Source organism: Numenius arquata, chromosome 6 (assembly GCF_964106895.1).
Source record: "Numenius arquata chromosome 6, bNumArq3.hap1.1, whole genome shotgun sequence".
In the NCBI taxonomy this organism is placed as follows: domain Eukaryota; kingdom Metazoa; phylum Chordata; class Aves; order Charadriiformes; family Scolopacidae; genus Numenius; species Numenius arquata.
Window position 1 is genome coordinate 11,739,727 of NC_133581.1, and position 283,557 is coordinate 12,023,283.

The 283,557-nt window shown below is 41.6% G+C and overlaps 2 protein-coding genes across 4 annotated transcripts; one reads left to right on the plus strand and one right to left on the minus strand.

Annotated features, from left to right (window-relative positions):
* Positions 1-37,545: 37,545 nt before the first annotated feature.
* Positions 37,546-86,018, plus strand: PRIMA1 (proline rich membrane anchor 1). The gene is made up of 4 exons (XM_074149784.1): positions 37,546-37,638; positions 43,919-44,069; positions 67,812-67,941; positions 85,919-86,018. The coding sequence occupies exons 1-4, from the start codon at positions 37,546-37,548 to the stop codon at positions 86,016-86,018; spliced, it is 474 nt and encodes a 157-aa protein (XP_074005885.1).
* A 32,244-nt stretch (positions 86,019-118,262) lies between these two features.
* On the minus strand, positions 118,263-232,773 carry UNC79 (unc-79 homolog, NALCN channel complex subunit). 3 transcript variants are annotated; one of them, XM_074148881.1, is made up of 52 exons: positions 232,752-232,773; positions 227,111-227,231; positions 221,005-221,309; positions 217,398-217,568; positions 214,109-214,201; positions 212,804-212,859; positions 212,034-212,163; positions 210,477-210,541; positions 209,958-210,046; positions 208,763-208,803; positions 207,508-207,536; positions 206,272-206,501; positions 205,769-205,940; positions 204,837-205,067; positions 202,742-202,932; positions 201,736-201,859; positions 200,357-200,497; positions 198,786-199,007; positions 198,012-198,239; positions 196,500-196,641; positions 196,014-196,093; positions 195,781-195,929; positions 194,556-194,713; positions 194,021-194,202; positions 192,579-192,780; positions 190,764-190,943; positions 189,642-189,707; positions 184,458-184,744; positions 180,555-180,737; positions 176,128-176,290; positions 173,102-173,251; positions 170,423-171,646; positions 168,010-168,117; positions 164,422-164,538; positions 162,284-162,367; positions 160,079-160,181; positions 157,854-157,994; positions 153,305-153,343; positions 152,229-152,341; positions 152,059-152,144; positions 150,975-151,148; positions 150,521-150,589; positions 149,801-149,911; positions 142,639-142,743; positions 137,373-137,450; positions 134,749-134,838; positions 129,619-129,794; positions 127,829-128,015; positions 126,197-126,394; positions 123,905-123,982; positions 119,150-119,191; positions 118,263-118,463 (listed from the first exon to the last, which is right to left on the minus strand). In XM_074148881.1, the coding sequence occupies exons 1-52, from the start codon at positions 232,771-232,773 to the stop codon at positions 118,263-118,265; spliced, it is 8,127 nt and encodes a 2,708-aa protein (XP_074004982.1). The 3 variants fall into 3 exon arrangements, with proteins under 3 accessions (XP_074004982.1, XP_074004983.1, XP_074004984.1); XM_074148882.1 differs by lacking the exon at positions 189,642-189,707; XM_074148883.1 differs by lacking the exons at positions 173,102-173,251; positions 189,642-189,707; positions 221,005-221,309; positions 227,111-227,231; positions 232,752-232,773 and having other exon boundaries at positions 217,398-217,485.
* Positions 232,774-283,557: the final 50,784 nt, after the last annotated feature.

The window sequence follows — 283,557 nt, forward strand, 5'->3', positions numbered from 1 at the left end:
AGTTCAAGAACACCATCTCACTGAGGATGCTGCAAAGTTTCACTCAAACAAAAAACTCAGTACAGAAAGACCACATTCTCTGGCTTGTGACTCACTTCTTCCCTGTTCCCAGATGGAGGACAGAAAGTGATTGCACCCATGCAGATTGGGAACTAAAGGTCATAACAGATAAAACTGAAAGTGTGCGAAGATCACCCTGAGGCTAAAGTTGTCTGCTTAAAACCCTCTGCCAGAGCCCTCCAAATACTGAGTTACCTGGGTCTGCTCAGCAGTCACATACTGGTGTGCAGCCACAGTTTCGGAGTGCCTGGTGGGATGAGGTGGAAGGTGTTAGAGCCTCTTTATCCCTCCCTCATGCCTCCGTGCTCCTGGTGCAAGCACTAGGCCCATTTTCAGTCCCAACACATTGTTGGGGCATAGATCTGCTGGAGGCCATCCTGGGGCTGCCGGCCACCCTGGGGGAGCAGCACCCTCATGCCCCCTCAGTTCCTAGATGCGCTGGGAAATAGCATTACCCCAAGGATGCTGTTGGACAGTGATGAAAGCAAAATGTGGTCCATGGACAGTGATGAAAGCAAAATGCAGTCCATGCTCATTGCATCCGGATCACTACATATACACACTGTATGCATCCTCTCCATGTCCTTATTTTCATCTGTTTGATTTAGGGTGATGTTTTGACATCTGGGAGCTGGGAGTCCCAGCAGATGCTCTATTCCCTTAGTTGGAAAACTTGTGTGAAGGAGACGGTTAATGGTTGCCCAGGAGGGCGAAGCGTGACAGCAGAGGGAGCAGTTGGCGCCGACTTAAGCAGCAAAGACAAATGTAATGGTGGTTGGCAGGAGGAGAGCACTTCCCTTGCCAGCACCCTCCCTTTGCTATTGCTTGGGGGCAACAGACCACACACGAGGCCTTGCTGGGCCTCCTCAGACCTCTTGGATATGTGTATTACTGGACTGTTAAGGGATGCCCTCCTCTCACTATTGTTGGCAGAAGAGCCTGGCCCAGATCCTCACAGCTACTGCTTTACTCTCATTTAATTTCAGTAGCAGTAGCTTCCCATGTACCTTCCCTCTTTTCTCTCAGCTGAAACCTGGGCCACACTAAACTGTCACAAACTCTTTAGGTGCCTTTGGGATCACAGCATCTAGGGCAACCTCCAGAAAAGACTTCTGCCTTTCCTGATCCTTGCAATCAGGAGAGTTCACCTCTCTCCTGCAGCAAAAGTGATGTCCCAACCTGCTGCCCTTTGGCTGCTCTGAGGACCTTCATCTGGCAGAGCTAAAACACTTATAAATGTGCCCTGGTCATGGGTTGCCATATTATCAAACAGGAGATCCCTTTTGCTCTCTGGTTATCATGGGCTGTCTGGTTCAAGCCAGCCTAAGGTAAAACACAACTAAAACAATTTATTCACAGCCTCAGAAGACACAAAAAATTTACAGTGCTTGCAAAAGATGTGGGCAAAGTTAACTTCCTACCTAATTTAGTTATGTTAATATTAAATCAAGCAGGTGTCTTTCTCTAGTATCAGTCTAGAGATACCAATAAATCTCTAATACCAATCATCCTGGCAAGGTGTCCTTAAGGGACGACAGCCCTGTGGCTGCCCTTTCCCACATACTGCAGCTGTTTGGCCACTGTACGGGTGTGAGCTGACACACCAGAGAGCAGCCAGTGGGTGAATGCATGGCAAGGGCAGCTGCTCTGAGGCCAAATAGGAATGTTTCCATAGAATCATAGAATCGTTTTGGCTGGAAAAGGCCTTTAAGATCATCGAGTCCAACCACAAACCTAACACTGCCAAGTCCACCACTAAGCCATGGCCCTGAGCACTGCATCTACACATCTTTTGCATACCTTCAGGGACAGTGACTCAACCGCCTCCCTGGGCAGCCTGTTCCAATGCTTGACAACCCTTTCTGTGAAGAAATTTTTCCTAGTATCCAATCTAAACCTCCCCTGGCACAATTTGAGGCCATTTCCTCCTGTCCCATCACTTGTTACTTGGGATAGGAGACCAACCCCACCTCGCCACAACCTCCTTTCAGGCAGTTGTAGAGAGTGATAAGTTCTCCCCTGAGCCTCCTTTTCTCCAAGCTAAACGTGTTGTTTAGCCTGGCGAAAAGAGTAGAACTGGAGTTCTAGTCTGTTCTTAATTTCCCTCAGCTGCTCCTCATATAACTTGTTCTCTAGACCCTTCACGAGCACAAGCTGCAGGTTTTCAGAGTTCAGCATCTACATTTTAACATCTGGGGTTTTTAGAAATATCACAGATCAGCCATGGTAGCTTAAAATGACAAAAAGCAGGGAAGATATTTAGGAATACAATCTGTAGGCTAAGTCAGGGCAGGGCAGCATACACACCTCTCTACTAGGGCTTGCACCAGCGCTGCAGTTTGGCCTCAGTCTGTGACAGAGGTTTGCGGCTCCTTGTCACCTCTCCTCAGTCTCAGTTTGGGCCCGAGGAGGCTGCTTAGATGCAGAGCCCAGGGTGCTATAGATCAGGAGACCTAACAATCTCCAAGCTTTCCATATTACACACACTGCATTTGGATTTCCCGTTTGGAATCCATTTGGATTTGGATTTTCTTTATGCACAACTTCAGGCCACAGCGTTGGTGAAGGACAAGCTCTCAGCTGGATGCAGGCTGCAGTGGCTCCATTGCTAGACCCCAGACCTTCATGGACCCTGCCCAGCTCCCAAGACAGCCAAGTCCTTTCTAAAGCTAAAGCTGTGGTTACGACCTCACAATGCAGGAGGAAGAGACAGAAATTTGAGAAGCTGTTGTACAAGCTGCAAGTTTAAACTTGAAGTTGATCCAGTTGCACAGCATGTCCATCAAGTATTTATTGTTTGCAAACATCCACTGCAAGTAGAAAAACTAAGTATCTGCTCTACAATATTTGGGACACCCAAGTGGTGGGTCTTCACCAACACTTGGCTGCTGATCAAAGGCAGTTCAGTTTCTCTCTGACTCTTTCTCACTCTGTATCACCCTAGTGAGACAGCTCAGCTCCTCTAGCATGGCAGTAGTGAGTTACGGCTTGTTTTATGGGTCAGGACAGGGCATAGGGTATGTCCTTTATTCCCCCATCTCTTGTTCTTTCCTCTCCAGTGACTTGCACTGCACTGCAGACATGAGCCTGCCTTTGCCTGGTATCCAGCTCAGTGGGACTTAACAGTAAAAGACCTGGTCCCAGGTGGTGGGGGCTGTTGGTCAGCCAGTGATACCCTTTCATTCAGGGGTGTGGGGGCATCTATGGTAACACTGAGCATCTTTGACACTCCCAGAGCAAAGCTGCACAAAGAACAGCCAGTGACATTTCACCACCCTGATTAGGACAAAGCAGCCTTTTGAATGTGAAAGTGACTGATATTCATGACCTTTTCCTGTCAGGAAAGGTGAAGGACTGTCTTTAAATCGCACTCTGCCGGTGTCTGGGGATATGCAGCGAGCTGAGCTGCTCTTGAAAACAGGACTTGAAAGGACTTCACTTACCAGGGTCTTGGTCTGGGACCAAGAACTGACGCTGCAAAGGGAGGGGAGTTGGGGATTTGCTCAGTGAGGGTCAAAAATAACACGTGAAGGATCACAGATAGGCAGCTGCACTTTCTGTCTTGCTCAGCTGTGCCCAACACCAGGACACCCCGCAGCACTGGCTGGTGATGGCAGGAGGGATGGATGGCTGGAAGAAACCTGCTGGAGCCTGAGTGCAGCATGTCCCATCTCCCAACACGGGATCAGAGGGCAGGACCTGCACTGGTGCCAGCCAGGTGATGATAGCTCATAGCTGGTTCCCCTACCAGTGTGCCTTATGCTGGCATTTTGTGGTGGGAAACATTTCCCCCTCTGGGAGGGTCTGAGAGCTAACACTGCTGGCAGCTCGTCTCGCTAATGGACTGAAACCCCCAGAGCTGCCACAGCGGTTTGGAAAGCTGAAGCCATGTTTTGCAGATCCAACAAACTGTTGCAGTCTGCCTCCTGTACCCTGCATGAGACAGGGGAGGGACCCATGTGCCCAGTGCGGGGAATGAAAGTTCTTCCTTAGCACAGATGAAAAATTAGATGAAGATATAAATTATCTCTGTGCACAATCTCAGAAAGGCAACATGCACAACCAAGTGAGGGGGCGGAGATGTCTTCGTCACAGCTACAGGGCTCTTCCTTACTTTCTTACATACCTGTAAGTAAACAATTACCTGACAGACTGGGGTCCGATCCTGGTTCCTTGTAGGAAATAGCAATGCCAGGCTTATTGCCGGCAACCTTATCAAAATCACAGCAATATAAAATTCTCTATTAAATGGTTAAAAAAAAAAAAAACAGACAAAAAATAAAATCAAGGAGTCAGAGAAGATGATCACAGCAATCTTATGACAGTGAACCTTTTAAGCTTCAAAATTATGAAGTTATAGAAAGGTTATTATTTTCTGTGCAACATAAAAATGTCTGCTTATTGCTACAGCATTATTATAACCATTATGACTAGTAATGCCTAAACCAAGGCAGAGTTTGTTTCCTGTCTACATAGTGGAGGGGAAGTCCTGTGAATTGCAGACCTGCAGCTGAGAGTTAAATTGGGCTGAAGATATTTTTACAGCTTTTGGCTGCTTTTAGTGTACCTCCTTTTGCGTGGATGCTCTTTACAAACTGGAGCTCTGCAGCTGTAAGTAGGCACTGGGAAAAATCCAAGGAAATTTCTCAAATACGCGCATTAGCAACTAGTCCTGAGGCTCGTCTGAGGCTGTGGTACCTACTTAGCCAGTGTTTGAAGAGCTTTCAGATCATAATGAATTCATGCACCCTACTTTATTTAAATACAGGGAAATGCCATTTTTCAGTGCATAATCCTGAGCTCGCCCATTTCATTTTGCACATCAAACAGAAAGGCATTCAGGATCAGTCTGACCCTGTTCACACTGCCATTAAGAGAGAATAACATCTCCCACTCCAGGGAACTCACACGGAGGTGACACCTCAGGATGGGCTGTTTAGTGCAGTGAGCAGCATCCGAGGGATAAATCCAGGGATGCAGGGGGTAAAGGGACCCCCCTGCCCTGCTAGTCTGTTACGGAGCCTGGCAGAGAGGCAACTCTACATGCCAGCCTCCCATCCCGCTCTGTGCCGCAGCTCCCCAAAGGTCCCAGCCCTGTAGCCCCCTGTAGCAGGGGGCTTTCTGAGGCTGCGTCTCTCACTCCATTTGTTCATCCATCGACCAACCTTAAGCAGGGAGGAAGGGACAACAAACTGTTTAGTGCAGATAATATAGATAACATAAGGGCTTTTCAGAAGATGAGGGGGTGGGAAGACTTTTGCAAGCATGAAGTGGGGGGGGGATGTATATTGACATCAGTTGCTGAGATTCACTGCAAATAATGGCTCTTAACTTCCAAGAGAGTTCCCATCTGGCTGCTTTTTAATGCAGATAAATCTTTCAGCTCCATCACTTCCTTGTCCCAGTGGTGGATCTTAACATGCCCCCATATAGCTTTTAGGCATGCACTGCTCTATGGTTTACATGGCAAGAAAACTGTCCCTGCCTGTGCAGGGAAGTCTTATGTGAAAGCAGAAAGTTACACACTACATGCAGATTCTGTGCTTCCTTAGACCTAGACCTAAGCTTTTTGTCTCCCCTTAGTTATCACAAGGGCATCTCTACAAGTAAGGGGCAATGTGCACTCCCAGCTTGTGACACAGGGCTGTCTGCGATATAAAACTTGTCTCCTTCATGACAGCCTATAAAGGTGCATGGAGTTTCCTGTAATGCCAGTGTCAAGGGCTTGGTTTGGTGAGAGAAGCTCTGACCACTGGTTATATGACCCCAGAGATTTTCCCTCCTCCCTTTACATCTGAACCTGGGCCAATCCAGACCTCTCCCCAGTAGGGAAAGTACTAAAAAAAAAATGAAAAGAAACCTAGGGAGAAGAGATGCCTGGTCCAGAGAAGTTGCAGATGGCCACAGTGTATAGCAGAGAGCTATCTGCAGATGTCCAGTGATATCCAGACTGGCCTAACGCTGCTCCGATCCCCGGCAGTAGGATGTCACCCTGGGTGTAGGTGACACATATTCCACCCTTGGTCCCAGGTGCCAAGCTCCCTGCCTCCAAAACACTTTTGAGGCTGTAAGTGCCCCTCACCAGACATTACTGCTGTGACATCTGCAGGCACTTCAGACCCACCATTGCCTCTTCACATCTGCTGTGGCTGCTCCAGTATGCCAGCCCATGGCCACCTCCTCTTTAGGACCCTGTCTCCATTGTGCCAGCCCAGATCCCACTTCAGCCAGGCTTGCCAGCCACCAGTCACAAGCTCTGTTCTGGGATGCTTCAAAAAAGGGAGAATGGGGAAAACCTACTGCAGGCTGTGCCAGAGACACCTGAGCAGGTCCAGCAGGTGCCTCACTGCCTTTTTGTGGCCTCTCCTGTGCAGCAGCTAACCAACAATGCAGATAAACTAGTTGTGGGCAATGGAGACCTGCCAGTACTGCCCTCTCCTGTGCCAGGGGATCATGGATGGTGAACTGGCTGGAAGAGGTGGCTCTAGAGCAGCATCAGCAGGGCCCGCACACACTGCTGTCAGCGAGACCGCTTCCGATCACGTATGGCCTCTAGCTGTTTTGCAAGAGTAAGCGCGATGGATGCAGCCTGGTGCATGAATCACAGAATATGCCTTCCCATGTAATTTTATCCGCTGTAAATCATGAGTCACAACCAGGTGCGCCAAGTATTGAGTTCTGTGTGAGTCCACAGGCAGTGCCTGCACCTGGAAGACCCCAGCATTGGAGCATTTTGAATGCAGTCTCTGAGCCACAGTGTCTGTAGCTTGGTCTTTTTCCCTTGGCGACCTGCTTAAAGAGGTTTCCTCAAGCACAGCAGATCTCCCTCCCTACACATGTCCTATTGCTCTTCTTTTGAACCAGCAGTATCCAAGCCTTCCCAGTGTCTTTCAACACCCTTTCTCCCATCACCAGGGTGAAGAATGGGAAGAAGGGAGTGTTACTTTTCTAGACATTAGGCAAAACACATGCATCTCAAACTCAGGCAGACTAAAGTCACAATGCACTTCAGGTGCCACTGTCCCTCTCACAGGCAGACAGATCCAGATGAAGCTTCTTCCGTGCAGCAGACACTGATGGGACTCTGCAGTGTGAAGGGAAAAAGGCCAGGAGATCTCCTGCGGCAGCAGCACTAGGAGCTGGCAAAGCAGCAGCAAAAACAGCTTGCACAGAGGTCCGCTTGGTGGCAAGCTTGCCCCAGCAAGCTGGTTAAAGCCACCTTGAGTATCCCTACTCTACAGGGCAGGCATTCTGGGATCTTTCAGCCTGTTTTGAAAGTGTAGTGGCCTCAGCTTGCCCCTTGGTCCATGCTCTGGTTGCCTCTTATCTAAAGGAGAAAGTCCTTTCACAACCCCCTGCTCCCCTTCCTGCCACTGCCCCTTGCCTATAATTAAATAATAATGAACTAATGGAAAACGGCATGATGGTAAGTGCTGAAAAGATTTTTGTTTGTGTCTTCATTTAAGACATTTCAGTATCAGCCAGCAATTTCCAGCCATCATGGTAATTTATTTAAATGATTTATGAGGAAAAACAAGACATCCCACAATACCTCTAAGACAGCTCCTGGAGTGTGGCTGCTGCTGGCTAACACTGCCTCTGGGAGCCAAGGTACTCATTTACACCTTGTACTTCACATCTCCGTGGGGGGGTGATTACCCCTGATAACAACACTCCTTGCCAGGGATTTTAAGCATTTCTGCTTGAACAAATATGAAGCTGTATGGAATAATTTAAAACGCACAGTGCACAGGAAAAACATGGGAAAGAATTATTTCAACGGTGCTCAAAGCTGAAAAACGAAATGACAGGAAAAGAAACTAACCCCAGAAAGAGATTTCCCCAAAGTAAAAAACCAAAACATACTCAGGGACTTTAGAACAAAAATGGTGGGGGGGTGGGGCGCGCACGGGCAAGGTGGTGGTGGTTAATCCATGGGAATAGTCAGACACTAGACACTACCCCATTAATGCTTTCAGAAGCACTGACTGAGAGCAGCTGCAGAAAGCACATTTTTGTTCCATAAAGCAGTGGCAAGCCATTCTACAGAAACAAACAACTAATTTAAAGGATCACCATTGCCTCTAGAACTGCCTGGTTTGTCCATTTGCAGAGAAATATTGCCAGTTAAACAAGACTGCAGTGTATTAAAGCCTGGCTTATCCCATTTTTGAAGCCCTTCAGTGAGAAGTGCCACCTGTTCCTGACCAGAGTGAGTGATGCCCCTGCGTGTTACATTGATTTGCAGCCTGGGAGTCCAACCCCATCACCGTCAGCTTCACTGCAAATGCCTTCCCAATACCAATGACGTGATGTAACCAGCTGTGTAACATCCCTGTCTACGTGCATGGGCCTAAGGGGACTTTGAGACCCATCCGCCTGCCAGTCATGAGTTGCCAAGCTGGGATCAAAGCCGTCTTCAGTAATTTCGGCCCTGCAGAGATGGGGCACAAGAGCACAGAGTGGTGGGCTGGCTTACCTGGACCCATGCAGGTGAGCCCAGGGTCGGAGCTCAGCTCACTCCCAGGGCACTGGGGAGCTCTCCCATGCACTCGCGCGTGTGTGAGAACACGCTTCTAGCTGTGGTGACACCTCAAACACCATGTCTTTGGACAGAGCTTGCTCAGCTCTCCTCTGTGCACATGTGTATTTCACCCTCATTTCGTAAAGTCAGTGAGTAAATTAAGACCTTCAGCAGGCATCTGTGACTTTGTTCAGGCCTTGAGAGTGTGACGTTACAGCAGAAAAGGGGCAGACGAGACACTCCTGTCTGCATGAGGCACTGTACATCCCCTGATGACCCTCTTTGCCTGGCCACTGGCACTCAAGGAGTCGAGCTACAGGGCAGGAGAGAGAATTCAGTCTGGGTTTGTGTCTTCAGTCAGAGGCAGCTAGAAAGCAGGAGGACTAGTCAGAGATCTTCCAAGTATTCAAACGTATTTCCACTTATTAGGTGGAATTAATTCCAATATTAAATATAAAGTTATTTTCTTCCAGGGAACCATGAGGCCTGTTAAGCACTGCAGAGGGCACAGCATGTTGAGTAAATCAGCAGATGTAATGTCTCAATGCAAACTGTGCCCAAGCAGGGATCTCCAGGCCAAGGACAGAGACCACAAGCCTGAGGGGGGTCTGTCCTTGCTCTCCCCTTCTCTGCTGATTTAATGGGACTGCCAAAGTTTACTGATACAACCTGAGCAAGCCCTGCTGGTGCTGTCTAGCGGGTAACATGCTCTGAACCTCTGCTGCAAGCATCTGCTGTGGGTCTCACCACCCCCATCCCATTTCTTCGTCTCTAAGACATTTCAACAGAACCAGCAGCAGCAACCTTGCTAGATATCTGCTTCCCAAGGCTGCCACTGATGCAAACAAAGTTAAATAGCCTTCCCTCTGGCTGGGGACTCTGTCTCCAAAACACTCAAGGTTCAGGCATTTGTTGTCATTACACTCGGTAACACATTTCACCAGTGCAGGTTTCCTCAAAACCAGTAAGTTTCCATCAGACTCCTTTGGTTTGATAAATCCATGGTTTTTGATAAATAATAAAAGACCCAACTCAGAAATAGCTATTAATTATTCACTGGAACAGCAAGTACAACCTCAGCCACCTCATGTCCCAAACCCATGCACCAGTCAAGGAGGAGGACAGGGCTGGGGACTAAAGTAGAATAAAACAAAACAAACAAAAAACCCCAACCAAAATCCAAATTTGTTTCACTTTTTGCTCTACACTTTATGGAACCTGTGGGTTTACAACACTGCTTCAGCTCACTGGGAACAGAGCTATGTGTTTAGCTCTGTCACTTCCCAAGGAAGTGACCATGCTGTTACCAGGTAAATGAAATCAGTTTTGTCACCATGGCCAGTCGGTGCAGGACCTTGGTGATTAAAGAAGCTATGTCAAGGTACATCAGTTGCAGTTCCAGCTATATTACTCATATTAGCTCTTACAAGAAAGGAAAGCTCTGAACAAGCTCTAAATTCCCTTGCAGGGACTCTGGGACTGCAGTCAGGCTGTTACTTCAGACACTTTGGCAAAGGACCATCAAAGCATACAAGATGAAGTACCAAGATGGCAGACATTTCAAGAGTAGAGGCATGAATGAGCAAGAACCCCCCACACCCTGTATCTAGTTAAGCACATGTCCATTACAGAAGGCAGGATTTGCCTCCAATTTATCAAAATATGGTAGTGACAGGCGATACCTGCCAACAGGCATTGATATTTTTCTTAATGACCTCTTAATTTTTCTTAATGACCTCTTCTGCACAAGCTATTATCCCTGGTCTAGAAACAGGGAGGGTGAGCACTATGAGGTGAAGTGATTTGTACAAATTATCTCAGCTATTATGGAAAGAAACAACAAATGAATACCACATCATTTAGTTCCCAGGCCCAGTGTGCCCATGAGACTTTGGTCTCTGTTACTGTCCTTTCTTATAAGTACAGGAATAGGGAAGGTAGTTGAGGTACTAAGACCTACATTCCCTTTTTTCATAAGTTCCTTCTAGTAAGAAGGGAAGTTTATTCTGGAAAGCAAACTTTATCCCTGATTATTATATATTTATATAATAATATTTATATATGAGGCTCCGGGGAGACCTCATAGCGGCCTTCCAGTACCTGAGGGGGGCCTACAGGAAGGCTGGGGAGGGTCTGTTTACAAAGGCCTGCAGTGACAGGACGAGGGGCAATGGTTTTAAGTTGGAGAAGGGGAGATTTAGATTGGATATTAGGAAAAAGTTCTTTACCATGAGGGTGGTGGAACACTGGAACAGGTTGCCCAGGGAGGTGGTTGAGGCCCCTTCCCTTGAGATATTCAAGGTGAAGCTCGACGAGGCCCTGGGCAACCTGGTCTAGTTGGGGGTGTCCCTGCTGACTGCGGGGAGGTCGGACTAGATGACCTTTGGAAGTCCCTTCCGGCCTGGACCAATCTATGAATCTATGAATCTATATTTGTTTTAAGAAGTGTTGTATCGTTCACTAGTGTATGGAGAGGGATGGAAGGAGGAGGCAGGGGGGAAGGTGTTTCCCTTTGCACGCAAGGCTCCCATGCAAGCCATGGAGGAAGCTTCATAATTCAGTCAGAGACAGCAGATAAAACGTACCTGGGCTCCTATGACATGGTTGCTGCAGGGGCAGCCATCCAGCCACAGCAGCACCTTTGCTCTCCCCCAGCTTCTTCCTACCCTCCATATATTATATGGAGTCATTTTCATCTGATGCTTGAGAAAGACATTTGTGCCAACTTTCAAGTCATCAGTCATTCCTCTTGAGACAGGAGAGGACTTTTGTTACTGATTTAGGGCTTTGTACTTAGAAGTTTTATAAGCCAGTGCTAGGAATACTAAAAACGGGTATATTCTTAGCACAAATGTTGAGGTGTATGGTTGAAAGCCAATAATAAAATAAAATAAACTATAGAATGTAAATAAATACTTGTTGGAAAGGGAAAAAAAGAAAAAAAAAGGAAAAAAAAAGCCCCCACACCACTGTCTGTACTTTCTTAACTCCCCCAAGGAAATCCTTAGTAGCCTCTCTTTCCTCCTCTCTGAAGTCTGATTCTCCTCTGATTTACACAGCTGTAAATCCAGAATAATTCCCTTGGAGTCAGAGGACTTTGAGGAGTTCAAAGCACATGAAGAAGGAGAGTAACTGGTCTGTCTATAATCAGAGACTGCCCAGCTGGCCAGATCCTGATCCTGTTGATTTAGTAGGTGTTTCCCATTGCATTTAATAAGAGCAAGAGGAGTGATTTCATTCAGTGAAGCTACACTTGCAGCCAGATCTTCTACTGGCTCTCATGGAAGTTACATTGGTCTTCCATGCCAGAAGACTGGGGAGTTGATTTTGTGTGTGCTGGCATAACTCAGAAATAACCTGAATAAGTAGGTGAAGTCCAAGGTAGGCCCATTATATGCAATGACAAATATCTGCGTTATTTGTCATCAAAACACTGATTGCTGTTTTATAGCTTGAATTGGGCAAATCATTAGCAATAAAATATCGTTAGGCCTCCAGCTGAAAGTTTGATAGCTGACAGGCAGTTTGGAATATTAATTGGTGGAATTAAAAGGTAAAGAATACTTTGAGGAGATATCCCGAGAATAACTCTGGCCAGGCACCAGAATGAAGTCAATAAATAGGTGTCAAATGGGTACTAAGCAGAAAAGGCAATGGGCCTTGCTATTAGCAGAGTATGTTGATTCAAATGCAGTAATAAAATGACTCTGTTAAGAGGCTGGATAAAAATCTGGAGTTTTGGAAAAGAGTATCTTAGGTACCAGAAGGGCTTACTGATTCCTGTGAGTATTATAGTCAGCTGTAAAATTACCCATCTTTACATTGTGGGTTTTTTTTTTAAGAAACACAAATGCTTTTTCACCTTTTTAAACAGAATTAATCTTTTGGCTTTAAAGACTAATAGCTGGTGGAAACCTCGGTGACCCCTTGGAATATGGGTTGTAGAGAAGGGGTAGAGGATGAAACCAAAACCATGATTTATAGAGCTGAAAGTGCTAAGCGTTTGTCTTCTATTTGCACACATGGCAGTAATTGACTTTGTCTTCCTTTAACACACCACAGACTATAAGATGCAGCACTTTCCTCTCACCATGCTCTCTTCTGAGCATAAATAATACTGGAAATGATGGCTCTTAAGAACTGTTGATGTGGCATAAATGCTGTGGCACATTGTGTTTGCTTTGACCAAACCAGGCAGAAAGTCAGGAATAAAGCTGAGATTGAGATGGGATGGGATGTTCCTGCTGGTGGAGTAAATTCATAGCCACAAAAACGTTATAAACTAACACCAGCACTGCCATATTGTCCAGTCTAGAAGGAAACCATATAACTACAGATTTGATTGAGCTTCTGCTGGGAAGTCAATGTAATCATCACCTTCAAAAAACAGGTCTGTTGTCTGTAACACAGAGGCAAATTGGTTATGACAGCTTTCAGTAGTTCAATTATTCTTACCTATAACAAGATTGAAAAGAAATTTCTCAGGGTGCTTTTTATCACCTTCCTTCCCTTTGTAGCAGTAGAGAGGGTGCTTGGCAATAGCAGGTCTTTTGGCTCCCTGAGTTGAGCAAGTTACCCTTTTCAATCTGCTGGGTCCAGGGCTTATTGTACCCCACGCTGCTCTACAGGGACCTGTGGGAGCTGACCACAGGCTGGGCAAAGTGAAAAAAGGTGACAGAAATCTGGAGGTTGTCATTGGCTTCAGCTATTTTATTAGCAAATACTACACAAAGCAGAACTTGTCCTTAATATCCTTTTGTTGTTCTCACATCAAAGGGCTAAATTATGCCCCCTAATATGTGTAAGAGGCTTTTCAGTTATCTTTCTGATGCAAATTATATCATTTTGCATTATCCACTGATTATCTGCAGTTTGAAAAGTACAGCAGATGTTTCGCAACGCCTATATGTCAGTTCTCTCCTCCTTTGAGAACAGCACCCAAGTAAGCAAAATGGAAACGGCCCCGTGGTGAATTCAATTTTAGCTGTAGCGCAAAGGTGGAATCAGTGTGGGCTTTAGAAAATTTGTCAGGTATTTGGTGAAACTGGGATTAAAGGTCCAGGTGTGCCCAGCTCAGCACCTGGACATATACCCGGTCATCTCCAGCACATACATGCTCTCCCCTTGCTAGATGCCTGCATTTAGAACAGCGAGTCGTTACGTTTAACAGGTGCTTCAGGTCCATTAGGAGAGAGCCCAGTGTGAGATCTGCCCTCGGCTCTCATTGCACAACACGGAATAAGTTGCATTTGATTGTGGCAACATGCCGACAATGCCAAGGTTAATGAATTAAAGATGTATAACAAAGAATGCTTAATGAAGTCAAAGTATGAGTGATTGTTTTATGAGATGGCATTTATTATTAAGACTAATAATTACAAAGCAAATCCTCTACCCACCTCTGGGCGCTTGTAGAGGTGCACAGCATTTCAAAACACAGTTGAGCTGAGAAAAAGCAAATACTTAAGAGGTCTGCAAAACAATATCAGTCAAATGTGGTATTATTTACTGTTTTTAAGGAGCAATAGAAACGTATGGGGGGAAAGAAAGAACAATATCATGACTCCTTGCCTTGTAAATTTTGTTATCATAATGTGGATAGACCATCTTTCTGGTTTTGCCTGTGTCAAATAGCAGCAAACTGGCTACTTTTCAAGTTCAAGCTTTTGTATGTCTATACCATAGCTTGGGACTGTAGTCTACTATTATTAATTTAATGGTGGGTTTGGACCATATCTTGTTATCTAGTCAGATATATTTAATTATGACAGAAGACTTCAGTCCACTGAGGGCACTTCCTCAAAATTAGAACACTGACAGATGGTTGAACATCCAAGATAGAGCTGTTTCGCCAGGAAGGAGCGAAAGGAGTGAAAAGGAGCCTTTTCACCCAGCCCCACCTATCGCTCTGAAAGTCTGAAGTTTTGTCAAACTCACTCATTCCTTAGCTTATGGAAGTTAGGGAAGATGTGGCTCTGTAGGGGTCTCCTTCTTCCTCCTATGCTGAACGTCCCACAAGATTGTAACAGGACCACAACATGCCTAAGACAGGCCTTGACCATGCGTCAAAGGGCAAAGTATGAAAGGCGGCTGCCAGAGAGATGTAAGAATCAACATCGGCTCTTTCTCTGTGCCAAAAAGACTATTGATTCTCTATACTTGCTCCTGTAACTTGGCTGATAAGTTTGTAGGACAGCAAGAATCTCAGCTAACAACAGCGCTGCTTCAGCCAGTTGTTCTTAATAACCCTGCCAAGGAAAAAAGATTTATAGACAGGAGCTGAACAAGGCAAGAGGAAGTATTTTTTCACAACAGGACAAGGGGTAATGGTTTTAAATTGGAAGAGGGGAGATTTAGATACCAGAAAGAAATTCTTTACTGTGAGGGTGGTGAGGCACTGGAACAGGTTGCCCAGGGAAGTTGTGGATGCCCCATCCCTGGAAGTGTTTAAGGCTCAACGGGGCTTTGAGCAACCTGCTCTAGTGGGAGGTGTCCCTGCCCATGGCAGGGGGGTTGGAACTAGATGATCTTTAAGGTCCCTTCCAACTATAACCATTCTATGATTCTATGAATACAGTCTCTCTGGAGTGTCTGATGGGTAAGAGGTGATATATGAAGCTAGTGTGAGAGGCTATACATAAAGTTGGTTGGTCTGTGAGTTCCCTCACATAGGAGCAGCTGTACAATAGCACGGGTTCTTAAATCATGACCTTCTAGACTGAGAACTAACCCATTTCATTTTTGAAGTTAATTAGAAAACTCTTGTTGATCTATACGGAGATTATATGCTTAGCACAGTCAAAGTTTCACCCTCATTATGTCCTTTTTCCCTAAGGCCATCAGCTTGTTTGGTCCTTCCACATGATCTCTCTGCTTTGTGAGACATCTATAGCGTGACCTTCTGTTTCAGATACACTACAAAATCTGGCACAATGCACTGGCAAATAAAGGCAATACCATAAAAACGGGAAAGAAGGTGATTTGTTGGATGCTAATTGCTGTAAGAATATATGTCAAGAAGGAATAAGCCATGCTGAGTATAGGATAGCTCTGATTTGCTATACTTTCAAACCATACCTTAAATACCCTTTGGTTTTGAGCATGGTCTGAAATTTTTTTTCCTCTCACCTCAATGCAGTCCCTCTATCCCTTACCTTTATGTACCCTCTGTCTTTCAGAGAATATCTGTGTGGAAATACCAATCAGCACAAAGCATCTTGCAGGCTGGTAATTTGAGTTTTGCAAAGCCTTTAAGAGAACTATGAAAAAGACACAGCAAAAATAGGTTGATATCTGAGGTAGATAGCATCTGCACATGCTTGAGGTGTGACTGACTGTGACAATGCCACAAGATGGAAATAGATATTTGGCAAGATTTGCCCATCAAAACAAGTGGCATTCCTCAGGGTTTGGTGTTGGGGCTGTTTAACGTCTTAGTCGGTGGCACAGACAGTGGCATTGAGTGTACCCTCAGCAAGATTGCTAACAACACCAACCTGTGTGGTGCAGTCAACACACTGGAGGGCAGGGATAACATACAGAGGGACCTTGACAGGCTTGAGAGGTGGGCCTGTGTGAACCTCATGAAGTTCAACCAAGGCCCTGCACCTGGGTTGGGGCAATCTCAAACAAACACAGGCTGGGTGGAAAATGGATTGAGAGCAGCCCTGAGGAAAAGGACTTGCGGGTGTTGGTTGAAGATAAGCTCAACATGACCCTGCAATGGATGCTCACAGCCCAGAAAGCCAATCATATCCCGGACTGCATGAAAAGAAGTGAGGCCAGCAGGTCAAGGGAGGTGATTCTGCCCCTCTACTCAGCTCTGGTGGAACCCCACCTGGAGTGCTGCATCCAGCTCTGGAGTCCTCAACATGAGAAGGACACAGGCCTGTTGGAGCAAGTCCAGAATCACAGAATCACAGAGGTTGGAAGGGACCTTTTAAGATCATCTAGTCCAACCAATGAAAAAAAAAAAACAAAAAAAACCCCACAACACAAAAAACCAAAAACAAAACCACCACACATGCAACCCACACACACACCACCACACCACCCAACACTAATCCATATTCCCAAGCACTATGTCAACTCCTCTCTTGAATACCTCCAGGGATGGTGCCTCAACCACCTCCCTGGGCAGCCCATTCCAATGCCTGACAACCCTTTCAGTAAAGAAATATTTCCTAATATCTAACCTGAACTTCCCCTGGCGTAACTTGAGGCCATTGCCTCTTGTCCTATCATCTGTAACTTGGGAGAAGAGACTGACCCCCGCCTCTCTACAGCCTCCTTTCAGGTACTTGTAGAGAGCAATAAGGTCTCCCCTCAGCCTCCTCTTCCCCAGACTGAACAACCCCAGCTCCCTCAGCCTCTCCTCGTAAGACTTGTGCTCCAGACCCCTCACCAGCTTCGTTGCCCTTCTCTGGACCTGCTCCAGCACCTCAATGTCTTTCCTGTGGTAGGGGGCCCAAAACTGGACGCAGTACTCGAGGTGGGGTCTCACCAGTGCCGAGTAAAGGGGGACGATCACCTCTCGGGTCCTACTCACTACACTGTTCTTGATACAGGCCAGGATGCTGTTGGCCTTTTTGGCCACCTGGGCACACTGCTGGCTCATGTTCAGCCTGCTGTCGACCAACACCCCCAGGTCCTTTTCTGCCAGGCAGCTCTCCAGCCATTCTTCCCCAAGCCTGTAGCGCTGCCTGGGGTTGCTGTGACCCAAGTGCAGGACCCGGCACTTGGCCTTATTGAACCTCATCCCGTTGGTCTCAGCCCATCGATCCAGCCTGTCTAGATCCCTCTGCAAAGCCTCTCTACCCTCCAGCAGATCAACACTCCCACCCAGCTTGGTGTCGTCTGCAAATTTGCTGAGGGTGCTTTCGATCCCCTCGTCCAGATCATTGATAAAGATGTTGAAGAGAACCGGCCCCAGTACCGAGCCCTGTGGGACACCACTCGTGACCGGTCGCCAACTGGACTTCATTCCATTCACCACCACTCTCTGGGCCCGGCCCTCCAGCCAGTTTTTAACCCAGTGGAGAGTATACCCATCTAAGCCATGAGCATCCAGTTTCTCCAGCAGGATACTGTGGGACACTGTATCAAAGGCCTTGCTAAAGTCTAGGTAGATAACATCCACAGCCTTTCCTTCATCCACCAAGCGAGTCACTTTGTCATAGAAGGAGATCAGGTTTGTCAAGCAAACAGAGTTTGTGGCCAGAGGAGGGCCACAAACATGATCAGAGGCCTAGAGCACCTCTCCTATGAAGGCAGGCTGAGAGAGTTGGGGTTGTTCAGCCTAGAGAAGAGAAGGCTCTGGGGAGACCTTAGGGCAGCCTTCCAGTACCTGAAGGGGGCCTACAGGAGAGACGGGGAGGGACTCTTTGTCAGGGAGTGTAGCAATAGGATGAGGGGCAATGGTTTTAAATTGAAAGAGGGAAGATTTAGATTAGATATCAGGAAGAAATTCTTTACTGTGGGTGTGGTGTGGCACTCGCACAGGTTGCCCAGAGAAGTTGTGGATGCCCCATCCCTGGAACTGTTTAAGTCCAGGTTGGATGGGTCTTTGAGTAACCTGGTCCAGTGGAAGGGGGGCTGGCAGGGGGGTTGGAACTCGATGATCTTTAAGGTCCCTTCCAACTCAAACCAGTCTATGATTCTATGAAAAAGAAGCAGAGAAGCACAAGGTTTTTTTGTTCTGTTCTGTTTTCTTTTCTTTTTGTAAATCACCTTTCACTAAAACACATGGGTGAGAGTTTTGTTTATTTTGAACTTTAAGTCTTAGGTATTTGCTGGGCAACACCAGGCAGATAGTGTTTGGAGGACTTTTGAGGACTTAAATCCTCTCTCTTTGGTCTTCTACAGCATATATTCAATACTGGAACAAAAAGAAGCCAGCACCCTTGACAGCAAAACATCACAATCTTGTATAAAGTTTTACCCCTCTTGGATTCTGGCAATGTGCTGAATGGGGAGTGAGCTTTGAACTCTGAGACTACAAGGTGTGCCTGGTTAGTTTTAGTGCCAGGGTGAGGAAGTCCCCTAGAAACCAAGTATTGCAGAAGAATTCAATCACTAAGGTGTTTCCAGGCTGGATTAGGCGGAAATACATTCACAGAATGTGCTGACAGGTTTCCTCCAAGCAAGAACCAATTATAAAAGAAAGGCCATTTGTTTCTGTAAGTGCAAATCTAATTTCTGGTTATTCTCCTGGATATACAATACAGAAATTATCCTACTTTATAAGATAAGGATGGATCCTAAATTGTGCCTGAGCCTCCCAATGCTAAGCAATTTTTTTTCCCTTTTTCTCACACAAAAGCCTTAGGCCAGTGTATTAAAAATAACAATACCATTCAAAAAGATTTGACTGTCACTTTGCTAAACAGTGGTTTCTGGCTAATAGGGCACAGTTCACATTCAACCTTAAGAAGCCTATGGTAGAAATTATTAAATACACCAATTAGGAATAAGATGGAGCAGTTCCCTAGGGACCTTTGCTCTCTGATGTTCTCACTGCCACTGGAAGAATAAATAAATGCAAAGCCTGTCATGCTACCTAATAACTCCCAGAGACAGAGGTTACAATTACGCAATGGGAGTTAGCCCATGTTTCAATGATGTTTTGCTATTAAATTTGCCTTCCTGGAAGGGTCTTTTTATGACTGCAAGAAAAAAAGAGGTGGCAGACTCAAAGCAGTCTGGGTTTCATGAGAGACAGCACTAATCAAGCACAGAAGACATTTTTTATTTATGATGTACCAGTACCTTTCCTTTGGAGGGCAATATGAATCAGAATTGATCAGTTTACAAGGGGTACAGATGTTTCCCAAACAGGCAACGTCCTGGACTGCACAGGACCCTCCAGGGGGTCATCATGTTCCCAGTAACCACAGCAAGGAGGAACCAGGGGAAGAACAAGCATTCAGCATTGCAGCACCCTGTGGCAGCAGATCTCATGGGGGGTATTTGAGCCCGTACTCCTTTTACTAGGGTTTTCTTCATGCCACAATCTTGTCCTGCTACAATTTTAATCACTGCTTTATGAACTTGGATTAACTCAAATTATGAATTCATGAATGCAGATTAAGGTCTGATCTCACATGATTAAACAAAATAAATTTTTTGCATGCATCAAACCTCATGTTTAGATAAATATGAACAAAAAGCAGTGCTCTGGAGATATTTTTTAAGTGGAACTAAATTTTATATACATTACCAGCAGATGATGTGTGTGTAGCAATTTGGCTTCAGAAATACAGAACATTTAAGGTGGAAATTTTGCTGATGGGAAAGTTGGGAAAGGAAATTATAGCTGGAGTCCACAAGGCTGGAAAGGATGACGTTAAAAATGTGTAATGCTTTTGAGGGTTGTCTGTACGTGCATGAATCAAAGTCAACTAAGAAGGCAAAGGGTGTTAATGTCATTAGTGCCAATTACTAGTTCAAGGAGTTAAGAAACAGCAATGGAAATGAATGGTTTAGGGCTTTTATAATGAGACAAGAATGAATGAGCTACAGTGCTTGTTAGAGCAGCCAGTATGATGGATACACTGGGAGGTTAGTTTACGCAAGAATGCAGAAACTTTGGTTTTCTTACAAAGATTTTAATTCTCTTCCTCTATGGTATGTCTTTTATTAACTTTCAAGTAAAAAAAATGATCTGGGTATTTCTGTATGGATCAAACTGCAGCAGAAATAAATAGAAAGGCAGCTTTACATTGTGCAGGGATTCCCCCTAGCTGCCCCATGAGGGCAGATTTACAATCTCTTCGCAACATAGAAGCAACCTAAAAAGGCCAAATCTGAGGATCTGACCCCAGTTTGAAAAAAATTAGAAATAAATGACATTATAACACTTCTCTGGCACCTTCTCCATTTGCGACCCTCAAAGTGCTTTACAAAGATTAACTTAGTGCAGACCCCAGAAGAGCTACATTACTTTTCCCCTGCTCTCTATTTTGCAGGTGAAAAAACAATGCGGAGATGAAATGTCTTTCTCAAGGTCACATACTGCCTGCCTTGTAACCACCAACTTACGCTCCTGCTCGTACCACTAGATCACACTGACAAGTTAGTGCGACATTTCCCAGTGTGAAATGGTCTCCTGGGAATGAAATGTGTAACTCGTTAAATATACAGATTGCTTACACTTGCTTACTTTTAAAGGACATCTTTAAATAATACATTTTGAGTGAGCAATTTGAACAGTTCATAATTTATAACATTAAATCACAGCAAGGTGTTTTTTTGAAGTCAAATCTGTTAACTTCAAACAAGAAGTTGAGCCTGTGATTCACTGAAGGGTTTATCTCTGTCAGATTTGCAGTTACACATATTAAAAATTGATCCACTTATATATATTTTGCTGTAGTTGAAGTTATCAAGGTTATAAATTCTGAACAGTTCCCAAGCCTGTGGTGAGTAATACCAATTTTAGGACGACAATATTTAGAACAACCTTTCTTTTCATGCTAAAATGCATTTTTCTCTGCAACCTGCATCTTTAACCTCTGATATTTTCCCCTTCACAAAACACAAAAACTTCTGTTTTACTTGTGTGTTTTAGAGATCACTGAGAAGTAGTATACTTTCTTTTTCTTTTCTTCAATGAGTAATTGCCTTTGAAATCACTTTACGTGCAAGGCATAAAATACTTCTTTGTGAATTTACAAACCTTTTCCGAAAGCAGTGGAAATGCCAGGCCAAGACATTCAAAACAGATTGGGCTTGGGGTTGTTTCCATAATTAAGTGTCTGATTTGAGGTGTCTGAAAACAGCTTGATTCAGAGGATTTTCAGCTTAATATGTGTTCCAAAAGATCGTGTACATTTATATATGCAGGGTCTCTGCCTATGCATTGAGCTCTCTGAGTGGGTGACTCCGGTTTCTACTGTGAATGTCCCCAGTCCCACTGAATGGAATCAAAATCCCAGATTTCAAAACCTGTATTTTGAGGGGAAGTGAGCTCAGGCTTCCCATCTCATCTGACCATCATGGTGTTGAGCAGTACCAGGTCACCTCCTTGGCCACTGTTTCTCCCATTCAGAAGAAACAGCATCATCCACTTGAGCATCCTTTGTGGGAGATGAGATTTTTCTCTTACTGCAAATTCCTCCCAGTCTTGTTTCTCCTAACTGTTCATCTCAAGCGTTCAGATTTTTCTCACTCTTGGATCTATTTTTAAAACCTTTTTTTCTATGATATATAATCAGCACTCACCTGACAGAAGAGTGTACTCAAGACTTACGAAAAAGCTGCTTTAAGACCACATGATAATAAATTCTCCTTAATCCCAAATATATACGAGATACAAAGCAGGGCCCACAACAAGTTTTAGAGAGAGCATTAGTGTCAGCAGTTTAAAGAGAATTAAAAGGAAAAACAACACTCCATCCCTGAGGAAAAATCCAAGTAGTGCATAAGACTAAAAGGAGCATTTCTACAGGGAATTGCTTATGAAAGAGATTTTTAGTTCAAAATAAGGAAACCACTAGGCACTGCAGAAGGATTACGTTGATCAAAAATAGTCTTCTGAAATATCAGGATTCAAAGAAGAGCTGAAGTAGAAGCCACGAATGAAAGGAAAGTAAGCTCAAACACAGGAGAAACTCCATATTCCACTTGCAGCTAAGATTGTTTGTGATCAGACTCCTGAGTAAGATAGATGCTACATGCAGTTGGGAGCATTTGAAAACTTATAGCTATGATCCATAACAGTGCTAGATTTACTGACCACCTGCTGTGAAAACACACCTTTCTTTTTTGCAGCAAAACCTCAGCTCACCATTTGTGAAGTATCTCCTGTGTCATTTTCACAATTTCCTAGAAGACGTGATTAACCAAGATGCCAGGGCTGCTCCATTCCTGCACACTCACCAATCAGTGCAGTATTAATAAGATGCCAGGTGAGACCACTGAACCTCCTGTTGAGCTATTGAAAGAAAAGTGAGCATGCTAAAAATATTTAGAGAGATTTATTTGATTTCTCCACATGAAGTCCTCTATAATTTATCGCGTCAGGTCATACTTGTTCTGTTTTCTGCTTTGTTTTATTTTAGAAGGGGGCCTTTCTCTCCTGGTTTTACAGTAAGCACATTAGAGATTTGGATCTATCATAGAATCATAGAATATCTTGAGTTAGAAGGGACCCAGAAGGATCATCAAATTCAAATCCCCACTCCTCGCAGGGCTACCTAAAACTAAACCATTTGACTAAGGGCATTATCAGTGCACTTCAGTCCCTATGTTTAACTATTTGTCCTATCTGGCAAACTAGCAGACTTCTCCAGTTGTTCTGCTGAGCACAGAGATGCTGAAATGATATACATCTCAAATATGTATGTATTGAGCAATAAGGTTACAGTATTCTCTTCTTTGCAAGTATGTCCATAAATACACAGAGATATGAACGGACACAGTGCTGGGACAAGCAGGGGATTGATTCCTATTCTTCTGAGCTGCAGAAGCAGCCTGCTCTGCTTTGCTAAATCACAGTGAAACGACCCCCTCATCTAATGGTTATTTAACTTAATCCAACAGGTCCCCTTGGAACAGGCAGGTTTTCTGTGAGCAGTTGAAAGTAAAATCAAACATGACATTTTGGGGTATTCATCAAAAGCAGCTGAATGAATGAATGTCTGAAAATAAACTCCATTTTTTCTCCAGTATTTCAATACCCAGGACTGAAGACGTGACAAATTTTAGAAATAAAAAGATTGTTGGTTTTCCATTGTAAACTGCTGATAAATAAAAGTGATGTATTAAGTTTATTTGAAAACTTGTATTTACTTCACATTTCAATGGAAACTCTTATAAGCATAGCAACAGGTCCATGGGGTTGTTGAATGCCATGTGTCCAGTAATAGCGACTATTTTTTGCATGATAGTATGTCACAATCCATACAGACTGCGAAGTGCAAAAGCAGAATACATACACGAACATGCAGATGACATTGCCATTCTGGATGACCCAGAACTGGGTCTCTTACTACGTTTACTAAGTCACATTTGTTTCTGACACTTCTGGATGGACACCAAAACTGTCTACAGCACAAGCACAAGGAATAGATTGGTTGATAATAGAGAATAAAATTTTTACTGTCAAGCATGTCCAAAATAGCCAATCCTAGCCAGACTGAGATGTCAATAAATATCTAGCTACCTCACAGGTGATGTTGAAATTGAGAAATAGGTAGATTCATATGTGCTTGGGTGGAAAATTGTCTGATAATGTAAGCAATCAGACTGATACTGACCTGGTGTAATACAGAAGGCATAAATGATATTCCCAAAAACGTTTTGGTGAATGGACTCATCACTGTTTTAAGTTATATCCCCAAAATCTCGATGAAGTTAATGCCATTGTCTTGCGCTGAGCACTCAACAATGCTGCTCAAAATCATTAGCTGTCTTTGGAAATCTTGATCCTTGTATGTGGAGAGCCATTTGTAGGTGAGTGGGTTTTTTTAAAACAAATAAATTGATATATAGCTTTGTAATTAAATATATAAATAAATTAACTTATTCCATTCAAGAGAGGGCTTTGGGCATGTTATATTTGTCCCCACTGAGCACAGAGCTTAAAAGCCCATGGGAAGAAGTAAGGGGTAAGTAACCCTGGAAGAGGGAGGCAGCATGAACTGGATTCTTGTGCTATTGCCTGTACTGTGTAATACACAGTCTTCCTGCTCAGTTCTAGTTTCACAGGACTTAACCCCAGGCAGAGATTAAATGGGAACTTTTTAAGAGTTTAGAGAAACTTACTGAGCCCATTGCATGCAACAGGACGTTTTCTTTCAAAGGTGATTTATACCCTCTATGTGGCTGGAGCAATAAATACCCTGCAAACGAACTCCATGCTCACTCATAAAATAAAATCCACATTAATCTCAACTATCAGAGACAACTATAAATTGAGTGAAAGCAACACAGAATAAAGAGGGTTTGGAAACAACACAGGTCCATCACTAGCAACTCAGCACCAGGCAGATAACATGGCAATGCTGGCTGAGTTCAGCCATTGAGAGGTCCTGGAGAACTGGCTCTTGGGTCACCTTCAGCAAGGTTGATCATGAAACGTCAAGTCTCCATGAGCCACTTGCGGGTCCTGGAGGCCTCTCTTCATCAGAGAATACCATATGCAAGTATCTGTAGGTGTAAGGCTCCCTACACCTTACAGATGATACACAGATTCAGTGTTAGATATACACTTATAAAGCCTCCTGAACCGCCATCTAAGCAAGCATAGTTTACTCTTAGATTTGCAGCACACTGATATTCTGTGCTCCAAATCAGTCCTGGGCAAATTCCATCCCCGCAGCTTACCCATTTTTCTATTACAGCTAATCCAATTACCTCAGACTCTTATCTTCCTATCAGTAAGCACATATGTCATCTTCCTCATGCAAGTCATCCTGTAGAAAGGTTAATGAGCACATTTATGTGAGAAGTTATGGACCAAAGTGTTTATGGGCTCAAGAGTTTATTGTCTTCATGGTAAGCAAGGCAACATACTGATGGATAAGATGGGTGAGCGCAATTTAAACAAATGAAAAGGAAGCATGAATGAGTATCTGAAAAAGACTAAACCTCACCCCCAGTTCAGACTGGAAACAGCACAAAGAGAAATGTCCTTGAAAGCAGATAGTTGACACTGGAGAAAGATTTTGGACACAAATTTTCCCCCTTTCCAAAAGGAAATTATGCAGAATGCCTGTTGCTGATGAAGTTTCACACCCTGTAGGTGCCAGCGGGCTCTGACGGTGCTCCCCAGAACTCTCTGCTTGAATCAAGCCAAAGCTAAAACTTGCCTAAAATCTGTTTCTAGCTAAAACTGGTTGCGAAGAGAGGAGAATCAGTCTTTTCTTGCACTTGAGCTAGTTACAGAAATGAGTTTGAACTGTGAGACACAGAGGGTGTTATAGCTGAAGGTGCCTGAAAGCCTCCATGAGCAGGTGGCTCACTGCAAGCAGGTTACCCCACTGATGCTGGCTTGTGAAAATGCACCCAGAGAGTTTGTCAGCTTGTCCCAAGTAATTCCAAGCAAAATCTTTCTGGTGCAATTATTCTCTTTCTGCAGCTGTGTGGTGGGTTATTTTCCAATTTGGCAGTGGTGAGTTCAGCTTCCAGATTCAAACAGTGAAATGGGATCCAATAACTGCTCATACGAGATGCTCAGGAAGATGCCTGATGACTGAGTTTAAAAGAATGAGGAGGGCGAGACCCATACTAGCCGAGAGCTAATCAAGCTCCAGCACCATAAAATTGGAGAGAAAAGGACTAATGTACGCTCTGAACAGTGATGCCAAAGCCCGCCAGAAACAGCGCAGGGGGAAGGGATGAATGCCCTGGGACTCTGGAGTTGCACCCCAGCAAGCGCCTCTGCACCACCAGTACCAGCAGCAGGGCTGGGAAGAGGGGGAGGTCAGCACTGGGTTAACTCGTAGGAGGAAGGAGGAAGGAAAAAGGGGGAAGAGAACCAGCCTGTTTGCTCTGGGATTCAAATCAGATCTCAGCTGCTCTAAATAGCTCTGTGTGGGGTTGTCAGCATAGATGATGCTGGATTATTACAGCAAAAATGAGCATTATGAGAATATGTTCAAGTGCAGAAGAGGGATGGGGCAAATTAGCATCTGGTAAAACGGCTTTCTTGTGAGGCAATTCTTTTACTCAGGAGTAAATATTTGTTCCCCCAGGCAAGAAGTCATCCCAGCTAAAATCCCCCATAGTGAAAGGAGCCATAGATATATCATCTTCAGGAGCCCATTTCCTCTCCCACTGGGAGGACACGTTGCAAAAGCCTTCAGAAGGACACTGTGGGGGTTGTTATGGAAAGCAGCATGGCAGGCCCAGGGCTTCTCCTGGCCAAGAAGGTCCTAACTCTGGTCACGTCTTTCTGAAGGCAACAAAGACGATGAGCTCCTGCCTGCAATATCCAGTATACAATGGCAGAAATACATTCCTATACATCTAGGACAGGTATGTGGAGCTGGACTTTGGATTTCCAGTTCACTGGACAGAACTCTATAGGCATGGGCACATGTAGGCTGCTGAAAGCATTCCAGCTCCTCTCCCACAGCTGGGACTCTGTGGGACTGCTGCTGTCACCGGGCTGATTTATTTAGGGGGAACCAGACAATGGCAGCTAAGGAGCTGATTAGATAGATAGCACAGTGTTTCCAAGAAAATTTAAGCTGTCCTTTGCAAACAAAGATACTTCAAAGACAGACAGAGTTGCTTATCGCTTTCCATTAATGCTTGCATTTTATACCTTCTCACTGGGTGCCTGTTCTGCTCTTTAAGCCCATAAGTGCACTGGGGCATCACTGCCTATTTCTCAGCATCGGACCAGGGCCTTATTAAGTGAAGCCCCAATATCAGCTCATCCCTTGGCACTGCAGTAATAAGCACAAGGAAATAACATTCATTTTAGACAGCCACTATAGCTTTGGATACAAAGAAAGCAAAATGGATGCACTTGTTCATAAATGGAGAAATGTTTCCACTTATTATGGGTTTCCTCCCTGCTCATTACAGACAATTGTCAACTATTCCTGCCTATAGGTATATCAAGATTACTCATCACCAGGTTAACAGCAAAGTGATCCACAGTTGCTTCTGTAATTCAGGTTTAGAGTTGTTACAGACGCGCAAGTCAGAAGGATTAAATGAGAAGGAGGGTATGCTGAATACAGGAAAATATTATATGCAAATTGTGATTATTCATGACTGAGTCACAAAAAATACGTATTCAAAATCTGTCATGAATTAAAGTTTTAACAATACAATGCTTTGCATTTATGTAATGACTTTCATTGGAGGATCTCGAAATGCTTTGGAGGCAGGGAGATGAATGCAAAGTCATGTCAGTCTCACGGGGGGGGTTCGGGTGCATTTCTTTTCAAATCAGCAGCTCGTGGGGGGGCAATGCTTTTCGGATTTGAAGCAAGAGAGAAGCTAAAGGATATCGGAAGTGTCAGCAGAGGCCTAACAGTCAGCTAAACAAGATTGGACCTTCAAGCATGGGGACAGACAAAAGAGGGCGAGGGGCAGTCAGCAGTGTGACAAGTACCACGTGTCAGCATGCTACCTCCCGGGGAGCAAGCGTCCCCAGCCAGCACTTCTGAGACTTTGTGTGTCTGCATGCTTATGAGGATGCTGTGCCAGGGTAAGCTGAAAGGTGTCGTCATTAGCAAAGATTGGCTACTGTTGCCTCAATTATCTCTTCATAACACCTTGCGCACTGGTTATTTCCCCGCACTGCATCAGAGAAATGGATGGGAAAGTTCTTCAAAACAGTGGCTCCCAGGGGTTCCAATCATCAGAATGTGAAAAAAGAAATTGCAGACTTAAAAAAAAAAGCACACAGACTCTTTCCACACCTCCTGCACGGACAAGTGGGTCTACCAAGCGAAAAATTGTGAAAACATCAACATTCAAAACCTAGTCGATTTTGAAATGAAAACCATTGTGAAAATATGGTGCAGGGAGATACTTGGTGGACTGGGAAACAAAAAAGGCTGACAAAGATGGATCTGATCCATCCTCTAGTCCCCAAACAGGTTCAGCCTCTGTTGATCCTTACGGATTCATTTCTAATATCCTTTAAAATATCCATTGATAGCGTACTTAAAATTATATCCAATCTCTTTCTTCTCTCAAATTATATCACAGTGCCTACAGGTAAGCAGTGAATAAGTATGTTGCGAACACAATAACACCCCAAAGATGTTCTCACTAGCCAAGTATTATTAGTGCCAGCAAAAACATGATGTTGCCCATCACTCATCACAACAAGGAACCGCAAAGAGAGCGTGGGGATTTTGCAGCACATTCCTTCATCACTTTTCACATGAGCAGGAGAAGAGCAAGAGAGAGCAGATCTCAATCTGTGTGGAACAGTGTGGGCAGTGATGTTAGGAGACATGGTGATGGAAACCTTAACCACTTCCTGGGACCTTCTGAGAGCTCTCTCACTGTTTGATGAGACAAAGCAGACTGCAAGATAAAGAGTACTCCAGTGTGTAAGTTCTTCAGCTGGAGGCACTGTGGGCTGCCAGGCCCTGTATGGAGAGCTTTCTTCTTCTATCTAGTGTATGTATTTGTTAAGGTGAAGAAGGAAAAGGAACAGATCAAGGATTTGAATATTTCCAATAATAATGAAAAATAGAACATCATAATCTTAGAAAGCTGAAGATGGGAACTGAGATTTTATTGATAGGAGATAAATTTTTTAGAATGCAATAAAATCAAAATCCACTGGCTGATCCAGAGTAAAACCAATGGTGTGTTGAAACTGTAGACTGATAAATGCCTGCTGATATTGGTGGCCTTAGTAAGAGGAGATCCTAGTATCCACACATTTTGCATAAGATTCTGCCAGAGAGGTGACTTGAAGTTACAGTGACAACCTGTGATATAAAAGAAGTTACAGGCAGCATAATTTGTATTTGTTTTCATGAAAACATCCATAGCAGAGGCTCAAGATAAAGTATTTCAGAACTTACACTTTTTTTCTTAGAATTGTAATTTTCTAAACATATTTTTGTCTAGCTGAGAAAATTCCTTGCAATGTGTATGCCACCAGGCCTACCCCTATGGTGAGCCTTGCTCCCAGAAAAATGCCTTCTGACCCTAGAAAATACTCAGAGGGGATAACTGAAACACACAGGACACTGCTTGGTAGGACTGTAACACAACCGTGGTTGCTGCTGAGCGAGATAAGATGCTTCGCAGCACCTCAATGTCTAAAATATTTTCTAATGTAGATTTTTGAACTCCCATATGTCACAGACGTTTACAAGAAATTAAATTAGGCAGGTGGTAATTTGAAAAATAAAATTTATTCTAACCAAAACTGTTTAAGACTCCTACAACACTAATAATCTATAGGTTCAAGATGTTAAATGGAATTAATACTTAAGCTTTAGAAAGGAGGATCCAAACTGCACAATCAGTTGCCTAGCAAGGCGAGGGCTCTCAACCTGCAGGAGTTACCGTGGGCAGCATCCCAACCCACAGAGAGAGTCCCCAACTGCAGGTCCAAGGAGGACCGACTCAATTTGTCCTCCAGCTGGGCTCCATTTATACCCTAGTCAAATCTGATCTGTGGTATATATGGTCATGTTAGTCCTCACTGACTGAGGGTCTTAACTTCCTTGTCTTTCAACCGAACTGTGTACGTGATAGCGGTCACCATGTGGACTGGGCGGCCTGACCCTCAAACCACAACTTCTACATTTTCACGGAGTTTCAGTCCCTATCAGAGTGGGAGCACCTGACACACCATAACAGCTTTCATCTATGTTCTTCAAAGGCCAAGCAAGGATTAGTGCAATAAGTCCCAAAAGACCCATATGGTTGGCTGTCTTCTGTACAAGGAATGTGGCAAGGTCTGTCAGGCAGTCTCTGTGTGTTGCTTTTTGATACTGTACATTCACCCAGTGCTATCTGACTGCAGCAGATCTCAATGGTGAGCTCTGCTGCCGGTGGTGTCTTTGAGATAGTCCCCCACTAGCTATGACTAATAACCATTCAATAGCTCTTGGTATGAGACAGATGGGCCTGTTACAATCCAACCTGCTTGGTGCCTGACCCTTGGCTCTTAACCTTGGCTGATATAAAATATTCACCAAAATTCTGTGTTAGACATTGGCACAACCTCGTATTTCTTTCCCTGCCACTAACAAATGTCACACGTTTGTCAGTGGCACAAATTGCCACATCCACCTCACCACAATGGATGCCACATTTGTTGAATGTATTGTAAAAAAAACAGCAGAATGGCTATTTACCAAAATCTGCTGTGGAGCTTATGGGTAAATGAAGAAAAACAAAAATAACTTGCGGTATGTTTCTACCAGTATTTTCTTAAAACAATTAATAACACCTTTGTGATTTCCTCTTGACACCAAGGTCAGGCACAACTAACCCTGACGAAATTTAGCAGAGTTAGAGTGCCCTTGATAAGGGATCTCAGTGGAGGGGGCTACAAGCCTGACCCCAAGGGACAAAGGTGATACTGCACCAGGGGTTGAAGGTTTAGACCAGATATTAGGAAAAATTTCTTCACCAAAAGGATTGTCAAGCATTGGAACAGGCTGCCCAGGGAAGAGGTTGAATTCCTGGAGGTATTCAAAAGACAGAGAGACGTGGTTCTTAGGGACATGGTTTAGTGGTGTATTTGGCAGTGTTAGGCTGCTGGTTGGACTTGATCATCTTAAAGGTCCCTTCCAACCTAGATGATTCTATGATTCCATGATTTACACAGGATTTTCATAATCAACGCCCACTTTGACAAGATGCAGGTCTGGTGAGCACTAGCAGTAGGAGAACTGAGGAAGGCAGAGAACAACTTTCCATCCTTTCCTTCCAAAGCCTGTGCTCACACAGACGTGAATGCAGTGGCACTCGGTTGCTCAGTTCTTCAGGGAATACAGTCACCCCCTCCTTCTGTCACCCCATATTAACTGCTTGCTTGCCAAGCCATCTGCTTGACTTCCTGTGGCAGATTTCAATTTTTTCTACTCATCTGTAACAGAAACAGCTATTGCCTGGCAATGAGTGAATCCTTCACATCTATTCCCACACACAAATATAGGCTGAGAGGTGCTAAATCAAAATGGAGGGACTGTTGCCATCATGTTTCAAATGTATCCCACTGACCAAAATAATAAGGAAAAAGAATGGTGAGAAACTATTTACAAAGCTAGTTTTCAGTGGAGAGTTTCTGATGACTTTTATTAATTATTAAATAATTTCATGCATTATTCAAGCTTTTCCTGCAGTTTATACTATCATCAAACACCCTTACAGACTGGAATCAATCGACCAGCACCCTGTGCTCTGGCCTCCTGTGTAAATGGTGTGCTTGCACACAGGCACAGAGGGAACCTCTCTGTGCCAGGGCTTTGCTCTGCTGGCTGCTGTTTCTCCTGCCACCGTGTGCCTGAGAAGCCCTTCTTGGATTGTTTCCAGCCACTCTCCTGACCCCACACAGCAGCACGATGGTCTGTATTCAAGTCGAAGCTTGGAGCTGCAAAGACAGATTGGACAACCCACCCCTGAGATCTGCAGACTGACAGCTTTCTAAAATCTGGTTCCTAATTTTTCAGACTGGGAATCATGTCGATTAGAAACAGAGGTAAGAAGTGAGAGAGGGAGGGCAGAAAGAGAGAGCAATGTTCTGGGAAATGGACCATCTTTCAAGGATTTTTTGATGAAACATTGTCAAATATACAAACCTACAGACAATGATTTAGTCATCAATACAATCATATTTTTGCTGGCCATAGAAACTCTCGGACTCACGGTTTTGGGAAAGATTCTGATGCTTGGGATTCACTAAAGAGTCTTTCTTTTAATTAGACCAGTCAGACCAAACAATTAGACCAAAATATGCAAAGGTTTCTACTTGCAAGGGGAGTTTTAAAAAAGAAGCTATGCTGTTAGTTTTTTCTTAGAAATAGTGATTCTCCATCTTTGCCTTTCAGCTGGAACCACTTACACTCTTGTACATTTACTCAGCCTCATCTTTGTCATCTGTTTCCACAATGGCCTGGGTTCTGATATTTCATCCTTCATCTATAACAACCTCAAGGATAGTAGAGAAACACATCCTTAATAGTAGCATGGAATAAACAGTGAGGTATCTTTTTAGGCCTTACTGAGGTTTGCTGAACGTTTATCACCTGATCAGCATTTTTGCAGTGGAGCAGCTACAGACCATAACATATTAGGCAATTGTAGCTGACTTCCATGGTAAAGTGGATGAGGAATTCTTCCTAGAAATGCGTAACCAGCCCTGCCTTTTACAATGAATCTGCAAGGGAGACAAAGATGCTCTCTCAAATGGAGACTCTGTCCAGGAGTAAATGTGAAGGCAACTTTTTCATATTATCTTTTAGACATTCCAATAACAAGTATCTAATCTCTGTAAAGACAGATGAAATCTAAGCAGTCATGAATATTGAGTGTAAAAGTGATGTAGCACTTAAGTGATTCCTGCAACCTGCAGCTCACTCAGGATGTAGGGACTTCATCATAATAGCCTAAAGAGAGACTAAGAATGTAAGGAGAAGTAATGTGTTGTGTGGGCAATTAATAAAGCTAAAAAAAACAGACATAGTTGGGGGCATACAAGACCTTCCTCACATCTGGGACTTTTCTGGCTACTTTTAATAACTAATCCCACACATCTTACCTTTACAAATAACAAAGAACAGTGATACTGCTGAGCAAATCCATTTGCTGAAGAGTACAAATTGTGAGAAACTACTGAAAGTGAGTAAGCCAGAGGCCTGTTTATCACCAAATATAGTATTTCAGAGCTAGAAAACTGAAAAGGCCAAAACAGGCTTACGTGACATACAGCCATAACTTTTCTGGCCATGAATACAAGCCCACGGTGTCACAGAATCACAAAATCACAGAATGCCCTAACTCCAGGTGCTGGAGCACAAGCTAAGGATTACATGATGCAGCTTCTTCACTCACCTAAACTCATGTGGATCTATTGATTTCAGTGAAGGTATCCCTGGTTTATACCAAGAGAAAGGAGACATCCTGCCTTTGTTTTCCAGATGCAGTGCAATAGCCCATACTTACCTGGGAGAAAACTTGAAGAGCACTTCCTGAAATTCTGACACTTTTAAAACTTAAAACCCACTTCCATATTTGATTAACTATTAATTCAATATATAGTGAAAATTAAAGAATTGCTTGTCTTAACAATTTATTCTAGATGTGCTCAAAGTTGGGGATCTTTTCCCACAAACTGGAATTATCAAACAATTGAACAATCAAATCTTCTGAAAGTCAAATCTATTGTTTGTATGTGTAAATACTATTAAGGGTCCTAGTGTTTTTCTGTATTCTTTAAAATAATTGGGATCCTCAAGAAGAACCCCCTCCCCTCCCTGAGAATTAATGGCGGTGTTTAGAGAACTGAAAATTCCTCCACTATTTTTTCTGTTGCTGTGACCTTTATTAATTTGTGATGTCCTAAACCCTTCCCAATAAATTGTGTATTCTTGGCTAGAGAATTTAAATTCAGAACCAATAAATTTGCGTTCCACATGTTGAAAGCACTGCATTAGATATATAGAGCAATACAAATATCTTCAAAAGAATAGCAACAAAAATATTTGTAGCGCAAGCTTCCAAAGTGAAGCAATGATGTACATTTACCAGCCCGTTGATGGTATTTTAGACTCAAACCCAAAAATTAGCCTGAGAGAGATGGTGTATTCAGGCTGCACAAAGCTTTGAAATCTCAGTATTGAAATCTTTTCTGTTTATATTTTGGCCAGTGTTTCACCAGGTCGGACACTCTTCTTGAGTTTATTGACTTGTATCCAGAAATGTCATTAGCAAAAAAAGCTGAAGTGGATTCTCCCTAGGCCTGACTGACCACAAAGAAGTGGTCGCCTTCGCTTCCTCTGCTGCTGGCTCCAGCGAACAGCCCATTCCCATGTATCAGGAAGCATTGGGGCAAAATCTACCTAAAGTCAGATTGGTGAATATCTATTGATTTCAATGACATTTTGACAAGTCAGTCTGGAAGAGAACCTTCTCCTCTGCCCTCTGAATACTTGAACACATGTTGTAAACTCAATCTATACTGAAAAAAGAAATAGCCTCTTAGAGTCCATTATAACCATTATGGCTACTTAGATTAAAGGAGTGCAATAATATTTGTTTGCACAGCTAATCAGTGTTGCAGTCCTTACTAACGTTTCCTGAGTAGTTGCTGTATTGGAGTGTTAATCATGGTTGTTCTGATTATCAGCAATTGCTAAAAAAAAACAACAAAGCAAATACAATAAATACTCTCAAACTGATGATGAAAGGGAAAAAAGAATAATGGTCATCATTCCATCGAGTGCTAATATTCATCTTAAATTTTTGAGAGACTGCTTGGATGATACTGGTTTTGTGGGTTTTTTTCTGAAAATAAACAAAAAAAATCTTTTCAAATAGCTTAAGTTTTCATTTTGAGCTGTGACACTTACTTAAAAGGCATTTTTCATCTCCAGAGCATGGAGCCAGAGCATGGACCTGCTGAATACATCGTGGAGGACAGGACCCTGTTACTGTCAACCACCAAACACACTGCTGCCTTCAGCGGTAGTGGATTTGGCCACGCCATTTTGACAGGCGGAGAACCTGATGCAGGTGCTTTAAAAAACATGCCTAAGGAAGCAGAGGAAGTCATGGCTAGTAGTGGGACTACAACGCAGGAAATCCTAGTTCTGGTTCAGGGATCATAGCCGTAGCCAATACCATCTCAACACTGCAGTAGTGTGACTGAAGCAGACAACTCATCATGTTCTTCCTCGCACCAGTCCTGGTGCTACAAAACACTTAATGTGTTATTAGGCAAAACATGTTTCAAGCCTGTCATTGATTCAGGGTCTGCAGTCTTACAAGCACCGTATCATTTATCTTCCTTGTAAGTGGGAAAAATTCCTGAACTCTGTTTTCTCTCCATAGAAACTACAGAATAGAAGCCAATGCAATTAATGAAAAGCGCTGCTATCATGTGGACAAGAGCAGGGCACATATTGAGCCCTTTTTTCAGCAATTCAGTCTAATGGGAAATATGCCTATGTGTGGACTGCATGACTGGGGTGGAAGACTGGATTTAATATGTCCGCAGCCCAGTTATTTCCTCAAGAGAACTGTCAATTACCAGTGTGAAATGGAAAAGATGCTGATTACCTGGGCCAAACTCTGCTCTTGTTTGTGTCAGAACAATATCCCTGATTGCACTTGCTCCCATGCGACTGCGGGTCAAGTTTGGCCCCGTGTCCTCAGTTCCCTGGGTTGTCTTTGAACCACAGGAACAACGCTTCGAGACGGATACTTGGGCAATTACTAATGGCAGGAAAATCCACAGCTCTTCTGACATTAAGGCATTGTAAATACTGAAAGAAAAGAAATCTGTGTTGTATTTTTTTGGCGTACAACGCCTAAAGCCTTATCTCTCATTCTGTCAGGAACCAAGAACTATGTATACAGATGGTGCAATTTATTATGTTCTGTACTGTGACCAAGTGCTGAAATACCTTCAGGAAATCACCAGAAAGCCTGAAAAGCTTTGCCGTCTCTTGTGACTCCAGCTCACTAAAACTATAATTGAATGAGCACAATATTTTAAGCACTGCATGTTACACAGTAGACTTACAGAAAAGGACGCCATTGTTTTCAGCATCATTACAGAAAAAATATTTGCTGTACAGTTACTGCCTGTATCCAAGGTCACAACGTCTCTGTCTCTCTCTATTCTGCCCTTACAAACCTGCAAGATGGGGACAAATAAATGTCTAGGCTCAATGGGTCTACCTCAACTCAGGTGTAACTCCATTAAATTCTACTACGCTGTTCTCATTTGTTAGATGTTGCTGGGCCTGATAGTCCTGACATTTAAAACAGTGTCTGCTGGAGCTGAAATGAATGTAGGTTGGTGTAACAGTGGTACAAAAAGAGAATTTTAGCCCTGCATTCGTTGCAAAGTTAATGTATTTCCATTCCTGCTTCACTGAGCCGATTTTTATGAAACTGTTTATTAAACTTGGCTCAGTGGGTGTCAGAAATACAAAGAAACACTAAAATCAGTGTCCTCAAACTCATTCATCTCTGAGTATGAAATACAAACCCTTACCCCAATATTTTGTTCAAAGCCATTTGCTTACTTCATTCAAAACACTGAAAACAGGACCACTGGCCCAACAGCAGATGCTTATGGGCATCTTGATACACACCAAGCCCAACCTGCAGCAACAACCACAATTCACAGAGCTGCTGTTTTACTCATTAACTGCTTCATTGGAAGGGAAACCATCTTCATCTTCAATTTTCTACTCTTCATCTTTGATTTTCTCTTCCTTCCTCTTTGTGGTGCCTTGATATTAGGGGATTCTTTATCCACTTCCCCGCAAGCACTATTAAACATTTCCACATGCTTTGTTATTACATAGAAACACAAATGCTTCGAAGCATCTTCCTTATGACATCCCAGAGACACCGGGCTGGGGACACAGACCCGATAACTCCCACCTGTCACAGGACAAGCCCTCGCATCGCTCTGGGGCAAGGGGAGGGAAACAACAACGAACCAACCAACCAAAAAAACACCAACCCCCAAACCACCTGGCTGCAATTTGGGATGAGGCTGCTCCAGGACAAGGGGCTGCCGCTGGATCCCTCGCCTCCCCCTTGGCTTGGCCCCGCTACCGGCTGCGGGGAGGGCGCGATAGGGCCCGCCGCAGCTCCCCGAGCCGCCCCGGGGGCGGCCCCCGCCTAGGGCCGGCTTCGCCGGGGCCGAGCGGAGGGAAGCCGCCGCCGGGAGGAGCCCGGGCGGGGAGGGAGAACGGAGGGGAGCCGAGGAACTGCCTCGATGGGCTTGAAAAATCACTGCAGCAGCAGCGGCGGCGGCGGGCAAGGGGGGAGATGCAGTCCCGGGGCTGCGCTTGCCACGCCGCTCCCCCGGTCGGCTCCGGCAGCGTCCGGCCCCCCCTTTACCCCCGCCCCCGGCTCCAAACTTTTTCCACCGCCCTCTCCCCCGCCTCGCCCTCCCCGGGGTGTGAGGGAGCCCCGGGCTCAGCGGTGAGCCGCCGGAGCGGGCAGGCTGCCGGCGCCGGAGCATCCCGGGGAGGGGGGGAGCCAGCGGGGCGGGCGGGGAGGGAGGCGGGCAGGGCCGGGGGTGGAGGCACGCCTCCCCGCTGAGAGAGCCGGGACTTGCAGGGCGCTGGGTTTTCCCGACCACCCTTTCCCCTCCCCACCCGCCCATCTCCCTGCCTCCCTCCCCCCCTTCCTCCTTCCCTCCCTCCCCTCCAGAATTAAAGTTGGGACAGTCGCGCTCCGGGGATGGGTGCGAGCCAACGCCTCTGCTGCCGGCTCGCTCTGCTCCCTCCCCAGGTCGCCCGGAGCCCGCTCCCCCGCCCGCCCGCCCAGGAGGGATGCTGCTCCGGGAGCTGCTGGGGCTGCTCCGCTGCTGCTGGCCCTCCCTGCTGCTGCACTGTGCCCTCCACCCGCTCTGGGGCTCCGTCCAGGTAGGGCCGCCCGAGCCTGTCCGGAGCTGCGCCGCTCCCGCACGCCGGCGTGCGGGGAGCGGGGCGCGGCGGGGCGGGGGGCGGCAGGTAGTGGGGACACCCGCCCTCCCCCGGCCGGCACCCCCGGCGGTGCGGGGAGGGGACCGATGCAAGGAGGGGGTGGCGGGGCGGGGGTCGAGGAGGGAGAGCTGTTGCTCTCCTCGGAGCCGTGTCCCCCCCACCTCCATCCTTATCGACTGCTGCGGGACGGAGCGTGTGAGGGATGGGCGGCCGGCTCCCAGCCCCCCCGGCAGAGCCGAACTCGATGTGGTCTCTCTAAGGAAGGTGTAGACTTTCTTCGGCGCGCCGGCAGCCGGAGGGGTTTTGAGCTCGTCTTGCTGTAGGTGGCAAGATGCGCTGAAGAAGCAATGCGCGGAGCGAAGCTCCGGCAGTCTAATTTTGGTCATGTTTTGCCGTGGGTTTTCGATGTTGATTGCGAATTGAAGATTCTCCGGTTAAAGGGCTGAATCAGCTTTTGCCAACTCCGACACTGTGATGTAGCGTGACCTTGATTGTAATGTGGGGTGACCAGTGAGATGGACCGGGAGAAAGGAGTGTACAGTGAGGGAGAGCACCCATCCAGTTCAGAGAATCAGAATGGCAGCAAAGCTCAACTCAAATGCGTCACTTTGGTATTTTAAAGTTTATTTATAATATATGTATTCAGAGGAGTGATTGATGAGCCAGCCAAGTGCTATTCAAGAACAGAACGATTACAGTTTCTTTCTTGGAGAAAACACAGTGGAGACTCCACGTCTTTTACTCCCTGTTCTAAACTTAGTGACTCCCAAGAGATTAAAGAGAGATGTTTGTTTTAACATCTTGTCTCTTGCCGGGAATGACAAAGAGGATTTGTGCTCCTTACAGATTAAAATGAACAGAAATACAAGAAAACCAACCTCCTTTAAACCAATGCCCCTGTCATAAAAATCTCTGCCAGCACTACCTTCCTGCTGTCCTGCTCAAGTATTCAGGTAGTTAAGCTTAAGTTAAAACTGTAACTGCATTTTTAAGGGAAGCACCATTGTGTAAAAAGAGATGCCTTCTGCAACTTCTCTCCTGCAATCAGTCAGTCAAACAAGCAGACAAAAAAAAAAAACTTGCATAAACATCTTTCTGGCAAACTACTCAGATGATCTAAGACAATCTTTCAGAAATAATTACGTTTATAAGAACTGAAACAGGCTCTGAGAAATGCAAAAGCCAAGGGACCTAGCTTTTCCTTGCAATAATTTGGAAGTTTTTTTGTCCCATTCATCAACTGTACTTGTGCTATTGCTTGCTGTTCTGTGAAAGGGCAATCTGCTTACTACTCAAGTTTTTTTCCAGGTCTCCCAAAACTGGGATGTATCTAAGGTTCCCATCAGCAGTTACGAATGGGAATGGCAGGTGTGGAGCACTCACCAGCATGTCGGCCCTCCCGTGATCAAAACTCGCATCTTTGAATCCCTTCCGTGACTCCCTTCCCCATGTTAAGCCATAATCCTTGCTTTTATCTTCAAAGTCTCGCAAGCCATACTCTCCTTGACTAATTCAGTAATGTCCCATCATGTTACTCCCCTGCCCCTGTTCTATCTATAGCAGCCATTGTGTTTTCTCACCTCTCTTCTCCCAGCCCCTCTTCACCCATTTGTCTGTGTGATGACTTATGTGTGGCATAGCCTTCCCTCCCACATCTTTGCATTCCCTCCTCAGGCCCTGCCTTGAGGCACTTAAGAGAATCAATCAGTCAGATGCTAATCAGAGGAGAAGCATTTATCTTATTAAAAAAAAAAAAAAAACAAACAACAAACCAACCAAAACAAAACTCACAATCTTTTCTTATTAGTGTCATAGCCAGCACTGTGACAAGAAGGAAGGGACGATTCTGTCTGAGGCTTTTGACATAATTAAAAAAAAGAGCAGTAAGCGTCATGATAAATAGCAGGGTCACATTTTTTCTGGTTTCGTAAACATGGATCTGGATTAACTCTGATGTGAATTATGCAGAGCCATCCTGGGATTTACGCAGCGGTGTTGAGATCTCATCTCTCTAGACTGCTTCCAAGAGACAAAGCTCTTGCCACATCAGCAGGCTTTTAGAGGTCTCTGTGCCTTTTCAGTCAACTGCACTTTTCTTTTCAAGCTTTCCTCCTTTTACCTGATTCAAAAAGTCACAAGAGGGCCACCCTCCGGGGCCTGTATTAATCCTCTTTTTTCCCATCCTGCTCTGTACAAGCATGCTCATGGACTGCTGCAAGCCCATGGGACTCTACTGAAATACTAAACAGCTCTGACCACAGGCAGATTTATTCTTCCACTCTATGCAAAGCAGGACTAGGACCACTGTTTCTGAAGGAAACCTTGGATTAAAAAGAAATATGTCACAGGCACGAATGTCAACAGACAGACTGCAAAAGGAAACTACCAGTTACCACTTTCTGTTTGCTTTTCCCTGCGCGTTTGTGGATCAGATTTTTATTTTCACAAATATATTAAGACATTGGTCCTTTTTGCAAAGCATGTTCATATCAAATGCACAAGTCCATAAAGTCAACTCTATGTATTTACAGAGCAGGGCAAAAAATGCGTCAAGCTTGAAGTCCAGGCAAAGTGTATGTCCGAACTGGCCAACTGCTGAGTGTGTTAAGAAAGTCTCCTGCCAAACAAGCAGCCAAGTTTCAGACAGGCCCAGGAGACAGCATTCATGGCACTTCCAGCACCTGGTGGAATGGCTGGAAGGTGCAGAAGTAACAACTAGCGAGCAAGCCCTGTGTGGTCCATCTCCAGAGAACCCTTGCCAGGGCAACCTCTGTGTTACGAGCTGCTTGGCAGCCTGGTGCAGGTCTGGTTAGTCATTATCTGCAAAGTGCTTCCAAAACCTTTCTGGGGCCATGGTAGGATCTAGTAGAACAAACAAGCGGTGAAGTTTGAGGCTGGACTCTAATTAGCAGACCTGGCCAGAGAAAGATTAGGCTCTTTCAACATGCCTTTTTTCTCCTGCCATCTCCTGTAAAGGCAGCTTACCTTGAATTGCAGACAGTAAGAAAGAAACATGGAGTAATTTATTTCATCATCCTCTGCCAGAACAAGATTGTTCCCTAAAGCATATTTTCTAGTGATTTGTTGTGCTTACCTTTAGAAGACACAAGTAATAGCCTTCATTCCTTTCACAAGAAGACTAATAGACATCAACAGTGGGATTTTTTTTTTTCTTGAAAAGAGGCCAAATGTCTTTTCTTTTTTTCTTAATTCTATCTTGCTACTGTAAGTTAATCTTCTTGCAGCAGTCCTTGACTATTTCCCTCCTCCTTGAGGCCCTCAACCTTGATTCGGGTCTTTCCTTTTCCTACCAGATTTCAGCTAACTTATGATATCTTTATTATTTTAAACTAGCCTTCTAAGATGATGCCCTGGCAAGGTAATCTGTGTTCCTACAGGTGTCTCCTAACAACCAGACATTTACTGTGTGACAAGAGGAGGGAAACAAATAGGTGATAAAGCCCATGCTTTTAATTATCAGTTCCTTCCCAACCATCTAAAAATGATTGTGGGAAATTTTGGTAAAGGTTCAGACTAAGGTATTGAGACACAAAACATTTTTTTTTTTTTTTTTTTTTTTTTTCAGAAAGACTATTTTAAAAGCACATGGGAGCAGGGAGTGGATGGGCATGTATAGGGTTAATCTTGTCTGCAAAGTAATTGAGAAAAATATCCACTGGTTTCTGAGGACACTCTATTACCAGCCTAAGGTAGGAGAGCCTCCAGGGATTTAAAAGCAGTCAATAGTTCTAAAAAAAGACAGAGCAAGCCTTTGGTTCTGGTTGATATTAAGTTAGAGCAATAAGTCAGTGTAACTTCTCTGTACCAGCACCATCTTCAGACTTATATACACAAAGCTGCTTCTGGTCTGCAAATGAAGCTGGCTCCAAGTCTGCTCAATGTTATTCTTTCCTGTCTGTATCCTCTCCCATTGCACTGGCTCCTGCGAGACTGTAGCGAGCCACAGGATTCACCAACTGGGGAACCAGGTAGGGGACAGCAATTGTAGCTAGGAGTTAGTAGTTGCTTCCTAATCAGCTGCCAGGGTCAGTGGTGAGGTGTTACCCACCTCTGCCAGCACAGTAGGTGCTGTCACACCAGTACAACTGGGAGGTTCCCCAGGTGTGCCACTGCCACCGCTCTTCCTACAGGGCTCCTCTGGGGACAGTCCCTAACACCCCAACCTGGTATGTGAACAGCGTTGGAAGAGCTGAAGCAGCACGGAGAATATTCTGCTGCCTGCGATCACTTACTTTAAAAATAAATAAGCCTGCTTAGCAGACAGATTTATTACCAGCCATGAGGGATTATGAAGCCGAGTCACTTTGATTCATTAGCGCATTCAGAGAGTTTGTGTAAGTTCCTGGAAGCTGTCTGGGATGGTCTTTAACCATCCTCTTACTGTTACCTGATGGTGAAGGGGAAAGTTGGAAAGCACTTGTGCTGAATTTGTTTTTCCCTATGTTTGGTAATAGAATTTGACAAGCTGTTTAAAGAACTGTCTTCTGACTTGTGCTGTGCTAAACCATCCTTAGAACCCAGCTACATGTAGCCTCTTCTATTCTTTCCTCCCTCTCTATAATATTTAATCAACAAAGTCCTACCTCCATTGCCCTGAGCCCAGAATAACGCATCTTTCTGCGTTTAGAAACCTCCTATGCATGTGAGCGTGTCCTTTGTGCAGTGATACTGCTTTAATTAGCCACGTCTCTCTTTTTGGCCAGAAATACATGAAAGGACTGTGTGCAGCTTACCTGCAGCCAAGAGGCTGCACAGCACCCTCGGTGCCCAGCTGTGGGTGGTGGGAGAGGCTCGCTGGCTAGGCTGTGGGCTGGGGGAGAGGGTTGAAAGGGGAGAGGAGACAGAATGTGTGGCTGGAGCTGGTAGGGGACAGGAGGCAAAGCTGGGGCAGGAGAGAGAAGGGGGGAGAAGACAACCCTCGGTGACCCTGAGGATACGCAAGGAGGCAGAAGCCGCCTGCCTAGAACAGGTCAGAAAGCATGACATGAGACATCCTCTTTGTAATGACCAACATGTCATGGAAAATAGCTAATTAAAGAAGATGATGTTAGGCAAAATCTATTAGGAAAATAACGCACCCAAGACCAAACTGTACAAGGCAGCAGTTGCATGCGAGCATAATTGTTCTTAGCTTCAACAAGACACAAGTCTGTTCCAGGTGGTCTCCTAATTCTACATTCTTGTTAGATAACATGCTTATTCCTCTTTTAGGCTTTTTGTCCTTAAAATTGTATCCAGTATTTTCCATCTAAGTATCAGTCCATTCAAAAAGAGCTGGCTTAGATACCTCTGAAACTAACACCTCTCAGAAGCTCCTGTGATGTTCAGCCAATTTCCTTTTCATTGAGGAGTCACTTCATTTCTTAGCATTAGATTAGGAATTTTACTGAACGTTCTGTAAATCCCTAGTCATGTAAATATTACTGATGATAAGAAAAATATGCTGTTGATGAATGGTCCTTGTCCTGACCCAATCAAGCTATTGAATATATTGTATACCTACCAACACTGGCTAAATCATTGTCCATGGCCAAGCGATGCCTACACTTGGGTTCTGCAATGCCTCATCTTTAGCTTTATTACTAGCTGACACTGCCTATTATAGAGGCTACAAGTCACAGTTTGTGGCATTTCCATTTTGACCGTGTCATTGCTGTGGTCCGCAGATGAGTAAAATGTGGGCTCCCTCTCCCCTTGGTGGGAAGTGAAACGCTCTGTGAAATGCTCTCTGAACATCAAAGCAAGGCTGGCAAAGCAGAGGAGAGATCTCCTCTGGCTTTCAGTTCTGCTATAAGGAAAGTGTACATAATCCTGACCCTAACTGTCTTGTAATTTTTATTAGCTCTCTTTGGCTTGCAGCAATGACCCTGTGAATAATGCATGCTGCTAGATGGCTTTCCTAAGGAAAGAAGGCTTACGCAATCATATTGTCTGCCACTACCCGCTGCCTTCTTACCCCATAATAACTCAGAAACCAGCTGGCCAATTTGGCAGAGGGAAAGAGGTCATGAAGATATTCTGTTAAGTAAAAAAATAAAAAATGGGGACCATGTAAGGAAGAGGCCTTGGTGAGGAACATGAGCTCAGTTCTCACTGCAGGTCCGAGGTGCTGCTCCAGTACTGAAGTCCAAGAAATGCATTCATGGAAAATCAGTTTTCACTGTTTCTGCTGCTCATGTAATGACTTGTTTCTTCACAGATCACTCAGGGTGAGCCCCAGAAGTCATGCTCCAAGCCTGTAGCAGAGAAAGTCACAGAGAGCTGCCAGGAAATTTGCCAGTGCAGGCCACCTCCACCCTTACCACCGCCTCCTCCACCTCCACCGCCCCCGAGGTTGCTAGTGGTGCCGAGTAAGTAGCCGCTGGTACGGTTGTGGTGCGCTGAGGGAGGTCAAAGCGATGGGGATGCCTGGACAGACAGAAGGATAAAGGATGTGGGAGAGGGCACAGCTAGCTCGTTTGTCAATTTCCACTTAGTAAATGGAGGAAAAAGTGTTCTCAGTAGAGATGGAGATCTGTTTTCTGATCAATTAATAATGCTTGGATTTTGGAGGAAAGCCAGAGAAATTCCCTCCTTTCATTGTATTATACATGATCCCCTAGCTTTAAATGGCTCCCTAATGCCCTAGCTCTGGAAATGCTTTCCTACACCGATGTGGCACTGTGAGTTACACGATCTCCTGTTTCACCAGGTATGGCAGCTTGGAGGTCTGGGTGCTCCAAGACAAATTAATTTATAAGCAGGCAAAAATTCAAACACCCTGCCTAGACCATCCTGCAGGATTGGCGGTCTTCAAGACGCTGGAGCTCTACTGGTCTACCATAGCATTGAGTCAAGTTCACTGGTTTTAAATTGCTTCCAGCTGTAACAGAGGCATGTCAGGAGGCAATAGCAAGTCAGCACTTTTCCCACTAATGCACATAGAGGCTAAGACTCCTCTATTTCTCTTCATGCAAATCAGTGCTCTAAGTTTTAGCCAGCCCATCTGAGCTCCTCTTCATTTCCAGCTGTGCATCCCCATGTCCAGCACACCTTGTGCCTGCAGTTCCTGCTGACTGGCTCTGCCAGCTTCCTTCCGCACCAGTATTCCTCTGATCCCCAACACACAGATCCTTTCCAGGGAGCGATAGCTGTGCCGGTGGTCCCTGGGGAGGCAGTCTTCCCCCGGCAGTGGGATGGGCTGGGTGCAGGGACATGGGCTGGACCCTGCGCAGACACTTTTAAGTCCCAGGGATTTGGTATCCCAGCAAATATCCTTAACGCTTCTATATTTTCGCAAATTTGTCTCTCCCTAAAAGGCTGCCTATTAATTCTTCTCCCTGCTTAGATAAACTCCCCTGAGAACAGTGTTGCAAAGTATATCTATTATCCTTCTCAGCGCTTCCCCCAAGGGAAAAGAAATCATTAGGTTGCATCATTTGACTGTTTGCCTTTATCAGCACCATCCCCAGATGTGCAGAAGACATGAAGAAGGCTTCTGCACAGCTTCTAGCCAGGCAGAATTTTTCAGTGTGTTCACTGCCAGGAGTGTGCTTTGTATTTGTGCCACACTGCAGAAATTTAAGGCAAAGGCAGGAAAAAAACAGAGTGAAACACTTGGGAAAAGAAGGACAAAGCTTGGAAAGGTTTTTAATAGCAGGAAAAATATCTTTCAATGATCAGGAAAACATCATGGACAGTGATATTGAAAATTCCCTTGATATTTGTCTCACAATCAGAAAATAAAGTACTTTGCCACTCTGTTTTCTTGTACCTGGGGTACCCTGTTGCCCTGAGGGAGCTGCTCTTACCCACAGGAGACATGGCAGAGCAGTGTCAGCACAAGAACCAGCCCTGCTGCTCAGACACCAGGAGGAGGGCACCACTGCCAGGCTGCTTCCCGTCAGGCAGCTGGTCTGAGTGCCTGGATTTGTCTCTTGTGAAGTGGGATGGAAATCAGATCGGAAAAAAATAAGTCAGTCACACATTGCAAAAATAGGAAAAAGAAATCGAATGGGCCTGTGACTGGGATAGCCTGATGGGTGCTCAGGCTGGATTGCCAGATGCTAACCCAGTTCTAAAAATGAGCTATATAAATCCAGATGGCTAATATTTAAACAAGTCATTTCATTTCAAATGCAATAAAAAAGTAGATTACACACTCCTTTCACTAGTAAGTTTTAGAGTAGCAATCAAGTGCCTCATCTTGAAAGATGCTTTCATTATTATCAGCTGTCTAGGCACTGTGATTTAGCCCATGTGTGCAGCAATCCCCATTCTTGTGAGAATGAATAAGCCTCCTGGTTAAATATTGATGTTGTAGACACTGCTTTTAAACAGCATTCAGAGGGGAGGGCAGTAAAGGGACAAGACCAGCTATTATTAAGTGGTTGATCCTAGACTTGGACTTTGCACTTTTTAAGTGATAAAAGTTAAGTACTGGAAAGACCTCTGCAAAAAAGCAGCAGCCCAGGAGCTGCAAGATTTTTACCTTTACAAGGTACAGCATCTGCGTCATGAGCACTTTGTAAAGATGCTGGCATTGCTCTCAGAGCTTTGTGAGCTACAAAAGGCTGCAGCCTGCGAGGCAGTTGTCCTTAAAAGCTCTTTTTGCAATCAAACTGGACGTTGTTGGAGGTTTAGATCATCTCTACATCCTTCTGAAACAGCTACTGTGGTTTGGGCCTGATGATTAAAGCCCATAGATACAAAATTCCTGTCCATCCACTTACTACAGACACTGACAGCTCAGTTATCTGCTAAAAGAGGCCATGCGGTGTTCTTTGACATGTCCTGTCTGGTCTCCAGCTGTTGCTTTCAAAAAGCAGGGGACCCTCTTTCTGTCCTCTCTATCAGTCCCACCTGAATGTTTTGCAAATGCTACCTAGGGGTAGGGATGGCACTGTGTTTGTGAGCAGCTGAAATACTCCTGAAAGGCTTTTATTGTGCTTGAGGACAACTGAGGACTTTCAGGAACAGTTACAGTACATTTAGTGTCTCTTTAGATATTTTAATATTGACAGGTTGATCCAACGACAAATCTTAGCTCTGCTTCCTGCAGATAGATTTATACAAAATCTGTTAAATGTTGTGAATTCCAGGATTCATGCATAATAATTGGTAAATGTTGTGTTCATTCTGAGGGACAGTAAACTAATTCCCTCCACAGAAAATGAGTAGAATCACACACAATTTAGCAGTCAGTCTAAATACACGAGTGGTGGTAGAAATACCAACTTTCCAGGCTTTAGGAGACACGTCACTACTATTGTCGTATATTTACAAGAAGAATGTGTGAGGAGGCATATCATTCATTCAAAAACACGAATATGGGAAATTAAATTAGGTCATGTGGCCCATATATTTCCAAATATGGACCACAGAATTATGGACTCGAGAATTCAGAGAATGGCTCTGCTGCCAGAACTCCAGCCCCCAGGGAAGAAAACATAGACTGCTTTTGTCCTCCTTCAGCCATGATCCCGGGCCTCCTTTTCCCATGTTTCTAACTCCTTCACAGAGACCACTGGCATTTCTGATGTCCTTTCCAATCCCTGGTCTTGCCTCCATTGCATCCGCTCTGCAGCTGTCATGGGACATTCCCTCATGGCAGCACATCCATGTGCCGCCTCCTCACTAAGCAGAGGACTCCTGGTGTGCTCCAGTGAATCTGTCAGCTTTACAGTGTCTAAATGAAGGCTAGGATCAGCCATGCTGGTCCCTGTGGATGCTGGTTCTCTCAATATAGCTAGTTCAGCCCCTTCTCTTTCTGTGAAGTGGGACATGTGGGGCATTTCAGTTTTGAGTTTCCTGAGCTTCATTCCAGATGCAGTTTGTTGGTGTCCCACTGAGATACTGCTGTCTTGTTCTGTAGAGATGTGTACCTTACTGAAAGTCTTCAAGTGGGACTCCAGCCTGTTTTAGAAGTAACTAGGATGGCGAGGACTGTGTGACAAAGTGGTGGGGACTGTCAAGAGACATGATCGCTGAGCCGATTGGGGTTCCTCCAGACGGTCTGGCATATTGGTGTTTCTGCAGTCTCTCCTTATACAAGCAGCAGCCTGCTCTTTAACCCGTGCCTATAAAACTGTTTGTTGATGAAGTGAAGGGAAAGCTCATGAGGCTCTGAGGGGCCTAAGGCCAACTAAGCTTAGTTGCTGACAACAAAGAAAGGAGGAATTTTCAGAGAAATAGGGTGTGTTCCCCAGATGTGGCTGTAATGACCTGAAGGAGATAGAAATGCTCAGAACCTGGCCTTTAATTAACTCTTTCTGTTTTAACCCCCATCTGATTTCCTCCTTGTCTCTGGATTTCAGCCAGGACTAAGGCAAAGTGGATGGAGTACTTGTTTAGGCAGCATTTCTAACCCAGCTTCACATACCCACGAGATTAAGCTAGTTCAAATGATGTCAAGCCTTCAAAATCTAAAATACTGCTGTTGTCAGCCCTTAAACACTCTGTGAGCACACAGGTTTCTCCAGGGGTGTTGCAAAGAAGAAAGGACTTTCTTTGGAAGTAGAAGCTAGGCTTTCAAAAGAGGGAAGGGTTAAAGCTCGAGATATACTGCAGTCAGTATCAGTTTTAACCTGTGTAAGATTTGAGGAAAAAACGGTTTCAGAAGTGACTTCTTCAAAATCGTACAAGGTTTTCGAAAAGCTGTTCAGCCTGAGCTCCTCACTTGCTGGTTAGCAACATTTTTTGTCTCTGCTCTAACCATCTCCCACGTTGGGTGAGGAGTCCATGGTACTGCCATTCCCTGTCTGGATGATGGAATTGTCCAGTCAAACAATGCTTCAGTCAAAATTTAGAGGAGGAAACTTAAATAAAAGTTTTTATCTGAGACCATTACAAGCTGTACTAGTACAGGTGCATCTTGAGTACGTGAACCAACCTCTGACTCATTGGACACTTGCACGTAGGTACACAGTGAGGTCTTACAGCTCCTGACCTCAGTGAAAATTTGCTCTGAGCTATCAGTTGAGATAAAGCACAATCAAGTCAGTGTAAAGCCAAAGTGAATGACATCACTGCAGAGGACTCTAATCTCCAGGCTGTAATTGTACGATTTTGTTTTTCAAGGTGAAATCTTTTCCTTTATCTTTGGAGATAGTGCATCTAATTAACTAATTATTTGGGCTAGTGAAAATGCCAAAATAGAAATGACCAACTGCAGGAAGGGTGCAACTTTTTGGCAACTATATGAGCACAAATGTACAGCTTAATTTCAGAAAGTGTGCAGGGTCCCTTCAGTGCAAGTAGGAAAGCTAAGGACATTTGGATCTTTTAGGCTGAGCCTCATGCTGAGCACTGTCTCCACATGGCCATTCAAGCAGGAGGGCTGGTCCTGATGCTCACCACCGCTTCTTGTATTACATGGGTACAGACGGTGATGTGCTTGCCTACACATGATGTGCCTACACAATGCCAAAATGACTTTTGTCCTGGCCAGAGGTCTGTGATTGTCCCCCAGGACCTGAAGGGAGGTTGTGATTGCAAACTGAATTAAAACCCTCCTGGATGCCACCTGGAGGCCGGGAGGTTTTAAAACATGAGGTGCCAAAGAATTTGCTGCAGGCAGTCTGGTGTAGCTGCTGCAGTTGACCTCTCAGAGAGCTCTGAAGTTAAGTTTCCCTTTGGGTAGGCCTTTTGTCCTGTGAGTGCTTTGTAGCTTTCCAAACAGCCACTGCAAATGCAGTTCTGACCATAAGGGCTCAGCTGGCAGGACCTTTACCTACCGCTCTTCTGCCAGAAGGACCAGTTCTGAGTAGTTTTGAGATATTTGGGGACACTTGATTAACTTTTACCAAGTGCTGCTGCCCAAAGGAATAATAGGGGGAAGATGTTTTCCTCCATATTTCATACGACATAGCAACTACCAAAACCAAACACTAATGGAAGAGAACTACAGTAGCACCAAAATGGCAGGAGTCACATCATCTCCTACGCCAAGACATTTATGGTAATGACAGCTACTGTGAGAGAATATTGTTTTACCACAAGTCTGGTCTAGACAGTGATTTTTTTAAATGCAAGCAGAATGCTGAAACAGGGAAGTCCTTTCAGTTTTGGTAACGCAGCTGTCATACTGTGAATTACAGTCTTCTGTGAGAGCATTGTTTATAATTTACAAAGCAAAACCAAAATTCAGTTCTTGTCTTCTCCGACATAGACTTTCAGTTTTCTTGGGGATTGTGACTCTAAGAACTGGCAGAAATTTTGAGGCTTTCAAATCTAAATTGAAATCCAGCCCTGCAGCCAGGAGTCATGGATGATGGCACATGCAGAGTCCAATCCAGGTCCCCATCGTGTTGTTTTCACATCACAGACACTACCTTCTCTGTTAGCACAGTGAACCAAATCATTAAGCATCTAGAATGAGATTTAGGCAGAATTCACCCACCTAAATCGCAAATGCAATGATTAGATTTCCTGCGTCAAACTGCAGGCGCCTCTGATTTTTTCACTAAAGACATAAAGACTTCAAAATTGTGATTTTTTTTTTTTGCATTTAGCACAGTTATTTCTGGTGTAGAAATAAAAGTTACAAGTCCTCACCTTCCAGTCAAAATGAGAAAATTATTTAGGGTGAGGAGATTTCTTAAGCAGCAATCAAAGATGAAGTTTGAAATAGTTTGGGCATCTGGGGTGTTATATTAAGTCTAAAGAGCTGGATTAGTGACTGGAAAGCAGGTAAAGACTGGAAAGGTTCATGCTAATACTTTCATGATAGGATGCTGCTGTCATTCATACACCTAACATCTCCTCATACCGGACTGTTGTAAACTCCCTGTCTATCTTTGTAAAACAGTGGTTAGATCAGACCGACAGTCATAGCTTCTATTGCTTTCCCAATTGGAGTTTTTCACCACAATAAATTCTGAAATGTTTTGTCAAGTCTAATTTTTATTTAGGCAAGTGATGAATCTTCCCCCTGCTTTGGGACCTTGCAGATTCGTTTTGAATTTTTCATGCAGTAATAAATCCATATTATGGAAAAATCCACTCTCTTGAAAATGCACTCGTTCATACATTTTGAAGTATTTAAAAGTAAGAGCCTCAGGCCAGATTTTGCAGTGCAGGAATCAGTGGGAGTTCTATTATCTATAGATTAAAAGCATTGTCTAATTTTGAAAAAAAGAAGCATCCAGTATTAAACTGATTCTGCAGTAGAACAGTCCTTTCTACTCTGAGATGCACACTCCCAACAGCTTGATTATTTTTATTTTTTTCTTAAGCAAAAGGAGTTGGCTAAACTGAAGACATTAATTCCGTGTGTGGATGGCAGTCCATTTGTACATGCCTACCATTTCACTGATTAAGAAGGTAACAAATCTTCAGTGAAGTTACTGATGAGTCAGAGGCTGCTGATTTACAAGTAATTGTAGGATCCCCTGCCCCTGGCAGAAGGAGCCGTGCCTCATCTCCACAAGTCAGAAGTAAACTCTTAATTGGCACAAGCTGTTCTAGCAGGCAGGGCTAAGCAGCTGACCTAGGAAAAGCAGACCCACAGAAACATGCGTTCTTGTAATGGTTTGGGGCATTGTCTTTGTTGTAAACGTGATATAAAGGTGTTGTAGTGCCTGTGTAATTGCAATTTACAGGTGATTTTTAAGTTGATGTAGCAGATCAAGGAAGCAGCAGTGTATACGTTTGGGATGTTATCCCAAAGTGAGTACATAGTGTGCGTTAACATAGTACAAACATAGGTTAACGACTCATGTCACTGCCAAAAACTGCCATTAATAATTATGCAAGTTAGTTTAACGCTTCCACTAGTAAATCATATCACATTATAACTACATATATTATATAAGAGCAAATTGTGAATTCCTAGTCATTATTAGAATGAATCATTTTATAATTTTGAAGTGTCTTTTAAATGGAGCTGATATTTCATGAGTTCATTGGTTAGGAATATTTTACACAAAAAACCTGTTCCTTGACAAATGTTTCTATTAAACTAGACATTTACCAGGAACATCGCTGCTATTAAACTGGACTTTTACCAATGGAGCAGATTCTACTGAATCATCCCTGGACATCTTCCTTTCCTTTTGGAAGCAGTGCATAATCTTATTTCGTAGCCACTATCAAAGGAAATTTTTTTTTGAGCAACCTGGTCTAGTGGGAGTTGTCCCTGCCCAGGGCAGGGGAGTTGGAACTAGATGGTATTTAAGGTCCTTTCCAACTCTAACCGTTCCATGATTCTATGAAATGATTATCAGTGGAGCAAAGTGGGGGTTTGGTTTAACCCTTGGTTTGATTTTGCAAGCAGCAGGCGCTCTGCCTCCGCTTTGTGGGGCATCATTCTGCAGCAACACCTGCCTACTGCAGGGAGTGATGGCGAGCAGCATCTCTGCAAAAGCTTGCCTACCTGTGCAGGTGCAGGCTTCTGTGTAAAGGCTGAGGAAAGTGCAGATAGCAACCAGTAACCTATTTGCTAGCTCTTGTGACTGTAAGGTAGCCTGTGCCTTGTCTTTTTGCTTTCAGAGAGCTACAAATGTGCTCTGAGTGGTGACTGAGGTCTTAATGTTGGGTATTTGCCATGGTGAAATCACTTGATCTGTTAATGTGATGTAACTGCCATTTTAAGTATTCTTTATTTTAGGGACACTGCATGAAAATTTGTAAGTTGATAAATATAATTTTATTTTTATTAGAATTAAATTTACCCCTGGTTTGGAAGGCATTTCACACTTCAATTCCATTTTACTATGGGTGGGTCATCAATTTTATTTCCCTTAAGTTGAACCTGAATACAACTTTGAAAAGGGACCGTGGTGCACTCAGTATGGGAATTATTAATTGGTCTCCTCAAGGACATTGTTAAGTGACAGCTGTAGCCCTTGCTTCTGGTAATAACTGAGCTATACAAGGAATAAACTATGTAATTTCAAACAGGAAGAGTATGTTTATATAGATGCCATGCACTAACAGAATTATCTACTACGTAGTCAGCCAGCTGTTCCCTAAAACTCAGACATATGACTTGCAATATGGCTTTCTTTGTAAATTGAGCTTTTTAAAACCATCTGTACTTACCAATCTAAAGTATATGTCTATTATAGTCATATAGTGTCTGAATGCCCAACAGGCAAACCATTAATTTTTCAGAGATGGACACAAACCAGTGCCTTAGAAAACACAGCTACTAACACATTAGGAAAATATTCCAAGTATTTCCAAGTCTTCCACAATCTGTGTCAGGAAATTCAGTTTGCAGTTGGCTGAAGCTGGTTTTGTATCTGCCTTCTCTGAAGGCACTAATTTTGAGAAAGTTTCAGCTGCAAGATATGAGGCTTGTCCAGTCTTTGCTATTATCTGGAGGTTCCCGAGCTCTTTAAAAAGCTGCTAAGGATCTAAGAGATAATATCTTAATCATACCAGTAGCACTGAATTTTACTCACATTTCATGGCATGTGACTTTGATGGCACCACTCATGTGAATACTGTTCAGCCTGAAGAAGTTGTGCAGATCTGGACCTTAATTCGATCTATATATAGAACATTATACTAAGAAAATCTGTCATCTTTCTGTGGGATTGAATCTGCCAGCCTTGAGGTGTCCTATTAATCACTGGCTGGTGAAAGACTGGTCATCAATGTAGGAACTTAGACTTCCAAAATTGTATTTCAGCTGTTTGAAAATTTCAGCCTGTATCATCCCTCCTTTGAAGGCCCATTCGCTGCAAGAGGTGGAAGGTGGATAAGCTTTCAGAAGACTTGACGGTGACGTACTGTGACTCCTGCAAAGGAGAAGTCTTGCCCACCCTGCAGAGAATGGTGAAAAGAGAGTTCAGGGTGCTGCTTCTGCCACTGACCTGCTGGGAGTTTCCAAGAGAGTCAACGACCCTATCAGCCGCTGAGAGTTATCGTATCTGAAACAGAGATATTTTTTCACCTCTGTAAATTGGATTTGAGACTAGTGGATGTCAAGAACTGAAGATTATTATTTAGACTCAAAAGTGAACAGTAATTGCTGTAGAATTGATCAGCTGTGTCCTGTCCTACCACTCATTGGAGAGGAGGCTGCAGCACCCACCACACAGCAAGGAGGATAAGGCGTTCACCGTGCTGGGAGCAAGAGGCAGAGCCTGTGGCCACACCGTCACCACACGGTAATGAAAGAAAGGAGGCAGCCTGAGGGGCATGACAAGAATCCGTGGTGCAAAACAGCACTATATCATGTCTTATTTCTCCTCTGTCAGTGATGATACAGCTTCAACAAAACCCTGACAAAAGAGCATATATCAGCAGACATGGGAATTAACAGGATAGCCTGGAAGGGCTATCACTATATGTACTTACAGTGTCCATAAGGGTGCCACCACCACAGAAACTTTACCTGTACCTGCCTTCACAGCCCCTGTTGGGGCATGGATTTCACCCAAGGGTACCTGATTCAGTAAAACCAAGAGCTAGCTTTTTAAGGGCCTTTATCACCTAAAAACGCAAATAGGTGCTGAATGAGCTCGCCAAACCACTTAATTCCCAGCAAGTGTCTTAAGCCATGGCCCACTCCACCTTATTTTGGAGAGTATGCTTTCTGTCTGCTGTTTACTAAGTGCTTCCTCGATGTTGATCTGAGGTGAGTGGTGGCCAGCAGGTCACGAGGGAGGACGCAGGGAGGATGAGGCCAATTTTCTACTCACGTCTTTGCTCCTTGGCAATCACTTCTTCATGAGATGCCCCTGCAGCTTCACCACCCCATGCAGGAGCATGTCTGTCCCTGAAATACATGGTAGCAGGTGATGAGCCCATCTTCTGCCCTAAACCAGCTTCTGAAACAGCCTGAAAGAAAGCCAGCTTGAGTAGGGGAGAAAACTGTCCAGAAAACTCATTTCTCTTCATAGCTATCTTACCTCAGTGGATCTGGGAGGTGATATTGGCTGTGTGATGGAGGAGGAAAGCTCTCTGAAAAATGCATCTCTTGTCCCCAGGGAGTTCCAGTTTGGAAGTGATCCTTTACTTCTTTCACTGGTCCCTACTTTTGTCTCATGCCAAATGCCTCAGGGCCCAGTGCTGTAAGCCTGCAAGCAAAGGTAGCCCTGTTCCCAAGAATCATAGAATGGTTTAGGTTAGAAGGCACCTTAAAGATCATCGAGTTCCAACCCCCCTGCCACAGGCAGGGACACCTCCCACTAGACCAGGTTTCTCAGAGCCCCATCCAGCCTGGTCTTGAACACTTCCAGGGATGGGGCATCCACAACTTCCCTGGGAAACCTGTTGAAGAAGCTTGAAAAAGTCTCCACATATTTGATTCATTGCAGTAAGCCTTCTCCTGCCTGTGTTGACATTGCTCACAGCTGTACTGAGCTCTGTGGGTCTCACCAGACAGGAGCCCACCATAGCAAACATCAAAACAGAAGCTTCTGATTTTTTTCAACCTTGTTATGAGACACAGTGAGGAAGCCAGAGCCTCACACAGCAAGGCAGCCAAATGGCTCCTCGCAGAAGCGGCCACGAGACTGGCATACCTGGGGCACACTGGCAGGGGATGGGCTGCGGCACTCTCTTGATCTGCAGGGCTGATTACACCCTATTACAGGTGTTAAGTTCATCCTTAAAACATGGAAGTTCGCTCAACTCTGTGTATCATACTTGGTTTTAGATCCTTCTAGGAAATCTGTGCCAGCCAAAGTAGAATGGAGGAGGGACATATCTAGCTAGCTATATGTATGAATGTGTGTGTGTGCTTGTAGAATACTGATGGAAATATGCTTTCAGGTACCAGAGAGCTGAAATGGCAAAGGCAGACTTAGCATGAAGGTTCAGTGTTTTCAGGCCTTTTTTCTCCAGGATGTGCTTTTCACTGCCATAACGTGATGAGATCCCACAGTTTGCTGGGACAAGCAGCTGGTCCTCAGCACTGATGTTTTCCCCGCTGAAGAATAGCTGGTGCTCTCTGTGCGCGTTGCTCGCTGCTGGAGAGCCAGATTGTGTGTTTGTGCAATGAAGTGGATGGTACTGTGCTGGCGCATCGCTGTGCCTCTCAGTGGTGCCTCTGTTCAAAAGAACTGAGAATTACTGTCCCCAGGTCAGTGCCATTCTGCTGTTATTCTGCCATGGACCATGGCCTCACTGCTGTGTTTGCTTGAATAGGTAGTTGACGGCAAGGTCAGGGAAATACAGCTAGTTCTTGTAGAAATATAGATTAAGTACTTATAGATTTACCTATTTACCCTATTAGAGAATTGGGAAAGGAATAACAACAGTGCTGACATGCAGCCTTATGTTGCACTTTTTATCCCTAAATCTTGCAACAGTTTGGAAAGCTGGGACTACTGTCCCCATCCTGCAGAAGAAGAAACAGAGGCTGGGGGTGAAGATCTTTCCAAAAATCACCCAACAAGCAACGGAGAGAAACAGAGGCTGGAACCGATATCCTGAGAGGAATTTCTGTCTTCTACCCATGGTGATGCTCTGTCTAAGAGAGCTTAAAGCCTGTATCAGAAGATTAAACTTAAGGTTGTATATCTATATAGCCAAGTTAAAGCATCCTGGCTTTCTGAGTGCTCAGAACCTCTGGAAATCAGGTCACCTTCTAAAATAAATTCCAGGGTACTAATTTAACGGCAAATTTTCAGGCACTTGTGACCTGTTTCTTAGAGGCACCAGATACTAATCTGATGGATGACGTTTCAGAAAGCAGGCCATCAAGTATGGCAGAGTTCACCTGGGCGATGTCTCTCAGGGGAAGGCAGCGTTTGGGATTATCTGGGGGTGTCACTGGGACTATCTCGGTGCTGCCCAGCCTGGCACTGATCCTGGTTGCAGAGAGCAGAGAAATGTGAGGTTGCCCATGATGCTCTCCAGAACGACCATCTTGTGGCGAGGAGGAGGCTGCCTTGCAAGGCACAGGCTTCAGTTCTCATTTGCTTGGGACAGAAGCCGATAGGCTGTGATTTAATCAGGGTAAAAACAATTCAGTCCTTTTTGCTGAGGGAGAATCAGATGGCGAGGGAGAAACGGCGGCGTCTCTTCGGGAGACTGCTGGTTAGAAAAACATGTGACAAAGTCAGATCTGAGGGCAGCAGCTGACGTGAGCGTCCATTGTAAAGATAAATGCCAGAGCCGAGTGTTAACACAGAAACTAGCTATGATGTAATCTCCTTAAAAGCCTTTTTTCCACAAGGCCTTTAAATGCTACAGCTTCCCCAGATCATGCCTTAGAGAACAGACTCTCCCTCTGTGCTCGCTAACCCCGCTCTCCTCCAAAAGACCTTGGCAGCTGAAACCATGTCTTGCTCCTATTTGCGGTGTTGTACCTCAGTTCTGGCGGGTCCCATCAGCTTCACCAACAACCTAATAGGATTAAGGCTGCCAGATCTGGCCCTCAGCCTGTCGATCTTGGAGTGCACTTTCCCTTCTTACCTTTGTTGATAGTCCTTTGACTGCTCTGCTGTATGCATCATCATCCTTCCATAAGCATGCAGGACTCTGAACTGAAATACTAGTTTTCCTCTGCAGCCATGCAAAACCAGTACAAGTTACCCCACAAGCTTAGCATCAGCCCTTCCTGGGCACCTTGTGGGATCCCACCTTATTTCTGTCCATAGGTCTTAGCCACGCAGAGCTCCTGGGCACGGCGTCAGTGTGCCGGCTCAGGGCAGAGACCTGGCGCCTGCCTGGGAAGTCAACAAGGGATTTTGCTGCTTCCACCCCTGTAATGCAGTTATGGCCAAACCCAGTGTTTGCATCTACTCCCAAGGAGGAGGCAACACGATCCAGAGGGTAGGACTGGCCAGGAGTCAAAAGACATTTTGTTTCCTGGCTTTTTCACTGAGCTGTGGTGACTTTGTGCAAGCCGCTTCCTCACAATGTGCTTCACTTGTGCCTGGGCGACCGATACTTTCATCTGCTATTATTTTTATTTTGGTCCTAATGATATGTTCCTTTTCTAAAGGACTCTCAAATCTGCCAGGGAAATGCAGTTGCATGACACCTACCAAGAGAGCACTTCAACAAGGGGCTTTGGTGAAATCCACTGCAAAACCCAAACCTAAATGTGTGCAGGTTCAACAACCTCTAAAGCTTAGATCTTAACACTTAAAACTCCCCCTCCCAGCTCCTCTCTTTTTCACTGGCTGTGTCCAGGCTCAGGTTTTTTCACCAGCGGTTCCAGTCCTGTTTCTTTCAATGAGCCATGCACTCCTCTACCGCCCATGACCTTCAGAAAAATCCTGCAGAGCTGCCCCTTCCCTCCACCTCCTGCAAACTCCAGTCTCCAAAACTAAGCACAAAACTGAGCATGTTTCTTGTTTCAGAAGGGGAGTATTTTTAGAAAGGGGGAGAAAACTAAGGAGATGAGGGAACCGAGAGTGTAGAATAACAGTGTCTACAGTGTAAAAGCTGCAGGGGAGGGAATTTCTCCAGAATCATCCCACACATGTTTTTATTATAGCAGAAGTTCCCACTGTGTAGTGATTGCAGTATCCCCCTTAAAAGTGTAGTAGGAACATATGCATAGAGCAGCTGCACGATATAAACTTGTCTGCAACACAATGTGATAAACAGAAGTATCATCTGCGACAGGAATAGCTGATTTCCACCAGTATTATTTAACCTAGCTACTCCAGGGAGGCAGCAAATCAGGACAGGCTTTCTGCTGAGCACACCATTATTGCCTGGTAGTAGTTGTTTACCCAGCTAGCTCGTGGCACTCTGGAAATGGTCCTAAGTTTACAAGCAACAGGAAGGGCACAGATCTATAAGGAAGGAAAAAAAAAAAAAAAAAGAAAGAAAACCAGTATAGGTTTCTTTCTGGATCAAAATTTGCTCCAAAATCATGTGATTCTTATTTTCTTTAAGCCAGTCTTTTGCATGTCATGTACAGTTACAGCCATGCTCCAGAGGGGAGGGTGGTGTGATAAGATGTTGCTGGTCTAAAGCAGTTTGGTCTTTCCTTGCTGGGCAGCATCTTCCTCCTGTACATGTTCTCTGTGGCAGGATCCAGCAGGTCCAGCAGAGCAGCTTTCTGGGTCACTGCTCTTTGGGGACTGTGATAATCCAAATACTTTCCATTGTGTTCAGATTTACTGGAGATGAACTTGCCCCAAGTGGACTTCATCTGTTATTGAAGCTGTCATCCATTCCTGCTTTACATTCCTGCTGCATTGGCCCAGTCCCTTGAGTTAACGATGGCTGTTAATCGATCTGGCTTTCTGTGCTGCCCACCCTGTGCCCTGTTTTTCCCTCGACTTTCCAAACAGACAGCAGTGTGTCCATCACTTTGAGCAGAATAGCTTTGAGAAACCACAGTGCTTTAAGAATCTCATATTTTATTGTATTTGTTTGATTTAATCCACTCAACACTGCTTTAGTGTTTGGAGCAGGGCTGGAGCCATGTCCCAACCATTGTGCCCATAAGCTGCAATGCCAAAGCACCTCCATGCCAGACATTTAAACATCACAGAATCACAGAACAATTTGGGTTGGAAGGGACATTTAAAGCTCATCTAGTCCAACCTCCCTGCCATGGGCAGAGACATCTCCCTAGATCAGGTTGCTCAAAGCCCCATCCAGCCTAGCCTTGAAGACTTCCAAGGATAGGTCATCCACAGCTTCTCTGGGCATGTATGTGCAAGCATACGGCAGTGCATGTGACACCGTATTGATCCTCCAAGGTGGACTGCTCCTAGTATCTCCTCTACATCATTTCATATCTCCCAGAGGGATGAGACTGTAGCTGCCATTGGGGTGCCAGGAGGAGGGCAGTCTGTGCCCAAAGCCCTCCAGCCAGCAGCTAGATGGGTTTGGTTATGACTATGGCTTACCATGGGGCAAAGAAGTTGCCCCATTGCAGTTGTGGCCAAATTCAGCTTATCTTTCTTCAATGTTTAATGGTGCATACATGCTGCTGGCAACAGCACCTGGTGCCACCACCAGCTCTTGGTGGTGTCATGTGGTTGAGGCTGGACCTGCTGGGGACTCCTCCAGTCTTGGATCCACCATAGCTGACATCTGGGAATTCTGCTACGTTCCCCACAGTCTTTGCTCGGTGTTTGCTGTGTGGTCTGGAGGCAGAGCAGAGGAGAATTATGGCCTCTTGCGGGCTGTCTCTGAGGCCATGGTGGGCCAGCCAGGGAGGGGGACTGACCTAGCCCCTGGGTTCCTTTAGAAACCAGCATTGCTTGTGGTGTTTGATGTGATGTGCTCCCACATCTCCCCTTCAGCAGTTCAAGCGTGGCCGGGTGTGTTGTCTGCAGGCAACGACTGTGAAGGGAGGTTGATGAGGTGATTTTTGGGCCTGCCAGGGAGACAGCGAAGTGCATCCATTCATATCTTATAGCTCCTGTATCTTCAAAATGAATCATTTGAAACACATACAGAGGTGCCTCAAATGTGAGTGTTTGCTTTATGTGTTCAGCTATGTAAGGAATCTCAAGTGTGCAGGGAAGAGGGAGAAGAAAAAAAGGAGTTGGCAGAGTTTCTCATGTATTCTGTCACCACTCAGAATGCAAACACATTTAACAAAACTATTGGCAGCAGTTTCATTTATATGGATGCATATGTATACCCCTTTATATACATACATTAAATATATTTATCTCATATATATCCTTTCTACGTATATATGTGTGTTTATACTCATACATATATATGTATGTGATGCATATATGTATATACATATATGTATGCATATATAGTGTGAGTGTGTGTATATATATAACTATACAAACACCAGGGAGTTCCTCAGCACACAGAAACCTGACACTGTTCGACAAGCCTCTTCTTCATCTATCAGTAGAAAATGGTGATCCTTCCTTCTGGGAGTCCATCTTTCTACCTGATCACCAGCCTGAGTGTTGCCTTCTGCGGGCAGCTGTGGTTGCAACGTGGACGTGAGCTCAGGTCTCCTGCTGGCCATGGGCAAGCCCCAAGGTCTGGGGACAGGACAGGCAAGAGGCTGGGGTGAGCAGAGGAGCCGCTGCATGGCATTCAGGCATGCATGGCTTTCTGCCCCGGCAGGAGGCATCAACCACCCCCCATCTCCTGGTCAGCCTCCTCTCCCCCATCCTCACAGGAAACTTTTCCCTGGAATCCAAGAGTGGCGATGGATATGGTTTGAAGGGAACACATCCTTTGCCTATTCCTGAAATGCCTTTTAGAATAACAGCTGAAGATCTATATTTGTATCAAGGTCTAGTAGTACCACAAACTGCATTAGAAGGCTCTTTTGAAGGATTTGTTTTTCCAGTGCCGGCTGCCTCTAGCTGTTAGCAGCATGTTCCTACCACGTGTATTACCCAAACACATCTGTAGCCATTCCTACGTGACAAAATACAGCAAACAAAGAGGGGACTCTTGAGCTGACACTGACTCACCAATCTCTCCACATTGCCCTGATTTAAGTAACAAAACTTGCAGCTGGAGAGCCCACATCCTCCGAGGCTCTGTGAACTGAGCTCCTGTCCTGCGGAAAAATTCAGAGCAGCACTTATGGGTATCATCATGCAGATGCTGCGAGAAGGTCCTCAGCTGGCTTACAGCTGGGTGGACTTCTAGTTTCATAGTCACAGAATAGTTGGGGGACCTTTAAAGGTCATCTGGTCCAAGTCCTCCTGCAATGAGCAAGGACAGCTTCGAGTTTACATCACTTGAGATCTTGGCCCTTTTTATTATCTGCCCAAGGCTTCATTCTGACGTACAATTAAGTTAACCAGCATTAAGTTACTTGGCGCTTACTTTGGGGTGAGTTTACACTGCTGCAGGGGTGAAGGGCCTTATGTGAAAGTAGAAGAGAGATCTCAGGCTCAGCACTGAAATCAGCTTTCTAAAAAAAGATGTGGGCATGTGATGAAGGCTCTCCTTGTTCCTCATCTTTTACACAACAAAATGCTTATAGAGTTAAGTGTCCAAGCCTTGGTGTCTGTGTGTAACTGTTCCTCAGTAAGGTTTCTCCTCCCAGAACCCAAGTTATTTCACATTAATCAGGGGATCATTGAACTCCTCTGTTCCACAGATGAGACACCTTGATGTGAAGGGGACCAAGCTGCAACAGATTCAAAATCCCTCTGCATATTTCTCCGGGCATGGAGTGTCCTGGGAGTCTTTTCATATACCCTAACATCTGAAATCACATCCAAACATCTCCATGTTTTCTGGGCTTGTTCCTGCATCCCAGTGGGATAATGGCTGTAGGAACTAATGGCTTCTGTCTGTCTTGCAAATGGAGATGCCAATGTGCAAATTACCTGAATAAATCAAAATAATAAGGCAAATAAGAGTGAAGATGAGACTAGTACTCCAAATCCTTCCTTAGCCAGCAGATCAACAGGTCCCTAAAATATGTGGCATACATAGAGTTTGTTAAAAACACGTTGCCTGCATCTCCAATTCCTTTTAAGTTCCAACCAAGGCTGATAAAACACTTGAGGCCCTTGGAATAGGAGCCTGCCTTCAAAATAAAATCCAGTCTTGCTTCCTTGCATGCTAATTAAAAGTGCATGGCTGATTCAGGCAGCCCTACAATAGCAAGAGGAGTGCTGCAGGCATAGAGATGGCAGGGTTTAGCCTGTTGTGAGTATACGATATTAAAAATGGGCAGATGTCTCATGAAGATGATTACGCCAGCACTCTTGACCTTTCTGCAAGAACAGGAATAAAAGCAGGAGGAAAAACAATAATCAGTTTTGATTTATCTTGAAAGCACTCTTCCTTTTTTAGGCATGAAGTTACTGTTGTTGTAGAGAGGTGAGGGGGGTCACTGTCACCCTTCCACATCACATCAGCGCACACTCACCGGCTGCTTGGGACCAAGCCTATGAGCAGATTGTCACACTCAGACCTTGACCAGAGACACCTCCCCTGGGATTGCACATGGGAGCACGGGTCACCGCCTCCCTTATCTATTTTCTGGCTCAGCACTGTGTTTTGTTTTGTTTTGTTTTGTTTTGTTTTGTTTTGCTTTGTTCTATTTTGTTCTGGTTTGCCTTGCCTTGCTTTGCTGGGCTGGCTGGTGGGTGAGAGCCAGTGGAAGGGGATGCACCAGCTCAGCCCAGCCGAACCCCCAGGTGGAGCGCTGACTCTCTCCTGGCAGGCTGGATGGTGTTCTTTTCTAATGTCCCAGCATTCCCATGCGAAGAGCAATTAGCCTACAACTCTTATTGCAATGGAAAATAATAACCCTCATCAAAATAAATGACGTGAGTACTAGATTTCCAAAATCTGAGCTTTATAAAGCACAGCCATGACCACTAAAGATAACCTGTGGGTGTACCCAAGGATTCCGAGTCCTATTTCTGTATTCGCAGGCAGTACAAGTATGTGTCGCTTTTATAACATACACAAAACCATTTAATGCTTAATCCAGAAGATCAAAACAGCTTCATCACTGGTTTTTGGGTTTGGTAGCACATGGCAATTTTGAGAATGATCCACTCTGAGATTTGCTAAAAAGAAATTATATACTTCTTTGTGATTTTATGGAAACTTCCTTTCCAGTGACACAACCTCTATTCTTGTGCTTGGATATTGAGGGAAACCCTCTGTAGCTGAACTAATCTTTCCTGGTATGCTCATTTCTGGCTAGAGCCATGTGTGTACAGATACCTGCTAACATTAGAACTAGAGCTGTGTCTTTTTGCTGAGCCTTCAAAACAAATTTAGTCAAAGAAAGCATGTGAGATTTTTGTGGTGCTGAAATAGTTTGCAGGATGCCTTTGCTCTAAAAGTACTTTATCATGAATTTGTTTTCAGTAAGTTGGATCCAGCCACCCACTGTAGGTTTGAAATGGGTCTGTTTATTCATTGTATTTATTTAGGTCTGGTGCAGTTGGGAATGGGAGAAGGTGTTAGCCCTCTAAGAGTAAATCTTACCAACGTTTGTACATCATAAATTTTGAGGCCAAGAGAAAAAAGGCATTGTGCTTATGTGGACTTCTCAGAGAAGCATTTTCTCTACTTAATTCTTATTCTAAGCCCAGTCTCTTTAGCTTAATTTAGACTTCTTTTAGGAAAAATTAAAAGTCTACCTTAAACTACATTTTTCAATTAAATACTCCACCAGAGCTGATAGACTATTGTAATGGATAATTACATTTAATGATAGTAATTACCCTATTTCTAATCTAAATATGCTTAGTCTCCACTTGTAGTGGAGTACATTCCTGAGTCATTTACAAACTCTACCAGTATCCATCACCCTATTTTGGGGGGAAAGAGGGAGTCACTACTAAAAAACACGTTCTCTCAGTAGTGACTTTCCTTTTATAGTTAGATTTTGAGACATATCAGTTCTCTGGCTTTTAACTCAATTCATGTGTCACACTTACTGTAGCTTTATAGTTTCATAACCCCAACATCATGTGGAATTAAGTCAAATGTCATACCAAAATCTAAAGTTATCACACCAGCACTAATACACCTATTTACCAAACCAGTAATCTCCTCAGAAAATATCTATTTAGTCTGACGAGATGTGTCTTCCTAAACCTGTGCTGTTTAGCATCAATTATTTATTTTAATACTTTATTAATTGAATGAGATCCTTATTATTTTGGCAGGATTTGTCAGGGTGACAGGCTGTGATTTCTTAGCTCAGCCTGCTTATTTTCTTTAAAATCACTTTCCTATCACTTTCCACCCAATGTGCAGAATGAAACTTCAGGGCTTAGGAGAAAAAGCACATTTGTTTTGCACTGTGAAAATCACTTTCTCCATTCAGCTGATTTTGAGACCAGTGAAGACCAGCCAGGAATAAGCCAAACCAGGAGGCAAACACACTCTGAGCACCTGAAGCTGCTCACATGAGACCGGTGATGGGTGCTGGGGAGCAAACATCGTGGCCAGGCTGGCTAGCCCTCACTCAGCTCTCAGTAGCCCTGGGATGTCCTCCATTTCCCAAATACGCTGCTGCGAATGACAGCACTACGTGGCTAGTTGGTTTTTTACACAACAAGGGAAAGGGCACAATTTGGTTCTGAAACCATATACCTTTTGGGGCTTTATAATGGATTTGAAAGAGGTGGTACAAACAAGGAGGAAGAACAGAAGTGTTTTCCCGCATTTCGTGAAAAGTTTTGTAAGATGATGAAACAACTGGACATTGTCATTGTTATAGGTAATGTGGGACATCTTCTGCTCAGAATTTTTAGTAATAATTTCAGTATCTCCTTAGATGAGGCTTTGGGAACCACGTCTTTGCTCCTCCAGAGAGTGCCTGAGAAATATATTGCAAAGTGGCACAGCTGGAAGAGGATGCTGCAGCTGTTCTTATCCCAGGATAATTTCTGATCATTGAGAGCATGATAAATGCAGGCTCAGCCCCTCCCAGGTGCAACCAGTTTTTTCTACACTGGGGACAATGAGCTGGGAACTGTGACCCAGGATGAGGATGGAGAGCCTCCCTGGCCCTGGGCTGCCCCGGAGAGCAGAGCCATGAGCCCTAGCCCAAGGGGATGGAGACATCAACACCTCCCTAACATCAAGAGCTCAGGATGGGACCCAGCAAGAGGCACCTTTCTGAGGACATGGAACTTCCCAGGCACCTTGCCACTTCTTTGGGAAGTTCTCTCAGCTGACTTTCCCAGCTGCACAGAGAGGCATCCATGTGGGCCAGGCTCGGTGTTCCCATCAGCACAAGGGGATTAAAAGCAGTTCTGCTCTTTCTCAGAGGATAATTGTGATGAGAAATGCATTAAGGATGTAGAAATGCCATGATAATGAGTTCTATGTGAATGCATATTGAGAAAGGTAGAGAAAAGCACGCAACTAGGAACCTAGTGGAAAAACAGTGGACATTTCTAAGGAAAACAAGATTACCTAGCACTGCAATAATAAGGGGTAGAAATATAAAAGAATTTTTAAAGCTGTATAAACCCACCAGCCACTAAGAAACAGGCTGTAATAACTTCCAGTGTGATTTCTCGTTCTTCTTTCTGAGTGCCTGGTCTGGACCAGTGGGGAAGGGAACTGAGCCAGGTGAGCTAGGGGTCACCTCCACATCAGCAATTCTTATTTTCCTGTCATTAATAACAACATATAGTCATATTCACTATTCAAATCCACATATATCTTTTTATTCTCCATGTAAAAATACTGTGACAAACCATTGAGGAGCACATGGCGCACAGGTGTGTGACAAGCCTTGCTTTGTACCCTGCCTCTGCCATTTGTCAGTCACATTTATTGTGCCAAGGAGCAACCCAGTCTCACAACCCCAATTGGAAGAACAAGAACTATGTAAGGGTAGCCATGCTTTCCACATTTTGTATGTTCTCATCTAATTTTACATGGCATCCGCAGATGGATGTATTTCCTTTGATTTCACTGCAACCTTTTGTGTTTGTCAGGAAAACACCAAGGAGGGTAAAGAGACTGCCTGCTCCTTCATGCAAACATTTTGTCATCTTTGAAATGTCTTCTGTTCTGCAATCTTAGAAAGTAACAGTATTGAAAATTTTCAGAGAATATTAAAAACATTAGCTTTATCACAACACAATAAATAGTTCCATCATGCACTGAAAACCGACTTCTACAGCTGACATAGTAATAAAATAGAAGTTCAGTTGCTGAGATATAGTCTGGGAGTGGACACATTGTCAAAAGAGGAGCCAGGAAGCAGTATTTCTTAAAACACTTAATTTTTCAGTTTTATTTTTCTCTCCTGTAGGAAAAAAAAGACCCAAACAAACACAACTCCCCAAACCCTCACAGCCAATACACGTACAATAAATTGAAGGCAATATTTTCTAGACAAATATGATCATAGTGATAGCATGTGTTGAAGGCTGATGCATGTGAGAAAGACAGGACCTCTTGTGTGGCGCCAAATCCCCAACTGCCTATAAATTATCAAGCTTTTGGCTTTATTATTTTGATTGCTGCTTCTAGAACTTTACTTAGTCTTTCTGTAAGGTGCTTCTGCAGATTTGTCTGAGTGAATGTTGACAATTCTTCTCTAGATCATGCAACTAGAAAAACAGTAGTTTCTCAGTAATTGTGTACTTCAGGTTTTTACCTAATGAGTGTTAAACATGAGTATGTGTATGTCTTTTCCAAATCAAACATGGGAGGCACAGGCGCGGGAGGCTTACTATAAACGACACAGGTGTGATGACATATTTTAACTTGTGCAGCAATTTGTGATGTGTACAACAGGAAGTTCAGAATTTAGGATATATCAGATCAAATAATTAGACTCAAAAAAAAAAAGCCTTTTGCTATATTTAATTCTCTCCCCTACTTAACTGAAAATGTCGATTTAGACAGTGCCATTGACTGACTCATTATTGAACTTCATTTAGGGTTACCTAAATTCTCATGGAGTTTATGTGGTTGCATACACTGAGCTGAGGGCCTCTTTCCCCTCTACAATACACTGGTACCGCTCATGGCATTGTCTGTTGCTCACCGTCCTTGGGAAAAGGAATATGGCCCTGAAGGAAAAGATTTGAACTAAACATCACCAGTACTCCTGATGCAAAATACTGCTTGTTTTGAGTGGTACATAGACAATTCTAGCCCTAAATCAACTAAGATAAATGTAATAATAATTGCGTATATTATCACATTTCTTAATGTGGACATTTCTTAACTATTGGACATACAATTCAAAGATAATGTAATGGCAAAGAAGCCCGTCAACTACAGTCCTCTAAAAGCAATTAATAAATGTAATAAAATTCCTGTCCTTTTAAAATAAATCCCCCTTCCTCGTCCCAAGGTTACAGTGATAGCAGCTGCAATACTGCAATACTGATTGGTAGGCACTGCTGCGGCTCCCTGATAAACCTCCCCTAATGGGGCTTGAGAGCCTACCATTATCAGCGTAAGAGCTCTTTCTCAAGCTACATCTGATGCAGCAGGAGATGGCAAATGCAGAGGTAGGAGAGGTTTCCCATGGGGAGCAGAGCTGAGCCCTTCTCCCTCAGACTGAGCACCAGGTTATGGACAACACTGACACAGAGAACTTGGGGACCATGACAAGAAACATCTAGTACCAAACCAGTTGATTGCTTGGAAAAAAAAATGGGTCCTAAATGTGAAATATCCTCTTTGCACGTATCTGTGCCCCTGGCATAGTGCTACTGCATAGGTGATTGAAGCATATCTAATTATACACTGTTTATTTGGGAGAACTCATGTATTTTTCCACACTCTTTTTGCAGGTCCCAAGTCTACTTTTTGTCCCACTGAAGAGACCTGGTGGCCAGGCCTGGTTATTATCATTGCAGTATGCTGTGCCACACTAGTGTTCCTCTTCGTAGTTGTCATCATTTGCTACAAAGCCATAAAAAGGTAAGACTCCAGATGCTTTTACTGTGCTTGGGGCAATGCAACCCCAACAAAGGTTGACCCAAGACTTGTCTGACACCTTGTTTTGTTGAAAGGCATCCTAAAGGCAAAACGCATCCTGTAGTCAATGTGTGTTTTCATTGGAAAGTCACTGTGTGTACTGTATCCTGCCTGTGTAAAGGGTGAAGTTCAATGCACAGTCATGGGCATGAGGAGAAAAACTAGAAATGGGACAGGGCCACAATGTTCAGATTAACATGAACTCCCCAAAGTCAAATTGCTGCAAGTTGCTGGGGAATGTCGATAGCTTTGGCTTGGCCAAGTGTAGAGGTAGGAAACACCATCCCATCCAGTTCTGATAGTACTCAAAATCTATATGTGGGATGTGAGATTTTTGACCCAGGCCCATCACTAATTGTGGCATTTCAGATTGATGCAAGCTCTTTTAACCCAAACACTAGGGTAATATGCGTAGTTTTTCATTTGGAGACTCTACTCCTAATTTATTCTTGCTTCAAAATTGTCACTACAGAATCCAATTCAAAACCTATCTATCTCTTTGAATTCAAAAGCCCTTAGGAAGCCTACATACAACATAGTGTATTGTAACTGTTTCAGCTCCGCCAGCACAGTCTTTGCAATAGATCTGCTTGCATAGGACTCCAGTAGTTAGAAATTATTGACTTCAGTTACACTGAAAAATGGGAGTGGGAATAATTTCTTCACCTAAATAATATTTTATATTTCAAGCAGAAAAAGTCAAAACCCCTAACTCTCGTGAGATACTGCAGTGACTTCTGAATCACAGCTTTGATTAAATGATGTTTATTGAGCTTCAGGATTTGGGGGGGGGGGGGGGGGGAACAAAAAGAAAAGAAAATACCTTTCATGAAAGAAGTTATGTGCATGCAAAGCAACTGCAAGATTTTTTATGAGCCTCAGCAGGCATATCACACAGGTGGAGCATTGCACGTGCTTTGTGGTTGACTGAAAAATTTATGGAGGATTTGAAGGACAGCATATCCAAGAGCATCAAAAAGGGAGAATTCAAACAAGACAGAAGTCTGTATCTAATTTCTTACTAAATTTGCATAAGTATCTCTGCTGTTCTAGTTTAACTAAAATGAATGCTTATTAGTTTTGAGGATTTGGAAGGCTTTCACTCTAGCTACTGAACTTCTTAAAAATCATCTACAGAGGACTGGAATTGGAGTCAAATTCGATTGGTAACACAGTGCAAAATTTCTTAGTTGTAGTTCATAATTGCTAATACAGCTATTGTATTTGTCTGCCTAGTGCCAAATTGTGAATGATTTCTTCCAAGGCTGCAAAATACACCTACAGAAGCAGTAACTCTCCAGGGCAACTTGTGCCTAGTGAAGAATTGCTCTTCAAATCTGCTCTGATGCTGGTAGATGGGAGGTACAGAAAAGAAATTTAAGCAGACAAATTTAGAACTGCCTTGAAAGGGCTGTGGGAATTCACATAACAAAGTCTATGCTTCATGTCAGTGAAGAATAATACAGATACTTGATGAAGACATCCATTATTTGTCAACAGTGTGAATATCAACATACAAGTCAGTCGCTTGAACAGGCATTAGGCTCAGAGAAAAGTGAAATTCCTCTTAGATCTTCTTATTGTTGACATTCACAATGCTAACAAATGCTAAACTGAAAACTGCTCAGATGTGGGATGGACAGCTACAAAAGAAAATCTTATTAATTATATTTTCCAGAGTAACTAGAGCATTTCTTTTCATCAATGAGTTCTTCCAAAAACAGCTCTGTTAAAAGGATGCCCTAAAGTGCCTGGCAGCTTTCCTCAGTAGTTCAGGTTCCTTGATCCACTGTAAAAGATATGTATTGATAAATGCTGGGAAATAAGATAAGATGCTTCACAAGAAAAGCATCTCTGCCTTTGACACAGAGTATTATCCCGTATTGTTGAGCTGAATTGGCTTTAGCTAGTGTGAGAAATCCTTCAGTCTATTTTTTGCTGGGAAGTAGAGGTGGCTAGAGAAAGAATGAGGGGATTAATTTGGGTGACGCTGAAGCCGAGAGGTCCTTCAGTGTGTTCCTGGCTTCTGCCTCCATAACCATGCCCTGCCCCGTCCTTTCTCACACCCCCATCCCACCAGCTCTCCTCTGCAGTCCTCCTCTCAGTCCCTCGTTACTGCGTATCTCTGGGAATTGGGACCTCTGTCATTGCGGCATCTCTGACAAATCTGTCTCCCACCTCCAGGGCAGCGTGTTGTCTCTTATGTACAATGTACCCATCCCCTTTAGATGTGAACACCACCTGCTCATCCTCCAGCCACATCTGGGAGGGGTTGTAGCCTTGATATGACACCACCCTCTTCATTCAAGGAGAGGCATATGCTGATTGCTTTGATGTAGAAATCAGAATCCAGCCTGAAGACACCACCTTTGCCTGCCCCAACTCTTTCTTAGCTCTGGGTGAGGATAGCACTGTGGCCCAACACTGAACAGCATCCTTTCCTTCTTGCACCATGTCAGGCATGTCTGCAGGTTTCAGAGGTGTCCCAGCCTGGATTCCCTGCTGTCATATAGCTAGTCACTGCAGGAGGAGACCAGGAGAGTGGCAAAGTATGCTGAGGATAGGAATGTTTATAATGCCCATCACAAACTGACCCTCAAAGCTCTCTCCTGCTCAGTGTCCTCTCTCTGAAAGCATTTGCCTCAGCAGTGTCACTGAGATTCTTCACCTACTGTCTGATGAGTCGTATAAATATGAAAAATGCAAGAATTATTAACCAAACATACCCTCTGTAAAGCCTTGCATGAGACTGTCACCCTCCAGCATTTTTAGACAGGTGTTTTTTCACCACTTCTTGGGGGAGTGGGGGAAGGAGATCCACATCTTCACATTTGCAAACTCTCATTTTGATGAGAGCCTGGGGTGTGACTAAAACTGTAAGTGCCAGTAAGCATGAAAACTAGCTTGGCAGCAGCAGATGGCTCATATCTTCTTTTTGGTACAACAGGAACAACATGTAAAAATTCTTACCAGCCTGTCAGCTAAAAAAGATAAATAAAAATAACCATTAAATAAATAAAGAGAAAAATACCAAGAACATACCGAACATGATTTCAGATCAGATAATAGTACTCATTTTACCCATGGACAGATGTGTCCTATGCATTCATCTATCTATATCCTATATATCCTATCTATAGTAGATCCTATGTACCTCCTATAGTAGACACATATGGTATATATCTCCCAGGGACAAATCCATAGTATTACAGGAGAGTATTGCAAAAGCCTAACTGGAATAACTTGGTTTTCTGCTTGTTAGTCTTCCAAAAAAAATGGGGTTTACAGCCTGACTACCAATGCTATCTCTATCCTATTTAGCCTAAAGCATACAGCTCAGCTTAATTAGCAGTATAAGCACTGAAGAAATGCTGAAGAGTGAAATAACAGCAGTGATTTGGCTGTAGGGTGTAGCAAGAGTTAAATGTTTTAGTAGGAAAGCGCAGGCAGAGATTTACTTGTACAGAGCTTGGATCTCTTGTATTAATCCCTCACTTTCATAAGAATCAAATTTGAAGTAGAAAGAAAAAGAAAAATCCTATTGTGCTTAAGTTAAAATCTCATTTACTGGTTTCAAAGGGCCAGACCCAATCAAACTCTCTCATGTCTGCTTTTCTGTAGCAGGAAGAGAGGGAGTGACTATCCTCAATGTATCATAACTAAACTGTATTTTTATTCAATCTGTATAAAAACTGTCTCTCCTGGGGTGGTTTGTTTTCCCTTGTAAAAGCTAAAATTTTAGCAAATAACCAGTTTCCGCCACTAAGGCTTTTTGTACAGACCCTAGTGGATTGGTGATTCTTTGTATAAAATAACTCCCAGAACCAAGGCAGCATGTTGCTATCTCCATCCCTTCATCTCCCCTGGAAATACTCAGGTTCTCCCAATATGAAATGGTCATAAGAAATTCTGAAATCCATTCCAGCGGATTGATTTGACTCCTCTGGTCCATGAGGGAACTGTCAATCAGCTTTAAAAGTCAGAGCGCTGCCAGACAGGTTAAATTCTTAGGAAGATATGTACGGGGCGATTCTTTGAAGGCTGTTAAAGCAGCCTCTAAAGATCCTATGCATGCTGCTTGTGTCTGCCGCGTTGGGCACTGCCTGAGCAGCACACCAGGTACAGATGTGTGCTACTGCACAGACCAAGCACCAGAGGAGATCACACATGATACTGTATTGTGTTGCAGCCTGGTGATAGCACCCTCAGTTTGGCAGTGGGGGAACAGCTATTTTCTCTGGTCTTTGTAACAGAGGGATATTTCCTCTTTTAAAAAATGTGAATTTTCTCTTAAGAAACTTTTCCATGGCACATTAGAAAAATGTTAAGGATTGGCACTTAGAGTCAACAGCAGTCACAGCCTGTGGCATTTGCAGATTTCTTGGGCAGGATTAATCAGTGGCTGGCCAGGGCTCAGACCCATTGTAAGCAGTGAGACTTTTCTGCTCGTTTCATGGGTAAGGAAAGTGATCTCACAACCAGTGATTTCTGTAACATGTAGCAAGAGCAGACAATTACCTGCTTCAACATCTGGAATACCTCCATGTATTTTTCTAGCATTTCTTTGTTTGTAAAAACCTGCTGTTCTTTCTCTTTCCCTGGAAGACTGTCACCAAGAAGTAAAAGTAGGAAGTCCAAGGACAATTCATAAACTAGCACAGGCTGGAAGAAGCTGGGTAATTTCAGTATTATGTGGTTTGTACACTGGACGTGGGCAAGTGTGCTGTGAATGCCAGCAGCTCTAGCAAATCTTCATCTGGTATAAATCGGTGTGGATACGAAAACAATCAGTGGAGGTCGATTCATTTTAATCAGCTCTGGAGGTGGCTGTCTCTTAAGCTTTTTTTTTTAACATCTCCAAGCACCTGAATAATAGTAAAAGACTGGAGGGCAGTGGGAAGTAAACACAGTAAAGAGGATTAAAGGGAGTTGTTTGGTGAATAAGCAACTGAGATGGGGGAGAGAGGGACCTGCAGTATGTAATCCTATTTCTGCAGCTCACTGGTGTGTCCGTGTCTGTAAGTGGAGTAAGATATTTACATAAAAGGGAAAAATAAATCCCTGACTCCCTGTATAAAATTAAGATACTGGAGCCATCTATCAAACCTCAATGGGGAAAGCAAAGCTGAGCATCCTGGTCTCCGTGCCAGCTGATGTGCCAGCTGTGCAACCTAGCAGGAGGTGTTTCGCATGGTTTTCCAACATGTGAAAAACCTGTACTTAATATTTCCAGAACATCCATGGGGTCTGAGATGACCCATGAGCAGCCAGATGTGCCTAGGGATGTGACTCCTTGGCTGTGCTGCATTTTAGGTAGGATGCTCTCAGATATACTGCAGGGTTTGCTGCCAAAAAAGCTATCTTGCTAAGTCAGCAGAGAAAGCAGACGGGTGGTAGCAAAGTTTTGAATGATGTACCTTTTACTCGCTACTCTAACTTTGTCAAGCTGCAACAGTTTTTTATGGGTTCCATAGCTTGAGATAAAGGTGCCCTAAGTGCCTACATATGCACTTCCTTAAATAGGCTCTGAGTTCACCTTCAAATAATAATTAAATGGAAGAAAACATTGTACTGAAATAAAATGACAGGTCATATTTAAACTGCCTTAAAATTCATTGCTCAGGTTATTTTCTAGGGTACTCAGTGTATGATTTATGGACCCTGAATACTGCAAGGTCTAGTTTCAGTGATGGGAGCGAGGTTCAGGAAGCTGGTTTTGTTTAACAAAATGAGACAGGTACTTGAGAGGGGAAAACACTGAGGCTTGTTTAAAAAGGGTAAAAAGTGGGATTTGGGGCTGTAGTGAGCTGCTATGGAAGAGCATGTCCCATGGCACAGAGGTGTATATCCTGCTCAGCAGACCATGGCCCCACACCTCTCCCCCAGCCCGTTTCACACCACTCACTCCGCCAAAGAGCAAGGACTGTGTAGTCCTCCACATGGCCATCTCCTATGAGAAGCACCGAGACTGAGCACAATCTAGTCCCAAAACATTATTAATTGCAATAAAACAATGCTTTTCAATGTGGGGAGAGAAGACAGAGGAGTGTCCTAAACTTCCTTAATCGCTTTGAAGTGGATATTCACGGCATGGCTGATGACAGACAGGTCAAGGTGATTTGAGATTGGTAATATCTTCTATTCTCCCTGACATATTAGAAGGATTCATACTGAAATGGTGCCTTAATTCTCAGCAGGTGCCTGGAAAGATGCCTCGGAAGATAAAGTGAGAAAGTTGGTGGAAAAGCTGGGTTAAAATTACTGTTTGAGTGAGGGACACTGAAAGGGGAGAAGAAGGTCTGTGGTGGCAGATCTGTGTGTTTGATGCAATTCGTTGACCTCAAAGCAGTTCAGCTCTGCAAAAGAGGTCAACCCCTAAGAAGTGCTGTTCAGAAGGGAATATGGTCTTTGTCGGGAAGACCTGGGAATGTCACTAAGGGCAGCTGAAATAAAGACAACCTTCAAAATTTTGGAAAAGCAAGGAAGAAAAACAGTCACACTGTAGCCTGATTATCTTTTCCACTGGCTGAATATTGATGCTAATCAACACCAGGATCAGCATCTACCACTGAGCACCACTGTCTAGGTCTTCCGTCACCTCTAAACAAAGACCAACGTCTCCATGTGTTGCTTAGCCTCTATGCGTGAATTTACTCGCATCCTTGGAATGAGGTTGCAGATGATCTACTAATGACAATTTAAATACCCTGAGCAACCAGTCTTTCTGCAGGAGATCCCATTTTTTAACCATCAAGAAATGAGTTCATAGAATCACAGAATGGTTGAGGTTGGAAGGGACAGCTTGAGATCATCTAACCTAAACTTCTGCTCTAACAGAGTCAACTAGAGCAGGTTGCTCAGGTCTGTGTCCAGCTGGGTTTTGAATATCTCCACAGATGGAGAGTCCACAGCTTCTCTTAGTTCTTGTTGGTTTTCTTTTGTTCTTTCAAAGCTACCACTATTTATTAAACTAAATGTAGCCCTGTTTGATGAAAACTGGATGCTAGTACAAAGAAATTCAATTCTTCTTCCAAACAGTACTGAAGTCTGGGTATTGGTTGTGCAACAATTTCCAGGGTGGTATATCTGAGACGAGTTGCTGAACAGCTTTACAACTTGACCCAAGCCCAGTGGAAACGCCAGAGCTCTGCTGTATTCATTCTGCTGATTCAGGGTCATCACCGAGGATTTTGAACGGGGGACTAATAGTTGGCGCTGGCCAATGTTTTTTGGGTGCATCGAGATGAAGAAGGCTTGGCCTCAATTTTTTATGTAGAATAGCAAAGGTATTGCTACTATTGTTAGCAGGCTCATTTGACAGGTCAAGTGCTGATGAGTAAAGAGGATGAAATAGCCTTTCATTTGGAGAGATGGCTGAGCCAAGCCACATGGGCAGTGCTGTGCAGAAAAGTTTGTTTTGCTGTTGCCTGTTCAGGATGTGTTGGTCGGATAAGCAGGAGGATCTGCTCTTCAGTGCTGTCACTCTGGGATTTTTATAAGCACTACATGTTTGCCTAACTATTATAGGGCAGGATTTCTTTGTCTCTTTTAAGTTATACTGAAGTCACTTTCTGCTAGGGAGAAAGTTTGCTGTCATAAATGGATAAAATGCCCCACTGCTTCTCATAACCAGGAACACTAAAGACTTTAGCATGAAAAAAGTGATCCAGTGTTTCACAGAATACTCACCTGTGGATCATTTTCACTTGTTCACTCCAATTTTGTGATGTATTGACAAAGATGCCAACAGAAATCTGTAAGCACCAGTCAACTCCTACCCATCACATGCATCCAGCCACCTTCAGGACACCCGGGACTATTCAGCACACCTCTCAACCCTGTGTGCGTACACGATTTTCCCCCAGTCTCTGCCATTTCTAGTTTTCTTCAGAGCTTTGTTTCCTGCATCACCCTCATGTTGGCCCGGGTTTGACCATGCAGAAGGTACCCTCTTCCCACCTGAGCCTTCAGCACACTTCTGGCCAGCAGCCTTGGCTTGGTGCCACCCTTGGCTTCTCTAATTTGTGGCTTCTGCTGGCTTTGATTTTGATGCCTGGCTCTAACCTGGACTTCTGTGCAAAGGAGACCTTGGGGGAAGGTAGAGCTCCAGGAATGGCAGGAGCTGTGCTCCAAACACACATCCGACACACAGGAGTGCAGGAAACTTCAGCCAGGGGTAACGAAGCATTTGAATTTCCCACTGTCATTTATGTGCATTAGTTTCACACCTTTGTCTAATTAGTCACAAATTGGTGTGCAAACAAGACCTTAGCTTTTCCTTGCCCTAGATGAGAGCAGGTGTTGATAAAGGAGGGCTCAGGGGTACTTGTCCACACCAGCTGCTTTCAGGGGCCCCCTCTGCTCTGAAGGGAGGTCACATCACACCCTGCCTTGCCTTGCTGTGCTGTTTGCTGCCATGCAGCCATACTGCCCATGGGGCAAAGAGTGTGGACATGGTTCCCCTTCGCAGAGCTGCAATGCTCCTCGGGCACACATCAGTCTCTTGCAGCCACCCTCAAGCCCCTTTGCAGCTGTGCTGCCACCACTTGTGTGGCTACACAGTCTGTTTTCTCTGTCCTTCCTTCTCTGCACCCCCTGTACTTACTGCTAAATATTTATCATGCTCCAGGGTTGCTAAGCAGCACACAGCTCCCCGCTCGGGAGAGCCTTGCAGGGAAGGCAAGATGCGCAGTAGGTCAGCATGGGTAGAGAGGGGTGCTGGGAGAAGATGGCATCCGCCGGGGTGGTCCTGCTCCACTGCACGCTTACCTCACTCCAACTCCAGTGTCCCCTCTGGTGGCAGGCACATGGCCACCCCCTCCAGTATAGCTGGGCTGGAGAATGTTGCTCTTGGTTTGTCCAGCTCGGAGAGCTGTTGACTAAATCATAGAATCAGAATAGTTTGGGTTGGAAGGGACCTTTAAAGGTCATCTAGTCCAACCCCCCTGCAATAAGCAGGGACATCTTCAACTACATCACGTTGTGCAGAGCCCCATCCAAACTGATCTCGAATATTTGCACGGATGGGGCATCTACCACCTCTCTGGGCAACCTGGGCCAGTGTTTCACCACCTTCAGTGTAAAAAATTTCTTCCTTATATCTAGTCGAAGTCTAGTCTTTTAGTTTAAAGCCCTTGTCCTATAGCAACAGACCCTGCTAAAAAGTTTGTCCCCATCTTTCCTCTAGGCCACCTTTCAGTAGGTGATGAAGTAGAGCACTAGCAGGGGTCTGATGTAATGGGTCTCATCCCAGCTGTGTGCAAGGCAAGAGTGGGAAAATAGGGTCATTCCTCATTCTGGCCTTTGCCTTAACCCAGCCTTGCGAAAAGGCCCCATGTGGAGAAATGCTGCCTTTGGTGTCTGTTTTGTGAGGCAGTAGCATGAAACCTTATGAAAGGTGTTAATACCCCCAAGCAGCAGGAACTGCAGGTTAACCTGGCTCTTCCCTGCTGTTGCTCCGAGCCCTGGGGAGCCAGTGCAGAGACTGGCTGAAATCAGATCCTTTGTCAGAAATTGTCCCCAGTTACAATTGTCTAAACACACCTAGCTCTCAAACTGCACCAAACCAAATCTTTGCGTAGCCATCAAGGTGTGCAGGGCTTGCTGGTTGCTCTGCATCTGTATGGACTTGCCCAGTCCTGGAGCATCGGAAGGCTGGGACCACCCTGTGCAGTCCATTTACAGTGGGTTTGCATTTATCCTGCAAAGAAAAGAGTCTGGACACTCTTCTTTGTGAGTGGAGAAATTCAGAAACAGCTGCTTGGAACTCAGTGCTCTTGCTCTAGTGGTGGCCGAGAGATTGCCTCAAATGCAAAGTGATCTAGATAGTTGCAAAGGTCAGTTCATTTTCCAAGTTTTAGTTTGCTTTTCAGCTCCTTGCATTATTTCTCTTGCAGACACTCTTCTATTAAAGACATTTCTATAATGAAAAATCTGCAGAGAATTTTGGTTCATCTGCACAGAAATTAACCATTACTATTTAAACGATTTTGTGAAATTCTATCCAAATAATTCTGTGAAATAGCAGTAGCCTTGTTCTTCTGCATGGATCAAGTCCACCATTCACATTTGTGCCTATGCTTGCAAGGGATCAAACAGCAAGGTGGTTATTTGCATTCAGCAAAAAATCTGGGCATAAAGTAACAGAGAAGATCAACTTTGTTTTGGAGATGGAAAAGTCCAGTGCCTAAAATGGCAATATCTACAGTTGCTTGGCTAGTGAGAGACATACTGTCCTTCAGAGACGGCGAGAGAGCCCTCCCTCATCTCCTCTCTCTGCCCCTTGTTATTCTAACCCCATGTTTTTCCTGTGCTGATGGCCACCCTGACCCAGAGCACAGGCCACCAACAGCCAACCAGTCTGCAGCCATGGCAGGGGATTCCTGCACCTTTCCCTCTTCCATTTCCCCCTCCAATATAGGTGTATTTTTGTAAGGACATATCTATTGACAATCCCAGGCTGTTTCTGCGTTTCCTGGCAGACTGTGGTGCACCATGAGCCAAGCTCCTTGAACATTCCTTAGCTGTTTACACTGCTCTGCGGCAGGACAGGCCTTTGAGGAGCAGGAGTGTGCCCAGTTCGTCCCCAAAGGACACTGCTATTACATAGCATGCTGCCAGGCACAGCCATGGCCACGGCCACCCTCCAGACAGACATGGTTTTGCTTTGTTCAAAGCAGGTGCCTTCATTGCATACATTTAATATCTTTTCTTTTTTATATTTAGTGGCTTTTTGCCAGGCTGGAAGGCTGGCAACACGAGCTCATTTTTTTACATTAGGCCCATTCATTTTTTCTTTTTGTCATCAAAACATATCGACAACGTTTTCTGCACTGAGAACACCCGATGGATAACGTCAGCTATAATATTCCTTCAGTCAATAAAACCTTTTAAAGATCATTATAGGGAATGCAAAGAATGGGTTGTAATGTGAGGGGTCACTGAAAGTACTTTTATCAATTATGTTGGTTAATAGCCCTGTATCCTAATAATATAGCTGCTTCTCTTCCTTAAGATTGGTTTTGTGCAGGAACATAATTTTGAAGCTAGCTTAATTGAAGACCTAGTAGCAAATGTGATTGTATCACCCTAGTCTCCCAGGGACAGATCTTCCTTTGTAACATCAGAACAAATCCTCCTCAAGTCCACCAAAGTCTGTGGAATTACTCTGAATTTGCACTGCTGAAAATAAATGAAGGCTAAACTCCACTTCTTAAATTACACGTGTGGCTCAGCCATCTATTCCAATTATTTGCAATCTGAACAGGCCAAATCCTCCCTTCAGATATACCCAGAGTGATTTCAGCAGGCTGGGATAGGTGCACTTCTGCAGAGAAAGATCTGCCCACCACATTTTGCATCCAAGCACACCAGCTCAGGGAACCTCTAAGTGCTGATGAATGGCTGCAGAGCAGCTCCTTATGGATTTTATTATTTTTTTTTCCCTGAGAGAAGCACTCAGAAAAGGGTAGATCTTCGATCTGTGTATAGCAAGCAGGATTTGATTGTCACAGGGGAGTGTGAACCACCCCAAAACAGAAATTGCCTACATGCCTGCAGGGCTTGCTTAAATATACTACAGAAACTGGTCAGCTAAAAATGGCTGTGAGGTAGAGCTGAAATAGCTGTAAATTGCAGGCTGGAAAATGCTCGTGTGAACAGTCAGAAAAGAAGAAACTCTTCTTAGGAGAGGATATCTCAGGGCTAGATCAAAGCTTATTGTTGCAACATGACTTGTAGTGCTGTGAAAGAGACTTCCCCATTTTGCATAATGGTCCCAGCACTTGCACTTGTACGGATCTTCTCCCCTTCTCCACATATGAAAGAGAGACAGGATGCTTACCTTCTCCAGTAAATCTTATTTATCAGCTGACCATTAGCTTTGTTTGGCCAAGGCTGAAGTACTCAACTCTAGAGAAAGAATGGCCTTTTCTGATTTTAAAAGACACATCTGTTTTTTTCCACAAGGAGCAAAAGGGCAATGCAGCTTGAGAAAGGAGACCTCCATCAAATGTCCAAAACTTAAAGTAACCTAATATACACAGTCCTTCCAAACAGTGCAGGCGATATCATCCAGGTTACCTATAAGACTTTCTAGTTTGGAAGAGTAGATCAAAAACATCACTTGTTGGGAAAGTAAGTAATAAACACCAGGGCAAGAGAGTTTGTGTCTTTTAGATGCCGGGCTATCATCTAACTTACCAGACTGGAGATGGAAATACAGGGAATACATGTAAAAGTCTTGGGAGACTGAGAGTATTCAACATTGGTCCTTGACAAACATTGAGCCGTAGTGAGTGCGTTGCTGGAAGTTTTCCAAATGGAGATGATTTTTATTATAACTGTTAAACATTTGCTTTATACCTGGGAGGTAGCTGAGCCAGTAACCTCTTCCTACAAGTAATGAATAGTATGCTGCTTGTTTTCTGGACAGAGAGATGGTATATGTATGGCTGTTAACTAATTTAATAGAGAAAAACTAAGGTTTCAGAGAATTTTCATCATTAGGGTCTCTTCTTTGATTCCTGTCTTTACATTGTCAAATAAAAATAATCAGATTGATTTTTTCTGGTTCCTCTGAGACAGTCAAATGGAGAAGTCAGAATGTGACTCTTTCCATGGCTCTGAAAACTACCTCCAGAGCAGTGTCCTTCTTTAACAGGAGCCCCATGTGTCTGGGCCGTAGCGCCAGGCTGGCCAGCCCAGGTTAGCCATTAGGCAAGGCTTGTGTGATGGGTGGCTGCACAAAAATTTGATGGCTATGTCCCAGAAAGCAACTGTTGTCAGTGCACTGAGCCCCTCTAGCAGGGGCCTTGTTCACAAACCAGTCTTAGAAAGCAAGTTCGCTTCTCCCACCAGTTGCTATCATGGGAACTGATTCACCTCTGATGGCTGATGTCCGGGATGAATCAAACAGCTGTTTGATGAACGCCCACAGCACTGAGATGTAAACAGCCTCCATTCACATTCTTTATGTTCATATAAACTTTTAGGTTACAGGGGGAGATGATCCCAGTATAATCCCAGAGATATATCTCCCAGATCCCAGAGATAATGTTATTGAATAACATTACAAAATGTATTCTTCCTTTCCTGCATCTGCTAAATAAGAGTGTTTTTGAAGTGTGACTGTAGCCCACACATCATCTTGTCTGGGCTTCCAGCAGCGAAGTCTAGCCAAGAGCTCTAAACATAGCTGCCATAGGTACTGCTAGCGTCATAGCCCAGGAGATGAAGCTGAGTGAAAATATACCTAGCAGGTTATTTACCCTGTTTCTTGGACACCTTTTGTAACCCACGAAGATGCTGCTGCAGTTGGATCTCTACTGGTATATAGGTTGCCTGGATATTTCTGCTGTGCACTGGGGGCACACCAGGATAGAAGAGTCCTATTAAGCAAATGGGTGTATGTTATGAGACTCAATTTTATTGAAAATCATTAATTTTTATGTGTTGATAGCTAATGAAATATTCATCAGTATGGAGAAGAGCTTTGAAGTCCTTGCACGTATAAGAAATACATCTTCAGCTCTCAGATTTGCCTCTTCCCTTCTGCTGCGTTGCCCCAGGGACTGGCAGGCACACATGCGACCTGGCGCATGCCACCACCAACACGGGAGGAGTGGGAGAGCCCTGGTGATGCTCACCAACAGAGCATCTTTCCCCACAGCACAGCCCTGTGCTGTGACATGCAGAAGTGGGGCTGCTCACAGAGCTCCACAGCAGCTTTGTTGATGGTGGAGACCACTTCTCAGGAAAGAGTGGAGCTGCACTGTGGTCTTCAGAGCACTGGGCATCGCCTCCAATGACGTGCAGCAGTGAGGGAAAATTGGCCTTTCCTACACTCTATTCCCATTTTGTAAGAAACAGGATAGGTGTTTCCCTTGGAGGATAATCCAGGGCAGCAAATCCCAAGTGGAGGCAGGCGTCTCCTGGCAGTGCGGAGTTATGCATGGGGGCCCCAAAAGGAGGTGAATTTAAGATCCCTTCATTTCTCTGCTGCCAGCCCAAGGTCACCCCCTCCCAGCTTGGCTGGATTTCTCTGGGACTCAGCCTTCCCAGGTGCTGGCCACGGTGCACTGGCACTCAACAGAGACATGGCTATGGAGGTAAGCAGTAGGAAACAGGCTTGCAATGCTCAAGCTTGTCTTATGAAACCAGGTTTTATTCTTAACTCTCATCCCTTCCAAGCACAAAGCACCTTGAAGAGTATGAGCATATGGATTGTGTGGTGTCTTTTAAACTCTGTTGTAGTTTAATCTTCTGGACAAGGTTTCTATTCCCACTTCTAGGTGACTCTCCTCAAAGCTTCAGTAAGCCTATAAGTAACAAGGCATAATAAAGTCCTGATTAAATGAATAGTCTGCTAGGCTTTTGCCTGATTTTGTCTGAAAAGTCATATATAGAGATTTTTCTTAAGTGTGTACAAGTGAGACACAAGGTGAAACCCTCCCCTAGTACTCTACCGCACAACTGCTTTACAGATAGCAGATCTATGTCAAATTTACACCAGTAGCCAAAGCTGGTAGGGAGGGTTTTGTCAAATGTATCAACTGAGTTTTGTGCCCTTGTGATCAAGGGCCAAAACCTGTGCCTCCTCTAAGAAATTTTCTAAAGACAACTTAGAAATTATGTTTGAATGTGCATCGTTACGTTGACCTTTACACAGGGCTCTGCAGAGAACTGGTACAAGCCAATATGAATTTCTTTGACAAATAAGATTTATAAAGTGAACAGAACCTCATCTGAAATTGAAGCTTGATGTGTGAAATACATTGCTAAATGGTTGTTTGATGCTTTCTTGATTTTAGGACTCATTCAAATTAATGCATGCATGGTGGAGAGGTCATTATGGACTGTGACGCATCATTTCGGGCATGTACTAAGCTGTACAGAGTTGTGTGTACCTTTAATTCGCAGATGTTTGGCATGAAGAGTGCACCAATTTGTTTGCTAAGCATCAAAGCACAATGTGTAGCAAATCACACTGTAAAGCAATGCAAACCACTTGTTAGTGAACAGCTTGTTTCGCCTGCCACCAAGTGAGTATGTCAGATACGAATAGTTCCCTACTCATTCCCTCACTAATCTGAAACATCCCTTTTACCAATGAAGAGCAACCCTGGAATGGAAATGCATAAATACAGGGCCACAGCACTTAGCTGAAAGGGAACTTGGAGTATTACATGTAGGAAGGTCATGCATAACCTAGCTTATCAGGCAGGATAAAAGGGTTCCCTTGGTGTGTAAGAGGAAAACTTGTATGCTTGGATCTCAATAGTCAATGAAATTTGAGGTAAAAAAAAAAAGCTTGTGACACACAGAGCCAGTGACACAAAAAGAGCTACTGCCCTAACGCAAAAGGGCAGTTTAAAAATCGCAACAGGCAAAAATGACTTTGCATATCTAAATACACAGGTCAACTTTAATCACTGTGACAAATGCATACAAGTCTGCCAAGCCAGTGATTGAAATGGTGTAACCGAGGCAAGTTTGACCCTAAATCCATGTCCGACATGCATGTGGGAAAAAATCGAGTGAAGGAGTTAAACAGAGCAGTCTCCAAGCCTGAATTTTTGTGTCTGCCAATAAAAAAATAAATAAATGCCTCAAATAGCCTTTTCATTGGGACCCAAGAAAGTAGTTGCTCTGTTTTGCTGGTGCTAACCCTGAGCAGTTCATAAGGCAGAAGGAGAACCCTGATAAAATCTCCATTGCACTATTTGCAGGCTCTGAAAAAATGCACTTTCAATGTGTGCTAGTGCCAGTGGTGTAGTATCACCAGCAGCCTGTCCCGCAGTGGGGTCTCACCCTCGAAGCAGGATAACCAAACCTCCCAGGTCTGTGCTAGGAGACCAGTCTGGTGAGGGGAAAGAGCAAAGGGCTTCTCTCGGGAAGAGAAACTGAAGTGAAAAAAGGAGGAGGAAATGAAAAAGAGTTTCAGGAGGACTGAAGAAGTCAGTCTTGAAATCACTTCTAAAAAAAATAAAAGTGTAGATTAAAATGAGAGGAGGACATTTTTTTAACATGAAGATAGAAGAGGAAGGCTAGACAGGGAAAGAAAATGGAACTGGAGAGGTGCAGAAATGCATAGGAGACCAAAAGAAAGAAAAGAGTGGTAAACAGGAGACAAATAGCATGTAGAAGTGGCTAAAATGTTTTCATTTTTTTGACCATTTGTGGAGGTGATTGTCAGGGTTGGAACAAGATGGGGAGAGGGGAAGAAAAAAAAGGAATTTTTCAAAGAAGCAGAGAAGTTCAAAGACAGCCACATCATTTTTCCTGTGGAGGAAAAAATCAGAAAAGTATTGCCATCAAATTCTTTATTCCTGTTGACAGGGGTGGGGTGGATGGGTGCTTTATAGTGTCGTGAAAGACAGAGCCACAGGAGCTTGTGTCAGATACAAACAGACACAGCACGTTAATGGCTGAAAAGGGTTCAACAAAACTCTTAGTCTCCCCTTCCCTTCCATTTCCATTCTCTAACAGCTGGAATTGCAGCCAATACTAACAAGCCCTAACTCTTACCAGCTAAAGAGCAGCCTAAGATATCACAATCAGAAGTATTTCCTTTGAAATTATGAGCAAAACAAATTTATCTTCCTGTAATCATTCTCCATAAATCTTTCACTAATACTCTGATGAAAACAAATGTCATTAACTATTTTTTTATTAACTGTTGTTTGTTTTGTTAAACAACGTCAAGAACAATAGCACAGACTGACTGTTGTATTACTTTTGTTTATCTGGTCCTCTTTTTGCCCTTAGAAACACCTTAAACTCAAGGCACTAATGTCTGAAATATCCACGTGGAAAGCACAAAGCTTTTTCCTCCTACTGTGTGTACAGCTTTAGCTTTAAGTAAAGGAAAGGTTACGCCACTTTTGAGGAGAGAAGTTGTGGGGAAAGTACTTACATGATGTAACATGGTCCGCTACAGGGACTTTGGGGTCTCCCTCTTCAGAGTCACTTTAAAATCCCAAAGAACATGATTTTGCTCCATGATGTGCAGATGCTTGTTAGATTTCTGCACCTGCTGGGCATTTCCTGAATTGTCTCACAATTAGCATTGGTGGTCCTGGCCTGTGGTACCAAATGGTGGCAGTGGCCACCAAACAAAATGAAAAGGAGGTGCTTCGGCGGTGGGTGCTGGGGAACTGGTAGAACACAGCAGGCACCATGTTTCAGTCACTAACTCAGACACCTAAAATGAACATCTGTGTTAGTAAACCAGCCTTCCTTCACAGACAATGCAAAGAAACACTAATGCCTTGGGCACAAAGTATCTGACTTATTTTGGGTATCCACTTTAAGCTGTTCTGAACTGTGTTTTAAGAGTACTTGTGTCTCTCTGTGAAGGTAGTCTTGGGTCGTCACCACAGATGTACAAATCTACACTGCTCAGATGACTCCTCTCCCAGTGACCAAACAAGGTGGTTTTATGATGACTGGTGAGTGAGTTGGGTCCTCAGTGGACACAACTGGTCATCATGCCAGTTTGAATGATGTTGCACTTTGAGAAGAAAGGTCCAGGACTGCCCCAAGGCAGAGCCTGACCCAGTGCCCAAGCCTCCATTCCAGGGATGAAGGTGGTGGTGGAGGGCTCTCCTTCCAGCAGCCTGTGTCTCAGGCAACGTGCACACCTGTATCTATACACAGGCTAGCACAGGGAGACCAACAGCCCATCAACAGGGCTTAGGACCAGACCCCCTCCTCTTCCAGGTAGATCATGAGGATTGACAAAATTTAACTGCTGGTTTGACCTGTGTTCAGAAAGGGAAAATAGAGAGGAAAAGTTCAGTGTTATGATGCACCTTACATGTCCTTGTTTTCAATCTGTATTGACAAAGAAGATGTTTATCTCTGTCCTTTCTTCTCCCCCCACCCTGCCTATACAACACCGAACCTGGGATCACCCAAGGAAACCAATGCGAAAAGAAGAGAACGGAACCAGTCGGGCTGAATATGCAATGACCTCCTCCCAAAACAACAAAACAGTTGATAATAATGCGGTCGTATAATCCCTGAAACTCCGCTGAGGCGCAGGAGGTGGTAAACTTTCAAAGCACACACACGGAGTATGCAAGGTGGGTGAAATAAGGCAACAAAAGGAGTTCTGTGGCCAAGGACTTCATTTCAGAAATAGCGCACGCATCAGTGATTCAGAAGAGAAAAGCAGGCTGCCCTTCAGGCTTGCTGCTTCTCCAAGGGAGGATAAACTCGCCCACCTGGGCTGCTCGGAGGAAAGGTCTCACAAAGGCATAAGCATTGCATGCTGCATCTCATGAAAGCGTGGTCACGATGCCTCCCATTTCTTCTTCTTCCTCTCTCCCCCCTATTTTTCAGTTTGAATTGAGTGTCTGATAAAAGCTCCTTAAATAGGATCTTTCAAGGAGAAGGTGATCTGCCAGAGTGGCAGCAGCTTGTTATAAGTGGCTCTGAGGGTCATGGGTAGGAGGTGTCATCTACATCCTTCTCCAGCCTGTGCAGTTTTGTATGCTTATACTTCATTCTTATCATTCTTATTATTTCATTATTAAAAAGGGAAAAAGATTTCTGTTAAGCCGTCAAGCAACCAAAAATTGCATGAACTTGTGACTTATCCCAGAAAATTCATCTGCGGTCTGGTGACTATGCAATTTCCATGGCTGAAGACTTTTCAGGCAAAAGAAATCAAAATGTAAGATTTTAGCAAGTAGCATTGTTATTGAAAGAGAGATGTTATTAAGAGGTGCTTTGAACATTATTACTTCATAATCAGCCTCCTTTTTTGCATCACACTTTATTTTTTACCTTTAAAAAGTTCTTCCTTTGTGAAATTCTACATGTTTCTCTGTGTTTGCATCACTCCGATTCCCCAAGGAAAACCCCACAGGAAAGATGTCCTTTACATCTTGGAGTATTGGGGCAGGATTGTGTTGAAAGGACTAGCAGCCCTTTGAAGTCCTCTTCATTCACTGATTGGTGTTGTTTCCTGAAAGTGTCCAGTCTCCTGAACTGACCCACCGAGGACATTGTAGGTCTGGCTTGGAGGACCACTTTTGAGGGTCTGGTAAGCTGGTTGTGCCCACATCAACTCAGTCTCTGCCTCTCCTGGGCAGAGTCTGCCAATTGTGCCAAATTCAGCGTAATGGCTTAGTGTCGTACTTTCCGTGGTGTGGATTGCAGACTACTTAAAGCAAAGCTGAATCCACCCAAACTCATTTCACGTAGGATCTCAGGTTAGACTCAGTAAGTAACCCTTAGGATAAAGGTGATGAGACTAGCTGAGACGCTGGTCTTTCCCCACCTCCTGAAAACTTTCCCTCGTGTCACACCTCCACATGTATGTCTCCATTTACCTCTGTGCTGAAAGTAGTGATGCAGTGAAAGACAAATTTCCACCCTGGCTTCTTGTCTGGACGTCAAGCTCCCATACCACTCGGTCTTTGCATCTGTGAGTAACTCCCAGGCACCGACCCAGTCTCGCTCCGGGACGTGGCTGCACCTCGTCCATCCCATCCCTCGGTACTGCAACACACCGATGCTTTCAGTTTTATATAAGGATGTGCCTGAACTGCAGAAATCAGACCTTGATTTTGAACACATTCCTGTCTGCGGTTGGTCTATCGTTGGGATGATGGTAGAGGAAACCGATGTTCTGCAGACCTTCCCCGAAAAAGCTCCAGGATGTTCAAATCAGCAGTTTCAGCTCAGGCCCATCTCTAGTTTTCTATTACCTATTGAACAATAAGGTGTATGTAAATATAAGTATCTTTTCAATGATAAAATGAAATGCTGCTATATACTGCTGTTGAGGAATTTATGGAGTTATTCATTTAGCTTCTTAGCCTGTCATCACTATGTAGAGGTTTAGCTACATAAAATTATTTTTTAAAGGCTAGACTTTCTTGAGAAGTGAATGCAATTACAAACGTGAAAGGGAATAAGTAACCCTTTGCCCAGGAGTGTGGTCATTCCCTGCCATATTCATGTTGTGTGCTTGCACAAGACACAGTGATATGTTCTTAGATCCAAAGTGGGATTAAAATGACAGAATTTACACTTTGAGTCTAGTATCCCAAATGTTGATTGCCTAAAGCACTTAGCCCCTAAATACTATAATAAAAATATTGCAAGTATATTTCTAGAATATTTTTTAAGCTATAACATTTATTTTGATGTAGTTACCTATGTTTGCCTTTCTTTTTTTACTCCAGTTGTTTCTGCCTAAATGTGGCATAGTTTGAGACTGGTTGCATGTTTAGCTGAGAGTATAAAGTATGAATGCAGATGAGTTTAGCATGATATGGGCTCAGGATTAGCACTTTCTCCTAAAGTTTGTTGATTTTGTTTCCTAATACAGCTTTAAGAGCATGTTCTGTAAGGCCAAAATCACAAAATGGATTTGTAGCTCATTATGTCTACCAAAATGTGTCTGTTTCTGCAAGAAAGTCTAAAGAGATGATCACCAAACACGTCTGATTTTCAGTGATGTCAATGGTAAAATGTCCTCGCTAGAGAAGACCCTGGTGCATGACATAACCCACAAGCAAACCCACCGCAGGCGTCCTGAGGTCTCCTCAGGAGAACATAAACATTAAAAACTTCATGGAGAGTGGGGAGGCAGGGCATTTCAAGGAGCAGCACATGAGGACTAGGATCTATTTTCAACTCTGCCACTGATCTGCTGTTTACTAGCAAGTAATTTTGCCTCTCTGTGCCTCAGTTTACCCATCTGTATAATTAAGATAAAAATCCTTACCAGCTCTGTGGCAGTATTTTCAGAGATATAGATGTATCCTATTTGCATAGGCAGATTTACACTGTCATTACATCTAACATGCTGCTATTAAATAAACGTATTTGGGCACATCATTGCCCTAATATTTCAGAAACAAACATTCCCCAGTGTATTTTTATAATCCGTTGGCCACCGTAGAGCAGCAGCAGACAGGCAGAGAGCTGTTCTTCTGCTTGTCCAGAGCCTTTGCCCTCAGCACTTGCACAGCTGCATGGCGGGGAGAGATGGGAAATCCTGCACGGAATAGTTTTGCCATTAGATTCCTGCCTCTCTAACTATAGTTGACTACACTGTACCAAAATTTAAGGTGATCTTCAGAAAAGCTCTTGGAAAAGTAGGCTGGAAACAGAAGTCTTCAGAAAGGGGGGGCCAGAAAGGCGGTGTGGTTGGAGAACAGCTTCTGAAGTTTTCTGATGTGGTTTAAGGTTGTGTTCAACACTCTACAGACTACTTGCAAAACTTTTATAAAAAAGCCTTCTGTGCTTTCTTATTGTACTATAATTGAATAAAAAGGGAAAGGAATAGGCTTGATGGATAACAGCTTCACTAAGCAGTGACCCTGAATCTGGGGAACTGGCAATCCAAAATACAGCTTTACAAGTGTTTCAAGTTTATTTTTAGCCACCAAAATATCAGGCATAGAAAGGTCCTGCATAGCTCTGTTCACAAAATAGCCAGATCCCAGGCAGATGCAAAGGTGGCCAACTTCTATGCAGAAAGTAACTGCTCTGCTCTGACCACCACCAGACAGACCCAGAAAAGTGCTGTGGTCAGTCTGAGGGAGAGCATCAATTCAAAATTTCTTCTTAAAGATCACCACTAGCAGACGCAAGCAGGGAATGCACATTAAGGGCCCAAGTTGCAAAGTGTTGAGTTTCCTCAGTCCTCAGCAACGCTGGGAAGGTGGAGCTGGAGCCCCAGCCCTGCTGCCCTTCCTGGCTCAGACTCAACACAGTGGTGTGACCAGGAAAGCATCTCTACATTGGATAGATGCTGCAAAAATAGACATGGAAGGAAATACCAGAGTTTTACTAAGTATAAAATATAAATATATTGATATATATCTATACAGAGACCTAATTGTCCAGTCTTGCATGCCATATGGTCACAGCATGTGAAGCAAGTGTGGGCCTCCTGCTCCAGCCAGGTCATGACCATAGATGCTGCCAAGCAATGGAGAATCAGGCCTATGGTAGATATGTATTTACAATACTCCCTGCACCTGTACAAACAAAAATATATTATTTTAAACTGCAAAATAGTGTGTTTAAATCAATGCATGAATGTAAATATTCTAAGATCTGCCTTCTTGACTGTGTACCACATGTACAGATGAAAACGAATATTGTTTATAGGAAATCTGTATCAGTGGTTAAATGACTAAAGAGAAAAAAAAATATCAGAATTAATGTTGTCATGTTTCTCAAACAAGCCATTAATATATATTTAGTATTTAAGGATATTGCTCAATAAGTATGTTCCGTACCAAAAACTGTGTTGCATATACAGATTGTGCAGTACCCTATTTTAAAAAGGCACCATAATTAATTTTTATTTTAAATAAAAATGTACTTGTAAAAAGTTTCCTGTGTCCTGTCAGTTATGTAGCTGAGAACAGAGTCTACACATTGAAGAGGAACACTGAAGGAGGAATGGCTGTGGTGCCTCTTCAGGTACTTCTCTTACTGCCCAGTTAACCATGCTTGCTTCAACACTTTCTGTTGTGGTTTTGGAGAAGCCTGTCGTGCTGTTCATGCCTGTGTCTGGCTGGGTTCTGGCCCTGCCTCATCTAACCCTGCAGTCTTACTCCCAGATATGTGCACTGCTGGTGCTTCATAAATGAAGGCATTACACTCATACGTTCCTGCAGCCCTCCAAAGCTCAAGAAACCCCTTCTCTTTATACCAGAGGTGCTGCAAGTTTCCCTAACAACATACTCTATTTTAGAGTGTTTTTTTTAATCTTTTGCATAATACCCCATACCTCTGTTTATTTGGATGCAGGAGTTAACGTGCACCACTTTTTATTCTACCTTCCCATGTGGACTTCACCCTCCTTTTCTCACACAAGAACAAAAGCAGATTATTGACTAGTCCTTCAGCAGATCAACACTAATTTATAGTAGCTAAAGCCCTATCCTTGGGCCAGGATTCACCCCTCAGAGGTTTCTGCCTTTACCAAGCAGGGGCAAAGAATGCAATCTGTGTGAGGTCCTCTGGGGCCAAGGGGCTATCACAGCCTGAACCCTCCTTCACAACAGGGCTCTTCCATCCCCAGCCTAAAGTCACTCCCCAGGGACCTTCAGGTGCCCAAGTCAGGTCTACTTGATTTGAGCCAGGGAGAGTGGGATTTTATTTTAAATGTAGGGGCATCTTAGTTGCCTTTAAATCCCAGGACAGGATTCCCTCGCGGTACAAAGATTTGTCTGCCTGATTCCTAGTGCTTAACAGTTTTCATCAGTCCCTTGGGAATGATTTCATATCGCAATCTAAAGAAGCCCTTAAATGGAACAGACCACTACTAATGCAAAATGATCAGGTGGCAGTTTAATGAATTACAGCACTAACCATTATAGCATATACTGTGAGATCCAGCAAACAAATATCAGCCATGTTTTGCAAAAGAAAACTTCCACGTTAAAATCTGCCTGTGACCACTGAGAAAGAAAATGCCTCTGGAAGGCATTGGCCCCTGCTTCAGGCATCAAAGCTGCTGGGTCAACATCCATACCTTCAGTCTGTAGCAGAGGAAGGACATCGCTTTGAAGAGGAGACTGCCACAACAGGGAAGCGACTGCTGGGAAACCAGTCAGCAGAAAAAGGTAGGGCGCAGCCCTGGTGAAATTCAGATGAGATCCTTCAGGTCCTAATAACAGTAATAATATCACTGCCATTTGGCTGAGCTTTATCCATGCTTTAGTCATGGTGAGATGGTCACAGGAACCAATGCATGAGAATGTTAAAAAGTGTCCCGAGTACCGATGCTCTTCAGCAAGCAAGGGAGTATTTGGTGCAAACATGGTTAGATTAGAGCACAGCAGAAGAGCTCCTAACCTAAATCCCCAGGGTTATGTTTTGAGCATAGCTGAAAACATTGCTAAATAATGCGAGACACAGCAACTTGCCATGCCAAAGAGCTCAGTGTTGCCTGATATGCTCTTCCTCCACTGCCCCATCACTGGGAACCAGCCTTACGACACCAAGAGAGAAATTAGATTACCAGGTTTTAATATTATTTGGAGAGGGAGCAAGAGGTTGGTAATGAGAGAGATGTAGTGTATTATGTGATTTTGGTAATATACAATCATTATCAAGTGCATTTCACCGGTTTCATCTGGACACATGCATTGCCAAGGTCTACATCATTTTAATAGATGTCCACTACAATTAGTTTCAAATTACAGCTTTCTCCATTTCTGAAAGATGCTCTGATTTGGGCATGCTTGATTCATGCAGGTGTAATCTTTTCCCCAAAACCAATCAGATGTTTAAAAAAAACCACATCTGATGTTTTAGTATGTATTAGTCTTCAGTTACTAAAGTGTTAACATTCTTAATATGAATAGATATTTCTTTTCTACCAAAAATATCCCTTCAGAGCTGATCTTCCTTTTAATAAAGATTTTATCTAAGCCATTTCCTTAAGGTTCTTTCGTAACTATTATGTCTTTAACCGTTTTTATGGCACAGAAACAATTGTCTATTGGCAAGCTAATGGAGAAGTTGCCCTTGAAAGTGGCCTGAATACAATTAGGTTTTTTTAGAATTCAGGAAAAAATACTGGGAATATTAATACCAAGATTCCTGGCATGTCCTGAACTTGTTTTATTTTTGGTTCTAGTTAAAACAAAAGCACTCAATGCCACATTTAAACACTTCTCCTGCTGCTCCTGTCTTGCACCATGGCACGGGTTGGTATATCCATTGAGAATTAGTAATTCTTCTGATTATATTGAGTTTCTGAGCAGTGCCTGCGCCATGCCGCTGTCTCTGCCCAGCCCAGTGTGGGATCCATACCGTGCTGCAAGTCCTGGCAGGGGCTCTTTACCTGACCGGCTAACGTATAGCACATCGGAGGTCTTGGCAGCCACGCTGGGAGGCAGCAACGCCTGGGTGAATTGCACAGTTCCTGAAGAGGATTTTCTGGGAAGAGAGAGGGATGGGACAGCTGCTGGGTGCAGGATGCAGCACCAACACTGCTTTTGTGCCCCCGGTACAGAGAGTCACTGAACAATTCAAGGCACAGCAGCAAAACCATTAAGGATGAGGGTGGGTGGTCAAACCTCCTTTATTGTATATTATAAAATGCCATAAAAATATTATACTGATGAAGGAAGCGTTATTGCACTGACCAGAGTTTCTGATCAGCCTCCGGTGCTGCTGTGCAGAGGGCTGGACAGGGTGAATGTGATGCATGGAGATCCAGCTCGGCCTATCTTAAGAACTTATAAAAGAAAATCCTACAGGCTTTAATTTCTGCCTCACTGTATAAATAGTAAGGCTTTATCATGAGTGCTGAGATACTTCAACTCTTCTTTCTGGCTTGTTGGTTTCCTTAATCTGTGTGCTCTCATTAAAAAAAAAAAAAAAAAAAAAAAAAAAAAAAAACCAACACCACAGTTAAATGGTATTTATATATATCTGCCTGAAAGTATTTTATATTATATATTGCTGTGGTTGAAAGAGAAAGCAAGTTTCTTTGTAAATAGCAGCTGGCTGTTTTGCTTTTCTATGCATTGATATAAATTTCATGAACTTGTTTTCGTGCAGCGCGAATAGAACTTGGAGCCGAAACATGAATAAATTTCCCTTTACGTTCAGCATCGCTTCCCCCTGCACATGCAAACACAAATTCTTTCAGTATTTAAGGTTTCATTTAACACAGTCGTAGTCGGAAGCAGAAAAGAAAATATAAAGAAAAGCAGCATTATGGCAGACACATCCCAGTGAATGAGCCTGTGAGCCAGAGACAGCCTTTCCTATTTTGATTTGTAATTTGAGGATAATTCAATTAGACATTTCAAGCAATTTAAACATTCATGCATTGTCCAGCACCAAAGCATGAACTGTTCAGCAGCAAACTAGACCTGACAGCCTTAGCAGGCCGAGGAGAAAAGCCCTCACCTAATTGATGCCTACTGGAAAATTAAAAAAAAAAAAAAAGAAAAAAAAAAAGGGGGTGCAAGGGAGGACAAGGGGGGTGAGAGAAGTACAAATGGCAGAATGAGGTGTACATCCTGGCTGGGGGCTTCACACCTCATTTGCAACCATTTGCTTAACAGAATATTTCAAGGCCTGTATGTTCCTTTTAGAGAGAGATTAAAATACAAATGCACCTGATCACCCATCTGCTCTACCTCTCCAGTGGTGGCTGAAAGGCAGGCAGGCGTTTAGGAGCAAAATGGAAGGGAGCTGATGATGACAATGATAGCCAGATCCCTCCAGCCTGCCCTCAACAGCATCCGAAGGCATCACCAAGGTCCCAGCATTGTGCTCATGCAGCAGGAGAAAGCCCTGCCTGGACCTGTGGCCCAGGAGAAGTCAGAGAGCAGGAAAACCCATCACCATGCCCATTCACACACAGTGAGGCATTACACAGCCCCTTGCTTGACATCACATGTGGAGGATGCAAGGGGTCGGGGACCCAGCCCAGTGCCTGCCAGCAGCCAAATCCCTGTGGGAATAACCAGGGGGTGCACGGCTCTGTGCCCACAGAATGATAGCTTATGTTAAAACACTGTGTATAATAATGATGCAAGCATTTCAGGGGGAATCTCAAACAAGGATGCTTCAGAGCCTTGTTTGCTTTAAAGGCACTGTCCTCTGAATCCTGGGGAAGGAAAGCTGTTTGTCTTTTCCCCAACAAGCTGTGCTGGAAGTAGAATGTCACGCTCGCCTATCAACCGACTGGCTGGCAGGCAAGACTGCTTTGATGAACACAGATTTGTCTGCTTAAAGTTATTCTTTTGGCAACAACTTTTAGAGGCAGGTGATGAAAACACCATGAATCATCAAGTAAAACTTTTCTGGCAGGCTAGATCCCTTTCGTGTCCCTTCAATGGCTCCTCGGTGAATCTCTGGAACAGAAAACTCACCTGCAAAACTTTTCAGGAATGTATCCCACCTAGCCCCTCTTCATTTTAAACATTATACGGGACCAAGTTTGGATGGTAGAAAACCCCAAAAGTACATACAGTACATGTGGATGCCAGATAGCGTAGTAATTTTCCTTGAGCCTTTCTATTTGAAGACCCAGCGTCCATTGTGCTTATAACCTATTCAAGTGTGAACATTCGTGCTGAAGTTTTCCATGCTGACTGTCTGCTGCAAGCTGACCTTTGTATTTGTCTAGGGGTTGGGGAAGAACAGTTCCGTTGCTTCCAAGAATGATATTTGGGGAAAAGATATTAAAACAAAACCCAACAGTAACTTCCGACTGTTTTATTGAGAATCTTTAATTTCTCCCGTCTTTGAAGAAAGGATTAAATTTAACAAGCAGATCAATGATTTTATTGCCAGTTACAAGCCTCTGGAAACTCATGATTTCCCTTCTTTACAGGCCACTTGAGTTGGACAGGTAAATCCTCTGTAAAGTCTGTCTGTGGTGAGGTTGCTCCATCTCTGGCTCTCCTACTAAAATTAAGAATCTGAATTTCAGTCAGTTCTTGTCCAAGAATTAATCAGTTCAATATCAGTGAAGAAAGTCAAGGGTAGAACTGAATAAAAGCAATTCAACTAATTTGTTTTAAAAACTATAGTTTTGGAGGATCAAAACTATATGCAAATTCAGTTCAAAAGTAGCAGTGAAATTTACTCACAAAACATCTGCAATGGTTAGAAAAGGAATGGAGAAGAGGGTACCCCGAAATGCCAAAACATTTATTTTGGGGATTAAAATATGTCACAGACTCAGACACAGAAGAAAGGTTGAGTATTCCAACTCCAAAATGTTTGGGACTGGCAGTGCTTAGACACAGCTATAATTCAACAGCTATTCTGACACGCTTCCTGGGAGTAGGCACACCAAGACACACACATACGGATATACAGATACACATGGGGCCTGCCGAGATGTGGGCAGCAACTCTTTGCAATTTTCCATGACAATGAGGCATAAACTGTTTCAGGGCATGTTTTGAAGCAAGCTTTTCTCCCTGCCCCAAACACGAAGGCAAAATTGTCATAATCTGATTCTCCTTTGAAAAACACAGTGGGAAATTGGAGTGGAAGATGTCTCTGTGTTTCTTTTTTCCTAACTTTTGAAAGTACTGATGGTGCACATCTGAATTGCTGAGGTTTTATGGGGGCGGAGGAACGTACCTGAATGAAGAAATTACAGCTTCAGCAGCTATGCTGTGGGTTTTTGTTGTCATGCTTCATCACCTGCAATACGAATTCAGGTCTCCAAACTGGGTTTTCAGCTGCATTTGAGCAACTCATCATTTTCAGATTATGATCTTTCTGATGCGCAGCTGTATTTGGGGAGGTTGTCCAGGAAGGAAAAAAATGCAAATTTTGCAAGCAGTTCCCCAGCTGAGGCATCAGACTATATGGTTCCCACAAGGTCACCCACCAGCTTCACTGGCCCTACTAAAAACAGTAAAACCAGCCCATAGCAATAGGCATGGGGAACAGAACCAGAAGTTTATTTTAGTAATTATAATTTCAGGTAAGAATTGTGTTGTTAAGATACCACAGAAGATAGAGCCAAGCACTTTGTAGAATTAAAATTTACCATTTCTGACAAAAAAAGAAAAAAAAAAGTCTTCTCTGAACTGATCTGTGATAGGTTTGAGGGATGTTCTAAATTCAACATTCCCTTTATAAGAGTTTTAGCTTATGAAAATGAGTCTTGTGATGAAATTTATACTGTGCTGACTGTTGTATAAACACAATGAGAAACACTCTCTGCCCAGCACCTTGAGTGATATCAATATTGCAGTTTCATTTGTCATATGGGAGAAGAGGTTTCATTCTCAACACCTATGATTTAAGAAGCCTGGCTTGCAAAGCCACTGAATATCTGAGGCAGGACTCCTCTCACCTGATTTTAACCAAACTAAAAAATTGGTGTTTAATACATGTAAATTATCTAGATTCTTGTCATCAGTGGAGAAAGACGGCACCTCCAGATGGCAAACCATCTTACCCTGAAATAAGTACCTGCACCTGGGGGGGGCTGAACAGCTCCAGCCTGTTTGCTTGTGAAGGGACAACGACTGCAACATGGGACATGGCTCCCAGGGTCTGAATCTATTGATGGTAAGAGGGCAGATGCAGAGGGCAGATCTCACTGGAAAAGATAGTGGATTAATTAATACAGAACAAGACTTTAGAAAATTTGAAGAAGAAAATCGTGTGTGTATGTCCATGTGTGTGCAATTTAGTTCAGCCCAAGTAGAAAAATGTTATTCTGGAAATAATAATTATTGGGCAGACAACACCTTTGAGGTCACTTGCGCAATCTGGTCAGGCATCTACTGAATGGGACAACTGAAAAGCCTGTGGCACATCCATGTCGCTCCCAGTTAGCACCAGTACACCCAGCGCAGGCTTCCACAGCGACTGCTGGGTCATGGCTGTTCAGAGGCTCCTCTCTGGAGGCAGAAACCCAAACTGGGACCTGATGGGGGTCTGGAGAGCACATGGGAGAGGAGCCCAGGGTCCCAGTCCAGCTTTCTGGCAAGGCCATCTCTCCAGTGTTGACTTGAACGTGGAAACGCAGGTTACAAACATATCAAAACATAAACCCCCCCTCCTCACAACCCATTTTCCTTTGTTAGGTTAAGAAAAACTGCAGTGGCCAAAGGACAACTCCTTCAAATCTGTTTCTCCACCTGTTTTTGAGCAGTTTCTCATATCACACATGTAAGTGAGGGTGCAAATGCCCTTTGAACTGACTCGCCTCCAGGGCGAGGGGCTGCAGCGTCTGTCCAAGCTGGCTGGTCACACGCTGTCGACAAGAATGACCAGAGATGCCCAAAAAGCCAACTCATCCCTTCTGATGGCTGCAGTCTGTCACCATCATCTGAATTCAGCACACATTGCACAGACGTGCCCTTTCCCAGAGGGAACTGAGCAGCTGAAGGCAACATGACACTCCATCAGCTTAGGCAAGCTTCAAAACAATCAGCACTGAGTTTGTGTCTATGGGTTTTCAGGGATTTTCTGCCTTGATTACATTTAATCAGAAGAAGTAGGAAAAAAAAAAGCTAAAAAAAAAAGATAATCTAAAATATATCAGCTACCAATTCACCTTTCCCAAACATCTCTCAAGCCTCAATTACTCCAGTAAAATACACCTTTATTCCAGGAATGTTCCTGCTGATGTTATTTGCAGTAGGAACAGGATTTTTTAAAATAGCTATTTCACAATTGTTCTTCAAACCTGCTCACTGCTCTCCTGTTTACACACACAACTTCTCTATACAAGGGGAGATCTGCTTCAGAAAAATTTCTCTTGGTCGGATTGTGCATCAGTACCTCTACAGTTTGCCTGGAAAACAATTATAATTTAAAGTCTTGCTTTGACCTGAGTTAATTTTCAACTGTAGCTGAATGCTGAATGTACCTTGATGCTAGACTGGAGAAGGGGATCCCAGCTATCAAAGGCGTTGCAGAAAGTACGATGCCCAGCAGGTAATCCTGGCTGCTAATGATTAAGGATCTGCGCATGCTGCCATATCTGAAGAACTGAGGAGGGAAAGCGGAGTTGTGTGGTTGATGTTTTTTATAGGGTGGTGTACTACATGCACTGATTTCAGTGGCTGGGCTCCCATGGACTTTGCTAGTGGTGGGTTCATATTCAGAATTTCTAGACCAAAGAGTGCTGTAATGTTTTGTGCAGAGTTCTGGGGTCTGAAGCAGATAAAAGGATGTTTGTTGAAACCAAAGGATAAAAGATTTGCCTGAAATTTCCTTTTGCATAAAAGAACACAATTTAAAATGACACTGGAGACAAAATCAGCTATTCCATATTATGTTCTGCACATTTTATCCCATGGTTAATATGCCAGGAGACAGAATAAGGAGATGCACAAGTGATGAGATGCTTATTTGCAGGAGAGGGCAACAAACCCTTCAGTAACAAAGACAGAATTCACCCATGTACCATATGATAGTGATAATGGAACTAATATAAATTAGACGTGACATTTGAATGCTAGAGAAAAACCTACATTCCACATTTGTTGTGATGATTCACAGCAATGAACTTGACCCAAAAAAATGCTACGTAAGTGCTCAGTGTTATTAATAATAATCATTATTCAGAGAATTCCCAGATGGATTAATTCAACTTCCTTTCTGCAACAGCTCCGGTCTCCTTTTATTCAGAACATTCATTTTATTCCTTTCTAATTAAATGTGATTTTCTCAGCAGATGCCTTTATTTTTTTATTCAAATACTTGACTCAGCAGAGCTGAGCAATGGTCATCCCATCCCGCTCGCTGAGGGAGTGCTCCGGCTCTGCCTTGCAGCCCCATGTGCAGCCACCCTCAGAGAATGGCTCAGCTCTGGAAATGCACTGAAGGGAAAAGCGGTCATGTTTCAATGAGGCCCATGGTGCAGATCATGTCCTCCTCTCTGGATTGATGTCAAATCATAATCACAAGGCCAGCCTGTGCATTCTTGATATAACTTTTAGAGAATCAGTCTTACTGGTACGATAAATGAAACAGGTATTGGGGTCCTTGAAAACACTGCCTGAAACTATTCTGGAAAAGGAAGGTGTTTTTTCTGGTTCTTCATCCCCTTGATTCAAATAATTCACAAAAAGACAAATTTTTAGCTAAAAGCCACCTTTTCGGGCCAAATTTCAAACTCCCCTGGCTGCTTATATAAATGTATAAATGTAACGGTACCCCTATGGACCCCACCTGCATCCACCAACCATCTATGGAGGTGGCCCAGTGGCTCAGGGAGCATCACCAGCTGCATGGAAAGTGAATTTACAAAATTAGGGACCACAGCAGGAGCTCTTCCCCATGACCCCTGGCAGACTGGAGGGACCTGTACGAGGCTGTAGAGATGTGCTCTCCTGTAACTGCCTGGTGGCCCAAGTGCCTGTGGACGATGTCAGGCTCTGATGGGATGCAGATACCCAGATGCTCCTCTCCAGACATAGCGCTGCAGCTGATACAAGCATCTGCCTCTTCTTTGCTGATGGCCTACCTGGATCTCATCTCATAGATGGTTGCATTTTTTTGTTTGCTTGTTTTTTTCTTTAAGGATAAAAGCTTTCTGGATTTAGCTTGTACTTTAAAGCTTTAGACAAAAGAAGAATCAAAGCCTCGGTTTCTCCCTGGACCATGTGGGTGAAAGAGGCAACAGGCAAATGCCCTCATGCTGAGTTTGCATTAGCCTTCACGGCTCACAGAGGGGACAACTGGTCTCTCTCTTAGCCAGCACCAGTGAATATAGTCTCAAAGTTGAGGTAAACTGAGATAACAAATTTGGAGAAATTATCGCAGGGCCTACAAAAAACATTTCTGGAGTCAGGACAATTTTTTCTCAATGCCCTGGGGAAGCAGAGGTAGTTATTTCCATATACACCCATCATGTGCCAGAAGGCAAATGTAACTCCTCAGGTAGAGTCTCTTCAACTCCCCAGCTGGGACACATACTCTGTGTTTACCAGCAGTGGGTGCTGTAGAAAAAGATAAACTAGGCAAAAAGGTCCCCATTTCCTAGTCACTAAGTTCAAATGACAGAGGTAACAGAACTGACACCACTCTTCAAAATTTTGTTCTCTTTTGTTTTCTGTTTTCTTTCTTTTGTTCAATATTTTAATTACTGATTGATTCTGTTTTCATGAGTGGAGTGGTTTTCCCCATTACATTTTTTTTCCTAACCTCCTGGATATTACCATGATTTATAGCATTTTTTTTCTTCACAAAAACCAAGGTGCTGAAAGAAAGAGCTGCCTTATGTGTAACATCAATTTCTGATAAAGAAGAGTCACCCAAGGACAGAAATAATGCAAAATCTCCCCCTGCTAATGACTGCATGCTGCAACCTGTCCCTCCCATAGAATTACACTGCCTCATGCAAAATAGAGCAGCTGCCATAAACCTGTCCATTCATAGAAATGGGATGAGATGTTCACCTGGCAAATAGTCATGTAATCCCACTGGAGTCAAGCAACTTCAGTTTTATCAAAAGCAAAGATCCATTGCCTTTACTCCCTTTAAGATGCCAGAAAAAATACCAGTCCCATTGTGAGCTGACATCTGCTTTATTCCCCCTCCCCATCTGTGTTGACTCTGGTTGCTCCTGCACAGTGCTATGCCCTCTGCCTGAAGCTCAAGGATGGCTTCCAGCCTCCCAGAGCTTTTAATTCCCTTATCTCCATTATTTAGACAAATGCAGAACACTTCTCCAGACATGTTGCAGGGCGCCAGTTTATCTGCATTAATATAATAATGAGCCTTTATCCACAGTATCCAGCCTCTCCTTAAAAATCACTCACTGCCTGATTAATGTTCTGTAAATAGGGGGATCTCCATGCTGCAGTACTAGATGTACTGCCCTCCTCATTTGATCCCACTCAGCTGTGTTTCACTGCTTTGCTTCTTGTTCTCCTCTTCTGACGTCACCTAGCCACTTGCTGTCTTAATGTTTATTGTTAAATAACCAGTCATGACCTGTTTAACAGGACCCATGTCACAGATTCAAAGGAGTTTAGGTTTAATGCATTTACCTCACTGGTCAGGGGCAAAGGGTAGCCAAGGTGTCCTGAAGCTGTGACATATTAATGAAAACTGTTATCTTTATCCCTATACTGCCCATGAAATCTTGCCATGGTCAGGATGTCCCAGGGCTAAGCATGATACCATGTAATTACATGGAAAGAGGAAGCCCATAACATTTGTTTTATCCTGGGAATGACATGAAGCTATACTGTAGCATACCAGTCAAGAGATACAGAGCTTTTTGGGTGACATACTTATTTTACATTTGGTTTTGAGGATCACTTATTTCTTTTAAATGCTAGATTATAAAAAGCTATCAGAGAAAGACAAAGCTGTGTATTTTCCTTTTGCTCTGGTTTCCTACTATTTTACAAATTATAGGAGGGCTTCTCGGAAACATAATCCTATAAATGTAGCCATATGTGCACATAGCATTTTGAATGCCTTCTGGGGGCTCTAGCTGTGCTACTTAGCACAAGATACGCTTTTTAAGCTATCAAGAAACCTTGACAAGAAGTAGAAAAGGACATTGTCTTTAAAAAATGTGGCAGGTCACCATGTTTCACTTGAAACACATAGGGACTTTAAAATATGCAAATCATATAGATAGTGAAATAAAATGGAAAATGGCTTCTTTTTGAGCAAAAAACAGGAAAAGGGACCTGTAAGAGTCCATCCCAACTTTATGACTCATCTATTGGAAAAGAAGTTTCATTCGTTGCAGAAGGATAATTATCTTCTTCTGGCTCCATGTATGAGTTTCCATCTAACTACAGACTCTGCTTCATCGCAGATGGGCATACCATGAGAGAGGTCCAGTTATGCTGGGCACTGTGTATACACATAACAACGGATATTCAGTCTCCAAAGAACTGAAGAGAGAGCATAAGCTAGGAGAAATTGAAATTTTACTCCCATTTGAAAATGGGAAAATTGTGGGACACCATGGCTTGCACAAACAGGAAAGCTCACAAGGAATAGCCCAAAAGCCCACACTTCTTGGAATGCCCATAGCTTCCAGCGAAGCGGGGAGGTCTCAGCAAGAGTCTTCTGTTTTCAGAGCCTAAGGATGTCAGCGTAGCCCTAAACCCCCAATAACCACCTTTGGTGACACCTACACTCTGAGCCACAATGACCCATATTCTGTCACTGTCTGTGGTGGAAACTACTGCCTTTCAATGCTGCTTTTTCCTTGGCATTTTTCCTTTTAGAAGAAATGTATTATTTCTTTCAATGGAGAAAGCAGTTCAAAGGCAGGGTATCTTTCCCTAACTTTCCTAAAGAGAAAAAGGAGGTCATATATGCTGGCATTTTCCTGTAACCACTTTAAACATCTGCAGACCCTCATGGATTGCTTGTCCAAACCAGTTAGGACTGGAAGGTTTCTATTTTTCTTTTTAGCTGGGGGAGAAAGTTCATAAAACAAAAGGAACATGCCTCAGAGCAGCATTTCAAACAGAAAATTATCTACCCTGCAGATGTGAAAAACCCATTTTGCTATATTTATCAGTTTCATAGAAGAAAAAGGTCAAAATGTGAATTTATCCAGCAAAATCAGAAAAGCCTCTTAGGCTTCCACTGTCCCAACTGGCATAAAACTAAAACTGCATCTTATGGCTTAATGTTGGCAGGGCTTGGCTTTCTGTTGTATATGAAAATGTTGTATAGAAGGTTTGCTGTATCGAGACAAAACAGGGTCAGAAAAATCAGATTAAAATTAACAGTCCACAGCTGTGGAACTAAAAAACAAAACAAGAACAAAAAGACTAGGAAAAATGATGCAGAACCACTTCTACTCTAGAGAGAGACAAATCCATTAAGCTAATGAGTGAAGCAACTAATGTTCTGACCTGATATTTTTTCTTCATTTAGGATCTTTCATTCTTCATGCAAAAAGATCTCTCATGATCTCTTATCTAAACAAACCCCAATATATGGGAGTTCTTCTGCAAACAGTTTGCTGAGAAAATTTTCCTCTAAACAGTCACAATCTGAAATTTGAACAATGTGACCTATATGACCTGTTACATAAATTTTATTTTCTCTTCTCTTCTCTTGTGACCAATGACCTAGGCTTTATAAACAACTTCCTTTATCCCTCTCTCAACAATTAGTTTCACTCCAAAATAAGTTTCCTTTTAAGATTTTTATTTTTATAAACAACAGGAAGATGGATGACAGGACACTGTAACGTAAATCCCTGCTCTACATACTTCTGGTAAGACACGAGAAGACATGACAAACAAAGCCAGATCCCCAGAAGGCGTCTGACAGAGCAATCTGCAAGGCAGGGCTCTGGAGCACCTCTCCAGCTGCCAGCTGTCTTGAGAGGGGCTTAAATTCACAGGCTTCTGGGATCCCCTCAGTAGAGAGTAGCTCTGTTCTGGGCACACATATGACTCCATCTCTCCAATAATTGCTGAGTGCTAAAACTCATCAGGAATCGTAAACTCATTGTTTCTTCTGCCCTGATCTGACTGGGATGTGGAGGAAGACTCTGGCTTTACAGCCTGGGGTTAGGGCACTAACCAGGGAGAAGGGGGTCGTAATCAGTGCCCTGGTCCTGGCAGAGAAGAAAGAAAAGAAAGAAATCCCTACCCAACAACACCGGGAAAGGCCACAGGCTGGAGGTGAGAGACAGATTCAAATCTCAGTACAAATCGAATTGTCAAAGCAGCTGCTTTATCTGCCAGACAAGTGGGAAACATTGCATGTCCCATGCCCCACCATGGTGGCTGTCCTGCATGCAAGTAGAACCGAAATGAGTTAGGTGTTTAACTAAAATGAGCTAGATGTTTAAATATGGTTTTCACAAATGCTAACCCTGCACTGAGGAAGGCAGATACCTCCAGGAATTGTTTAGGCACTGAAGTTCATGAGCCAAACCAGTGGTGGCCAGTCATGTTGGTTTTGTGGGCTCCTGTGGAAAGACTCCTCAAGAAACATCAAACACAAAGGTTACTGCAGGTAGATACAGGCTTGCTTGTCTTCATCTGCTTTCACAGCTTCCCAAGAAGCAGTCCGTAGGCTCCCAGGGGCCTGGTGTGTTGAAAAACATTGAGTTAGGGACTGAGGACGTGTCTGTGCTCTGAGTGCGGCAGTATACAGAGGTACCTTAGCTAACACTGAGTGAATCATCATTAAAAGTAAACAGCTCCATTTTCATGACAGAGTACAAGTGGGCACACAGAGGAGCTTACATGCCATGACTCCATACCCTTGCAATAACTCATTCATGCTTCCATATTTTGTATAAATATTAATATCTTGCAATAGCACATCCATTATCCCTCTTCTCCATCCCATACAAAGAGCCACCACTGAAGCCAATGGATACTGACCCATTTTATACGACACCAAGGAAACAAATAGCTGATCTTTGGAATGGCTCTTCTGCACCAAACTCATAGTGCAGCAAACAGGCAAGCGAGGCAGGCCCGTGCCAAGTACCAGACTCACACACCTTCATCCCATAAAGAAGGAGAAGAAAGATGAAGAACAGGGCAGGCCAGCACCATGTCCACCCCTGGGACCATCATCGTACCAGACCTTAAAAGGCTTTACTGCCTCTTCAGTACATTTCTGCTCCCTCTCTCCCCCAGGGAAGTTTCTGAGATTAAAAGCTTAAAAAGTCTTCTAGTTGTGGCAGGAAAAGCGGGTGCATTTCATAGAGTCCCTTTAGCCTCTCTGTCAGGATCAGAGGAGAGGAGGCTGCTCGTGTCCAGCCCAGAGCTTCCTCTAGGTAAAGTGCACAGCATCCCCGGCAAAGTTTCTGGGATGGGTAATTAAATTGTTCCAGCTCAGGCTTGCACGCCTCCCGGGGCTGGCATGGTGGGGATTTAGCAGGAAACCAGGAGCGCAGCCAGAAACGGGTCTTCTGAGTCCACAGAGCTTGTTTTCTTATGCTTTTCCTACTCCATCATGCTCTCCAGAAAATTAATTACCAAGCTTCACTTTTAACAATTTAATTTTCTGAGTGTGTTTTGGCATTGATCAAGAAGTTGTGTGTTTTGGACTTTAGGTGATTGTCTCTGAATTGCTACTCTCTATACATGCCCGCAGTGACAATACATGCCTGTGACATTTTTGCTAAGCTAATCAGTTCCTGCCACTGAAGCTTAATAACTGTTACTCCTCTGCCATGCAAGGCCTGAGGTTGTTCTAATAAGGAAAACAAGGGCAGAAATTGAATCTGAGGAGGAAAAGTTTCCTGCAGGATGAGAATTTTATATAAGCCTTAATCCTTGAATATTCCTTACTAAAAGACCTCATCAAAACTAAGAAAATTAAAACATCTTCTACTGCTGCAAGCAGCAATTATTTTTTTTTGTTCAAAAAACAATCATTTATTTACGTATCTGGAGAAAAAAATGCAGACTGGGTTGCTATTCTGGGTCAGATTCTGCCATCCCTCCTACCTTGAACTTTATTGCCAGCCCAATGTTTATTGTCATTACTGATAATTGTAAAAGGATAGCACTGGATTTTGGTCCAGTATTTGCAAACTTCTCTCTTTTCAGTCTTTTTGGGGTGTTTGATGACTACATTTAAACCTCTGAAGAAGGTTTGAAGTAGATGTTAACAGCAAATCTGCACGCACTGCCCCGCTGGGGGAAAGTGGACTACAGCTCTTGTGCGCAGAAGGGACAATTTAAGATACTCCTCTTGAGTCACAGATAGATGTCCTACATATACCAAGGAGCTACTTTAGGGATATAAATTCCCCTAAAGAGAGTACAGACGTGTCCTGTGGTCATATATGCCCATTGGTAGCTCAGGGTCCAGAGCTCTAGTGTTTCAAAGCACTGAAGGGATTAGACATTCAGAAAATTAAGAGGCATGTCTCGAGAGAAAATACAAACTATTCCAACAGCCTGTTATGCTGTCACTCATCTCTTCCTCCTTCTGCCTTTTTATCGCTAAGACCTTTCTTTCCCAATGTTCCCCTTTGTTTAAATTTAAGGATGTCTCTTTGCTTCTTAACAGGAAGAAATATTTCATCCTAGAAATGTTTATGGGTCACTGACAATGATGCACCATTTGTGTTTTGCTCATTAAGGACTTCCCAGTCAAACTTGAGCCCTTTCCTGTCTATTGCATCAATTAATCTTCCATTTGGCATTTGCCTGCCTATTAACACTAACAGAATAGTGTTATGAAAACATATCAAGTTGCCCTTCTTAGACTATGATCAGTCTTTCTGGAATGAAATACAGTCAGGTTCAATCTGAACTTTAAGTTCACTTCTAAATTTCAAAACATGATGTAATCTGTAAATGTTCAATAAATTAAACTCTGTTTTTCCTCCATCTGCTACATGAGCTAATCTACTTTTAAATTTTGGTATACCCTCAAAAACAGATATCGCACCCAGAAAAAGTTGCATCTGAAATTCTTCTTGAGTGGGTAATTTCCCCTCTGTGAGTACTGGAATCTATTAAGAATCATCAAATAAACTTTTTGTTTGGCTTTATTTTTTCGCTTATGGGTCCATGTGGAATGTCCTCCACTGGCCCACTGAGCTACGTCAGATCTCTGTCTCTTGGGCCCTTCAAATTCCTTTTGAACCTGCTCATCATCTTTTGTGCACAGAAGACCTTTACTCAGAGACACTGGGGGTAGGCAAGTTCCTTTTACACTTCCCAGGGGGCTTCACAAGTATAAATACGATTGTCATAAAACTGCTCTGAGGAAGGTCAGTCTTACCTCCCTCGCAGTGTGATGAAGGAAATGAGACACAGATGCTTTGTCTAAGATGGGTCCCACTCCAGGACCAAGAGCGTGGAAGCCAGACCTCTCTTCTCCATGTCCAGTCCCAGGGCATTCCTGTGCAGGCTCATTTGGTGTCTGACAATTACTTAAGTCAATGTAATCACTGTATCTCACTTAATGAACACCCCATATTAAACAAAGGGTTTTTTCCTATATGTATATTATGTAGCAGGTCTATATAAGTCCCAGATCTAGTTTGTCTCACAAAAGCATAAAACATTTGTTTCAGTGCTTCAGGGACAATTTAAACCTGTGTATGCTGGAACTGAATGTAGTATCAAAGTATATACATTTGAAAATATGACTCTCTGTGATGGCAAAGAAGATCAGATAATTTGAGGACAAACAAATGTAATTACGTAAATATTATTTCTTTTATTCCAAATGTTTTGTTCCTAAGCATTAATTTAGCGGGGATTTTAGCTTGGCTAATCCAATAAAGTGCAATGACTTGGAATAAAAACAGCGACAATTACTCCAAGTACTCTGCTTTCTCTTGTAGCAAGCAGCCGATCCCACCATTAGCTTTCAAGCTTTCAGACACATCCTTTACCTCTCACCCACTGCTGACATTTCCCAAATGAACCACCTCCGTGGAAAGCAGAGTTTCAGCAAACAGTCATTCTTTCCTGCCACAGGATATCCCACAGCTGTCTTATCCAGTGAACCTAATCAACCTGCTGGGGAGAGCTGAATTATTACAGATGTAAGACTGATTGAAATTAGTGATTCCCTCCACTTAATCTCAGTGTGAGAAAACAAGCCTTTGCATATATAAATACCAAGTTATCTCAAGCAAGTACGGAGCAATAGTGACCAGAAATACCTGCACTGTTCTGTCAGTACTGCATGAATTAGTGGAGTATTTGGTAAACCAGTTGAATGCTGAGTCCAAGTTTGTTTTAGATTGTCATCCTGGGTATAGCTTTCTATAGGAATGAGTCATAACAGTTATGGAAAATTATTAGGATTATTCCTAATTATTATTAGGAATTATTATTCCTATTATTAGGAAAAAAATTTTCACTGAAAGGGTTATCAGACATTGGAATGGGCTGCCCAGGGAGGTGGTTGAGGCACCATCCCTGGAAGTGTTCAAAAGACAGGTTGACGTGGTGCTGGGAGACATGGTTTAGTGATGGTGTTGCATTTTGTTGTTTTGTGGGTGTTTATTTTTGTCAGTTAGGTTGATGGTTGGACAAGATGATCTTGAAGGTCCCTTCCAACCTAGAAGATTCTGTGATTCTGTGATTCTGTGACTTGTTAGATTTCTTAGGGAAGATCTCAAGGCTCTAGCCCCAACCCTCTGTACCTCATAGGAAGAAGTCATAAATAAGCCTTTACAGATCCAGCCAAGATCTTTTTGTATATCTTTGTCACAGCAGCTGATGCTGAAAGAAGAGCCTCCAGGGACAAAGGCATCACAGATTTCCAGTCTTGGATGTGGCACCCTGGATCAGGAATAGAATAGAATAGAATAGAATAGAATAGAATAGAATAGAATAGAATAGAATAATTTCAGCTGGAAGGGACCTACAATGATCATCTAGTCCAACTGCCTGACCACTCAGGGCTGATCACAAATTAAAGCATATATTTGCCATGGCAAAAGGAATAGTACTGTGGAAGAAAAGGAAAACTGCTGGACTCCAGAACAAGTCCAATACCACTATATAAGTCACAGAAGAAAACTGCCCAGCCTGACCAAAGCAACAACTCAGGCCCATGAGAGAGACAAGATCCCACCAAAAGTACCACTTAGCCTAAAATCGTTCTGCTGGAGCAGTACTACTGCTGTTCACAGGTGCCTTAATATTATAGGCACCCAGTATCAATAACGCTTACTTCCCTTACCACCTGGAGTGAACAACCTGCTGTAAATGAGCCCACACCAGCACAGCTAGGACGTGGCACGCTGGTACAGACTGGCAAGCCTGTAGATGTCCCCAGGATGGGAGATCACAGTCCCAGCCAGTGTCCTGATAACTACAGGGAGGCTGCTGTTTACAAGAGCCAAGTCCTCTGAAAGTACTGCGTATGTTCAGCAGGTGTACTTTTCTTTTTAAATCATAAAGACCTTACTTTTTCACCATTGGTTCATTCTCAGGGAATATTCCTCCTTGTGGTTTCTAGCATAGGCCAGATGGTGGAACTCTGCTCCTGAGAGGGTTTCCTGAACCATGAAACCAGTGGAGGACCATATTCCAATCACCCTATTTGTTACAAGCAGTGCCTTAGATCACAAGAGACTGTAACAAAGTCATTAGGCCTACTGGAGGAGAGAAGAGCTATTTAAAGTAGATCTAAAGTGGAATTTTCCATTTTATACATATGATAGATTAAGCTGCAACTGCGCCACGCTGCTGCAGAATTAGCCATGGATCCAATTATGAATCTTCTCCCTTTAGCCTTGTAGAGCTCCCTTTCTGAATTTGCAGTCAGCAATAAATCAGTCAATGTTTATCTAACATGCTCATAATGCTTCCTTCTGTTTTGTGCTCCTTGTCAGTTTGTCCTTAGATTGCAAGAAAATATGTTGTTTATCCACTCTGGAATAATTTCCGAGATGTCTAGGGAAGACCTTCACACATACCAGGTGCTGCTTTTAATGAGTAAGGCTTTTAACTTTCATAACTATGGGGTCACTACCAACAGTACTATTTGCTGCATGCTGTGGTTTAAGGGTAAAAAAAAACCCACAACAACAAAAACCACTAACAAAAGTGTCAGCCCAGCACACGGACTCTCCTTCTCCTGGGCTATTGCAGAGCATAAGCCCTCTGAAGGTTACTTCTCTGCCAGTTTCAAATACTGACCTTGATGTCGTGTCCCTTGCAATATTCTTTAAAATCCATCATCTGCAAACTAAGTTTAAGTCAGAAAACCTAATTAGTAACAGAGACAATGAATAACAAGCTTAAGGGGAGGGAGGAGACAACCTCTTGCAGGTGGCCAGCTCTTAGCTGAATAATTCTCTGTGCAACGGTCATGCTTCAAAAATTTAATTCTCTGTAATTTCATTTAGGATGGGGAAAACAAAACCAAATGAGCAAAGTGATATAGGATTTCATTTATATTCTGGCAGGTACATTCATCTAAAGTTTACCTATAATAGCTGCAGTTACTGTACCTTTCTTCCAAAGCATTTAATGGTGTGAAACAAGTGGAAATTAAAAAAAACATACAGGACCTACTTGGCATTGTTATTTGCTATTTTCATACCGAAAAAAAGAAGTCTCCCTACTGTCAGACTGATTGTATTAATCTGAGATTCCTACGGTCCTTCAGACTTGATTGCTTTTTGATTCTTGCTTAGTAGAAGTGGCAATAAAGAAGCTGAAATCGTAATTCCTATTTAGAAGGCAAAGGGGAGGCCACTTCAGTTCTGTGGTGAGTGGCACATTTTGTTGCTTTGATTAAAAAGTTGTTCTGAGAAGCTTAACTGCTTCTGCAATATTCACAGCACATGGTATTTACAGAGACATTTTGGGGATCACCCTTACAATTTTTCTGAGCTATGTTGATGTTGTTGCTTAAGCATACTAAGGCAGAGAAGCAGTCACTGAATTTGAAATATTCTTTTTATACTGGAAAAAAAAAATCAGTCCTCTCAATGATGGAAATATATTTTCCTTTCTGTAGTTCTTAAAGTGCTATCCATCTTTATTAAGGCTCCTGAAAGGAGATTTTCAGCAACAGAACACATTCTAACAACAAAAAAGTCTCAAGTATCAAGCAGTAATTGAAGGCCTTTAGCCCAGAACTGCAATGACTTGCAAGTACCTGCTCCCTTTGAGATGAATGCCCAGAAACCTCTAAGGGTCAAGGTTTTTATTCCCTGAGAGTGAGCCAAAAGTGAGCATCACTGTACAACCATGACCTACCATTCTTTTCTGGAGCCAGCAATAGCTGATGGATTCATCAGTGTATTAAACAATGCTCCGAGCTAGCCAGACTCCCTTGAGGCTCAATTTTCACTTTTAAAAAAATCAATACACCTCACTGGTACTTTCAGCTTTTCATATGACAACAGCATTGAGAATTAATATTTCACTGAGATTAATAACAGAGGACTAAGGAGGGCATGTAAGATTAGGGTCCACTTCAGAATCATGTGAGAGCTCAGCTCAGGTAAGATGCTGTCTGCTTAGAGATATTAAGGTAAATCACATCTAGGCTTTTTATTTGATAATGCCAGGATCCTTCACGTTGTCTGTGACCGTAAGATCAACTGTTCCTTTTGCACTGGAATAATGACAAAGGCCCCTTCAGATCTAAGCTCCACCCAAACTACACAGATGTATTTGAGGTGCCTGCTGTTTCCCCCTGCTCTAGGTACCAGCAGAAGTATCTCTCTCATGTCAAACAGTAAAATTAGCTGCAAGGAATGTAAATGTCCCAACATCCAAAGTTCATTTCCTAATCTCTGAAACTATCCCTTACTAGAAAAGTGAGTTGCAAGTTAAGCTTGTTCCCACCAAATCTTTTGCTACAGGTCAGAGTTGTCCAAACCTATGGTTTTCACCTGCTGAGACCCTGAACAGGGAAGGAAAAAGCTGAGGCCCACTCAGTTCTTCCAGTGGGACCCTCAAGTCCATCTCTTTAAACAAAATGGGGGGTAAAAAGTCAGAATCTGTCCTCCTGCCTGCAGACGGCACCTGAGAAGAGGGTACAGCTGGAACAACTTCATTTACTCGAATTACCTAACGAGGGAGGTAATTGCTTTGTAAAAGTTATGCCCTTAGGTCTAGCAAAAATCAACACAGCATTTTCAGCCTTCCTTGAACTGAGCAGCTGATGCCTTCCAAAAGAGGACTTCAAATTTGCAAGCTTGCTGCGTCCTTGTTACTGAATAGGGGCCCAGCTCTCCAACAATCCACCCAGCACCTTCAGGAGGGATTCAGATCCAGGTTTAACATCAACTGGAAAAGTTGGTCAGGGAAGCCTCAGACTGGCACAGGTCTACCTGCACATCCCAAAGCATCTAAGGGTGGCCTCCCCTGGTCACTCCTGGAACACAGCAGGAACAGCTCCTCCTTGGGTCTTCAGGTCTCTACAGGCCATGCTCTGTGCATTCATGAAGAGGGAAGGGAGACCAACATCTCACAAAACGCCTCTTGCTTTGCTGAGTGGTGAGGGAGTAGCATTACATCACACTTGGGGCCGGTCCACCAATGGAGGCCATAAGAGGGGACCGGTTATTTGCTCCCCTCTCCTTTAGGCATCCTAAATAGCACACACTCACTAGGAAGCCCAGGAGGGACAGGAAAACACTCTCAATCTGGGACAAAGCAGAGCCTTGAAATGCTACTGTGGATTTAACTTACCAGCCACGTCCTTCTGCTCTGCTTTGTGACACTTGGGGCAACATTATTAAATTCCCTACTTCTAATACTTTCATTTGAAGCAAAGCATCTTCAGCAGCCCTAACATTTGACCTCAGCCTCACAACTGGGGAAAAGCAGCAGCTGTTTTGTGATTCAAAAGGAGCAGAACAATAACCTACTGAGGCTACTTCTCCTCTGTGTGGATGGGTGAGTCAGGCAATGCAGATCAGTTAAGCCCAATTCATTTAATAGAATTAATTTTCAAATTAGTACACATTAGGTGAATCAGCTGCAATTCATTTTGACAGAAATGTTAAAAAATATTAAAGTAATTACAATGACACTACCTATAGATAAATATTGCTTCTGAAAAGGTTCTGAAGAAGGCAGTCGCTACCGGGAAGTTTTTGTCTTTGAAGGCTGGGGGTGCATAGGTTTGAGTTTCATAAAATCAGCAGGAAACATATTTTCTTCCTGGCTTGTCCAGCTTTCATCGCTCTGACAAGTCTCAATGGATCCTAAATAATCATTACAGACGGGCTGAGAAAGTTCTGACTGGGATCCAGGCATAGATGTTGTTGGGGCTGATATAGGGATCTGGTGCAGGGAAAAGGAAATAACTGGTTTTAAATTTGAAAGCTGGCCTTGGTAAAATAGGCTGGCCCTCTTACACTCTTCCTAGGAAAGCCTGGAGACATGTCTGGGCTATCGTTACTGTGACACACGGTTAGAGCAGATAAGCATCTGATATTTGAGCCAGCTCCATGTCTTCAGGGTGGTGATCACTGGGAGGAAAACACCAGGAGCATTATTTTATGTGTTATTGAAAGGCTAAAAAATGCTTTTTTATTAGTTAATAGGATCTCCTGAGCAAAAGTAGAGCTGCAGCTACTGGAGCGTTAAGGTGATTTAGGAAGTTGCTGAGCTCTGAGATGTGTGCGATCAGAGCAAATTGAAGAGGCAAGATGAGCACAGGAGACCAGATGTGCCATCCTCCCCATGCCAAAGAAAAAAGCCTCCATTGTTGGCTTGATCATGCAATGACGGCAAAACCTGGTGTAGAATAAAAGTATCTGGAGGAAGAAGATCAAATCATGACTGCATCAGTTTAGCAGCTTAATCTGACACTCCGCTAGAATCGACTAGCACCGGAAACACATACTGCTTTGGTGCTTGGTTGCTTCACAGTATTAATCCTTGCCCCTTCTGAGTTATAAGTACGGGGTTTGATCCTTAACAGGTATAAATCATGCCTCTCTGTAGACTTCAGTACATGTCTGGCAGTTTGTACTTGCTTTGGATCTTGCTAACCAACACCACGTACACAGGATTTCCTCAGTAGTGCAAAATGGGTAACAGTTTTAAGGAATTCTCTCTTTTAAAGATGTTCCTTTATATTCTGTTTTACTGACACCTTCCTGCATGGCAAGGGTTCACAGGTTTAGAGAAGCTTTTGTAAAGAACTTCACTGCAATCAATTTGACTTGACATGAAAGCCATGAGCTGCCAGAAAAACTAACCTGCCTAGAGAAACTATGACCTATAAAATTTTTATTCTTTGTGTAAAACTTCCCAGGCGTGCTATTGTACCTTTTTGAAAGGATTTAAAATAGTGAACCAGCCGTAACAGTTATGTTGCCCAGCTACTGAATTATACATGGAGAAAATTGACCCAGCATTACGTTGTGTCTATCAAACTTAGAGCCTCCCGGCTCACAGTCATGGCTTGTCAGGTTTGATGGGGAGCTGGTTAAACGCAAAGTCAGAGCAGGTTACCTGGGGCGGCACGCAGAAGGCTGCTCGCTAGCCAGCTGGCAGCCCTGTGGTATCTATCAAATCCAGCAAAATACCAGAAAATAATTCATGATGTAGACTCCCAGTGACCGAGTCATGGGTTCTGCTTTGCCATGTTAATGCTTCCTAACTATGAATGAGCCACCCCTCCCAAGCACTGCCAGCTCTTCACAACCTCCTGCTCCTTGCACACAAGTTATGATACACAAACCACACACATCCATTAGCTGAAAGCCCCCTAGTTCCCAGCAGCAGGATTTAGGGACCACAGCAGCTCATCAGGCTGGCCAGGCCTCACCGTCATGTGGCCTCCTGTTACCTGAGCCACGGCATCTCCAGTGGTGGCCTCTGGCTCCCCATCAGCAAGCCCTGGGGAGGACAATGCCAAGGGTGGATTCAGGTTCTCTGCCCGATCCCTCTGCAGCTAGAGAGGCACCGGGACACCTTCCCCTCCACTGGCTGTTCTCACTGCCCTCCCTCGACGCTCAGCCTCCAGCTGAAACTGTGCTCAGCAGAACTTGAATGGAGTAATTCAGACTCATAAATCAACAGCCAAATGCAGGGCCCTTCCTTTCAAATTTGCATCAAGCCAAACAAAGCGTGTCAACTTCAGGCCAGCTGCGGTGCCGTGGCCTCAGCCTGATTTTAGGCAGACTGCTGAGACGAAGACCCACATCGTTGACTAAACGGCCCCTGTGCAATCAAGATTCACAGCCTGCTGAAGGAATATAGACTTTGGCCCTGCTGAAGTCACGCTAAGATTCAAGAGGAAAAAGAGTGGATGAAACCCTGCTCCAGAGGTGTGTGCAGCCGGGGGAACAGCACAGGAGCCTTTGCTGCAGAGCTCTTTTCCAGGACACGCCAGCAAAGACCAAACAGCCCTGGGCTCTGGCAATCTTTACCCAGCTTGAAAAGAGGCCGTGCAGGCCAGGATTCAGAGAGATCTTCGGGCCCAGAACGTTCAACTGTCCTAGAGCACATCGACTCTTGTCACAGCATGACAAACAGAGCCAGAAAAACCACCGTGTGTCTCTGGGGCCTTTAACCCGCCACGGCTCTAACGAGACGTCACGGAAAAGTTAGGTATAAGATAAGGCACGTGTGTAGATCGTGCCTGATGTGCTGCAAGAGCCTTTTGTTCGTAAGCTCCTGCGCGTAGCTCAGCCAGCGGCCGTCCCGACAGGCAGACGGAAAGCACTCCGAGGTGCCCAGCGTGGACCTTAACCTCGCTTTCAGGACACTGAGTTACACAACTCAGGACGCCCCACAGCCGGTGCGGCATTTTACCCCTCGCTTCGGCCGAAGTGCCTCATCTTGTTGAAAATGTCACAGTCCGGCGCACAGTAAATTGATTCTTTTACTAGGTCAGGCCTGGCAACAGGCGCTGATTTAGGCAGCTTATTGCAAGAGCTGACGAAATGCTGCTCCCGAAGGGCAGCTCGCTGTGGTCAGACAGAGGATGGATCCCGCTCCTGGTGTCACATCCCCAGAGACGCAGCCGTGCTGGGAGCGGGGCAGAGGGGGAAAGATTGGCCTCTGCTATTTGGTAGCATTTTCAGGGAACACCAAGTGTTGTTTACTTCCTAATCTTCCTACAGAATATAAAGAATTGCTGCTCTGGGCTATTTCAGACAGATAATGGGAGTGACTCACTTGAGTTGTGTATTGACCTCAGGCACTGTAAAGATATATTTTACAATGCTTTTAAAAGCAATTAATGCAGATTTCTGTACTTCTGGAGATGCCTAGAGTGCACTTAGAGATTTTCATGAGGCGTTAAACCATGTATATCTGGCCAAGCCCCATGCTACTTGTTATTATTAAACACATCCTGAACCATCAGTCACACCATCTTCCAGGCTGTGTTCTCTATGCTAAAGCAGCTTCCTAATTCATATTTGCAATCTTAATTTGCCTATGTATAACAGCTCTATAAGAACTGTATTAATTATAATCAGTGACAGAACCATACTAAACCCAGTGTTCAGACATGGAAGTAGATCCTGTGACCAGGATCAGCTAAATCAGCTGAAACTAGATCTAGATTTCCACAAACTCTTAAGTTGTTTAGTCATGGACCTGGATTCAGCAGGTCTGGTTTTGGCTTGCATTTAATAACTACCCACCACTATATTTGCATTCTTTTTGTGTTTTGCCAGTCTGCCAGGAGCAGGGGGATTGCACCAGATGACCTCCAGAGGTCCCTTCCAACCTCAACCATTCTGTGATTCTGTAGCGACTATGAGCTGATCGGTAAATGACAAAGGAGAGGGGAAAAAAGAAGGGAGGGGAACATGTATAAACATTTCTGTAGCACTTTGTTCTTTCTTCTCCATAGCCAGTCAAAAGCTGGAGTCCATTTTAAGCTTAGAATCTATTAATGTGTGAATCTAAGAAGGAGGGAAAGCAAAATCAGTCTCTCTCCACTGAAAACACTGAGAGGGGTATCTTTAAAGCAAGCTAACGCATGCTTTACTGTCTTTGTTCAGGTTTGGGGTGGTTTTTTTTTAAAGCATAATGGTACTTTAATGGCACGTCTGCAAAGATTTCCATTTTTTCTTCGGTGAATGCACTGAGGAAAGGTCGACCCTCCACAACTGAAATGGACTCAGGCAGTTCTTTACCAGTATGCCTTTCCACTTCCTGAAAGTGGTAATAAAGACTAGGAATTTAATAGCATTCTAATACACAACTTAAATGTGCGTTTGTTATTATTCTAATCAGTGCATTACAGGAATAAATACACAAAATACAACTGTGATGGCACAGATTTAAGTATTAATTACAAGAGGTGGTGAATCATGGTGCTCTCAAGATTTTTTGTAAAATCCATTGAATTAATTGAGTCTCCTTAGATTCCAATGGGCTTTGGCTGAGTCCCTTAATGATATTAAACTCCATCTGTTATTAAACATCATGTTTAATACAATAGTATGCAAATGCTGTTATTTGTAAATATCATTATGCAAAAGTTAAGGTCCAATCGTGCTCCTCTTGAAGTCTGCAACATAATTCCTGTAGACATCAATAAGAATACATCTGGGATATCCATTTTTAATTGCACTGTACACAAGTATTGACAAAAGAATACAATACAGTAGTCACAAAATTAAAGAGGCTTCTATGAAACCTACAAAGAACAGCAGCACAGAATCAATGAAGTAAAAGCAGTATTTCAGAAAAGAATAAATCAGACTTGGCAATTTTGGAAAACAGTACTGAAGAAAAAAGACAAATTAATTGGCACAGTTTAACAACCTAATTTCTAAGTGCACTTTATAATAACTCTCCTCACAAGCTGCTGTTTTCCCAGAAGATGACGACAAAAAGCCTCATTAGAACATCGCTGTTTTATAGTGACAGGTTTTATTGCATTGCCAGCTGTGTATCTAAAAAAAAAAAAAAAAAGACACCCCCCAAAAAAACCTCCTATAAAGGTTTCTAAAAATCCTGTTTTCTTTTGTTATCATCAAAAAAATAGCAACATAGCACTTCCATATGTTTGTGAATACCCACAATTCTATTTTTAAAAAAAATAGAAGTTAAAGAAAAGTGATTTTTGTCTTAGCTTCAAAAATAATGTAAAGAAACATTTAAGAACAAGATACTTCAATGATCATAGAGATATGTACAATGTGATAGATTTGAGTCCAATCCTGCAAATAGACGTTCATGAATGCAGACTTGAGAACCTGTTGATTCTGAGTAAGTGTAATTAAAGACCGGCAGGATCAGGCTCTTAGCTTCACCCATTATAAGCTTTTCCACAATCTGTCCTAGGCTAAAAAGTAGAGATACAGTATATACTCTGTATACTGATTTATACAAAAGGTCTTTTACAGCTCTAACCCTGTTATTGCTAGGCTAAAAATGAACATTTGGAACAAATTACGTGAATCATAAAGGATAAAATTGAGATGCAGCTTCTGACGACTGAATTTCCACTTGAGCCATTTTAAATTGGGTACACTGTAGCCATTTGCGGAGCACAGATGAGCTATTGTTCATTTGTCCTGACCCCTGTAACATCCTTAGGCTGTGATGGTTGACATTGCTCTGGATGGCTTGGAGGCGTAGCTGGAGTCCAGCAGATAAATGCTGTTAAAATAATGCAAAACATTCAGTTTCTTTCCTTTAATACGGCACTGTGGAAGGTACTCCTTGCTGGCCAGGGAAAGTTCTGCCACTGCCCCAATGTCAAATTTTTTTCTTCTGCATCCTGCACTGTAGTGTTGCCATGAAAGGCAAATGTGCTTACAGAAACAACTCCATGCTGAGTCCAACTCCAGCACTTTTATTCTCATCACCAAAATTCTCTCTCACCTTGCTCTCTCTTACAAACAGGGCCAGCTGGCACAGTTTTACCCAAGCAAGCAGGCCCAAAATATCTGCTACAGAACCCAAATCCATCTCCTGAGTGAAGAGCTGCCATCCTGATTTGTCAGGGGACACTCAAGCCCAAGACAGCAAGAAAATTCCACAGCTGAGGGAACACCCAATCTCACTAAACAGGGAGGAAAGGCCCTGCCCCAGGACCCGGTCAGAGGAAAGTGTTTCAGACAGGAAAGGAGAGCAGTACTGATTACAAGACAAGTGACTTAGCTGATGATGCCCTACGTATGCTCACACCTGGAACCTTCACTGCTGAGCCATCCAGTGCATCTGGATATGCTACAACGATCTGTATCCAGAGAGACTGGAGACCACATCTAGTGACCTTAATTCCAGAATTTACAGACGTGTAACACTAAGAATAAAAGGATAAGGTACTAGAAACAACTTACCTTTAGATTTGACTGTATCATTGGCAACCACATTGGTATGAGCTGTAAGAAGAGAGGTATATTTTATTATTATACAAGTGACTGTAAACACACTTCAGTTACTGTGAGACAGAGAAGGGTGTATCACCTATACCACAACTCTGAAAATGTAGTTATTTTTAAATGATGGATATGTTTTGGGGCAGATAACTCTCAGAGGGGAAGAAGCTTCCCTTGTTTGTAGCTTGATGAATCACCAGTAGCAATTACTGATATCCCGTTTAAGGCAACGATGACAGTACAGAATAAAAACTTGTTAAAGGAAATCACTTCTTATTTTCCTTGTGAGGGTGTTCCAGTACGTGGAGGTGAGCAATACTGAAATAAATATAATAAACATTCTGCATGGTGAGGTATACATCAAGAACTGAAAAAACATGCAGCAGAAGCTTCTAATAACAGGCCAGATATTTTAACCAGGTAACCAGCATTTTATAAGCCACTAGTCACATCAGCGCTTCACTGCAGAATGTGACCTGTAGGCATGGGGGCACAGGTAAAAACTCTAACTATCCAGATAGACAAGGCAAGGAGGTCTGCGACTCTGTCACCTGTGATTGGATTGACATGTATTTCAGTCTCCTGCTCTTCAGAGAACTTTAGTTTCTGAGCATGTATAACATGACAACCTTATGAAAGACAGAGAGGCATTTCTAGCAGAAGTATTCATGTTCTCCAATATTAATTTAACCACTGAGGTTATTGTTCTGAAATGTTCCTCCAAATGGCATTAAAATTTGCAATTTGCCAATTATGCTACTGGGAGCTGCAAGTTAAACCTAATCATTATTGACAACATTAGATAAAGTGCTGTTTCCCTTGTGCAAGGAATGATAATTGTTTCAATTTCAGTGCTGTTTTGCTGGAGAATCACATGCAGTTCTGTCAGGACTGATTACTTTTAGTCTACTACATGAAGAACCATGTTCAAACCTCAGCATTTACAGATAGATGCATGCCAAAACAGCTGGAATGTAGCCAGATGCAGCAGAAGTGCGAGTTCTGTACATCCTTCCCTGGGCTCTCACACTAATGAAGTGCTTAATAAGATCCAGTGGCCGCAAGGTCTGATGTATTTTTTGGAGAGGAGGGAACAGGTAAGCATACTGAGAAGCCATGCCCCCCATGCCCCACTGCCATCAACAAAACGTCGCTGATAATTTCATCCAGCATTAATGAAGTTCCTATGGAGCTAAGCCAGAGGTGATCGGACTGGTGTCACAAGTATGTCAAGCAAGGAGGGAAGACAGGCAGAAAACTCAGGGTACCCCTCTGCATCGGAATCAATTCACTGGACATCTTTTACAGTCATCTGAGAGAATCAAGCAATTCTCACATCTAGTTCATCTTGTCCCAAAGCAGGTATCCAAAATAGATCAAGATGAATCATGTCCAGAAACACCTGTTTATCTCCACTGACTTTAAAGGGCACTCACAGAAACTAGCTCATATTGGCATCTACATTGTAGAGGTCTAAAGTCAGATACAGATCATTGTCCTTCAGCGCTGCTTCTGTCTTCCAGGGTCTGGACGCTTTTAGGGAAACAAAACTTTCTGCTGCAGGCACAAGCAAGCAAACCTTCCACTCCTACAGCTGCCAGTTAAATAAATGAGACAAGACGACATTTTTATTGAAGCATTTGAATTTTATTACCTACTCCCCAGCCAGCCTTTTCTTCACAAAGGAAGAATACGAAGAGCTAGTTAGAAAGAACAGCTGGAAGAACAGACTGCTGTGAGACACTGTCTATTTTTTGGAGTTTATATTTTCAACAGAATTATGTTGATTCTAGTGAAAGTTTTGATGGAAACCAGGCTGGAGAACAGGTTGGTTACTGTGCTTTTCTGGCTTCCCAACTCTTCCGCTGGAGCTGCCTAAAACCCCTGGGTCTCTGGAAAAGATGGTGCAGTTTGCTGAGCTGCTCCCTTCCCTGCTGCTGGCCCCCAAATTCCTCAGATGTACATCTGACGGTCAGAGAGAGAGCTGTGATCAGCAAGGAGCTGGTCTCCATTATCAATGGCTGTCCTGGGACAGCTAGTTTCCCAGTTCCTTTGGCAAAGGAAAATGGGAGGAAAGTTGAACACTTTGATTTCAGCCCTCCTGAAACAGAATATATCCCCTCAGAGGAAAATACAATTAATTAAATATGTGGGTATGTGTGCATCTGCATAAATGTGTGTGTGTATATATACCTCACTCCGACTTAGAAAGAAACATAAATACATTATGGTTGAAATGTTTTCACAGGACAGGAAATTTGTTTTCCTCCCCAGATTGGTAAAGATAATCTAACATCAGATCCAAAAAATATCCTTTGAGATTAAAGGGAACGGTTCAAAGACTAAAGGAAGCAATGTCTCAATGCTATCAGTGAGAGTTTAATTCAATAGCAAAGCCCAACACAGTACCAGGAGGAAGAAACGTCACAGGACCAACACAAGGAGGAGATGAAGGAGTGCTAATCTCAGGCATAAAGACATCTCTTCTTTCAGTGAAGGAGACCTGAATTGTTTACATCTTCTCTTCCTCTCATGTTTTAGGACATATTTTCCCCTCACTTGTCATACAGAAAATGGCCACCCAGTATCGCTATCCCATCTTCTCATTTTGGTGCATTAAAAATATGTGTTGAATGATGCAATGACTTCACTAACAAATGAAGTTTTTGCATCACCTGATTCCCTAGGTGGGATAAAAGACACTGCAGTAAATATATGAATGATAAATCGTCCGGATTTATCAGTGCTAGTGTGCTCAGTTCCAAAAGGAAGTCATTGGGAATTATTAATTTTGCTGAATAAATTCCTGAAAGAGTGTTAAGAATGTTCTGTTTAAAAAATTTCTCTCACTACACTATGTCCTTTCCTTCAGTGAAAACTAAATCTTGTTTGAAAGGCTTACATCTAAAATAAAGGAGAAAAAAAAAAAAAAAAAAGACTTCAAAGCACAACATAAAATTGTTTCATTATCAAAGGCAGGGCAATAAAAGATTGTCTCGAATAAAACAAGCTACCAAAAAACTGCCCAGTCAACTAATATTCGGAGAATTGTCATCCTTGCAGACTTCTGAAGTAGCAGTAACGAAGCTGAGATCTTCTTCACAATCACTGCGGAAGAGACAGTCTCAAAGTTGATCTTTTTTTAATTTAGAGAGATGTCACTCACTTAGTGGCTCCTGTGTGAATAAACTTTACACTTCTGCCTCTTTGAAGGAGTTCAAATATACAGTAAGTCTTTCCCCAAATCATGACACTTACTTTTCAGATCTACAATAAACATTTTTACAATTAGTTAGTTTTGAAAAATATTAGTAACCTGGGGCTATGAAACCTATGACACTATTATGTCTGTATACTGTCCCTGCAGGATTTCACTTTAGGGCCAAGTAAAGCGGATTTGGTCACCCAGATTCTTCTCTTCCATCTCCCATCCCCTGAACATGAAAGAAAGCTTAGCACCTTAACTTTGAATTTCAGAGGTTTATGAGCTTGATTTCATAGTAACAACAACGTCCTTTTAACCTGATTTAGCATATTATTGATATACCATCTCAAATATAACCCCCTGAAATTCATTTGAATTGTGACAGGAATTCAGCCCTAAAGGCCTCTCTTTTCACAGCTTTAAAGCCATTTTTCATCCTTGTCAAATCCTAGACATCCTGGACTGGCTGAAAGAGAAGACCATGCGTCTTCCAGGGACAGCCATGATCACTTTAACATCCCACAGCAGCAGAGTTTCTGTAGTGAATCAAGTCATTACTGACTATAAATCTGTGTTTTCACTATGAGTGTGAATATTTTCATGCCAGTTGACATCAAGACCTTCAATTTTAGCTCCTTTATTTTCAGTTCCAGCTTGATCATAAAAGATGAGTAAAACAACAGTCAGAAGTTTCCTTTATGGCATCAGGAGAACTACATAACCCATCATATTTTGGTTAGATTCAAAGTGCATTTAACTATTTAAATTGTTGGTATTTTATATGAAAATTGCCTTCACAATAATGCAATGGGAAAACATGTTAAAAAAAGCTAGTAAAATTTACTTCTGCTTGTGAGACTACCCCAGTCCTTTGGGAATGTATTCTGAAAACACTGTGGTGATCCACAGGAGACTGACCACTGAGTTCCAAAGAAAGAATTTTACACGAATGGAGCATGCAGGATTTGATTTTCTAACCAAAGAATACCCAGTTACACGTCCTAGGGGAAGAAGATTCACTATCAAATAATAATTGACAAAGTCAGACACTTAGGCATATAATAACAAGAAAACCATTGTGGCACAAAGTTTTTGTTATCAATCTAAAAGAACATGAGGATCAGAACAGTGAGGTGATCTGCAAAGGTCCTACAATGATTAAAAGTTACAGAATTGCTGAAAATTCAGACAGTACCTAGAGGGTCTCAAAGTCAGTGACACCAGCTGAGTCTATTAGACAAATAAGACCACTGAAGCAATGGAAGGAGACCAGAAGTTCTTTTAAAAAAATCTGAAGAACTTGGATTTGAGATTATAGTCTGGTCTTACATCTTACAAGAGATTTATTTATTTATTTATGCTCTAGTAGTTTTATTTCTGCATCAGCATTCAATTTCAGCGTCTTCGACTTTCTTTTTTTGAGTGGGAGGGGAAGCAATGGACAGTATGCCTAGAAATCACAATAGACAGGCAACATCATTAACTAAATATTTATGATGTGGTAAGCCTACCTTTACAAAGATAGTAGAGTTGCATTCCTGTAAAGCCTCCATTAAACTAATCACATGCAGGCACACCATTTCCACCATCTTGGGAAAAAAATCAAGCATAAAAACCAAATTAGTGCCCAGCGTAACAGTGTTGTAAGCTAAGCCAACAGTCTCTAAAAGACTATTCCTGTATTTGCTTAGCAGTTATATTGAATCACTAGATGTGCATTTATTAACCACTGACATATAAGATTAAATATTACATGAGCACACAAGGGTCATTTCTCTATATTTAGTTGTCCCCTGATGTGGCAACACCTATCTGTTAAATATTTCAAAGTGCTTGATGTATTTTAATTTGTACCACACATCAAAACAAGTTGCCTTCAGCTTTGTTCTTTTCAGATATCATAAATCCTTCTACATGCCTTTGCTGTGTAGTTCTCATCAATCGGTGTGTCAGAAATTGATATTTTTATTTACTGAATCTTTGGAAATTAACATACCCACAAAAACCACCTTTTTTTTCCTCCCATCAAAAGACAATTTATTGTTCTGATCTCGCAGCTAGTCCATAATTCTTCCATTTTGTACCATGAATTATGGCAGATGCAAATATCAATTATTTGGTAGTAGACGACTTTTTATGTTTTATATTGTGTAAATTCATAGGTACAAGACAAATGCCCTGAGCCAGCAGTGAGTATTTACAGTGTCTGTCTGAACTATGTGTAAATTCCCCTCGATAATAATAAACTTAGCTTTCATGTCGTGCTTTTCATCTTCAAAGCACTTTACAAACACTAACTAATTAACCTCACAACGCCCCTGTGAGATGGGCAAGTATTATCTACATTTCACAGAGCAATAGCTGAGGCAGAGAGTTTAATAACTTGCAATAAAGCCACATAATGATATACTTCCAGAATAAGGTTTGGAACTTAGGACTTCCAGGTCATATTCTTGTTCTAAGGCTTGACAAGAAGACTTTGTGTCTGGCTAAACAACTGACTACTTAGAAGTATTATGTACATTTCCCGTTCATTCATATGGAGCTTCACAAACTATGTTCCCAACAGTGGCTTGTCAACCACAGAGACCTCACTAGATGTCAGAGACTAAAATACCATTTAAAGACAGCTTTAGGTGGTCCTTGCCTGATATGGACAAGACACAAGGGAAAAGACATTCAAGTGCAGCCCATGTAATTACAATTGAAAGGCCAAAGGTCTGTACCTGCCTGGGGTGGAAGATGTTTCACATGGGAAAAGGGGAATTACATAAAATAACTTCCATATAGATAGCAGGTTCCCATTTAAAAAAACAAACAAACAAACAAAAAACCAAAAAAACCCCAACCAACGAATGAAAATCCTAAACCTTAAGAACACCTGACTTAGAGGACTGGGCCACACATGAATCTTTCTCACTCAAAGCTAGTACCAGGTTCTCCAGAGCCAGAGCTACTAGTTACCTTCTCAGTTTAAGTTTTGAAAAGTCACGACAGACTTGTCATGACTTTCTAGGAAGTGGCAAACACAATACATCTTGCCCATCAGAAACAAGGGCTCAACCCTAAGCCTGCAATCTTTAGTCAGGCTCAGACTAATCTTTAGAGAATCATTAGTCAATGGGATGCAAAGGTAGCACCTATGAGAAGGCTGCTGGAACCTTCCTGGGTTCTTTTTGTACAAAGCTGCTCCAACAGCAATGAGCAATTGAGATAAATAAATGCTTAAAAGTTATTTCCAAAAAATGGTCTGGATGATTTCTGGACAGAGAGAACATTTCGCTTTCAAACATTATCTCTAGAGATACCTCCCTTCAAGGCACTCATTACTCAAAAATGTTTCCAGAGGTATTTATGTAGCTTATTTTTGAGGAGTAACCAATGGGTTATGAGTAGTCAAGTGTCAGCATTTGTGCATTTTTTTCACCATCACTTGGTAAAAAAATATTCAAATGAATATTCACAGAATTATCCTAAAACACTTAATGGCTCCTGTAAGGCAGAGTCAGGTGAAACAGGACAACTGTGAAGAACAGGAACATATATAAAATGAGACCTGATGCAGGGAGCCCTTAATCCAACAAGCAGCAACTCTAGCTCTTGGTTCTGTTTCAGGCAGATCCTGGCTAAATTTTGTTTCAGGCCCACTGCAAATTTAAACCACTAATTAGCCTTCCCTTTAATTTCTCAAAAGCATCAGAGTTGCTTTATGACATTATTCGTAAGTCTGATGTATTCCACTGAAACAAAGCAAGGCTTCCGAGTTTAACCTGTACAAAATCTGTACACAGCACCTGACTCACCACTTTGTTATGTGCCATTAGCTGTAGGATGCTAGGTGTCACTCGGCTCCAGAACTCCAAGGCTGTAAGGATTGCTGTAAAGCTAAATTCGTTCTGATTCTGGACTGTCGGAGCTACTGCTGTTTGTTCACAGTACACTGTCCAGAGCTGAGCAAATATAAATGCATGGAAGAGGGAACACATGTGCAGAACAGATGTCTGTAAAAACAAATAACAGAGGAAAATGTTTATTCAAGTAAGAGTATTGGGATACAGTGCAGAGGTTTTCATCAAAGCACTCCTCTGTCAGGCATCTCACTGGGCAGTCTTGCCCCCCACTTTCCCATGTTTCCCTCCCATCAGGAACTAGTAAGTCAAGTACACTTGGTAACATCTTCTCCATGTTTAAAAACCAGTTTTATATTTCCAGACTAAAAACTGCATTTGCAAACACACACTCCCATGCAATCTCTTTGTATGGCATTAAGGTCAGTCCCTATAAAGAGAAAGTTAGTTTTGCAGAACAGCTACTCAGGACTAGTTCTGAGACTTTTTGATGGAAAACTCCACTGCAGTCTGTGGAAGGCTTGGAGGCTCTGGCACATATGGTTCCATTTCAAAAATGCTGCTGGGATACGTCATTCAGATTCTGATCACCTGAAAGGAAGGCTATCGTACAAAATACATCATCTTACATCTGTCCTGTTAATCTGTCATCCATTTCTACCTTGCTGGGACAGAACTACTCACAGTCTAGGCCAAAAAGTTTTGAAAAGCTAACAGAGAATAAATTTTGCATTCTCAAGCATGGCTCTTTGCTAATAAGTGCTACATATCATGGTGCCTGAGCCTCCAGGAGCGCTAGACATGAACTACTTCATTACAAGAAAGATGCTTTTGGTCAGAGCTGTTTTCTTGGTTTGCAAGTGCAACAGTGATTCATGCTCTGTGGTAGTATGACTGCACCAAATATTGCAATGGTTGCTTGGAAACGGGGAAGACATATTTGAAAGAGAAAAAAAAAAAAGCCAAAGAAATGCATGGGAAGCACCAGTGTCTTGGCAGGGTGAGAGGAAAGGGGGATTTTACATACAAGATAAATATGTGATTGTTCTGCTTCTGCTGCTAATAAAAACCTGTTTGGTGTCAAAGAGTGCTGCTATATCTGTGTTAAACTACTGTCACAAATGGCTTATGACTTGCAGTAACTCTTCTTGTCCAGAGCACATTGAAAATAAAGTTGTGGTTGAACATCACTGTAATTAACTTCTGATCATAGTATTATTTATAGGTTATCTAATTCTACTATACTAGAATAGTACAACTAGATAAATTATTTTCTGAAAAACTTGCTACAGAGATGGTCGTTGCTAAAGCTTCAGTTTGGAATTCAGTTTTTCTTTGCTCACTCCTGTGCTGAGATATTTTGAAATAGCTGAATCTTAAACTTAATTGCAGTGATTTCATCACCAGTTTTCTATACCTGAAGAGGCAGCTACACAAAAAAAACCCTACAGAGATTTCTTTCCCTAGATCCCTGGTTTTAATATAAAGTTTTAGCCCTCCTTTCTTCTTACAGAAAAAATATTTAAGCCTTTGCAATAATAAGGCCAATATATAACACATCTCCAATTATAACACATAATCCCTTACCTTTGATTGCTCTGGAAACCCAATCAGAATAACAATAAGGTGGTCAGCAATTTGTGAACCCGCATCCAGTGGAATAGGCATGCAAGATGATGGAGAATTTGGACAGACAACATTGTGTGTCAGAGACCCCAGAAGCAGCCAGGACAGCAAACGAATGTGTGAGACACATTCTATGAACTCTTTGGGCCTGTCAAGAAAGAGTGGATTTTACAATGATGCTAAGTTTTATAGATTTCCCCAAAATATGGAGTCTCCTTATGCACACTAGGCAAACACAGCTTCAGTGTGCTGGAGGCACAAATCTTTGGTACAGCTTATGGGAAGACCAGAACCACACAGAACTTAGTGGGCTTGACATACCATTAACAATTCCAACAGAACATATTTGGTGGGTCTAAGAAACACTCTTTATAAATGGCTAAAATGCTCACAGATTCACTGGTTCCATACACAGTGATTTTTTTGACACAGAAATCATGAGATGGGAAGGGTTGCCCAAGTGGAAATGCTCCTCTCAGCTCCCCTGGACAACATGCGGCTGACAGGGCAATGGCAGGAAATTCTTCATTCCACAGCGAGCTCCGAGGCAGGTGCCGTGCCTTCCTTCCACTGTCTTCCACTTCCCCATCGATAAAGTGGAGTTAATTCCTCTTTTCCTTTGCCTCTCCTAGGACTTTTGGACTGCCTGCTTTTGAGGGCAGGAACTATGATTTTTTGTGACACTTAAGTATTCATCCACCATCTAGTACAATGTCCAGGTGTAAAGTAATGGGCTTATAGAATCTAAAAAGGAGTAACTCTTTTCTGGTGTCTGTCCCGTTGCTGCTACCAAGTTCAGATTACATACTCATTTGAATTCATAGGCACAGGAAAAAAATAACTGATTTTCAACAAATAAATCACTACTTACTAGGCCACTCTCACTACTGTTTTTAATTTCTAATTCAATGTCATTGTCAAGGACTCATAGCACCAAAGAGGCATTCCATTAATTTACTCAGAACACATAGTCTTTTTCTTTTTTTTTTCATGTAAGAAACTAACCCACAAGGAGAAAACAACTCTGTACTTCCAAAACTAGATATGCTCTACATGGAAGTACATGCAGATATATCTGCAGGACTGGAGCCTAAATAGTTTAGTCCCCAAAATCCTGGGGCAGGTAGTCTGGGAGAACGCTGGGGCCAGAATACAGGTTTGTTGAAACACAGTCCAATGATCTACATTTAAAACATCTCATTTGTTATCATTGTAAGACAAGGGACAGCATTGCCCTTCTTTTTGAAGATAACACACTGCAAATTGGGATTTCTCACAGCAAAAAGGGATAAAAGACATCTTGAAGAGCAGGATTTCTCTCATCTAACTTTAATCAGATGAAGTTAGTATTTTTACCATCATATCAATAGGCTCACACTTACAATTGTTGCTCATTAGTACTCCATAATTTCAAAGGACATTTCCCATTGTATTCTCTATAATTCTCGAACTGATCAAGTACCTGTGGGCTTTTCACTGTCTGTATTTAGATCAAGAACCAAGTTAATTTCCAGGATAACTCCAGTCGAGCCAATGGAGTTACCTCCACTGTCTCTTTGGCATGTACTTTAAATATTGCACTGATGGATTCCTCAGTTAAGGATCAGGGAGCTGCTGACCAGCTGTTTCAATGTCCTACGGCCACCATTCCTTTCTGTGGGTCTTATCTAGGGAATCTGGCAATAAACACAAAATTTTGTAAGGATTTCTAACTGATTTCAGTATTCCTTTTTGTGGAAATGCACTCTCACCCTTGTTGCATTGCAGAAGGAGGATGGTAAAGCCAAGGCAGATATCGGATCACAGCTTTGTTGTCTCTGTGGTTTCCCCGTGTGATTTCCATAGCGGCAATCTGAGCTAAACCAACTTTCAGATGTCCACCAAATGTGTCTTCATGCAGTGGCTGAGAACACGTCTTCATGTGACTCTGCAAGACAAAGATATGATTTCCCACCCAAGAAGAGTATTTCATTTGAACTAAGTTCTTCCAAGCAACAGCGTATTCTGTTCCATTTCCCTCCAGTTCCTTTCTCAGGGTCTCTAACTGTGTATACAAAACTACAGAACAAAACTCAGAAATAGATTTTTAAAACTTCTCCAGTCCCTATATTAGTAACAGCTGTATGATGCCAACCTTTCCACAGAAGGCAACATTTTCAAGAGCCCCCACAAAATACAAATTGTGCAGAATGTATAAGCACCTTTTACATCAGCAAACTCAACAGCTGATGAATACAAACTAATGGTTGCACATCCAGACAGCCTAAGTGAAGATGAAAGAATCTAACCATTTAACAAGACAGCATCTGGGCAGGAAATGCCTTCCCTGTGCAATATGCCATTTACATGTACAGAAATAAGCTGTCGCTCATTCACCGGCAATATGACTGTGTTGCACTATTCAGCTGCTACAAATGCCTTTAAGCCCTGGAAATAAAAGGGCTAAATCTTTTACCAAGAAATCATGCAAATATTTATGCCTGGAAATATAATAATTTATCCTGCTTTGTCAGTTCTAAGGGATGTTTCATTAGTGCTTCTTGAGACACTTCTGTATTTCTAATTAAGCTAACTCTGCATTACCTTTTGTTACTAGACTAAGAGAACACATGCTGAGTGAGTTTGCTTGCTTAAAGGAGAGCCATATGCTTTGCACAAGAAAATCCATGTCATCAGTTATTACATTATTATAGCGGGATAAAAATCAGACCACCACTAATATTTTATAACAGATAAGTATCTCACCCCAGCAACTTACACTTTCAAAAATCACTTACCTGAAGTCTCTTTCAAGTGAAAAAAAAAATTAATTGCCAGCATGAATATCACAGAATCACAGAATCTTCTTGGTTGGAAGGGACCTTTGAGATCACAGAGTCCAACCAACAAAAAAAACAAACAAACAAACAAACCAAAACAAACAAAAACAAAACAAACACCCACAACCACACACCACACCCACTCACAAACAGATGCAAACAAACAATCTCGGGCACTAGAGCTTGCCCTGAAGTGCCTTGTCTACACGTTTCTTAAATACCTCCAGCGATGACGACTCCACCACCTCCCTGGGCAGGCTGTTCCAGTGCCTGACCACTCTTTCAGTAAAGTAATTCTTCCTAATATCTAATGTAAACCTCCCCTGCCTCAACTTTACACCATTGCCTCTGGTCCTGTCATCTAATGGTTTTGTTACAGAGCCAGGTAAAAAGGATAGATAGGTATGCAGGCAGATACGTTATATTTCTTCAAAAATGGTAGAATTTTCTAAATAAAACCTTGCTGAGCTTTACTAATTAAAATGTTGATCCAAAGGGAAAAAAAATAAACTGAATAGAAACAACAAACTGGAATGTGATTAACTTGAGAATTAACATTTATACCTTTTTTTATAATCACAGAATGGTTTGGGTTGGAAGGGACCTTAAAGATCATCTTGCTTCAATCCCTCTGCCATGGGCAGGGACACCTCCCGCTAGACAAGGTTGCTCAAAGCATCATAAAGCAGTAGTTGGTAATACATGGGACTGAAACTAATTAACCTCTTTCAAAGAAACTATTCTCAGACATGCAAAATAAGACACTGCAAATGAATATACAATTTTAACTATTTGTGTTCACTGAATTTCTACAGAAAGTAGGCATTTCAAAATTTGAAAACCAATATTAAACTTTTGCCATTGGGATTGTTACTGGTCATATAAATCATATAGTATTCTTTGTGTTAGTTTGATAGTCCAGATGTTGTTGATAATACATACTTATAGTAAGAAATTGTACAACTGGATAATCTTAGGAACTTCCTAGGAACACCTCTGTAAATAAAACCCAAGCAATGTAAGTAAACATATTAAATGAGCTTACAAGAATTTGAATCTAAATGTTGTGAATTTGGTTAAAGTTCTGACTATTTGTAAATTTAGATTTTTTTTCCTGACTATGTTGGAACCACAGTATAAGTCTATCATCTGGTCTAGTTAAACAAGAGCTGCCTTTTCATTTTCCAAAGACAGCCACAGCTTATTCTTTCCAATAAAGAAAACAATGGTCATATTTGACTCTCCTTTTATGTTGATCTTGTTTTCAGATTCCTGTAATACATGGCTAAACCAATACAACATGAAATTTTAGACCACTTGGTTCTGATTTAGTTTTAAACGACCAGAGTACACGTTTGGGAAGCTTCTTGTCTAATTTCAAATTATAAAAGTGAAGAACTGGGTTAAGTTTTAGTTCATGTCCTACCTATATTTGTGTATAAAAATTTAAAAAATAAATAGTTCAATTGAGCGTAAGAAATTATCATCTTAGACTTAAGCATTGTAAGAGCATTTCTAAAAATCAGACTACAGTTCCAGGGAGAAGGGGCAGAAGGAAAAGTGCAAATGGCAGAGAGCTTTCTGCAGAAAAAATTTACACAGGAGAGAGAATACCTGCAAGTATTTATAAACAAGTTTTCCCGTTTCAGGTAAGTTCATGTTTTTCTGCGGAACTGGCAAACCAGATGTTATCTCTCCCTTGTTTATAATTCATTTGCCTACCTATTCTGAAAGCAGTTCCGAACTCTAAGAGAAACAGGTGAATAACTTTGGGAAGGCAATCCAATTCAGCTAAAAATGATTAATTAGTTTGTACTTTGAAGTAAATTTCTACTCCAGCACAAAAAGCTGCTTCCCTTACTAGAGTATTTTTTTAAAACTCAATGGGATTAAAGGCATATGGTCAACAGGGTAAGAAGTTAACAAAAGGGATACTTTGTCCAGAAAAACAAGGTTACTGAGAGTTTCAAGAGACACCAGTTTCACTTTAGCTGGGATTCTTCTTCCTTTGTGGTAAGTATTATTAAGTTGCAATAAGTTGTCCCCTCTGGGGCATGGGTTGGGGTGGACAGGGGGCCCATGAGCAAGGGAGTATGTGAGAAACTAGTAGGGTAAAAGTTCTCATCTCATTGCTTCATAAATAAACTCCAGTATCAAAATCCACTACAGGTTATCATGTACTCTGTTTTGCCTGCCACAGAATGCTTGCATTAACTTGTGGCATGAAACACGTCTGTTTCCAGTAACTTTCAGCAGAGGACTGGTGCTGTAGTAGAAGGGCCCTTTCAGGGGAACACTATACTGATTTATCGGGAGAAGAGACCATCAACACCCTTTATTAGCAGATGCACCCTGTGTTATACAAGCAGAGTGGCTCTTGAGGTTAGAAACAAATGCAAGACCCCGGTCAAAAAACTTCCCTAGAAGACCACGAGTGCCAAAGCAACGTAAGCAACGGCAATGATTCATGCTAGCCATAACAGGACAGCACCAGCTTTCTGTATCTGTCAGCTGAGCTTCAGATCACATAAAAGCAGCTATTTGACTATGTCCAGTGACGAAATGACCTCTTTCAGTTGATGAACTTCCTCTTGGATCATCGAGTTGCTGGTGTACAAGGACTAAGACTCTACTGCCAGATTTCAGAATTGTCTGCATCTTTGACAGCACAGAGTCTCCTCTGTATCTGTAGTGGTCCCTCTGCTGCACTCCCACACCATTCCTTTGTCTTGCCAGCTTTGCAGAAGTTAGAGGCATCAAGGTCCAGTTGCACCTCTGCCTCCATTCTATGCACTGAGGGAAATCCAGCCTTGTGCGGAGCATGGTACATAGCTCAAAAGATTACGCACAACTTTGCCTGGCATTGAGATGATTCCACTGTTAAGACAGGTGTTTTCCCTCTAAGAAAAGGAGGACTTTAACCACCAAAGTTTCACCTCCAGCTCAGGTGAGCTCAGGAGCTCATTAAGTGCTCAGCTTCAGATGGTACAATAAAACTACTTAATGGGATAGTGTTATGCTAAATAGAATAAATATTGCCCCCTCCACAGCATTAGGAGTGTTAGCTGAAATATTACGTTAATTCTTTATTTAAGCTATTAACAATGGATGCTATTTTGCTTGTAATTGAAACAGCTATACTTCTATTATTTCCTATTATACAGTAGCAATGTTACTTAGCCTATTTCTTTTCTAAAACATCATAAAGAATTTCCATTTCTTAAGAAATTTAATAGATATTGGCTTCCCCCAATAAACAGAAATCCCAGGGTTTTACCAGCTAGTTATTACTAGGATGTTTTAATGAAATTCATTCCTAAATAAAATATTTTATACTGACAGAAGTATTTTCCTATCACTCCTCTTATGATTTGGCATAAAACTAAGGTATAGAAACCAAAAAGCAGTTTGGACTACAGAGGTAAGAACTACTTGTCTTTTCCCATCTCAACAGAATATAAACTGACAGTGAAAACAACAGCACCCGTAAGAAAAAAGGGCACACGCAACACACACACACACACCCTTTTTCTTTTAGGTCAATTACTGCATTTTATTAACCTCTGAACTTCCAATTAACTTAAGTGTCTGTTTGTGTATATAAGAGACACAGGATTCCTCCAGAAGAGTCTACTTAGTTGTACAGGCAAGGAGTTTTATGTTTCCATGGGTTACGTTAAACATGACTGCTTCTCACAGTGATTTTGGTATGACACTAACTTATCATCAACATTTCAGAAAAACTTATCATTAGCTTATCATCAACTTTACAGGAAAAAAAATCAAGCCTGCATTTTTATTGCATGCTCGCTATATTTGAATCAGACTCCATTTCAACATGGCATAAGCTACGTTTTACTGATCCCCCAGAAGTGTCAGTACTAACATTTTTTTAAACATTTTTTTAAACAGTACTAACATTTTTTTAAAAAGAAAGAAAAAAAAAACCTGTCAGTCATTCTTAAAGACTTCAACCGTTTCTCCCAGGCAGGTTCATTATAGAAAACATATTTTTGTTTAAAAAGCACAGATGCTTTAGGTCAATGTATGCCCAGAACCAACCTTTAATTTGGTTAAGGTATGCATATCCGCAATGAAATCCAGCACTTCCCCAACATATTGCCTCATGCATTCCATTGCTGCTGTTCCACACTAGAACATAAAAGAAATAAGTTAAAGTACCAGGTTGGAATACATTCATGTTTTTGTCTTTGTTTCTTGTTCACCAGAACACAATTTGTCTGTCTCAAATTCTTTATTTTTCTTTTTCAGTTAGATTACTTTGATTAGGAATAGGTATTCTTTGACGTTTTTCTTCTCACTGTAATATGCCCTCTTATCTGATGATGGTATAAAAAGATAGCCCAGTCACTGTAGCTTCTCCATGCATCATAAAATACTCTTATCTGTGGCAGCAATAAAAGATTAACTGATGAAACTTTCAAGAATATCCTTGTCATGTCATCCTGAAATTTACTGTGGTTCAGAATCAAAGTCTTAAAAAGTCGATGAGAGTTTAACAACCCAGTTCTTCAAGCAGCTGAGCATTTCTGCAAATGGAACCAATCAGCTACAAACCCAGAAAACAAGATTCAGTCACAGATGACCTTACATTCACATTAATCATGCTGGAAAAAGAGTTTAAATGACTGGCTTCGGGTATTTTATATGTAAACATCACTACAATAAATAACACTGAAATTTAAGTGTTACTTTTTTTTTTTCTTTCTTATTTTATAAACTAACGAATATTTCTGGGATATTTCTGAAGCAAAGTAATTCCAAACACAGCATTCTAATGGCACTTAAGCTAGTTGCAATTTTCAAAAGCAGAGGCAAGGACCATAAGGGACAAGTTAAATCCTTCATGAACTGCTCCAGTTTGACCGTAAAGGTATAAGCATTGATTAGTGACCTGTGCCACAGCAAGAACGACCTCAAAGCGAATATAAAAGGACACAGTGTAATGCTATTTGTATTCCCACAGTACAAATGTTCATAATCCTTTTCCTAGAACACAGTGAGAAATGCGGATCTGGCCTTCAGCTAGTATAAGACATGCCCAAGGTGCGCAATGCAGTCGACAGAACAAAGCTGTCAGATTAAATAAAGGCTTCAAACGACCAAGAGAACCTGGGGAGAAGCTTTCAGAAGTTGATAGAACTGATCCACTAAGTAACATACAAGCTTCTGTTTACATGTTAATAGTCCGAGGTGAAGATAACCGAATTCAAGGGGAACTATGAATGCCTCACTCTTAGGGGCCAAGTAAAAGCAATGATGAAATTATCAAATTAGGTATCTTTTTGAAGCTGCCAAGAAGTACTGTATCCAAAGTCACAGGCCTAGGGCAAAACATTGCAGTAAAGCTTACAGGAGAAAACTACTCTTCATTGACCTCTATTTAATTACCTACACTTTGAAGCACTGAAGCCAATCACCCTATTTGAGCGTACAAATGAACCAGATTTAGTTATGATCAAAAAATTATCAAGCCATAATTGAGTTTTAGTGGCTGAAAAATGAAAAACTGCTAGCATTTTATTTTTAAGCAACTGACCTAGGCACTTCTCATTTTTGTATGTTAATATCAATCTACACAGTGTTGAACTATGCCACCTTCTGGCTTTTCAAATGCTATGCCTGTCAGTTCCCTTGACAGAAAACACACACAAGGTCACTGGCAACCCTGTCAATATATCCTCCATGCAGTTTATGTGGACTAAGAATTCCACATGGGTTCTAAAATACTGAATAATAGAATTATTAGAGATACTATACTCAGACCTCTGAAAATAATGCTCAGTTGCAGAAGACTTCTTTCCAACTATCTATTCTGTCTCATTCAGGCAGCAGGCAGCTTGTCTCTCTATGATTTCTTCTGAAATGATCGCTTTCCTATCATACCTTGTAACACCAATGTTAGTCTATCTATTTAAACCAAGTAGAAATTAAAATATTCTGTTGGGAGGAAAGGTATTATTAAAGATTTGCATTAAAACAAAAGATAAAAATCACACACTTCAGAAGATATACAGGAAAGATCCTATTGGGTCACCCCCTAAAGCTGACAGAAACACACATACAGGGAGACAAGTTCTCCTCAGCTCGTGAAGCAGACCGCGGCTGACACTCAACATCTGTTTGGGTACTCAGTCACACGTTTCATGGAACAAGTTGAGACCTCCAATTGTGGTACTTCCTCGCATATTCACCAGGTGCATATTCAGCCCCTAGGCGATTATAAGCACTGGCAATTTAGCTACACTCATCAGCAAGATATAGATGAACACCTTATACATTACCAGAAAAGTATCATTAACTCCTTTCTTTAACCAGATAATCCTTTGTGAGAACAGAGGCAATGGTTTGTAGCTTTCCTCCCTGCTACCATTTTTTGAGGAATTCAGCTGTGCTGCTCCTCACATGTTGTCTTCTTCACCTAAAGTCAGTTACATGACTAAAGATTATCAGTGACAGTAAGGGAAATAACATCAAGTTCAGAATTTTTGCAATATCAAAAAAAAGGAAGGATCTTAACCTCTGCTTGCAATACACTTTGCCAACCAGAAGATAAATTAAGAGGGAAGAGCATGAAAATGAAAGCAAATGAAGCAAAACAAGCTGAATAAGATATATTTTTTAAAAACCAAAATTAAGAGATGGGAGTTTGATTCAGTACTTACTCCAGGCATAGAGGCAATCATCTGTTTATGCAAGATTGTTGACTCAGCTAGTTTTGTTCCAGCATCTGCACAAACAAACTGAGAAGAAATTAAAGACAAGTTATTTTTTAATTATTTTTGGAGGAACCTGAAGACACTTATAAGTTATTCATGACTTTATTAAAATCAGTTTAGATCTCTTCTGGCTTTTACTCATGGTAATTTGCCTTTAGAGCTCTCTCTTTATAAACAACCTAGTTAACTCACCATTATAAATGAGCTAATTTCAATGAAAAAAAAAAAATCTGAATTTAATGTCCTTAATTAACACATAGATACCGTGCAGGAGCAATTTGAAGAATATTATATAATAAATCATACTTTATGAACAAAAATATATATCTTTGCCATTCCTTGCATCTATCAAATGTTCCTTTTTCATTATAGAGTAAATCATGACAGAGGATGATAAGGCAGCACACCATGTTCTTCACTGTGATATAACACCACTTTCACTGAACTTCTATAATGATGAATTATATGAACAATTTTGAAGTTGAGAACATACTGGTATGGTGTGGTATAACTTCTGCATAATTCAGGCCACAATACTACAAAACCACCAGCTATTTCTGAGAGAAGGTCACTATCATTCTATCATAGCAGAATATCTCTAATTGCTTTCTTCGGCTTTTATTTTCCTTTTTTTTTTTTTTCCCCTTCTTTTTATGTCTAAATTCCTTGACCCAAAATCTCTGATGTCCACATCATTCATACACAAGACCTGCTAATACTGTTACTTAATCATTACAAGCTTCAATAAGGCATCAGACACCCTGCAGGTGATTTGCTTGTTGCTAAAACTTGTTGTCCTAACACTGTATTCGTACTTGAGCAATTTCTGTCCATAGTGATGCACCGCAATTTTCTATGAAAGAGCCGACAGAAAAGAACTGTCAATCTAAGGTCTAAACCTTCATTTTCTTTCTTGAAAATTAATACCATAGTACCTTCATAGACAGACACATGTTGACTACACAGTATATTCCTGAAGAATCTGGCTGAGTATATTTAGCATCTAACAGGGAGTGCAGTGCACTGCTACAGACATTGTGAGCACTCACCATATAGATCAACAAAAAAACCCTTGCCAAGGACAAATGTCATTCATCTCAGACATTTTCTTTTAACTACAATAACAAGAAACAGCAGCCAAAGTAACCTCTACCGGCCTCCTGTAAGCTTTCCACATCTTTTGCACAGAGAAGTTTGGGTTAAATAACAGATAATTATATGTGAAGAACAGCTGACAAACTCCATTTTGTTTCTAATTAACAATTCGGCCTTGTTTAGCTTATCTTTATCATCATCAGACTTCCAAGGATCCTTCCTGAAGTTGCAATGAGGTCAAAAGAGGATGGGGAAACGAAACTCAAAATGAAAAATTTCTTACATTTCCAGCCCAATTCACTGTCATTTATGTTGTTTCCCCCCGCAAATACTATAATGTATTAAGACATCACTGGCAAGCAATTTAATGCCAGCCATATGTAAAGAAAAAAGGAAAGAAAAATACCCCCACACTGCAAAAAGAGGAGCAAATCATTGTCGTGCTTCTTATTAGCATTGTCTGCTGAGATACAGCTGCAGAATAATATCTAAATAGGAATGCCTGCTGACTGTAGGGATATATACCATAATCTATCTATATTGTAACTCTATTCATAATCAGATTTTTTAAAATATATATTCTTATAAACCTATTATATGTAACTTTAAATCCTCCCATTCAGTAATTAGCAGTACAGATCTTCATGGAAACATAAACTGGAACCACTAGATATACATGGATTTACATTAGCTGGAGGTCCGGCTGAAAACAGGAGTCACCTAAACAAAAGAGATCAGACATACTGATGCTTAGAGCCTGACTGAACAAGCAAATCCTAATGAGACACTAATATAATTTGAAGTCAATGGAAATCCTGAAGATGCGTGCTGGTGAAATGTAAGCGGGAAAAAAGTACCTGAAAACAAAATGCTGGGTGAAGAAGCGTTCCTATGGAAACCCATGGAACAGCAGCATGTATATGATGGCTTTCATTTGCCATGACAAATCAAGGAGACGCTTTCTGTACCCTTTATCACCCTGGACACCTATGCTACGATTGGGGTGATCTGCTTAAAATCCTCATTCTTTGTAAAGTGGGATAAAGTTAACTCTCATCTTAACACTGATGTCACCAGTGACACTGATGGCACCATGTAATCTGGATGAATGTGGGTGTCAAATGTACATTCCTAGGAATTCCTTTGTTAGTCAGCCCACGACTGATCTATCATTAAATTGAAGTGCTCTGAGATCTTTTGTTATTTCGAACATTTTTACTGAATCTCTGTACTCTCTGTGCACTGTCTGCATAGAACCTTGTATACAGGCTAACATGTCCATGGGGACATCACTGCCTTGGAAATTAAAACCATTTCCATTTGGTGCTGTGTTAACCCTGCTATAGCTATATGGATTCAAAACCATACAGTTTGAATTAATATTGTAGTGGCTTTGTGTGGTACAAAGGTGAACTAATCCTTTCATTCTGTTAATAACTCCGAAGAAAATTAAAATAATCAGATACATATGTGATTTACTAGTAGTTTTCTTAAATTACAACGGTGCTTAAGATGGGCTTAGTGGTTACTATGGTATTTAAATTCAAGAGGCTGTTGAATGATTCAGACCACATACTATCGAGGGCTGCCAATTTGCACAGTCAATGGGAGAAGTAGTCACCATGTCTCCAGTAGGCATCTATGGCAGATGGTCTGAATACAATCCCTATTCTTTACCATTGACTGCATAAAAACAGAAGCTGGCTGCTTTGGATAGCAGGAAATATGAATCACTTCATCAGCCTCTGAAAGAGAGACATCATAAAAGACATTTATATCCACATTAAGTGCTGTTGTGCAAGGTGTGAATACATCCTGAAGTGAATACAACATATGGGAACGGTGCTAGGAGGAAAACCCAGGCAATTATCATCTTATCTTTAGGAGACAGATACAGATAATGTAAGAGAGAGTTTTGCTTACTGTGTCTATCAGGTGGTTGACTCAATGTGAAGGACAAGTGTTTACCAGCTAAATCCTATTGCCAAAACTGACATGACATGTTTTCATTCTCAAATGAGGAATTCAGGATTGACTAGACTGTGGGACTGTCACGGTTCTGGTTTGAGTAACACAGGATTAATTTCTCTTTCAGTAATTTTACTTTGCAGTAAGGTCTCTTCTAATGCTTGGGAAAACTGCACTTTTAGAAGACTCCAGTGGCTGAATTTGTGAAAATATTTACTCTATAGCCAGCTATTGTATGTGTGCTTTAAGGTCTCAATGTTTTCGAGCCTTGCCGGGTGCAGGGATGAAGAGGAGCGAGACCCAGGCACTTGACCCAGGCTGGCCAACAGGATTATTTCATACCATGAAAGTCACATTCTATATAAATTAGAAAGTTTGCCGCAAAGTTCTCTCTCTTCCTTGATGGCTCCCATCCTGATAACTTCCTGCCCCAGTGCCGGACCCCTGAGCCCTTCCCTTCCCCCCCAAAGCTGCAGCGCTCGCAGTGTCCAACATTTGCTGTCCCCTGCTAGAAGTGCACAGCTTCCTGCTGACAGAATGGGCTGAGTGTAATCCTTGTGTATCTTATATTAGTATTGGGATCAATATTGGTTCTTTACTATTATTAATGTTAATTAATTGTTAATTGTTCTACTAAATCTGTTTATATTTCAACTCTCGGGTTTCCTTGTTTTTTCCCAATTCCCCTTCCTGGGCTGGGAGGGCTCATTGGGTGATGGAATAATTGTCTAAACAACAATAAATTGTTGTGGGTTCTTCAAACCGTAACAGGCATCCTTTGGGATAGCCCTAGGACTGACTACACAATAGAGCAATGCAGAAAAATTGCTGTATTCTGTAATATAGGAAAAGTCAGTTAAAGTCAACAAACACTGATGCACATGGTATGAAGCCACGTCACCACACCTCTAAGACAGAAAAAGGCTGTTGGTTGTTAAGTTATTTGATGGTCTTGGCTAGGACCGAAAAAAGAAACCTGGTCTTAAAAAAAAAAAGAAAGTGGCAAATGTATTTCTGCTTTTTAAATTAAAATGGATGTAAAAAAATAATCCTTTACCATCACAAGAAAAAACCCCAAGTGTTATTCTTCCCTGCCCTAAATTCTTCCTCTAATGCTGATGGCATAATAATTGTTTTCAGAGTTATCCTAACTGCTGTATAATTTCACTTGTCAGTATTATTTCTCTGTCAACTGGCAACCACTTATTTACTATGAGCAATATACCAGTACTCCAAAGAAAATGAGCCCATAGTAAGCTATATGAACGTTCCCCTCCCATAATGGGAGGGGAAAGAGGGAATGGAGCTGTGATGCTGGGAGCATTATGAATGATCTACCTAAGGAACATCTTGCTTGAACTATAAGGAGTGCTGTTATGCTGGTCCCCTATCATTTAAAGTTACTAAATGTACATAATGGTTAGCTCGTTGTAAACAATGAGAACCCACTACCTGTGATTAAAATTGGTGGACTTCAGTAAGCTGATTTTTGAAGGACAGGCTTGTGGTGCCAAACAGTGCCACGCTTGGCATTTTGGAGGCAGAAAGACTTTTCAAGAGTTTGTATCTTACTTCCTCAGATTATCCTATGAAAAAGCTACCTCAGCAATCCACAGAATGAAAGGAACAGAAATACTGTCTATGTATTCTTTGCTGGAAAATTCCATGTTAAAAGAGAGCAGTGTTTAGGGACTGGAGACAGCTTACTGCCCACCTGAATAGACAGAAACTGAGTTCTGATCAACCAGCACCCCTTCCCACACAGACTGCTCACTGGTTTTGTGGCTATGATATGAGGACAAGGCAGCAGCTGGGGCAGCTGCCCCACTGAGACATGGCTCAATGGATTTGATCCTCATTGGTCTCCTTCCAACTCAAGATATATTCTAGAATCCTCAATAAATCAGCAATGATGCACAGGTTGTTATCATCCTGGGAAATGGGGATCCCCAATTTAGTTTCTAAAATTTTAGGGTGGGAGTCTAAATGTATGCACCTATGGTAACTGGATTTTGATTCAAAAAAATTCTTGCTTCCCCTGACATTGCTGGTACTTTCTGCAACCATGTTGGACTTGCTTTACCCCTCTCACCCCTGAATGTGGGCTGAGACAGGATCAGGATGAGAATTATATGAGAATCTCCTGTACCTGCACCAAGAGCAGCAGATTCATGTCTGGTAAGGGTGACTTTAACTTGAGTGCCTGCAGTAACTCCAATATCACACTGCGAGTCAAGTAGAATTTGTCCCTTTCCTACAATAGAAAAAAACAGAATTATGAATGTCCTGAAATTGACTGACACCCACTAGTAAACCATAAAGATATGTTTTATCTAAGTTTGAGAATAAAAAGATTACAAAAATGTACTGGTTTCTCCTGTCTTACAAAAAAGGAGAGATCATCCATTGTTTATGTAATTCTACATACTTGATTGAAAAGACATCAGTGAGGGTGATTTTCCTTTGACATTATATCAGGTACTGATTTTAGTATTTATTTCACACATGAAATATATAGATAGATTTTATAAAACAGTTATAAAGCTCAGGCATGCAGCATAGGTTTCACAAAGTCATTCCATATAAAGGGAAAAGGGAAAAGCAGTAAGGATTGACACAGGAGAACAAAACTGGCAATAGTATTTAGCACTATTCTTTCATTAAACCTGCCAGAAATGGTCTACATTTTACCATACTTTTTTTCTGTTGTCATTCGCCTTAAAATAAGGAAGCCTGCACTAAGGCAGCTTAGACATCTATTTTCATTCATTAGACTAGCAGTACTTTTCCACTTACACAATAAAACCCATCTTGGCTACAGCTGCTACAACAGGAACATCTTAAAACATAGGGGAAAATCAGCCAATGGAGATTAGAATACAGAAGCCTAAGAACAGAGTTGTAGAGCTGAGAGAGCAAGGAGGTACAAGAGGTAAGATAAGCCTATTATGCATCTTTGACATTCTCTGACTTTGGACAAAGATAAAAATGTGGAACAAATCTATAACATGCTACTGACCCTGGCAACTCAAGAATTTTGATCAGCAGGAAGACTTACACTCAGCTCTCTTTCAAATGACCATCAGAGATGAAATAATGTTGTCTAATAATGAGAGCATATCCAAAGCGTGCTTAAGATTTAAAGCCTAGTATCTTCTATATGTGAATCTCATGCACTTGCCTGCTCACTTAAGTTAAATGTGTGGAACTTTTTACTCAGTGAGGGCCTCATTCCTCTGTGACATCTGTAAAATGCAATAATGATATTTGCTTCTTCCTCAGAGAAGTCTTGTGAGGTTTAGTTAGTGAGGGTCAATTTAAGGCCACCTCCAGCTACACACAATATCAAGTGCAGCTAAAAGGGAAGGAGTTGGAGGAGATAAATAGCTGGGAGTGAGCTGTGGTTGCAGCAGACCAAGAAGCCAGAGCACCAGTGTTCCCCCTCAGAGAGCTGATGTCACCACATTGTATCTGCGCAGCACACTGCCAAAGAAAGCTTCCAGCAACAGTGCGCGTCTCCCACAGCACCCACATACCTTTCAATTAAAACAGATTTTAAATACCAGCCCCTGATTTGGGAGAAGGTGCCAAAACAACAGAATGGTGTGTCTTTCACAGATGCTATGATGCCAGGCTATGAATCAAGAGACCTTTACTTTAAGGTCCTAGTTTGGTCTTCAATTGCATGGAGCGTGCAGACAGATAACACATTTAGCTGATGGAATGGGCCCCAAAATGCAGCAGTTCTTGTCTGACTACATTGCTGCAGTCTAGGCAGCTAAACTCACAGGAAGCTAACACTCCAAAATAAATTTCACTTAATTTTTAGAGTTGGAAGGGACCATAGAGATCATCTAGTCCAACTTCCCTGCTGAAGCAGGATTGCCCAGAGCATGTCAGAGCATGTTACTCAGGACTGCATCCAGGCGGGTCTTGAAAATCTCCAAAGAAGGGGACTCCACAACCTCCCTGGGCAGCCTGTTCCAGTGCTCTGTCACCCTCACCGTAAAGAAGTTTCTTCTCATATTTGAGTGGAACCTCCTATGTTCCAGCTTGTGCCCGTTGCCCCTCGTCCTCTCACTGGCAACCACTGAAAAGAGTCTGGCTCCCTCCTCCTTCAACCCACCCTTTAGATACTTAAAATAAATAAACAAAATCAGCCCCTTTTTGGAGCAGCAAACACTGGATCAGTTCGGCTGTGTTATGAAACCATTACTGCAGGGGACAAGTACTCAGAAGTCATCTGTCACACATGCATGAGTGGTGCCCTGGTAAGTATAATACAATGTAAGAATAACCAGGAGAGGTCAGACCAGAACAAATGCCCTCAGTAACTTATCTCCAACAAGGCCATAAGCAGATGCAAAAAGAATAAAAACAAGCCAAGCATGTATAATTCCCACTACTATCTCCTAGCCACCCACTACTTTCAGCTCAGGGAACTTCTGAGTTTACTGTGGTTCCTGTACAGTTCGTAACTCTCAGTGAACTTCTCTTCCACATGTGTGTCCTTTGACCTCTTGGACCCATGTCAAATTTTAGTACCCACAGTACTTGGCAAGGAGTCACACACTGTTGAAGAACCACTTCCCCTTACTTGCGTCGACACTGCTTCCTACAAACTTAATATGTTCTCATACTGGAAAGGCAGGAAATTACCCATCCCAGTCTGGGTCACTTTTGACCTTACAGACCTCTCTCCCACTCCCATCAGTTGTTGCTTTTTCAGATTGAAGAGCCCTAACTTAGTTGCTCTGTATGAGGAACTCATCCCACTGTTTGGTCATTCTTGTTACCGTTATATGAACTTTCTCCGATTCTACTATAATCTGATTGGGAATGGCGAACTAGAACCATGCACAACATTCAAGGTACAAACCGATCCCAATTACTTGCTGGAATTCACCAGTGAGAGCGACCCTTTCCACCGTCATATGCCTTCACAGTCTTGAGACACACACATAATGCAGTGCCACGCTCAGACAGTTGACAATTACATCCCCCAAAACACTGGACAGAGATTCCTACACAGGATACAATTAGGATATAATCAGGCCATAATAAATGGCTTTGCCAGAACACTGGGAAGGAAGCACAGGCTTCATGAATCCCAGCTTTCCCTGGCTCTAAGGATAATACAACAAGGAGCTGCCACTTTCTCAAAGTAGTCTCCTGTCTCCCAGTCTAAACTCTTAATATTTGTTAAGCGCATGCAGTGCAGAGAGATGAAGCAAGATCAAGCAAAATGTTTTTTGACATCTGACCTCTTGCTTCCTGCACTGTAAATCAGGACTGATGACACTGAAGTCAATAGCCTAGAGTACCCTTCCTATTGAAGTCTACTTATTCCTATCATTCTGCTAGTGATAAATATGTATAAACATAGCTTGTACATACTTTAGGAACTTTGTGTTCTGCCACAGAGCTGCAAATGGGTATGAGTTCCATGAGAATATTGCCCAGGGGAGTCATGTGTAAACCTGGTACCAAAGACTTAAGAATACAACCCCTGTAGCCTCTGTTCAGCCAAATTAACCCTCTCAAATGTCTATGCATCCCTATAAAAAAAAATGCCTTGCAACCTTCAAACTGTGACTTGCCAGAGGTCTACATGTAGAATGTGAAACTACTGAAGTTTGCTTCTAACTATCTCAGGGCTCAAATCTAGTAATAAGAAGAGTAGATTTGGTTCTTTAATGGAGTGGTATGGTATCCCCCAAGTAAACCAGTATAAAGCAAAATTCTTTATTTTATGTCTGCTGCTACTACAGTAATTACAAGTATTGCAGACCGGCCACTTAAACATTCTTTAAAAAAAATTCAATAGCAAAATCATGTCATGTCCAATTCAGTGGCATTCTGCATTGACTTAGTAAGGGTCAACAGAATGCTAGCAAAAGGTTAAGTTCAGGTTCAAGCTTCTGCAGCTGTAAGACACAAGCAAGCCAAAAAGTGTCCATTTAAGACCTTAAGATACTTGAAAGGAAAACTAAAGATAAGATTACAATCCACAGAAGAGACGCTACTCTCAAATTTAGAGTTCCAAAAGCACTGAAAAAATCAAATGCTGACCTGGAACAGAAACTCAGACAAGGAAATACAGACGTGAGTCTTCAGGCTCCAAGACAAGAGAAACTGAGATATTCCTGCCACAGGGTATTAGGAAAATGTTGCAGATAAAAAGAGATCCGGAGTGGTTGTACAGCACTGACCTCTACAAAGTGCATGTCAGAGTGGTTTGGTCTTTAAAAAGACAAGAATCCTCCATAGCTTAGCTGAAAGTTGGTGTTTTGTGCCAGCCAGCACATTCAAAGTTGCAAAACAAGTAATTAAATCTGAATAGTTTCAATGTTCGACAGATACTATTCCTTCTGGAATTCACTTCTACATGGTATTCTATCACAAACAACACTCTTACTTGGCTACAGCGATTTTTGCTGTAGAGAAACACAGACATCACAACTGGTTTGTTTTTTTTTTTTCTAACAGCAGTCATTAATTTGATATTTCTAATGCAAAGCCATGGTAAGCTTTCAGAAATAACAAAGATAACGTAGTGTGGAGTTCCACTAAATTAAGCATTTTGTGGCTATAAATTGCAGGAGACCATTCACTAATGATTCTATTTCTGGGTCACCAGGTTGCATTAAACTAAATCAAGGAGGAGATTTTACCAAGCACTATAATCCAAGCTTCCTGTGTGCAATTAAGCACTCAATATATTAATAGAACACTGAGCCAGGAAGCACGCAAGAAAAACATGCATTTTTTTTAATACCATGGTTTTAATAAAATTTTCTTCAAATAACTTAAAACTGTGGAGCATGAGGGGAGTGAAACATTTCCTGTATTTCACAATTTGCTTTAGCAGGCGTACATGAAATAATTTTATCAGACCACAAATGCAAGAGGAACGTCTTTGCTTCAGTTTTAAATAGGTCTTTTTTTGTTTCAATGAAAAAAAAACCCACTGTTGGACTGTAAGACAACATTTTTCTCACTTTGCCTTGCCCAAAGCCTTAACTATAGATCTAGCTCAAATTACTTCCAAAAGCTGGACAGTTTCCCCTGTATTCAGGATTTTTTTTCTTTCATAAACTCTTCTCTCTGAAATGAGACAAAATAGGTAGTATTTGCTTGCTGTAATTAAACATACTGTTAGTTTCTCCTTAATGCTTCAAACCATTACATCTAGTAAAAGATTTTCTTATTGTCTTGTGGCACAGTTATTCTGTGAGAGTGTCACTGATTTTATCGTTTCTTCTTCACTGTTTGTCCAGTGATATTTTAAGTCTTATCAAGACTGAAGCAACGTGTGTTCCAGTTCTACAAGGTCAATATAGAAAATCATGTAGCTACTTACGAGAGAATGTTTCTTGAGGATTAATTACTGTTTTGACAAACGTTTCGAGAATGGAAAACTGTGCATTTAGTGGCTAAAGTAACATTTTTGCTCAGTACCTTAATCTACATAATAGAGCATATAGGGCCTTAGTAAAAGGTTTGGGTTGTTGTTGTTCAACTTCTCACCAATAGCTACAAAAATGAACTTGAATAATAACTGAGTGTTATTTGTACACCACAGCTTTCATCCAGGAATCTGGAAAACTTTCTAAAGGTGCACACATACTGCTCTGTTTTCTACACAGCTTACAGCCACACATGCCAAAGTCAGATACCTTTGACACGGTCCCCCATGACATCCTGCTCGCCAAACTGGAAAGATACAGATTTGATGGGTGGACGGTTCAGTGGATAAGGAATTGGCTGGATGGTCGCATCCAGAGGGTAGTACTCAATGGCTTTAAGTCCAGATGCAGAGCAGTGACAAGTGGTGTCCCTCAAGGGTCTGTGCTGGCACCGGTACTGTTCAACATTTTTATCAACGATATAGACAGAAGGATGGAGTCCACCATCAGCAAGTTTGCGGACGACACCAAGCTGTGTGGTCTTGTCGATACACCAGAGGGACGGGATGTCATCCAGAGGGACGTGGACAGGCTGGAGAGGTGGGCTCAAGTAAACCTCATGAGGTTCAACAAGAGCAAGTGCAGAGTTATGCACCTGGGCTGGAACAACCCTCGCTATCAATACAGACTAGGGATGAGGTATTAGAAAGCAGCCCTGAGGAAAGGGACTTGGGGGTGCTGATGGATGAAAAGCTGGACATGAGCAGGCAGTGTGTACTTGCAGCCCAGAAGGCCAATCGCATCCTGGGCTGCATCAAGAGATGTGTTGCCAGTAGATCCAGAGAAGTGATTCTGCCACTTTGCTCTGCTCTGGTGAGACCTCACCTGGAGTATTGTGTGCAGGTCTGGAGCCCTCAATATAAGGAGGACATGGACCTGATAGAGAGGGTCCAGAGGAGGGCCACAAAAATGATCAGGGCGTTGGAGCAGCTCTGCTACGAGGACAGGCTGAGGGAGCTGGGGTTGTTCAGCCTGGAGAAGAGGAGGCTCCGGGGAGACCTAATAGCAACCTTCCAGTACCTGAAGGGGGCCTACAGGAAGGCTGGAGACAGTCTGTTTACAAAGGCCGGCAATGACAGAACAAGGGGTAATGGCTTTAAACTGGAAAAAAGCAGATTTAGATTAGACATTAGGAATAAGTTCTTTACCATGAGGGTGGTGGAGCACTGGAATAGGTTGCCAAGGGAGGTGGTTGAGGCCCCTTCCCCGGAGACATTCAAGGTAAGGCTCGATGAGGCCCTGGGCAACCTGGTCTAGTTGGGGATGTCCCCGCTGACTGCAGGGGGGGTCGGATTAGATGACCTTTGAAGGTCCCTTCCGGCCCAGATGATTCTATGATTCTATACCTAATAACAGAATGAAACGGGACACAAGCTGGGAAGCTCCTAACTTGGAGTCAACCACTTTACTTGGCTATCCATTGCCTCCCCTCACAGCTGTGCTCTCAAAAGGCACTACCAGGAATATTAAAGTTTTTACTAAAGTATGTGGCTAAACTTGTGCACCAGGAAAGATACGACTGTACAGATACTGAAGTCATGCACGAATACCAGATATCATCTCTGCAAAAGAAAAAAAATTTCCAAGTCATGAAATCACACCAAAATACTTTTCTGAGCAATGTTTTCGGCAGGTTCTCTTTATCTGTGCTGATATCATGAATGTGAAACTCAGTATTATTAAAAGGCATTGAATCAGGATAACTACTTGATTAGTCAAACTATATTAAAAAAGGTAACATGTCTGAAACTTGATACTGATTTACAAACATAGTACTCAAGGGAAGTAGGAATTTGTCCTGTTTTCAGTTGTCCCTAAAAGAAGATATAGTCTCATTGTTACCTTAGTGAAGGCTCGGTAGCACAAACCACACAGTTCCACCAGGTAGGCCAGGGTAAAGACAGCATTCTGAATTACAAAGCTTAGTAATTTTGAAAAAGGCTCCAGAAGACTCTGCAATGATATGATTTAGAAAAGTCAATAACTGTTTGCTCAGCAAAACAAAAAGCATTCCAACTCTGAAATGCCTGAATGGAACAGCACTATTTTTAGCTCAGAGGCCATCTTGCTGGGATTTACACTGTTTCGGTCAAATGGCTATTCCATCTAGTATTTGCCTGCATGCTTGTATGAGAAATTAGAAGCAAAATATTGGAAAATAGTTTCACCTCTAACACAGTGCTTATGAGATATAAGAGATTCTGTAGTGTTTATGCAGGAAAATCTCACTGACCTCAGAAGAATTGTACTGCAGAACTTCCTTAGAAGTTCATTACTTTTTCTTTTTTTTTTTTTTTTTAAAAGAGAATGGCGAGGGGGATGGGAAAGAGAACATCAAATCTTTAGGAAGATATACATTTACACCCACACATGAATGTAATCCCACCCACACTTTACTGTAACCTAGATTCCAAAGCTTTTATCATTCTCCAAAGAGTATTGGACTGCACAATTTTATGCTTACATATAATACTTTCCTAGCTGGAGGGTAAGAACACATTCATAGAATACTGCAGGCTGGCTAAATCTGAGGCAACAGAGTTTTGTCTTCTTGGAACTTACCCTGGTGGCACTCGTGGTAGGTATCTTCAGCAAGCAAATCATGATTCTTAAACTAGAATCTAAAGAACACTGTGAACATATTTGAAGGCAGGAAAGAAAGAAAAAAAAAAACCATCAGAGTTAGTACCTTTCTGCGCACATGTCTTGCTTTTAGCCAAAATGCTGGTTCTCTCAAATGCAGTATTCTAATCTGACAGAGACAGGGCATGGTAAGTGTAGAGGAAAAAAACCAACAAAGAGGTGAAGAGTACTCAGGTCAGAGTTGTTACTGTTACCCATGGAAAATATAGTTAAAGAAATGGATCAGATATACAATAAATCCAGTCCTCTGGAAACATCAGTTGAATCATTAGAAAACATTTACAACAATCCACTTGATTTCTCATCAACAGGTCTCCTGTTGTTTCAGGACATCCTGAGCAATGGCAGTATAGCTCGTTCCTATACATCTTACCTTAAGTGGCAAAACACAGGGGAGTTTAGTAAGGAAGGTCTGAAACTGATTACTAATTGTGGTCCAGAGGTTGCTGGGCGAATCCATGGGCAAGGCTTCCATAAAGGTAGCAATATTTTCCAAACAGCGCAGCATTGCACCCCCTGCTGGTAAATTCTTTTTGTTGTTTAAACCCTGGGAAACAAAACAGACACATGCAGAAACGGCCCCTTGAGTAGTATTTGGAAATGCTGAGATTATTTTTTAGAGACCAAATACTACTTACCTCATCCATAATGCTAACGATAAAATTTTGTGCAGGGAATCTGAACTGTGCATTGTGACAGTTAGGTCTAGTTCAGTTTCTAAAGAATTGACCAAAAGATTTCGAGCCAAAATGTTATAAGCAGGGTTCTAATTCATGCTTAGACTGTCATGACAGTAAAAATGCAGAACTCAAAAGTATTCACTAGTGGATTGCCCATGTTTTCCTTTGGACAGTTTTAAACAAGCTATGTTCATTAATGTTCAGTAGGCTATGTATGCTTTTTCGGTTTGTGTACTAAGGCCAGGAATGGAGAGACATAAGCAGTTTTAAAGTGATGTCAAAGGCTTTGTCTGAAGGAACTGCTGTGCCCTTGGAAGAACAAGTGACTAGTGCCAGTGGGAGGGTAACAGTCATGGCAGGAACAAGTTGAGTGCACAGAAGGCAGCCAGTGAAAGGCAGGCAATAAATCTTTGGACTACTTGGGCAAACTGCCATCAGATACAGAGGAGAGGGAGAACTGAGATGTTCCTGAAAACCAGAAATAGTGCTGGGGGAAGGGATGGCCCACACAACTAATGTATAGGACAGCTCCAGGAACTGGACTGAGGGGAAAAAAAAAAAAAAAAACAACACACACACACAAACAAAATAAACCAAAAAAACCAAACCCCAAATGGTGAGGACAGCCCAATCCTGCTTCCAGGGAGGACAAAACAAAAACTCACATTGCATTTGGTGATGCAAGTTTGCACTCTTAATGAATGAGGAGAAATGACCCAATATGCCTGATAATGCTAATAAAACTAGCACCATTAACAGAGCTGATTGCCAACATACCTCTAACAGCTGGCTTAGAGCGGCAATGGAACTCAGCTCACTGAAGTCCATAAGAGACATGGCCAAGGTCCGTAAAAAACTTCCATCTGAAATCCAAATGACATTTTTGCACTGCCTGTCCACAGAGATAACTGAAAGGGTGAGAAATGCACTCAGGTACCACACGTTACCTTTAATATTGCTCTGGAAGAGCTGGGGGAAAATGCCATTGGGAGCCAGCTGATGGAACACACAACGGAGGAACTGCTTGGCCACACCTGCAGCATTTCCAGGGATCATCATGCTGAAATGAAGGGAAGAAAAGCAAGAAGAAAGAAATTGCATTGCAGATTAAACACTTCTCAAAGCTGACTACACAGAGAAAATAAAGATGATCATATTCTTTTAAATTAAGGAAGTGCTCAGTTATGAGTGAGACAGTCAAAAGCAGAACTGTCCTGACCCCAAAGAACAGTTCAGCATGTTATTTTATGACTTCAGCTCGACTATGCATAGCTGAAGAAGTTATGTATGCATATCTAAAGTATGTAAGTCTCAATAAACAGTTGCATATTTCCTGGTTCTCCACATAATATTATTTGAGTCATCTGAGTTTGAAATATAATCCTGCTCTCACCTTGTGTATTTCAGTGATACAGGCTGAAGTTCTTGGCTTTACCATAATGAACAACAGGTAAACACACACATTATAATATTAATTTGCCTCTTGCAGGTCCCTTCCAGAGATGAAATACTTCCTAATCACTCATAAAATGAATGGCTTCATTTAAAAAGCTAAAGTACTATCTTTTTACTCATAAACTGCACACCTTAACATATTTTCAGTTTCTCAAAATTAATTTATCCAATTCAGCCTCTGATTTATATAATGAGACATCACTACCAGGGCTTCTCCATGGCCAAGGATGAGTCACTTGACTGAATGTATGGGGACAGTTTATCAAGACAAATACTGAACACACAAGCTAGAAAAAGCTGCACTGAAATTGTGGAAACCACAAGGCATCTTTAAATTCTGAGTTTTTTTCAAGTTCAACGCATAAGAAAATGGGTTCCTGTTCATCTTCAGAACACACAAGATATTTGAAACAAGTGGGAAAGGACAGGCTTTTTGTGTTGCTCACAAACCTTAAATAATTTTTTAAAAAGTTAAATTTAGCTCATTTCAGGGCTATGGCAGATGATGCTTTAATGATGCTGATGATTAATTGTTTCGTTTTGGCTAAGGTATCCTTTGCTACCATACCTTTCTGCTTGATTAGAAAAACTGGTACTTGATGCCAACCTGGAATAAAAATAATAAAAAATAATAAAAAAATAAATTAAGCTCTCATGCTTTTTTTGTGCTTCATTTTTAACTAAGCCAATAAAGTATCATTTTTTTAAAATAATAAACAAGAAATTCAAAGAACATTTAAAATGTAACCAGAAAGGTCTTCTGAAGAGCACATAAATTCAGTCAAATCACGTTTGCACAAGAGAGAAACTCTATTCAGTCTCGCAGTCTCACAAATACTTAACAGCTCTAAAGAAAATTCTACTTGCCTCCCTGTACTAGCATGAAGATAATGATGTAACGCTATTGCCTTACATGCACATCATAGATAATTACTAACCTAGAGGGATCTGGAGAAAAAAAAAAAGTTTGCCAGAAGCTGCCTACTGACTGAATTGTTTCTTATTAACACAGCAACATAAACAAAGCCAAAATTCTCTACTTGGCAGTCTAAAGTCAGGCTTCTAGTTCCAGATATTGACACCTAAATAACTGGCCTAATTTCAGAAACACTAAGTACCTACAAGCTTTCACAAAGTAAGATGAGAAACACCACATTCTCAAAAATCAGGTCATTTATTTTTGTACCTAAATATAGACTTTAAAGCCAAATACGGGCATTCAGTGATGAAAATACTGAACACAATCTTAAAACAAAATCATACTCTTCCATACCCAGGACATATAAACAAACGGCATCAGGGTTTATAATATCAAAGCAATACACTTTCAATACTAAAAGCCACTAAAAAGCAATTATAAAGATGTACACTGGAAGCATCTCTTACATACAAAATACCATGCAATTTTTACTTTAATCTGCTGCATATCAGTATTTCAGCTGGTGTAAGTTGATATGTCTAAATGGAAAATTCAGAGAGCTACGCTAATTTACATCTGCTGATGAACTGGCCTTCAAGACTTATCTTTGATTCACAATCCTTTCAGGCTGGATTTAACTGTTGCTCAATCCTCTTGTCAGCCTCTCTTCTGAAGAGTTTGTCTCTAGTCACCACTGCAAAATCCAAAAAGGACCCTAAGGCAGCTCAGTCGAATGCATCAGTGTAAACCAAAATGGGCGGTGATTTTCATTAATGAGGCACGACAAGATGGGGACACAGCATACTTTCAACAGCGCAATAATGTCAGGCTGGATGGTGCAGGGGATTGAAGATTGTATTCTCTTCAGTTGTCCCAGCGTAAGTCAGAAAGACTCTAATCAGTCCCTGACTCCACTGATGTCAAGAGGAGTCCACACTAAAACACAAGATGTTAATTCTGGTGTGCAAAGGTAATTCTGGGTGGGGTCTGAAGCTACTTTCAAGCAATACAGACCTTGATTCTGGAATAACTGTAGTATCTGCTTACATGAAAGCACATGTGGATTTCTGCAGAATACAATGAGGCTAATCACATGGCCTATGGGCATGATACTTGTTTGCAAAAATCTACTAAAGCATACAAATACAACAGCATAAAATATTTTTTCTAAAAGAAGTCAAAGTCCTATGCAAAGTTGTTCTCTCCTTTTGAATGCAAGGGGATTTTTATGATAAACAAAACTTCTGGTTTCTACCTTCAGAAAAACTTCAGGAGACATGAACACTTGAGAAAATCTGAAACTTTTTGAAATTTACAGCTTGTACATATTTATCATTACTACTCTAAATATTTTGTTGCACAAAGGCCATGAACCCTCATCATACCTCCACTTTGCAGACCACAAAGCAGAACAGTAAAGGGACGGTAGACAGTAACTGGATGTGCTCAAATTTGTACATGTTAAGAACAGAAGTTAAGCTTTTCAAAGCTCCTCACTAACTCAAGAGCCTAAATGCCATTTTGAAACAGGGCTTTGATACTTGGAAAGCTAAATCTCCCTGGAAATCAATGAAATAAGAATCAACAAGTCACAGATCTTGATTCAGGAGCAAGGGCATAAAATTAAGTGCATGCCAGAGTCTTATAAACATGTCAATCTCTAACTGTCTGTAACTTGAACCCAGAACTTTTTCTCTTCTGAAAATCCCAACAGATGCCTATCTGCACCTGTGGGTACTCAAATAACTTTAGAAAATCTTTCTGTATATTGTTTAGGTATTCTGAAAGATCCTGGATTTCCTAACTCCTTGTTTCCTCTTCTAAGTATGAAAGTAGTAGTTCTTTTTCTAAGAATAAAATTGCAAGAAATCTAATTCATTCTCACCTCTGCTGTCAGATGGGTATTTGGAGGTAATGATACGGCACTGCTTGATGAAAGACAGTGACAGGTTATATACATGAGTACTGTGTATATACCTCGAGTATATATACCTCGAGTACTGTGTCCAGTTTTGGGCCCCTTACCACAAAAAAGACATTGAGGTGCTGGAGCGGGTCCAGAGAAGGGCAACGAAGACGGTGAGGGGTCTGGAGCACAAGTCTTATGAGGAGAGGCTGAGGGAGCTGGGGTTGTTCAGCCTAGAGAAAAGGAGGCTGAGGGGGGACCTTATTGCTCTCTACAACTACCTGAAAGGCGGTTGTAGAGAGGTGGGGGTCTGTCTCTTCTCCCAAGTCACAGGCGACAGGACTAGAGGAAATGGCCTCAAGTTGCGCCAGGGGAGGTTCAGGCTGGATATTAGGAAGAATTTTTACACTGAAAGGGTTATCAAGCTTTGGAATGGGCTGCCCAGGGAAGCGGTTGAGGCACCATCCCTGGAGGTGTTCAAAAGACAGGTTGACATGGTGCTGGGGAACATGGTTTAGTGATGGTTTTTTTGTCAGAGTTAGTTTGATGGTTGGACTAGATGATCTTGAAGGTCCCTTCCTTCCTAGATGATTCTATGATTCTGTAAGGCAACTGAATGCCTCTCTGCTTATATATGCTACTTATTTTGCATGTATTCAAAATAATTCCCTTGTGGGGAGTCTATTACTGGACTTAGAATTTGTCAGAAGTGACAGTCAGTAGGAACAACTAGGAATACCCCACATTGCATGCCATCTGCTGCTCTAAAACAATTATCTCACTCCAAAGATACAGCATTTCCTCCTCAAAGCACAGAAAAAGGTAGCCCATTCGGCCCTCATCCCTTGCTAATTTATTTTCAAAATTATTTACTCTGTGTAAATACTGCTGGATTTACAAGAATCACACAGAATGGATAGCATCTGTCTAGATTAGAAACTTTGCCTCCATCAGAGTTCATTAGCAGCAACAGCAGGGAACTGCAGCCTTGCAATTAACAGAAATGGAGGACTCAAATAGCTGCTGTGTTTAAATGGAATTGGGAGGGAGTGCAGAGGAAGGGCTGTGAAGAGCCATGCCCCTGCAGAAACCATAGTCAAGCGATTTTAATTTCAGTCACTGAAAAGAACATGGAAAAGGAGAGCTGTGCATCATTTCTGCACTTCTAGTGCTGTTCAGAAGTTTATTCCGAAACACCCCCAACGCATCCCTCCCACCTCTTAGGCAGGAAGTTGTGGAAGTTGCGAAGGCAGCAACGACCAATAATGCAATAGCAATGGTGCACTTCAATTATCCCACGCACACTGGGTAGAAGTCACAAGAGAAAAATAACAGACACCAAATGTTTAAGACTTTAGCAGCAGTTAGTTAGGAAGCCCTCATAAGGAGATGCAACTCTTTACTTAGTCTTAATTAGCATACAAAATATGGTTGAAAAGCCTGAAGAGCTTCAGGTATGCTAACGAATACCCAGGAGTCAACAGTCCTCCAGGAGCAACAAAATTCAGAAAAGCTGACCACATTTGTGCATAACTTCGAAAGCAGGAACTACATAAAAGTGAAAAATTCTGTCAAAGCAGCAAAAAGAGGTATCCAAGAGAATTCAGTCTTTATAAGAAGCACAGAAGCTGTTTAAGAACACTGGGAGCACAGAGCCACGGTACCCCACTTGTTAAGACTTCAAGAGAGGAGAAAGAAGGAAAGGTGAGGGAGGTTATTAAAAAAAAGGCGGCTTCTTTCGAATAGCTGAAGTCATGTCTCAAATGAAAGCAGAAAAGAGCATAAATTCTGACAAATCCAATGTAAAAACCACAAGAAGGCAGCCCAAAAAACTGTTCAAGGAGCAACTAGCAGAAGGAATAAAAGCTAAGAGAAAATTTTTTTTTCAAATAAAACAGGATCAAGAAGCACACCAGAGAGTAGGCTGCATTGATTGCTGTTCAGGTAATAAACAGGGCATTCAAGGAAGATAAGGGTACTGCAGAAAAACTGAGTTAATCTTTTACATCACTGCTTACAGTGGGACAAGCTGGGGAGACTCCTGACCTGGAACCTCCCTTTGGAGGGTAAAAGGGGAGGACATCAAAGGAGCTGCCCAAAATTGAAGTGACAGTGGAAGAAGTTACATAAGAAATTTATGAAATGATGAGTAACAAAGGAGCAGACAGAACCAGATGCTATTCACTTAAGAGTTCTGAAATATATAACTTCATACAGTGAAGTTTATGTAAACCCAATTCCAGGCACAAAGTTCTTTCGATCCCATGGGACAGAGGAAAGTCCTGCATTTACCTTCCTACAGACTGCATGATGTCCAACAGCAGAGGGGCAGCCAAGTCTGGACTAAGGTGAATGAACGTCGAGAGCACAACTATGGCCAGGCCTAGTGTTTCTTCATCATATTCTTCAAGAATAGCCCCACAGTCATGGCACCTGCAAAGAACAGTTTTAAAAACCAGCATTAACGAATTTAAAACAAAGTATTACATATGTATATGTAAGTATACATACATATACATATACAAAGTATATACATATGAAAAAAATGTCTTTTTAAAAGTACTATTATTTAGTATATTCTATTCAAAACGTAGTTAGAAAGATAACGTAATGGTGATCCCTCTATAATTAATAACAGTCTATGGCTTTCAAACATTAATAAAGCTTCTCACTAGAAAGATGTGAAAAAGAAGAAACTGGCTGTTTCTTCACTGACAGAGGCCACAGGGCAGCCCTTGGTTTGGGTCCTTCATTAGTAGGAATAAATTGCTAGCCAATTCCCTCACTGTACTGGACTACATCGGTTTGCACTACCCAAGAGAAATCTGCAGTAGTGAAGATGAGCCCTCAGCAATGACCCAAGAGAAATCTGCAGTAGTGAAGATGAGCCCTCAGCAATGTGAACACCAGCCAGTTCATGCAAACTGGGCTCAGGCAAGGGCTCAAGTCCCTGGCACTCTTCCGTTTAGCAGCCTAGACACAGTGATGCTCATAGATGATCTTAAAGAGATGGAACAATTTCACATTGTCATAGAATCACAGAATCATAGAATCGTCTAGGTTGGAAGAGACCCTTGGGATCATCGAGTCCAACCATCTACCCTACTCTACAAAGTTCTCCCCTATATCATATCCCCCAACACCACATCTAAACGTCTCTTAAACACATCCAGGGATGGTGACTCAACCACCTCCCTGGGCAGCCTATTCCAATGCCCGACCACTCTTTCTGTCCTTCCTGTCAGTCATGAATTATGAATAACAAATTATACAATTAGGAAACAATGACCCGATTGGTTCCCATAGCAGTTACAGCTATTAAGAAAGAAATCAAAGGACCTTTCAGGGGCACAGAACCTTAGATTTTAAAGAAGTCTCCTTTCCCAGGGCAGATTTGCTGCTGAGTCACTTATCCTTCCTGAAATGCTCAGACAACTGATGAAGTTCTGAAAGGGCTCCATAATGTCTAATTATAAAGGGGATGTCAGATTTAGGAGAGATGAGACTGGCTTTCACAGCCTATGAAAAAGGCAAACCAACATGGGGAAACTGGCTTATCTCAGCCCAGTGGGAAGGCTTGCTTAATTTCATCAATCAGTTGCTAATGACTCCAACAGATTGTGATATTTTAACTTAATGGAATTGTACAGGCAATTTTCTTGCCTTTGTTACTTAACAGAAAGAAAATATGCCAACAAAGTCAGGAAAGTCAAGCTCAGCTGGTCTGTATGTTAATAGGTGGTGCTAGAGCTTTGGGGAAATGGCCAAAGGAAGTGCCAAAAAGAAGCCTAACTTTTGGGATGCTTCACTTTGTCATGCAATAAGGTCCACTTCCAGTCCCAGCCTGCAGAATGGCCCTGTCTTTCTCCAGTAATCATCCTTGCATGTCTGTCTACTGGACTGAGCCCAGGAGCACAAGCAACAACTTACAGTTTCTCTTCCCAATTTTTGACCAAATCAGTGCACGTCTCCCTGCTGACTGCTTTACTTCTCCATTAAAAAGGGTACACTTATGTTTAACACTTCCTTTAGAGGCATTTTAACCAACCAATTAAGGTTTGCAAAAGCTTTCAGGATGGGTGAGTATCAGCTTTAAAAATGCTATGTTGATTACACATGACTACACATCAACAGTTAACCTATTTGAACAAAAACCCAAAGGAATTTTAAAAAAGAGCTTTTGATTTTTCCTACAGTGGAAGTGGTTTCCGACAGATCATAAGGAAACGTTGACTTAAAATAGGATGGAAAGTGCTCCCCCTGCCCTCCGTGCACACTCAATAGCCTGAGTCATCATTTTGGCTGTGCAAACTCATACAGGTCCTACCGAACTAAAAGCATATCTTGCTGACAGTGTTTGGAAAATGTTTACCTTGGAGTAAAAAAAATTAATTGGAAAACTTAGCATAGAGATAACTGGTAGAATAGACTTTATATTTCCATAAAGTATATCTATACTTTACTTGATCTATTTGAAGTTCAACTAGTTCTTTGAAAGGAACAGAAAAAGAACTTACTTGTCAGTCATCATAGTGGGCTGGTCATCAGCAAATTCTTCTGGTGCAGGTACAAACATACTGACTATACTGGGTGCTGATAGCAAGCTAGATTTTGTGGCTCCTTAAGGCAATTAGGGGGAAAAAAATAAAAACAAAAAAAAAAAGGAAAGAAGATCACTAAACAGAAATCCAAACTGCTCGAAGAGTAGAATTCTAAAGAAGAGCCATAATAGTTTTACTGTGCAGAGAAATAAGTGTCTACAGAAGAATATACAGTACATTCCTTACTTCCGCTGGGTTATTCCAATTACCTAGAAGTATCAATTAAAAAAAATTACCAAAAGAAAAATCCTTGGAAAAAAGATAAAGAACAAAAATTCCAGGAAGGCAGATGGATTTGTATCTACTCATTTTTTAGGGAGAGAAGACGATGCTACAGCTCCTATGAGAACGGAGAGCAGAAGATTTGCAGTGTTCCCCCATAATTCTGGGGAATTACCTTCCCACTGTTCTCAACAACATGAAGAAGGAACTAAGTTCCTATGTCTCAAGACCACATTATCAATCTATTCATACCATCCCTAACAGAGGAGAGAAATCAGGAAAGGACAGCTACAAGAAATAATTCATAAGGAGTTGAAAAACATTGAGAATATTGGAGGGCTGATGATTAGAAATGCTTTCCATTGAAAGTCTTCATAAGCATCTTTATTCTCTGAAGCTGAGTTGTTCAGCTGCGGGCATGGCCACTGTGATCACACCAACATATAGGTTTCCCTTTGCCTTTGGCACTTTTTGTGCACCTAATTTCTGATAGATGATTGTTTTAATAGGAAAATTTATGTGCAATGGAAGATTCAAACTCTGGGCTTCTCAGAGTTCTGCTTTCCAGAATTAGAGCAATATAAGGTAGTCTGACAGTCTAACGTCTCTCCAGTACAGTGAGATGGTCCTCCCTTGGTCCCGTTGTTTTCAGACAACAGCAATTGCAGAAAAAAAAAAACATGCAGAAGAGGCAACTCTCCAGCTAGTCTGGTTGCTAAGAAAACCTCAAGAAGAATAATCAGACTCATTCATGAGCCATCAGAAACTTCGATCAATGCTACTGTGATATACAAGCTATGTCATTCATCTGAGATGCTTTGTGATAATCATTTAAATATTGTTAGCAGTTTCATTTTCCAGATCACTCAAGACAGAAAGAAAGATTCAGTACTTAAAGAAAAATATCTCCTTTGGTTGCCACATGTAGCTGACATGATAGAGAATTATTCCTGTTCCTATCAGTTCAGCTCCAATAATGAATCCAGGGAGCTCAGCTGGTAGATACCATCATTACGTATATAAGCTGTCCCCAAGGGCATCTCGTTCTAAAGGCCAATTTATGAAAAGCTCATTCTAAAAAACAATTTTTAGAGGAGTACCAATGCTCTTTTGATGCCAACTGAAGCACAAATTAGGTAATCCATTATTGACTTTCTTGCTGGTTGTTTCAATCTGCAGCTCAGATTTAATGTTAACATTAGCCTGTTCTGATAATATTTATGGAAAGAGGAGGAAGCTTCTTCACCTAAGTGAGGTTCAGGTGGAATTTCTGATGAGATAATCCCAGTTACTGCAGAAGAATCAAATTTAACATCAGCTCTCAATATAAATAATTAAATAATCTAAGAAGCTCCCACAATTTCCAAACTCAAAGTATGTGGAGTGATGAGGGCTTGTTACATCAGAATAATCAGGTTTTAAACAATCATTTTACTAAGTACGGAAGGAAATATTTCTTTTACATACAGAGTTCAGTATTCATAATTGTGCCCTGGGATTTTGTTGGATGAGTAGATACTCCAGGAAGTACAGAATACTCTTCAGTAATGTAGGATACCATCCAGAATGCAAGGAATAGAAGTAGATTTTCACATATTTCTAGCCAGTTTACAAATGAATAAAGATCCCTCTACCATGACTTCGGAAGTTTCACTGTCACGTTCTCTAGTTGTAAGTCCCCTTGCAGTACACAAATGCTAAAAGCTGTCATAATGCAGGCTACAATGTTGGAATGAAATGTCTTGTACAATAATTTTTCTGTAACCTACAATCTGCAGGAAAGTTGAGGGCTTTAACACAGCTGAACAGAACATAAAATTCAGCACCATTAGGTACTAACCAAAACACCTTCCTGGCAGTGTTAGGAAAGAGATCAGGTCAAATGGACACTGAACTCACCTCTGATTCTTAGTGGTGGTCCCTCCAGGTCAGGGTTTAGGCAAACAGGGACATTGCAAAGTCGCTTTCCATGCTGTATCTGCTCTGTGAATAAATACAGAACTTCAGTCTCCAGAACTATGAATCCAGCATCTGTCACCAGCACCACACATCTTAAACAGTTAAGACAAGAGAAAGACAAATGCACCAGCTATTGAAAAAAATAAAGAGAATAATTAATTTTTTCATCATAGAAAGAGAAAGATAAGAGAAAGACAAATACAAGTTTAAAGAAGCATTTTTTAAGCATAGAAAAGGTGGCGGGGGGGGGGGGGGGGGGGGGGGGAAGGGGTAGAGAAAGATGAAAGAAGTCCACAACAGAAAAAGGACATACATAACCTAACACCAAAGAAGGCATTTTAGAAAACTGTCATTAAACAAGAAAGGAAGTATTAGCCGTGAAGATTCAACAAGTTACGGAACATATGAGTCACAAAAAGAAAAAGACAGCGTTTAGAAATACCAAGAGACTAGAAGTCAGGTATAGTTTGTGCTGACAGAAGTTGGACAAAAAATGATTTTATTTAACAGATAGCAAGTTTGGGAAAAGTGTGGTTTGAAAAAAGAAATGAGAGAGACACATACTACCTAACAACATAAAAAAACAATAATAATAAAGCATGCATGAACCAAGCACGTATCATATACTTAAGTAGCATCAGACTATTTCCTAGTTGTTACACGGGAGTATAATAATTCTTGTGTGACATTAAAATGACAAATAGTCACACTGAGAATTAGTTCTGAAAAAAAAAAAAAAACAAAGCACCTGTTTTCTGTCCAAATAATAATTTTACTTTGAAGCTAGTGATTGAAAAGGAGACTGAGAGATGCAAAGCTTTCTTGAAAAGAACATTTTACTTTGCATCTCCACGCTTGGAGGCCTTTAGCTGGAATGAATCTTGGAGGAAGAAGTCATAGATGTTGTGAAGAAAGCCAGTGGACTTGGAACAAGATTAACAAGACAGAGTTCCAAAGTGGTTTTGAGTACTGACTTGTTCCTCTTGAATACAGGCTAACTACCTCTTGCAGGATGCAAGTAGTAACTTTTTCATCTCTAAACCCCTACCTGAGAAACTAGGTGATACCAGCTAAGTCTCTTCAATAAATAAACCTACCTGCTGACAGGACAAAAAACACATTGTTATCATTGACAAATTCTGACCTTTATGATTTAAGGATCACATGCTGAGCATGCTACTCTGACTGGAGTAGAAAAGATAATCCTGAACTATATCCCATATCTTTAGCCATTCTTCAGCTACAAGATTCAGTTTGATGGAACTTGACGCTGAAGACTGAATTAAGCAAAAATTTTAACTCAGCTGTCCAGAACTGGTGGCGAGACATTCATTCAGCATCCTAAGCTCACATAACATTTTAAGCATTCCTTTCTCTGGATACATCTGGATCTGCTGATAAATTCTTAAGAAGCATGATGTCATGATGTCACAATGTCACTAACATCAAGATGGGCATTTATGATAAACTAGGATGAATGAATTGTTTAGCAACATCCGCTATGAATTTGGTCATAACAGAAAATCTTTTATAGAAGAACAAAACACTTAAGTAATGAGGAAATTATGTGCTTAATTCAGTTTTCATTGCTTTGCATTCATCTTAAAGGGAGAAAAAACAGGGCAGTGAGTGAACAGAAACTTCAGATGTTCAGCATGAGCTGGCAGAAACTTCTCTAAAGAGAAATAGAACTGGCCAGTATAAGGCACAACTCCTTGATGCACCAACACCATTGTAAACATACATGCAAATAAATGATTCCATGCAGTAGGGATAAAAATCCTACAGCTGCTGAAATCAAGTCATACTTCCATTTCATTCAATGAGGCCAGGAAATAACCCAAGTAATATGCAAAACCGTAGGGACACCACTGTAACAGAGGGACTACCTCCCAACTATGTAACTATTCCCATTCATGCCAGGTGAGAATCTGCTACTCACTATGAAGTTTCTCTTTGGACTTGAGACTGATTACTTATCTGCAATGGTAGAATAGAAATACTCACTTTTTTAATGGATTGATACGGAAAGTAATTGGTTTAGGAAATAGAAATAAAGAACAATAAATGCAGCTCACCAGTATCCCAAGTGCTGATATTGTGGGGAGCACTAGACTGGTGTTCCAGCTGCCTCTTCATTAGCTGGTTCATTGTCAGAGCTCCCAAAGAGCCTCTTTTCATTTGTCTGAACTGAGCTGCAAGTCAGAAATGCAAAAGGATTTCAGGAGCTCAGACAACATGTAAAACTACTCTTATTTCCTGATCTTACAAGCCAGCACGAGATAAATACTGAAAGGGCAATCCTTGCTCTAAGGATCTTGCTCAAGTCAATATGCACTTTTCACACAACTACATGTGGAACAATACTGGCCCCAATGACATCAGTCATAAATGACTTGGATTCAGGATCTCACCCATTGTGTCAACTGTCAGTGCCTTTTTGTCCCCAAATATCACAAAAGCTCTTCAAAACACTTGGTATCTGTGAAGTGTAAGATACTACCCCAAAATTCCCAGGCTCACAGGTGATAAATGTGTACTTGAATCCCACTCACATACAATGTACCAAGGAAGGAAGCTTGGTCTCCTCCCAGCAAAGTACAGAGGACAGCTGTGTCCATGCTCACCGCAGGAAAGCAAATTCTCTGCCTGTGTACCATCAGCACCCTTCACGAGTGACTCAACCTGAACAGGCCTCCTAAATACCCACCACTCAGGCATAGCACCTGCACATTCTTCTGAAGCATAAAACCACCAGGGTCCCTTTTGCAACTTCACTGCCATTCTTCTGACATGGCGCCATCAAGCAACAGGCATTCTATTTTGCCTCATCCGACTATTTACAATACTTCTTTAAATGGATATTGCTGTTTGCCTTAAGAGAGATGTGTCTCACTGGCTCACACACACAGAATTTGTGCATTTATAATTTAAGATTTTTCTGATCATGCATTCTCTCAGTGCTTAAATGGAAGGAGAAACAGATCACATACAACTCCTGACTTTATTACCTTTTTCTCCATTCATAAGAAAATTCAAATTGAACAAGCACAATACATTCACTTTGACAGTTGAGTTGGAGCAATATATTTCCACCACTGAAATCAAAATAATTTTTCACAGTACGAAGACAGAGTTTTAAGGCCCTGCTTGAACACGGTTGTGTGAGGCTGCTGGCACCCACCTCCACGCAGGAAAGCTTTTAAGTGTATGCTTAAGTGCTTTCCTCAACAGGGCCTTAAAGCAAGGGCAACAAAGCAAAATCTTCTCATAATGATTATTTTCATCTGCAAATATATTCAACATCATTAAAAAGTATTAACATAATATCAAGTAGCTAAGCTCTGAAAATAAACCCAGCATTTCATAGATATTTCATAGATAAAGGATAAACTCCAACTTCCAGAAAGCTCAGAGGGGTTGAGTACCTTCTTCCAAACTTGCTCTACTCAGTTTCTATCTGAGAGTTTCAAATTCAGGGAAAGCAGAGTACTCCCTAACAAAACAAATACAGGCCCTGAGTAATAATAAACACAAGGATAACTTCAGTGGGAATCTGCACACTGAAATTATTTTATTAGATGAAGTATTTTAAGTGTTCCCTCATTATATTCTTTCAATGTATCGGAGTGTATTTAAACTCTATTTTTGGTCCAAGTACAAATTTCTCCAGCATTGCTGCAAAGCAGTCCTTGTATAACTGAACTTCTAGGAGTGAACCAGATCAAGAGACCATTCCGTATTTCACTATTAAGAATTATATTGCAGCTGCCTTTCACAGCAAATTAGGAGAAAAATAGAATTTCCATCGTTTCCAGGGCAAGGATTTTAAATAGATGCTTTATCACTTTATCAAGCATAGAATTTCCTGATGAAAGAACAGCAATTAACATTAGAAGTGACAAGACTGCTTGGAGTGCAGATGACTGTCAAAATATGGAAAATTATCTCTTTGAATTTTCTTAACAGCTTTTGCGATTGTAATTAAAAAAATTTCATGCATATTTCACATAATCAGGCTATTGTTGAGCAGGTTTGGATTTCTAGCGTTACTTACCTGATTTCTCAAGGACAGCCATGATTTCAAATATTGATAAGTTAAGGAAAAAAAAAAATCTAAATAAAAAAACCCCAGAGAGCTACCAGCTTTTGAACAGTCTTGGAGCCAGGCTGATTGCTGTGGACCAGCATATGACTCTTCATGCCTACGACTGACTAGTGGCATAGGGAGGGAAGTTTTCCGTGATCAGATTTTCCACAGGAAACCCAGCAATCGTGAGAAGATCAGTGCCCTTCATATAGCAGCTGGTGAGCCTTCCATATGCTATGGTCTGGTCAATCATCCTTCCATTGCTGTGGAATTCTCTACTCGAGAAGTCCAAAGGCAAAATCTTCCTATCACATTTATGCTTTCTGTAGCCAGGCATTGGCTATACAAGTAACGTTACTTCTGTTTGTGCTACATAAGTGCCTTGTGCTCACAGTCGTGATCAGGGCTTATTATGCAAAGGACTGTATAGACACACAGTAGAACGTCAAAAATATTTCCATCTAAATGGACAAGAGACACAAGGGAAGCATTCATCTCCCTTTTTGCAGTTGGAAACTGAGGCACACAGGAAGAGGAAAGGAATAGTTATGAAAGAATGTAGGCTCACTATCATATAGATACTACTCCAGATTTCACATACTGGAATTTACAGGAACACCTAACACCCAGTGAAACCAGATAGAGATAGGTCTTTACTGGCACCTCTTTAGATGCTTTAATCAGTGACATCTATATCATTAGGTGCCCAACAAAGGTACTCTGACTACAATGATGCACGTGACATGAGACACTTGTGGTAAAACTGGAGAGAAAACCTCTAATTTGCAGTACTCATCTAGCAAGTCTAAAATAACATCTTCCTTTAATAATCCAGACACCCCTTCTAATCAAATCAGCAGGTGTTGAATTTCAGAAATTAAAATTTAACTTTTCTACAGCAATCTGAAATTGCATTTCAGCAAGACAGTTGAGTAGATCTAAAAGATCGCTGGTGGCAAAGCAGGTCATCATTTCGCCTCCCTTTTCTACTACTCAGAGTCCTGCTCCATCAACCTTCGGGTGTGTTATTTAACATTACCTAGATGGACACGCCATTCGCCATTTTGTTAGTGTTTGCTTTCCGTTGAAACGGGTACGGGATTCTCAGATAAACGGTTGCCGCATTTCAGTGAGTGACTGAGGAAGTGGCATTTCAAGGCATTTTACAAAAATTGCAAGAGATTTTTTTTCCTAAGGTACAGCAAGAAATGTACTGAAGAGCATAGTAACAGCCCTGTGGAGCTCTCATCCTCCGCTTCTCTGCACTGAAAGTTGACAAAGCCTTCTGTCACTGGAAAATTACCATTCAGCTTTAGTGAAATCCTGCTTTTAGCTGCTACCTACTCTAATTCAAGAAAGACACATTTGTCAAATTTGCCATGTCACAACAGAGAATATTGCAGCCACTAACTGCTAAAATCCTGGTGACCATAAGAGATTTAACAGATCTAATGATATCCAACACAACTGTACTCCACTTCCAAGAATCAATGAAACTCAGGGGAAGGCATTTACCATACATGATATGCATCTGACACACAAATACAGCAACTTGGATTTAATCCTCAAACCTTACTTGATATGGAAGAGTGACTACTTGTCTCTGGGACACCTGCTTCAAGGGTCGGTGCAGATGATGACTCTCTTGGCATTTCCAGTGTTGAAAGTCCTTTGGCAGCAGGATCTGTGTGTGAAAATTGTGCTTAAACTCTCAGTATTTAGAATCAATAAATATTTTCCATCCACTTTCTCACTGGATGCCTTTTTCACATCTTTTCAGTCATCCATTCGCCATCTGCCATTCCCAGCAGTTTTAAAAGCATCCAGTGTGTGTCATAACAATTTTTATAGAGGCACAGGGATGTACTGCTTAAAATAACTTTTTAAAGGAGATTTCTACCTATGCTCTTTAGAGCTCAGAACTAAAAAATGCATACAGAGTTTGATTTTGATCCCACTCAGAGCAATTATCAGAACCACCAACAGGAAATAAGAGAGGTACCACTTATGTGAAGCTAGTTTAAGTGACAGCTTTTAAAAGCCTTATCTCCAACATGTTACAAATTTTCATTCAAAAGGCTGCTGATTTAGCAATTGATCTTGAAGATTCAAAAAGTTTCAGATTCTACCATTAAAAAGAAAAATAAGCCACTAAAACTAATGGGTTTATTTTATGATAACTTATGCTACCGATATGGGAAGAATAAAGAAAAAAAAACTTTCAAGTGTTGATGGCTGGTTCCAGCATATCCTATAAAAATGAAAATGTATCTGTGCTGTAAAAAGCCTCAGGTGGGAAAGTAGCCCAGCATTGTGCACTTGAAGAAACAATCCATTTGAATATTTAATTCAGAGATCAGTTATATCAGAAGACCTTCTAAAACACGTGGAAGTATAATAGGCTGACAAAGCTTGAATAAGACTTTGAAATTATAATCAGCCCATTATGATGGTGATATTAAGACTACTTAAATGAATTACAAGTATGTTCTCAAATAAACTAATCAATAAGGCTAAACAAAGCAAAACAGAACATAAGAGATACATTGAACTACCCAAGTCACTGAATTAGTTATCTGAATTGCCTGTATCAACCTACGATGTTAGTGAGCGCTTAATAAGTCACTGTGAATGTTTTATGCTCCCCTTGGATGACATACTTAGACGCATACAACCAAATGATCATCATATATGCCATAATCCTAGGCTCCACATGGTGTTTCAAAACTGGGACAGCCCTTCCAAGCAGTTTCAAGGATGACAGTGTTAGTTAAGGCCTGAAAACTGTCCCTGACTAATGGTCAAAAACACATTTGAGTCTAATTGCACAATTCTTACATGACCATTCTTGTCTAAGAACCTACATGAAAGGTTCAAAAGCACTCAGCTCTCTTTTGTTTTTACAAAGCTCCAGTGGTTCTTCAGCTTACTGGAACCATAAATGAGACGATAGGTCTGGAACGTAAAGGGAACAGAATAACTATGATCACACTGAATGATTTCTCCTTGTAAAAGTGGAATATCGTAACAGGAAATTATACTACGGTTCCCTCTGAAGCAATTAAGAAAGAAGTGAGGTCAGGAACACATAAACATTCCCCATCACTTCACTGGCACCAAAGAACTGAAGCCTGAAGGATTATTTCCTTTTTTAATTAATATGTTATAAAAGACTAGTGAAATTCTAATAACTGAAAAATCCTGAACAAAAACAGCCACAGAAGTAAAGAGGCAGCAGCAAACAGTTTTTAAAACTGTTTGACACGTCCAACTGTAAACTAAGGAAATGGCCAAAACATACCTCATCTCCACCCAAAAAACTTAGCAACAAAACCCTGTATTAAAATAACCCCAGAAAACTTGGGATACACAGAAATAATGTATGGCTTTTCCCATGCTTTAACTTTAACAAACACAAGCCATGTAAACTTTGTGGATACTCAATACAAAGAAGGATAAAAAAAAAGGTTTTAGTGTATAAAAACAAAATACGTGTAGTTGTCTGATCCTAAATGCAAGCTGTGGTTCATTCTTAGTTCTGATATCTACAGCCTGCTTAGCTTTACACTGTGATCCAGTCTGCTTTTCATTCCCTTATGCTTGCAGAAGAAATAAAAGTCAAAAATCACTACACATAAAAAGAGAATCAGTGTAGCATGGACTAGATCAGCAGGATAAAAGGCACAGAAGTATGACAATTTTTGTGACTCCTCACATAAAGAGGCCACAGAGTTGCACTCCCTAACTTGGATACCATAACCAGTATTTTTGTCATTGAGCTCTTCTCCACTTCCTTTTCAAATGGGCCCTCACACGTGCACAATACCTGTAAGGTTAGTACATTCCTTGTGAGAAACAAACACCTGAAGGCATTCAGCTAGCTCAGACCACATCACATGCTATATATACACATCTCTCCTTGCACTGATCTATTACTAAAACCTTCACACTCTAATAAGCCTTTTTATTGGGTCAGAGATTGAGCTTACCTGCCTCCTTCTGCTCTCCCAGCTTGTCAAGGATGTTAAAGGAAATGTCCAGGTATTCTCTCTGAATAGCGCTCACAGCAATCTTCCTCTGCTTCCTCTGGCGAGGAACAATCTGAATCTTAAATTCTGACTCCTCAGTCTCCTCTTCTTGCTTCTGCTCCGTGTTTTGCTCAGTGTCAGACTCTGCGTTGGTATCAAGTTTCTCACTTTCTGTTTGGTTTTCAGAATCTTCAGGTACTTTAATAAGGACTGTCTTTACGTTGGGGCTTGGAATTGCTCCACTAGGTCTAATGTCTTCCACATTGAGATCAGAGTTATCATCAAGGGACATTTCTGGAAGGGCAAATGACTTCTGCAGCAGGTCCCTTTTCTGTTTCAGTGTTAGTGGGTTCCCACAGGACATGTCCTGAAGTTCTTCTGGCTTAACTAACTCTGAAGAGTCCTTTTGCTCTTTGGGAGAAGTGGAAAGGATCTCATCTATTCCCACTGAAGCATTGTTGCTTGAATCCTTAGAACTAAAGTCTTTGGAGCAATCTTCAATGCTGAACTGGACCAGCGGAGTTGTGCTGAGGCTGAGTGCAGAGACATTGATAGGAGTTGAGGGAGATGAAGCAGCAGTTTGGCCAGAGACCTCATCATTCAGCTGGTTTGTGGTTTCTTCTTCTTCATCGCTCTCCACTATTCTAAGGGGAGGAAGTGGTTCAAAGACTAAAGAGTCACTGTCTGAAGTGGAGAGCACTGAATGCTTTTCAGGACCTGATGTTGAGTCAGAGGACAAATCTATCAGATCTAAATCTTCCTTGGGACCAGCAGGTTTAACCGGAGAGTCCACTTTCACTTCATAGGTTTCCATGCAATTTAGCCTAACTTCTGGTATGACAGGTCTTCTTGTTTCCTGGAAACTCTCTGTATGAGGAAGATTTTCTTGTGTTTCTGTATTTTCAGCTTTAGTAGAAGAATTCTGCCGAGATCGTCCATAATCACTCTGCCTGTGTATGGCGTAAGCAGCAGGGACAGGTGGTTTTTCTAAGTCACACCGGTCTATGCAGGACTTCCTGCGATGTTCATCTAATGAAAACAACAGGGAGTCTGCATTCCCTATATCAAGAGATTTTTGTTTTAGAGAGCGCAGTTTTTTTTTCTGAATGCTTTCTTCTCTCACACAGCGTAGAATACTGTCTTGTAAGGCCCCCGTCTCTCTATATTCAGCCAGCTCTATTTCACCTGATTAAAACAGAAAGAGCTAATACTACCTCAGTTGGAGACTTCTGGCAGATATGTTCATCTTTATCTCACAATTCAACATGACTGGCATTTCAAATACAAACCCAGTATTAGTCAAAATTTTCTAGATATTGTTTTAACCTCAGAGCCCCATTAGGCAGACTTTTATAATGAACAACAACAAAAAGATCCCTACTTTTTGGGTAATAGCGTTTATCTAAATTCTATCCAAATTTTACTCATCCTGGACAGATGTATCCTGAAGACACACTGTTTAACCTTATTCATTGAAAAGAAGATGGCACAGGCAAGTAATTTCTACAGACACTTGGAATGGCTGCATTAGGCATGAGAGATGAAAGAAGAAAGGAGCTACATAGACTACTCTGAAGAGGTTTCCAAACGATGGACATCATTTGGACATCAGCGTACATTACAGTACACCTACATGTTATTAACTGCAGCAAAGTGGGCTTAAAATGGTTGCTTCTGGTTCAAGAAGCAAGCTAGCAACAGCAGCAAGGATGTGGCAGCACAAGCCTGAGATCAGAGAGGTGTTCACAGAATTTTTCCCGCCATGATCCTAGACCTCAGCAGAGTCTAGCAACCATCACACCACAGTCATACGCCCACTGTCCCAGGGAGGAACAAAGTCAGCAGAGTTATACTTGCTGGTACTACCACTGCATTGGTATTTTGCTATGTGAACACAATCATTGAGAACATTTTAAAAGGTTATCACTGCTGTTATTATGAATGACATATTTTCACGTAAAACAGAATACTCCTGATCATTATTACCCCCATATTTCAAAATGCTACACATATGAATCACCATGCAAAAAAAGCAATGAGAAAAGTTAATGTTTACTCTAGTCAGAATCATTCCCCACCTCATGCAAAAACCTGAGAGAAAAAAAGGCAGGAGGGTGGTGGTGGAAATAGCTTCTTTTTTTTTTTTTTAGAGTATTCATTTCAGAAACCTAAATTTGAAAACAAAATCTTTCCTATATTTTGAAACCACCAAATGACCCTTTTTACCTATGGAAAACCACAATGTTTGCGGCAGCAACAACAAATTTGCTTACCCTAGGGTGCCACCTTATCCAAGAAGAAATCAATTTCTGGGTAAAAATAAATTTGAGTAAAAATCTTCAGCCCAATGGTGGAAGAAAATTGCAACAAATACACTTAAACATTTTTACATTCAAAAGAGCTTTAAGTTTCAGAAAACAACTGCTAATTTTAGATATTTTTACGTTGGAGTGCCTACTTCGAGATTCCTGTGAAAGAATTCATTCAGGGAAACGAGGAGTACCTGCTCTCAAAAGTCAGACAGAGTACTTGTATTCAAATTAGGCAGTGTAACAAACTCTACAAAGAAAGGTGGTAGCTTGAAACTAAAGTAGGAAATTGTATTTCTGCATGATTTTATACCAACAAAACAATTCATACTTCTCTGAGCATTCATCTCAACTGGTTGATATTTCACCATTTTGCTGCCACCAATTCTTTTCAGTCTTGCAAAGAAAGTTTGAGATTCTTTATTGCAAGGTCCAGTTGGTGTATCATGAATATCAGATTCATCAAAAACACTGTCTTCCTCTGCTGGAGAAAGAAAAAACTTTATTACTCTTAAGAGAGTGCAATTCCTTGAATGAAAAGCTGTCTATGTAACAAAACCTCAGCTCGTTTCAATTAAACTTGAATGGGAAAATGAAGAATCATCTGAAGTTTGCAAGAAAATTTATATTCCAGGTATAACTGCCATTCTTGTTACATCTTGAATTAAGGTCAGAAAGGACAGAGATAAATGAAAAATGGGTTACAATGCAACAAAAGTATACCAGAGCTTTTACCATTCTAAGCTAATCTTTTCTACTGATAATAATACAGATTTCTTTAGATGGAAGAAATACAATAGATCTGAACACTGACTCAAGTAAATAACTTCCACAGTGCTCAGTGAGAAATGATAAATTGAAGAAGACCGAAATTAGTACAAGAACTGCAAGGTCAGTAATAAACCAGCAAAATAGTAAAGTGAAAAGAGGAAGAAATGGATAATCTTGGGAAGCTGGTAATAGTAATAGAATTAGACCTAAGAATAAGAATTATGAAATTATTGATCTAAGTGGTAACAGTAAAACATTATGCTCAAATTTAAGACCTGCTGGTTGAAAATGGCAGAGAAAAAGAAAGATCCAAATCTATTTATCCATCAAAAAATAACCACATCAGCCATATGAAATAGCTATAAAAAAGAAATTTAAAAAAAAAAAAAAATCCATATCTGTCATGTCTAGTGGTTCATCTCCAAGGAAACAAGAAACACTACCGGAACAATAAAGAAAACAGAGCACTCAAGAGGAGAAACAAAAGAGTTTGCCTTGTTTATTCTAGTATGCAAACATGGAGAAGAAATGCATTTAGTGTCTAGGAGTGAAGAGGCAAGTAAGCCAAAGTCAGAATGGCCAAAAACTGCATACTTTTAAACTGGACATTAACATCTTTAGCTTTGAAATTGATGGAAAGTTTCTACTATATGTGAAGCTATGGAACTGCTACCTAAAAGCATCAAAGATACCTAACTGATACAATGAATCCAGAAAAATCAAAGTTGCTAGTAAGATTTTCTACAGGATCTGGGTTTAATAAGTTAGGAGATCACTTATAATGTCATGTCCTATGTGTTTAACCTCTTCCCCTTGGCAACAAGTGCTTCTTCTCACAAGATTTAGTCACCTCTACAGAAGTCTGTATACTTTCCATGATCCCCACAACAAAGTTTGGCAGAAAGATTAGAAAAAAGGTTCAATAGTGGGGAAATCCATCTTTAGTATAGGGATTCTCACTGCCTGACAACGAAATCCTCATCTGTTGATCATCTAAACATCACCTTTGATGATGAGAGAAGCACACACACCACCTGACCAGAGACTAAACAAGCCTCCTTCAAAAAGGGGGGAAAGGCTTCAACTTTCTAAGTCCCTATGGAATTATATTGGCCACTTCTTGCCAGTGGAAGAAAACTCTTCTACATCCTCTTTTTTCTGCAGCATTTCAGCAAAGGAGGAGAATAAGCCCTCTGATTAAGTCAGCATTTGCAGAGAAAAATTTGCCCATTTATGGTCCTTTATGTCTGAGCAGCCCAAAGCCCTTCAGAACAGCTTTGGAAAGCAAGTAAATATTATTCTCCTTACTTTGAACACAGGGAAACAATGATGAAGTGAGACACAAGGCCACACAGGGAATCAATGTTGGACATGGCATTGGAACACCGAGTTTTCTAAACCTAACTTGGCACTTACTGTGAACTGCAAGCTGGGTACTTAGAAGGTTCTCAGAATTAGTCCAGAAACTGAATGTATTTTATACTTGTATTATTACTACCCTCAGCATTATTAAGTCATTATTAATTAAGTCATTAGCTCAAAACAAAGAAAAATTCGTAGTAAGTCCACAGTTACCTGAACACTCTTAGCCCTCCTCTAGCAATACAAAATGTCCAAGTGCGAGAGAATATGCAATACATCATTTGCATCCATTTTAAGGTCGCTTTGATTTGCTAGAGGTGAATAATAGGGTATTCAGGTAAACCAAGTTTTGTGTCCTTGTTCTGCTGGTTATCTTTTCATGAGCAACAAGCAGCAAAAGAGGAAAAGGTACTAACATGCATAAAAAGAGTGCTTCTTGTATTCCTCTTTGGAAGAAGAGTTTGCTGCACACTAGAAGACTGAGGAGGGTGTAAATAACAAATAAGCAACTAAAAGGCAAAATAGCTGAAAGGCAGCTACAGATTAACATCAGAAGAACCTGTTAAACTTTGATCATAAATACTTATCACGTAATAAACTTCACAGTTGTAAGGAACTACACTCAGTGACACAGTGTTATTTCAAGCACCAGCCTTACACCAGTTCACAGCTGGACCTCTGCTACAGCTAGCAAACCTACAGAGTTGACAATCAGATGCAGTCACTAAGGGCTGAACCATTCTCCTCTTGCCTCCATCCACATCACACACATCTGTGTGTAAGCTTAGTCAACTTCAGCTCCTTTTACAGAGAAAAGCAAACTATAAACTGAATTCATCATTTTTTCTTTTCAACATCAAATATTTGCTACTATGCCATGTTATTAAAAGTATAATCAGAATATGGTGTCAGGTTGGTTGCACACCTTGTGCGTGGGCATAATCTGTTCATATTATCATGGAAATGCCAAGGACTATCCAGGCATGGTGACTGAACTACTAAGCTCCCTCCGAGAGATGTTAGACTGCTGTGCTGTGCTTAGTCTACAGAGAAATTCTGAATTTCTTTTACTATAGATGGCTACAGCTGGTCAGGTATGTCACACTTTAGACTTACTGAGTATTATGTTCTAAAATTCAGACCATATTTACCCACTTCTACAACATCTGAGGACTTCATTAATTGACTCAATGACGAACATATAAATGAGAGTGTTAGAAGTACCTTTCTCCTTTTCACTGTATCGGCTTATGTTACTGTTGTCACTATATAAAGGACCAGCAGTTGCATGGGGCTTGCAGCTGTGATATTGAGCGTTGAGGGTATTGACCGTGATGTGGATTAGGTGAAGTACAATCTTGCTGATTTCACAGTCTCTGTAGGGGTACTGTTCAGTGAAAGAGAAAAACTTCAGCTTAAAAACTAACCTTTCTCCTTGGATAAACATTTAGGTGGTAAAAAAGAAAAATGACAAGAATATTGTCAGCTGGATGCCCTTTGCCTTCCTTTGATCATACATTTCTAAATACATCATGAGAAACAGGACAGTTTTCAGCTTTGTACACAAAGTTATTTTTTTAAAAAAATTAAAAATCCCTATTAGTAACATTTAATATATTATTTTCTTGACTTTTATATGACAAAACCAACTACTAATAATACAAAAGGTCTCTCATCAGAACTATTCTCCAAATACTACATTTCAATCAGCACATTATAATTTATTTTTAGTGCCTCCACTTCCTTGTAAACCCTACAGACCTGCTAGAAATTTGTTCAGCGTATCAAAAGTATCCACAGCTCCATTTTAATGCATAAACACACTACATTTGCGACAGAGACCGGCTCCAGGGCAGGAGATCAGGAGCACAGGTTGTGTTCTCTTCTATCCCACTAGTCACAGGGCAGGATGAAAGGATAAATAGGAAAAAACAACGGTTCAACTTATGGCTGAAAGGCTGGAGTAAAAGCCAGGACCTTGGATTCTTTGAGCATAGGCAGACTTATAGGTCACCAGGCGTGGTTGCGGCAGGTGGGGAAAGCCTAAGCCAAAGGGGAATAAGGATATTGGGACAGGAGTTAGCATGGCTCATTAAGAGGGCTTTAAACTAGATTTGAAGGGGGACGGGGTTGGAACCAGGGTCACTGAAGTGGTACCCGGGAGTAAACTAGAATCAAAAGGGGAAGGGGAGGATACCAGGCCCATTGGTAACGAGCCTGAGGGGAAAGAACCATGGATGGGGGTGAAATCGGGTGCCCGGCTTAAGTGCATCTACACTAATGCACGTAGCATGGGCAACAAACAGGATGAGCTGGAAGCCATTGTGCAGCAGGACATCTATGATGTAATCGCCATCACAGAAACATGGTGGGATGATGGTCATAGCTGGAATGCTGTGATGGATGGCTATAAGCTCTTCAGGAGGGATAGGCAAGGAAGGAGAGGTGGGGGTGTGGCTCTGTACGTTAGGGAGTGTTTTGATTGTATAGAAATTGATTGCAGCAATGATAGAGTTGAGTGTTTATGGGTAAAGATGAAGGGCAAGGCTAGCAAGGGAGATCTGGTGCTGGGAGTCTGCTATAGACCACCCAACCAGGATGAGGAGGTAGACGAGGCATTCTATAAGCAGCTGGCTGAAGTGTCTCGATCGCCAGCCCTTGTTCTGCTTGGGGACTTCAACCTACCGGACATCTGCTGGGAATACAACACAGCAGAGAGCAGGCAGGCTAGGAGGTTCCTTGAGTGTATGGAAGATAACTTCCTGACACAACTGGTAGGTGAGCCAACCAGGGGAGGTGCCTCTCTAGACCTGCTGCTCACAAATAGAGAGGGACTAGTGGGAGATGTGGTGGTCGGAGGCCGTCTTGGGCTTAGTGACCATGAAATGGTCAAGTTTTCAATTATTAGAGAGGTAAGAAAGGGGGCTAGCAAAACCTCAACCTTGGACTTCCGGCGGGCGGACTTCAGCCTTTTCAGATCACTGGTTGGAAAAGTCCCATGGGGGGAATCCCTGAAGGGCAAAGGTGTTCAGGAAGGCTGGATGTTTTTCAAGGAGGAAGTCTTAAAAGCCCAGGCGCGGGCCATCCCTACGCGCTGTAAAGCGAGCCGTCGGGGGAAAAGGCCGGCCTGGCTGAGCAAAGAGATAGGGTCACAGCTTAGAGAAAAAAGGAGAATTTATGACCTTTGGAAAAAGGGGCAGGCCACGCAGGAAGATTACAAAGGTATAGCAAAGTTATGTAGGGAAAAGATTAGGAAGGCCAAAGCCCAACTAGAACTCAACCTGGCTTTGGATGTTAAAAACAATAAAAAGAATTTCTATAAATATATCAATAGCAAGAAGAGATCTCGGGAGAACCTCCATCCTCTACTGGATAAGGGAGGTAACATAGTAACCAAAGATGAGGAGAAGGCTGAAGTCCTAAATGCCTTCTTTGCCTCTGTCTTTAGTAGTAGGATAGGGGGTTCCCTAAATATCCAGACCCCTGAACTAGCAGGCAGGGGCGGGGAGCAGAGTGAAGCCCCTGCAATTCAAAGGGAGGTGGTGAGGGACCTGCTCCAACACCTAGATGCAAACAAGTCTATGGGACCAGATGAGATCCACCCGAGGGTACTGAGGGAACTGGCAGAAGTGCTTGCGGAGCCACTCTCCATCATTTACCAGCAGTCCTGGCAAACTGGGGAGGTCCCGGCCGACTGGCGTCTGGCAAATGTGATGCCCATCCACAAGAAGGGCCGGAAGGATGATCCAGAGAACTACAGGCCTGTCAGTCTGACCTCAGTGCCTGGGAAGATCATGGAGCAGATCATCCTGGGTGCCATCATGCAACGCATGAGGGACACCCATGCGATCTGGCCCAGCCAGCACGGGTTCACGAGGGGCAGGTCCTGCTTGACAAACCTGATCTCCTTCTATGACAAAGTGACCCGCTTGCTGGATGAAGGAAAGGCAGTGGACGTTGTTTATCTGGACTTCAGCAAAGCCTTTGATACAGTCTCCCACAGTATCCTCCTGGAGAAACTGGCTGCCCATGGCTTGGATGGGAATACCCTCTGCTGGGTTAAAAACTGGCTGGAGGGCCGGACCCAGAGAGTGGTGGTGAATGGAGTTAAATCCAGCTGGCGTCCAGTCACGAGTGGTGTCCCGCAGGGCTCGGTACTGGGGCCAATTCTCTTCAACATCTTTATCAATGATCTGGACGAGGGGATCGAGTGCACCCTCAGTAAGTTCGCAGACGACACCAAGCTGGGTGGCAGTGTTGATCTGCTGGAGGGTAGAGAGGCTCTGCAGAGAGATCTCGACAGGCTGGATCGATGGGCCGAGACCAACGGGATGAGGTTTAACAAGGCCAAGTGCCAGGTCCTGCACTTCGGTCACAACAACCCCAGGCAGCGCTATAGGCTTGGGGCAGAGTGGCTGGAGAGCTGCCTGGCAGAAAAGGACCTGGGGGTGTTGGTCGACTGTCGGCTGAACATGAGCCGGCAGTGTGCCCAGGTGGCTAAGAAGGCCAACAGCATCCTGGCCTGTATCAAGAACAGTGTGGCAAGTAGGGACCGAGAGGTGATCGTCCCCCTGTACTCGGCACTGGTGAGACCCCACCTCGAGTACTGTGTCCAGTTTTGGGCCCCCTACCACAAGAGGGACATTGAGGTGCTGGAGCGGGTCCAGAGAAGGGCAACGAAGCTGGTGAGGGGTCTGGAGCACAAGTCTTACGAGGAGAGGCTGAGGGAGCTGGGGTTGTTCAGTCTGGGGAAGAGGAGACTGAGGGGAGACCTTATTGTTCTGTACAAGTACCTGAAAGGAGGCTGTAGAGAGACGGGGGTCGGTCTCTTCTCCCAAGTCACAGATGATAGGACAAGGGGTAATGGCTTCAAGTTGCGCCAGGGGAAGTTCAGGTTGGATATTAGGAAACATTTCTTTACTGAAAGGGTTATCAGGCATTGGAATGGGCTGCCCAGGGAGGTGGTGGAGTCACCATCCCTGGAGGTATTTAAGAAACGTGTAGACATGGTTCTTCAGGGCATGCTCTAGTGTCCAAGATTACTGGTTTGTGGTGGGGTGCTGTGTGGGTGGGTGATGGTTTTTGGTTTGGTTGTTGTTGTTGTGTGTTCAGGTGGTGGGTGGTGGTTTTGTTTGTGGTGTGTTTTTTTGTTTTTTTTTTTTTTTGTTTTGTTTTTTTTTTTGTTTTTTTTTACTGTTGGTTGGACTCGATGATCTCTGAGGTCCCTTCCAACCACTATGATTCTGATTCTGATTCTGATACATTTGAACAACACTTCCCAAAAAGAATACAAGCTGTTAAGATGACCCACCTATTTAAAGTTACTAATTTTTTTATAACTAATTCTAAGCTACCCAAAATACTCTTCATTGGAACTTTATATAGCATTTTCCTATTTTCAAATCCTTATGTTTCTTTCCCAGGTAACCATGTGAAAAACAATATAGACAGCAGAAGTAATAGGTCAGCAAAACAGGTCAAAGTCTACCTATTTCAGACACTGAAGTTAAGTGGAGTGAGTAAGCAAATCGAAGAAAAAAAGTGTTCTTTACAGTTCCTTTCACTTGCAGTACGGTTAGCTGTTCCCTGTAATAAAGTTCAAAGTGAAGTGTAAATCTTAATATGGACAGCATCTTTTTAAGATCGCTCACCTTATAGAGAATGACAAGCAAAGCCTTTAACCACATCTGCCGAATGTGAGGTTTGAGGGACCAGAGGGAGCAGCGAGGAGGCTGCTGAAAGTAATGCCTTAGCTGAGGACAAGAGCAATATTTCAACACCTGCACCACCAAGGGAAGAAGGTGTTTACCCAGGCTGATGTTATAGTCCATCACCTGAAAAGAATATTAGCACAGGAGTTAGCTCACCAAAATCAAATCCACTGATGTTGAAAAGCAAAATAATTAACACAGGTGAGGTATTAGTTAAGTGAAAAGAAACAGTGAGACTTCCTTAAAAACATCTATCAGAAACTTTCTGCCAGCTTGCCATGTTATTTTAGCCAGACAGGTAAAATGAAACAAAAGAAGATGTGTTCTGAAAGCCTTTCATCCTGCACAGTCTAAATTTTAACATGCATTGGCAAGTTCATAAAATATATTATATGCTGGGATAGCCTTGTATTATAGCACAAGTTGATAACACTTCAACAGACAAAACCATATTAGGTATATCCCATGCTTAACATACATGGATGGATACAGTTGTGGGTTTTGGCAGGGGGGGTTGTATATTTTGGTTATTTGGGGTTTCTGTATTAACACAGAATTGTATTGCCAATTCTCATTATTTTCTCAACAGGCTTGCAACATTAGCTGTTAGGTTTTTTTTAAAACCTATGTTCCCTATGTTCTGGAATCAGGCAGTGAGACAGAAAGCCCACTCTTCACTATAGCAAAGGTAAGAGTGTGTCTGCAATGTTATACAGAAAGTCTAAGCATGCAAATCCTAAAGGATCCAAGAATAAAACTAATGAAAAATATTACTTTTCTCTAAATAAAATGCTCGTCAATTTTAAGTGGTGGTGTTGGCGTAGACAGGTTGCTGTTTTCACTGCTAGTCATAAACCTTGACTCCATCATGACCTTTGAAGATCATCATGCTATTTGGTACCTATCCTAAAGGTTCGAACACTGATGGTTAGGTACAGTGTGGCCATATATTCCCACTACCCTGACACAACTGTGTTTTCAGTTAAAACTGCATTGCTATTTTTCATTATCTCCTCATCAGACTTGCAACATTAAATATTTTTATTTAAAGCCATATGTGCTGAAATCAGCAGCTAAACCAGATCACAACAAGGATCCACAAAGCCCTTGTCTCTGATGCTAACCTATACTGGTTGACATCCAGGAAAGTGTAAGAGCAGGCCAAGCAAACTCCAGCACAACCCCCGAGATGTAACATGTCCCTGCAGTTTCACTGAACTTAGTGTGCTTTATCATCAGGAGCCCTGTACATCTAAACAGACACAAACATCAGTTTCATCCACATCATCCATTTCCTTCAGGCCTGTATTTCTTTTTTTGGTTTTGTTTTCGTTACAAGAGGATGAGCTTAACTTACAAACACAGAACTCATCTCTCAAGTTCCCTCCTGAACAAGCTGACTGAAAGTTTTTCCCTGTAAAATTCTCTAGTTTGATGTGCAGCTGTCTCAAATTTTTGTGCTGCATGCACGGAGCTAAACAGATGAATCCCATGTCTATCCGTGTAGGGTGAGGCTGTTGAACAGATGATGATAATCACCAAATACGGTTCTACCCTGCAATGCCGCATCTCCTCAGGGTGTGATAACAGTTATATTGCACGGTTAGGGAAAAACTCATCCGTACAAGGAAGACAGAGCCCTGCCTTAACACAGCACATACTGTAAGGCAAACATGTCTTAAGCCCAGCAGACCCATTTTTTAAGTTGTCACAGGAAGGTCCAGAATAAATGATGTTGCAAACACTGAGCAGAGCCCAGCGGGGGACACTGAGCAGAGCCGGGCACTGCCGGCTCCCCGGCCCCAACAGGCTTGTACAACATTGCCACCATGCGGGGCCATACCGCACCGACCGCAAACACCCAAACTCGGCCACTTCTGCTGTTCGGGAGAGAAAAAGGCATTTTATGCTTTCAGGAGTTCTGCATACACAGATTTTATGATGCAAAATACTAAAAGATGTTTAATTTTTATTTATTTTTTTTCCTTGAACTGACCATTCCAACCAAGCTTGGAATCAAAATCACCCAAACAGCAAGTTAGGCCAATCCCAGCCTTTGCAGAGCTATTGGAGAAAGCAAATATTTATGACTGGGGGTGGAGGGAGTGTAACTGAAATAGATCTCTTAAGAGCTCCATACTCAGTTTTCGCTCTCTAAACACGTCTTCGGATTTCTCTTGCAGCAAAGGAGATTCCCAACACAAAGCAGCCCTATAGCTAAGAAAAAAAAAAATCCCCCAAAAGTATAAATTAAAGTTGTGATGTCTGCTACATGGAGAAAAATCCTGGCCAACTGAAGTTCTCAATCTCCATTTGATGTCAAGGGAGCCAGGGTTCAACTACAGAGCTTTTCTAACAGAAATGGTGGATTCAGCTATCAGAAGACATTTTAAAGGTAGAAGAGAAAAGGCATGGGCTGATTAATTTAGAGTTGCAGTAAGTAGTACTTCTGAAAAATCAGGTCAATTATGATCACTGAAGTTTGGGAATCCAAACTTGGAAAACATGTAGAAAAATGTGGAAGGTACTGCCCTGTGATCTAAACTACAACTTTCAGACTCTCAGTACAACAGTAACAGGCCAGAATCTCCTTTTACATGCTTCAGCTTAAAACTGTACAAATGGAAGATGATTAACAACACATCGCAATGGTACTCCAAGACAATGGATCACGATGCATTTGCAGGTACCCAGTTTGTATTATCACCTTCTATTTTGCTTACTGAAACACGGATACCTGACTTCTCCATGACTGTGAAAGTTTATCCAAGCATCTGCATTACAGTTCACTTTGAAAAAATCATGGATTCCAACGTATGAGCTAGAAAATCCTGATAAGAATTGCAGATACAGAAGAGGCCAGGGTAACTTTAAACAATGTTTGAAGGCTACAGTAAGCATTTTAAGAGCTGGGGCGGGGGAAGGGGGGGGAGATCTGAAATCACAACCCCCTCTCTCCTCTAAGGTAATCCTTTATGAGAGACAGGGATAAAGAAGAAGTGTGGAGATGATGATGATGTTTCATTGCAAATAATAAGAATACTCTGCAAGCGTAAAACGTTTTTCAGCCTAGCATCGCCAACTGCTCTATCAGTAAGAATTAGTTGAGCCTTAGAAGAGCCTTGTGAGGTAGGAAATTACCACCCTCTTTACAAGACAGAGAAAGAGGGCACGAGGCAAGGATGTGCTCAGTCATTTATGACAACAATATAGGCAGAAGTTTATCATGGTGGCACCACTCCCTAGGAAAGGGAGAACAGAAAGTCCTGGTACGCTCCAAGGAAGGAGGAGAATTAATCTCCTACAAAGTGAAGAATGACAAAGAGTTCACAGACCATTCATGCAGAGAAACAAGCAAGAGCACAGGGGTTCCAGGTCTTCCTAAATGGGAAAGGAGGGAATGACACATGAGGAAAGTAAGACATTCAGAGGTTAGGGAAAGAGGGCAAAGAGGTTTGGAGCAGTCTCTAATTTTTTATACAGGGTAGTATTTGCATGCCTCCATACACACAAAACTAATCTCTACGCCAATGATGCAGCAAGTTCAGAGTAGAAGGAAGTTACTAGTAGGAAGTTATTAGTATACTTTTATTTAACTGTTTACTTTTTAACTGCAAAGCCAAAACCTACAGAAAGCACTTGATTAGGCTACACAGAGCCTTCTGAAAGTAGAGAACAAGCTGCCATCCTCCTTTGCAAACTCACCAACTGAAGAGGTGTTAGGAAATTTTCAGTAGGATTACCACATTCAACTATTATTTTGGTACAAAGAAGGCTGTGCTACCACCATTTCAACAACAGGCAATAAGAAAGCTGCAAAAAGTAGTAAGTGCTTTCACCTACTTGTGCTATTCCTGCAATAAAGGCATTAAAGCAGGTTGAGACACGCATTTTTTGTGGAGCAATCATGAAGCATCCTTCCTGCTGATCATAACCAAGCAGGACGTACAGATGGCGCTTGACTGTATTGAAAGCTTTAGCACTGCTGATGTCCGACTCAGCGCTGCTCTCATCCTTTGCCATGAACTTCATTAGCACAGTAATAAGCTGGTGGACAGTCTGGTGATCAATCCCAGCATCCTCTGGCAGCAGGTCCTTTATTGTATTATCATTCTCTGGGGAGGGTTGTCCTATTGGCACAAGAGAGACATTGGTATCAGTCACTGGATAAGACTGTAAACTGGGTACAGAATACACCAGAATATTTTTCTATTGCTCCATTTCTGCCCAAATACACACGGTGAAGTCACAGGAGACAGGCATGCATTTCTGAGGGCACTGTTCCTCTGTTGCCTCAGGCTCAACAGCACTTCAACAACTACTGTGAACACTGAACCCCATTTCTCAGCTTTCCCATGTTCAACTGAGCTGTTTGTCTTCCCATCCCAGTGCGTTTCTGCCAGATTGAGCAGTTTTATTCCTTCACATCTATGCCTTAAAGGAGAATCAAATCCCACTGCCACCAAATTCTCATCTGGCATAGTTTTCAGACTTTCCTCAGCAAAAGTTCGTGGACATTAGTCTTTGCCAGTGGAGGATGTACAAAATGGCAAGTGTAGGAGACGGAGGGAATTCTACCAAATAATGCTAAAACAAAGAATGAAGACTTCCCCTTTTTGCTTTGAGTCCGTATTTCCCCTCAGACAACTTGGGCCAAAATGTAGGCACTATATTAGGTTTTGGGACACTATTATGTCAAAACTTCCATGACTTTTTCCCAGAGAAGAAGCCTAAGACTTGGTTTTATAAACACTGAATGGAAATAATACTTTGTGTGGGAATATGATCATGTGAAAGACAAGAGGCTACTTACAAGGCACAAGGAAGCTTGGGTGCTGGCTATCACTATCCAAGCAAAACAGACACACTGCAAATAACATTGCCAACTAGGCAAGTAGTTTCATACTTCAATCTTTTTTTAAAATCCAGCACTTCCTGTTAAGACCATTTATCATTACTAGAATTCTCTAGTAATTGTCTTTGGAGTTATCCTCCTATTTCACCCTTTTTTCAGTACTCAGCAGTTCCTAAAGATCTACGTTATGCCAACACCAGGAATTGAATTCATGAAAAACAGCAGTTATTTCACACATCAGTATATCCCATTCTTTTTATTAAATAATTCCGAATGCATGGCTAAAGCACAGTGAAGTATATTATTCTAACATGTTCTATTTTAAAACAGGAATATAATTTAAACGCTTCTCTATAGATAAAATGCATTATCTATGGATTATATGCAAAATAAATAAAAATTATTTCCACCAGGATAATCAAAGGGAACAGAAAATATTATTTTGACAGCATGAAAATGGGGCAATACTTGAAAATTAAGTTTTAATGACACCATCAATTTTAGTTTGCTCATTAAACACTGTAACTGTTAACAATTACAATGAACTGTTACTAAAATGTATTCTGATGTATTTTCTGATCTGTGGTTAAAAATCTGTCTAACAGCAAATAAATGAAATAAAGCAAGCCGGTATCAAACAGAATTATAAAACAATCTACTTGTTTTCACTTCAAGGATAAATCCTTTCAACTATTGGAAATACTCCCTACTTTTGCAAGAACAGTTGAAGTTTGCAGGACAGACCCTACAAGCAAAATTAGCTCAAAGTATAATCTTAACATTGCTCTTTCATGCCTGCGTTAGGGTTAATAGCAAGAAACTAATATCCACTTTATCTGTTACAGTTACTTACATGTCTTAGGGTTTCTGTAAATTAATAGTTGTATATTTATAGCAAATACTAAGAATTATTTTAATATTCTAATTTACCCATATTTTCAATGTATTATGCTATTCTGACAAGAAACTCCTTTGCTGGTTCAACTCCATCTGTCTTATACTGCAGTTTTGCTGGTGAAGAATGTGTGTTTCTTTTTAAAAATAATTTTAAATATTTTATGTTTTATTGGTGTGTGAGCAAAGGGTTTTGTTTGATTGGCTGTTTTGCTGAGCATGGGAGAAGGTTGCTATTTTTATGATAGATGAAAATGAAGAGTAGGGGGGAAATTTTCAGAATCACTTCTACTGAAACCAGTAAAGGAAAGTTATTCTTACGTTGGTAAAAAGAAATAATGAACTTCATATTATATAATACTTTTTATTCCAAACAGTTTTCACCGGGATTTTTTATTTATAGAAACCTTTGTTCAAAATGAAAATTCTCTATCCAAACTTTTGCTGGACCAAGATTTGCAGATGCAAAAAGGAAACAAATTCTGAAATAACTAGAATGAGAAATACAGCAAGTTCCACTTTCAGAAGCACATTAAAAAAGCATATAGAAAATAAATTCAGATTTGTGGACAACAACTGAGAAATATTCTTTCCACATATTATACCCACGTTAAATTTTTCCATTAAATTATATCAAAAAGACGCTATTTCATAAAGATGATACTAGACTGTTTTCTTCAGCTGTACTCATTTTTAGCTCTATTACATGTTGTGAGATTTTCCATAAAACAAAGAAGGAGATAAGATAGAATGAGTCAAAGGATCGTGGGGCTCTAAATAAATCCTGGTTCTCCAAATAGAACTCAATGAGTAATTATCTGAAAAGATTAACCTATTTTACTTTCACTTGCTGAACAACATAATTTTGAAGCTCGGTGATGAAATGCTCAATTTTGCCATGAGTTTGTAACACTAACACCAGTTAACAGACACTTCCAGGACTTTTCCTGACATTTTACTTTCCAGAAATATTATTACATTTTCTGAAGCATTAAAATCTCATTTCTCACTGGAAACTATACAGCAGGACATAGCAAACAGAGCTTCGCCCCGAGTAGTTTGTCCTCATTCTTGTAAGGATCAAGTCTAAGGAATGTCAATCACCTCCTGTTCTTACTTCTAATGCAGAAAACTGAAATGAACCAGCAATGGGGAACTGCTCATTTAAAAATACAAAAACCTTATGATCCCATTTAGGCAATAGATTTTCAGAGTCCAGAAAACCTTCCTCTGCTGTTTGAAATGGGTCTTAATTTATATCAAGCTTGAACTAAACTTTCACTTCATTAACACTTGATATAGGGTATCCTGTACCTAATCAAGCTGTTTAGAGTCAAGCTGAGAATGCAAAACCAAGGCCACCCTGTCTTTACAGTGGCTATGGTGGCTTTTACCCCTCAAAATGTGTGCACATACATATACAATTTGGGTATGTGTGTATATACAAGGTATATACATACACACACACACAGAGGACCTCACATCACCATACACACAGCCTTCTAGTTAATACACAGCCACCACTCCAAAATTCAATCTAGACTTATGCCCACAGATTCATCTCTTTATTCATATGTCCCATTCTATCAGAAAGAACCCTTTACCTCCAAATTACTTTAAGGTATACCACAATATAACATAAAACATAGATCACAATTCTATCATGCTTTGTCCCAGTTGTGATCCCTGTACCTATCAATGAAACTCTCTACAGGGTATTGTAAAGGACAGATGAACAAATACATGATCCTGGTGTATAGTCCCCACAGAACACACATTGAATTCAGCTTGCATTTGAACTGTGCAAGGACCACAGTTTTAGATCTAGAAAGAACAGATGAGCGAGAGGACTAGTTATTCCAAGTGATATGTATAAAATTCATGTTTTTCTACAGCAGATGTACAGCCTATGTTTAGGAGTCTGTTAGTTCCCTAGACGAATCACATATGCTCAGTACTGCCAATACAAAGTGTTAAAAACTATGAGTCAAATCTTGAAAAAAAAAAACCAACCCTATTTTACAAAAAATTAAGATTTTAGAAAGAAATAAATACTGGGAAAGAGGAGAGGGACAGTCATTTGTCTCCTAGTTTCCAAAGCATCCATGATAATTTTGAATCATATTATCAGACTTTTCTTCACATCAGTGGTTACTAGCCACATGCAGCTTTTTATATATACATTTTAGTGGAACCTAAATTTGTAGCTTGGGTGATAAATTACCTGAGTCTGGAAACAGAAGCTCTGAAATACCAAAATGCATCTAATAAATCACAATGGCTAACAATATTAACTGTGAGACCGACACTTCTTATGTGACAAGTTTTCTTAAGACCGGTATAGAGCAAGTGAATGGTGCTATTAAATGAAGAACAATCATTCACCAACACCTTTGTTCATGGCACCGTTATTTCATTTGTTCCTTCTGTGAGCCTGTGACAACCCACATGTATGCTCTGTAAGGAACTGGTTGATTTCCAGCTCTCACTGGGCTAGTATGACAGGGTTATATACTGCTAATGCAGAAGCTCTCTTAGTCCATTTCACAGCTTAGTCAGCGCCCACACTGGCAAGGTATTTTCCTCCCAGCTGATCACCTAGTAAGCTGATCTGTTCTCATTCTGAATTTGTGTCTGTTGGAAATACTGCAAGTCTTGATGAAGGAATATGAGATCTGAATCTGAGATTTTTCACTTCCAAATGGTCGGTCTACACAGGAGTCAGAGCAAGAACTGTCAGTAGTCACAATTATTTAGAGATTACTCGGACCCTGCTGAGCTAGGTATTCTACAAATGCCTGACCGAAGGGTGACACCTTCACAAAATGTCAGTAAATATAAAACAAGGGACTTAAGATGCCCATAAGCATACAGAGGAGACAAACGTAATTTACAGTACCGACAATCAAAAGCACTCTGTCTGCTGTCTCTAAAAGCTGAAGGTTAAAGATCAGGCTGAAGATAGGTGACCCATGGGGCCAGCCTACTAATGTTCCTGTGAGCAATGAAACATGGGAGGGTGAGGCGCTGCTGGCATAGCTGACTGCCTCTGAATAACTTCCAGCCCTGGAGCACTATTTACAACTGGGGTCAGTTTTCAGTACAGATCAAGAGCAAAACTTTAATTTACACCTTTTGGAACCATGCTGAGGCATGATTCACTGTGTCTGATAGACAATGTCCATCTTGCCTAAGTTTATCTCATGAGTAAGTAAGAAATCCAGCACTAGTGCCTTCCTTTTCCTGTTCCACCAAAACACCCCCCTTGTTAAACCCACCTGGTGTTTGCTCTGGTGTTCCTCCAAGTGCTGGAGCAGACTGCTCATGTCTGGTCAAGCTCACAGCTTAAAAAAGACAAACAAACACACACACACAAAAACCAAGAGCAACTCTATTTAAAAAAGGCAGTACTGACATCTGCTTCAGCATATATTCAGTGCTAGCGCATTTATGTTCATTTACTCATGCACTGTTGTCAGGCAGTGAGTGTAACTGTTTGAAACGTATCACTTCTGTGCCCTACAGATTTTGTGCACTGTGTTCTGAACGATGGAGAAAAGTGGAGTTTTAGTTTTGCTGGTACGGGAGTCACCGCACAGGAGCCTCTACGCAGGATCAGAAATTGGTCAAGAAGGATTACCTAAGAGTCCCAAAATATGGTGGTGTTTGTTTTGCAGAAAAGGAATTGCCTTTTATGTTAACAATTCACCAGCACCCAGGTTTGAACATTTTATCAGTTCCTATTATATGGGTAGGAGCAATGTGAGAGGTCCAATTTGAATAAAAAGACTAATCTGTGTTTGTAAAATTCTCTAAATGAGAACGGGTAAGCTTTATTTCTGCTTGGAAAGGTATCTGTACAGCGCTCCCTACAGGCCTATGGACTTCCAGCATCTAGGACCTCCTATACAACCTGGCAGAAGGATGTGTTACATGGGTGTTGTTTTCCTAACAAAGGAATTCTGAAGATATCCAAAAGCTCATTTGAGACATTAACAGTTGTTTTTAAGATGTCTAGCATATGCTACATGCACTGATTAATAATTACAGTTAATAAATAAATTAGTAACGGAGGAATTTTTCTGTAAACACTGTGTCTATTTTAGACAAATCTACTGTGTATTAGCCACAAATAAAAATTAAGATCCATCCACAAACTAGTCTTGGAGCATTTTGTTCTGGCACTTTAAACAAACACAGCATAGACATATTGTTTGTCTACGTTCATTGTCAAACTCGCTAACTTGTCATTATCTGAATAATGCCCAAATCAGTCAGAAACCTGAATTTTCTATCCCAATTGGATAAATATTGGTAATTATGATGTGTACCCAACAACAGGATACAATCCTAAGGGAGAAGATACAGACGTGTCACAAAAATATAAATAGATACTCAACGAATTTTGGTGGTTAAGGTTTCTGGAAGGGAGAGCGCTCTCTTTGACTCCACTGGTCCCTTCACACTGTCCCTCAGGGAACGCACACTCTTCTGACGATTACGTGCGAAACGAGCCCTCTTGATCTTCCACATTGCTGCATCACTGAGGTTGGCGACATTTGTCCGGACAGCAGTGATAGCTTTGCAAATGCAAGTGACCAAGTTAGGATTCATTCCACAGCATGGTGAGGCCTTAACGCTGCCAAGTGCCAAATGCAACTGGGCCCCAGGTCCCACTCGGGTCAACAAAGCTTCACATGGGCTCAAGGGGTCCATCTGCAAGGTACTCATTTGCATGCTCTCATTCTGAAATCCATAAAACCCCAAATGGCATAACTGTGTTTAAAATATTATGTTTAAATATTATGCTGTTACTTCTTTCTTTAGAGATTGGATAAAAACAGGTTCTTGAAACCAAAAACCTGAATTTCAGGCTAAGGGAATATGAGGTGGCCTCTATTTAAAATGGCAGAAATCTCATGAGTATGGATCACGTTTAATGCACTCATAACCAAATGTGCCCACTAATTTTGCCTCACTGACCTCCTGTCCTGCCTACACCTATCATCCTGGATTTGAACAGCATCTCCAAAAATCTGTGTGATTATGCATCTACATGGGTGTTACCACCAGTATCACTGCATGTCTTAATGGGGTCACCGATACTTTTCTATACTCATGTCTATAGTGCATTCAAACCCATTAAGTTTAATTATCTGAGAGACTAAAGCTGGTGAGCCCATCCTTTATACCACTCATGTCTTTGAAAAGGCAAAGAGAAACCTTAAAAAGAAACTTGAAAAATCTTTTGCATATTTTAAATTTTCAATCACTCTCAAATATGCATATTTAAAGACATGACCCTACACTTGCAGCCAGAGGTGCTAGATACTAGTGCCCAGGCTCCCTCCTCAGGCCACAGCAGGAGTTCTCAGCTTTGGGTCAAGCTACTTGCATATGGAGAAGAAAATGTTTGCAGTTCTACCCACCTTCTGCATGGATACAGCAGCAGCACCTGGGCTTTTTTAGGCCCTGGGCTCCATGCAAGTGTGGGAGGAGGCATTAGGCTGCTGAGGCAGCACACGCTGTCCCAACAGGTGCCCCTGCCTCCTCCAAGCAACTCAGATGGAAACAGATCTGCCTCATGGGCCACCACTTGGGTAAGGAAGTTTCCAGTTCCTCAGCATGTTAAACAATCATGCAAGAATTACTTTTTAGCCCCCCCTAGTGAATGGAAGGAGACATGGGATCTCATCAAGAACCCAAGCATGAACAGGACAAACACAAACATTTGTCACTGCAGGAATGGTTAACTGAGCACCAGCTTTAAGAGTTCGTGTGCTGTGCCCCATGCATGTTTGCTCTTCAAGGGTCATACAGCTCCCAGGACTGTCTTTGTTCAGACCACTACAGAGTAGGGTCAGGTGTGACCCAGGCCTTTGAGAATACCAATGTTGATAGCATAAGAACATGTACAAAAGAATGAGTGGGTTAATGCAGGTTGCAGCTGATCACAGAACCAGACCATGTTTCAACCAAGGCTGGCAATCGCATCCTAGTGAGAGTAAAACGTGACGCCCAAAGGTGCGACAGAATATAGCCTAATTTGTATTCGGGCAGTCAAAAATGCTCACTTCAGCTCTTTTGGCCTTAAAGATTACTTATTTTCAAAGAATTTATACAGGTGAGACCTACATCTGTCTCAGACCCCATGCAGGCAGCTGAAATTCCAGAAGCTGATAAAAGGTGATCAGATTGATTTGGACTCTGCTTACTTGTTGGGAAAGGGAATTCTTTGTTGCAGTCCAGATGAAGCTGTGCTTCCAGAGACAAGGTCTCAAAGCGATTCACAAAGAACTCCCAGCTCAAAGCTGGAATATCCGCTTTTAGAAAATGAAGTAGCAAAAGCTTACTAAGAATGGTGGGCCTGTCCTTGACAACTGTGTCGAACTGGAAATCAAGGCAGAGGCAGAGACCCTACAGAGAAAAAAAATAAAACACCAACACAGAACTGAGAAGCGAAAATTTCAAGCATTTTTCAAAGCAAAGGGAGGTCAAAGCTCACAACTTCTGTTAATTACTACAGGATAAAGATATAGCTCCTTTTTCCTACCAAGTCCTTTAAATCAGGACTAATGCTACTGGTATCAGTGGAAAATAAGGTAAGGAAAGAGATAAATGAACACCATATTTGGAACGTAGTATTTGCTAAGGTTTTGAGCAATACAAAGAGCAATACAGGTAAAGTTCTGCCCTGCTGCACATTTGGTACACAATATCAAATTATTCTCTTCACACACCCCTGCCTAAGAAAAAGCTTATACTTAGGCAACTGAATCAAGCCCTTAATTACAAAAAGAATGAATCATCAAGCCCAAACAGAGGAAAAAAGATTATGTGGTGAAGCGTATCAATCAGAAGCACTTTGCCTCAAAATGCTTCTGTATTTTATTTGCACTAGAACTTTGGGTGTAGCATCAAGACTTACGTTGGAGAAGAAAACCCACACATTAAATATGAAAATGCAGTATACTGGTTACAGTCTCAGTCAACTCAGTGAATTCAAGTTCTCTAGAAACTACTTTGAAAAGGTACTATATGGATAAAGCTAGCAAATATTAATAGCTTTTTACAGGCAATAACACTAAACTTTTTAAAATACATATTCATTCTATTCTCCAGAGAACTCTAACTGAATTGCGTACTATGAGATATTTTTTTTTTCTTGCTTGTATAGGTAGGCTCTGATCAACTTTCATATCTGCTTTGTTTTATTAATGAGAATTCTGATTGGCAGGGTCTCTCAAATGCTAAAAATTACACGCCTAAGTAAATCTTGAAAAGATCAAGACCATGTTTGGTTTTTCTTGAATATATTTTCTCACTGTCAGCTCAGCAGGGTGTCATAAGGCTTGTAGTTACATTTTTTTAAATTGAAAAATGTCCATAAATTTTAAAATAATAAAAAAAACATTTACAGCTTTCTATGATAGCAGTTCAAATGCCATAGTAATCCTTTGCAGTTATCAAAGTTGGGGCTAGGGCAGTATCATTTCCCTTGGCTATTTTGTGCATACGTCAATTACCAAGCCCCGTACGGCTTGCCTAAAGAGGTATTAGCAGTGACCATGATGCTGTACGCCTGAACTGCTTTGAACTTCAGCTGAAAACCCAGATTCCAGTTTGAATGTATTTTTTCCCCATGTAATGAACCTACCTGTAAAGCTGGCCTCTTTATGGTGTCAAGTAATAGCCCAGCCCTTGTAGCTACTGCTGGGTTGACATCTTCCACAGCAGTCAGGAAACAGCAGAATGCGTGAGCCAAAGAGTACTTCAGTAGGTGGTTTTTTGTCACAGAGTGAATATCCAAAAATCTGCACAACACAGCCACCTTCTCCACTGTACCAGACGTGTCCCCAGACAAAGAAAATATGCATATTAATTTAGGCAATGGCCTTTTTATGTCCTGATTAATATACCACTCCTAGAAATATGCACATCTGAGAAAGTAACAACAAAAAATACCCAGTAAGTATTGTAATTTTTATTTTACTCTAATTATCCGAAAGCTTTATGTTCTCCTCTACTTTACTGCATTTTTGTGCCATAGTTTTGCACTAGTCTATCTCCAAAACTCTCAAAAGCAGCAAAAAGATAATCATCTATTATAGGTCTCCTCAGTTACTGCAGAGGAAGCTCTACCTCTTCAGTGAAGGAACAAAGAGCAAATAGCATACATTTCTCTGGCCTACCTGCTTCAAATCTCATCTTCCAATCTTTGCTGTTGAAATTGCTGTTTATGATTGTCCAGAAAATGTCAGCTCCATGGGGAAGCGAAAGTGCATGAAGCAGAAGTGGGACTGCCAGGGAAGAAAGCTGAGAGAACTCAGATTTCACAACTCCCCATAAGCTGGAAAGACCAAAAAGAGCAAGCCTGCTTATAAAAACACTCTCTTGACATCCTTTCTTCTAGTCTGCACTGTATGGTTGGCGGGAAAGCACTTTTCATTAAAATCTCTATGAGCCATCCTGGGCATTTATGTGAATACTACAGAGTTGCTGGTAGGAGAACAGAGCTACTTGTAACTCAAGTATCTTCAACTACAGCAGTTTTTCTTGAAAACCCAGGTTTAAATATTCCTTACATTGAAACACTTCAGATTCTACAAGATTTTGCCTAATGCAAGACACAACAGCTGTGGGACATAATCTGTGCTACAGATTAGCAGTTTCAGCACGATCAGCTTCAGCACATAAGCCACATGAACTGTCTTGGCACCATGAATCATGTGTATCCACAAATGACTAAGACGTCGGGTGCTCACAATTTACTGGTATTTAGATTCAGGACAGATTCTCTAGTCTGCTAAAACCCTACAGTCTCAGGAGATGCTCAATGAAATTGATACTGAGCAGCTGTAAGTGCTGATGGACATTATTTCAAAAGATAATATGCTGATGTTTATCCAGTGAGCGTTCTGCAAAAGTCACTGTCTCCAAAGAGAATCTTAAAATGCACCGATTTCAGTCCAATTCACTCTGATACTAAACGAAAAAACTTCCTTTACCTCTTAAAAATAAGGTGCAGTACTGTTGTTCTCTCTGCTTTAATGCTAAAGCCCTATAAACTGTGTGCCAGCCTCTACATCATCTTTTATTTTATTTTGTAGAGTCAGAAAAGATACCTCAGTCTCAGACAATGCTACTATTCAATATGAGAAACTCTCTAACTCACTGCAAAACAAGTGATGCATGACAGTAGCCACGATGGACAATGCAGGGTACCCGAGTTTCATTTACAACTTCTTATTTAGCCTGTGCTATGTGGCCTTATAGAGTTACTTAACCTTTCCACACTTCCTTATTATCCTTTCTTAATTTTCCTTACTAAGCCTGAAAATTCTTTGATGCCAACAACAAATGTATAGTTGGAGAACCACCAGAAGTCGGAAGACAAAATGCGCAATAAAAACGTACCTTGCAATCAGCATGTGATCTTGAATGTAGGCAAGAAATTGTGGATGGTCTTTTCTTGCTATATACAGGCATTCCCCATGAAGACACAGGATCTTCAGACAGTTCAGCATGTTAAAAAGAATGTCTGGTTCTTCAAACTTTGACATTTCCTGTGTAAGCAAATGTACTACTCTCAACACACGGACACCACTTAACAAAAAATTCCAACTAAACAAACCAGTAATCAACGTTACCTGCAATATAGTGTATATGAGCTTCAAGGTAACTGGAAGTTGCTGGTAACAAAATTTTCTTTCTGTGTCATTCTTTATCGCTGTTAAAAATAGAAGTTACACAAAATGTTGTTAAAGTTCTCTCATCTGTGGATTCAAAATAAAACTAAAGAATGTCAAAGTGATGAGAGAGAAATTAATTTTAGCCAAAGTAACCCTGCAGTCAGTAAAGTTACAACAGCATGCAATTTGGCATGTAATGCTTTTGCTACTTTACATATTCAAAAAGCCAAGATTTCTTCTAGCATTTTATGAGTCAGTCATCCTTGCTATCAACATAAATACAGTATTCCTATTTAATACACTGAAAGGATTAAATGCACGAGAAAAAAGTTACCGTGCAATGTTGGACTTGAAAGACTGCTTCAGAACCTTGTATTCTATATGAGTAGAAGTGTTTCATTTAAAGCTTTACTGAAATACTCAGCCTTCTCACCCTCCACCTACCCGCGTTTTCTGTGGTCTCTGTGTGATTCCCTGGGTTTTCTCCATGTTTTGGTGCCAATTTGTCTTCCTCTTCTCCTTCAGTTCCTATTATAAACTCCGGTCTAGTATAAAGAAGACTATCCTCGAGGTTATCTGTGGGCTCCTTTAAGAACATAATAAGTTAAATTGATTTCTTGATGTTATCTAAAAACATAAGGACATACCCTGCTGTTCAAGTTACATTTGGAGTGATAAGCTGAGCTCAAATGAGGCAGACACTGTCTAGTTTCATATACACTTCTGCATTCAAATCACCTGCATTATCTAAATCTCTGCATCAGCAAATGCATACCAGCAAGAACACTATGTTTCAAACACGGATTTAAGTTATACCGCTTAACAGAAACTGTATATCCGTATTGGAGCTGAGGTGGATCCAATCCCAAGGTGGTGGTTTCAGCAAAGCTGTTACCCTTGCCTCAGAGGAGTAACAGACAGAAGCAGGGCCTATTTCCTGCACTCCTGTGGAGCTACATCAATCACTTTTACATTGAGAAAAGGACCAGGCTGGAGTTACTTCAGCCTGTGGCCAGGAGCTCAGGATTAGAGACTGCCATTATTAGCTTTATGTTATAAATCACAAAGTAGATCCTAGAAACGCTACCAAGCCCGAGCACTCAAAAGACTTCACAACTTGTTACTTTCCAGTTGAGGTGAGAATCTGAATTGTATGAGATGATTTTTCTAGCACAAATTACTGAATACCACGTGCACAATGCCTACTATTAGCATACACATCCAAATGCAATTCTGAAACTTTTGCACATCGAAAGGCATCACTATGCCCACCACCAAAAAAAAAAAAAAAAAACACTAACAAATACCCTGCCACAGCAAATGAGCACTCAGAATAAGGGGAACGGTGCTGTCTTCTGAACTATCAGATGGAACAGCTACGTACAGGGCACGCAGCTTCAAATAAATTCATCACACCATGGATAACGCTTCAACTTTTCTGCAAAGCTACTAAGGACTTTAATGATGACTAGCAATTGGAGAGTACGTATCTGTGTCCGATAAAGTTGGATACTCAACCTGACGCATGTTCTGGTCTTCAACAGCGCTCAGCATTTTCAACAATCAAGCACTCACTTGACAACTGATTCACTCAAAATCATTAATCATTTCAAAATATCCACTCTTAGCCTTCAAAAGAAGGTAAAAAGCACTAAGTATTAACATTTAACATTTTATTTAAGACACAGTATCACAGGAGTGTCCTTCCAAAGCAGAACAGCACTTCCATGTTGAAGAGGGAAGAGTTCATGCTGGATGAATATTGTGATCTTCCCCGAGTTCTTTGAATCAACTCAAACTTAAGAATTTTACAATTCAATGGAATTTTGCTTTAACCTCCCAAATTCTCCATGCCAAAGGTTAGTGCAGCTTTCCTGCCTTGTGCACAATATAATGAGAACCACAAAGAAGAGGAGTTTCAGCACACCAGTAACACAGGCCCCTTGCTCTACTTACCACTAGTCTAATCTCTTCTTTTGGAGCAAGCTGTTCCAGCAGCTCAAAACCCAGCTGGTAACACAGAATGCTGGACTGACACAGACCACATTCAACTGCTTTTTCATCTTTCTGACAGGTGTGAGAACCACCCCAGGGTGCCTGGAACACATTGTTTATGATGGATATTATATCTTTTGAAATGCTGTTCTCTAAGCCCAAAGTGACACCATCATCCTGGAGTTCCATCTGAAAGAGAGTGAAGAGAGTAAAGATTTATTATTTATTTAAAAGCCGGAGCACTAACTATTCTGCCTATTCTGACATTTCTGCCAATGTTACATTACAGTACTGGGAAGAGTTTGAGATAAACTGGAACTCACAATTTTGAATTGCCACTGGTGTTGAGGCCTAAGTTCAAGAAGCTAGGCCAAGATTTTCAAGTTAAATAGACAATTTCAAGCACAGGATCCATGAATTTTACCTGGAGACAGTTATCCAAAACTCATTACCTTGGATTCACAATCCAAGTCTCTAGAAATAAACATAGCTCATATGAGTGAAAGGAACTTCTCAGGGATATCTAACACGAATGTGGAGGTATCTTTAACTTCTCTTCCTTGACCATGAACCTATAACTCCTATATGGGGAAAGGCAGACGACAGCCTTTAGAGAGGTTTAAATGTCTTGTACTTCATGCCAGTCCCTCAGCAGAAAGGGACTCAAAACAGGATTAAAGGAGAGCCAAAAGTGACCACAGAACTTCAACGTGGGTGTTTTTCTTCTGCAAGTACCTGTTTCAAGATGAGATCAAACATCAGAATGAAGCAATTAAGATTCATTTCATCGTCTTCACAGTCAAAATCGATTGTCTTTCCACTGGGGTGTCCAAAGTTCTTGAAAGGGCTGTGAAAAGGACTACGTATTGGACTCCGAAATGGGCTCTGGAAGGGGCTTGGGAAAGGACTCAGCGTATTATGCTGAACTCTGCGCCCAGGGTCAGAAGCAACGCTTACCTGAAGACATAAGGAATCAACAGGTCCAAATGACTGTTAAGAATTTAAGCAATCTCATTCTACACAAAACTGCAGAAAATGGCAAGAACTTTGACAGCCTTTCTATTCCCTTCTGTAGCTTTTTTGTAAAATCTACACATGTCCCTTAATGCCATTATATGATAAAATATGACAGAACTACAGGAATCATATCCTGCACAGATGCATACATTCTTTTAAGCTCAGTGGCTGACATTCATTATCTTATTTCTACTAAGGAAGAATTTTAACATCAAAAATCCAATAGAAAACTTGTGCGGGCAGTAAAGTTTACAATCAGGTTACAATGAACTGCTCCATGATCCAGGGACACAAACTTAGTAGGAGGCTATCTCAAGAGAGCAGTGTAACTAAGGCTACGCCAAGGATACAGGTAATAAACTAGACACAACTGTAAGAATATGTGCATGTCTGCATTGATTTATGTCCACACCACAGTAGGCCACCTAAAACACCCTGAGAACCTTGAAGCGTTGCAAGGAGATACACAGTTAGATGACACATAAGGTCTATTTTTAGGCCAGCTATGGTCTGAAAAGGCTAGACAGTAAGTTGGTCTGTTTTTTCTATTTAGTTTAGATGTGGTCACGGGCTAGGTCTGGCAGTGCTCTTGCTGATCAACATCAGAAGACAGGCACACCACATGTAAGGAATTACCAACTGCCTAGATGCTGTAGTTCCTTAAATCTAAATATCTGACCTTTCAAGCACTCTTGTTCCTACTGTCCTTGAAGCACTTCATCCAAGACTACTTGGGAAGTTAGTCACATTAGTCTAAGTACATGTAGTGCCTACAGATTAGTACGTGTTTTCTTCCAGACCATAAGTCTCTGACAGACATTTTTGCATCTCTTGGATGGGGAAAAAATGTAGGGAAACAGAAATAAATTCTGTTCAGTCATCCTCCCAAAACATACCTAGGCCCACCAAATTTGTACTAGAATACAAAAGCTCATTCTGGGTGACCAGTTGTCCATAATAACTTGCTGCTGATGCTTATTAATAGAAGATGCAGAGAAGGAAAATGGTTGGAAAAAAAACCAAGAACACTCCAAACATATCCCAAACAAACCAGTTCAATAAGAAAACACTGCACAGTTTTTCTGCAGTTCCTACCTGCATTACCTTTACACTGACAATGTGACAGACTGATATTAATTGAAAAAGTCATGCCAATTTCCTTCCATTCTCAAAATTTATAATGTTTCCAATCAAATGCTTCCATATTGACAGATGACTTTTTAATTCTTCACATGCATTCTATTAGCAAAACTCTTTTAAGCAAAAAAATAAGCAGGATATAATGTTACCCTCCGAGCTGCAAGATTGCCCGCCAGTTCACTGACTCTCGATTTTCTTTGATTTGCTAACTCTTTGACAGAATTAACTCCATCAGAAAACATGCTGATTAGTAACTGAAGAGGAACAACAATGTCTAGTTCAGATAAAACCTGAGGAAAGACAATAAATAAAAAAGCATGAGTTTCAAGTTTGGTGAAAAATGCCTGCCACTTAATAAGCACCTTTATCATGGGATCCTCAGTTCAGCAAGTTCCACACATTTAATTTTGGGATTCAATGATGTGATCTTCAAGCTTAGGTTTCTGTTAGAATCAAGACAGAAGGGAACTGGCAAAAAAAAAGGGGGGGGGGTATTTTCAAAATATTTATCAGCATCTGGTTGGTGTGCCTGGAGACCACTTTTATGCACAAACACACAGGGATGTGAGGGTGTTCCACAAAAGTATTTCTGTAAACCAAAAGTATTACCAATACTTGGATGAATAACTATTTACTACATTTATTATTACTTAAAAGTGAATTCCTGTATTTATTCTAGGAATCCTGTCAGAATGGTTCCCTACAGGTCTCAGCCCAGTGACAGGATTGTTATCTGCACATCACTGAGGGAATACTCATCAGCTATTTTGTCTCCAATAAACGTAAGTATGAGCTCATTCGTACTGGTCATTAACTGTCACTAGGTCAAGTCACTTAATAATAATTTTTAAAAAATCATAGTTTACTTGAAAACCCTGCATACATGAACATTTCTACAGTCATCAGCTAAATAGGTCTTTGCAGAGGCTTAACCAAAATAACCCTCAGAAGGAAAGAAGTAATAATGAAGAATACAGGTATTATTCTGCGATGCTGTGGAACATTTTACACTCTTTTGAATTCACTGCCCCCAGCTGACATGACTGTCCCTGCAGCTTTTGAATATGAACACTGTGTGAATGCCAGTTTTGTGGGCAAATATAGCAGAAAAGGGCCAGAGCAGGAGGAAGCTTGATGGGTACAGAGTCCAGATCTTCATATGCGGGAATAGCTACAGCTGCTTCTGGAGTCTGGAATTAATTTTGGAATCTACAGACCAAATTATGCAGAAACTCAAAACTACTGCTGGCAAAAAGTCAGACAGCTGAATGGCCCTTAAGGCACAACTGACATTCAAAGGTAAAAGGAATTTCCAGGCTTCCATTATATTGCCCATGATAGACTAGTAACAAAGCTTCCCAGGATCTGCCTACCAACCATTCTTAGACTGGGGCTAAGCAAAGAGCAGAAACGTTCCATGACCCTTGGAAACTGGTTTCTTCCTGCCCCCTCCCCCCCCCCCAGCTTGTTTTTTCTTTTCTGAAATCATAAGCTGCTTCAGCATGACTTATCAAGAGAGGACACTTACATGCAGCCAAAGTAACGCTTGCTCTTGCACAGAGGATGGATACCCTGTGAATCGACAGCTAATGAAGCCAAACATCTCCTCCATGGAGAACGGGAGAGGGCAAAGTTCAATGTCAAACATTTTGCTGAAAAGTAGAACAAAAATATAGCATCACTGAGTTACCATGGCATACACTGTGTGAGATATAACAGAAAACTGGTAGATAGGCAATCTCGCTACCAGCACTTCTGTAATCCTACATGCATCCTCATCCTCCACGGGAGGTGAGCCAGGCTGCTGACACCATCTGTCCTGACAGAACAAGGTCATCTCTGAATTCGGTGATGCACCTTAAGAACTCTCATCTCCTATCGTGCCCAGTTTCACACGACAGCAATATCTTTTTCAACATCCAATGTGAAAACCAGAAAAACTCTTTTCTCACCACTCCTCCACTATTCCATGTTTACGCTAAAAAAAGTCTACATTGATACCTACAAATTTAAACTTACAGTCAGTTTCAGAGCCTCTTCATCAGTTTAAAGGAAATGTGAAGTTATTGTCAAAGACATACACCAGACATGAAATTATGACTCAGACAGCCACCACTCTTATTCTGGTGTTTTCTTTGCTCAACAGGCAAAGATATTAGCTAAATCAATACAAACCATCACTCTTTCAGGGCCAGCTCTGCTAATCCCCACCATATCTTGTCAAGAGCAGACCGGAAGGAGAAAGATGCTTCTTCCACCAGGAGGCCACTGAAAATGTGCCTTGCCCACTGCAAGGAAACATCCACGTGGTTGGCTCTTGATACAGATTCCAGGATATCAGGAGCAATAAAAGGAAACTTTCCCAAAGCTTAAGCGCTTTAGTTTAAATATGTCATAAAAAAAATCAGAAGCATTTACTCACTACTCTCTATTGCACACAGGTATTTTTATTTGTTGTCACCATCTTATTGTGCTAAAACCCTCAACAATCAACATATGCAATGATAGAATGGTTCCTACATATGTCTACATACCTCAACACTTCCCGGAACTCTTTCAGTTGATTATCAGGCACTTCTGTCCTTATAGCTTCCAACCACTCTGGCATGATACATTCCCACACCGGCTGGCTTATCACATTGTACGGAATCAAGCAAAGGATTCGATTCAGCCCTTCTTTTAATTGGGTCACAGCACTACACGATTTGTCCCAGTATCCACCAACCTGTGGGTATTTCCAGGAATCATACTGATGAACAATACTTCTAGTCTCTGTAACTTGCCCAGCAATATAAATTTGCTCAGTATGTTGCAGCCAAGAAATTGTGGGGCATGATCATCAGCACCTTCCAGCCTTAATTTAGAATACAGCTATGGGAATTATATTGGGTTTTATCTCTCTCATTTGACCCACAGTACAGAGAAGCACTGTCCAAGATTTAGATGAAGTTTGCTCACTTACAGGCCATGACGCAGCGTAACCCCTCATTGTTTACAGTTCTCAACAAGGGACAGATTTATTGCTTGCCCCTTCAAAATAAAGACCCAGTACTGTAACAAGTTGCCCAGAGCAAATAATTGAAATACTTGGTCTATACCAGGTGTTCTTTTACAATTGTTTGTTTTGGGTTTTTTTCGAGCGAAGGTTCTAAGTGATGGAAACCAAAAAATATACTTCTAAGTAAATAAGTAACTGGGCTACAGAGATTAATTATGTTAACTGACCTCAGCTCACATCTGCTGTTCCTGACTAATGGCTCTAGAGATGCCTGCTGTTTTGGCAGCAGCTACTGCTAATCTCAGCCAACAAACTATTTTTTCTCCATTCATCACAGCTAATTTCATGGCTGTTTGTCTTCATGTTCTAGTGAACCCTTGCAAATCTGGCAAGTTGTCAGTCTGGTCTTAAGTATTGCAGTGGGGGTAATAAAATGCAAAAAGAGGCCAGATCCAAGACAAGAAAGAGATCAGTAACAGATTACAGCATGAGGTTCAGTCCTTCCTTTCCCCTTTAGCCTCAAAGGCCTGATCTCAGTTCTAACATTCAATGCATCCATCCACTTCTCAAATTCCCTCAACTGCCCTCTAGTCCTCCCACAGCCAGGTGCATCTTCAGAGCAAGACACATACACGTGCTGGTCTGCACACGTAGAGCAAATCCCATATATTAGGTCATGAAAGATCCATGGATGCATACTTCATCCCTGACGACGTAATACCTCACATCAAGTCTTTATGGTGCTCACTAGTCTAGCCACCTAATTTTAGGAAACAAAATGAATACATCCCCATGACATTTTAAATAAGAGGGTCACAAAATCAAAGTCTTCTTACAAAAGCACATGTGGTATAGTAGATAGTGATAAATGAGGAAAAAGTCTTAAATCCCTCACAATTTAAAGTTCCTATTTTCATGCTGATGTTTCCTTTTCTATAGAGGAATATTCACATGCCTGACTTTGTTGCCTGTCTTCACTATCCAGGTTAAGTGGTGAGTTCTGCTTCATAATTATTGGACAGAAAGACTTCTTCTAGAAGTGATTCCAGCAATGGTCTCACTTAGGCATCCTAAATGACCCTGCAGGTCAGTCTCTTTGTCTCCATCAGCATAAGGCAAACCATGGCAGATTACTTTCTTAACTGAGTCACTTAAATTAGGTATCTGAAGCTACAGGGCATCAGTACGCTCAGAGTTCCTTTCAGTTAAAACTGTGATTTCATGAACCTTAATTCACAGCTGCAGAGATGAAGTATGGAAAGAATAGAGAAACATTAGTAAAGCAGACTAGTAAAGGACAGGCTTTTACCTGGGAGCAGACAATTGATACACCTTTTACTAAAGACAAGCTTGGATGCTTCAGCAGCATAACAGAAGTGTGTAGCTACCAAAAATGTACAGTATCTTTCAGTAACTGTAATATTCTTCCAATCTGTCTTTATATTGCTGTAAATAATCCCCACTCTCTAACACAGTAAAACTAAAAATGCTAGGAAGAGAAAAAATTCCTGAACTTCACTGCTCCCTCAACCAGTGAGATTTAATTTGCCGTGAGGGAGCTGAAAGAGAAATGGTCTTCAGACTTTAATCTCTGTGGCAAATAAAGGAACTTTCAGGTAAATTATTCTTACCCTGGCAAACTCCATTGGTTTAGGAAGGAGGCACATAACCATGACATCAAACCGGACATCACAAACTGTCTTCAGCCACTTGGTAACAAACTGGGGTTTGAGCTTTTCAACCAGGCTACCAACTTCATCATCCATCATGTAAGCTGTAGAGTGAAACCACTGGAATACCATGCTAACCAGCCTTGCTAAACTCTCAGTAGGTGTATTCTCACTGGGAGTGCAAAGACTCACCTGAAAGACAGAAACACAAATCAAGTTTCCTTTCTAGAATTAAAGATGGCAAACTGTTTGTCTACTTTATATTGCATGTTCTCAGAGATACAAGGAAGCAGATTACATGGAAGACAAAAGAGTTGATCAATTTTAAGTAGAGTTTGGCACTAGACAACTGATAAAAGATTTCCAGACCAGAAAATAACAATAAGAGGAAAAAGAAGCAAGCACTAAATTTTTTGGATCTTAGTTTCAGCACTGAAAATATCACTACAGAATGTTTTGACAAACTGAAACATTTTGGTTTGAACTTTAAGTTCATCAGAGGTAGGAGAGAAAGCTGAGCTTCCAGAGAGTGATGTTCAAAGACGGAAAGTGAAAGATCTTTTGGGGATTGCCTTTTAAAGTTAAAATAATGGCGCTCAGCAGAGGGCACTTGTGAGCAGCACATGATAGCACAAAGTAAACAAAAAAAACTGAAAGGGTGAATAATTCTGTTATCCACTCTATACAGGACTTAGAAAGCAGTGAGCAGCTACACCCAAACTAGTCCCAAAATCTCCAAGTCTGACAGCTTCACAGAACTCCTTCTTTTCACCCACAAATCAGGAAAGTATCCAACTATCCAGGAAGTGGGGAAAAAGAGATTATACTGAGGCTTCAGAAAGAAAAGGAGAGGGAAGTGAAAAGAGTGAGAGAGGAGATCAAGAATTTCTTACCAAGAACCAGATTCCAAACTGGCTCAGAAGGCGTTGGTCATGCTTGTCATCATCTTTATTATCAAAGTCTGTGTTGTCCAGGGAGTGATGGGAAGAGGAGAGGCCCATCTGTCTCCTGCGGTTGAGTTCATGCTCCCTCTGCTCAGCATGAAACTCTGCTTCCTTCAGCAAGCTATAAAACAAACTTGTGGTCAGTGAATGTGGCTTTCCTGAACTGGATACAGGTATCTAATCAAGAATAACTAGAGGTTAGGGCACCTGATATCATCATTTTCCTGAGAACAGCGATAAAATAACATTAAATTCTAGGATTCAAGGCTGACGTCTTGCTGAGGACAACACTCAGCTGACTGGTGCTCTGCTAATACAGCAGGAGTTCAGCACCCCTGCTCTGAACCTATCCTGGTGAAGCAAAAATCAACTTGCACAGGATTTGCAGGCAATATTTACATGAAAGCCTGATCCTGCTTGACATATTGACGCCTCGTAAACTGCCACATTACCTGATCACAGCTTCCACAGTACACACAAGTTCCTCTGCCCCGCACTCCCGGGTGTTGATGGGGGGTGGCGAGGTCTGATAAAGATGGGTTTCTGCGGCTGCCCCAACTTCACTGCTGTGATGATTCGAGTGGCACCTTTTGCAATAGCGCACTGGCCTGTTGCCATGGCGGCCACAGCAGCCCGCTGAGAAGCATGTGACAACAGCTCTTCTGACATGCGAACTACAGTTCTGGGGAAAAAAAAAAAAGATTTTATCAGGCCACAAGCATCAGGAAATGGAACTGAAAACAGGGAAGAGAGTCAGCACTGGGGAACTGGCTCAAGTGTTGGTCATTTCCATAATCGCTACATATAAGCACAGGTGTGTGCAAACTCCTGATGCCAAGTGTCACTGAACTTCCAGAAAGATAAGCTCAGGCCTAAATGCTGGGCCTGGACTTAAATGTCACGGTTGCTCTTCTTTTGGAGCAGGCCAAACCAACACTGAAGTCATCAACCTCAACCTCTGGCTTGGAGCGATCTCTAAAAATTTACAGTAGTTCTCTTAACCCTGCTTATACTTCAGAATGTCTTTTTATATTACATGTAGCAACAGGCAGATCCTTAGGAGTGTCACATCAGTTTATTCTATGTAAGGATCTGCTTTATCATAGGTAATCATCCAAGCCTCCAAAATATACAACTACCTTTATTTTTGCCACCTGGTAATCTGGCCTAACATAAAAGCTTTCTTTACTACATAAGATCTAGAATGTGTTCCTCCCTATTAGAATGTTATTAAAACACACTAGCTGGTATGTATTGCAAGCAGATTCTTTTTGTCAACCATCTTTTTAGAGCCAAGCAAAGAAGACTTTCAGTCCATGTATTTTTAAAAATACACAATTTACAGTAGGATTTTTGTCCAATTTTGGATTAGTCCATGACTTCAAGGAGATGAGAATATATAAGCACTCTTCATAAGCAGAGTTATAGAATAAAAACTGAGGTCAATTGCATAATTGAATTGCTTTACTAATTGCCACGTCAATAAAAACGTACAACTCAAATCAAACATCAGCAGTTTTAACAAAAAGAAACCTTGCTAGTGAATCATTCCCATCCACCAACAAGTGCATTCATGGATAAATTGTGAAAACTTGGAATGGTACAAAAAAGAACACACCACATAGTAATGGAATGACACTACACACAACATCAAATCATGCCCCATCACACAAATGACTGAATCTTACCTTCTTCTGACATATAGCAGAAATCTCAGCTGTAAGGGGAAGGCATACAAAACATCAACACAGGATGATGATCCCTCTGTTTTACTACAGCAGCCATGGGAAAATGGACTTGCTGCAAGGAAGTCTCTGAGGCTAACCTGGTGTTTCCAGATGTTACTGAAAGCTCTAAGCCTGCTGGACTGCATGAGGTAGGACACTGTATACTTAGGCTGACTGGCTATTTCTACACTGAAATGAAAGAAGAGTCTTGGTGCATTAAGTGCAGTGTGCTCTGCATTCCACCCACCTTCCATGTATGCCTCTGCCTCGTGGACAGCCTTGTAGCAGCAGACTTGTAGACACACTAGTGAGGCAGGGGAGACATGGCTCAGATATGCCTACGCTGCCTGTGAACGCTTGCAGGATGAGAGATTAGTGAATATGGATGAAAAATGTAGGAGCAGCCACCATATCTGCGGCCCATAACTCCAGAGCTAAATGTTTGCAGATTCCACCAATAAGCAATAGCTCTTCAGTCTGTTGCCCTGGCAACATCTGATCCAGTAAATATAGGTGGCCAAGTAAAAAGAATTACTTCTCTCAAGAAAATAAAACATTCTTAATCTGGATTTAATTTCAACTAAAAGGAATTTCAACAAAAAAATCTCCACTGCCTAAAAATTTTCAGTTTGTGGAACAGAGACGGAGGGAGTATTTCTGTTCTGTCATTGAAAGGGTTATTTTAGACAATACGTGACTATCCTTGCAAGCCCAGGAAATTATCATTAGTCCATCAACAAGCTTTGTCTGCATTCTGGTATATAATAGAATAGCAGGCTCTCTCACTGGCCAAAGGACGATGATTGGATCATCAAAAAATATTTTATGTCCTTTTCTGATATCTTTTACAGCCTTCTGTTCATAGAATAGGTTTTTAGAAGCTTTAAGAGCTTTCAAATCAGGCACAGGTTACCAGAAGAACTAGCCCCTTTTTTTCACCCCAACTGTGGATGCTTCGAGATCTGAAAATCTGTTCAGTTGTCTCTGCTTCCTCGCACATAAAGAGTTGCATACTATTTCAGGTAGAGGATTAGTCAATTTTTTCATAGCACTTTAAAGACACTAAGAAGTATTAAGTACAAGCTACTTTAAAATTCTAAAAAATTCCTTTAGAATAGAATTCAGCATTTCAAGTAATACAGTATGCAGAAACATCAGTAAACATAGGGTTGTACAATTATGATTAGTTTGTACCTACCCTTAAAATACCTCTTACCTTGTGGGAGAAGAACATCAATCAACCATTCACTGTGATCCCTATAAAAATTGCATATCTAATTAGCTTTCCATTTTTTTATTTATATATGCGTTTATTTTTGCACAGAGGAAGTTTATCTAAATTAATGTGGCAGGACTGATGTTATTCTGAAGCTGCTTTTTTTACAAATGTAGTTTTATAAATTGCAGGCTACTTTACACTATGTCTCTTTGTTGTGCCTGTCTTACTGTAAATTGCCACTTTGCTGATGTTGGTCCACCACGTTCAGAGCTTTCAAAAAATTACTTTTAAGGAATAAATTTATCAAATTAAAATAGTGTATGCTCTGAAAGTCGGAGGGCTAAGAAATGATAGTGAAGAATAACAGATGAATATAGAAAAAAAAATACCAGTACTATTTTCTGTGAGTCTCCTTAGAAACTATGCTTCTAACAAATTCCATTACTTCTTCCTGTAGCTTTAAATCAATGATGATTTAAAAACCTAAGGTGAGATGGAATTGCTTTCCCTACAGCTGGTGTGATATAAAGGTGTCTTAAACTGAGGACAAAAAAAACGTCATGTAGCTTCTGAACTACCAGTAACTTTGTCCATTTGAACTAATGACTGGAACTCCCCACACGTATTAGATCTTGTAAAGTAATGCAAACCAAATCAGGAATTTTTAAAAAAATTAATAAATAAAAAAAAAAGTTAGATTAATTCATCTCAGGCTATATTACTTCCAGGTATTGGACAATCCTAGACCAATTTCAATTCTTTACTCTGCTGCTTCACAGTATACCCTAGAGAATAATTTGAAATACATGTTACAGAAAAGTAACGAAGCCTCTGTGAAACAGCTTTCATTGCAATGTCCTGCTTTTAATGACAACTAAAGGATGAGGAGAAAAAAAATTTCATAAGCAAAAGCTTGTACATTAACAAGGTTCACTTATCACAGTCAGTGCATCTATTAATTCAGATAACTTTAAAACTCACTGCTGTTCAAGCTAGATGCAAATGCTTATCACGTGGGGGGTAAATTTCTGCAATCCTTATTCATGCTGAGTGGCAGTGTGCTCCGTATATTTAAACGGGGTTATCTATATAAATTATATGCTAACCATACTGAAATAAAGCATAACTCCAGAGTTCTGAACTCTGGAGTCTGACTATACCTGATCATTTTTCCAGTTCTTAGTTTACCTACCCTGCAATTCTCTGGCTGCATTCCTCACAAAGATACAGGGGAGGTGGCTTATCACCCAAAGCCACAGACAAAGATGGGTCAATGCACATCTGAAACAGAAAGAAGAAAAAGAATTAACTCATCTGTTCAATGAAGTTCACTGAGAAAGTTCAACACATTAATCATAGAATCACAGAATAGTTTGGGTTGGAAGGGACCTTAAAAGGTCATCTTGTCCAACCTCCCCTGCAAGGAGCAGGGACATCTTCAGTGGCTAGGACAACAATCCTCACATTTAATATCAAGACTTGGCCCACTGTAGTTGGGAGAAATATCCCATTTTGCTTTAGGCATCCAAAGAACAAAAAAATCACAAGCCATGTTCACAAAGTTCTGGCCCCCTTGGTGTCGACAGGCTTTACTGTTGCCTTAGCTCCTGTCCTTTGCCACCTGCACACAACCAGAGCACATGGCTGACATCGAAGTGCAACCTCCCATCCACCAGACAGTTGGGTTTGACCACTGAAGAAAGAGCAATACCTTCACAGCCGGTTTGTTAATTGCATTATGGCATTCAATGTGCTGGCAATGAATAGGATTCCAAGCTGCAAAACCAAAACACAGCTGGTTAATAAATGGAGAAAATACATTTACATTCTTTGTCTCTAGTGGTATCAATCGAGAATGAGATTCTCTTGTACTAAGTCCTATACAGATACGAGGGAAGACCTAGCCATTCCTCAGGAAACCCAGTAATTACAATAAACAACCTAAAATATACATGCCTACTGACTTTCTTGGGATATAATTATGAAATGAATCATGAACTCAGTGAAAAAATGAAAAAAGTAAGACACAGACATCCCCATTGTAGACCCTTCCTGATATCACCAACGCCTTGAATTAATTATCCTTACACTTCAGGAGCAGGATGGTAGGAGTAATTGAGTAAATTCAGCAACATTCCCAAGCAAAAAGGAAAAATAGTCCAGCCACAGAAGGACCCTTAGCTTCGTAATGACAATAGTAAACAACAAAGGTATGTTCAAGTGGCATCACTTGGATGCTACAGAGAATGCCCCCAGGTTCAAAATGCCATGCCACTGCAGATAATACTAATCCCATTCTGGGATACATTAACAGAAAATTTACATATAGGAGAACTATTCCAGTCTACCTAGTGCTACTAACGGTTCAGATGGAATATCATAGTTTATACAGACCTGCTTGCATGGAAGAAGTGATACAAACAGTACAAAAAGAATGATTTATTAAAAAGTCAAGAAAATCCATCAACCCTTCAAGGGAAGGCTTTAGAACAGATCAGACAAACATGTATGAGGAACATTCAGTATGTACTTCAGTTGGTCTAGGGGGTCTTCCAATTCTTCATGTTTTTTTAATTAACGTGTCACATTCTGCTCCAGAAATTTTAAAAGTAACCAAAACATACCCCGTATGACAGAGATTATTTGAAACAAGTTGAGACAGGCACGCAGGAAAAGCAAGTTGTGAGTTACTGCTGGACAGCCCCCACCAGAGAAGCACAATCCCAGCAGTATCACTGGGGAGTCCGGGGAACAGAGGACTTTGTGTCATTCGCCTACTCAGTTCCAGCTGCATTGCTGACTTTCTCTCTCGTTTTCACCCTATAGTCAGCTTTGAGAACTTACCCAATACACTGACTGCACCTGACATCGCCTGACTTTTTTTGACAGTAACAGCCAGATAAGGAGTCTTAGCAACAGCAGCTGGCACAACAAAAGCAACCAAAGCACTAATTGAAAGGAACATAAGCCAGAACGCTTGTGAGGCCAAGGCAACAGTTTCACAGACCATTTGGAACACTATTTATTTCTTCTCCTGTTCTGGTTTAGTTACTATTGGGAGTAACACAATATATTTAGTAGCCACAATCACAGTTTTTATTTTTCATAACATCTTTTGAAAATACAGAGAAATGGATATTGTATATACTTATGAAAGTAGCATCTTAGACAACGGAAGATTTCAAAATACATCATAGAACAGTAAACACGTGACAGCAACATACTTCTGATCATTTATTTTGACTCATACAAAACCAGCTGCACTGACCTGTGTACTGCAGTCCTCTGTACTCACTGATTGCCCCAGGGGGTTTCAAATTGGGCCAATAGTGAAATAACATTTGTACTGCTGGAGGTTTAACTTGAGATGGTCCATAGGCTATCACATATAGCAAATCCTAAGGAAAGACACATAAAAAAATGTTTATTTTGCAAGATAACAAAACACAATTCAATACATATTACTTGTGTTCACAAAGATACCTGAGCACACACAATACATACATCTGCCCTACCAAATATCCTTTGCATGGTCTTACAAGTAGATTAGATGACTAACTTCAATATGTTCACAATTGGCTTCTGAGTTTGATTGGAGCATTCAACAGCTACCACTCACCCTACATAGTACACTAACATATAGCAAATGAAGCCTTTGTCTAGCCATGGAGCAAAGAGGTGTGATACAGATAAATACATGGATCCAGATCAGATTCAGGCCAAGACAATACTCACAAACCGTCCTTGTAACAGTTCAGTCCCTCATGAACTGAGATTAGTGGTTATTACAATTTCTGTTAATTGGAGGCACAACCACATAGTATTTAGGAAACTCTATCTCTGTTCTACAAAACAGGGAGCTGCTTCTGTAAACTAAAAATCAGAGGGAACTCCCTCTCCACAATCCAGAAGGAAAACTGGATATAAAGATCATTTATAACTTCCTGGCACACAATCAGTTCCATTTTCAAGCTGTCTGGTTTTCATTACTATCCAAATACAGTCATTTCCACAAAGTATATTTGATCATAAACTTACTTTCCATACTTCTTGCTTATATTTCATGAGGCATTCCAATAATTGGCAGTGATACACTGAGAGAGAAAAGACAGTATAGACATAATACTGAAATAGAAATTCAAGTTACAGAAGTGATGTAATTAGCTGATTGGTCTTGCAAAACTCTAGACCTCACTTAATTACTTTTTATTTTAAAGGGTTTGCTGAAGAATCATTGCCGTGACAGTCATCATAAAATATTAGAAACTGAATATTAGTAACTTGTTTCTGTCAAGGAATGCAGTAAGAAAATAAGTATTATGAGTGTACAGCTTTTTGCACAGCAATGGAGATCTTTATCAAACACATCCGGTTTAAGAATACCTGCTAATTCACCTAAACTCTGTCCCTCTGGCACAATGTAAAGCTGTAAATGAGCAACTTGTCATTCATCTTGAGGCAGCAATGGAAGTCACATGTAACAATACATTATTCTATACCAAAGGCTATAGGAGACACTCTGCATCAAACATGAGAGCCAAACAAACTACTTTACAAGTTTGACTTCCCAAAAACCACAGGGCAAAATTTTCCTCAGATGGCTGGAATATGGAATTCACAAAAAAACCCACAGCATTTCATGAAAAAAACCTAACTTGTGCTAGTAGCTTTTAAAAATTGTGTGCTGCTTTTGTTCACCACTGTGAACTACGTTAGCGTGATGTGACACTTCACACGCACATACTACAGTGTGGGGTTCTTCCCCGTACACAACATCTACCCATCTACATAAAACGGGAGATGGTTTATTATCATGCAATGTAACAGCTCCCTCATGTTACATTTTGTTTTGATTTGTTTATGATATCCCACTGATGTAACTGGGATAGTTATGTTTAAATTCATTATAGTTCTGTGGAGTCTGCAGCCAGCATTACCTGTCTTTAGAAAACAGTATCAGCTGTGAACTCGGTGGGATGTGAATCATAGTATAAGACAAAGTGTTGCTATAACTTCTGTAGTCAAAGTTAGTGGTGTTTTCTCTCCAACACTGACGTTTTGTATCAACACTATTTTTTGATGTCAAGCAAGAGTAGATCAGAGTCTCCAATCCTGGACCCAAACCTATTTCTTCATCACAATGAGATCTCTTATGTCCGTAATGATTATTTCAAGCATGATGCTCAGAAATTCATTTTGACTAAAATCACTTCTTTTTCAGCCTATGTTGGATGGTGGGACAGATTTTTCCCATCATCTGAACTTCTCTGATTGCATTTGACACAGTACTTCACGGCTCATAGTTTTAGAGAGACTGATACCATGTTGTATGTTTGTACGTACCTGGGTTTGACGTGTACTGCATTGCAATCATTAGCATTGATGATGCAGACAGATTGACATGTGCTGGAACACCTTCTCTTTTTGAGGATCCCACTTCAAAGAAAGGGGAAAAAAAAAAGAAAACATTTTCCATTGTATAACAAGGAAAATAAGGCAAGAATAGCATATAAATCATTCCAACTGATGCAAATAAAATTTCTAAGGTACCACATCATTAAAAAAAAAAAAAATAGAAACATTCTGTACTGGAGGGGGTTAAATCCCTTCTCTCCTGGCAGAGAAAGACGACTAAGAATATTGATTCAGAGAGCGCACACCTGGTTTTCCAGATCAGTAAGATCTCATTCTCAGAGCCGCATTAGCCAAAGACAGTGATCTTCTCAGGCACTCTCCTTCAGAACCCACAGGCTGGCCAAAACAGTGTCACTTGTATAGTCAAGTGCACCTGGGGCTTGGGTTGTAGGGAAGGTAAGGAGGAAGTGGAAGGTAAAGAAACAAGAACAAAACGGAAAGCCTGCTATTGAGGTATACTGATGAAGGGTTGGGGCTGGCTGGTGGTAGCTGCTGGCCGTTAGTGTATGGCACAGATTACTTTTCAGGGACCACACAGTATGAGTTCAAATTGTAGCTACATAAGAGAAAAATTAGTCCTCCATGTTATGTGAACTGTGCTAAGATAATGATAAACAATAGCACTGAAGCATAGCTAAGCTGTTGTACTTTGACCTCATGCATAAAGTGGCTAGAATTCCTTCTGGTCTCCTACAAAGTGGTTGCTATTAAATGGAATACTTGGAAAAATCCTGCAGAGTGTAGGTGTTTATTTTCTGAGCTGTAACATGGCAATATGGCATTGAAGGCAACCTCCTACATAGAGATGTGGCGTGTATCTTCCCCATCCTCACTCACAGCACTTTCCCAAGCCTGGCTGCCAGGACCCAAATACCAAGCACTTGGGATAGAAGCACAGAACTGTAGCTACCAGTTCACCGAGATGCTTTCATCCCTCCAATCTGGCTCTCCAGCTGCTTACACAATCTCTTGCATCCTCCCTTTCAGTCTGATTGAACACTGGGGGAAAGAAAGGTTCTGCACTCGCCAGTGGGGAAAGACTAGGACACTAATTAAAAAAGCAGTCAACTGGAAAAGAAGGGAAGGGAAAATGGAATTTCTCTATCTGGTGCTTCTCCACATGACCCAACATTATTATATCTCTCTTTGTTGCACTTCATTCATTCTTTTTTTAATCTCATCCACACACATAAGAGCCCCCAAATTATTACAGCAAGGTCTATTTGTATGGATTTAAATTGCAAAATGCTCAGCAGCTCTAACCTGACAATTAAAATGGGGCCATCAGCAGAAAAGTAGGACACCAAAAGTATAAGCCAAATTTAAAGAGCAGCAGAATGGTTTCTTACAGATACCCAACCAAAACTGTTTGAGGAAAAAGGCAGTGTGATAAAGGTTGCTCCCATGCTCTACCTGGATGGAATCTCTGCCAAGGGCAGTGGGGAATAGTACATATTTAAGTAAAAACCAAGGATTTGGCTCAATCAGTAGTTTTGGAGAACATTTTATGAAGATAGATAGAACTTATCTGAAGATAGGCAGGAGAGCGTAAGTTATCTACATCAGCTGTTCTTTAACAGGTAATGGTAACAGAAGACAAAGGAGTTTAATGTACAATTCTGTTCTTAACCCAAAGAGGACCTATTGCACATATGCATGAAAAATATCTTAGTAGTTTCATTTGCATACTGTTATTAGACTTGTCAAAGGTAACACAGAAAACATCATTGCAATATCTTATAAGGGATTATTTTACATGGGGAAAGTGAGGTACAGAAGAGTTAAGGGATTTCTCCAAGATCACTGCCTGGTAGAACCAGAAAATGTACATGATATATTTCTGTAAAATCTTAATCTCAAAACACTGGACCATGCTTCTTTCCATATTGTAACAGCACCTTTTACTTGCTTAAATTACATTAGTGTTGATCTCTGTACAACGTTGTTCATGTTTTTCCGTACAGGTCTGTCTCCATTTTATCTCTATTCCATTCTCATAGAATCATAAGGTGGCTGATGTTAGAATGGACCTCTGGAGATCATCTTGTCCAACTCTCCTGCTCAAAGAAAAGCCAACTAGAGCAGGTACTCACGACCTTGTCCAGTTGTGTTTTGAGCATCTGCTAGGATGAAGAACTTGCAACATCTCTGGTAAACTGTTCCAGTGTGGCATCACCCACATACTAAAAGGCTTGTTGGTTAAAACTGACTTTTAATATTGATCCTAGTGCTTCCATCTGCACAACATGGTTCAATTTCACACTACTGCTGAAATCCCATCAAGCTTTCTATCAGGTACACAGACGAGCATTCAGAACACCTCAGGACAGACACCTCAGGAGTCACGTTCTGCAGGATTATGACATTATGTCATCATGTGACACCCTCAGGGGGGAAGGGGGGAGGAAGAAAAAAGAGATAAAGAGGCAGGCACTGTCAGATTTAGTCTTAACACTTATGGATAGGAGACATTACAGGCACAGCGATTTAGCACAGAAGTAAAAGAGAAAATGCTGAGGAGAGAGGGAGGGAGAAAAAACGGAAATCGATCACAACATCGTTACATTAAGGAGAGTCATTCTTGTACACCCAGATTTAGTCCAGATGCAAAAATTATGCACATTGCTATTTCACTGAATTTTTTAGAGTTGGAAGGGACCGTATAGATCATCTAGTCCAACTCCCCTGCCGAAGCAGGATTGCCCAGAGTATGTCAGAGCATGTTACTCAGGACTGCATCCAGGCGGGTCTTGAAAATCTCCAGAGACGGGGACTCCACAACCTCCCTGGGCAGCCTGTTCCAGGGCTCTGTCACCCTCACCGTAAAGAAGTTTCTTCTCATATTTGAAGAATATTGCATCTATTGCATCTATTGTTTCAGGATCAGTTTGCCCATTGATTCCGTATTCAAAACTCCCACTGTGAGCACTGAAAGTTCTACAAGTCTGAAAAGTGTCTTTCTTAAAGAAGTTAAACTTCATCCTTTAAATTAAGGAAGAATTCACACAGTAATGGAATATAATAAAAAAATAAAACCCATATAATTATTTCACTTTGAAAAATAGTAGCATGGAATTATTTCACTTATATACATACAGTAAATTGATGTGCAATTGCAATTCTATGACAGAAGAAACTGACTCCTACAGTCTGATAATATTATAGCAGTGCACCATGTTTTCTGAGACATAACAATACTAGAATGTGTTCTACTTACATATAGCCATAGGCAGAAAAGATGTGCTGAGATACTCTATAATATCCTTGTGCAGAAATGGAGGAAAGGTAGCTAGTGTTGAAATCATTGTATAGGGTAAAGTACTCAAAATATCATCATTGAGAAAAGGAAGTAAGCATGTAGTAGTGTAAAAAATTGATTGCCCAAGATCTGTTGAATAAAATGAAAAAAATACAGAATCATTACAATGGAAAAAAAATTATGACTATGTACTTTTTAGTTTCTGTAAACTATAAATAAAAAAAAATTACATTTAAGTTTTCCCCTCAAAGTAATTTGGGAAGTTAATCACTATAGACAAGAGACTTCACCCATCATTTTTAAGCCCCTCCTAAAAATAGAGGTAACCAGCTGTTCAACAGTACTCAGAAGAGTTTGGAGGGAATGTGAATACTACAGCCAGTAAAATAGTTGATTAAAATCAATGTTGATTTTAATCATACAGTGATTAACATACAGTGGTCTGCATTTAAGCAGAGATGTTATTATAATCAGAATTTGATATGCACTTTTGTATTGAAAGGCTTGCTTTTGCAAAAAGCATTCTGGTCTTCATCAGCCATAGAAAAATATTATTTTGATCTTAATTACCTTCAAGAGACTTCCAAAGTACCCACACACAGAGACTACAGGAAGCATTATTGTATTTTTCAAACAACATCTGATTAAACTGTGGATCTCTGTTTCGTGGGAAGCCATTGAGGCCAAAACTGGCCAAGGCTTAAAGGAAAGGTATATTTATCAACAATTTCCATACTTACTCTAGTTAATTATACTCTCTTTGGAAGGGATCCTTAAGAAATGTGCAACATTTCAAGATCCAAAGGGAAGGGACAGGTAACTGTGTATCTGAGCACTGTGGAATCTTTATACCCTCTTCCAAATGGAACTGAGCTGGGGCCAAGAACCCTCTGAGAAAGGTTACAGCACTCAATGAACCCCAAGTTTGAACCTGTAGGATGATCCCAACACATCAGAAGGCTTTTCCCTTCCTGGGTGGGATTCCTTTTGTTACTCACTTTGTAACCTTAAGTATGTTACACAGGCCCTCAGTCTCATCTGTACAACTAGGATGATTAAAAACTGCCTCTGTAAAGTGCTGAGGGATCTGTAGCTGTGAACATCATGAGTCATAGTAAGAATTAAAATTAGCACTCCATTTCAGTGATTCTGGCAAGTCTTCTATGCAAGGGTCTAACCAGACCATTAATGCTAGAGAGCATTTCTCTCTTGCAATACATATTTACCAGCTAAGCATTGCGAGTTTTGTATAATCTGATTGGACCAAAGCTCAGGATAGCCTAGTGCACCACTGGTACTTACCTAAACAACATTGATTGTTCTGATAAAAATAAAATATATTGCTTTTAGTCAAATGCTAAGCTGAGGGAAAAATATATAACAAGTTGTATTGCAAAATGTAATTCTCTGTACACAGAACCATAGTAAATAGCAAGTGACCTCCCCCTGCCCAAAGCATGAGCCAACCAAATTATTCCCAGCAGATATTTATCTAAACTGTTCTTAAAAATCTGCAAGACAGTTCACTCCTCCTGGCAATTCACCCTAGTGCTTAACCATCTTTATCATAAAAAGGCTTTTTTTTTTTTTTTTTAAATTTCCGTTGCTGCAGTTCTTATCCTCATCAACTGTAACCACAAATAGTTTGGTTTAGTTTATTTCTCCTCACAGCAACCTTTACATACTTGTATATGATAGTCATGTCCCTTCCATTTTTCTCTAAGCTAGACAAACCAAGTTCTTTCCATTTTTCCTCACTGTTCACATTTTCTAGACCTCAAATCATTCCTGTTTCTTTTTCCTGGACTCCTCCCAAATGGTCCATGTCTTTCATGAAGCCAGATGGACAAATCTGAAAACATTACTCAAGGCTGAGGCCTTGCTAGGGCTGTTAGAATAGTAAACAAAATGCTTTGGGTGTCTCATACACAAAACACCTGTTTACGTATTGCTAGAGTAATACTAATATATTAGTGAATTATAGTCTGCCTCTGATCTACTGTAACATCCAGATCTCTGCAGTATGGCTTTCGAGCTAGTATTTCCCCCATTTCATTTCTGCCTTTGATTTTTCCTGCTTAAACACAGTATTTTACACTTCTCCTTTGAAGATGTTTCAAAACAGAATGCAATTTGCTGAGATTGTTCTGAATCAAGTATCTTTCACACAAAGGACATGCTATTCACCACCTTGATAATCCCCACAAATCAAAGTGGTCTCTCATTTCTATCAGCCAAGTAAAAAAATTAAAGTATTTAGTAACACTAAACCCAGCACAGACTCCTGTAAGATTCCCACTTGGTATACCCTTCCAGCTGACAAGAGCCACTGGTAATTACTCCTGGAATGTTTTCTTTATTCAAGTAGGGACCGTATGTCCCAGATTGCCTATTAGGATGTCAAGTGACACAGCCACAAAAGCCTCACTAAGGACAGGAAAACCCCACCAGAAGAGCCATTGTGCTGCCATAAAAGGAAATTACGTTTGCTCGATGTTATTTGTTCTTTACAGGTCTCCATTGGTTGTAAATCATTATCATGTCATCTATTTAGAAAAATATCATTTTGATAATTAACTCCATCATTTCTAGAGATTGAATTTAAGTCGACAAGTCTCTAATTTGCTAGCAGCCCCCTCTTACAAGATCATACCATTTCCTAGAGCAGCAGTCTTTCATTCAAAACATGCTGCTGCCAACTCAAAAGGAATTCAGCATTTAACAGAAACAACTTCATCCTAAAGAATTTCAGCAGCATATCAGATTGACAACAATCTTCCTGTACTGAACTACGTGAGTAATACACCCTAATACCACGGTGAAAATTAATATTTGGCTTATGTAACACAGGGAGAAACCTGGGATCCTGAACCCCAGTATGGAAAGCCACACACTAACAAGCCAGACATATGCAGAACTTGAGGAAAAACAATATAAATACAACACAGTCACAAAAAAAAAAAAAAAATCTTGTGATTAACTAATTCAAAACATAAGAATATACGGCTTTTCTGTAAGTCAGACACACACATTGTTACCTTTTTACCCAGGAATGTTTTAAAGCCATCTCAAATCACCATTATCATGGGTTTTCTTCAAATCACATGTATACTATGCTCTGTTTAGAGATGGACCTTCACCAAAACACTCAATCTGCATATTCATTATAGGCCAGATACACATTTGCAAGCAATTTGTGCCTTTTTAAACAGCCACCCCAAGGAGACCAGTCTGCAGATATCCCAGCAGATTCAAATTCAAAATCCAGATCATTTTAGACACAACTGTATTATTTGTTACATAACATTGCATTTTAGTTACATACCACCAGCATATCACTAAAAATCAGACAATCTCAGAATACAAACCCAAATCCACAGTTAGCAAAAAAATATCTTTTATTTAAGAAAGTCAAACCAAACACTTGGAAATAAACACATTCCAGGAGATTTGAATTCCAGATCCAGGTCAGTTTAGGCCCATCTCTTCAACTGCATTTATGCATCACTCATGGATTCACAGCACTGAAGTTAAGCGTACTGGAAGGGTTCAAGGGCCTGCTTACCATGTTGACCATGTTGTAGCAAGGGAACTAGATCCAGCAGTGTCACCAGTGTCACGTAAAGTCCTTGATAGTCCAAAGATGGGTAGTCTGATAACTGAGCATCACGACTTTGCTGGCCACGTTCAGATGGAGCATCTCGCAGGACGCTGTAAAGGAGGGAGCGAGTAACAGTAGGGTTGATGGAACTGACCTGTGGTCTTAGAGATGGGGTGAGTGGGAATGGCACAGGAAAAAGACACATGGTCATGGGCACTGTCAAATTGGAGGCATCTTGATTCTCCTTCTTCCCTGTGCGGGACAAAATGCTGTTGGGGGGACAAAGAAAAAAAAGAGACAACAAAGACACAAAGAACAGCACATTACATTGAAATGACACTATAAAACAAATAATAAAACACCAGATACATCCCACATAAGATGCAATTATAATACCGAAACCACTGTGTCTACAAATCTAGCAACCATTCACTTTCATGCTTCAAGATAAGAGAATCAAAAATTGACATCTAGGAAAATTTCATTGCATCTCATGTGTTATCTGGTTAATAAGGAGCAAAAATATAAAAGTGCATGTTTCAGTGCCCTACCTATGTTTCACAGTTCAGAAAATTTCTGAGAATTAAAAGTGTTTGCTAGGGGAAAATGGATGTGTCAAAATAGGCTGGTATTTTGCTCTGAGATTTTGAGATTTATTCCCCGCCCCCCCCCCCCCTACAATCTTTGGAACCAACTGACTGAAAACATGCAAAATATAGGTGTGGCACTTGCAGAAACATGTTTTAGCAAAGAATAAACATGTGTGTTTGTTAAGATAGTCTTAAAAATCACATGTTTATTGCATTAAAATAATGTCTGTATGTATTTTATGATACTGTTTCATGACCACTCACTCAGTATCATTTGAGATAATGAAGTTTAAACAGGCACATGGATTTAGAAATAATATAATATTTCTAAAATGTTAACTAAACTACATTTGGAAAAGTTAAAAATAATATATAGTAGATGGTCTTTAGCATATGTTTGTGAGCTAATGATAATGATTGTTTATGTGTGTTTATAATTTTGCCCATGTTTAGGGAGGAAACACTTTACTTTATGAATACAAACACTTCTTGGGTAAATAATTACCTTCAAAAATCTAAGGGCTATGCAAGCAAGACCAATTATGTAACTGCAGATCAGACAGTATGTTACCATACATTCCTGCTGTTACTTACGTTATTATTGAACAAAACTCATTATAAACTAAAGGAGAGATAATTTCAAAAATAAAAAGGATTTAGTGGGAATCAAAATAGAGGCTATACGTCAACCAGCTTGTTAAGTCGTTTTGAGAATGTTGTACATGGTTGTAAACATGTTAATCTAATTTATTAAAAAAATAAACCCCACTATTTTAAATAGAAATAAATTGTCACTTAAGCAGTGTTATATTTTAGTTATCAGGCAATTATAGGGTTAGTTCATAATCTTCATATGTGCCTATAAAATATAATACACCTTTTAAATATATTAAACCACACACAATGCTTTTTTTTTTTTAAAGCACGTTTTGCACCTTTCAGTGGTTGCGATTTCCAAAAGCAGCTGCTGTTGGTTTAACTCTGTTCCCAAAGTCAGTGTTAAAACGTATAAAAGACAAGCCCATGGCATTGAAATTTCCACTGACTAATGAAAAGCAGAGTTATGTCAAGAGGGAGCACTCCTGGAAACCTCTGTCCTCTTTTACAATATAGAAAACCCTATTGTATAATCACCTTAGAACAGATATGTCTTACCTCACAAGCCAATTCAAGAATTTACACAAATTTACACAAGTAAGAGAATTCTTACTTATAAGAGTAAGGTAAGAGTATAAGGTGCTTATAAGAGAAAGTGTCATTCATTTGCCATATATATAAAACACTTTTACAAGTACAGTTGTTGCCAAGTGGCTGCTACCACATCACATTTGCAGTCAGATGACAGACATGGTCCGTTTTAAGAAATTACATATTTTATCTTTTTTCCTTTTTTATTGTGCCTTACATATTTGGCAGATTATTTTGGTTTCTGTTACCCAATGTCCAGTAAAACGTGGTGACTGTCACGACAGTGTTTATGAAATCATATCAGAAAATCACCTAAGACCTAGTATGACTTTAAAAACAAATGGTAAGAGTGCTGATTCCTTTTAATTTGCTTGATGTTCATTTGCCATACTTTGCAGCTCATGTTTAGAGATAAGAAGGTACTAAATTATATCCCTTCCCTGTCTACCAACAGATGATACAAATTACCCATCCCTTTACTTGCCAACATATCACTTCAAGCACACTTATTTCCAGAAAGGATATTACTGTATTAATTAATCCTTGATTTGGAAAGTGTAAGGCAGTGATGGAGAGCTTACACTGTAGGCTTCCCTTCCTTTTAACATGAGCTATGGCCCATCTATGGATTAGAGGCCAAAGCACACCATCTTGTATCTTGATCAGGGCATCCTTCTGTTCACTTCAGGAACAGCAATGAGGCTGTATCTAAATTCCAGCTGCAACCACGCCAAATTTAGGAAACAAAAACCAACAAACTTCCAGACCCAGGCTTTTGCCCGACCCATGTTTTAATAGCAATAAACAGAAGTGTCAAAATTTAAAATCTAGGTAGTCCCCTAGGACCAAGATACAATGGTTGCTGTTTGCTCCTGTTTCTGCTCAAACCAAGTGCTCAGACCTGGTGTGCAGATCATAACTCCATACTGAACTTGCTCCGTGACAAGTGACAAAGCTACCAGGGCTTCTTTCAAGATTTGTTTGCTGCAAACCTATCCCAAAACTACTGCCTTCCAGGAAAGGTTTCCTAAAATGCCTACAAGAGAATTGCACCTCGCCAAGGCAGCAAAACAAGCTTGGCCATTAATCAGCTACTGGGAATTTATAACTATTCCTCATGTAAAACATTTCACTTAGAAATACATATGGAGAATTTTCTCCAAGAAAATGCAAGAGAATGAGCTGTTCTGCAAGATGTTTATTAAGTCTTAGATCATTCCTCAAATGAGGGAGAAAATACTGAAAATGAGCAGGGCATGAAACAAATTCATGCTGTAATGTAAAGAAATGCTTTTGCCCAAAGAGAAAATTAAGGAAGAACTAAATGAATCAATGTGCTATGCATTGTGTATGGTGATTTTATGTGATGCTTGTTCATAGAAATAAGGAATTTAATTTTTTTCAGCCATTACACATCAGTTCCCCCCACCCCTGAGCTTGTGATTTATTGAGGCTATGTACAGAGCAAAGGAGCAAATTAATCTCTTGTGCGATCCAACTACAGCTAGCAGAATGACACCAGGTATGAATGTAATCCGAAACAGTGGGCATGCCCCACTGAAAAGAACACAGTCAATGTGTCTATACCACGAAAAGGTAAAAAGTATAATAAACAGTAAAAGCTACACCTTAAGAAACAGTCATCGAATGGAATTTCTCTGACTAATCACTGTTCCTCCGTTACTCCTATGACTACATATGTTCATCAAGAAATGTTTGTCCTAAAATAATTCAGCTGCAAGGAGAGTACACATCAAACTGGGAAATATTTTTAAAAGTTATTTTAAAATAGTAGACAATCACAAGAAACCTATTCTGAAGACCAAACCCAAAATCTCCAATGGGTAAAAAATGGGCATTTTATGGTACTGTTTGATCGGTATTCTCTCAGCAGCCCAAATTCATAGCATACATTCTGTCTTAAGCTAGAAAGATTATTCTCCACCATGTACTTCTATTATGGATGCTAAACCTTGCACAATGGAGTCTCAGTGTAGGAGGCAGAAGGAAGACTCAGCATGCAGAATATTCAAAGAAATTTCTGAACAGGTTCTTCAGAAACGTTCTTAACCAGTCTGTTTAGTTCTAGGGTAAATCTTGCAAAGATCTGCACACAGTAGGTGGGAGTTTCCTTCTTTCCATCTGCCACACTAAATACAGGGTGTGTTTTGTTTTGCTTTTTTATCCAGCTTCTTTCTTAGTATTAGCAAGTGTATAAACTTATACTGGTTCAATCATAGCACTCAGGCTTTGACCAACAGTTCTAATTCCCCAGTTACAGGGATTTAGAACGTGGATTTGACCTTGCTGAGTATCAGAACTCAGCCCACTTAAATTTAGATCCAAGTCCTGGCTTCAGTTTCTGGTGCCCTTTTAGCTCTGATGCTGATCAGATCCCAAATCATGAAGGACAAAGCCATTTGTGTAGACCTGTGTGTCAGATACGAGTATCACTTCTGCCCCATGAGATTCAGCATTACCAACAGCAGGATTTTGGTTCAGTCCCATTCTGAACATGAAATAAAGAAATGGAGTTGCTCAACTGTGCAATCGCTGCCCTGATTTCTGATCTGCTCTCATAGTCGCTAAGTATAAAGTTTTTTCAGTAAGCCCAGAAACATCACTACTCTTGGAACGTGAAGAATTTGTCACACAGGACATATTAGCTGTACTGTTTAGAAAGATGAAGACAACAGGGTGGTATAAAGACACTTTCCTTAAGCACCAAATTCTAAATCCATCCGGTCCCAATGGACTTCTGCCCAAAAAGAAATGGATCTCATTACAGCACTTGGTAGTCACAGCTAAGAGAGGAAGTGTTAAGAATCAAGTCCAACTTTCTTGCTTTAACAGCTTAGAGGCCTGCAGCTTTCAAGCAGAGGCCATTTTGTCACACATACTTACATGTGCTTTAAGTGTGTTTATGTGTGTTGTGCAAGTAATCCATCAAAACAGCCTGATGTGGGAACAGAGACACATTTCAGTGTTTTTTTTAGTGACTGTTTAAACATTTTTTTTCCCACCACTGCAATTAATAAGGTATAATTTATTAATCTTAAAAGAACAGACCTACTGGTTGCCCTAAGTTTCATAAACACTCTAAATGATGGAGGAAACAAATTTCACAGTGGTCAAACAATTCTACTCTTGAAATTTTCAAAAGTAAACAGAGGTTTTTAAGTTTGCAGTGAACAGGTGTTCCACTGATAATAAGCATTTCTGTCTATGTATCTATCTTTCTTATAAAAAGGGTCAAGAATTTGATACATCCTATGTGCTTTAAATGAATATTAGAATGAACTAGTCATTCTTTCAAGTTTAAGTTCTTACTTCTCAACTTGTATATGTCATAGGGGTATGTGTACAAATATATGGGTTAATTGTATTTTGTTAATGTTTCCTCATCAAATAAGGCAAATAGCTGTACTTCCAAACTAGCTTCTGACAGCAGAGACCATCTTTCCAGGTATAAATCAGGAAGCTATGCATAGAAATGCAGCTTTAACTGCATTTTTCTGGATGCAAAATCTAGTGCCAGCCAAAACCTGAGCAGACAAAAAAAATTACCTCTTCACTGTCAAAAGCCACTTTAAAAACAGTTTGAAAATATGAATCCACCAGGTAGCACTGTAGAATGTATGTCATTTCTAATTAAGTCTCACAATTTTTCGTATCTTTTTAGCAAGACAAGAGGTAGCATTTCCTAAGCAAAATGAATTCTGTAACTATATGGCTTTTTGTACTCCATATTTTTACTAAGTACTGCTGTTACTGTTTACTAAGACCTGCTGTTGCCATCCAAATCCAGATCTGTATACAAACTTTGTGTCTATTCTATAAAGGGACTGAACCAGAACCCAATCCTGACAGCCAGCTGAATGATGGCACAGAAAGAACCTAGTTCTGCTCATCTGGCTCATTGCTCTAGGATCCTGAGGCACCAGGACTGCCAAGGAGGTCGTGAGTATACACATCTAAAGCTCTATAGGTCACAAACTCCTCTCTTCACAAGTTCAGCATGTTTGTGCATTCAGCTAAGTCTTAGGAGGGCCAAGCAAATGTGTAATCAACCAAGTTTATTTTAGAATCAGCCACTCAATAAGCAGCTCAACTGGGCAAATTGGGCAACAGCCACTGAAGAGATTCATTCGTAACATTCTTTTCTTAAATTATGCTCTGACTCCTTTTGGCTGAGCATTGACCCATTAAATCTTGCAACCAATACAAAGTCAATCAACACCCCCTACAATTCTTTAGCTCTTTTTTCTTCAAGAGCATTAGTTAAAACTTACCTCAATAACGTCTGAGAAAAGTATTTCAGAGTATTTGCAATGTCAGTTCCAGAGGGCACAGGGTAAATGTTGTGGAGAACCCGGTTGTGGTATTCCTGAAGGTAACGGATTTTGGAAGCAACTACATAAAAGACAAAAAACAAAGACAGAAACTTTCATTTAGGTTTCTTGCAGACTTTGACAGAATCATATCTGTTCCTACCATTTCTGATTGTTTGGGTTTTTTTTTAACAATTAAACTGTAAAAAAAACAGAAAAGTCTCTCCATTCCTTCTATTTGACTGAATAAATTGAACACTCCAGTGCAAAAGTGCCAAGGGGAAGGCACAGAAATGAATGGCTGCATCTGTTAGGCCAAATCAGTGCTAGGATATTTAAAAAAAAAAAAAAACACAATTAAAAAAAAAAACAACACAACAAAAAATCTGCACTTCTTCCATGTCTCCAAGGATCTCAAGATTCATTTATAATGAATGAGTCACTGGATCACAGGAGGTTCATGTGAGACAGATAAGTATTTCCAGAGCCAAAACAGAGATATAAGCTAAAGACAGAGAGTGAGCTTATGTGATTTACTTTAGGCCATACATTTACTTCATGCAATGAACTAAAGATATGAAAAGATCTGTACCGTTTATTTAAGTGCCTTACGAAGTCTGATCAAGCACGTGAGGATATTTCAAAGAGCAGAAGGAGCTCTACACCTTTACTGAAACCATTTTTTTGTTGTTTTAGAAATAACAGCGGTTTTACTTTTTAATAGAGATCCTTGTTCAGCATTGGAAAAAAGTGATTACTGACCATAGCTGCAATACCTTACATTGCCTGCATGGCACATGACAGTCTCACGCAGAGACACCTGAGCACACTCTCAACTCTTTTGCTCTGCTCAGGCTCATCAGCTCTGATGATAAGGAGAGAGAGCGCGCTGGCTGCGGCAGAGGGGCTGCATCAGCTCAACTGCGCTTCCAGCGAGACTGCTCAGCAGCTGTTCATAGCACCGCTCTGAACGGTGCTCACACAGCCTCAATGAAAGCAGCGCTGGCCGGGAACTCTTAATCATGTTTAAAGTGCACTGAGACTGTGTAATAGGCAGTTAAAAGGGGAGATGCTTCTGAACAACTTCAGCCCTTGAGCATATGGATTATGGCAGTCTTTCACTGCACCAAAATATACCTTGCTCCCCTCAGGGCTCCCTCAGTGTGGAAGATAAATCATGCTTCTTAAGCAAGCAATTAATCAATACTTTGTTTTATTCTCATCGTCAAATAGCATTTATTAAGGAATGAATACCATTAAGTCCTCCTTGAACAGAAAGGAACGAACTTCCTAAGAGACACCCCTATACCTCTCACTGCTGCTGTCTCTGAACATTTCATGAACATTCTGATTTTTTTCTGTATCATTGACAAGCTGAATGAGAAGAGGTGGCATTGTATCCATATTGCAGAAAAATGGACAGAAATGAAGGACAGGCACTAAGAACAAAGTGTCTGCAGCTGCTGTTGGAGGCCCAGCTCGAGATACTGAGAGCCATTTTGCCAGAACCAGCAGCAGTAGGTACCAGACAAGCAAAAGCACCTGTGAGTGCTCAGTCACATAACAAATGAGGTTTGACAATTTCAAGTCAGTTATCCATAAAATGAGGAACGCTCAAATAATCACCAAGCAAAAAACACATTTGTGTTAACTGTATGACACGAAACCCAGTCTTTCAGTGCTCAACTGCCCTCATCACAATCATCCCTTCTCCCGTTTCATGCTGTACGGACCAGACCCTCCCAATTTCCTACAGACAAAAGTCTCCCTCACGGTATCACCCTGCTTCATCACAGGGAGAAAGCCTTCGTGTGACTGAACAGGACAGGGGTCTATGGGAAAACAGCAAGTTAAAATGCAAGTAATAAACTAAGGATGCATAAGCAACTTTAATTGTATTTCCTCACTTTTAAGTATTTTACTTCACAAATTTATTTTAAGGTGACATTAATGGATAATTAAAATCAATCACTACTTCTCCCCTCCCCCTGAAATTCCCCCTCCCCTCCCTGATGAAATTAGAATTTTTGTCGCATGGAGTCAGATTGCCTCAGAATAGCTGGGAGCAAGATCAGAGCCCTTCAGGCCACCACACGGGCCTGCTGCCCATGAGCTGTGCTCTGCAGGAGGTTCTCCCTGTCTCGGCGAGATCAGCCACAACCAGCTTCCTACACACCCCCAAAACCACTGGGGTAGCAACATTTGGTCATGATGTGTTTCACTCCAGGTAACAGAAGTTTATTTTAGCGATCCCAAGACCTGTTTTCCCTTCCTCGTCCCACACTTCTTTCTTTCTGCCCACTATCTGTGTTTTAGTCCCAGATTTACAGGTCAATTTCCTAGATTATTTAAAGATAGAGACTTCTTTTTCTTTTTTTTCCCACTGCCATGAAGACGTCTATAAAAACTAAGAAAGGAAATTACATCATAAATGTATTTTGTGACACCACTTTCTCTTGCCAGGAGAGAAAAAAAAAAAAAAAAAAAAAAATGAAGCCAGGCATATTTGCAAAGAAACAGACCTCATTTCACAGTGGCCAACAAAGAACAAGTCACAGCAAGATGCATAGCTTATTGTGGCTGCCATGGTTCACTGACAGGTATCTGTAAGTGAATCGGATTAACAAAATGCCAAAGATGACATCTGAACTCAGGTCTAGAGGTCTTCAGAGAACTGTCTGCCACTGTACAGCTACTTACTTTCAATAAGGGGTATAGCGTATCTAGAATCGCTTTTTTATATAAAGAAGGAAATATTTTTATTTCTATTAATCAGTATTGTCGTGCAATTGTATCTGGCAAAATACCAAAACAGAAAATTTATTTATAAAGCCTAAATAATGACATTAGCTTTAGGCTAAAGGTTTTAACTTCACCTCTCAGTTCTGTTTCTGAGATCACTGATAATTTCAGCACAGCCTCCCAGAACACAAAGAACCTTCTGAGGGGAAGCCCCAGAGCAAAACTCTGCCATCTTTCAAGATACAGAAGTGTGTGAATGACCCAATTTTCTGACTTTCTGAGCATCCAGAGATACACTTCAAAAAGTGATGTCACTCTGTGGAAGTACTTAGCCATTGTCATAGGGTCATCATATAAAATAAACTATATTTTAAAAAAAAGTTGTTTCGCTAGGTACCTCTCTTGGCTCTCCACAGGCCTAACTAAACTCCCTAACCCCCTTGTAAGCATTGACTGATTCAAGAATGAAACTAGTAGAAGTCTTTAAAGACGGTCTTGGTTGCTCCACTGTCCTGGAGAAGAACAGAGTGGGTATCAGACACTGCCAGGACGTTACTTAAAGACCAGTCGCTGCTATTTAAGGTGAAAAAGAACTAATTGTATTTTAATATAACAGAACACCTCAGGCATACCGTGATGAGTCAAATGATGAAAGTCACTGTGAACACCTATGGTATGAGATTCAAGACACATGTCACAAAAAAAGGGAGGCTTCTCGAGATGGTTTCCCAGATTGCCACCATTTTACCTGTTGTTTGTACAACCTGCTAAAGAGCTGTGGGGTGGCCACAGATTCAGGTTTAGACCAGCGCCTTTTTGCTCTTCTGTCGTGATCAGTCTTTCCTCATCCGTAGTGTTCTGCTGCTGTTCTTGGTAAACTGAGATTCATTATGACTTGTGACTCCTTCCCAGGACATTCTGGTTCTTGCCTGTCAGTCAGTGAGGGTAGAAACAACAGCAGCGACATCTGGGGTTTGAAGGTTTGCCTGACAGTGATGCACACACATAATCCTTGTCTGAGTCCACCACCATTTGTCAAAAATTGCAGGTGAGGGAATCTTGAAGTTACGTAGAGATAAAAGACACTTGGTAATGCCATAAGAACTAGTCAAGGAAGCAGCCTTGGTAAACAAAATACATTCGGTAGGTTAAAAAGCACAGGATATGTCCAAACTGAATACTCTACCTGGAGCATCACGAAAGAGAACTTTAGGAGGCAGAAAGATCTGAAACCTGGACCCCAAATAAATCTTAAAATAGACAGCAATAGGGACATGGCAGACCAAGATGCAGTGTCTTGAACAGTACAAGGGGATGAAAAGAAAAAACAGCTAAGGAGAAAATATGAAAGAGAAGCTCAAACAGAGCAGACCAAAAGCATTAGGAATGGAGGAACACAGAACAGAGAAGGAAGAAAACGCCAAAGGCAGGGTTGGGACAAAAGGCAGCAGAAATTCTGCTACATGCCAGTGTGAAAAAAGCATAATTAATATATAAGTATCACAAGAAAGAAGAAACAACTACAGAACTCAGGCAGGGGGTGAGGAAGGCAGAAAGAACAGAGCAGTAGAGATCCAAACATTGCACACTTCAGGGCTGTTGCACCGTCAGAACATTGTGTCTCTATTTATGAGGCCAGAATTGCATCCCCACAGCAATAAATTAGCAACCACGTAATATTTTAGCAGCAACATCATCCGTGACTGTAAATAAGCAGTAAAACCTAAAGGAAAAAAAAAACCATGCAAGTATTCTTTTCCTTAGATCAGTTCAGCGCAGGCATATATAAATACAAGGATCCTTCCCAGTGACCTGGAGGAAGGAGACCGCAAGTCTCAGCGCCTGAAGTGTCCGATCACATCATGTCATCGCGACAAAAATCAGTCCAACCTACTGGTCACAGACTGCCTGGCTCACAACCACGACACTCTATCAGGAGAGAAAATAGCTCTGATAAGGGAGACAAGCTCGGCTACCCTGGTGTTTTTCTTTAAGCCTCCCACCAGGGTTCTTGCACCAGTTGTTACCAGCAGTAACAACAGTGGGGAACGCTGGCCTGGCCCAGCTGCTGATGTCCCAGCTGCCACGATGTCATCTGATTTCACCCCGATCGGATCTAGCCAACGTGGTGGTTAAGAGGTCCGTGGCTGCCAGGAGGCAGGCTAGGCCCTGGGCAGGGGGATGGATGTCCCCACCCGGTGGTCCTGCTGGGACACTCTGGGGACTGCGGCTGGCAGGTGTGTGGGCAGACAAGGCAAGACGGTAACACCAGGGCTACATTGACCCAAAAAGCAAAGAGCACAAGCAAGGACGACAGCACATCTCCCTTCTCCCTCTCTCTCACAGCATGAACACCTTCAAGATGGCAAGGCGTGGGTCACCTCTGGTCTCCCTCAGGTGGGTACGTCCTTTGGGACAGGGCACAGATAAGGCAGGCTGGCCCCTTCCCGGCCAAGCCGGCGCTCTCAATCTTCACTTTCCTCCCTCATTCCTTCCCCTCAGCCCTCCGGCTCTGCCCCTGCACAAACCCGCCGCCCCTACTCCCACGAGGGCCACCCCGGCAGCCGGGCTCCCCGTCCTGCTCCGAGGGCCGCCGCCGCCACCAGGCGCTCGGCGGCGCCAGAGACAGAAAGAGCCAGAATGAAGGCAGCACACACACACACACAGACACACACACACCCCGCCATCCCTATCGCCATCCCCATCCCCTTCCACCAGCTGCTACGCGGCCGGCACATAACGCGGGAGGAGGCCGGGCGGCGCTACCCCGCCGGGGCGACCGACAGCAAGGCAGGGCCATCGTCGGGAAGGTACCCCCCGCCCACCCCGCTCCCCCCAGCCGCCCGGCCCCGCCACTCACACTGCTCCGCCTTGGTGGACATGCTGCCGCCCCCCCGCTCTGCCCCTCAGCCGCCCAACACCGGCGGCCGCGGTGAAGGCAGCGGCGAGCGCTTCGCCTCGGTAGCGGTGCCGCTGCCGCAGGGCTGCGGGGCCGGCGAGCGACGGGCGGGGAAGGGCGGGAACCGGCTCTTAAAGGGAAAGCGCGTCTGGCGGGGGCGGCCTCGCAGGGGATGAGGCAGGGGAAGGTCCGCCTGAAGGGGGGCGGCCCTGGAGGGTCCTTCTCCCCGCGCCGCGAGATGCTGATGAGCCCCCCGTTTCAGCTTGAAAGGGGAATGTTTATTTCGCCGCTTCTCCTTCCCCCGCCCCCCTGGGCCCCCCTCTCTGTACCTCAGCGGGGTGCCTCTGGCCCAGCATCCCCGCTTGTTTCCATGGTGTGCCGAGCATCCTGACGTTACCTGCCCTCGCCCAAGAGATGAGGGCTGAGCTCAGCCCTAACGTCCCCTCTCTGTCACCAATTCACAGCTCTGGTTACTGCCCCAGGCGCCGTCACTGCAAAGCGAAGGTGGGACAGAAAGACCAGTCATGGTGGCAGCACAGTAATAACAATTTAATCTAAATCACTATTCATTTGCTGTGGGAGAAATTATTTCACCAGTGTGTGTGTCCCGTCGCCTTCCCCAGCGTCCTGACTTGGCCTTACCAGGTCTCAGAAACGAGCAGGTAGCTATGAGTCTCTGCCCTGAAACTTCCCATAAACAGTTTTTCAGATCCCCGCACTTCTGAGAGAGGTGTGTGGAACCCGTAGTATTTCATCAGCCAGGGCATGGGAGCCCTGATGTATATAGATAAAAAGCCAGTTGCAACACACCCTCCCCAAAAGGCTGGGCTGCGTTAGCTGAGCGGGCCAGTGGCAGCCAAAGAGAACCGTGCTGTGGAGGTGGAGGGAAACAGGTACGTCTTCTCGCTCGTCACGCAAGGCAGCGCGTCCGAGCTACTGCTGCCGTGATTTTGGGAGTGATGCACCTTCTATGCCGGGAACTGCGGAGAAGGGGCAGAGGCTGTTCACTGGCATTTAACAGGTTGGCTTTTTTTTCTCAAAGCAATCTTCTAAAAATACCGAATGTGCAATGTTTTTCCAACACCACTTAATTAGGTCCAAAATAGAGCTCGTAATGCATTTCCGTGAGGCCGTAGTTCTTTCCACGAGCTGCTGCTTGCGAGCCCCAGAGAGAGAGCAGAGCCAACTTAAACCATTACCACTGGCTGGGATGAACAAGCTGCAGTGACTATGGAGGGACTGATCAGCACTGAAGGGCATGAGTTAACTGGGAGAGGAGTCTCGTCCTCCATTCCCTTGAGCAGTACTTCACAAAAGCAAAGAGCGCTGGCCCATTCCCATTTGTGGTTTGCTCCTTCCTCTTGGCCTCACTGCAACCTCCCATAGGTTGCAACCTGAACATTTAGGTTTACTCTTTCACACTTAAACATTCAAGAGTAAACATTTAACTTGACTCTTTTATTAGAAACTGACACGCGATACCCAATCTTCTGAAGCCAGTGAAAGTTTTTCTATTTATTTAATTTAACGAAGTGCCTAGGAAGGTCATGTCGTGCTACAAGCCCCACTTCCCCCACCCCTAGGCCTCAACATATCAAACAAGTTCAAAACATTTTCATCAAGTGATGAAAATATAGAAAAATGGCTTTCAGACCTCACTGAAATAAGTTGTTGAAGGCACGTCTCATCTTTATCTTGAATTTCTGTCTGTTGATGCAACAAATCAATCTGAACTGCTTTATTGCTCATTACAGAACAATAGGGAACTGTGCACCGAGAGGAACTGAGCTCCCATAGGTATCCTTTAAAATACACCAAGTGTTCACATACTGCAGAGGTGAGCCTATTAAGAACACTCAGGTTGATAAAGCAGGAATACACTTAGAAAATATGAATTCCATTTCTCATGTAAAATTTCTTCTTTGGTTTAAGTGCTTGAAAATTGCAGCTATGCCTGCATTTACTGAACAAGGCCCTGTACAGTTCAGCATGTAATTCAGGTATATGGAAAGCAGTTTATTGCTTATGAGTCCTTCTGCATGCCTAAACAATGCCTAAGCCTCAAATAAATCCTGCTGGAAGTCATCTGTTATTTGGTCAAAGAATTTGATAAATTTGCCTAGTTTGTTAATGTAAGTATAGAGACTCATTCTTTAAATTGTGAACAAATGTCATAAAGGAGAAAATACAGGAACATGGCATTCGGGGAATTAATTTCTCAGGGCTGTGTTCTGAATAGAAGTCACCATTTCTCAGCAAGATCCTCATGAATTTGCCTACTCAAATGGGTACAGTGCTCCACTGGAAATATTTTTAAGCAGCTACGGTTTATGTCCATATGCTTTTACCTCTGCATGCACTCAGTTAAGAGAACATATAAAAGCTGCAGGCATCTGAAAGTCCACAAGTCATTAATGCAAGAACATCTTTTTAACAATAAACGAATGCGGAATGGAAAACTTACATACCAACTGATAAAAAACAAAAAGAACCATTTCCACAAAGAATCATAGAATCATTGAGACTGGAAGAACCTCTGGAGCTGGTGTACTCTAACTTCCCTGCTCAAAGCAAGGTCAACTAGAGCAGATTGTCTGGGGCCATGTCCAGTCAGGTTTTGAATATCTGCAAGGATGGAGACCCCACAACCTTTCTGAGCAACCTGTTCCAAGGTTTGACCATCCTCACAGTAGAAAAGTTTTTTATGTTTAAGTGAAATTTGCTGTATTTCAGTTTGCACCTATTGCCTCTGGTCCTGTCACTGAGCACTACTGAGAAATGTCTGGCTCCATCTTCTTACTCCTTCTCCTCAGGGAAGGATAAGACACTCCCCAAGACTTTTCTTGTTGAGGCTAAACAATCCCAGGTCTCTCCATCTCTCCTTATGTGATAGGTACTGCAGTCTTTTCATCATCTAGCCCTTCCCTTGACTCACTCCAGTATGTCCACGTCTTTCTTCTTGTACTACTGAGCCCAGAATGAAACCCAGCACTCCAGATGGGGTCTCACCAGAGCTGGGTAGAATAATCACCTCGCTTTACCAGCTTGCCATGGTCTTCCTAACGCAGCCCAGAATTCTGTTGGCTTTCTTGCTACAAAGGCTTGTTGCTGCTTCACGGTCAACTCGGTGTCTAGCAGGACCCCCAAGTCCTTCTCCACAGAGCTGCTTTCCAGCTGGTCAGCCCCTGACCTAGCCTGTGCTGGTGCTTAGGTTATTCCTCCCGAGGTGCAGGACTTGAATTTTCATCTATTGAACTTCCTGAGAGGTCTGTTGTCCCATCATCCAGGTCACTGACAAAGATGTGAAACGGTACTGGCCCCATTATTGACCCCTGCAGTACAGCATTAGTGATAGGTTTCCAGCTGAACTTTGTGCCACTCATCACAGCCCTTTGAGCCTGTCAGTTTGTTTGGCCACTTTTCAATTCACATCATTGTCAGCTTACCTAGTCCATACTTCATCCGTTTGTTAATGCCAATGTTATGGCAGACAGTGATGAAAGTCTTGCTAAAGTAAAGATAAGCATCTACTGCTCTCCCTTCATCCACTGAGCTAGTCATTTTGTTGTAGAAGGCCGCCAGGTTGGTCAGGCATGATTTTCCCTTTGTAAATCTGCACTGACGACTCCCAATCACCTTCTTGTCCTTAATGTGTTTGGAATTGGTTTCCAGGATTATTTGCTCCATCATCTTTCCAGTGATCAAGGTGAGGATGGCTGGCCTATAGTTTCCTGGATTCTCCTGCTTGTACTTCTTGAAAATAGGAGCGATGTTTGCTTTCTTCTGTTTCTCAGGACTCTCCTAGTTGTCTTGGCCTTTTAAAGATAATGAAAAGCAGCCTTAAAATGACATTGGCCAACTCCTCAGCACTCATGTGTGCATCCTATCATGCCCCATGGACTTCCATATGTCTGGTTTGTTTAAATGGTCCCTTACCTGATCATCCTTTACTGAGAGGTAAGTCTTCCTTGTTCCAGAATCTCCCACTGGCCTCAGGGGCCTGGGATTACTGAAGGCTTGTGTTCTTGGAAATGACCAAAGAAGACTGAGTACTTTGGCCTTTGTCATGTCCTTCATCAGCATGTCCACTGCCCCATTCAGCAATGGACCCACATTTTCCCTAGCCTTCCTTCTGCTGCTGATGTCCCTGTAGAAGCCCTTCTCATTGTTCCTCATGTTCCCTCAGCAGATTCAATTCCTGGTGGGCCTTGCTTTTCCTAACGCCATCCCAGCACACTCAGCCGCTGTTTCTATGTTTCTCATAGGTCACCTGCTCCTGCTTTCACGTCTTTTACACTTCCTTTTTATATTTGACTTTTGTCAGGAACACTTTGTTCATCCATGCAAGCCTCCTGTGACCTGTGCTTGACTTTCTCCATGTCGGGAGGGTCCATTCTGGTGCTTTAAGGAGGTGATCCTTGAAAATCAGTCAGCTGAATGATTGGATATTAAGATGGAGAAGTACATTCAAGGGAGCTACAAAATATATCTACCTCTTACAGAGGAATTAGTTATAAACCACATTCTCTGTTTCACTGACTGAAGAGACTTAATTCTCCTATTTCCTTCCACTGTGGGTTTTGCCCAGACCTAGATAAGGTCTGGAATGAATGGGGAGGATACTGTGTGCTTTGTGCTGATTTTTAACTAAACTTTGTCTGCCATAACAGTGTGAATTGCAATTACAACAGAATTCAAGAATAAATTAATGAAAAGATGTCCAGAGCTGAACTTACTATTTATGTGACTTGTCACTTTGAATTACATTTTCAAGTACTCAACTCTGAACAGAGACACAAAATCTAGTACTGTTCATTTGTTTTTAATCTCCAAGCATTAACAAATCTACTTTTAGAAAGGTAATCCTTTCTGAAAACAAAATCCTAAGCTCTCCTACCTTGAATCACGTACAGAAAATTTCTTAAATTGTTCAGAAACTAAAGTGCATGTATGCATATATATAAAATAAATGTGTCTATGTATCTGTTTACAGGTATGCGTTTGTATACAGAGGTGTTCACTGTCACCAACTCTTCATACACTCTCATGGTGTTTTCCTTAAAGGCTCAGCTTCCAAGTCAGGTGATTACATGAATCTGTATTTGAATTTTAAATAAAAGTTAGTTCTTGCCTGACACATTCCAAGACTCAAATGCAATATAAACAATATTTGAAACAAGTGAGGATTTTGATGCCTACATGAGAGGCAAATGCTTTGTAAATGCTTTGTAAGTTTTATTAAAAAACACAAAACAAATAAAGACAGCCAACTTTCAATCTAATTTATTTTAAGCCATTGTCTTGATTTTTTGAAACTTGATCACAATTTCCGACAGGAGTTTATAATTATCTGCATTGTGATAGGGATATTGAACCCCACAGCAGAATTTCCCACCCAGCAGAGGTGGGAAAATGCTTGGAATGTCTCAAACTCTTGCTTTAATCACTACAGGCCTATCTGAATTGAAGGCTCTGCCATGAAACAAAGGAGGCAAGGGAGAGTAGAGTCCAACTAATGAGCCAGCGGTAATCCCAGTAAGAAAAGCCAAACATAAGGAGCCACCTGGAGCTGTGGCAGGAGAGGGTGAGCTTCTCTGACACTCAGGACTTTCCAACCCACATGGTGCTCTCTGGGTATCTACCACTACCCCGGACTAACCTAACCCAGATGCAAGGTGCTCGGCACGGGGCTGGAGCGCCTGAACAGCACCTACCAAGGGACTGACCTCCTCCGTGTTAGATTTAAATAGCAGATGGAGTCCCCCAGGCTCAGACCTGTGCATTTCACAGCAATAGTTAGACCCCATTAAATTTAATTTGTTCATAAATCTTTGCTCTCTATAAACATTAATCTTCATGAATGATGGTGAAACAGATAATCCCTTGAGGAAAAAAATCTATCTGGGATTAAACTGAACCATTAGGCTCAACTCAGATATGCTACAGCATAGAATCATAGAATGGTTAGAGTTGGAAGGGACCTTAAAGATCATTGAGTTCCAACACCCCTGCCATGGGCAGAGACACCTCTCTCTAGACCAGGTTGCTCAAAGCCCCATCCAGCCTGGCCTTGAACAACTCCAGGGATGTTGACGCAGGATGATTTCTGGAGCTGTTCCTGAGGGCTCAGACACCTGGATTAACCAGCATCAGCCAAGAGACAGTGAACAGGAGGCACCTCTTCTTACTCACAGAAAGTCGTGTCTGTGCACAAAAGTAACACAATATTACTGACATCTTGGATAGTCCTGTGCACGAAAATATTTTTTTCTGAGGAGGAGATATCCATTCTTAACCTCTGGGCTGAGACATAAAAATTGAAGGGAAAACTTCCTATCTTACCTTTGGTGTTACTATCACTCAGCAGTATGTACAGAAAAAAAAATCAACCAGGAATTCTAAGAAGGAAGGTGTGTAGTAGGATAGGATAGAAATTAGAATAGAATAGAATAGAATAGAATAGAATAGAATAGAATAGAATAGAATAGAATAGAATAGAATAGAATAATAAATGTTGGCAGGCATGGCAGAAGTGGTCATGATGCAATCAGAAGCTTGGCTGAAGCCACCAACCAGTTACACCATCTGGCATGTGACAAATGCATTTCAGTCATCACTGGCTTGGGTTGATTTAAAGTGAGAGGCTGAGCAGTAGAGAGTTCTGGGTCTCATTGCTGATGCTGTGATCCCAATAGAGTAGCCAGCTTGTCATGTTAATATTTGTTCTTTCCCTCCCCAATTTAGAATAATTACGAATTCAGGGGAAAAAATCATTAGGAAATACAGTGGTTATTTGGTTGTATTTACAAATCTGTAATTTTCCTCTTATTCTGACAATTACTTCAATTAACTGTGGATGTTAGCTTTATTATTACATTTGTCAGTATCTGTCACTGTAAAAAAAAAAAAACCTCTGATAAATGCCCTTAATTTCTCTTCTAGAGTAATCTCATTAGACTCTAAGTGAACAAAATACTTAATTTGTTGCCATAGCAGTGGAGTTTTGAGAAATAAATGGTGACCTGCATGAGAACTAGCACAAACCTGATGAGCGTGTACTAAGACCATTATAAAATCAGAGTTTGGCTTTACCAGCTCTAAGAAGCACAACATCTGTGCCAGGTACCATGTTGTGTTCGTGAAAATTAGCATCACCCTGGCTGAATTAGATCTCCCCAAAATACCTTGAATTTTTTTCTTACCTTTAATCTCAGACTCGTGCAGAATTGACTATACTACCTACCTACATGGTTAAAGTAAAAGCACAATATTGTGTTAGTAATGCTTTAGGAATTAGAATAACAAGTATCAAAAAAACTGCCTTCTTAAACCTATCACAACATCATGGTCCAAAGGCTAAGAGGTGAACATGGAAGACAAGGAACCCAAGACAAGAAACTGCTGGGTCTCTTAAATTAAGCGTGAGCTCATCCAGGGCACTCATTCTTGCGAGGAGGCAATATAGTGGCTGAAAGGCACCATGGCCACTTCTCCTTCTACTTACTCAGAGCTATAATGAGTATTTTAGCATAAATATGTACTGCAGCACACCACGTTGCCAGCACAAGTCCATCTGACTGCCGTCACTGTGCAGCACATCTCCAAAGAAGTCTCTCCATCTGGGATCGTCATCAGCGGCCCCAGAGACATCACTGTCTTTGTAATTATCTGCTGGGCACTTCTGGCAGAAGTGGCACTTTTCTGGGGAAAGCCATGACAGGGTTTGGCTTGCTTTTGTGCATCCTCTGAAGTTGTCCTGCTCTCTCCTGAGCACTGCCATGCCCCAGCGGGGATACGTCAAGGGCTCTAGAGGTTTCATCCCTCTTAAGACTTTTTCTGGCCAAGCACCTCAGGGTTCTTGACCAAAACTCAAGGTGGAGACTGAGCTCCACCATAACCAGTGCTAGACTACTGCTAGAGTCCCAGGAGAGCATGGGTAGATAACCGGGCTGATCCAGCACATACACTCCTTCTTTATTAGGACAAGTCTGAGCTGCTCTCCTTGTGCTTTGTCCCTGAGGGAGTGGATGCAGATGGGGAAGAGGAAACTCTCCTTGGGACGTTAATGTACAACGTGGCAAAAGAGGCCATTCAGACCTTACCTCTCAAGGTATAATCACAAACTATGTAAATATTCCGAAGTTTAATTCAATACAAGACCTTTTGTCTTAGCTGGAATGGCTGTTACTTACGTTCCCAGGGAAGGACAGGCTTAAGCCACTTCCCTTAGGCATATATGTGTTACCTGTGCTACTACCTGTAGCCAGCTTAAAGCCAGCTTTGGCACATCTGCAAGAAATGCAAACCATTGATGCAGCTATACAATGAGAAACACAGTAGGGAACCTTCCTCCAACAGTCTGATTCCTCCTCCTCCTCCCTCTAACCTGCTGCCTGATCTTGGGCAGACGCTTCACATTTGGTTCTCCCCATCTGTAGAATTACAGGAGGGTGGCTCTTGCCTTTCTTTGCAAAGGGCTCTTCTGATGTCCACACATGAAGCTCAGCACCGCTCAGGGAGCCCTGGCACTGTGGTACCCATCGAGTCATTGCTGCTGAAATGCAAAACTCATCAACTGTTTTGACTGAAAGGCTTCAGGAGCTGCAGGAAGCCTGAGGAAAAACCAGCTGGTGAAGCTGGAGCCCTGGGAACCGCTGGCTGCATTTATCAGCCCAGCCCTGGCTGAAGTCTGGCTTGTTTAAGTCATAAAATAAAAACTCTTGTCTTGGTAAAGCTTATTAGCTCACTCATACCATACTAACAGCGGTAAAGGTGCCTGCAGTGACCTGGCTTCCCTCCTTTTCGTCTTGGTTTTCTGTGCACCATGTTCCCCAGAGCTTCCAGTCACAGGGTTAAAGATCCATTTGCAATCCACCAGTAAAGAGGGCTACATGAAAACAGCAGTTTTTTAAAATACCTGTAAAATCTAATCCATATTACTTTTAGGAAGAAATACTTGAAGTGGACTGGAAATCTGAAAAAAAAAAAAATGAAAAATACTTACATTTTAAATAGTCCTTTAGGTAAGTAGGTCCTAAAAATTATATATATATATAGCCAGATATTAAACACCAGATGATTTTTTACCACATTTCATCTAGTGCAATTCTCAGTACTTCACTCACATACTCCAAGTACGCATTATAACCAGACAATTTTACTATTCATTGTAACAATTTAAAAGGACAAGTACAATGACTAATACATCAGATCTTACTGATTTATTTAGTTATTACTAACTGTGGGAAGGATGACAAAATCAGATGCAGGACAAGCAAGCACACTGAAATGTTCAAAACCGATTTTTACAAAAGATTCTGCAAAATAGCCTTGCTGATTTCAGTGGATGCACTCAGGGTGTGCAGGAGCTGAGTTTCACAGAGTACTTGCCCCACTACATTCCAGTTACTGGCATGGGTTTTTCTCTGGATATCAGGAATGAGGCACCTACCCAAAACTCATCAAAATCTGTGTGAAACTTTCCACATACTGAATTTCACTGAATTTTTTTAGAGTTGGAAGGGACCATATAGATCATCTAGTCCAACTCCCCTGCTGAAGCAGGATTGCTTAGAGAATGCTACTCAGGACTGCATCCAGGCGGGTCTTGAAAATCTCCAAAGAAGGGGACTCCACAACCTCCCTGGGCAGCCTGTTCCAGGGCTCTGTCACCCTCACCGTGAAGAAATTCTTTCTCATATTCGAGAAATACATATACATAACCAGGCTTTCAGATCAGGCTGTTCAGTTCAGTGACAAAGCTACAGTTTTTTGGGGAAAAAAAAAAATAAACCAGTACCACTGTCTTTAAACAGTCAGGATGCCTCCATTCTCACTCTGAAAATTTCCAGTGTGGTTAAAAGACTGAAAGGAACTCAGGCAATTTATTTGAAAATCATACTTTAGAAGTACAGCAAGAATGTACACTTTTACACATTTACAGTCCTACCTTCAGAATCTGTTTTGATATTTGACATTACAAGTGACTTAATGGAATTATAAAGCATATTCTACTAATACTTAAGCATAACAAAAGGTGAATATTCTGTATTTTTTTGCAAGACAGACATGAAATCATTAGAAGATATTCCTTTATAAGAAATGTAACATAGCAGAACAAGTTGTATTTATTGTACTTATTTCAAATATAGTCTAGACTTCAAAGCATTTATCATAGCATTCATTTTAAATAGCAACCATGGGAAAAACTCTGAAACATCACAGATTTTAATCTAAAAATTGAAAAGAAATTGAAGTATCTGACAATCATGACCTGCAGAAAAACATTTATTCTAGTGGAAAAGTAGATTGGGGGGGAACACACCAAAAGAACACATGTAAAGATGATTAAAAATAAACTTTCAAGAAAATCATCTTAAACTCTCAGGGTTTTTGTCTGAGATGAGTATAAATGAAAGTACTATAATATTTTTTTTCTGTATTTTCTCCCATTTATTTAGTTTAAAATTTGGATGGTACCTGGTGACAGATTCAGACTAGTCGATGCAGACTGGTCCAGCTGCAGCAGATGATGGAAGAGTAGACCTGCCACTATTTTGCATCGCTACATCATTTTATGTGCAGAAGCTTTCTGACCTGGGACCTGTCCCACGGGACTGATTGATGGCAGTGTGTGAACTGGGACTTTAGTTAGCCATATTCTCTATCCGGACTTTTGGATTTTTTCTTGCAGAAGCAATGTGCCATACGTAAAACCTGAACTCACTTTTGAATCATTTTGTTTTAAACTGGCCCTCGAGTCGCTGTGTTCTCCCTTTCAAGAGAGTCCAAGTTAGGAGTATTACAGTTTATTGCAGCCTTCAGATCTTTATTTTGAAGGGATGTTTTCTATTTCTTTTTATAGCTTGGAAGGTGGCACAGGAACCATCCAGCCGGTCCAAGAACTGCCAGTGAAAATGCTGAGAATCCAATGATTGTCTCCTAAATTAAAGGAAATAAGGTTAAATAATTCTAAACAGACTGGAATGTTCCCAGGGTAAGCAGTCTATTGCCAAACAAATTCTGTGATATTATTGAACTTCTGCAGCTATAATCCCAGAGACGTGACAGATTCTAAAGGAAAAAATAATCCACAGAGGATTATTTTACATGTTTGGACTCAGAGCACTAGTAACCCAGGGCAGCTGGAAAAAAACTTAGTCCATGGCATGCACAAACATGCTTATACAAGACACATCTAAAAGCATGAAAGATACATTTAAAAAGATGGCAAATTTCTTATTTTCCGACAGATTCAGTCGATTTTGTGCCTATTTCTTTAGCTTTTTATGAATATAATCTTTATAGCAATGGTATTATTTGCTTAATAATTACAGCAGTGCAGCTCACCACTAATCATATACAAGAGCTTTGGGTATCTACTAACACTGGAAGTTGATATAATAGGGGAGAGAGTTGCTGCTAGAATTTAGTTATAAGTCTTCTGTAATCACCTATTGGAGTACTTGTAGGGACTACAATCAAAGCTCATAACAGGGCACCCCACAGAAATGGGATTTTGTGACACATGTCTCTGGAGGATGCTGTGGCAGCATTCCCTTCCTCTCAAGAACAAACTTGCCATCTGGGCGGTGGGAAGAGAGGAACTTCTGCAAGAAATGGAGAGGAGTTCCTGGGGAGAGATGGCTTCTAGCTGGGATGAAGAAAACCTCTATTGTCTGTACAGAAGAGAACAGCAAGAGGAAGCTCTTCTGAGAAGACCGGGACTCCCACTTAAGTTCTGGGAAAGGAAAGGAAAAGTGAGGACACAAAGACATAACTCACCACCAGTCCCACTTTGTCCTCAGGTGGGGAGCTGTGGATGCAGCGGCTGCTCCAACTGGCAGACCCGAAGCGGAAGAGTCGGGACCCGTGGTGCATTATAGGGCTCATCGTTTATCCCAGTGAGGGGAGAGCACCACTGGGGTATCCTGACCAGCTTGTAACTACTGCTGTGAGCTATTTTCTATTGCTCAAAGCCTGTAGGATGCTGAATTCTTTTCAATAAAGGCAAGGAGTCCTTCTGCTTAGCAGACAAGTCCCTTCATTTTTAAGTTGGGTGCAAGAAGCACCAACACAAACCAAAATATACAGGGTAGCTGTTGTCCTTGGGTCAGCACCAGCAGGAGTGTGAGCATGTGCCTGCTCTCTGGGAAAGGAGCACCTTGGGGTGATGCAGCCACCTCCCACGGGCTCGCTGAGTGATGCTGCTGAGCCCAGCACATGGGAGGAGTCTGTCTCTGCTGTGATGATGCTGTGAGGCAAAATGGAGATAACTGTCTGTCCTCCCTTCTACTAGAGCCATAACAGTCTTTTTTTCCCTATATCCATATGCATCTGCCTCTCCACACAAATTATTTGCACCCTCAATTAGTCTCTGAAATTCCCATTTGCCCACACTTTCAGTTCACTTACCACCTTCATCCAAAAAAACGATCTGACCCATAAATGACCAGTACCTCAAATAAAACACTTCCCTGCCCCTCACTGCAGAGAATATCTCCTTCCTCCACGTCCTACCCAAAACATGGCTAATCCAGGTGTACAAAGGAGCCGTGAAGCAGCCTGCTGGGAGAGCAGCAGTCCACAGCAGGGAAGTGCCAAACCACCTGCCTGGGTCCAGCGTCAAAGCAGAATGTGTGACAGGGTAACACACAACAGCAGAAATAATAAGCATGACTGGTAGGAGATTATTTAAGAACAGAAGTAGCTGGGCAGGCAGAGAGGGATGTGTCCGCTCCTCTGTATGCAGAGCTGGATGGATGCTGGAGAGCTGTGGTGCCATGCCGATAAGCCCAAGCTTAGGGGCTATTAGCCCAGGACCAGCACCACATTAATTAAGCAATTCAACTTGAAAACTGGGGCTGGTTTATAGCTAGTCAGCTCTCACCAATAGTAATCAGACATCTGACATTCTATGCACATCTGTATAAAATGTGTTACTTCTGCACTCGGAGGGTAAGAGGCAGGGGAGTAAATAATCCTCCCCCAGCTATGGACTGTGCCGGTTCCAGTATGAACATTTTTGATAAATTAAATCTGTGTTTGTTACATGCAGACATGAAGATTTTCACTCAGCTGCAGTAAACATGCACCTTATTAGATTTCCTACTTATTTCTAAATACATTTTATTCATTTCTTCTTTGCATTCTCCTGCCTTTAATTACCAAAGCTTGAAGCAGACAACTCTGGCATCCTTCTCGAGGCCTCTCATCAGAGCGCATCCTTGAAGCTCACTTCTGAGACAGCTCGTGACACGGTGGTGGTGGTGAGAGCCTCAGCTTGAGGGTTTTTGACAGAATGTGCAGAATATGTTAGCAAGATGTGAAGAGCAAAGAGTTAGCAGTCTACACAAACAGACAATAGTGGATCAGTGATTAAACAGACGGGTCTGGCATGTAGGTTACCAGTGCTGTGGTTTTGTTATCTCAGTAAATTTACTTGCTCATTTTTATGTAAGAAGAGACAACAATTTTTTTTTCCTGTAAATCCTCCCCAAGCACTAAATATCCTACCTGTCTGTAACAAATACAGAATTTGTCCAGAAATTAATATGTCTGCAAGGTGTGTCCAAAGTAACTAGAGAGGAAAAGACTGATTTGTATTCACCAGCTGTGGCAATAGCAGCTAAGCAAGCAGTAGATAACCCTAAGCAACCAAACTTCCTGAGACAGACCCTCTAACACCAAGAGGTTGCCCTAGATATATGATATATGATATTTTAAAATAACAGTTTTCAAGTTCTACTACTTGTTTTCAGGTATTTAGCTTTTGGGTTTCATGCTTTCTACATTAACTTTTATTTTTCTCTACATTAATTTTTATTTTTCTCTACAGATGTGAGGGTTAGAGACTTCACAAAGTTACACTGAGATTCTCCTTTCATCTTCCAGCTATGTCCTGCACAGACCTCCCTAGCATTAATTCCTGTATTAAAATGAAATCAAACACTGTCCTACAGTAGCAATAATGGCTCTCATTAATCTTACCAGGCTTGGCAATTATTTTCCAGCTTTCTGCACATTCATTAGAAAATGAGACATAATCTTATTTTTCTAGCAAACCTGCCAGCTACTCAGCTGTAAAGTCCAAACTGCTCTTCCCCATTACTATAGTCTTCTGCTCACAGTGGTGCTGCACCCCAGCATTTACAGCCAGTCCATGTATTTTCACATAGCAGTCAATTGTATTTTTCAAAGTCCCCCTGAAAAGGGTCAGTTTTCTTGGACCAGAACTGGCCTTTTTGCTCCTCACTCAGTCTCTCTCTCATTTGCTGCCTGGGGATGCTCAGCCTGCTCCTGCCTCACCTGTACTTGCACTGCCAGCCCTCTAGACACTACTTATCCACAGCTTGTGAACACTAGGAGTTTTCTCACATTAAATTTAAATTTTAAAAGCTTTTCGCTATTCCTAGGTTTGTTATTGGTCCCTTCAGGGTGGCAGGAGGACTCCAAAGCTCTCCTGGCACAGTTAATCCAGCAGCTTTCTTCTTCTCTGCTACCTTAAAAATACACTCTGTATTTTTCCCAACATACCCGATGCCACAGAAGGGTTCCTTGCTCTTTCTCTCTTTCAGAGCCCTGCTTTTAGACTGGTACCACTGGAATAACTCAATTTTGACTAACTGAGGTCCCTTCTTATATGTTCATTAGCTAGTACCATTTCCTCACATCTTAGCTGAGAGGACAGATTCTCTACCTACTGCTACGGTGATACAGGTTATAACAGCCCCATCAGTGCCTCAGCAAATCACTTCCAATTAATATATGCAGCGACAGCACCGACCCTCTTATGTTGTAATTCATTTTCTTCTCCATCTGCTTCTAGGGGGAAATTGTAGATAACAGTGTAAGGCCATTTCAGCAGTTTTATTTCAGCATGAGATCACTTGTTTATTTTATTTAAAAAGTTGAAGCGGGCATGCAAGCAGTTAATGCTGCTCCATGTTTTCCGTGGTATTCGGTTTCAGAACATCACCCGAGTAAACCAAGCCTACTGCACAGAGAATCTTAATTTTCCTTGGACATTGAAATTGAAATCCTTATTTTAAAGAGAATGGAACATACAGAACTATGACACATGTTGAAACTTCTCTGAAAATTACCACTCATTATCACTAATCTACAGATCTGCAGTTTCTTCAGTCCTGATAAAATTACTCCGATGACATCATTGGAGAGAGAATTTTTAACCACCTCTTCTTTTTTTTTTTCCTGGTCTATCTATCTTTAGTAATACTTCCACAAATAAAACTCTTGATATTATCTTTGAAAGACTATTTCTGATTGTCATTGCTTTTTCACTGATGAAAAAATTTCAGTTGGAGTTCACTAGTTTCTGAACTATCACTGTCATAAAAGATTAAAGATGTATCAAGATACAGAGGAATTCAAAACAGAAGTCTTACAGCAATGTGAATTTAGGACAGTTTTACTGATGGTGGTATTTAACCAGTAGAACTAAGGTGAAATTTAAGTATCTAATTTGAAAAAGAAGTAACTACAATTACCTTGGTTTTTTGAAAGGTTTTTATTTTTTTTATTTATTTTAATGAGAAAAATTAGAGCAGGGCCAATTTCCAATGTTGCAACTTTCTTGCCAGAGGTTTTATATTGGAAGAAAAACAATTCTATTTCTACAGCTTGGACACATCAAAAAATCTGCCTTCAATAAAATTAAATATACTTCATCTTTATAAATGTGCCTGATATGAGGAATATTCTATTTTTTTCCATAAATTGCAGATCAATAATAAATATAGTAGAATATAGAGGATTTGGTGATCATTCTCCTCAGCCACTTCTTCAGAACAACACTCTTTCCAATTCTGCAAATAGAAACTATTCAAATGTCTCTAGGGTAGACCCAATCTAGATGTGTTTTAACATAAATTCATGATCTTCGTGTTCTGAACCTTATTGGAATGCTCGTTTAAGCTGCACGGGCTCTTAGAAGCGCTTTTGGACAAAAAAAGGCTGGAAGTGGTTTTTTGAAGGCAGTGATGGGACTTTGCCCAGCTGCCTCCCAGCACAACCCCAAGCCCAGCGCCCTACACGCCCGGGTGCCCTGGTTCTCCTCCAGCCACCGCCTGGGCTTTTTGTGCCTTTGCAGTGCAAACGCTGCCACCTGGGGACGGCAGAGCTGAGCCAATTTTATGGTGGAAAAGCTCATTAACTTCATTCAGTGGATTACAAGAGTGTATCAAAGAAAGGAACCAAACACTGGAATCAGATGCTGCATTTTGTTCAAGAGCATTGCCAAAGCAGGCTTAATAACACTCAAGTCATCACTGCTTTTGAATAAACAAACCATTTACAAGCTAATTATAGATATCATTTTGCCTTGAGCATTTACTTAGTATTTGATATTCTACAGGTTATTTCTGTGCAGAAGAAAAATGAAGGTAGGTACTTCTTTAACATAATCCTTCTTTTAAGAAAAGCAGCTGAATAATTCTTGTGTCCTAGAATACAGACATAACAAATGTCTTGTTCAGAATTCTACAATTGTTTTTATTCTGGAAAAAAAAAAAAAAAAAAAAAAAAAAGAAGTCCTTCCTGTCAACTCCAGTCCTCAGTGAATTCATCCCCCAGACTTTATTGAGGTATCTCAGTTAGGAGCGTGGACACCATAGATATCTTCCGTTGGTTTTTTTTTTTTATTTTTTCATTGTATATATCGTCCCTGAATCTACCATGCAGATGCCTTTCTTCCTCTACCAGCTTGAGGAGTGACTGTGCTCCTAACAAAGATACCTTGGTTAAGTACTGATGTTTGATGAGATGAATCTATGCCTGATCCTGCTCCCAGGATCAGAAAATCAATGAGGCTGTCACGACTGGTGTGGGCTCTCTGCACAGACCTAGCAATGTCCCTACTAATACATGAAAACTGGCATTTCTAATTATTTATGAATTTACCAGAAAGAAAGGGTGGCACATTGCGTTACTGCAACCATTGCTTCAACATTTAACGAGCCTGTTCCACATAGTGTGTATACACATGGAGAAACTACATTCTTGATTTTGTCAGTGTATTTACCCTAAGAACAATAAATATAATATCGCTGACATAAGAAAACAGTGGCTGTAATTGCAAAGACTTGTAAATATTGAGGAGGAATACAAGTAAAGAAGAGGAAAAGAGAGAGGAGAGCAGCAAGGAAGGTTGTGAGGGATCTTGAAATCAGAGCCTGCTGCATCAGTTTCTATTCTCAAATCCATTTCATTTGAGAAATATCATTAATGATAAATAGAGAAGTCATTCTCTGTCAGTGCTTCTGAGAGATCATCACTAGAGGTTGCACTTGGGCACTCGGGTACTGCAGAAATTGGGAAGTTGCCCTTGCGATGATTCAGAGCCTGACTGCCAATTTGTGTTAAGAGTTTAGGATGCATCCACATGCATTTGTCAGGAACTCATTCTCCATCCCAAACCGTATTTATGACATATAAAAGCTGAATAGCAACTAGGCTCAGCCCTCTCACTGTGAGTCTGTACAAGGGGAGAAAGAAGTGAGTGATTCATTTTATCATCATATGGGGGAAAAAAAACCCAAACCTTTTTATTTACTGCCTGAACAGAGCACATAAGAGAAGAGATAATGGAGAGAACTTCCTAGGTGTTAGGACAAGTTAACAAGTGGCAAGCTAAGGCCATTAAATCTTCATGTGCTTTGGTCAAGAGCACAGCACTTCAAAAAGGGCGACATGCCCCTAGGTTTTGAATGACTGCACGAAGAAGGAAAACTCCACAAAATGGAATTTACTTAACAGAGGCCTGATCCTCTCCTTCTGAAGCCTAGATAAGTCATACCAATGACACCAGAGGACCCAGAGAAGGTCTGGTATGCTGTTGTGTAAACCTTATTAAGACAGGCACCAGGTGACTTTTTCATTTGTCATTTACTTCAAGCTCAGTTCAATCAACAATAGCAAAAATAAATGCGCTGAGAAAAAAAATCCCAGAATATATTAATACATTGAACTATGTTGGAATCAAGCACATTCAAAAGCACAAATCTTATTAAACAACACTACATCTTCTGTTATTATAATACATATCAAGCTTTTAATTTAATTTCTTCTGGCTTTTTATCATGTCTTTATTTGTTTTAAAATCATAAGGTGATTTTTTGTGCATGCTGTTTTGCTTTGCATGCAGCTTAAACCTCTGACAGCTTTTGGTCTTTGAGACCCATTTCACACTGTAGATGGCACTAAATCATTGCACAACACAAAGCAGACTCATATAGTTGAGTATACAGCGACTTTGATCTGGTTTTGTTCTGAAGGATAAGATTTTTATCCACCTATGTAAGTTGCATGAAAAACAACTTAAAACTTTCCTGCAACCTGGGACAAAAAATATTCTCAACTATGCTTTTGACTGATGTCAGATCCTGATAATTTCCCCCCTTGGTGTTTCTGTATATGGTAAAGGGCCCAAACTGGCTGCTGCCTTTATTTGCAATCTCGAAAATAATCAATATAGTCCTAACACTGGTAGAAGAAATGAAATGCTGAATTCCTCTGAATACTAGTCTACTTTCATAAAGGCCTTTATTTCAGTTTGGGGATTCATCCTACATCCACAAGTCAGTGATAACGTTCCTATCAATTTTAGTGGGACAACATCAGCTTTTTGCCCTTTTACTTTGAGACACTAAAATTTCAAGACCTTACCTTTAACAATATTTGACTTTTCCCTTCTGTTTAAATGAAGATGAGACTCCTTAGTTTTTCTGTAGGGAGCAGTAAGAGAACTAAGTACTATTTATATTTTTCCCTTGGAATCCGATGAATAAGCAAATGATAGTGTAGAGTCCCAGCTGGTATGAGCTGGCACTGTGCAACTGAAGACAGTGGCACTGGGCCAACCCAGACAGAGGGAGGAGACAGCCCATGGTTTGATTGTTCAACACATTGGATTTTGGACAAGACACAAAACTGGTCCCAATGGCTGGTAGTCATTAGCTGGAGGCATTATTGCAAAAGCAAGCAAGTCTTAGTGCCGATTTGTCAAATTTGGAGAAATGCACTGTGCCTACTTTGAAAATCACTGCACTTATTACTTTTAAACTCACCACGTTTCTTTTTTTCCGTCAGATCCCAAGAACATGTAGCCTTTTGGCTTTTTCTTCTGTTGTGGGTAGGCATCACAAAGTAATTGCCACATTTAGCTCTGGATAACGATGTAATCCTGGGGCCCAGTCCAGAACCAGGTCATTCATTTCAGTGGGTGATCCTTGACATCTTTGTCTTCTGCCTGCAATGCTTGTTCTTATGTCCAAAGTTTGCTGTTTGCAGAATTACAGACTGAAAGTGAATTCTGCCCGTAAAAATCTAAGGGCACACCTCTGGTGTGCAGCAAAGAAATACAGAGATTCCTCAGCTGGTAGAGATGATGTGAGCTCCAGAAATGCCCAACATCTTGCTAAACATCTGTACTACTCTTGGAGTCAAGTTAATATCCCCAAGCAGTGATGTGTGGATGTAACAGCTTGGCTGCACTAGCTCCACTGCTGTGAGAAAAGACTTCTGCTCACAGTGCCCAATTCTGGATTGGTGTCTCCAGAGCACAGGTTTAATTCAGCAGGGTATGGACTGCCAATAGATGTTATGCCACAAGACTACCCATATATGTGCATACAAACTACTGCAAGAGCTACACTACAGCCTGAACGGGCCAAATAAAACAACTCTTAGAAAGTGAAGTACAGAGAGAATCAGACACCAAGGGGGGGAAATTATCAGGATCTGACATCAATTCATTTTTGTTCTCCAATATCATAAAAGGAATTGGTGGAGTCACTGTCCCAACAGAGCCTCAGAGGCCTATCTTTACCCTGAAACACCACTTTCAAAAGCAGCTTCTGCTTTCACATCCCCAGGCAGCTGCAGAGGTCTACAGAAGCAAAGCTGGTCTTACCAAGGTAACACCTTCTGGCACATCAGGCTCCTTTATTTCTAAAGGGCAGAACTTGAGGCAAAAAAAAAAATATGTACATGTAGTGGGAAAAGCGAGGAGTAACAAGGCAAATGCCATATGCAACACAGCAAGCGGTAGCAGCACACCATTGCTCATAAGATTCATAGCAGAAGTTAACTTTAAGGAGGGATTTTAAAAATCTCCTCCCATGTACATGGGATGGCCTGGGGCAGAGGATGAAAGTGCTTGGGAGAAAACAAAGATCAGTGTGCAATGAATGTTAACTTCAAAGGCAAAAGGGGAGGCGGAGTCAAAAGCTTGAAACATAAGCAAAACCAGACTTTCAACAAATTATAATTCAAACCACTGTGATGTTCTATCCATTTCAGTTTACTGCATTCAGGGTTGGCTTTATCTGTTAAGATCTGCACCTATACTCTGCATTCAAAGACCCATGAATCGTCGGTCAACATAGAACATACATCTGGCATAGCTTAAACCTACCTCTATTTAAAAGGGGCTTCCAGGGCAACCATCTCATTCGGGTAATTGCTGTAACCCCTTCTGTTAGCTTGAATGCTTTTCATTGGATATATGCATACTACTCATTCTATATGTATGGCAAGGCTGGTGCAGCACATTCTAATCCTCGGTTGTGATGACTTAGGCATACAGTCCCTCATCCCCAGCAGTTATCCTGTGAAAACAATAGGACCCCACTACGATGTATGAAAGTTCATACATGACCTCCTCAGATCTTACCTTCATATTTAAAAGACTCATCAGAATCTGAGTGTCAATATCTGTGTGATTTTCTATTCACTTTTCCTCCTTTTTCTCTCCTAAGAGAAAACTTTGCTAACACTTAGCATCATCTCAGATCTCATAGTAGGAGTCATAGGTTTTCATTAACTGTTCATTATTAACTAAAACCTGTTAACAACATTTAATTTATTGCTGAAATGCCTTGTGGCTCAGTGTGGGATTGCAGATCTCCCTGGTACAACCAACACCGCAACTGTCAGGAAGCAAAATATGGGTCAGTCCCAGCTGTGGTACAGCCAACTCTGGTCTCTCATGCACCTCTCAGTCAGAGGTTTTCTAAGGCAAAAAATCCTCAGTCAATGCTTCATAGCTTCCTCCTCTCCAGGATTTGGGACTTCATGCATAGTCTGAGAGTACCTCAGGACAGGAGTTTCTAATTAACTTATTTTTCTTCTCAAACTCTGTCAGCATGCAGAGAAGAAAAGCTGGCCAGCTGGAGTAGTCTGCAGAAGCAACAGTAGCTGGGGGTGAAAAAGCTGCTTTTCCAAGATGTCAGCTGCTTTTGAAGTCAAAGAGCCAGGGTCCGGGCAGCAAGCAAGGATTTAGCACTGAAGGAGGCGGAAGAAAAGCCACATTCCCCAAAAGTCCTAAGACACACAACCTCCACAGAGGAAACAAAAAGTGGCATCAACCTCTCCTGAACTGGGCAGACCCACACAATACTCTGTCCTGCTGTTGCAAGAGAAGCGCATTCAAACACCTGGAAAGAGATGACGAACCCCCGCCAGCTCACTGATTATTTCCTCATGCTCTTCATCCATGTGAATGCCAAGGATACTGCTAGGAGAGAGCCCGAAGGGATCAGAGGCAACTGCAAGGTGCAAGGAGCGAGGGTGGGGCAGCAGGGAATTCAGCTTGTACTCTCTTTATTTCTTCCAGTTATGATTTAAGGGCAAGGAAGTGAGAGACACATCTTGGAAATAAGAGTTTTTCTGCATAAATGGTAGCAGCAGCAGGACTTGGGTTTTCTGAGCATTGAAACACTGTTCTACAAATTACTGAGTAGATGTTCAGTCCACCTTGCCAAGAAGTGGGGACGGTAGCTTTGCTTTATGTTCCTAAGGCTCATAAGGAGGTTGTGAAGTACAGTGAGTCAATTCCCTGAATATCTCAGATATCTATATATTAATGCAAGAAACACAGGAACAAGAAATGCTAGGAACCTTAAATACAATAACCCAGTTACAACTGAATTTGCACAACTGGGAGTGGAATAATCCATGATACTGTAATATTAACATATGGGTGCCACAGGGACACTAAACAGGGCAAATCATGCAGACAAGGCTTTTTGAGAGCAGCTAGCAGAATCAGCCAACGCTCCAGGTTTGGAAATAATGGAGACTTTGCCATCTGCACATATATTAGGAAAAAAAAAAAAAAAAAGATACAGAACAGATTGTCCAGCAAACTCTTGGAAGGCGTTGGTGATGTGTTTATTCAGATTATAGCTAGAAGGAAGCTCACTTTCCATTTGATTGCAAGCAGTAGGGAGGAGCTGGCTGAGAATGTAGAGAGGAAAGGTAGATGAGACAATGAAATAACAGTGTTCCTCGTTTTCATGAAGGGAGCGAGGAAGAACAGTAAAATAAAGATCATGAACTCTGCTTTCTATGAAATTCAATAAACTCACATATCCTAAGGAAAATATGCCCAAGGGGAAAAGGAGTCTTAGAAAATTGGTGCTTCCTTAGAAAAATATGAATGGCACAGTTGCAGGGTAACCCAAAGCAAAGAAAGAACAGGAGATGCATGTAACAAGAAGCCAACTTGCCTCAGCCAGAGGCAATTCGGCATAAACGAGGAGAAATTTAGACAAAAAAACAAAGGACTGAATACTCTGCACCCAGGATAACCAACAGCACAAAACACAAGATAAAAAATTGGCTTAATCATTTTGCAGAATACAATATCAGAGATGCACTAAATGACAAATTAAACCAGGGTCAGCATTACACTGCTGGAGAAAAGGGTGCTTGTATTGGGAGGTACATACAAAAGCATTATCCGTGAAGTATTTGAAGGAGTCCCCTACAGCACATGCTACTGGTAAAACCTGTGCTGCAATTTGGCTTCCAGTTTGGGACCTGTACTTCAAGAAAGATGCCAGCTAATCACAAAGACAACAAAGAAGTGTGAGGAGAATGATCAAGAACTACAAAACACATCCACAGGGAAACAGTGAAGAAATTGGTACTGTTTATTATAAAAAGAGCAGTAGGGAAGAAGACGACTGTCTTCTAGACTTGTCCTATAAAAGTAGTTGCAAAGACTGAGAGAATAATCTATTACCTGTGTCTGCTGCTGACAGAACAAAAAGTAGTGAACTTAAATTGCAGTAAGGGAGATTTAGATTTGACACTAGGAAAATTTTGCTGATTGAGAGCAATCCTTTACTGTGCTCGGCTCTCTTTAGGGCCGATAGGAGATCTCCATCATGTTGACTGCTTCTTTCCAGGTTGCCTCTCTCTCTGACTGCTGCCTACTCTGCCTGTTGCTCTCACTTGGCACTCCAAAAACTTTCAGCATCTGAAGGTGTTGTTAGCATTGCTCTTTCACTGACAATGATTGATTGCTTCAATTTGTTTCTAACCCTACCTCTTTCAGAAATGAGACTCACTCAGTCTTGTTCAGACACCAGTCAGTCTGACAACAGCTTCATCATCCAGGTTTCTTTATTAAGGCAGTAATACAAGTAGCAGTAATAACTTTGCAAGATTTGTCTGCTGTTGATCAAGCAACATCTCAGGAGGATTACCAGTTCAGCAACTTGAATACAAAGCACAGGCTTTATATGCGTGTCATTAGTTCTTGTATCATGTATTCTCCCACTGATCATCTACTGTCATCTTTCTAGCATGAACTTCCTCATCAGTTAGTTTATCCATACGTTAAGCACGTAGACAAATTCTAACCAGTGCTACAAATAGCTGACGCTATGTAACTTCAAAAGCTGTATCTAGGTTTCAATGGATAGCTATTTTTAACATCACTAACTGCACTTTACAACATCCAGATCCAACTGGGTCATAGCAGGGTCTAACCAGACAGATAACTTATAGGATGGACCTGTTCTCGGTATAAATCAGGGATGTACATTATAAAAAATATGTTGTCCATATGTTGACCTTTGCTCAGCATGTTGCAGAACTTGGAAGGTGCAGATGGCATGAGGCAAGCAATTCCAGGAACTAAAAAGGATGGTCTCATAGCTAAGTGCGCTCCTGGGAATCCAACCTTGCCTCTGCCAAAGAATTGCAATGTAATAATCAGCTGATCACTTGAACTTTTCATAAGTTGTGGTTAGCTCTCCATGTTCTGACTGCTTGACTTGAAATCTTGGTGCCAAATCTGCAAAAGGGCAGACTTGGAGCTGCAACTGAACTGGAAACACACACTGAACACAGTAAGTAAGTGCTACAGTACTGGTGAGTACCTGCAAGCGCCTGTGTACCTTAACTGAGCCCGCACAACAAGCAGATTCTCCACCTGAATAATCCTGTGCCTCACACCACCATAATCTACAGGGTGGATTTAACAACTGCCATTTGAAAATTCAATAGTGTTTGTGAAGCATCCAAATGCCACAGAAAGGGCATTAAGAAGTTACTAACTCTGCATTTAAAGCAGAGGTTGATATGTGCAGCAAAGTAGGCATAGTGCCATACTGAACTGTGAGGAGAGATCGATATATTGAGTAACTGCTTAGTCAGGGACCATCTTACATTGTGCACGTTGCTCACCGAAATGGGTTCTGTGAAAAAAAAAAGGGTTCATTTGATAATAAGTACTAAGTGGTAGAAGACTAGCAGTGCAGGTATCCGCAGCCAAGGCAAGCAATTGCCATCATCAGCAGTGGTTTGGTTTTGGCATTTTTCTTTACACTGACAAATTACAAAGAGCATTTACCAAGGAATGCAGCCACAAGGCGGGTGATTATACCCTCACCAAAAGCATCAGTGACACAGTACCATCAGTAACAAGGAACAAACTGTACACATAACAAAACCCTTTTCAGGACCCAACTAAAGATTAATCCAAATGACATTTGATTTAAAAGAAGGTAATGTTCCTTTTAGGGTATGCCTTGGTGATCAGAGCGAGAGATTTTCCCTGTGCGTAAGCGGAAGTTAGAGACTGGAGGTATTTAAAAGACAGCTGGATGTGGTCCTGAGGGACATGGTTTAGTGGTGGACTTGGCAGTGTTAGGTTGATGGTTGGACTCGATGATCTTAAAGGTCCCTTCCAACCCACGTGATTCTATGATTCTACATAAAGGTCACACAGGCGAAACAATTATTTTTGTGTGCATAAATTTGAGATCTGAATTGTGTCTCCCAGTGCAAGTCTGTCTAAATATGGTGGCCACAGGCACTAGTGGCCTAGACGATGACCAGCATTGTCAGCCCACAGACTTCACAGGCCGTTACTTTTGTAAGGTTTAACCTCCTGGCATAGATCATCAACAACCTTTTCTTCATTTCTTGAGGTGCTGGGTTGTCTCACAAACAGATGTCTGTCCCCAGGCCTCCCCACCTTAACATGGGACTCTAATGTCACTTCTTTTCCTCTTCTTTCTTTCCTGCTTCAGAGGCTCCTGATGCATGCCTATTTTCTGCGACCTGCCCCGGGCAGGGCCTGTTTAACACCTCCTTCAAGGTAATAGTTTGCACTTTGTTGCTGCTGGATGTGGCTATTTCACCTCATCAGATTCGCCAGGCTTCCCAGAAGCGCAGGGTGGCTGCGTGCCCCTTAGCTTCCTTCAAATGCTGGTGGGGAATTTGCTTCCTCACACAACAGGCAGAGATCCCACAGCAGCGAGTTCCGCAGCAGTCCCCATCACAGCTGCCCCAAGGCTGCCCCTTCTCTCCTGCTAGCAGCAAACAAAATCATCTTCCCTCACCTCCCTTCCTCTCCTCTCTCGCCAGATCACGGGGCTTTCCTCTTCTCTGCGTGAAGATCTGGTGACTCAATGAACGAGCAAAATCAGAGCAGAAAGAGCATGTTGCTGTCATTGCTGTGCTTCCACACCTCCCATTTCACGCAAGGAAGCGCATCTCTTGCTCTGCCATCACTGATTATAGAAATGCAATTATTGTGGCTTGCCTGTCAACTTCAGTCTATTCTTTGAGGGGCTGTTGGATGGTGTATAACGAGCAATGTCTACATGAGTATGGCGAATACCTTTGTTCTACGAAATTTTAAAGTAGGTTTAAGTAGCAAAAAAGGCTTAGCTAGTAAGAAAGACAACAGACAAAGAAAAAAATTAAAGTTAGTAATAGTCCAGATCTATATATTTGCAGAATCTCACCATTATTACTGATAAAAATGAAGCTTTTTTAACATAATAGGCATCAGCCCTTGAGGATTCAGTTATTAGTTAGCAATAAGCAGATAATACTTTAAAGTATTCTATGCTTTTCTTCAGCCATGATTTGCTGCCCTGAGTGCCACAGAACTGAACTGAAACGTACACACTAAAAAAAAAAGTCAGGATAAATTGGACTTTAAGGATTTGATCTGTAATGCTAGAAAGTCACACTTCAGATGGTCATGAACAAAATGGTTGTGCAAAACAGAATCGCTTCTCTAAGTAAGGCAAATGAGATTATTCCTGCAGCAGGCACTCAGAGGTACCTTCTGCAATGTGTGGTGGGACCCCACTCTCATCCAAAATTATGCACATCCAGTTTTCTCACTGGTTAGCAGGAGGCTTTCTGTGCCCTGCACAATCAGGCCTTCCAGTTAATTTGTAAACTCTCTAGAGTGTGTACTGTAATCTGAGTTTGGCATACCATCCAGCACAGCGGGACCCCAGTTTTGATTAGGGCCTCCACACAACACAGCAATACAAATACACAATTAATAATAATAAACAGTACACATTTGGAATGAAAAGCAAACGAAACATCCAAAAGTCTAAGAAATGAATCATGCAAGTGAACTGCTGTTGGTTTGTTTTTTTCTCCCAAGTGTATTTTCTCTTCAATAAGCTCTGATAAATATCCACAAAGCATTTCAAAGCTTGAGCTTCCTAGTGCAAATGAAGGGTAAATGAACTACAATAGACATCTGGGTTGGTTTTATTTTTAATAAGTGGTGGCACATAATCAATTTTTCCTACTAACACTCTTGAATTTGGAAATAAAATGCAATGTCTATGTACGGTGATTATCATGAGTAAGTACTTCACAGAAGTCCCTGCAAAAACATGGATAAAGTGTTACATCATTCTGTATGAGTGGAGGTGCTGAGAACTGTTGTGTGGCTCAGGCAGTATCTCATTCTGCACTTTCTTTCTTCTAAAAGATGATATTTTACAATATTTAAGGTATAGGTAAGATTTTGCTCATAAGGACATCAAGCGATTATTTTACATCAGTCAAACCAAACATATCTCAATCCTGCTAAAAATAGAAGATCAGTTTATTTCTGAGAGCGCAGTGTGAGGATTATAACGAGGGAAGTGATGCATGCCCACATGCTCTAGGGGTGTTTGTCAGATGGTGTGAATCTCCTGTCCTCTCATCTCAGAAAACACATTCACCTGCATGTAAATGCAATTAGCTTCCATTTCCCACTCCTCCGCAGCATAGCTTGTGACTCAGTGCTTTGTAACCTGTCTCCTGCACCAAGGTCCCGTGTGGCAGAAGGACCCGGTCAGCTTACTTTTGGTGCGCTTCCCAGTTGTCTAGCCCATGAGACCACACAGTCCTCAGAGATAATGACACTGCACTGCAGTCGAGGGGTGACCTCTACGCTTTAAAGAGTCTGAAGTGAAAGCACATGGTGGCCTTCCTCACTTCCAACCTGCCAGATGTCTCCCCAAGTTGTTACTCAACACACCGTTTGCCTCTGAGTCATAAGAGCGAAGGTTTATTTTAGCTACTAAAAGGGAGAGCAGGAACTTAGTGCTTCAATCTAACCATCCGTTTTGACTACACTTGGGTTTAGAATATTAGAATATTAAAAAACACTAACAAAGAAAAATTCAGTCCGCAAGCCTTCTTTTCCTGCCCTCCTTCTCATTTTCACCACCTGTAAGATTATGAGCCAGGGTCACTGGAGGGAAGAACGGATTTTTTCACCTACCTACAGAACTTTGGCAATTAATTAATAACCAGTTCCCATCACCTGAAAATCAAGCTGGCATACTATTTCACCTCAGTCTAAAAGCTCTGTAACTTGAATCTTACTTATTTAACTTCACCTGGTTCTTATTTCTATGCTGTTCTCAGCAAGCAACTGCTAACATTGTAACAATGATATTATAAAATCATGAATGGCATATAGAGACAAGGGTTGTCTCACACTGTTGATCTTTAGGCACCTCGCCTGCAACTATTTCCCCTAACCGATATATTTAAATTAACAATTCCACGAGCATTGAAACTACTGCAGTTTAGTTTCCTATAGGTTTGTGTCTGTGGGTTGCTGGACTTTGTGGGCCAAGACAAATAAGCCTTTTCTGTAGTTGCAGCGTCTATAAGCACCCAAATGAGAAACGGATCAATGAGTTAAAATTTTTTTTAGCACAGACGCCACAGATCTAAAACCATATATGCACAGGCAGGCAATATGATCATAAATACCACCTTCCTACAGAAAACCGGGGTAAAATAGAACTAAGCTGAAAACTGCGTATGTGTTATTCCATGATCGTTGTTCCTAATGGCAGGGAATGGAAAGCGGGTGAGGGCAGGCACAAGAAAAGATACAGAAGATGGGAAGGCTCTAGCAGGCAATAGCTCAAAGAGGCTGAGCTCTGCCTGCCCGTCAGTGTTATCAGCTCTCCTGACAACAGCAACAACAGCTTGCAAAGACATAGTATTTACAGAGCATAGTCCCCCTTGAACAGATACAAGCATAACCCTGACTGTGTCAACTTTATCTATTAAATCGCAATTATAAAAACTCCCTCCTCTCACTCTGGTACTGTGCAGATAGGGAAGTCAAAGGTTGTGATTCTCTCGGATACGACAATATTGGAGACCATATAAATAACTAAGACAGTTGAACGCCCAAGGAGTACAAAATACTGTCCATCATCCCAACTAACTGTTTCTCCTCCATTTTTAGGCTGAAACCGGCCAGAAAGCAGCATACAGCATGGACAAATCCATTAGAGGTTGGTTTTTTCCTTCTTGGTGAGCTGCTCGACACTATGGGATGTTATGCCAAGTGGTAGTTAGGGAGGGCTGCTGCATTCGGGCAAGTTAATTACAGAGATGGTTGGAGGACAGCGCGATGCCAAATGGGAGGAAGGCTTCCTTCCAGAAATGGACTGTCAGCAAAGCCAGAAGGGGATATAATCAGTCACAGCTCGCCTTTACCAACCAAGAATGATCACAGATGTGGCATTCAGCTTGCTGAATATTTTCTGCCATGTGAATTCATCAGATTTTTGGCCTGTGCGTGAAACTCTTTTCTCGGACCTTCTCATATACAGACACATGGTGCTTAGCTCTTTTAAAAAGTACAAGCAGTTCGGTTTACTTAAGTGGTTTTATTGTTCTAATAGAACTTCGAGGTGTATTTTTGGTCACTTTCTCTGATTTAGAAAACAGTGATCTTATAGCCATGGTGGCCGATACGTTCTGATCCTGACTGTATCTACACGCACTATTCTTTGAAGGAAATACAGCAGGAGTGGTACCAGCAACAGTGGGAAAAGATAGGAGCATTTTTACTGCTGGCACTTTCACCTAGATGTGTGAAATACAAATTTTTGATGCTGAGAGGTTATCCGAGGCAGGGAAGGTGGTAGGAGTTTATTTCCAAATTAATAGTATATATTCCTCGTGTGAACAATAAAACCGAAATCTGACTGTGGCCTGTCTGTAACAAGCTCATAGCACTTTGGCAAAGCAAGGAGCTGAACATATGCTTAATATAAGCAGCTTAAGGCAGTCTCAAGGACAAAGAACATGTGCTGACAAATCACTTACATTGCGTCTGTACCTGGGCATAACAAACCTGTGAGAACTGTCACGCAAAGCAAGCAAAACACGCACATGTGGGCTTGTGGCAGGGCCACACCTGGGCCTACGGCTCCAGCTCTCTCTCACACCAGGCTGCCTGCTCCCCACGCTCGGGCAGCCCCACGGCACCCTGCCCGACCCTCCTGCCCTCCCTCCTCCATTTTGCTGCTTGGCAAGTGAGGCCCCCGAAGCCCGGGGCTGACTGGAAACCACTAAGGCTCTCAGAGTAACACCTTCTGGTCCCTTTGCCGAGGCCCCCCCGAGCCCTGAGCTGCCCTTAGCCACGGGTGCCAACACACGCCGTCGGCCCCCTGCCCTGCTCCCACACCACAGCTGCGACAGCACACCACCTGCCCGCCCGCCATGTCGCGCGCCCCCTCAGGCGCAGCACGCCCCCAGCGGCCGGGACCCCGGCGCCCCGCCCCCCCCCGTCGTCCCCCCCCCCGCGGACCACGTGGCCCGGGCGCCGCAGCGGCACTGCGCAGGCGCGGTGCCCGCTCCCCCCCCCCCCCGTCCCCGGCCGAGCCTGGGGCTCTGGATCAAAATGGCGGCGGCCGGAGCGGAACCGGGAGGGAGCTGGCGGTGCTGAGCAGGGAGGATGACGGCGGCGAGGGGCTGCCGGAGGTGAGGCTGCCGCAGGGAGCGTGGGCCGGGAGGGGGACCGGGCTCGATGTCACGGCCGCAGAGGGGAGGGGGCGAAGACCGCCGACGCCCCCGCGGCGGGTTGCCTGAGCTGGGGCCGGGTGCGCGCCCCGCCGGGTCGGCGGTGCCCGGCGCTGGATGCGGACGGACTCGTCGGCGCTCCCGCCTCGTCACTCCCAGCCCGCAAGTCAGCCCCTGCGGCGGGGCTGGGGTGCGGGCCCCCGCCGCCCCACAAGGCCTCCCGCTGCGGGGAGCGGCCCTTCTCACGCCGCTCCCGGGGGCGGGCGGGCCCAGCCCGCGGCGCTCCCGTGTCCGGAGGACCGGCAGCGGCCTCGCCTCTACTTCTTCTCGCCGTTGGATCCTGTCTTAACGCCCCCTCCCCTGCCTAGGGCGGCGTGGTCCTCCGGCGATGGGGCGGTACCGGCGCCGCTCCCCGCGGAGCCCTCGGGGGGAGGTTTGTTGGACCCGCCTCACGCAGGAGCCGGTGCGGGGCTTGTGCTCCCACGGGGTCCCGTCGGCGCGGGATCGAGCGCGCGCTGCGAGGCTCGCGCTAGGGCAGCCGGCCGTTCGGGTCCCGTCGCCGCTGCCGCCCTGGGACGTGGGGTTTCGTCTCGGTCCTCCCCATGTCGGTGCTGCCGTGGTGTTCCTGGGAAAACTTGGGGAGCTCGGTAGGCGGTGTGTGTGCTTGTGCCTCTGGAATATTCCTGCCGCCCGTGGGATAAGAGCTTTGCTGTTGGTCCTGCTTCTGCTCTCCCCTGCCATCCCATCTGAGGCTGTTGGGTGAAAGATGACACACACGTCAAGCGCTAATGTAAAATGTGATAGTAAAATAATGAAATAACTGTTGATACAATGGTGCTTTATTTGCGTGAGAATTTTGCTTAGGGAGTGTAGCATCACTTGAGGCTCTGCTCCAAACCAGTGTAACATAACACACAAATCTAAAGTGTTTGGCAGATGCACCACTGAGATGTGGTCACCTTAGGTTTTACCACATATTGCATGCTCTGTTGTCATGTAGAAAGGGAGAAAATGAAAACACAAACTCGCATACAAAATATTTAGTGCTTGTAACTTTTTTTGAGGCACTGAGGAGCTTGATGAATTAAAGCTTTATCTCCTTTGTCTGAAAGATGTTAAGGAAGAGGATTAGACTGCTAAGATTCTCCTTTATTGTTTCAAATGCAAGCCGTGGATCACTTTCATCCTAGTTCTGTATTAGTATTCTCCTTTACATGGGGAGGTGCGAGGAGAGGAATTCCTTTTTAGATCCAGTGAGTTTACATCCTTTTCTACTTGAACCTTTTGCTTAAGGAATCAATGAAAATATTTCTTCCTCTTTTCTCCCCTCCTCCCCGTGTCAACTAAGAGTCTGCTGTCAACATAAGAAAACTAATGCTGTAGAGATTTTTTTCGAGGTTGTAAAACAAGTGTCTCTTACTTAGCAATGTACAGGCTCTGTGGACTGTGGTGTTTAAAAGGCAAGGTCTGAGCGCTTATTTTGTAGAATATCTGGATGAAGATAACATATTGGAAAGGTATAGCTTGTGATGTTTTGTCCCTGCTTGGAATGATTTAATTCTAATTAGTTTTAGTTGATGGACCAAAGCATATTTGAGCCATTTAAGAACTTGATACTTTGCTGTATCAAATAATGTTGTGTAAACATTGCTATCTGTTCATGCTTATATGTAAACCTCTGATGATTGTCTTAGTGAATGAAGCTTGTATCTTAAGTTGCAACATGAAGCTGCCAATTACTCCCTATTTTTTATTCAGATTTAAATTTATACTTGAATAGTTGGACTACATACAGGTAATCTTAGAAACAGAATGCAGTATTTTGTGTAGAAGGTACAGCCAGTGTTTGCTTCTGTTCACTGGAGATGGAAAAGCTATTGAATCCTCTGTATTTCAGCTCAGCTGCACTAAGCATTGTTTTACTTGCTTTCAAACTTTAGCCAATATATAAACGGGTTTGACATTCTAATCTAATTTTGCATGTTTAAACACACAAGGAGCACAGACTTGAGTCATTATATATCATTTTCTGTGGCATTGTTGTAATTGCTGGCTTTTTTTAAATCCTTGCCTCTTACTAATGTAGGTGAATTTTCTTCATATGTCCAGATTCCCTTGCTGAGTCATAGATACAGTAGTGGTGTAATGCTTTTTGCTGGCATTGACTGATTTGCGAAGAGTCATACATGAAAGAACAGAATTATTTTTATAAGCTCTCCTGGAAGACTTGCATGGACTTGTTGTAGTGATTTTCTAAAAATTTTTTTCTCCCCTCTTGGTTTTCAAGCTTGTCTGAGAAACTTAAGACTTTGTGTTGTGAAGGTATGTAGCTTGTTCTTAAATTATAGTAGAATATGCTGTCTTTCAGCCAGCTGTTTGAATTTAATTCAGTGAGGCTGTCATAGCTTGATGAATAGACTAACAAAATATTGAGTCTTCATTTTGAAAGTGGCCTTTCAAGTTGCTGTGTACATGATGTTAGCTTTACAGCTGTCACTGATGACAGTTAACCTGGAGGCTTGTAGGAGATGAATTCTAGGCTCAGCCAAAGTCTTCCTCTGTCCTGTTTTGTCGGCTGTATTGGTGTTGAGGTATTTTGTGGTCCTGCATGTGGCTATAGGAGGAGGTGTGACACTAGCCCTGCCCCTTCTGCCACCCTGATGCTAGTTTGGTCTTGATATACCAGGCCACGTGCAAGAAAAGAGGAGTGTATTCCGATGTCTTGGCTGCTCAGTGACGACCAAGGTGGTTGTGGCTGACTGCCTTTCAGAGACAAAAAGATGAATCAAAACATCCTACAAACATCTTGCATGGACTGCATATAGTTCAAATTAATCAAACAAAAGTTCTATAGATAAAATGTAAGGTTGATTTTAAGAAGCAATAAACATGTTCTTAATAATACTAATGAGAATCTGACTGCTTTTGTGGCAAGTCCTGGTATAAAAGTGCTAGTTTCTGTCTAAGTTTTCTTTTTGGTTTGGGGTTTTTTTTTTATTCTGAACACATTTACATGAGTTTTGATTGCTGTTACCATGTCAATAACTTACACCATTTTTTTCCACACAAGTCTGGAAAACTGATGCACAAACTTTATTGTGCATGCAGTGGAGACTGGGAATCCTAGTTTGGATGTGTTAGATGAGCTTCCAGTGAGTTGTGTGGTTATCGATCTGTTGTTTAATTACCCAGGTGCTTTCAAGAATAAGGCTTGTCAATGTATCTTTAGATCTTTGGATAGAAGCCGTTGTGAATTTTTAGCATGTTCTTTCATATATTGGCTTTCCAGAATGCCTGAACTGTAACAAGAAGGGACCGCAGATGTGAAGTTTGATGCTAGTCTCGCATCTTATGCCTGTCCAGTCTGTCCTGTGTGTCTTCCAAGAAGGATGATTGTAGTGATGCTTTCCGTATAATAAACGGATGCTAGGAGATCTGAAATCCTTGCGTGTTTTATGTAGAAACAGCGAACATTGTGGGCTGGGGAGAGTAGAAATGGGCAAGAGGAAAAATGGATAGGAAGGAGTTGAATATCAATGACGGCGTATGCAACACTTACTCACACCTTGCTATCTGAAGTTCTGTAAAGTTTTAACATCTTGCTGTCACCATCATATGTGTATGTGGTGGTTTAGTTTCCAATGTTCAAGCAAAGCAATCGGATCGTGGCAGAGGGTTACCTGATACTAAAGGGAATCTGAAGTAATTTCCCTGTCCTTGGGACTATGGCAGATAGCTTTCTTGCTGTGTAATGATGGCCTTGAGGTTCTTGATAGATGCTTAGTGGCAAAAGCTGCTTTTTCCTGCTTCTGGCACAGTCCCCTCAGCTATGTTGGTAGAGCTGTTTACACAACTTTGTTCTGAAGCATTGCAGGAGACTAATCTGTCTGAAAAATAAACCACTAAAACACAAAATAACTTCAGATCAGGTCCCTGATCTGGGTCGTCACATTGCTATGGAAAGTTTGTTTTCTGGCACAGTGTAGAGGCAGGGTCAGGTAGGTAAAGGGGAAGTGGGGCTGGGACTGTGTTGCCTAAAGTGTGTTGAAGTACATACGTAACTACATACTTAGTTAAATTTAAATCTGATTTGATTGCTCCATTGGGTATAAGTGTTGTGCAAGGTTACATCCAACCCTGCTGAATGTGTCCTTTAACAACTGGTGGCCTTGCAGACACACATCCAGCATGTTGGGGATTTTTCTGTCATCAGTGTGTTTAAACTATTTCTCTAAATGAAAAATAGGAATTACGATGTTATACCAGCGTGATAAATCATGCAAAAAGTTTTACAGCAGACAAAACTGATTAAGAAGAATAAACTTTCAGTAAGGTGTGGGCATGTAACATTTGGAGGTAACATCTTCCTAAATCAGTTTCTAAGTTTCAGAAACATCTTCTGGAAGTCTTGCTGTATTTTTCCAACTTGACATTCTAACAGTAGCTGTTATCTGTATAAATGTCTGATAATTTTGTAAATTCTATTTGATCTTTGTCCTCAAATCTTGACTGAATTCAGTGGTCATACTGTATGTTTTGTATGTCACTCAAACGTCATTGTACGCTGAGTTCTTCCTGTATTCAAAAGACTGGATTTTTTTTTTCTGTCCCTCTGCTTTTTTAATTCTTACCTATCATATCTTGTTTCCAGTCCACTATAGTAAATTGTAAAGGAAAGAATTTAATTTCTTAAAATATCTCTTAAAGAATCTCTTTATAGTGCTTCTGTTACTGCCATTCCCCATCTTCTTAAAGAGCCTTTTTATTACTATTCTGTCCTCTTTGATATAGGATTATTTCAGTATGCTAATGTGCAGCTTTTAATATCAATCTCTTCTTCCTGGCATTCTTCATCACTTCAAATCTTCAGTGTTATCTAGTGGGAAGTGCTTTAGAGAGAGATCAAGCTAGTTAATGGTATCCAAGATTCCTCTCTAATTTGGAAGCCTTGTCCAAGATCTGTTAAAACTCTGTTTCAGGATAATTGTCAAGCCATTTCACACTTCTACTGATGGTAACAACTGCTAAACTCAAAGGATTTGGTTGAAACAGCAATGTAGTAAGTGACTGCTGTTTGGTCTTTTAGTTGAGCATGTTGTTTTGTGACTTGGTAGTTGCAGAAGCTCTGTGCGATCAGTAGAGCTGTAAAATGTGTTTGTGTGTGTTTTAGACTTTAGTTTGGGTCAGAGAAGACTGTTCTTTCTTATAGTCTGGCACTGAGAATCAAAGTTTGGGATACAGAGAGCAAGAATACAAAAGTCTTGTGAAAGCATCAAACCTTAGTAAAATTATACCTATTTATATGCAAATTAAAGTGTTTTTTTTTTTGAGTGACCAGACAGATCAGATTGCATTAGTGAGAAATTGGAACGCTGCTTTGCTTATCATCATCTGCTACCCCAGGTGTCTGTACTGCAATGAAGTATGTAAAACACTTCTGTGACAGGTAGGTTATTCTAATTGCTTTAAAAAATAATCAGTATGAGTGACAAAAGTTTGTGGTTTGGTTGTTTGGGGTTTTTTTGTCTTGTTTTTACTGTTTCTCCTGACCCTAGTCACAGAATGATGTGGGGTTGGAAGGGACCTCTGGAGATCAGCTAGTCCAACCCCCCTGCCAAACCAGGTCCGCCTAGATCAGGTTGGACAGGAATGTGTCTGGGCGGGTTTTGAATGTCTCCAGAGAAGGAGACTCCACAGCCTCTCCGGGCAGCCTGTTCGAGTGCTCTGCCACCCTTGAAGAATATTGGAAGTGTTGCTTGAGAGCTGACTAAAAAGCCTTCTGAAATAACAAATCCGATCAAAATGCAATGAGACATTATTTTCTGGCCTTGTGCTTGCCTAATTCTTTCAGCTTTTCTGTTCTTCTCCTGCTTTAGCTTTGTTCTCATGATGACTCGATGTAAAGGGGGGGAAGTTGTTCCTTGACTATTGGAATTGAGGAACTGGGTTTGCTGTGGATTTGGTGATCTTTGGTCTTCCTTTGACTTCGTCTAGGAAGACGCAAGTCCTATTTGAAGCTTTTCTGCTGCTATGATAATGATAGTGGCCATCCATGCAAATATGAGGTTGTGCTGAAGTATTTTGTACAAGTGGAGACACTTAGAGGTTTTCTCTCATAGTCCCAGAAGTCTGTTTCTTAAAATACATAGAAGATTAACTACCTCTGAAGCTGCTTGTGATGTTTAACTGAATGACCAGATTTCATCTTGCAGAAGGGAGCAGTGTAGTTGTATACATAGTGGAATTTTGTATTACACATTTAAAAAAAAAATAAAATCCCAGACTAATCAAATATGGGAATATATTAAAGGTTGATGCCCATTACAGGATGAGTCCAGATGTAGGATATCTCAATTTCAAATGTCTCAAGAAGCGAGTAAAATCCCTAGAACGTAGGCAGAGAAGGTAATGTTAATAGGTTCACAGATTTCTTTAAAGTCGTTCTAGCAATGACTGCTGCTCACTGAAACACAAACTCAAAATGTCAGTATAACTAAGTTGATTAAGATACCTTTGTCAGTCTGTAATAAGGTAGTTCTAGGAAGTCTTAGAGATGGGACACTACTATGGTAGAAAATGCTGAGTTGACAAAATGCACACTTGAGACAGGAAGTTTTGCATCATTTGGTGCAGCGATGGCCTTGATACTGAACAAGGAAGAATCCAAGCTGTGTCAGTACTTTTCAGCTCCTGAGAGGCAACAGTTGTTACTGGTGAGTTTATACATATATATGTATATTTTTACAAAGGAATGTATATATACATATATAAATGTATAAATAACAGCATGAGGAGCTGCTGGTCAGTGTCACTGTGAGTCTCCTTACCCTCCCGATGTACCAGGTCTCCGTCTCCTCTGCAGTTTATTTTCCTAAGTGATTTGGAAGATCTAATTTACCTAAATTTTGGATAAGAATGTGTTTACTGCCTCAGATTCTCAGATCCCAACTTGGCTGTTTTGTTTGGTGGGGTTTTTTTTGTATAGCCAAAGATAAATTTTTTTTTTTTTTTATAAAAGGATACATGATTTGGATCAGAAAATACCTCCTGCTTCTTACTTGGTCGTTAGAATCTCTGCAAGGTTTAGTCCTTTATTAAACACTACTGGAAATGTGCATTTAGACTTGAAAGGCCAAAATATCCTTCTAGCGTAGTAAGGCTGTCGTACAGTGTAAGATTATCCCCTCTCTAATAGTGCTTTGTAGTCAAGATACAAACCTGAAGACGTGGTAACCCCTGGTAGAGTGACTCTTTTATGTATTTCTGTACTGAATCAAACTGCTTTTCTTTTAACTGCATATAACCAAGAACTTTGATGCTGTAACCTGGACATTTATATTTGAAGTTGGTTTTCAGGTTTAAATTACAAGGCTTCTGAAAGTTATGTTACTCAGAAGTACGATCCTAAAGGAAACTTTCCAAATGATCTGGCCACACTACTCAGGGCTTTTCCATTTTAAGGAAAATAAAATTTGTTTTATCTTGATGTAAGTCTCTCAAGACAGTTTCTCCGCTGAGAACATACAAAGTAATTTTGTTACTGTGTAGTTGCTCACTTGATTATTGGCTCAAAATTTGCCAGTTTGGATTAACAGACTTGTACAGACCTAGATATTTCCCCACCACCATCTTAGGGATGATCTTCCATTTCTTCTCCGTCCCATCTCCCTTCATTCTGTTTTTAGCTACCAACTTATTTTTCTGGAGAATTAAATTTTAAAATGTCACATTTTGTGAATGGGCATTACTTGCATCAAGGCTGAATTTTATTAAGCACTAGCTATCTTCAACACTAAAGAGTGCTTATTTAAACATCTTGTGAATCTGAGTTTCACCTTGTTTTAAATTCGGAAGAAAATGGAACATGCCTCTCTTTTTTTTTTTTTGCACATATACAAGACTAACTTGTTTCCTTTAAGTTAAAATAAACCTTCTATTTTTGTTAATCTGAAGACTGATCCAGTTGAAAACTGTTCTTGTTCGTTGAATATGAATGTGCAAGGAGAGAGTGGAGAGGAAATGATCATCTGGGTAGAGAGGGAAGTGAGTTTGCCACCAAAAAAAAAAAAGCAACGTTGACTTTTTTTCTATATATTGATAAAATTACCAAACATCCTTTGATTCTTCCATTATTTGAGAAGTATAGCACACACTGGCAAAGGCTTCCCTTTCTGCCTTTTGCACTTGCTTTTGAGTGTGAAAGAGTAGTAGCATGAAGGACGGTTATGGATAAGAGATTAACAAAATTTGGTCTAAAATGAGATTGAGAGCAATGGGTTTCTTTAACAGAGTATCTCCTCTAATTAGTACAGTCCAACAGACTTTCCTTAAACTTTTCCTTGACTACTTTGAAAAAAATCTATTTTTTCACATGTTCTGGGGCAGCTGAAAAGCTTCAGATCTTATGGAGGGAGAGGGAAGAGTTAAGGCATATCATCAGCCTGCTCAAAGGGCAGATTTGCTTTAGCAAACAGTTAAACAAAAAACCACCGCACAGGCTCTCGTAACTATGCAATCTTAGAAAGTCTGTGTACGTGAGGTATATGTAGATATTACAGAATTAATTCAATTAAATGCATGAAGGATTGGTGCATTTCTTTTTAGGAAAAACATGTTACGTCAACATATGCAGTGCTCCTTTGACTGTTCTGTAAAACTTGAGTTTTCATGTTACAGGACAAAAACGAATGGTTTAGAAATGCAGAGAGAGCTTGTTGCAGGAAATCTGGAAGACATAACTTCCTCTTCTTGCCAAGAGGAAAATGTAAACAAAACTCCAGCTTAATTGTAGACTAACTACTAGACTGGTTTCCTTCCTTAATTGATTGCTTTTATCATTGAGAAAGTATATTTTCTGTTTCATTTTAAACTGGATTTCTGTATTTTTGGGGAGGACACACATCAAAGTTTGTGAGCATTTACTTCTCACTACACTTGCATGGAATCTAAATGTAGGTATTACCGAAGGTAACTACTGAAGCTGAGGTTACTGGTGTCCCTTTTGAGGGTTCTGATACTTTGTGGAAGTATCTGAAGTTTGCTTGTGAGGAGGAGCATTGTGGTACCAATGTATTTTGCTGCTGTACATGCTTTCATGTGCATGTACTAAAATATCCATCTTCAAAATGGCTGAGATCTTTGAAGTTTATGGCATAGAAAGATTTCTTGGCATAAGATGTTATGATAGAAATGTTACTTGTTGAAGTCAGCGTAGCTCTTAAATTTTCCACTGGAGCTAACTGAAGCTAATGAAGTTAAATTGACCATAGAGAAAAGCCCAACAAAAGGAGAAATCTTTTAAATGTGCAAAACTTTAAATAATGTTAAAATCTTAATATAAACAGCGATAACTGATTTATACAAACAGGTGTAAGATCACCATTCTAGTTGTGGTTTTGTACATTAAAAGTGTCTAAGTAAAAAGAAAAAAGCCTGTGGGTTTGACCAGGAATTTCAGACTTGCTCAGGGTGGCAGCAGACCATAACCAGTTTACAAGCTCTCGAATGAGTCAATTGTTGTATAAATACCATGCAGGATGAATTTTCCAGTTTGGTTTTGTATTGCTGCCTGCTTCACTGAGCAGAGTAAGCCTGGGAGAGACTGTGGGTGGTGTCTGGAGACAAGGGGAAAAGGTGGAGTGTCGACGCTGAAAGTGGAACCTCGGGAACGACGGCTGTGAAGGACTCTGCCCGTGTGCCTGGGGCAGGGGAGAGTGGCTTGTTGAGGCTGGGCCCGAGCTCAGAGAGACAGAAAAGGATGACTGCGAGGGTATAGCTTTGTGGAGTCATGAGGCAGTTTAATAGCAATAGTTTGCTCTCTCTGTGTTGATGGCTGTGGGTTCCTGTTCCAATTGTAGCTGACAGTCAGACCAACTTGCAAGAATTCCCTTTTTCCTGTCTGTTACCTGTCACCCCTCTGGCACTGGGGTGATGATCAGCCATCTGAAATGACTTGTTCTTATGACTTGATCATATAATCTGTATGTAGTGTGAGGGGAAGCAGGAAGACCCCCTGGCTGGAGCAGCAGAGTGAGGGGAAGGTGCAGCTCTCTCTTTTGTTTGAAATTCAGTGGTAGTGTCAGATCAGGCTGATGTACCTGTGGAGAGCTGAGAGGTGGGGGGTCCTGCATATGCAATGAGCTTCTCCCCATTGGTGCAGGGATTTGCTGGATTGAGGGGAAAATATTAAAATACACGTAAACTTCACTTTGTATTTTTTTTCCCCATGTGACTAATACCTAGTATTCTGTCACTGCAAATTTAAAGTCTTCCAAGCCTTCAAAAAACCCAACAACCCCCATGGCCATCTTTAGTAGTAATGGCTGCTATCTGAAGGGTTGTTAACCAAGGCCTAGTTGAAGGGAGGAACAAACTGCGCAGATAGAGAACACAAGTACAGGCCAAGGAAAGGCTGAGAGACTTGGGTCTTTTTAGTCTGGAGAAAAGAAGAGTGAGGGGGGTATCTTACCGATGCTTATAAATACTTAAAGGGTGAGCGTCAAGAGGATGGGGCCAGTCTTTTTTTCAGTGGTGGCTGGTGACAGGACAAGAGGTAACAAGCACAAACTTGAAGATAGGTAGCTCCATCTAAGCATGGGGAGGAAATTCTTTACTTTGAGGGTGGCAGAGCACTGGACCAGGCTGCCCAGAGAGGCTGTGGAGTCTCCTTCTCTGGAGACATTCAAAACCCGCCCAGACACATTCCTGTCCAACCTGATCTAGGCGGACCTGGTTTGGCAGGGGGGTTGGACTAGCTGACCTCCAGAGGTCCCTTCCAACCCCATATCATTCTGTGATTCTGTTCAGCTAGCTGGATACAGTGAGCACTGCTGTGGTGAATCCTTTGCTTTGGAAATTGTCGGTTTCTGCTGGGACTGCCCTTGCTTTGCTGACAGTTTGAAGGTAATCTTTATCCTACTGTTAATTTTTAGGAGCTAGGTAGCAGAAATAGCATATTGCAAGAGTGGTCTTATAGCTGCCCTCTTACATTAAGATGTTTACACTGAAAGTGGTAGTTGACTGAATGAAGATGGAGGCAATGCTGTACTTAAGGGCTGAGCCTGCTGCAGCCACAGGAGAGGATCAGCTGGAAACAAACACTGTCCATTCAGGTCCCTGACAGGACTATGTGGCTTCCCAAATGTCTGCTAGAATGAAAGGGGACAGCTCTGCTGTAGGAATGAATGCATGGGACTGGGAATGTTTATTTTTTGAAGGCTCTGCCAACTGATTATTAGTCAAACTGCATGTTGTGTTTGACTGGGGAGCAAGCAGCCTTTTCTTGCTGTTCTTCCCTCTCCTTGAGTCATTTGGTAAACTGGTACAGGGAGCTAATTACATTGGAGAGAAAAATCCTGCAGAAGAGAATACCATTTGGTGGTTGACATGATGGTGGAGCTTTGGGAACGTGGTGATAGTAGCTGAGGTGAACACTGCTGCTGAAGGAATGTGCATGGAACCACAGTGTCAGTGAAACAATTTGGTTTTCCATACACCAAATAATGTATTTTGAATCCGGATTGGAACTGAGTTTTGGTTGGATCCAAGACTTGTTGTGGCTTGTGACTATTATTGTAGAAACTATTTAAACTGTAGCTGAATTATCAGTTTTATGACTGTGACTTAATGCTTTCTTGAACGAGGAAAATCAGTGTTTCTTTAATAAAATTCCTGATTTGTCTCATGAAATGGAGTGGACTAGATTACTTAGAGTTCTTTACCATACCTTTCCATGCTTGACCTTCCAGTTCTTCTGTTGTAAATAGCTGAATCCATTAGCCGTAAATATGCGAGACAATCCTAGCAACTGGTACTTCAAATTTCTGTTACATTGAAGAGAAAAGGCTGAATGATTGAAAGGTGCTGTTGTGTGATGACAACAGGATCTGTGGAGTGGGTGGTGTACAGAACAAAAAGAATGGAAGTATATGAAGGAGGGGCATGTAGGGAAATTTGTTTTGAATATATGGCAATATTGGTAACCGCTCTTTTTTGTAGCCATGGGCAGAGATTTTCAGTGGAAGGTAGATAAGGTGTGTATTGTTCTGTCACCAGGCATCTCAGAAGCTTGTGCAGAAAGGAATAGGATCATGCAGAAACACAGAGGTAATGAGGAGTGTTGTCGGTAATGGTTTCAAGCAACAGAAATACCACAAGATGACGTTGTTGCTGTTAAAATGATTGGCTGGCAGGATGAGGAGTTGATTGCAGCCAGAGTAAGATGATAGAGGTAGTCAGTAAGCTGATTCATGAACACAGTTCACCCATATGGGAAGGCTGATCAGTACGTGGGTCCCAGATTTTTAGTCAGCTTTGACACTGGGATGCTGGAGCTATTGTTGGGAAAATCCCAAGCAGTATCATCACCAGAGACAACTACTGTTCCTCTTAAGGCTCTGAAAGTTAATAAGAGAGCTGAAACTGTGTGATCAAAAGGATGTTTTTTTTGAATTTGAAGGCGAATTGAAAATAGCACGTCATAAAAGAGGATGGGTGCTGCTTACTTAGTGTAGGTGCAGAGCATAGTCTCTGGGATTGCCTTATTAGTAACTTTAATATACTCTTAGAGGAAACATGTTCTGAGAGGAAGTGTGGTGAATGTAACTGTTCAGTGAATGTAGAAGTACTATTGTGTACAGGAAGCTCCCAGATCTATCCCAGAGTAAATAGCTTTCTGCGAAATAATTGAGGCTGGAGAAAAAGGAAGATGTCTGCAGTACTGGGAGACTGTAGGGTATACCCCGCTGAGGTGGTACTTGATGTGAGAAGGCAGCAGCACTAAAATCTAGAGACGGATCTTCCATATGGTTGGGGTTTCGGCCAAGATTTCCTTGTCTAAGTAGACTTGCTAATTGAAAACAGCATCTTGTGTTGTGGTTGGGTCACAGCTCAAGCAACAAGAGGAATTCCCTTTCTCAATAAAACAGGGATTTTTGGGGGGCACTCTCAAAGAAAATAGAATGAAAACGTGAATTGTGAAAACTGCAGAGAGGAAGGACTGTGTGCTCTGCTCTGCAAAAAGCAACAATCCTGTTGACAGATAAGGGGTACTTGAATAGGGAGTCAATGAAATACACTGGAACAGCTTCATGTGGAGAATTCTGACTTTTGTTGCACTCCTTCCTTTTGCGTGGAGGAAGAAATGAGCAGGTGACTGAGGATACTGCTGCAATAAAGGATGGATGGTATCTGGAGAAAGAGAGGAGGAGGAGGAGAGTGCTCTTACCAGACTGGTGCTGGATCCTAGGATCTGAAGCTGAATTTAGCTGAAATCCAACTAGTTGAAAATTCTGATCCTTTTTTGGAGATACTTTTAATGTAATTCGGAGTTTCCTTTGTTTGTCTTAAACAACTGGTGTGTTCACATATTTATGATACCAAAAAGGATTTGCCTTTCTTAGAAAACAAAAGCATGTTTTTGTTTGCTCAGAAGAGGCCTTTTGAAAAAACTTTAGACTCTTCAAAGTGTATCACAATGTGTCAGACTATCTTGTAATTATTCTAGATTGGCTAAGATGAATTATCCCAATTTTCCATGTAAATGGATATATTAATTCCTAATTACTCTGTTCAGTGATATTGATAAAGATTTGGTGGATAGGATTTCTCTGATTTTCTTACAAGGTAGATTTAATGACTCTTTGTGTCTGAATCAGATAATGTTCCTTTCAAGTGAACTTCTAAAAAATGGAAAGTCATTGAAGAATATGTGATGTCATTTCACTTCAAGAGAGTCCTGGAGGGCAATAAGTGAGTTCTTGCTGATTTTGCTAACAGAAATGTTTTTGAATTCAACCTTAAGTTGAGTCTTTCATGTGAGTATCATCAGAGTAGACTTTTGGTAAATTAGTGGGTGCAACCAGCTGGAAGGATCAGCGATGTACAGAGATCAAGATTCACTTACCAGTATGTGAAAACATCTAAGTTGCTTCAGAGGAACTTCCTATTCTGTGCAGGATTGTACTGCTGTAGTTCAGTTAGTCTGCGTGTCCTTTGTGTGTCTGTTTTTTTTGGGTGCTGGATTTTCTTTTATATGTAGGGGAATATAAATTTATTGATGTCCCATGTGTCCGCAGTGCGCTTAGTGATTTGACCTGTCACTCCCTGCTGATGACATGACTTAATTGCTTCTAGGATGTGACACATTCACATCATACTCTGAATTGCTTTGCTGATCTTCAAAAATCCTGCTTTGAACACTGTTTGCAAATACAGCACTGAAAAGAAGGGTTTTTCCTATACATTCCATGTCTTTTCAAATGCCAGAATGCTTCTCAGTGTTTTCACCTTCTGAAGTGTACATATCTTGAAGACTACTCACCTTCATATTCTATTTGAATATAGTGCTTTGAACTTTCACTCTGATTCCTCAGAGGACGTGTTGAAAATTGGTACAGGTTATTTATTTTGTTTTTTTCCTCCTAGAACTCTGTCCTGTGAAACAAATCTAGAAATAAAAAGCCAGGATTACTGTGGTTTTTTTGCTGCCTCCTTTTTAAAAGACCTTCTTAATGGAGAAGTGTACTACTTCATGAAAAAGAAAGTGCTTTAAAATTCGTGCTTAACTTTAAGAAAGGGTTCTTTGTGATAGCTGGAACACATGATTCTCAGCAAAGCACTAAGCAATGCCGTCACTTTTGTAATCTAGTTATATCTGCTTTTTCTTGCCCTCTTGTCCCTGTAACTGCTGATGTGGCTTAAGTTTTAGTATTTTGCTTATTGGATTTTCTTTCTTTCCAGTGTAGTAAATCATGAAATAACACAGATTCGTAAACCCAAATCATGAAGAACATTATCTGTTCCTTGTTTTTGTACAGTACTAATGCAAACCAGAACCTTTTGGCTGTATCAGCTACATCTTACTATTGTATCATCCAGATAATTTTGAATAATGATAAAGGTTGGTTGCATGACTGGATTGTTTTTTTTTTTTTTTTTTAAAGAAGGCAAAATAGGCTTTGCATGGATTTGCCTGTGTCAGGCTATATAGTCAGCTAGTCCTTCAAAATTTCAGTTGTTTCCTTTGAACAGAGAATTCCTTACCGATTGCATGATTTCTTCGAGATACACTGTCCTACGTGCATTCGGTCCTTTAGCGTGTATGCTCTTGAGGTTGGAGACCGCTAGCCTTAGAGAAATCTGTGAGTATGCCAGTACCTCCTTGAGTGCCTCGTCCATGAAATAAGGGGAGGGTCAGGACAGGTAATATGCAGTTACTGTCAGCTCCTCTTCCTTGGAGAGCCTCCCTCCAGTAGGATAATAGGAAAATGAGATGGGTGATAAATGCACATCTGAACAAACAGTTGGAAGTCCAGCCACAAGCAACTTTCTCTTCATTTTTTAAGCATTTGTCCCTTGGGATGTTGCAGGCTGGTAATTCCAGTAGTGCTACTGCATAACAACCAGCGTGGCCAGGGCTGGCTTTGGAGACTTCCCAGTGGATGGGAGCTGTAGAACTGTTCTGCTGAACATGGGATTGTTCCTGAATTCTTTTGTGATGGCTCAGGGCTCTCTGTTGGGCATCAGATTGGAGGCAGGTTTAGGGTAAGGCAAGCTGGTGGGATGGGATGTACCCTGGGGACAGTGACAGGGATCTGTTCTCACAAGTTCTTTCTCTTTTAGTTATTTATCTACCTAATCACTGTGAAAAGAGGTTTGTTCTTGCTAAAATTCAGTTGAAGTATTTCCTTACTGGGGTTATCACTTCTAAAAGTTGATTTTTTAAAATTTTTTTTTTATTCCACAAATGTACCAATTTACTGCTGGATGTTGTCATCTCATCTTGCATTACAGTTCTACTTCCTTGTTACTTGAACTGCTGGGGCAAAATAGCATAGCAGTTTTGGTCTAGATAAAAATGTAAGCAAATATGAATAAGGTGTGCTGGTGATACTTGTATTGTCATTTACTTGCAGTAAATTTAAAATGTGTGAAGTAAAATGTAAAACCTGAAAAATTGTGTTGGTACAAGCATACATGTACTTGATATGATTTCCTACTTTGATCTTAGTATTATGCTATTTTATAATCCTATGGCAAGAACTCCAGGAGAAACACAAAAAGCTTTTAAAATTTTAGAGGGGAAAAAGTCAAATGTTTTTTGATTGTGAAACATGTTGTAACACTCCCCACCTTGCCCTTTATATGAATTGGATCCCAGTGGAGTACAGAAAATTTTACGAAACCTTTGTATTGAGTGATGACTATAAACAAAGTGTCACTGTAACCCAAAGTCCATTCTGTACACAGACTTTTTGTTAAATCAGAATTCCCAATCTAAGAATTCCTGGCTGTCAGCCCAGACACCTCAGATGCAAGTTGTCTTAGGTTCTTAAGATTTTAGGTTCAGTGTGACAAGTATTGAAAAGACTGAGAAACTTATTTCAGGTACTGAAACTTTTAACTAGATTTGTGTTTATTTTAAACTCTATCCTGCTCTAAGCATCAGCATAATATGAAAGTAACTTCTGTGCTTTTTGTAGCATTTGGGATGGTAACTTTAGCTTCTAAGGCTTCCTGGTTTCATATAACATGCTTCATGTACTATTTCTGCAGTGCAGACTTTTTTTTAAACAAGCTTTGACATAGTTTAACTTTTTTTTGTGTACATGTATACATACATAATGCACATCTGTGTGTGTTGCTCTCAACAAGAGATCCTGTTTCAGTAGGTCAGCAGATGTTGAATTTAGTTTCCTTTTGACAATGCTTATGTGGGTGCATAGAAACCCTTAACAGAAAGGCAAGAATAAATTCACCTGATGGTACTTTTTAAAACAAAAAAAATTCTATGACTGTATTCTGAGGCTAAAATTAGATGAAAAAAATTCTTTGGCTAAGCCAAAACAGGGAAGCTTTTGGTATGCAAGATAACTTCTGCAAGGAAAGGTGAAATCTTTCTTTCCTTTGGCAGCTAAAAATCTAATAATTTACGGTTTGGGGTTGTTTCCTCATTTTTACATTCATCATCATCTACAGCTGCCTTTCACCACAGAAAACAGCATTTTTGATTTGGCATTTTATGTGGTAACTGAGATCTATTTTACATTTTACTAGATGCAGCAGGTTATGTGCAAGACTGTCTTCTGTGAGGGTAGACTACGTTTAGTGTAGAGGCTGAAACAGACATTAGCAAAACAAACCAAACCAAAAAAAAAAAAGCACCTAAATCCATGAGTGATTCAAGCATGCCTTGCTGTCAAAAGATGCAATCCTGACTCTAGTAGCTCTTCCTGTGGTCCTCTTTCTTTTTTCCACCTGTGCTGGCACGAGTATTCATGTGATGCCATAACAAATCAGTTGGGTAACTGATACCGTTTAAACTTTCTGGCTGGGTTGGCTTTACCATGGGTCAGTTTACCTGGTTCACCAAATATTTGGGCCAGAACAAACACAGACAGGGCTTCCTCCAGGACAGAGTTCATCACTGCTGCCAGCTTCAATTGTTTGGGAAATACAACATGGGTTATACCATAATATCTTGTAAAATTTATTGATATAATAAAAAAATACAAATATCATACTTTCAGTTGATACATAAGGCTAAGGACAGTAATGGGATTAAAGCTATGATCAGTTTTGACCTATGGGACACAATACACTTTGTTAGGAACTACAATATGTTTGAATTCAAGATGCAGAGTCCTCCCAAGAAGTCAGCCAGCACAGGCATGAGCAAGTAGCGCATGGTTAAATTTGAAAGGAGGTACAGGAAGTTTTGGTTTCTGTAAGTGGCTGACCACAGTGCCTACTCTGCATTGAATTCCTCCTTCACTGAAACCTGCTATGTTTGGTTTTACTCATAGAAAGATAGAAATTTTACATAATATACATATATCGTTTATATAAATTAATATATTTATGTATATAGTTTTCATATGGCACTGTTTTTACACTGTCCCATATTACTTGTTACATATTTTAAATTTAGGGGTGAATTCATTCTGCACAATACTCACTTGGGCTTAATATGTAACAGTGTTCTTGTGATAAGCCTCTGAATAAAATTATTTTATATAAAGGATATTTTAGGGACGACTTATAGTGTTTACACTTTTCAGTTAATTTAAATCCTGTTGTTTTGCATATTCAAGCATTGAATAATAGTATTATTGAACAGTTGCATATATTCCTTGATCACATTCCTTCCATCTTCTGGGGCGTGCTTGCTGCCAAATAGAAGGAGGTGGAAGGTATTAACTTCAAACCTGAGACTTTGTTATTTATATTTAGTGTTTGCTAGCAAAGAAAGCCCCAAGGCTTTTTTTTTTTCCTTTCTTTTTCCTCTTTTACTTAGCCCCTGGACTTTTTCCCATGTCAGGAAGAACTGAAGAGTATCAAGCAGACATCTAATAGTCAAGTTATTATACCACAGCTGAGCGCAGAAAAGTGGAATAGCAATGGCATTATTCCAGGATTTTGTCCATATGAACCAAGTCCAATTTTAGCTGAGAAAAGGGAAATTGTTGGGATAGCTGTGCAGCCTTTATTTGTGAGAGAGTTTGCATTCAAACTGAAAGGTGACTTTTGCCTCCACAAAGCTTGTATGGAATATAACTAATTCCATCTGGAAATGGATGGCGTGTTTAAGTAACATATTCTGGGTGGGTACACAAATCACTTGGAGTGTCACTGTTTTAATGAAATTATTTTCTAAGTGTTTTTTCTTAAGTCAGTGGAGCTTTTCATGTATGGAGAAGAGGTCTGCATTCATACGGATTTGTTTGTCTTAGAATAGCCAGCTTATTACTGCACAAGGAAGAAAACGAGTTACGTGCATTGGCTAAGACGGAACTGATCCAACAGCTTGTGTTTGCCGAGAAGATTTACTGGTGTTTGCTGGTGTGATGCCCATTTTGCATGTGCTCTGGTTCTGGCTTCATCCCAAGCAGGCTCGCTATTCACATAGGAAGGTATCTTATTTTTCTGTTGCCTGATGCGTAGCAAGCTGAATCTGCGCAGAGACAAGTTCAAGGAAAGCATGGGTTTATGTGCAGTTGAGGAGTCATTGCCACCTAGCTCAGGAGGGCAGGTGTGGGAGCTCCCCTTTCTGCATTTGCAGGCCTATAGATTGGCTCAAGTTGGCTTGTACAGTACCAGCTGAGCTGCTGTGGAGTTAGGGCTGTGTCCCCCACCTTGGCAGAACTGGGCTAGTGATCAGTAGGCTGCAGCTGCGTGAGACCCACCTGGGCTATGTGCTCTCTACAGCAGCCGTTCTGCCTGTACGTCATGTCTACTGCAAGGTGTTGTGGTTTCTTTTAGAAAACATCTGATGTCATAGACCACAAACACCAAAAGGCCTGATTTTAGCAACCTTGTTCTAAGGTGGTTGGAAGTCATGCACTCTTTCATGCTTCCACAGTGCTTCAGCCCCTTGCCCGTATCTTACCTTTTCACATACCCACATCTGTAAGCCAGGTTTCCAAATCCTTCTCTACTTCTCCTCCTCCTTATGTATCCAGCCCTCAAACCCTGGGGCATTTGTTCCCCCCTCACCCCTCTGCATACAGCAGTTTGCAGCCTTCTCCTTCCTGGCCTGGCTCTCGCTTTCTGCTCCCCAGAATCTGCTTTGCATACTGCCTTTGTGATGAAGAGGCCAGATATGCCTCTCCACTTAGAATTGCATCTCACCTCCCCAGTGTCACAGTAAGTCCCTCTTCTGAACTCCTTGTGCCAGAAAAAAACCATATTATTAAAGCAGGGAGAAGAGACTGCAATGGTGCTGCTTCTTCCTTGAATCAATTGCATGGCACTTACTTGTCTGATGTAACATGCCAGAGGTGTACTCAGAAAGGAGATAACATTGGGACCATATGCAAATATAGGTACACTGGTGACAACACAGTAGAATTTACATGTTCACAATATTGAATGAAGTCTAAAGAATTCTTAGTATAGACTTTATCTTTGTATCACTCTTTCTTACCTGTGCGTTTGTGTTTTGGATGGGGGCATACATGTTCTCTTGACGGTAGGCAGCTTTCCATTATGGTAACTTTCGTTTTGCAGTATTAATATTTTAACACTGCTAATATAGGAATACATTAGAATGTGCTTCTTATGTGCAGCAATGAACCTTTGTTCAAATTTCCTTGGGTTTGACTTGCTAAATGCCTAACAAAACAATAGATGAATGCTTAAAGGCCTTATTTTTACTATTATAAACCTACTTCTAGGTACTAGTCTAAACTTGAAAAGTAGGACTGAATGAGAACTACGTAAATGATATGATATCAAAATGCAGCTAAAAGCAGGTGATGGTATAACCTCCAACAGGATTGTTTTATTCTGCTTTCTCAGTCAATATAATTCAATTTGGGATTTTTATAACAATGTGTAGACACATCAGTTTATGGAAAGTCTCGGTATA

Excerpts from the sequence above, each read along its gene's own strand:
- UNC79 (XM_074148881.1), bottom strand. The coding sequence starts at position 232,773 with ATGTCCACCAAGGCGGAGCAGT. Across the intron at positions 210,542-212,033 it reads CAGAGGACTGCAGTACACAG|CTTGGAATCCTATTCATTGC; the intron begins GTCAGTGCAGCT and ends TTGGTTTTGCAG. Across the intron at positions 149,912-150,520 it reads CTACCACGAGTGCCACCAGG|AGTCTTCTGGAGCCTTTTTC; the intron begins GTAAGTTCCAAG and ends ATATCATTGCAG.
- PRIMA1 (XM_074149784.1), top strand. The coding sequence starts at position 37,546 with ATGCTGCTCCGGGAGCTGCTGGGGCTGCTCCGCTGCTGCTGGCCCTCC. Across the intron at positions 37,639-43,918 it reads CGCTCTGGGGCTCCGTCCAG|ATCACTCAGGGTGAGCCCCA; the intron begins GTAGGGCCGCCC and ends GTTTCTTCACAG. Across the intron at positions 67,942-85,918 it reads TGCTACAAAGCCATAAAAAG|GAAACCAATGCGAAAAGAAG; the intron begins GTAAGACTCCAG and ends GGATCACCCAAG.